Genomic DNA, 286,928 nt, shown 5'->3' on the forward strand with positions numbered 1-286,928 from the left:
CAGAGCAGTGCAAAGAGGCCTTACAGTGGGCCAGGATCCGGCACTTTACTTTTGTTCTTTCTTGTTTGGACTAAAATAGACAGAGTCTGTGTCTGGAAACCACAGCATTTTAGATCCCCTTCCTGACTTTTCCAGATGGGGTAGCTCAGGGAATCCTTCCTGAGCCAACTGCTCCAGCCTGTGCAAGGCCAGAGCTGCTGACCCCGCACTCTCCCAGGCCTGGCCTGCGTGGTTAAGAGAGCATGATCCTGGGAGCAAAGAATGAGAATGACTCGCTATGCAGCTGATTGATGCCAGCACTAGAGGTTGTCAGTGACCGCGACCAGACTCTTAGTGGAGCTGCATGGGCTCCTGTGACAGAGACATTCGGCCACAGATTGAGGCAAATTCCTTGTCCCCCTTTTGTGTGTGTTCAGGATGTGCCAGGTGCAGGGCCAGATTAATCTTTTGTGGGTCTGGCACCAAACATATTTGTGGACCCCCCATTGGGGCAAAGAAGCATGGCATGGAGAGGTCGGTCCCCAGAGCAAAGGGCCAGCCAGTGGCAATGGGGAATAGCATGGTGGGGCTGGCCAGCCAGCGGCAATGGGGCATAGCATAGTGGGGCTGGCCCTGCTCTACCCAGCCCAGTGCAAGGGCACTGTAAACAAACTGGCAGTTGCTAGACGCACACTGGCCCACCCAGACCTGTGCTACCAGCATGCCCCTTCCCCTTGGGAGTGGGCCCATGTCATGCCACACAGCCCCTGACACCCTATGCCCAGTGTCCCCAGGAAATGCTATGCCCATCAACCCCTTCTTCCCCCAGACCCTCCACCACAAATGCACAGTGGCCTGCACACCACCACCCCTGTCCAGCATCTCCCCACACAGCTTCACCACTACTGCCCAATGCACTTCCCCACAGCCCACCACAACTACACAGCACCCCACTCAGACCCCCCCACTGCGCAGCAACCCAACACACAGACCTCCCACGCTGCCCCCCAAGAGACCCCCACACACACTCCCCAGCAGCCCCCCACACACACCTCCAGAGACCCACTCCCTCACACGCTGCCCCTGGCCACTCACCGGCTCTGCTGGAAGGTGACCAAGTCTGCTAGGCTGAGCTGGCAGCACGGCCAGGGCCGGTCCAGTGCCAGGGCAGAGAATCACTCCAGCCTCTAAGGAGTGGCGTGATTAGCCAGGCCGGGGTCTGCCCCACCCTGGTTGGACTCCCTCAGGACCCACTTGCCTGGAGATAGGGTGACCATACGTTCCCGTTTGGCTGGGACAGTTCCCTTTTTAAGCTCTCCTCCGGCCATCCTGACTTTTTTGACAAAAACGGGCATTTATTCCGTTTGCTCTTGCCGCAAATGAACAAATGCCCAGTTTACCAAAAAAGTCCAGTGTGCCCCTTAGCAGAGCTTGGAGGAATGGGTGTTTGTGGGGTGGTGATGCGAGGTGTCAGGCTGCAGGGCTTGGAGGGTCAGCCCCAGCCAGAATGGAGCTGGGGGGGGGCGGGTTGAAGCCAGCCCCAGCCTCTGGCAGCGGTGTGGGGAAGGTGTCAGCACCAGATCCTGGCAGTGGTGTAGGGAGCTGGGGCGCGGGAGGGGTTAGCCTCTGTCCTGGCAGCAGCATGCGGCACTCGGATGGGGGGGGGGTCAGCCCTTGGCTGCAACGTGGACAGCTTATTGGGGAGGGATCAGTCCCAGGGGTGGATTTAGAGTTAGTGGGGCCCTGTACTCAGCTTCATTTTTGGGGCCCCTCCTTGGAACCCAGCCAAGAAAAAGACCATTCTCTCTTATCTTCCCCTGCCCCCGTTTTTCATTCTTTTTTTCTTCATCCTCCTCCCATAAGTAACAGCAAGTAAATGAAAGTAAAGTGAGGTACCTTGATTGTTCTTGTCGTCTAACTTATTTTTCCTCAGACCACTTGAAAATCGCTGGGGGTCTCAGCGGACCACCTAATGATCTTTCCAAATATTGTTTGTACCGTTAGCTAACTATTGTAGAGCTCTTTGGATAAGAGCACTTTATAAAAAAAATGTAAAAAAACGTTGGGATACAGGGTCTGGCCAGGACTTAGGGTGCAGGAGGGGGCTCAGGGCTGGGGGTACAGGGTCTAGGAGGGAGTTAGGTTGCAGGAGCAGGCTGGGGGTTGGAGTGCAGGATCTGGCCAGGAGTTAGGGTGAGAGAGGGGTCTCAGGGTTGGGGCAGGAGGTTGGGGCGTGGAGAGCTTACCTGGGGCAGCTCCCATTTGGTGTGAGGGGTGCAGGTGAGGATGTGGGGAAGGGCACGAGATCCCGTTTGATGCTCAGGGTGGGGATGGGGGGGTGCAGGAGTCAGGCCATGGAGCTGAGGGTGTGTGAGGGGGTGCAGGAGTCAGGGCAGGGGGCTGGGGTTGTGGTCTGGGGTTGTGGGGGTGATCTCAGCCCCCTGCCCTGAGTAGCTCCCAGCATGGGGCTGGAGTATGGTGACCAGACATCCTGATAAAATCATGATTGTCTCGACATTTAGGTGTTTGTCCCATGTCCCAACCAATCTTTGGTCAGGACGCAATTTGTCCTGATATTTCACTCTGCCGGCAGCACTCCCCCCATGTGTCCCAATGTTTTCTTCCCCTCCTCTGGTCACCCTAGGCTGGAGAGGGTATGTGTAGGGAGCGTGCAGGAGCCCCGCCTTTTCTCTTCTCTCCCCCGATTCCACCCCCTTCCCCAAGGTCCCACCCCCGCCTCTTCTCCTCCTCCTCCCCCAAGCACGCTGCGGCTCCACTCCTCCCCCTCCCTCCAGGAGCGCCGGCAAACAGCTGTTTGGTGGTGGGGGAAGCACTGGGAGGGGGAGGGGTGGGAATGTAGCATGCTTGGGGGAAGAGGCGGGGGAGGTGGGAGCTTGGCTCCCCATAGGTGTGGGTGGAGCCTGCCCTGCAGTAGGAGCCCTAGGAGCCAACAGGACAAAGCTTCTGCCCCCACAGGAGAGAGCGGTGGGCAGAGAAGAGCTGGCGGGGCCTTGGACTGCAGCCCAAGCAGAGCAAGCCAGGCCAGGGCCCCTTTGGAGACTGGGCCTGGTGCCTTGGTGCTGGTGGTGCCATTGTAAATCTGGTACTGGCCAGGTGTGGGGCTGTTCCTGCCGCCAAACAGCACGGAGAGGCGAGGGGCTCTCAAGGGTTAATTCTCACTCCTTCCACTGGTCTTTAATTTTTCTTTTCATGTTTAATAAAACTTAAAGACACTCTTTGCTGAGTGATTTGCAATTGGTTCCTTGATCTCTGCTTGATAAAGGAGCTGGGGCTAACTGCCTTTTATGTCCCTGCAGCCCAGCCCACCTCTGTCACCCGCAGCATTCTGGCTTGGTAATAGAAAGATTATTGGTGAGAAGTAAATTTAATTTTTACTTTCTGCTGGGGGTGCCCAGTCCCTCAAGTTCTACGGGCTGGTGTCTTTGTGATCAGATGCCACTGAGAGGGACGGGGGGCGGGGTGGAGAGAGAGAGAGAGAGAGAGAGAGAGAGAGAGAGAGAGATGAGGTCTGAGTCGCCCAGTGGAATGGATGTTGGTCTATTCATCTCCCGTCTCTGATGCGGTGCACATGGAGATAGTCCCTGCCACTATGTTTTGCTAGTACATCTTGCAGCCATTTGCTATTTCATGGGTGACAGAGCAGCTGACAAGTAATTAAAAGTGGAAGCATGTTCCCAGCCAGCTGGAGTCCTCTTGTTCCCTGCACTTTTCAGTAACTGACATTAAATGAGGTTTCAATCCCAGAGAACAGGGAGTGACAAACGTGTATATTGTGTATAATCCCTGCTGGCTGCTCCCTGACATGACGTTTGTCTCCGCTCGTCAGGAAAGAGTGAATAATCCCCCTTCACTTCACTCGGAGAGATAGAGTGCCTGAGCCAGGATCAGCCATCACTGCTGCCCTTGCTGTCTGCAGCAATCTCCCAGTGATTGTGGAATCTGTGCACAAAGGAACTCCTCCCAGAGCGTGGTGCTGCTGCGCTGCCTCTAGTGACGGAACTGGGACAGTGCGCCTCCCTGGACATCTCCCCCTTTTCCTTCCACGCCTGGCATCTGGGCCCTTGACACCTCATCATCTCACCCTTTCGCAGAACTCTGCTAGCGCAAACATTGTTACACGCAAACAGAACAGGGTCATTTATCTAGAGCCCAACCCAGCCCTGACTAGAGCCCAACTCCCCTCTGCTCTAGTGCCCGGCCCAGCTCATAGTGATATGCTTTTATTTCATTTTTGAGGTTACTGAACAAGAGACAGTCATGGATTCCATCGCCCGCCCCGACCCTGTATGCTGCTCTGGCAGGATCCTAGCTCCGGAGCTGGGTCACAACTAGAAAGCTCCCTGGTGCAGCTCAGGCCTGCCTTAAGCAGCAATGTGCTGGTCCTCTCAGTAGCCTCAGGGTCAGGGGACAGGCTGGGGCTGGGCCCTGGGAAAGAGTGAGGAGTCTCCATAGCACACGCCCAAAAGTGGCCTTGGGACTGAGGCTGCTGCAGCTGGAAGTGAGCCTGGGGCTACTCTAACTTACACCAGAGCACCTAAGCAGCTCAGAATCCTGGGAGCACAAAGTTGACTTACAGCCCTGCTAGCCCCTTCACCTGGATGGCACCTCCGGGAGGCAGAGTGAAGTGTGATGACAAACACAGAGAGAGTGCCTAACCAGGAAGTTCCCCCATTTTTTAAGATTCTTGCTGCAACACATCCCGGTTCTTTCTAGTTACTGCAGAGGATCAGGAACTGTATAACCACCCCACAGCTCCCTTTCTTTATAATAAATGATTCAAAGTTTAAATTATAAACCAATGTATAAACATACAACAGTTCAACATACACTTCCAATCCCTTAAAACAATTTACACTACTTTGCCCCCTTATTAATTAATTGTAGTTAAAAAGTCCTCAAAGATCAGGTCTTCAAGGGGGTCTGGTCAGTCTTCCAGATGGTGTTCTCACTTTGCTGAGTTTGTGCATGGAGTTCCCTTTGGACATCTCTTCCTGACAGAGTACCAGCAAATCCCAGCTCATCTCTGTTGTGTCGGGAAATACCGAAGAGGAACCCAATTCCTCCAGAAAAGACCTTTTGGCACCTCCACTAGCTAGAATCTGGGAGTTTCTGCCAAGTTCTGAACAGTTCCAAATGTCCAGCAACTTTTCATCAATTTTAAGGCCAGAATGATCCATGGTGATCATCTAAACTGGCCTCCTGGATAACACGGGCCAATTCAGTTCCGGGAGCGCTTTTGTTCTGGGCCAAACATTGAAAGTTTGTTGTTACAGAATTATTATTTTAGCACCTTTCACACCTGTTTTCAAAATTCCATCAGGTTGGGCCACTTATGTTTAAGCTCTATTGGTGACACAGGTAAAGGCATCCTTAGTCTTCTTCCCATCAGAAGTTCTGCTGGAGATAGTCCAAACTCAGTGATGTTGACCAATATGCCAAGAGTGCTTAAGATGGGTCTACTGATTTTTGCAGAAGTCTTTTTTAAAATGTGCACCTCTGTCTTCACCTCCCTGTTGCTTTGGAAGTAATGGGGACTACTAGTATGATGTTCAAAATCAAAGTCCTGTGAAAAGGCTAGTGAAATGGAGGCCCTTTATCAGATATGAGAACTTCAGAAACTCCTTGTCTTGGAAATATTGATTTTAGTTTCTGGATTACTTGTACTGTTGAAGCATGTGTAAGTATGGCCAAGTCAATATACCTAGAGAAGTAATCGACTACAGTAACGTATGTGTGTTCTATCCAGAAAAACAGGTAGCTTTATAGAGAGTCATGGTTCTGGCGAATGTTTATTTTCCATGTTCCATGCCTCTCAGCCTTCTACTAAGGTCTGAATTTGCCTACTCAGAGCAGACCATCATAGGGATTGTTGTGCCTGTGCCCTGGACTTGTTTATACCTGGATGTCCCTTATGGATTTTGGAGAGTATCTCTTTCTGAAGTACCTTATGGCTAAGAAGTCACTGTCCTTTCAGTAGCAGGCCATCAGCCATGCAAAGGTCATTTCAGTCCTGCGAATATGGTCATAGGTCTTTCAGAAATTGACTCCTTCAACCCCAACTTTTTCAGCAGAGATGAATCAGTTTCAGACTACACTCATTCTTTAATTGTTCATCTCTAATTTGCTGAAGTCAGCTGGCACATATTGGAATTGCTGCCAGAACATGGTCAATGTAGACTTTGACATCTTTCTCTAAAGCCTTTTCTTCTTCCATGGGTCACTGCTCAACTGGGGCTCTAGACAGAGTGTCTACTGCTCTGAGTGCTTTCCCTGGGATATGTCCAATGTTGAAAGAAAACTGTGTAAACTGCAGTCAAAATCTTTGAATCCTAGGTAGAAGGTCATCCAGTAGTTTTGAACCCAGTAATACCACTAAGGGCTTGTGTCATAAACAGATAGCTAAGGGTTAATGCCTCTTTTACCTGTAAAGGGTTAAGAAGCTCAGTAAACCTGGCTGACACCTGACCAGAGGACCAATAAGGGGACAAGATACTTTCAAATCTTGGTGGAGGGAAGTCTTTGTTTGTGCTTTTTGTTTTGGGTGTTGTTTGCTCTTGGGACTAAGAGGGACCAGACGTCAGTCCAGGCTCTCCAAATCTTTCTGAATCAGTCTCTCATGTTTCAAAATTATAAGTAACAGCCAGGCAAGGCAGATTAGTTTTATTTTTGTTTTCTCAATTTGTAAATGTCCCTTTTTTGCTGAGAGGATTTTACCTCTGTTTGCTGTAACTTTGAACCTAAGGCTAGAGGGGGTTCCTCTGGACTATATGAATTTGATTACCCTGTAAAGTATTTTCCATCCTGATTTTACAGAGATGATTTTTACCTTTCTTCTTTAATTAAAAGCTTTCTTTTTAAGAACCTGATTGATTTTTCCTTGTTTTAAGATCCAAGGGGATTGGATCTGGACTCACCAGGGATTGGTGGGGGAAAGGAAGGGGGATGGTTAATTTCTCCTTGTTTTAAGATCCAAGGGATTTGGATTTGTGTTCACCAGGGAATTGGTGAAGTCCCTCAAGGCCACCCAGGGAAGGGAGAGTTTTGAGGGGACAAGAAGTGTTCCAGACACTGACTTCTGGATGGTGGCAGTGTACCAGATCTAAGCTAGTAATTAAGCTTAGAAGTGTCTGTGCAGGTCCCCACATTTGTACCCTGAAGTTCAGAGTGGTGAAGGAACCTTGACAGCTCGCAATTTGTTTACATGTTAAATTTCAAGCCGAACAGATATGCACTGAGCCGTTCACTGACTCAAGTGACTGCTAGAGTTTCCTTTCCCATTTTAGCATGCCACTGCTTAGCTTCTGTGAGACCGCTTGATAGGTATGCAACAGGTGTCTTGTCTCCTTCTGGCTGTTTTTGTGTGAGCATTGCTCCTAAACCATATGGAGATGCACCTGCTGCCATTGTTATTAGGTAGTTTACCAAATATTATGTGAAAATGTCAGTACTTTTATTTTATTAAATGTGTTTTGTTGTGGGCTGCCCAAATCCACATTTTATGCCCATTAAGGAGCTATCTTAAGGCTTTTGTTAGACGAGCTAAATTTGTAAGAATTTCCCAAAGTGATTTGTCAGGGCAAGGAATCTTCTTACAGCAGAAACATCTCTGGCTTCCAGTAAGGTGAGTAATGGCTTCAATTTGTCTGAATCCAGCTGAATTCCCTCTTTGCTAATTATGTATCCTACAAATTTATTTGTTCCTTTCCAAATTTACATTTCTCATTCAAATTGGGGTGGCTTGTTGGAAGCATCTCAAAGCTGCATGTAGTCATTCACTATATTCATTTCTACTATATCTCTGACATATCCAGTCCCAACAAGCCTTGTGGATAGGGGTGAAGTGGTAGATGTGGTATATCTTGACTTTAGCAAGGCTTTTATAAAGTATCACATAATCTTCTGATAAACAAATTAGGAAAATGCAACCTAGATGGAGCTTCTATAAGGTTGGTGCATAACTAGTTGGAAAACCATTCCCAGAAATAATCAGTGGTTCACAGTCAAGCTGGAAGGGCATATCAAGTGGGAACCCTCAGGGATCAGTTCTGGATCAAGTTCTGTTCAATGCCTTCATCAATGATTTAGATAATAACAGAGAGAGTTATAAAATTTGTGGATGATACCAAGCTGTTAAGGGTTGCAAGTGCTTTGGAGGATAGGATTAAAATTTAAAATGATCTGGACAAACTGGAGAAATGATCTGAAGTAAATAAGATGAAATTCAGTAAGGACAAATGCAGAGTACTCCACTTAGGAAGGAAAACTCAGTTGCATACATACAAAATATATTGCCTCGGAAGGAGTACTGTGGAAAGGGATCTGGGGGTGATCATAGAATCACAGAATATTAGGATTGGAAGAGATCTCAGGAGGTCATCTAGTCCAATCCCCTGCTCAAGGCAGGACCAATACCAACTAAATCATCCCAGCCAGGGCTTTGTCAAGCTGGGACTTAAAAACCTCTAAGGATGTAGATTCTACCACCTCCCTCAGTAACCCATTCCAGTGCTTCACCACCCTCGTAGTGAAAGAGTGCTTCCTAATATCCAACCTAGATCTCCCCCACTGTAACTTGAGACCATTGCTTCTCGTTCTGTCATCTGTCACCACTGAGAACAGTCTAGCTCCATCCTCTTTGGAACTCTCCTCTTCGGGTAGTTAAAGGCTGCTATCAAATCCCCCCTCATTCTTCTTTCTGTAGAGTAAATGATCCCAGTTCCCTCAGTCTCTCCTCATAATTAATGTCCCCAGACCCCGCCAGTCATTTTTGTTGCCCTCCGCTGGACTGTCTCCAATTTTTCCACATCCTTTCTGTAGTGAGGGGACCAAAACTGGATGCAATACTGCAGATGTGGCCTCACCAGTGCCGAATAGAGGGGAATAATCACTTCCCTCGATCTGCTGGCAATTCTCCTACTAATGCAGCCTAATATGTTGTTGGCCTTCTTGGCAACTAGGGCACACTGCTGACTCATATCCAGCTTCTTGTCCACTGTAATCCCCAGGTCCTTTTCTGCAGAACTGCCGCTTAGTCAGTCGGTCCCCAGCCTGTAACGGTGCATGGGATTCTTCCTTCCTAAGTTCAGGACTCTGCACTTGTCCTTGTTGAATCTCATCAGATTTCTTTTGGCCCAATCTTCCAATTTGTTTAGGTCACTCTGGACCCTATCCCTACCCTCCAGTGTATCTACCTCTCCCCCCAGCTTAGTGTCATCCGTGAAGGTGCAATTCATCCCATCATCCAGATCATTAATAAAGATGTTGAATAAAACCAGTTCCAGGACTGACCCCTGGGGCACTCCACTTGATACCAGCTGCAGCTAGACATCGAGCCGTTGATCACTACCATTAAGCCTGACAATCTAGCCAGCTTTCTATCCACCTTCTAGTCCATTCATCCAACCCATACTTCCTTAACTTGCTGGCAAGAATACTGTGGGAGACTGTATCAAAAGTCAAGATATATCACATCCACCACTTTTCCCATATCCACAGAGCCAGTTATCTCATCATAGGAGGCAATTAGGTTGGTCAGGCATGACTTGCCCTTGCTGAATCCATGCTGACTGTTCCTGTTCACCTTCCTCTCCTCCAAGTGCTTCAAAATGGATTCCTTGAGGACCTGCCTCATGATTGTGCCAGGTACTGAAGTGAGACTGTAGTTCTCTGGGATCTCTTTCTTCCCTTTTTAAAATATGGGCACTATATTTGCCTTTTTCCAATCGTCTGAGATCTCCCCCGATCACCACGAATTTTCAGAGATAATGGCCAATGGCTCTGCAATCACATCAGCCAACTCCCTCAGCATCCTCAGATGCATTAGATCTGGACCCATGGACTTGTGCATGTCCAGCTTTTCTAAATAGTCCTTAACCTGTTCTTTCACCACTGAGGGCTGCTCATCTCCTTCCCATACTGTGTTGCCCAGTGCAGCAGTGTGGGAGCTGACCTTGTCTGTAAAGACCGAGGAGAAAAAAAGTATTAAGTACTTCAGCTTTTTCCACATCATCTGTCCAAATTTCCATTTCTTGTAAGCTTCCTTTTTGAGTTTAAGCTCACCGAAGATTTCAGTGTTAAGCCACGCTGTTCCAAAAAGAGCAAACATCATTCTGCAGGAGTGTTGTAAGTAAGACACAAGAAATAATTCTTCCGCTATACTCCACACTGATTAGGCCTCAGCTGGAGCATTGTGTCCAGTTCTTGGTACCACTGTGACATTCTATACTTTGGAGAAGCATCCTGTAAACCCCATAGTCCTCATTTATATATAATTGTGATATTGCATATTAAGCAGGCTGTGTGAGGTATTGAGGAAAGGTTATGATCTGCTGAAACCCACTGTTCTATCTAAATGTGTATATCATTAATGCATATGAAGTTATGAAAATGTGTTGTATGGTTATCACTAAAATATGCTGTGGGCTTGGGAGGTGCCCAGATACTAGCTCTCCAGAGACAATGACAAGGGAGGTAACCAACACCCCGGTGGATGCTGAACAGACATAACCAGCCATTGTCCAGCAAGGGAACTACAATTCAATGACTCATCTGCATAAGGCCACATTCAGCAATGCCCACCAGACATGCCTGGTTTTAAGTAATAACAGACAGAACAAAGTAAGTCACCAAGCAAAATAAAACAAAACATGCAAGTCTAAGCCTAATACATTAAGAAACTGTTTAAAAGTAAAATCTCACCCTTAGAGATGTTCCAAAAAGCTTCTTTTACAGACTAGACTCCTTTCTAGTCAGGGCCCAATCCTTTCCCTGGTACAGTCCTTGTTAGTTCCAGCAGACATTTTAGGTGGAAAGCAGTGGTGTTCTCGTGACTGGCCTCCTTTGTTCTGTTCCACTCTCTCTTATAGCTATGGCACAAGATGGGACTCTTTTGTCTCTCTTGGTTCCCACCCCTCCTTCTAGATGCAAAAGTACCAGATTTAAGATGGAATCCAGTATCAGGTGACATGATCACAAGTCCTATGAGACCCCAGCCTCCATTCTTCCTGGGCTGGCCCACACCTATGCTGGAAGGTTTGCAAGTAAACAGAGCCATTTACAGTTCATTGATTCTGAAGCATCTTTAATGGCTTTCACTTAATTATGTTTACATCAGTAACACAAGTTTATATCTTATTCTCCTAACTCCAGACATAGAAATAATACATGCAAACAAATAGGATGAACACTCTCAGTAGATTACAAACTCTCTAATGATACCATACAAGGGGTATGGTAGTGTAAAGCATATTCCAGTTATGTCATATTAATAAGCATATTTCCATAAAGCATATGGAGTGCAACATCACAGTATGATTCTATGATGTACCAACACATTATCTGGATGGCAAAGCAAACCTGACACAATCTGAGAGATTCTCATTTGTAAATGTTCTGGTGCTGAAGATATGCTGAATGGAAGACAACTGAAGCTGTACCTTCCAAACCAGGTTGTCATAAACAGATAGCTAAGGGTTAATGTCTCTTTCACCTGAAGCACCTGACCAGAGGACCAATCAGGAAACCGGATTTTTTCAACTCTGGGTGGAGGGAAGTGTGTGTCTGAGTCTTTTGTCTGTCTGCCTGCTTTCTCTGAGCTTTGGAGAAGTAGTTTCTGCTTTCTAATCTTCTGTTTTTAAGTGTAAGGACAAAGAGATCAGATAGTAAGTTATATGGTTTCTTTTCTTTGGTATTTGCATGAATATAAGTGCTGAAGTGCTTTGATTTGTATTCTTTTTGAATAAGGCTGTTTATTCAATATTCTTTTAAGCAATTGACCCTGTATTTTGTCACCTTAATACAGAGAGACCATTTGTATGTATTTTTCTTTCTTTTTTATATAAAGCTTTCTTTTAAGACCTGTTGGAGTTTTTCTTTACTTCAGGGAAATTGAGTCTGTACTCACCAGGGAATTGGTGGGAGGAAGAAATCAGGAGGAGATCTGTGTGTGTTGGATTTGCTAGCCTGATTTTGCATTCCCTCTGGGTGAAGAGGAAAGTGCTTTTGTTTCCAGGACTGGGAACGGAGAGGGGGAGTCACTCTGTTTGGATTCACAGAGCTTGTGTCTGTGTATCTCTCTAGGAGCACCTGGAGGGGGGAAGGGAAAAAGGATTATTTCCCTTTGTTGTGAGACTCAAGGGATTTGGTTCTTGGGGTCCCCAGGGAAGGTTTTTCAGGGGGACCGGAGTGCCCCAAAACACTCTAATTTTTTGGGTGGTGGCAGCAAATACCAGGTCCAAGCTGGTAACTAAGCTTGGAGGTTTTCATGCTAACCCCCATATTTTGGACGCTAAGGTCCAAATCTGGGACTAAGGTTTGACACAGGTGATGAACGTAGTTAATGGTATTGATTCTTTACCAAGAGCATATACCAGAAGGCTGCTGTAGCATCTAACTTTGAAAAGACTTTGGCTTCTGATAACTGAGCTAATGGCTGATTAGCCATGGAAGCACATGCCTTTCTTTACACATGCTGTTATTAAGTTATGTCAGGCCCACACAAATCTAGATTTTATCTTTGGGCTTTGATATTACAACCATCTCCACGCACCAGACAATGGGTTCTTCAATCTTAGAAATAACCCCATATCTTCCATTCTCTTTAACTCTTCCTTGACTTTCCCTAGTAAGGGTAGAGGAATGTGGCATGAGACTGTGAAAGCAAGGGTAGTCGCTGATGGCACCAATTTTATTTTGTTCTCCCCTGAGAGCTTTCTAGCTCTGTGATGACATGTAAATAGTTTGATTTTTGCCATTAATACATTCCATTTTCTCTTCTAGAGATAGCGCTTGTATTGCTGATAACCTTACTAGGGAAGTTGTCAGTCGCTGTATTACATATATTATTTGTTGAAGAACTTTCTGGCCTTTCTCCAGTTTCCCAAGCCACTGGCCATAAACACTCAATGTAGTGTTACTAACCCGACACAGAATCTTACTTAGTTTTTGCAGATCTCCAACAAATACATATATATTTGAATTGCAGTGACTTCTGTGCCAGTATCAGTTTTAAATGTAAGGTTTTGACTGTTTAGATTCATTCCTGTGTACCAAGGTGCTGTCCTATTGGGGATGTATTCCCTAGAATTATGGACTCATTGTCATCTGGTGATAACACTCCCTTTTGGATTGTTTCCACTGCTCTTGGTAACCTGTGTGCTATTGTAAAATGGCCCATTCTGTGGCACCTTCTACAGTCTGCCACTTTAGCTGATCACACTGCATCCAGCTATGACTTGATGTCTTGGCACATCCTCCATATCTTTCCCAAACTTCCCTCCTATGTGGGTTCTTTGCTCTCCTACTCTCTGTTCTTGTTTTAAATGTGTCTGACAGCTCCTTTCACATTTCTGTCTTTTCTCTTTACTAGGTCAATTTTGTCTGATGCAGTCTTCCCTCTGCAGCTAACATGTAAGTCACATTGTTGTTTCTTTATGGTGCCTTGCATTCTCACTTCTGTTATAAATTTTGCCAGTATGAGATCTGTGTCTAACTGAAACTGCTGATAAACTGCTAAAAGAACAGGAGTACTTATGGCACCTTAGAGACTAACAAATTTATTTGAGCATACGCTTTCATGGGCTACAGCCCACTTCATCGGACGCATAGAATGGAACATATAGTGAGGAGGTATATATACATACAGAGAACATGAAAAGGTGGGAGTTGCCCAACCAACTCTAAGAGGCTAATTAATTAAGATGAACTGTTGTCAGCAGGAAAAAAAAAACTTTTGTAGTAATAATCAAGATAGCCCATTTAAGACAGTTTGACAAGATACTTAACATGGGGAAAATAGATTCAATGTGTGTAATGGCTCAGCCATTCCCAGTCTCTATTTAAGCCTATCTAGTTTGCATATCAATTCAAGTTCAGCAGTTTCTCCGTGGAGTCTGTTTTTGAAGCTTTTCTGTTGCAAAATTGCTACCTTTAAATCTGTTACTGAATGGCCAGAGAGGTTGAAGTGTTCTCCTACTGCTTTTTGAAGAACAAGATGCACATCATGCTGATGAGCTCTGCATGGTCACCTGTGCTGATCAGCTCACCACGCTGGCCAAACAGGAAATGAAATTCAAAAGTTTGTGGGCCTTTTCCTGTCTACCTGGCCAGTGCATCTGAGTTGAGAGCGCTGTCCAGAGCGGTCACAATGGAGCACTCTGGGATAGCTCCCATAGGCCAATACCGTCAAATTTCGTCCACACTACCCCAAATTCGACCAGGCAAGGCCAATTTCAGCGCTAATCCCCTCGTAAGAGGTGGAGTAAAGAAAGCAATTTAAAGAGCCCTTTAAATCGAAAAAAAGGGCTTTGTTGTGTGGATGGGTCCAGGCTTAAATCGAGGTAACACTGCTAAATTCAACCTAAAATCATAGTGTAGACCAGGCCTCAGTCACCACACTGGCAGCCTTTCTTTCCTTTACTCCTTCTCTAGAGAGAGGGATTCACTGACGGCTGACCCACGTGGTGTGAGGCATAGACACAGAGAGTTATGTGTTAAGCAGCACCTAGAGAAAGGCCTAACCAGGAAGTTCTCCAAGTATTAAGCCCCGCACTGCAATACATCCTGGGCACTGGGGAGGACCAGGAACCCGCAGGGCCAGGTGCCAGGAGCAGGAGCCCAGGGTGTGGGTCATGCACCGTGTGGACAAGAAGAAGCCCGTCTCTCAGTAACAACTGGTTGTGAAAAAGTTTTGGTTTTTCCGTGAAAATCCAGACGAGTTGGAGAGAATTGAAACATTCATTTCCCAAAACAGCCTTTTCTAGCTGGCAAACCATGTCCCGGCTGTAGGTGGGATATTGTGCCTGGGTCTGTCTCTGTCCAGGACTGGGCCTGAGCAGCCTTTCCCTGGCAGGGGCAGCCTCCTACTGCTCGGCCTCCTAGTCTGCTCCCCGCCTGGCCTCAGCCCCAGCAGCAGCAGGAGCCATGAGGGTGTGGCCAGCAGCCTTCTCCCCACCCATCAGCCTCAACAAGTGGCAGCAGCTTGCGGGAGGGGGTGGCATGGCAACCCGATGTGCCAGGTCACAACACCACTGGGTTTGGGAGGCTTCTCAAAGAGGAGGCCTAAGGCAAACTGCCCCTTAACTGAGACAGGGCACTTTGGGGGGGGGGTCAAAGTGGGACAGTCCCACAAAACCCAGCTTTGACAGCCAGAAACAACATCCGGTGCAGGGCTCTGTTAGCAGCCTTATATTGAAAATGACCAAACACTCCCCATGAGCACATGACTTATGAGGAGAGGCTGAGGCAGCTGGGATTGTTTAGTCTGCAGAAGAGAAGACTGAGGGGGGATTTGATAGCTACTTTCAACTACCTGAAAGGGGGTTCCAAAGAGGATGGATCTAGACTGTTCTCAGTGGTGCCTGATGACAGAAAAAGGAGTAATGGTCTCAAATAACAGTGGAGAGGTCTAGGCTGGATATTAGGAGAAACTTTTTCACTAGGAGGGTGGCGAAGCACTGGAATGGATTACCTAGGGAGGTGGTGGAATCTCCTTCCTTAGAGGTTTTTAAGGTCAGGCTTGACAAAGCCCTGGCTGGGATGACTTAGTTGGGGATTGGTCCTGCTTTGAGCAGGGAGTTGGACTAGATGCCTCCTGGGGTCCCTTCCAACCCAGATATTCTATGATTCTATGATATGCAGAGCTGTCCCACCCCCACCTAGCCCTGCCCCAGACCAGCCACTTCACCCTAGCCATGCAGCCATGCCCCAGCCCAGCCACCCCACCCAACCCTGCCCCAGCCCAGCCACCTCACCCCACCCATGCAGCCATGCCCCAGCCCAGCCACCTCACCCCACACAGCCCTGCCCCAGACCAGCCATCTCAGCCCCAGCAGCACTTCTCTTGCCTACTTGGGGGCCACCCTGGAACAAAATATTTGCATGTGAGTGACTCAAGAGTAGGATGGAAAATCTAAACACTGACCACACACTCACCCCTGCCACCACCAGCCAAAGCGGTCCTAGTGCTAACTGGAGCTAACTAGTACACACACACACATGGACAGATGGACATTATATTTTTATGTTATCTTGTCATTTTTCTTACCTTATCTCAACACAGTGCCACAGTCCAAACTATGGAGATGTGCATTGCAGAGTGCTCTGGTGTGTCCCAAGTATACAGAGAAGGTACATTCCATTTTCTAGCTAGCAAGGCGGGACAAAAACCAGCCGGGGGGCTACCCTAGGAGTAGACTGTTCAACCCTTGAGTCACAGGAAAGGCCAGGCCCAGCTTGAGACATGATCAGTTAGTGTGGCAAGTTGTGTTAGAAATGGTAGATGTGTGTAGGGTGATCAGATGTCCTGATATCAGAGCAATGTTCCCCAAATTTTTTACCTCGTGCTCCCCTTACCCTCTTTCATTCTCCCCCACCCCCTGGGGCAGGGAGAGAGCCATGGCTCCAGGAGGGGATGGACACAGACAGGACTAAGGGGGCTGAGGCTGGGGCCACAACTAGGGGCTGGAGTGAAGCCCTGGGTGCAGGGCCAGCAACGGAGACCCTAAGTGCAGGGCCAGGAGCAGAGCCCCAGGTGCAGGGCTGGCAGCCGGGACCAGGAGAAGAACCACGGGTGCAAGACCGGCATCTGGGACCCTGGGTGCGGAATGCGGGGCCTGGAGCAGAGCCCTGGATGTGGAGCTGGCAGCTGGGAGCAGGGTCTAGGGCATGGGGCTGACAGCTGGGGCCAGCAGCCGGAGCCAGCAGCTGGGGCTGGGGCCAGATGCAGAGCTGGGTGGTTCTCCCTCCTCACCCCCATGGGGGCTGGCTCAGGCCCCAGTTGCGCCATCCTGAATGGCCCCCCCACACTTCCAGGGAGGGGGGGCACACTCAACAGATTGGGGACTTCTGTATTGGAGGTTTTTGTCTTATATACACAACTATACCCCCCACCCCCTGGGAAAAAAAAGTGTCCTGATATTTCATACTTGCTATCTGGTCACCCTAGATAGGGGTGATGGGCTAATGAGCATGGCAGAAGGGAGTGATGGGTCAAGGGACCCCACCTGCTGTGCCTACAAGCCCACTGTCAAAGTCAGACTCAGGACTCACAATTGTCAGACTACTCTGTTTATTAGCAAAAGAGCCCTGCTAATATACCCAGAAAATGTGAATGCCATACAAGGCTCAAACCACTTTATTTATACAGATAAAAGGGCAAGAAATTAGCAAGATTACAAAGGGAGCAGAACTGATAAGTGTACCTGGGGCTAGACACATATCTTATGTCCTAATTAACGCTCACCAATCTCCTGTTAATGTCCCACCATCAGTTTAAGTGGACCCATTGTTTAATACCTTAATGTTCCTCTTCTTGACAACTTTATCTCAACATTTCTCATTCCTGCTTAAAGGAACACATAGCATTTCTTTAATTCATTCTACTTCTACAATATAATTCATTCTACTTTCACACTGCTATGTAACATGCCCATCATCAGATCATCCTGTCCTCTTCCCCCATGTAACGTGCCAGCTGTCCCATCCCCCTGTGTACCATGCTCCCCCCATTCCATTCCCATCTCCCAGGCAATATGGCCCCTTGCCTCCCCTGCACCCCTGTAACATGTCTCTCCAACCCCCCTGCCCTCCTCCCATGCGGTGATGCTGAGAATGACTAGATGAAATGGGAAGGACTGGGTAATACATTAGCTGAAAGAGGATCTGATCAGAACTGATAGGAAAAATAGCAAGAGAAGGTCTTCCTTTTGATAAGGAAATTCTCCGAACTCTAGAGATAAGGATGCAAGGAATGAGAACAAAGCGCGCCTGCCTTTATACTGGTGTCAGTACCTAAATCAAAGCCAATTCCAGAGACAGCGCAAAGGCATCCGGATATTTTAATGAGATGGTACCTTCTGAGGTGGAAATATTTGTGCTGTCTCTTCATGAAGCTATGACACAGGGAGGTGACCATGTTTACTGTTTCCATTGACTGGTAGAAAGGACAAAATTCAGGGAAGAGTGACTGTGCCTGTCTAATTGATCTTGTTATTTACCTTTGGAAGGGCCCTTCTGGCCTCTGAGTCACTTAAAATCAAAACTGAGCTGTCAGCAGGAATGATGAGAGCTAACCCTGGCAGGTGGCTCACAGACAGACAGCCTGTTCCACAAGTGAGGCTGCGTAGGGCACGTACCTAATGGTTGGCTAGTGAGTACACACAGGAGAGCTATTGAATTTGTACAGAACAAACACTGGGGGAAATTCATGGTGATGTGGTAGCATCTGGGATGAGCTTGGTTCATTTCACTGCAGGGATGAGTCTTGATCTCTGTGTGAGGAGCAGTGTGAGCACTGAACTTGGTGCCAGGAATACCTGTGTTGTAATCCTGCTTCCTTCTGTGGCCTCGGACAAGTCTCTGTGCCTCAGTTTCCCCAGCTGTACAGTAGTGACAACAATGTGCTCACACATTTGTGTGATTTAAAGGTGAAGGGGCACTATAGACATGTCTCTTATTCCACCCTCATTGACAAACAACCATTCAGGAGAGAAAATAATACCTACCAGATGGACATGAATAGGCAAGAGAATGGAAGGACCCCCACTAGGGTTTTGCTTGGAGACCTTTATTATTGCCCATGTATTACAGGCAGAGCTGGTAATGATGTCTATAGTTAAGGACCAATAACATTCTCCATTATAAATCCCTATTTTGAAACGCTTAAACGTTACCAGACTTTGGACTCAAATTTTCCATACCAGGTGCCTGCCTGAGGCTGAGTTGTTTTTTTGTTTGTTTTGCTTTTTGAAAGTTTCATTTAAAAAGGTTCAGCCATTTCTGAGACTAAGATTAGGAGAAAATAAGTAATTTTTCCAACCCTTTATGAAGATATCTACCACCTCCAGACTTTGTAGCAGGGACTTGAAATTTTGTAGGAAAATAGTCCTAGAGTCAAGAAGGTGCCTGTTGTGATCCCCATGAAAATCTGCCCTGTTTTGGCTGAGTTATAAGCATTTGAAAATTGCCATTTTCATATATGCTACAGTGTCTGAAAATTCCATCAGTATTGAGCATGCTCTGGCCCAGCTGACCGTCTGTCTGTACTGAGCATGCTTCCTGGCCATACTCAGCCTCCTGCATAGTAAGCACAGTAAACTCTAACTGAGACAGTGGCACAGAAGCACCACTTCCCCCACTCCCACCCCTTTGGCTCAGGAGAAGGTGTGCTGAGCTGGGAGCCAAGGGGCGATCTTCCACTGGTTGGTGTTAATCATTCTGGACATTTCACAGCACTTTGTCATTGAGTGAGGCCTCACAACTGTAACTTAGGAGACAGGCACATGTCACTTCCCCTATTGCATAGCTCGAAAACTGAGAGGTTCCACCAGTTCACTTCTGACCAAACTGGCCCCAAACCTCATCTCTGGTAAAACAAACCTGAGTTTCATCCGCTCAGCCACAATTCCTTTGAGACGACATCTGCCAATGCTATGTACCTGGCTGTTTTGTCTGCCAACACTAGACCACACTCTTCTCCAGAGCCAGGAACAGAAACAAGGAATCCTTGCTCCCAACATTTTACTGCTATCTAGCAAACAGCTATGTAAGTGTCCAGACAATGTGTGTCATTCCCCTTTAGCAGCAATTCCACACAGAGAGTAACAGCCTATCGCTGCTGCCTGTTACTCCTTAAGCTCAATCAGCATATGTTTGTATTGGGGGTGTAAGGATCATGGGTTCAAACTCAGCTGATGGCACCTGTAGGGCTCAACACTCAAAAATTAGGAAATGCCAGAATTAAGGGTGCCTGTTTAACCTTAACTCTGTCCCCTGTGTAGATATAGTCTTTAATTGCATGATTGCATACAAGGCCCCTGCCTCACTCAGTGGACATGAGGGCAGTGAATGAGGCATAGAGGGCAGGAAATGAATGGACATTATCTTGTTATTAATACACTGTACTAGGACCCAGAGAAGAGGGAGTCTCTCCCTGGCCCTGCTACAAGCTTCCTATGTGATTCTGGGCAGAACTGTATCATACTGCATACTCACAAAGGTGTTGAATGAAGGTCACAGGTAACCTTCATGTGGGACTTTCCTAACTCTGAAGTGTTTGACTTTACAACCTTAACATTTTTGAAGTGTTGATTTTTGTGTGTAATTATACAGTGCAAAACATGTGCAGTGCGCCCACGTGGAGATTTTTAATGACTGGTTGGGATAATGGGTTTATGTCTAATTCAAAAGCAGCTCCAATGTCTGCACCTTAACACCAGCAATTAAATTCTGCAGCAAAGTTTTCAGTTACTGTAAAACTGGAAACTTGTAACTCACCATTTGCTGAAAAGGTTTGAAATTTTGCAATTTGATTCCATTTCTACAAATGATTTGCAGCCTCAGAAACAAGGACGTTTTGATGAGAGACAATTTAATTCTGAATCTAATTTTGAGCCCAGCTCTGTTAGTGACCTGTGTACAGAGAGGAGTTAATTTACCAAGTGCTTTCTAAGTTGACTGTGTCACTTTAAATTTATGGGAAAGGTGTTTCAATGTCTTTTCCCCATCCATTTAATTTACAGAATGCACCCTTGGTGATGCCATCTTTGTGCTTGAAGGGGAATTGAACTGCAGGCATGGCATCACCCGAAAAGCCCAATCGGTGATGAAGTCCTATAGGCAAAGAACTACACCGGGGGCAGTGTCCACGGTCAGAGGAGGAATGGGGACAGCATGGAGCCAGAGCCCCTGTCTAGAAGCGATGGTCACATAAACACCACCCTATACCAGAAACCTACTGACTGCTATACTTACCTATATGCCTCCAGCTTCCATCCAGGACACACCACACGATCCATTGTCTACAGCCAAACTCTAAGATACAACTTAATTTGCTCCAATCCCTCAAACAGAGACAAACACCTACAAGATCTCTATCAAGCATTCTTTAAACTACAATACCCACCTGCTGAAGTGAAAAAACAGATTGACAGAACCAGAAGAGTACCTAGAAGTCATCTACTACAAGACAGGTCCAACATAGAAAATAACAGAACGCCACTAGCCGTCACCTTCAGGCCCCAACAAAAACCTCTCCAGCACATCATCAGAGATCTACAACCTATCCTGAAAGATGATCCCTCACTCTCACAGATCTTGGGAGACAGACCAGTCCTCACTTACATACAGCCCCCTAACCTGAAGCAAATACCAGCAACCACACACCACACATCAAAAACACTAACCCAGGAACCTATCCTTGCAACAAAGCCTGATGCCAACTCTGTCCACATATCTATTCAAGTGACACCATCATAGGACATAATCACATCAGCCACGCCATCAGGGGCTTGTTCAACTGCACATCTACCAATGTGATATACGCCATCATGTGTCAGCAATGCCCCTCTGCCATGTACATTGGCCAAACCGGACAGTCTCTATGCAAAAGAATAAATGGACACAAATCAGACATCAAGAATTAAAACATTCAAAAACCAGTCGGAGAACACTTCAACCTCTCTGGTCATTCAGTAACAGCCTTAAAGGTGGCAATTTTGCAACAGAAAAGCTTCAAAAATAGACTCCAACCAGAAACTGCTGAACTTGAATTAATATGCAAACTAGATACCATTAATTTTAATTTGAATAGAGACTGGGAGTGGCTGGGTCATTACAAAAATTGAATCTATTTCCCCACGTTAAGTAACCTCACACCTTTTTGTCAACTGTCTGAAATGGGCCATCTTGATTATCACTACAAAACTTTTTTTCTCCTGTTGATAATAGCTCATCTTAATTAATTAGCCTCTTAGAGTTGGTATGGCAACTCCCACCTTTTCATGTTCTCTGTATGTATATATATCTTCTTACTGTATGTTCCATTCTATGCATCTGATAGAGTGGGCTGTAGCCCACAAAAGCTTATGCTCAAATAAATTTGTTAGTCTCTAAGGTGCCACGAGTACTCCTGTTCTCTTTGCGGATACAGATTAACACGTTTGCTACTCTGAAAGCAGTCTAGAATGAATCACTCTGCTCCCCCGTATAACATGCCCCATCATGCCCATACAAAAAGCAGTGGCTCCAGACATGAGCTGTTAGTATTCACTGCATCTGCACTCGGGATGTCTCAGACTCATCATACCTTGTCAAGTTGGACACAGGATATTTGTAGATAGGTGGAAAGAAATCTGGATTCAGAGTGAGCAGACACCACCAAGTCCATGTGAACCAAATCCTGCCAATTGTTCCACAGCCACAAATCTCAGCTTATTGGAGAGGGGACATGCCAATAAACTGGAAAGACATTGCAGTAGCAATGCAAGAAGTCACAAAGACACAAAGCAAATAGCCACAGATAATAGGCTTTGGATTACTATCTCCACACTCTGACATAGTGCAGCGCTGGGGCAGGGGAGAGCGTGGGAAGGAAGAGCCAATGATAGTCATAGAAAAAGAAAGTTCTTGTTTCTGTCTTTCATGGGGCGTAAGAGATTTTCAGCCCTGTCACTGGTGGAGGGACATTGTGGAGCTGTGTGCTGAGACAGGAACACTGTGAAGATGTCTGCTTTGAGAGGGGGTTGGGCTAGATGACCTCCTGAGGTCTCTTCCAACCCTAATCTTCTATGATTCTATGATAGTGTATAACACCCTTTGGCAGGAGTAAATGGGCACAAACTGGCTCTTCAGTCAACAAAGACAGAACAGGAGCCCGTGGTTGGAAGCTGAAGTCAGACACATTCAAATTAGAAAGAAGGTGTAAATGTTTACAAGGGTGACTCCAGGCCCCAGCACACCAAGAGTGTGCTTGGGGAGGCAAGCCTTCGGCGGCGTGCCTGTGGAGGGTCCGCTGGTCCCGTGGCTTCAGAAGGTCCGCTTAAGCCGCGGACCAGTGGACCCTCCACAGGCAAGTAGCCGAAGGCAGCCTGCCTGCCGTGCTTGGGGTGGCAAAATGCCTAGAGCCGCCCCTGAATGTTTAACAGGGAGAGTGATTAATCATTGGAACAAACTCCCCGGGGGAAGTGAGGGATTCGCCAGCTCCTATTGTCATCAGATCCAGACTGGAGCCTTTCTGGAAGCTGCATAAGCCAAAGACAAGTTACTGGGCTCGACACAGAGGTAACTGGGTGACAGTTAATGGCCTGTGAGATATAGGTCAGCCTAAATGGCCTAATTGTCCCCTCTGGCTTTTGGGCTGGTGGAGACTCAAAGGGATCGGAGCTAGCTGCTGAATCACCACCAGCCCCGCTCCCTGCAGTACTGAACCTTTCCTTGGAGCTCACCCAGGCTTGTTTAGTGCTGAGTGATCACAGCTGGAGATGCTGTGGCTGTCAGCCAGAATGGCTGCAATCACGTGACTTGTAGCCCTTTCACTACAGGACCAAGGGAACTACAAGCCCGTGTGGGTAGCTGGGAAGCTCTGCTTTCTGTTCATCCCTCTTTCCTTTTCCTTTGTGGCCCTTGCTCATGCAGCGCTGAGCTCGGGTTCTCTCCTGTTTTGGACCCTAGTTACAGTTTTACATTCTTTGAGCTGAAAGTGGTGAGATTCTCTCAGGCCCAGTTCACAGACTAGGGATGGGGAGGAAAGTGCACGTGGCTGGGCAGGAAGCAGCTTTTGGCGCAACTGTTTTGAGACGCCAAGGCGGCGTCTGCTGTGTAGGAACCCGCACTGAAGATAATAGTCAAGGCAGCAGCACGTTACTGCTCAGAGACAGGGAAAAGCCTGTCACAATTGACCGAGGCTGCTATTATCCTCAGCTCAGAGGTAATTATGGCTTCTTCCTCTTTTCTTCCCTTTATTACTCTCTGAGTTGCTGTTAACATGATTTGAGTCTGAAGCATAAAGCGAATGGTGTGTGTGGCAAGTTTAACGCCCACATTTAATTCTCCAGCTCCCCCTAATTACACCCTATTGCACATCAGCACAATTATACCTTCAGGAGCCATGGGGAACCTGCAGCTAGTCCCCCCTTACAGAGGAGACGAAGCACTGGGCATGCGAGCAAGGGCTGGATCCCAAGCACTGAAGTCCCTGGCAATTTGGGCACCGGCTCCAACGGAGCTGGCTCAGGTCCTCAGTGCTGTGCCAAAGGCCAGTGCCTGCTAGAGCGAGAGCAGCAGGGTGGAGGTGAAGGGCCAGGCCCTGGAGAGGCAGCATTGCAGCCTACGGCTAGCAGCACATTCTCTAGATAGAGGCCAGATTTTTCCATCAAAATTGTGAATTTTGAAATATTCCTCTAGCCCCAATCAGCACTAAGTGGCAGCCCCACTCACCAGGAACCAAGACCCAGCCCCACCGGCAAGGAACCGAGACCCAGTGCCTCTGTTTACCCTGCATATGTTGTATTGCTACCCTGGAGGGATGTGAGGTGAGGTGAGGGCAACAGAATTAAGTTTGATCTCAGGGCAGACCAAGAGACATAGGTGGATGGGTGTTGCCTAGCTATCTGAGTGAAGTGAATGAGTCATTGCTAAAAAGACTGTCCGAGGAGGCCAACACATGTCAATGGAAAACCCAGTCACCAGGACACGGACACCTAGCAACCAAAGACCCAGAGGCAGGAGGATTTTCCCACCTCTCAGCAGGGAAGCTGAGCAGAGACCCCAGCTCAGAACAAAGGACTGGGCCATGACGGGGGAAGTAAAGAGCTGGCTTCTGGAAGGAGCCTGGACTCTGTCAGCCAGGAGAGGACTGAGGAAGGAAGTCAGGAGGAGAGACATGGGATCTGAAAATGGGGTGCACTACAGCTTGGCTGGTGAGTTGATCTGTGCTGAGCAGAATGGTCCTTGCTTTCACCTTCCTGTCTCTGCGTTAACCTACAGACTTCCTGCTTTGACTGATAAACCCAGTTGTTCTGAAAACGCTGTTTGAGGGTCACTGCAAACACTGTCTGAGGTGCTCTAGTCTCTGCAGAGTGGGCAAGTCTCTCCCAGGAGTCTGTCTCTCAGCTGGACTCATGGGGCAGAGCTCATGCTGTGAAGCAGGAGCGCTGGAGCCCAGAGTTTCAGTCTCAGGAGGTGGGAAGGCCATGTGATCGACCCTGAAGGACAAGCTCTTGGGGTCTGGCCCATCGAAGGGGTTCCTCCTAGACACTGTTGCAAAGCAGGGCACATAGCACCAATCCTGTGGGTCTGTGACACTGAACCTGGCTGTGGAAGAGGCTTGGAAATGCAAACAAGTGTCATCATCCCAGCTGTGATTCTGAACTGCTTTGTAAGAACTGACTGTTCCATCCTTGGCCTTGACTCTGGGTCCTTCGTCCGGCTGGGGAGCCTTCCTCTTTGTCACATTTGCATGTCCTTATGGTGGTGCACTACCAGGGCCTGCTCACCCTGAGAGTTTCAACCTCTCGCCCTAGTTGGGGCTTCCCTGTTTACTCCTGCCTCAAAGGCTGGTCTCTACCTGCACAGAACCTGCATAGTCAGGTTGCTCCCCACATGCTCCCACACCTCTGGGCACAGAGCTGTGAGGCTGGGGTATGGGGCGGGGTGAGCTGTCAACTCAAAAGGACGAGGCCTCGAATGGCTGGTGGGACTCCTCCCACTGTGCTTTTGTCCAAGTTCCATGTTATAAACCTCCCCCTTCTGCACCCTGCGGGCTGGGTGCGATGGGGTTCAGGACAGGTTGTCTGAACAGGGGTGGGGAAAGCTGGGTGTCCTAGTCCCACAAGCTCAGGCTGTTTTGCCAGCACAGCTCATTCACTGGAGTCGTACCCTGAACTGAACTCCCACCGAGCTCTGACATCTTCATCAGGATGATTAACAGAGAGAACCTGGGCTCCCAAACTGCACTTCCCAGAGAAGCTGATCAGTCCTGAGCTGGTATCAGGCAGGGCCCAGCTGTGTCCCGGCATGGGCCCTAGGCAGCAAAGATGCCCGAGTCTCAGGTTACAGCCTGGACTCCAGGATGGCAGGTGGCGGAGGAACAGGCCTAGCTGGCATGGGTTAGGTGGTTCTGCTCATGACCATGGCCAGCAATCACCAGGGAGATGACAGGACAGCATCTCCCCGGACGCATCCCAGCAGCACAGCAAAGCTCAGGTTTGTCAGGCATCCAGGGTCACTGGGATAGCCCAGAACCAATGGGCAGGGCCAACCCAGCTGAGAGAGCAGCTGGAGTGCAGGGGGTAATGGTGGCCAGGCAGCCCAAAGCGCCAGGCATGTTCATCTACACCTCAGCACACAGTGCCCACCCAAAGGGGGCGCCAATGAGACCTGCAACAGGTGGGTGGGGCGCATGGGTGCCTCAAGGACCCACTCCCCCCCAGACGGACAGACAGACAGTTGTGTATGGGGACAGACAAAGCATCACAATTGTCACATGCCCCTACCCCCACCCCGAGCTGCCCTTTGGCCTGTGGCCCCAAGCCAGCCCTTCCCTGCATATGGGGGCTGTTGTTTGGCCAAGGAGGGGTAGAGAGAGGTGCTGTCTGCTTCAACCATTGTCTAGACCCTGCTCTGCCCACCACCCCAAGCCCCAAACAGCACCCTGCATGCCCCTGCCCTCACTCTGGCCATCCCACACCCTGCCGATATTTGTGCTCACCTATGAGACTGGCTTCTGCTTGTGACCCCACAGTCACCTCCATGGCGACAGACACAGCTGTGGGTGGTCCCTGGGGCTGTGGAGCCATGATGTGGCAGGCAGGGATGGGGGGCTGAAGCCTGGCTTTGAGCCTGGGGAGTGCAGGTGTGCTGTATCGACCCCCTGAGAACGGACACAGCCCACACCACATGGAGCCCTCATGCCTGCCTGCAGCCCAGGGCAAGACAGGAGGGTTCTCCCAGGGTCCCAGGCCTTGCATCATGCCCCCAAGCAGTGCTGAATAGAGGGAGAAGCACATGTGATCTTCAGCAGAGAAATCCTAGGGGGACAGGGGACACTGCGGTGTGTGGCCTCTGCCCTGCCTCACTAAGCCAGAAACCCACAGCACTGCTCCTTCTCTGGGTGGGGGAGAGGGGGGTTGGCTGAGAGCTAGGAATCATGAGTTTGGTACGGAGCCGGTTCTCCCTGCTCAGATCAAACTCCCACTGGGCCTTGCTTACCCCAGGGGTTCCAGCCCCATCGAGCTGCCCCTGTGCAGCCGGTCATGGCTGGTTCAGCATAGCTCACCCCAGTGCACCATGGCACTGGGGACTGGGGACCCCTCTGAGCCCTTCTGCTCTGGCTCCGGCCAGCTCTTGGGACAGGCACCGTCATACCAGCCCAGATGCCATTGTGCTGCATGGTAGGGGCAGTGTGTGGGGGGTGGGGTGGGGAGAGTACAGGGGGGGCATGGCTATAAATAAAGCCAGCCCACACACTTTCCTGGTTTGAGCCCACAAGGGTAGCAGGTGCCTTTGCTGGGGGAGGAGGAGAGCGCCTGGACTCCTCGGTGCCTGCCCAGGCCAGCTGGGGTCAGGATGAACACAGAGCTGCTGGCTGGCGGGGCATGCCAGAGAGAGGCCAGCACTGCATCAGGAATGGGAATATGGCACATATTGAAATGCACAGAGCTGTCATTAACAGCCTAGTGAGCTAGGCACAGGAAGCTTTCGAGCTGCAATTCCGGTTAGGCCACATTACATGCTGTATTTGCATATTGCAGGCTTAATATGCAGCCTTTTGAGAGAATCATGTGCACCCTGCCATCCAGGGATGGGGCTGTAGGGAGCCTGGCACAAGGTGAATGGCCACAGTTACCCCAGGGCAGGACCCAGCGAGGCTGGGCTCAGCACCAGGGTGCTGCTGACCAGTGCTGGGTGCCTTCTTGCATCTTCACCTGCCTCTCCCTGTGAGATGCTGAAGCTTTAGCTGCGCTGTAAATTGGCACAGCACTGGCACTTTCCCTGCTCAGTGTCAGGCCCAGCAGCCTCAGCAGGGGTAGACAAGATGTGTTTGGAGTCAGGGCAAATGCCCGGTCTTGGGGGCAGCTGAGGACAGAGCTGGAGGAGCCAGGGAAGGGCCTCAGTGCACATAGGCTGGTGGGGATGGTTAACAGGTCTCCGGGCTGTTCTGCTCCATGCAAAACCAGATCTTCACAAATGGGTGCCCTGATAAGAGCCTGGTTTTCCCCACCTGCTGAGCACCCAGCTGCTCCAGGCCCTTCGGGTAGGGAGAAACAGAGGGGTAACAGCTGGACCATGGGGTAACAGCTGGGCAGGGAGTAGCAGAGCAGTAACAGCTGGGCTGTCGGATAGAAGAGGGGTAACAGCTGGGCAGGGGGCAACAGAGGGGGTAATAGCTGGGTGGGGTAGAGGAGAGGTAACAGCTGGGCCATAGGGTAGCAGAGGGTTAACGTCTAGGAACGGGGGTAGCAGAGGGGTAACAGCTGGGCCATGGGGTAGTGCAGAGGTAACAGTTAGGCAGGGGGGTAGCAGAGAGGTAACAGCTAGGAAGGGGGTCACAGAGGGGTAAGAGCTGGGCAGGAGTGTAGCTGTGGGGTAACATCTGGGAAAGGGTGTAGCAGAGGGGTAGCAGCTGGGCAGGGGGTAGTAGCAACAGCAGCTGGGGCAGTGAGAACACCAGGCACTTCTTCCAAGTGTCTATCAGCAGTGCAAGGAGCTGAGGCAGATTTGGGTCAGCCTGGAGCAGCTCCGGTGCGGGTGTAAACTGGAGTGCGCCTCGCAGGTGGGTGGCACCCAGTGGCTGCTCTCAGTCTGTGCTCTGGCCTGGCCCCTTGTAGCTTGTACCTCTCCAGGCAGCCCTGGGACCCCAGCTGTCACTGCAGCTTGCAGCGACCTGGATAGCATGGGCCAGAGATGGTTGTTGTCCCTGGAAGCTGCATTCCGGGGTGCGGCCTAGGGCAGGGCCTCCTGAGCCAGGAGCAGGATAAATTCCCCAGTGTGGCCCTCAGACACCTCCATAGGCCTGTGCCAAGTAGGGCCAGAAGGTCCCATTCCGCTCACCCCCATCTGACCTCCTGCCGTACACAGCCCAGAGATGCTTCAACCAGGGAATCCAGAGTCCTGCCCGTCACTGGAACCTGGTCTGGGCTAGGGTGTTTACACAGCTCTGCCCAATCTCCAATTGCACACAACCCCAATGGGCAGGGGGGGAGGTCATTGTACTCATAGACCCTTGCACACAGCTCTATGAGGTCTCACCCTGGGATTGCGGGGGGGGGGGGAGGCATTGTACCCATAGACCCCTGCACACAGCCCCGTGAGGTCTCACCCTGGGGAGCACTGTACTCTTAGACCCCTGCACACAGCCCAGTGAAGTCTCTCCCTGGGGGACAGGGGGGGGAGGGCATTGTACTCATAGATCCCTGCACACAGACCCATGAGGTCTCACCCTGGGGGGGCAGGGGGGAGGGCATTGTACTCATAGATCCCTGCACACAGCCCCATAAGGTCTCATCCTGGGGGGAGGGGGGAAGGGCATTGTACTCATAGATCCCTGCACACAGCCCCGTGAGGTCTCACCCTGGGGAGCACTGTACTCTTAGACCCCTGCACCCAGCCCAGTGAGGTCTCACCCTGGGGTTGCGGGGGGAGGCATTGTACCCAAAGACCCCTGCACACAGCCCCGTGAGGTCTCACCCTGGGGAGCACTGTACTCTTAGACCCTTCCCCACAGCCCCAGGAGGCTGCACCCCACTGGAGCTCCCAGCAGGGTAAGTTCTCTCCTTCTCTTCCCCACCTTATTCCTTGGCCACATCCCACATAGTGTTCACCCAGCTTTGACAATGGCAGCCCTGGGTTGGGGTTCCTGGTTCCATAGCTCCTTTCCCTGGTTGTCTGCCCCACCGGACCTCTTCCACTCTGTCCTCTCACCTCCCACCCCACCGCTTCACCCCACCCTTCCTCCCTAACACTCGTTGCCCCCCCTCCTTCCCCCACATATCTGGGGAGAGCACCGCCACTGCTCAGCACCCGGGGGCCCAGGGGAAGATGCACTGAGATGGGAGTCTGGAGACCTACTGGCTGCCGTGAGCATCTCTGTGTATTCTACAACTGAGCAAGGCCTCGGAGCCCTCTCCGTGAGGGAGGCAACTATTTTACAGAGCTGGTAACCTCTGGCAGAGTTGGGCATAGACCCCAGGTCAAGAATACAGCAAGTCCAAGCCTCAGCCTCACTGCCATTCAGAAGGGATTTGCCACAACTGTGTGCTTGGCTACTCTGTCTGGAACTACTAGACAACACTTCCCTGCCAGAACCAGGAATAGATTATTATTTATTGTTTGAATGGCAGGAGCAGCTAGAGGCATGGTTAGGAATGGGGGCCCCATTCTGCTAGTCACCATGCACACTATGGGCTGCCCCAAAGAGCTTACAATGGATGTATATGACGAGAGGCAAGGGAGGTTGTGACATTCCCCTCTGGTGTTGTCTGGACCAGTGATCTTCTAGGCCACTCCAATCCTTGACTCTGGGAGCCAGCCTCGCCCTGCTCCACTGTGAGAATCTCACTCCTGGGCGGTTCACACACAGCTTCTGGCATGTCAGCTGCTCCTTGAATTGTGCAACTGAATAACACTAGCCAATATCTCTGGTCCCAAGGGACCTCTGCCTTGCAGTGTCCAGTTATGCCCTCTGAATGCTGCAAGCTTATATGAGTTCATGAATTTAACAAAGAAATTGATATGTACCAGGCTTGTTATCCCAAGGGGAGTTTCTGACACGCTTCAAACAAAACCCACTGCTTCAGGTAGAATAAGCAAACTAATTTATTAACTACAAAGATAGATTTTAAGTGATTATAAGTCAAAACATAACAAGTCGGATCTGGTCAAATGAAATAAAAGCAAAATGCATTCTAAGCTGATCTTAACACTTTCAATGCCCTTGCAAACTTAGATGCTTCTCACCACAGGCTGGCTGGTGCCTTTCAGCCAGGCTGTCCACTTTGATTAGTGCTTCAGTCGCTTGGTGTGGTGTCTGTAGTCGGAGATGGAAGAGAGGAAAAGCATGGCAAACGTCTCTCCCTTTTATCTTGTCCTTTCTTCCCTCTTGGCTTTGCCCTCCCCTCTTCAGAGTCAGGTGAGCATTACCTCATCGCAGTCCCAAACTGACCAAAGGAAAGGGAGTGACTCACTCAAGAGTCCATCAGATTCTTTTGTTGCTGCCTTGACCAGTGTCCTTTATTCCTGTGAGACTGGGCTGAGTTTGTCCCATACGTGCCTTGATGAGGTGTGAACTGCCTCTCTGCTCTTAGAGAGTTTTTGCCTGGGCTTGCTTTAAGCCATGAGGATACATTTTTCGGCCTCATAACTATATACATGAAATTACAACCTATAACATTACTATAACATTAATTATTCAGTACATCATGAGCCTTCCAAAGACACCTTACATGACAAACTTTGCATTGGATACCACACAATCATATTATAAGGATGAACATGGGGGTGCTGGGTGTTCCCCCAAGGTACAGAGTGTCACAGCGGTTACACAGACAGACCCAGGATCACAGGGAACAGGGACAGTGCAGCAGTCATAGCCCAGCAGCCACCCAGCCACCATCCAGCCTTTCATAGGCAGCAGGCTTAGCTGGGTCGTGGAGAGGTTTAAGGCCGAGAACATGGTGGTTTTGCTTGTCCATGGCATAAGGGCAGGTGTGGGAGGGAGTGAGAAGGTGCTTCTTGGATGAGCTAAGTGATGGGTGCTGTAGGCTGCATCATTACCGGGGGGAAGGGGGGAATGGCGATGGCTCAGTGCCATCTAAAAGATGAGTTAGTTGGGCAGGCCATAGCTGGGAAGGGCTGATGTTGTTTGTGTTCAGTGCTGTGGAGGAGGGGGGACCAGCACAGGGAGGCACAGGGGTGTGACCTGCTGAGCCCAGTGAGCCAGGCAATGATCTGGCAATAACTTTTCGAAAGGGTTTAAGGGGGAAGATGGGGTTTGACAAGGCCAAAGAGGAGGAGGAGGATGTGGTCATGAAGGTGAGAGATGATGAGGGTCTGGGCCAGAGACACAGTTGTGTGGCCAAAGGACAGGCTGGGTCTTAGACACACCAGGCTGGAAGGAGGGATATGATCCAGACACAGCATGGATGTCTAGAGAGAAGGATAAGTCAAAGTCAATGCCCAGGTTACAGGAGTGATGGTGATGGCAGGGGACCGAGAGAGCAGGGTGCTGGGAGGGCTTGGGGGACAGGTTAAGTGTTCTGTTTTGGCCAGGTTGAGATTCAGTGTCTGTCTTCAGGGCACAGTTAACTCAAGCTCCCTATGCTCAGGTGACTCCTTCTGAGTCAGCTCAGCCCATGTGAGAGCAGCCCTGCTATGCAATAATCCTCCAGCTGCTGTGTCCACACTGGTGCTGCCCTGGCTCATGTGAGGCACTATGGCTCCTGGGGGCACGTCCCCTAGTTCTTAGTGTTGCATGAGCTGAGCCGCTCTATGGATTCTTTCCCAATGAACTAGGAGAGAACTTGTCTGTCCTTGCTGAGGCCACGGGGGAACTGTAGGAAGGCACTGGAGGATTAGCAGCACTCAAGTGGAGCTAGCCTGCTTCCACACTAGAGTGGTTGTGTTAGCTGCTGACGAGTTGTGCTCGCCCAAGCTGTCGCCTGTACCCCCGATGGCCCAGCCAGCTCCAGTTAAAAGCAACACACTCGAGTGAGGGTTTGTGTGTGGATGGGAGGGGAGTGAGGGGTAGCGCTCCTGTTATAACTTGAGTTAACTCTGCAGTGAAGAGGCCCTGTCCATTGGCTGCAGGTTGCTGCAGCCACATTGGTCTCAGGATATGACAGAGACGAGGTGGGTTGGGTAACATCTTTGATTGGACCAATGTCTATTGGTGAGAGCCAAGCTTTCGAGCTGCACAGAGCCCAGGTCTGGGACAGGTTCTCAGAGCTCCATGCAGCTCAAGAGCTTGTCTCTCTCACCAGCAGAAGTTGGTCCAATTAAAGATAATACCTCACTCACCTTCTCCTGCTTTAGTTGGTGGCAGGAAGCTCAGGTGAGCAAGGGAGCTCGGCCAACTCAGCCCCAGGGCTGTGAATGCTGCTTTCACAGACCCGGGCAGAGAGACGGGGGTCTGCCTTCTCCCTGACCCCCCAGCACCTTGTGCTGTCATTTCCACCAGTGGAAAGTGGGATGCAGCTGCTCTGCCTGGATGAAAATGATGACACAAAGTGCCAGAAATGGCAAGTTGAGCTCAGGCACTGCAGCGTGGGCACCTACATGGACATGCAGAACACCAGCTGGAGTGTACCTGGGCAGCCCTGCCCCCTATGTTGCCAACTCTTATGAGTTTGTCATGAGTCTCATGATAATTATTGGTTTCCTGAAAGCCCCAGCTCCTGGAGCCAAGTGGAGATATGATGACTTCAGCCTTTATTCGTAAAGAAAAAGTCAGTTTCTGGCCCTCATGGCTGTAGAGAAAGTGCTAAAATGTTTCCCCCGTGCACACTAAAGGCTAAAAAAGCAGAAGGCAAATAAAAAGCACCCCGATATTATTTTTAGAGACTCACAGAATTTTAAAGCCAATCTCATGATTTTTGGTGAGCCTGACTCATGCTTTTTGAACATTTGGGGTTGGCAATATTAGCCCTGGCACATGCTGTGTGTGAGGAGAGGGCCTGGGTCAGCATGGGTCCTTTGGTGATACAGCCCTGCTCCGAGAAGCAGCAAGGGCCCGAGGCAGCAGTGCAGCACACCGAGGCCCTCTGACAGCCCCAGGAAGAAGTCAAGAAGCTCATAGAAATGGCAGCTGGTGTAGAGCAGCTGCCTCCGCACCAGTAAGTCCAGGAGCAGGGCTGTTCCGTATGGCACCCAGAGAAGGAAGAACAGACATGTCACCCCAACCCGGAGCTGCGAGCCACTCCTGCGCCACGTCAGCATTGCCTTGGCTACACCCAGTGCGGCAGGAAACAGAATGAAAACAACCAGGCAGGATGTGACGTGGGCCAGGTGCCACCCGTGCATGTCCCTCATCATACACAGCTCCTGCGGGTGCCCCTCTGTCCCACTCAGCAAGGCAGCTGGCACTGCCAGGAGGACAGCTGCCACCCAGAGAGCCACGGCCACGCACCAGTGGTGCTGTCTGGGAACCCATTTGCCCCACATGGCACTGCATGCACCAGCAGCTACCAGCAGCCCTTCAGCGAAGAGAATCCCATGCCACAGCATGTACACCATCTTGCAGAGCCCGTCACCAATGACCCAACCTTGGCTGATGCCTGCAGCAAAAAATGGCAGCATGGCCGTGAAGATGGTGGTGCCAAGCGTCAGCTGGAACAAGGAGGCTCTGCCAGGGGGCCAGCCCCAAATACTCCGGCAGGTGGTCAAGGCCACCACCAGGGCCAGGTTACTCAACAGGCCCAGGGCACAGACTGCAACCAGGAAGTTGAAGGCATAGCTGCGAAAGAATGAACAGTAGCCACTCTGGCAGGGTGCAGAGGCCAAGATCTCATAAACGTCATAGTCAGAGGAGTAATTCACCATCATGTCCTCAAAGTTGTAATCGCTCATGTTTAGTTCCAGGTGGCTGGACTGGAAAAGAGAAACATCAGGTAGTTCAGCCTGTGCCCCACCTGGCAGGTATTCCTTGACCACTGGGCTGCTCTGTGTACCCCAGGGGTTCACTCACTGGGTGCATTCCTTGGCCACCAGGTCCTGATACAAATCCCAGGAATTCACCTATTGGGTAATGGAGGATGGGGTTTTCTGGACCTCAGGGAGCCCTGTAGGTACCAGCGTTTACATGCCGGGTGCTGGAGGGAGGTATCATTCTTCGGACATGAGGCCAGTGTGGGAGTTGATTACTCTCTCCCCCTCCCCTGCCGTCTCAGAGTTTATCAGGCCATGTGGCTGTAGGCATTGGGCTGGGTAGTGCTGCTGAGCTGGGTGGTGCCTTTTGCTGGGGTGATGGTTCTGCTCAGGTGAGCTTACTGATGCAGTACCAGGTCCCTCCACCTCCAGGCTCACTTTACACCATCCCCACATTCCCCACAACCTCAAAGGAGGCAAAAACAATGACATTTTCCATGGAACAGACTTTCTGAAAAATTTCAGTTCCAAAATATGGCAATGTTTTCTTTCAACACATACAGTCAAAATAAAACAATTTAATATTCCTGAAATCTAAACACTTCATTGAAACATTAAACTGTACTTTCCCATAGTGACACATTGCATTATGGGAGTTGAGTTCAGCAGCCTGATACTGCCATTCTCCCTTGACCCAACGACATTTTCGGTAATGAACCTGAATCATGTGATTCCCATGATGCACCGTGCAGCTCAGTCACATTGCCTTATGGGAAATGTAGTCCTCCAGGGAGCCTGGCTCATAGAAGAGAATGGGGGCCAGGACTACAGCTCCCATAAGTAAGGCCCTACCAAATTTACCATTTATTTTAGTCAATTTCATGGTCATAGGATTTTAAAAATTGTAAATTTCATTATTTCAGCTATTTAAATCTGAAATTTCACAGTGTTGTATTTTAGGGGTCCTGACCCAAAAACTAGTTGTGTGTGGGGAGGTGGAAATTGCAAGGTTATTGTGGGGTGGGGGGGTTGCAGAACTGATACTCTTACTTCTGTGCTGCTGCTGGTGACGGTGCAGCCTTCAGAGCTGGGCAGCTAGAGAACAGCAGCCACTGGCCTAGAGCCCAGCTCTGAAGGCAGAGCTGCCACCAGCTGCAGCACAAAAGAAAGGATGGCCTGGCATGGTATAGCCACCCTTACTTCTGCAGTGCTGGGCCCTCAGCCAGCAGCCGTCACTCTCTGGTACACTGAAGGCAGCAGTGCAGAAGTAAGGGTGGTCTGATATGGTATTGCCACTTGTACTTCTGCACTGCTGCTGCCAGGATGCTGCCTTCAGAGCTGGGTCCCCTTCCAACAGCTGCCACTCTCTGGCTGCCTAGCTCTGAATGCAGTGCAGAAGTAAGGGTTGCAATACTGTGACCCCACCCCCCACCTCTAAAATAACCTTATGACCTGCCTGCAATGCCCTTGTAGGTCAGGACCCTCAATTTGAGAAATGCTGGTGTCCCCCGTGAAATCATACAAAAGACCAGATTTCACAGGGGAGACCAGATTTCACGGTATGTGGCACATTTGTCATGGCTGTGAATTTGGTAGAGCTCTACCCATAAGGCAACAACGACAGAGGGAAACAGTTTATTGGGCCATTTAAATCAATGAAACATTCCAATTTGGCTCAGAACGACCTGCAATGAACTATCGCATTTCAGTTTACGCGACAGAAAATTGAAATTTTTCAAAACAATCAAAATTTTCCTGCAGAGAATTTCAATTTTTGTGGAAACTGCATATTCTGCCAGAAAATCATTGCACCAGTATATTCCCAACAAACTCTACTTTACAGGTGCTCCATCCCGGAGATCTCAGCTCCATTGAGCAGGTCGTTGGTTGCACAGACATAGGCCTAGACTGTGCAACACTTCCTGCTGCTAGCGAGCACTCTGGTCATATGTGTAAGCACCAAGTGTTGCGCAATTCAGCCTGTGGAACCCTCTGGTCTGTGCCATTGTGTTTGGACAAGGAGTTTTAAAGGCTGCACTCCTATGTCTTGGTCTCTGACCAATTCTGCACTGATGGCTCAGAGAGAGCTTCCTCACATTCATTTGCCACATCTGAGTGTTGCCAACTTAGCAACTTTGTCACTAGATTTAGTGACTTTTTGGTTTCCCTAGCAAGAAAATAAGCATCAAAGTGACCAGTGACAAATCTAGTGACTTTCACTGCCAATTACAGTGACATTCAGATCCTGTAGTAAAGCTTCATCCCTGGAGGCACGGTGCCCCCCATCCCATTGGGGCATGTGGCCCTGTCTCACCCCGCCCCATCTTCCATCCATGCACCTCTCCTTGCCAGCTAAACTGCCTCCCCCACCCAGCCCGCTTCATTAGCTGGGCTTTCCCTGCATGACAGGGTGTGTTACCTACTGTGGAGCATCGAGAAAGAACATTTGGGTAAAAACAAGCCCAGGCTAATGTGCTGCTCTCTCCAAAGCACGCCTGGCTTTAGGAAAGCATTTAACTAGCCTCCACAAACTTCTTTTCCTCACCCTTCACATTACAGTGCTCTCAGCCCAAGAAGCCCTGGATGCGATTCCTTCTTAGGACATGCTCAATTGAGACATAATGACATTGACTTGGTGTGCAGCAGAATGTAGTAAGAAGAGCACAGAATGGATTTTGTTAACACTGTTGAACTGCTTGTGAATGAATATATATATATATATATATATATATATATATATATATTCTCTGTTGAATTCTCTGATTCTCTGGCCATTTTGTTTAGTGACATTTTTTACTCTTTTAAGTGCTTAAACAGCTACATCTAGCAACTTTTCAGGGTTTGTCTGGTGACTTCCTGCTATGTGGAATTGGCAACCCTGTGAGAGTCTGATTCCAGCTGCCGTGGGGTGGAGTTCGACTCCTCAGTTATGCCACATCTACCTGGCTGTCCTGCTCAGACACAAACAGGGTTGTTTCATAGCGAGATGTTTCTCTGTATGAAGCTGCATCGCTTGGTGGCCTGCCTGAAGGAGCCCCCATGGGCCCCCCTGAAATGTCCCACCTGGCCCTGCAGCTCCATCCCTCTAGGTCTCTCACAGATTGCCACGCCAGGAGGAAGTCTTCATATTTGTTTAACTCTCACACAGCTTCTGTCTCTGATTCCTTTTAGCCTCCAGAAGGTCACAAATCCCTGTTCTCTCAGTGTGTCCTTCTTACTGGCTTTTGTGCCAGTCCACTGGGATGCTCCCAGGTCTTCAGTTTCAGGCCAGGCTGACCCTTTTCCTATCCCCTTTTCCACAGACACTTTTCCCCCTGGCTGCATATATGGACTCCACATTCAAAAACACTGTCTGCAGATACCAGGGCATAAACCACTGGAAGCCAGATTTATTGGCTGTTTGTAGTCGCCTTTGCATTCAGTCACTAGCTCAGAGCCAGATTTATTGGCTCTTTATAGTCACCTTTGCATTCAATCACTAGGAGCCAGGTTTATTGGCTGTTTATAGTCGCCTTTGCATTCAATTTTCTCCTGCAATATTCACACAAAATAATTGTGTTTGTGTGGACATGGGCAGTCCTGACTTGAAAGGTGCAGTCACACGTTCTAGTACCTTCTGTTTCATTAATCACCGCAGTGTCATGCTTTTGGACTGCGGTTTTTGACAGCACCCAGCTGTGCGAATAAGCAGCGTCCCATCTAGACCACGTGTAGGCATGGGGACAAGTTCAAAGATGAATCCAGTCTGATGTAACTTACCCTTTCTCTCAGCCCCTTCAGCACATCACCCAACTCCTAGTCTGCCACTCCCATGCCCCTCTGCTTCCACATCACCTCTGACCATGGCCCTCTCAATCTAACCAGCTTGCATTGTGACCTACTCCAGCGAGGTCCCCTTTTCTCCTTGGTAAGAAGGTTGGATGGTGCCTGAGTCAATGCAAGGAGCTGTTTTCTGTGCAGGGTGATCAGACGTCTGGATATAAGGGGCTTTGTCTTAGATAGGACTCTGTTACTCCTCCCCGCCCCTGTCCTGATTCTTCATACTTGCTATCTGGTAACCCTACTTCTGCCTGCATTTACACCCATTCAGTGCCACAGTGAGGAGCTGAGGGCCAGGGAGCGTAAGTCACAGCCCCTTGCACCTCACCTCTGAACATCACCCTCTGGAGAAGTGTGGAATGGGCTGGGGGGAGACAGCCAAGGGCCTGTATCTGGACTAGGCAAGGGGCAGTGTGGAGATCTCCAAGCTGTCTAATGAGAGTGGCGGAGTGGGAGAGGTCTCTGTGGTCAGAGCAGAGGGTGGGGCTTCTGGGCTGGACGTTGTCAGGAGTGTGAGATGTTGTAGCCAGTGGGCCATGCTGGGTAGCTGGGATAGGCTGGGGGGTGGGGTGAGAGGGTTGAATCTCTGGTCTAAGGCAAGACATTTGTGCTCCTAATGAGAGGCTGAGCTGGAGGATGAGCCCTGGGCTGTGTGGGGGGTGCGGGGGGGAAAGGGGGGAATGGCCCACACTAGAAAGGCTGATGGGTTCAGGAGAAGGCTGCTGCTTTGTAGGCTGAGGCCAGGCTGGGCCCCGGGCAGAACTGTAGCTGTGACTGAGACAAAGCTGCCTTGCCAACATTTATTATTATAGCCACTGTCTCGTAGCCAGGCTGCTTAGAATTAATAGAGTTTATTTACAACCATCGCTGTGTCTTAAGCAAGTTTGTTATCTGAGTGTGACATTCATTCTGTGTGGCAGGTGGAGAGGGCTTGGCCTGGGGGCTTACCTGCTGGCACAGGCCAGGAGAGGGGAAGCTGGTGTGAGGGACAGAGGGGCAGACAAACACTATGAAACAAGCAGTGATCACCTGGCGTCTGATGCTAGGTGAGGAAAAGGTGTCTCTTGGCTACACTCGACTGGAGGTAACAGCTATAAATCCCTTTCATTACATATAGGAAATGAGGCCTAGAAATGGCCTCTTCCTAACATCCCATTGCAAGCTGAGCTCTGGCAGGCAGCGGCTGGGACAGTTTCACTGAGCTGATGTTTTGTGACATAGTCTGGATCCTCCTTGAGTCAGTGATGGACAGTCATTGACACCGGTCTCTACATCACCTTAGAGCCCATGAAATCACCAACTGAGTGGGGCAGCAATGTCTGTTTTTTAACCCTAATTCAACACCAATTTGTGTTACTGTAATGGTAGAATCATAGAATCATAGAATATCGGGATTGGAAGGGACCACAGGAGGTTTTCTAATCCAACCCCCTGCTTAAAGCAGGACCAATCCCAAACTAAATCATCCCAGCCAGGACTTTGTCAAGCCTGACCTTAAAAACCTCTAAGGATGGAGATTCCACCACCTCCCTAGGTAACCCATTCCAGTGCTTCCCCACCCTCCTAGGGAAGAAGTGTTTCCTAATATCCAACCTAATAAGAGCATGAGGAGTGGCGTTTTCACTTAACAGATGTTTGTCTAGAACTTAACTCCATTGTTACAGAGTTTTTGTGTGATAATTTTCTTTGTTTTTAGAAAGATTTTTTAACTGTAGAGTGTGAAACCTGTAGATGGTGCTGTTGGATCTAGGAGCAAACTGGCTTTCACTGCACTCCAGTGGCACAGGCTGTGTGGACAGTCATAGAGTGCTGCCAGGAGACTCCATTTTCTTACAGCACAAATTGCCAGTGTTGTGCTCTCTGGGCACCTCACAACGTTAACACTTAGTGTGGTGATTCGACATGGCCCCTGGGAGCTGGAGTCACCTCCTCCACCCAGTTCCCCAGGTCCCTCCGCCCTAACAGGGCCAGCTGGTGCAGCAGAACGGCTGCAGGCAGGAAGACAGCCATGCAATCAGGAGTTCCCCTTGCCTCTACCTAATTGGCCTGTGATTTATGACCTGTGACACAAGACAAGAACAATGGCCTGGCAGGGACCCTCTCATCATCCACAGTGGGAACAAATGGCCTCATTTCCGAACACAAAGTGAGCCCTTCTTGGCAGGATGCTGGGCTCAGCCCAACAGCCAGTGGGGGAAATCCTAGAGGAAGATTCCCCTCAGAAGTGGCCCCGTCTGGGCGTCACCCATCAGACGGGATTGCTGAGGGCATTTGAGATAGGAACAGAACAGCTCAGCAGTGAAGCACAGGATGGCTAGCAATGCCTGGCACTGCGGAGAGCAAGGCAGCCGGGGGTCACCCAGAACTGGGTCTGACTTTGGCTGTTTGGAGTGTCTCTGAATATAGGGTGTTAGAGAGCCCAGGGCAGGGATCTCACCACCAAAAGCCCTTCAGACAAGTCCAGACTGGAATGGGACATTCCTGAAAACAGCCCCTCTGCGCTGGTGCTACACGTGGTTGTCGGGGGATCACGGGCCCAGTCTGGTGGCCTGACCGAGGACTAGTGTGTGGGAGCCAGGCCTCAGTCTTTGCCATGGTTTCCCATTTCTCAGGGTTTGGAGTGCAGGAGGGGGTTCCAGGCTGGGACTGAGGGGTCCGGAGTGCGGGAGAGGGATCAAGGATTGGACAGAAGGTTAGGGTATGCGGGAGGGGTGAGGAGCCAGGCTGGTGGTGCAGGCTCTGGGATGAGGCTGGAGATGAAGGGTTTGGAGTGCAGGAGGGTGCTCTGGGCTGGGACCAATGGGTTTGGAGGGCAGGAGGGGGATCAGGGATGGGGCAAGCTGTTGGGGCATGGGAGGGGGGTGAGGGCTCTGGCTGGGGGTGGGGCTGGGGCCCTTGAGGTCCAAGGGAGCCTCTGGGCTGAGACTGAGGGGTTCGGAGGGTGGGAGAGGGATCAGGGCTGTGGCAAGGGATTAGGGCACAGGTGGGGGGGCTCAGGGGTGCAGGCTCCAGGTGGTGTTTACTGCAAGCAGCTCCTGGAAGCATGTCTCCCCTCCAGCTGCAAGGCGTGGCCAGGTGACTCTGCGTGCTGCCCCATCCGCAGGCACCGCCCCTGCAGCTCTCATTAGCCAGGAACCCCAGCCAAAGGGAGCTGTGGGGGCAGCATCTGCAGATGGGGCAGCACACAGGGTTGTGCCCTTGGCTTACTACATAGGAGCCGGAGGGGGGTCATGCCACCTGCTTCCTGGGAGCTGCCTGGAGCGAGGCAAGCCCTTGACCCCACTCCCCGGCTGGAGCATGGGAGCAGGACATGCCCCAGACCCCGCTCTCCGGTGGGAGCTGAGGGCTGGATTAAATAGTCTGATGGGCCAGATGTGGCCCGTGGGCTGTAGTTTGCCCAGCCCTGAGCTAGGCTGTTCTTAGTGGTGGTGGCAGATGACAGAACAAGGAGCAATGGTCCCAAGTAGCAGCGGGGGAGGTCTAGGTTGGATATTAGGAAACACTGTTTCACTAGAAGGGTGGTGAAGACTGGAATGGGTTCCCTAGGGAGGTGGTGGAATCTCCATCCTGAGAGGTTTTTAAGGTCAGGCTTGACAAAGCCCTGGCTGGGATGATTTAGTTGGGGTTGGTACTGGTTTGAGCAGGGGATTGGATTAGATACCTCCTGGAGTCCCTTCCAACCCTAATCTTCTATGATTCAATGATTCTATGATCCTGGAAAAAATTATTAAACTGTTTGTGAGCACCTAGAGACTAATAAGGTTCAAAGGAACAGCAAGCATGGATGTATCAAAAACAAATCATGCCAAACCAACTTAATTTCCTGCTTTGACAAAGTTACTGGCCCAGCGGATAGTGGAGAAAAGCCAGGATGTGCTATATCTTGATTTTAGTATGGCTTTTGACATTCCCATAAGTAGGGCTCCATGTCTGCCACGGACATTGCAGAAGTTATGGATTGTGACTTCTGCAGCAGCCAGGATGGCTGAACCTAGGGCTGCCTGAGTGGCTGGCCTCAGGGACAGCTGCTCAGGTGGCCTTGCAGACAGTCACACCAGCCGCTGCTGGAGCGGCTCTTCAGCCAGCCTCTTAGGCGGCCTCGCAGCCAGCAGCACCAGCCCCAAGCAGCTGGCCCCAGGGACCACCCAAGCAGCGGCCGATGAGACTGGCCCTGGTGACCGCCTGAGCAGGGTCCCGGGGGCTTCTGGCAGTGGACCTGGGGCAGCCAGAGCAGTGGCTGGCATCCCAGGGCTTCCCCCAGGAAGCAGTTGGAGCGGGACCCCGGGGCTTCCCCCCCCATAGCAGATGGAGCAGCAGTGGGACCCCCGGGGCTATTCCCCCACCAGTTGTGGCCAGAGTGGCAGCAGGACGCCAGGGCTTCCCCCGCCGCCAGCTGCAGATGCTGTGAGCCGCCCTGGTCCCCCCCCCGACGTTCAATCAGAGATATTTATGTTGTCTTTTGCCTGTGACCTGTCCATGAGTTTTACTGAGAATACCTGTGGTTAAATCGTAGCGTTACTCAAAAGCAAACTAGGGAAATGTGGTCTAAGTGAAATAACCAGAAAGTGGGTGCACAACTAGTTGAAAACCCTTTGCTCAAAGAGTAGTTATCAATGGTTTGCTGTCAAATTGGGAGGACATTTCTAGTGGAGTCCTGCAGGGGTCAGTTCTGGGTCCATTACCCTTCAATATTTTCATTAATGACTTGGATAACAGAGAGGAGGATGTGCTTATAAAATTTGCATGTGACAGCATGCTGGAAGGGGTTGCAAGCACTATGGAAATCAGGAGCAGAACTTGAAAGGACCTTCACAAATTGGAGAATTGGTCTGAAATCAACAAGATGAAATTCAACGAAAATCAGTGCAAAGTACTTCACTGAGCAAGGAAAAATCAAATGCTCAACTATGAAATGGGGATTAATTGGCTAAGTGACAGTACTCCTGAAAAGGATCTGGGGTTATAGTGGATCACAAATCGAATAAGTCAATAATGTGAGGCAGTTGCAAAAAAGGCGAATATCATTCTGGGGCGTATTAACAGAAGTGATGTGTGTAAGACATGGGAGGTCATTGTCCCGCTCTACTCGGCATTGGAGGACGGTGTTCAGTTCTGGGCACCACATTTCAGGCAAGAAATGGAAATTGAAGAGGGTCCAAAGGAGAGGAACAAAAATGCGAAAAGGTTCAGAAAACCGAATGTATGAGGAAAGGTTCAAAAACTGGCCATGTTTATTTAGTCTTAAGGAAGGAAGGCTAAGGGGGGACCTGATAACAGTCTTCAAACACACTAAGGCTGTTATAAAGGGGAGGGAGATCAAGTGTTCTCCATGACTACCGAAGGTAGGTCAAGAAGCAATGGGCTAAGTCTGCAACAGGGGAGATTGAGGTCAGATGTTAGGAAAAATTTTCTAACACTAAGGGGAGTTAAACTCTGGGAAAGAGTCCCAAGGGAGCCCCCTCACCAGAGGTTTTTAGCAACAGGCTGGATAAACCTCTGTCAGGGATGGTCCAGGGTCACTTGGTCCTGCCGCAGCGCTGGGGGCTGGGCTAGAGGCGCTCTGGAGGGCTCGTCCGCTCTGCCCTCCTAGGATGCCATGGTCTTGTCCCTTTGAAGCAGTGGTTTCCAAGCTGTGGCTCACGGAGCCCCGGGGGGTGCAGATATCCATTCAAAACTTTGTAGGGGTCCACAAATGAAAGAAGGTTGAAAGCCGCTGCTCTGCAGCATGGGCATTGCACAGGCCGCCACTGCGTTTCTCTCCACTGCAGCAGCTGCCCACTGCTGTTCAGAGCACAGCTCGCGCCCCGCTGGCATGAGCCTGCTGACCAGCTGGGAGACTCACTCCCTGCTGCAGGGCAGACAGAGCCTGTGCAGGCCCCCAGCACAGGGCAGCAGAGATGGCTGGATGGAGGAGGAGGGCTTAGGTGGAAGGGAAGGGTTGGGAGGACTCTGGAGGCTGGGAAGGGGTGAAATGAGGCAAAGGAGGGAGAATGTGGGGAACAGCCAGGGAGGCCTGGGGTCAGGAACAGATGGGGGAGGCTCAGCAGAGACTCAGGGATAATGTGGGGCCAGAGAGAAGAGAGAGGCAAGGCCAGCTAAGAGATGGGCAAATAATAACGGGGTGGAGGAAATGCCAGTGAGAACCAGGGATGGGCTGGAGCTGCAGCAGGTGGGGAAGGAGGGACCCTGGGGAAGAGCAAGATGGCTCTCTGGGGCTTGTTTCTGTGTCCTTGGCCCCAGGGGGAAGAGCTGTCTAGTCTGTGACTCTGGGGCCCTGCTGGCATCCAGGCGAGGGGAGTAGAACCAAAGCCAGCCCTGGAGATGGGGTGAGTGTGGGCCTAGGAACATGCCCTTTCATGTTAAGCAGCGAGTCCTGTGCCCAGCTGGCCCCTCTGCCTGTCCCCCAGGGTGTAGGAGAAGCAGCACAGGAAGCAGTGTTTTCAGAACTAATGCGCTGATCATCATTTTTACAAAGCCATTTTCCTGGGATGAAGTTCGCAAATCACAGACAGTGCTTGGCTCAGGGCCCAGGAGGAGGCTGCAGCCAAGCTGCCGGGCAGGCTTGGTGCTGGATGCTTCACAGGTGCCATGGCTCATGCAGCCATGATACCATCCAGCCAGCCATGCTGGGCACAGCTGGTTGCAAAAGCCAGTCTCAAGCCAAAGACAGCAGCTCCCATCTCTAGCTCTGCAGACAAGGGTCAGTCTGCTCCACAGGATGCCCACGCAGTGACCATGGGATCAGGCAGGGGTTGGGGGATCTGTGATGTACCAGCTGGCTGTCTGGGCTCAGTTCACAAGTACAAATGATACTGCAACCCACTGAGCCCCTGTGCTGGACGGGAAGAGCAGGGGAAGCACAAGGTGATGCCTCTGGATAAACTCCCAAACCACCATTTGCTGCTCATCCCCACAGAATCCACTCCTGATGGTTTAGGAGTGGCCCAGGACTGAGATGGCTGGGGATTGGGATTGAGAAGCATGGGAAGCCCAAGGAAGCATCCCTCTCCCGTGTCCCATGTTTGGAGAGCTGTCACTCCTTTTTGTCTCACCTGCATTCTCCCTAAACTCAGAGTCTCCTCACTTTATTGGAGGAAATTGCCATCAGAAATAATGACTCTTGAATAGGAGATTCTAGAGTTACTTTCCCTAAAGGAAGGAATCCTGCAGTACCTTCACCTTCCTGAACGGAGAGCTGGCGTGTTCTTTGGTTTGGGTCTTTGTCCCACTGGAGCAGGGAGCTGAGTGAGTGAAAAGCGCCTGGCACAAATCATAGGTACAGGGAATCTCTCCCCTGGCACTGGCAGGTGAAGAGGGAGGCAGGAGGAGAGCTGCGGGGGAAATGCTTTCCCATCCCGTGGGAGTCAAGATCTAATTTTTTCCCCATTCCACACCAAGCTGGACACCAAGCCCTGTCAACGTTTTCTTGGAAAAATCAGAGAGCAAGCGAGAGCAGCCTTCAAATATTCAATAGTCCGGAGGTTCAGCGGCTCTGCTGGAGCGTGGAGGACCTGGGATCATGTCCCTGTGCTGCCTGGCTTGGTGCAGGGCCTTGAATCTGGGGCTCCCCTCAGTACCCTAACCCCAGGGTCAGTATTGACTTAATTACTCCTACTAAGCAGGACAGCGCAGCCAGCCAGGCTGGAGAGAGGCTCCTATAGCCTAGGTTCGGATGTGGGCCAGGGGAGTGCCCATAGCACTGGGCTGTCAGCAACTGGGGCAAGATCCTGTCTGGCTTTGACCAGAAATTCCATTCTGAGCTGAGAAACCTTCCTGGGCAGGTTCACAGACACCAAGACATTGCTGAGGAAAGTCTCTGTTTCCAGGACTCACCATCTTCCAGTGAAAACCAGTTTTGTCAGAAAGCCCCGACCAGCTGTGCTCAGGAGCAAGGAGTGTTAGGCCAGCATGTGCCTGTGTCAGCAGCCGAGATCGAACCAGGGAACTCTGGAGCTTAATGCCTGAGCTTCTACCGCATGAGCTAAAAGCCACCTGGCTGTTAGCTAAGGCTGTAGAGCAGGCTCATTTAACTCTCTCTTTAAGTGGTCTTGGTGCCACTAGATGGGACAGACACCACACCCAGGAGGCGTGTGGGTTACACCTGCACCACTCCACACTCTGCCTTTGCTCTCACCCCTCACCTTCACTATGGGAGCGAATCTATTCTAGGAGGACAGCATAGGTGGGCAAAGGAGCCCCTGGACTCACCACAGTGATGATGCAGTTCCCCATGGTGTCTGCGTGCTGTGCGAATTGTGGTTGGTACCGGAGAGCTCTCTCTGCCTTTGTCTGCCTGTCCAAGGGGAGGGGACAGGCTGCTGCTACAAGATAAGAGTTGGGATGTTAAAAAACAAACTTTCTTCTCCCGTGAAACCCCCGGAGTGAAGGAAACAGGCGGAGGCCGCACTGCCAGTAAGTGCCTGGAGTCCTCTGGGCAGGAAACACTCGTGGAGGGGACCAATATACTGGATATCCTGGCAGGGTCCTCAATGCCAAGGAATGCATCTCTTTTCCAGGCTTCCTGTCTGAATGACTCATATACATGTTCCAGGCCCTGAGACAAATGCATGCCAGAGACCTGACCCGACTGACTCCATATCTCAGACTACACATAGCACCAGCCTACAGCCAGATTACAGCCAACCCCACATGGCATCCTTCGGGGTCCAGTTCACTGGCCCTCATGGTGTGGGCACCTGCCCTTCCCTGTTCCTCCCACTCCCTCGGCCCTCCCATTCCACCATCACCCTCACCTCTCTGGCCTGTTCGTTTGCTTCTTACCTTCGAAATGTCAGGACTGGTCATCCTGGGCTCCCCTGGTTTGGCTAGAGGACTCACAGCAGGGTGCACCTGTGTATCAGAAGCTTTTCCTCCCCGTTACGCAAAGGGGCAGGCATGGTTTGGGTTTTTAACTCAGACCTCCTGTTCCCAAGTGTCTATTAGGCATTTGAGTTACACAGGCATCTACAAAAGCAAACTCAACCCAAAGTGTGTCAGACAGTCTGACCGCATCTTCCTTCCCCACTCTGCTGCTATCTCTCATGTGCCTGGGCAGATGAGATTTGCCTTTCTCATGTCAAAGAAAAAAAAAAAAGACAAATTCGAAGGCCTTCATTGTCCTTATCATCGAACAGGAGACCTAAAGGCATAGGCCCCCTCTTCGTCCCTTTGCTGGTCAGCTCATCAATACCTGGCTGGGCAATGGCTGTTTTATAACTGATTTCTAGATTTACCTGGAGCACCCAAGCTATTCAGTAGCCCTTATGCTCGGGCTATGCTAGCACTGATTTTCTGCAGCTACACCCTGGAGAGCTCAGCATCTCCTTGGCTTTCCTCTTAGGCTAGAGCAGGACAGTTCAGTCCCTGGATGTCCCTCCCCTTTGTAAGCTCATGAAGCGGAATCCTCCCATATCTCTCCCCTTCTGTGCTCAGCTGCGCACAGATGGTGCTCAGTGCTGTGCATGAGCCATATGGGGCAGCAGGGTGAGGGCTGTGTTGGCCAGGGGCAGGGCCAAGAAGCGAGTGCCTGTTGCCCATCCTCACAGCTGTTACTCAGAAAGGGAACAAATCCCCAAGTCAGTGACCTTTTCTGTGTTGTCCCCCACCCCTGCGGGAATCCTTGGGGGCTGTTCTGGTCTGGAGGAAGCCCACCAAAGGCAGAGCCACTGTGGTATTACAGCAGGGCCCTGGCTCCCTATGGATCCCTTGGGATCCAGCAGATCTCCAGGAATCATTACCCTTTGCTGGGTCTACACTTTTTTACTGACATTGAGTAAAGTGATGGCTTCCAGCTCTCTAGAGATCAGCAAGAACCAGTAAATAGATCTTGAGATTTATCAAATTGCTTCAAAATGGTACAGATCTAGGCCCAGACCCCCTCCTCCTGCCCCATACATTCATGGGATGTAATCTTCCTAGTGTTCAAAGAGGAGGGTGTGGTTCCTTCACTAACTCACCCCCCTTGTGAGCCTACCAAAGTCCCCCAAAGGGCTCTGGGCACTGCCAAAATTAATGACTCGTAAATAGCCTTTGAATTTCTGAGGAGTGGGAAAGGAATGTGACTGTTTGGTGGACAACATGCTGTAGTATTTAGTAACTGCACACTAAGCAACTATGTTATTTTGCAATAATTTTATTAAATAAACAACAGGACTTATTCTTTGATTACCAGAGATTACTAAATCATTCACTACTTAGCACTGATCGGAATGAGTGACTCTTACTGTGAACTACTCACAGAACAGGTAAACCAGTTTGTAAGAGACTGAATTGTTAATTCCTAGTCATCAGCATAATATTGCAACATATCAGTGAAATAGCAGCAATTAGACAATAGCCCAGACAATAATTACCTATCAAACAGCTCACCCTATTGCATATTACATGTAACAATAGTGATAAAAGAACCATTACGGTTGCCATGTAAAGCCCTCAGAAGTCAGGAAAAGAATTAAGGCTGCCTGTGTAACTTGAATTCTGCCCTGCATTAAGAAAAGGTCTTTCCCAGTATCGCGCAGAGATTCTGCGGCAAAGCCAGGGACAGAATCCAGCTAGCCTGGGCCCCAATCCAGCATCTTAACCACAAGAGATGTCTTTTTCTTCATACAGTCCTCTCTCTCTCTCACTGTCCATCCTGTGCACTGAATGAGGCAGGAGTTCTGTGGAAAAAATAGCATGTGATTATAAAGACTGTGTCTTAATGCATACACCCAAAGGGGCAGTGCTACGATTTAATGGGCAACTGTGCATTTAGCATTTCCTGACTTTTGAGTGCCTGACTTTGCAAACATAACATCCTGCTCATGTATTTTGTAGGTAATTTTCTAGCTTTTTAAAAATAAAAACAGAAACAAGAGGAATCCCATCATGTGGAACCCTCAGGGTTGGATGCTTTAGACACACAGCCTTCAACTCTAGCACATGCACTAAAAGAGTATCTGGTAGCAGTGGCAGGATTTACGTTCTATGTGGACCAGTAATTAGAAGGAAATGCAGCACACGCTGTATCAGTTTCTTACACAACTATTTGCTAGAGAGCAGGGAGATGTTGGGAACCAGCATTCCTGGGCTCTATGCTTGGCCCTGGAGGGGTGTGTGGGCTGATGGTTACAAACAGCACAGCCAAGCACATAAATTTGGCACAGCCATTTTGAAAGGCAGAGCAGCTAAGTGGATGAGCCTTAGGTCTGCTCCCTAGTGCTGCCAGAAGAGCTTGTGCAATCTTTCTGTATGCTACTTGCCTGCTTCTCAGATAGGGACCCGTGGACGTGCTCACTAAGGAGTGTGAAGTGCACAGAATTATCCGTACCACCCAATGTAAGAGCTGAGATTAGAGGCCGACTTCTCTATTGTCCAGCCTCTTATGTTGTGATTTACACCTGCAAAGTGGGTATTACATAGCACTGCTCCAAGCTTGGAGCATTTTATACCCCCTTTGCACAGCTGCAAATAACGGCACAAGGTGTAGCCGGTGGAAAATCAGGCCCCAGATCTCATGGTCTCCTCCCGGTGCTCAGCTCAACATTTCTTCCTTTAGGCCAAAGCATATCTGGCTGCAGTTGCTGCACCTGTGTCTGCTCTGGAGCTCTAGCTCTGTTGAGTCCCAGGGCATTCTCTGTGCAATTAGCCTGTGCAGGTAACGGCCAGCGGCACTGGGGAGCATGCTCAGTGTATAAAGACTGTTCCAAGATTTTATCAGCAAGTGGCTACCAGACACTGCTGAGCACAGGCAACCAAGCTTGAGTGGATTGCATACGGCCAGCAAGAGGCACCTTGCTGACCTGAGCGTGAGATCCCTACCACAGTCCAAGCCCATGTTCCCCAGCATGGAAGCTCTAGAGCTTTTCCCAAAAAAAAATGGCTGGAATGGTCTTTAACAGTAATGAGGCAATTTATTCTGGCCTGTCATTTGAAACAGCTGAACCATTTTTGCTCAGACTTTTACTAACTGACTAGCTAGCAAGGTAGATACTGTCTGAGGCAGAGCTTAGGGAATATTTCAGCCAAACAGGTAAAGTCTGGCAAAGTTATGAGCAACTGATAACGGGAAGTGTTAGGCAAACTTAGCTCCAGACATGAGGGCAGCTCCCCCTGTCCCCATTCCCTCCTCACTAGACGTTTAATAAAATGTCTAAAGACATTTTGCAGCAACTTCTGCAAAAGTGGATGACTGGTCAGTCCTCATGTGAGAAAGGAGAGACAAGGTGGGGGTGAGTAGGGGGCAGGGGAGTGAGAAGCTAGTGAGAGTGGAGGGGTATGGCACACTCAGCCTGGCACCAGCGAGGATGGAAGGAAGCAGCTTTTGCAAGCTTCTGGATGGTGCCGGAAGCAGACCAGATTGATTTGCAATGTGTGTCTGTCAGTTTGTGTGTTTGCCTGTCTGTGTCAGTGTGTGTCTGTTTATCAGTGTGTGTATCAGTGTGTGTGTGTCTGTATCAGTGTGTCTATCAATGTGTGTGTGTGTGTGTCTGTATCACTGTATCTGTGTCAGTTTGTGTCTCTGTGTGTCTGTATCTGTGTGGGTTTGTGTCTGTCTATTAGTGTGTCTGTGTCTGTGTGTCAGTGTGTGTGTCTGTGTCTCTGTGTCTCTGTGTTTCTGTGTGTGCGCCTATCAGTGTGTCTGTGTCTGTGTTAGTTTGCGTGTGTCTATTAGTGTATCTGTGTCTGTTTGTGTCTGTGTGTCAGTGTGTGTATCTGTGTCTCTGTGTGTCTGTATCAGTGTGTCTGTGTTTCTGTGTGTGCGCCTATCAGTGTGTCTGTGTCTGTTTGCGTCTGTCTATTAGTGCGTCTGTGTCTGTGTGTCAATGTGTGTGTCTGTGTTTCTGTGTGTTTGTATCAGTGTGTCTGTGTCTCTGTGTATGTGTCTGTCTGTCTATCAGTGTGTCTGTGACGTTTTGGGGATCACCCAGATCAGTAAGGAGTTCTGTCATCACCTGCCCTGTGTTGCTGGGTGCCTTAATGCCCTGCTGCCGTGGCTCAGACCCTTGGCACCGGTAGCCAGCCTACCAGCATAAAGGTCTCACCCTGGTCACTCCGTGCAAGGTGACTTCAACAGCCCTTCCTGTCCCGAGTGCCCCCAAAACAATCTGCAACGAGTTCTTAACTGCCAGACACTTTCACTTCCCCCTCTGATCTGCTCCCCGTTATCAGTTCTCTTTGGGACCCACACTCCACACAGTTTGCACCACAGAGACCTGCTTGGGGTAAAAATAAACAAAAGGTTCATTGACTAGACGAGCCCCCGATTCAGAGATGGGCTGGTGAGGGACAGCAAACCCAGCAAGTTACCCAGAAAATAAACAGACACACCCTCAGGGTTTCACACTTATACAGTGGATAAAATTTCCTTTTCTAACGTTACCCTAGGGCCTTTGCTCCCTTCCCCAGCATGTCTTCTGTCCTAGAGGGGATCCAGTATTGCATGGACAGCACCCTCAACATCTGGATAGCCTTCACATCAAATCTCTTCCCCTTTAATAGGCTTTGCAGGGTTTTTTCTCTCTCACACACTATGATGGTGATTCAAGGTGGGGAAATTCCCTCCTTTCTTAGGCCAGGGCTATACTACAGCCCTATATCAGGATGACGACGTCACTTGGGTTTGAAAAATCCACACCCCTAGGCAACAGAGGTGGATTCACTACGCTGCCGGGAATGCTGTGGGAGCCTCTTCACTAAAGCTGGGCCGCTGTAGGGCTGTACGTGATGACAAGCCCTTTGTCTTGCAAGACTGGGGTTTTGTTTTCAGGTTCAAGTTATTTCAGTGGTTTTTCATCACTTATCTGTTTCTGGGTTGGACAATGTGAGCTGCTTGGAGCTAATGTCATAGGTGCCGACTCCATGGGTGCTCCAAACCTGGAGCACCCACAGAAAAAAATTAGCGGGTGCTTAGCACCCACTGTCAGCCAGTTCCCCCTTCTTCCCCCCAGCGCCTCCAGTCTGCCGCTGATCAACCTCCCCATCCCTCCCAGCGCCTACCGCCCACAAGGATCAGCTGTTTTGCGGCGTGCAGGAGGTGCTGGGGAGGAGCGAGGATGGGGCAGGGTATGCTCAGGGGAGGGGGCGGAACTGGACAGGAAGAGACCAGGCAGAGGCAGGGCAGGAAGAGGCAGGGTGGGGGTGGGGACAAGGCCTGGGGTGGAGTAGGGGTGGGAAAAGGCAGGACGGGGAGGTGTGAACGGGGGAAGGGGTTGGGTGGGGGCAGGGCTTGGACAGAGCAGAGGGTTGAGCACCCCCTGGGCCCAGAAGAAGCTGGCGCCTATGGCTAGTGTCACCTGGCTGGGGAGGCAGCTCCTCACTTCCTGCTGACCACCTCCCTCCCGTGAGGTGGAGTGAATGTCACAGCACAGATTAGGAACACGCTTTGATACCTACACAAACATAAATTGATATGTCTGCGTATCCATACTGACCACCGGGCTCAGAATGTTACACGCCTTCCTCCAAGAACTTATGTGGCATGTGTTTATACACAATAACATTGTATACAACCAGCTGATTCAATTGCTTATTGGTTGGAGTTCAGACCCCTTGTTCGTGCATTGTCTGGACCCTCATGTTTTGGTAGCTCCAGGCTGGAGCTTAGCGCAGATACCGATAGATTTGTGTCTTTCTGTCCATGTCATTGTGTCTTTGTGTCGGGGCAGGAAGGTGGGGCCAGGCCAATCCCTCAGGAATGTAGGCTGCAAGTGAGGTCTCCCTCTTAGCACTAGATGTCCCCCCACTGGAGGTGCTGCCATAGGCCCACAGCCAGCACCTGGTCCTGCTCTAGGCCTGGGCTCCAGCAGCCCAGCAAGCTGGGCAGCTCTGGGGGACCCATCTGCCTGTCACGTTTGACATGCCCATCCCTGCATTATGGCACCGGCTGTGACCACAGGCCCTGGTCACTCAAGCCAGGCCACCAAGTGGCATGCAGGGGAACCAGCCAGGGCCTGCACCCGCCCAGCACTGCCATTGGGATGAGGGAGAAGCCTCAAGTGGCAGAGGCAGCCGCTGACTTAAGTACCTGTCTCCCAGCCAGAGCCACTGCTTCTGTGGAGCATGTAGCCATCCAGGCTGGGTGGACAGGGCGGGTGAGCCGAGGGAGAGAATCTCCACTGAATGCTCCGCAGAGTGAGCCCACCACCCCCACGGCCATTCTCCCTGCGCAGCTCCATGCACCCCCTTCCAAACTGCCATTTCTGGGAGCCTGCAAGGAGGCTCCAGCACTCCTAGACCACCACTGGGGCCCTCTGGGTCTGGGGCTTGCTGCTCCTATGCCCCAGAGCATTCTAGCTCCTTTCACGCTGCTGTCACTGCCAGTTCTGTTCCTGACCCTCTGCCAGCCACACCCAGCTGCCTCCTTCCCCTGGAGAAAGCTCCTATGTCTCCCTCCTCTCCTTCTCCTGACTCCGCTTTCCCTTTGCCTCAGTCTCCAAGCCCACACAATTCTAGGGCCTGGTCTACACTAAACCAAATTTAGCAGCTTTAAACAGATTTAACCCTGCACCCGTCCACACAACAAGGCCCTTTATAGCGATATAAAGGGCTCTTTAAACAGGTTTCTGTACTCCTCCCCGACGAGGGGAGTAGCGCTGAAATCGGTATTACCATATCGGATTAGGGTTAGTGTGGCTGTAAATCATCGGTATTGGCCTCTGGGCGGTATCCCACAGTGCACCATTGTGACCGCTCTGGAAAGCCATCTGAACTCGGATGCACTGGCCAGGTAGACAGGAAAAGCCCCGCGAACTTTTGAATTTCATTTCCTGTTTGATCAGCGTGGAGAGCTCACCAGCACAGGTGACCACGCAGAGCTCATCAGCACAGGTAACAATGCAGTCTCCTGAGAATCGAAAAAGAGCTCCAGCATGGACCGCACAGGAGGTACTGGCTCTGATCGCTGTATGGGGAGAGGATTCTGTGCTAACAGAACTCCGTTCCAAAAGACAAAATGAAAAAAAATTTGAAAAAATTTCCAAGGCCATGATGCAGAGAGGCCACACCAAGGACTCAGTACAGTGCCGTGTGAAAGTTAAGGAGCTCAGGCAAGCCACCAGAAAACCAAAGAGGCAAATGGAAAGTCTGGGGCAGGGCCAAAAACATGCCGCTTCTGTGCTGAGCTACGTGCAATTCTAGGGGGGTCTGCCACGAATACCCGCCCCCCCCGTCCGTGGATTCCCTGCAGGTAGCCAAGCAGGGGGAAGAGGGGGCGTGATTGGTCCTGAGGGGGGGGTGTCTCATGGCGAGGAGGGGCTTAGAAGAGGCTGGTGCTGCCAATGATCCTTGAGTACATAGTAGAGTCACAGGAATCCAGGATAAATACTGTTCTGGAGTCATTCAGCCCAGGACTGGGACTTGAGCTCTGCATTTTGAGACTGTCCCACCCAATTTGGGACATGCAGTCACCCTACCAGTAGACCTTGGAAAGTCAAAACAATTCATGTGTTGGGTGGCTTGTTTGTGCCCTGGCGTGTCCCTGCTGCAGTCTCCCTGGCTAACGAGTCCGGTGTGTGTGTGTGCACACGAGCTCATGAACATGTTTCTGTGCCCAGGCTTGTCTGTGCATATATGTTGGCACATGTATGTGTGTCTCTGGATACCTGCCTATGACCCTGTAGCCTGTGGAAGGGGCAGGACTCGGGGTGTGTTGCCAAGCACTTTGGCATGTTGGGTGTATTTTTCTAGGGGTTTTTTTTGGTTGGGGGGGTCACTGTCTCCTATTCAGCTCTGGCCATGATGCAGGGAGTTGCTGCCTGGCCCTGTCTGTGCTGCCTCTGTGAGGTGCAGCCACTTTCCTATCTGGTACCTGGTGAGGTTCCCCTGTTCCCCACAACCATGACTCTTTGCGCTCCCTGAATTAGCACTTTCCCCGGATTGGCTGTGCTTGGTTTTTAAATAAGTTCCGTTCCAGCCATTACAATTCAGGCTGTGCAGAGGCAGGGTGGCGATGTCTCAGGGCATCCAGCTCTCATCAGTGACTTATAAATCAGCCAGGGCCTGTGCAGCACCCCAGACTGCCAAGCTGGGAGCCAGCTGGTGTGTGCTCAGGCTGCCCCAGAGCAAAGAACTGGCACAGCCCACAGCCCGCTGAGCTGGCAAGAGTGAGACAGCAGCGAGCGGCCAACTCATGCACAGAGTGGTGTCCTCCTGAGGGGGTGAGGAGCCCAGCCAGAGAGCCATATACTCCCTTCCCTGTGTTCAATTCCTCAGCTAGGGAGGGAGACCCACCCTGCCAGGGGGGCAGGAGCAGGTGTGACTCTAACCAGGCAGAGGGGCAGGTGGCTCTGTCCAGCCCGGGATTGCTCAGAGCCCGTCCAGGTGAATTACAGCCTCAGAAACTCAGGCCTGGTCTACACTACGCTGTTAAACCGACTTTAACAGCGTTAAATCGATTTAACGCTGCACCCGTACACACTACACTGCTCTTTATATCGATTTAAAGGACTCTTTAAATCGATTTCTGTACTCCTACAAAACGAGAGGAGTAACGCTAAAATCGATATTACTATATCAGATTAGGGTTAGTGTGGACGCAAATCGATGTTATTGGCCTCATTATTTTACAGTAGCTACCCACAGTGCACTGCTCCAGAAATCAACACTAACCTTGGACCATGGACGCACACCACCGAATTAATGTGCCTAGTGTGGACGCACACAATCGACTTTATAATATCTGTTTTATAAAATCGGTTTAAGCTAATTCAACTTTATCCTGTAGTGTAGACGTAGGCTCAGGGCCAGAACAGGGAGAAAATGCAGGTGATCGAATGTATCTGGACTTCAGATAGGCACTTGATAGGGGAGATGACAACAGGCTGTGCTGAAAAGATGAGCTCTGGGGCTGGAGGGACGTTGCTTGTTGAGTTCCTCAGGGGTCATTTCTGGGACCAATCTTATTTAATATTTTTATGAATTACCTTGACACAAAAAGTAGGAGGGTACCAATGAAATTTGCCGCTGACACAATGCTGGAAGGCAGCAGCACAGAGGAGGACTGGCAGAGTTGGAGGACTTTGAAGATTGGAGTAATAGAAACGGGATGGAATGTAATAGTATGAAGTGCAAGTTCGTGCACTTAGGGACTAATAACAAGAATTTCTGCTATACGCTGGGGGCTTATCAGTTGATGTGACAGAGGGGGAGAAAGACCTGAGACTCTAGGATGTATCAGGCGAGGCATTTCCAGAAGAGATCTGGAAGCATTAATGCCAATGTACAAGGCCCTCCTCAGGAACACTGAAATTCTGGTCTCCCATGGTCAAGAAAGATAAATTCCAACTGGAAGAGATGCAGGAGCTAGGTGAACAATCAGGGGAATGGAAGGCTGATCTTACAAAGGGAGACTAAAAGAGCTTGGCTGGTTTATCCAAGTGAGAGAAAGGCTGAGAGGTGATCTGCTTGCTCTCTACAGGGGGTAAACACCAGGGAGAGAGAACTATTTAAGCTAAAGAGCAGTGTTGGCACAAGAACAAAGGGGGATAACTGGCCATGAATAAGCAGAGGCTGGACATTAGAAGGTTTCTAACCATCAGAGGAGTGAGCTTTTGGAACAGCTTCTCAATGGGACTTGTGGGGCAAAGAAACTGACTAGTTTTAAAAGGGAGCCTGATAAATGTCTCAGTGGGATTGTACGATGGGGTTACTTGTGATGGTGGAGGGAAGGACTCAGCAGTTCTTACAATCCCTTCTGATTCATGTCTTATGTCCCTACATTCTCATGCTTCAGAACCTCAGTCAGTCACCTGCAGGGGGAAGAGAATTTTTTCCCCTATGATGTAGTTTTCCTCTGTGTGTGTGTGTGTGTGTGTGTGTGTGTGTGTGTGTGTGTGTGTGTGTGTGTGTGTGTGTGTGTGTGTGTGTGTGTTGCCTGGAGAGAGAGAGAGAGTGAGTGTATGTCTCTCTCTCTCTCCCCCGGTGGGATCATATGTCTCAGCTAATCCATGACCTGCCTAGGTCCCTCCTAGGCTCTGCCTGTGAAATGCTTTGGCCTAGGTCTGTTTACTGGGCATGGTGTGTCGGTGCTGTTCAGTGAGCAGTTCTGCAGCAGGGCAAACTGGGTAATTTGGGGGTCCCTTCTGGCCTTAAGCCCACAGTTGGCTCACAGCCCAAGATGTGCCTGAAGTGGCCAGAAGTTTCTGCTCCAATGATAAGCAGGAGAAGCTGCAGTTTAAATGGCAGTCATTAGGCTTCAGAGTGCGCACAGCATTGAGAAGAAGTGAGAGAGGCCATTCCCAGTTGCCTAGCTGCATCCGGATGACACCGAATCTCTATCACCCTCAGGAGCTTTATTTTGCAAACATAAAGGTTTTAAACCTATTAACAGGAAAAGAGACGCTCTAGTGGCCCCCAGAGACAAGCAGACAGCCTAGCCAACATCAGCACTGCCAAGGGACTGGGGATCGAGGCTGCCCTGAGCAGGGCTGGGGGTGGGGATTTTGACAAATGATTCTTTAATTTTTATTCCTATTTATTTCCTTTCCTTTTTCAAGCAAGCCCCTCCCACCTCCCCACAGCAGGTGCCTCCAGTATGGTTGGGCAGGAGAATGCCAGGTTAGGCGAGAACATGCTCTGGCTGCAGCCACAGATCTGCCACTGCGCTAACAGGGGAACCTGACTTGCAACACAGACCTGGGCTCCCAGCAGGGCACTCCAATAACGGCCTTGAAGCTGCCCATGGGCCCCTGTGATTAATGCTCCCAGAGGAGCCAGCGAGCACCAGAAACTTGCACTCGGGCCGGAGCGATAAAAAGTGCTATGGGAATTCACATGATAAATAGCAGTAATAATGACAGTGGATGCTCAAGGGCTTAAGAGCCATTGAGCAATGCTCCTTTCTGGGACAGGCTGCAGTGGCCAGCACTGCTAGCAGAAGCAAGAGCTGCCTCCAGCAGGTGTGCAGGGCTGGGTCCCAAGCTCCTGTTCTCTGGAACTAACCCTCCACTCAGTGTCAAGTGGGGCTTCACCCTGACCAGATGGTAAGTGGGACTCCCAGGGCCAGTTGGTGAGGGGCTGCCTGCCTCTGTTTGCAGGATTCCTGAGAGGAACGGGACAGGGTGCTGTGTTAAAACTGATAATCCTGCTAAAAGCCCAGACCCTTCTGGGGCTTTTCTCTGTGACCTTGCAGATTAAGAAGTCCCTTCTGTGCAATGGCCTCAGAACCCAACCTCCCCTGGCTTGCAGGGGACAAGCCGTCACCCTGTGACTAGACCAGAACCCGGAATTTAACAGAATCAACAGGAGCCGAGCTCCCAGGAAAGATGCAGTCACTGTCATTCCAGGCAACAACTAGCAGAGGATGGCTGTGGAGACCCAGAGCAGGCCTGCAGGCACTGGGGCAATACTCACTGGGGACACACCTGTCCCTCCGAACGGTGAGACAGATGAAATACATGGGTTAAGGTAACAGCAGCGCTAGCTCTGCATTATGAGACATGCACACACACATGGGGACACACACCTATTTGCACACATGGGTTACCATGTGTACACATGCACACACAGAGTCACATGCACAGTAGGCTGATCAGATGTCTCGGTTTTATAGGACAGTCCTGATTTTTGGGTCTTTTTCTTATATGGGCTTCTATTACCCTCCACCTCCTGATTTTTCACACTTGCTGTCTGGTCACCCTAATGAACAGGGGCACATGCAGGGACTGACAGATATATCCATGCAGAGACACCCGTGCACAAGTTGGGACACCAGCACACACACACACACATGCATACGCACATGGAGAGACGTGAGCAAACATGTAAAGAGCCCACTCACGTTATCAGCCAGGTTTAAGCCTGGGACTTCAGCACCACAGCACAAGCCACGCTCACTGGGAGTAAGGTGCAACTAGCCTGTTGTCCTCTGTGCAGGCTAATCACTAGTGTGTTTCACAAGCATGTGAGTGCATGCACAGGGACATGTGCACAGAGCCCTTCATACACATGTGCAAACATACAGCTACATGCAGCTCAGTTCCACAACAGCTCCCTGGCCCATGACGCTCCACACATGTCCCAGAGAACAACAGGGCCGGTTCCTGTGGTCTGCATGTGAGGGGGCTAGATGTCCCGAGTGGGGCTTTGGGGGGCAAAGGCTGCTCCGTGGGGTGAGGCCATCTTTGCCCCTCCCCCCAACTCCCCTTGCTGTGGTGCTGAGAGGGGACCTCACTCTTGTCTCACACTGCCTTGAGCTCAGGTGTCTCGCCCCGTCTCCTCTGTCCCCTGCGTCCCAGTGGCTCCTCTCAAGGTTTGGCCTGTGCTCTGTGGTGCCCTGTTCCCAGCTCTCACTGGTGTCCCTGGCGCTAGCTGCCGAGAGTCGGCCTTAGCTGGGCACACGTCCCTCCGGTGCAGGGCTGTGAGTGGCATCGCTGGGCAGGGCGCTGCAGGCCTGGGACTGGCTGTGGTAGGGGGTGGGAGTGACTCATACGCTGGGGAGATGCTGGGCTGGCATCCTGAGCAGTTAGTGGGTCACATCCCTGCAGGCCAGGAGATGCCAGCAGGTGAGTGGGGAGCTGTGGGAGTGGCAGAGTTTGCTCTGGAGTTCTGATAAGCTACTGTCAAATCCCAACAACCCCAGCCTATTCTCCACGACCCCCAGCCTATCCCACTCTGATCCCCAGCCCCAGCCTACCCCTCCCCAACCCCCCTGCCCCAGCCTATCCCTGCCAGCCTACCCTCTCTGACCCCCTGCCCCAGTCTACTCCTCCACGACCCCCATCCCCAGCTTACCCCACTCTGATCCCCAGCCTACCCCTCCTCAACCCCCACACTTCAGTCTACCCATGACTCCCATCCCCAGCCTACCCCTCCCCAACCCCCACCTCACTCTACCCCTCCCCAACCCCCCCAGCCTACCCTCTCTGACCCCCTGCCCCAGCCTACCCCTCCATGACCCCCAGCCCCAGCCTACCCCACTCTGATCCCCAGCCCCAACCTACCCCTCCCCAACCCCCATACCTCACTCTACCCCTCCCCAACCCTCACACTTCAGTCTAGCCCTCCATGACCCCCATCCTCAGTCTATCTCCCCAGCTTAACTTCTCTGACCCCCCCACCCCAGCCTATCCCCCCACCTCAGTCTGCCCCTCCACAATCCCCATCCCCAACCTACCCCACTCTGATCCCCAGCCTACCCCTCCCAACCCCCCCACACCCCAGTCTACCCATCTCCAACCCTCCTGCCCAAACCTACCCATTTCCAACCCCCAGCCTTTCCTCCCCAGCCTGCCCCCCACCCCAGCCTACACTCCCTTCAAGCCTCCCACCTCCAACCCTGCTGGGAACCAGCAGAAGAGGAGACACCCAGGGGTGGGGTGGGACACCCAGCAATTATTGCATATCCCACTATCAGGGGCAGGTAGGCACCAGGCAGACACTGCAAAGCCTGGCCAAAGGCTGCTCTCTCCCTGGGTGCATTAAATAAACCACGGTCTAAAAAGGAACCAGCTTGGGGAGGGGGGAGGCTCACCCAGCTCTGGTTGGAGGGAATCACCGGGGGGAGTGGATTCTCGCCCAGCTGCCAGAGGCGGGGTGGGGGGTGCTCGCCCAGCTGTCAGAGGCGGGGGGTCTCACCCAGCTCTGGGTTGGAGGGGAATCACCGGGGGGAGTGGATTCTCGCCCAGCTGCAGAGGCGGGGGGGGGTCTCACCCAGCTCTGGTTGGAGGGAATCACCGGGGGGAGTGGATTCTCGCCCAGCTGTCAGAGGCGGGGGGGGGGGTGCTCGCCCAGCTGTCAGAGGCGGGGGGGGGGGTGCTCGCCCAGCTGTCAGAGGCGGGGGGGTCTCACCCAGCTCTGGTTGGAGGGAATCACCGGGGGGAGTGGATTCTCGCCCAGCTGCCAGAGGCGGGGTGAGGGGAGTGGATTCTCGCCCAGCTGTCAGAGGGAGAGGGGAACAGCCGCTATCCAAAGCACTAGAAACAAAGCGCAGGGACCGGGCTTCCCCTCTCCCTTGCGCTGGGGATCCCAGCCCCGTCTCCCTGCCTGGCTGGAGCCAGCGCCGGCGGGCGGGGGCAGCGCAGTGCCGGGCTGTCTCCCCTCTCGCAGCGCCGCCTACGCCCAGCAGCCGCTAGGGGGAGCCCCACACCGCCAGCCCCTGCAATCCTGCCCTGCAGCGCCCCCTGCCGGCCTCCCCGCCTAGCTCAGCCGCTCCACTGCCGGCTCTTTCCGCCCCAGCCCAGCTGCTCCCTGAAATGGGTGGGAGGAGGCTGCCCCGCCCCAGCCCCGGCCGCATTCACTAGTGTCTGCAGGGTGGTTGGAGATCGCTGGCTGCAAGATGAGCCCAGCTGGCGCAGATATGGTTATAAGGCCAGACAGGACCATTGTGATCATCTGGTCTGAGTCCCTGTACAGCACAGGCTGCAGGGCTTCCCGGAGTTAATTCCCATTTGAACTGGAGCGGAGTGTTTAGTAAAACATCCAGTCTTGATGTTCAGTATTGGAGAAACCACCATGACCCACAGTGGTTCTTAAAAACCATGGTTAAGTCGCCGTAGCCATCGCCCAGTTACGCTAAAGAGACTGTCTGGAGTCTGTCACTAGCAGGCAGGTTTTCCAACCGCTTAATCATTCTCCTGGCTCTTCTCTGAACCTTCTCCAGTTTATCAACATCCTTCTTGTATTGTGGACACCAGAACTGGCCATAGTGTTCCAGCAACAGTTGCACCAGCGCCAAATATAGGCATAAAATAACCTCTCTGCTCCCATTTGATATCCCCCTGTTTACACAACCAAGGGTTGCATTAGCCCTTCTGGCCACAGTTTCCCATTGGGAGCTCGCATTTGGCTGATTATTCACTAGCACCTCCAAATCCTTTTCAGAGTCACTGCTCCACAGGATTGAGCCACCCTCTCCATCCTGTAAGCATGGCTGACATTCTTCAATCCTAGATGGATGCGTTTACATTTTGCCATCTGAAAACACATAATGTTTGCTTCAGGGGCGGCCCTAGACATTTCGCTGCCCCAAGCACAGTGGCATGCCGCGGGGGGTGCTCTACCAGTAGCGGAGGTCCACCGAAGCTGCGGGATCAGTGGACCATCCGCAGGCATGCCTGTGGGAGGTCCACCAAAGCTGCGGGACCAGCGGACCCTCTGCAGGCATGCCTGTGGGAGGTCCACCGGAGCCACCTGCTGCCCTCCTGGCGACCAGCAGAGCACCTCGCGCGGCATGCCACCCCAAGCACGCGCTTGGTGTGCTGGGACCTGGAGCCACCCCTGGTTTGCTTGCACTCCAGACAGAAGGCCTGGGCTGGCTGATCTGGCAGAGGACTGGAAGAGGATGGATAAAAGCCTAGGTGTGATGGAAGACATGGGGTATAGTGAGAAAAAGGACTATGATCTGGGACTTTTGTTATAGACTATTTGCACAGGGTTTTTGTAATAAACTGCCCCCCAGGAGGGGTATTGTAAGTAAGAGCCTGAAGTGGAGTCCTTTGGGTTACTAAAGAGGGAAACTGAGGCGAGGGTCCACTTGCAAGGCTCCCTATGGCCATGAGTGGGCGCCTGGGAGGATGCCACTCATTTACAATCAGTGACCTGTCCTCTTCATTACTTACTACTCCCCCAATCTTTCTTTTATCTGCAGACGTTATCAGTGATGACTTTATGTTTTATTCCAGGTCATTGATAGTAAATCATGTATGGGTAAGAACTGATCCCAACAGAACTCCAATAGAAACACAGCTGCTAGATGATGATTCCCTGTTTACAGTTACATTTTTAGATCTGTCATTTAGCCAGGCTTTAATCCATTTGATGTCCGCTGTGTTAATTTTGCACCAGTCTAGTTTTTAATTAAAATATTGTTCAGAATGCTTTACGGAAAACTAAGTATTTTACATCAATGCTATTATTACTTTTATAATCAAATTTACAATCATCAAAAATAGATATCAAGTTAGTTTGACAGAGTCAATTTTCCATTATGCCATGTTGATATGCACTAATTATATAACCCTCCTTTATTATTTTATTAATTAAGTCCTGTGTAAACCATTCCATTATTTTGCTTGGGATCGACATCCGGCTGAGAGGCCTATAATTAGCTAGGTCATCCCATTTACCCTTTTAAAACATTGGCACATTAGCATTCTTCCAGTCTTCTGGAACTTCCTGACTGTTCCAAGAGTTATTGAAAAGCAACATTAATGGTCCTGTGAGCTCCTCAGTCAGCTCTTTTAAAAATCTTGGATGCAGGTTATCTGAACCTATTGATTTTAAAATGTTGAACTTTAGAAGCTACTTTTTAACATCCTCCTGAGTTACTATTGGAACGGAATGTGTTTCATCAACATATGATATATCTGCACCACCTATGTTTTGTTCCCAAATACAGAACAGAAATATTTATTGAACACTTCCATCTTTTCTGCATTATTGATAATTCTACCATTTCTATTTAGTAATGGACCAATACCATAGTTAGAATTCTTTTTGTTCTTAATATACTTAAACACTCTTATTTTATTGTCCTTAACTAGGCTGACCATGGGGGGCTCCTGCTGTCCTTTTACTCCTCTTATCAATTTTCTACAATTTCTAGCTTCTGATTTATATTCATTACTATCAACTTCCCTTCTTTCTTTCTGTTATAGATTGTTTTATTTTAATTGTAATTAATTAATTGTATTGCCTTCTCTATTTCTCTTCCAAGTCAGTTTAAAAAAAAATAAACGAGTGTGGGTTTCTTTTTCAGTTGGGGGATTGTGTCTTTTTGGGCATCTAGTAAAATAATCTTCAACATTTCTCGCTTATCATTCACATTTCTCAATTTAAATTCTTTCTCCCAGTTGATTTGGCTCATAATTGTTTTCAGTTTTATGAAACTGGCCCTTTAAAGCACCAAGAATATATATATCCCTGGTCTGAACTTATTCTGTTTGCACATAACACTCAAGCCATAATCCCTTAAACCTAAGCTACTACTAATTTTTAGTTCTGTGATCAGTTCTTTAGCTGTCAAGATGAGGTCTAATAAAGAATTCCCCCAAGTTGGATGCAACGCTTTCTGAGTTGGGAAATTGTCATCTATAATATTTAGAAATTCCGAGGATGCTTTAGCAGCAGCAACATGAGACCTCCAGCATCCGTCACTCAAACCGAAGTCCCCCATGATCACACAGCCTTTTCCCCTGTATATTATAGACAGCACGTGAGGAGCCTGCACATCTCCTCCAGCACAGTGTGCTCTGAAACTCTCCACTGATGCTCAAAGAGGTGCACACTGCACACCCTGACCCTATCTGCTGCTGCCTGCGGAGCTGCGCTAGAGATTCTTGGATTCTCAGGATTGAGTCAGATCTCGGATCTTCACTACATGATGCCATCAATGGTTGGTCACTGTGGCTGGTGCAATGGTCCTCAGCAGCCCATGCATCCAGTTCCCTAGTGAGATTTGGGGTCAGTGGCAACTGATACCCCATCTTGTGCTTTATCTGTTAGGACATTGATCCCTAAGCATTCAACATTATTTTCTTCTGAATTGCCCGTGGCTTGGAGCCAGGCAATGCCATTTTTGACAGAGTGCCATTCCTCCTCCCCTTCTGCCCATGTAAGCCTTCCTAAATAGGTTGTAACCAGTGAATTTAACATTCCAGTCATGCAAATCAGCCCTCTAGGTTTCCGTAAGACCAACTAGATCAAATGTATGGGTTTAAGAGTGCAATTCCATTTCCTCTTGTTTGTTACCCAGGCTCCTTGCATTGGTGTCGAGGCAATTCAAAAAAATGTTCTTCACTTCCTTTGGTTTCTTGGTTAATTTTGTTCTCAATATCTCGATTTTGTGCTAACGTAAGCCCATTTTTCTCCCATTAGTTTAATACCCTCCAGACTAAGGTTAGGTGAATTTTTTGGCAAATAGAAATTTTGCTGAAAAAATGCATTTCTCAGGTTTCCAAAATATTCATGAATTTGAGTCAATTTATTTAATAGTTTGGGCTGAAAAAATCTGAAAATATGTTTCAAAAAGGTCAAAACATTTCATTTCAACTTTTAATTCTGAAATAACGTTTCAGTTTCATATTTGGCAAAAAAAAAACCCAACCCCACAAAAAAGAGTGCTAAACACCTGAAAATGGCAGAATCAAATTGAAAAGCTAAAAATAAAATAAAATTAAAAAAAATTAGTTTTGAGTTTACCAGAAACATTTCAGTCCATTCAAAACAAATTGCTTTTTTGAGTTTTTTGATTCAATGTAAAAATGAAATTGGTTTTGGTTCGAATTGAACTGGATTTTTCAGATTTGGGGGTTTGGCTCTGAATCAAAAATCCATTATTTGGTCAGCTCTACCCCTGACTGCTCCAGCCAGGGCAGACGCCGGGCTGCTGCCGAGCTCCAGGTCTGCTGCTGCTGTTGGGAACTCAGCATGGACATACATTGCTCAGGGAAGACCCTGATGTCAAAGGCATCTGCTTCGCCAGCCTAAGTCTGTCCCGTCTCATTGCAGCCTCCTTTTTGTGGGTGCCCTTGGTCAGAAGCACAGAGAAGGGCTGCCCCAAGCCACCTCCAGAGGCCCTGGCCCAAACATCACAGGAAAGGAGGAAGGAAAGGTTCTACGGGCATCATCAGCCAGCCTGGTCACAGGGGCTGAGGCCCTGTGCTGGGACATGGCAACACCTCCCCTCAAAGCACAGCATCATAGTAGAGGAAGCCAGCTAGTCCCTTGCTCAGCACACAGGACGCCTCCCCCAACCCATCCACAGCCACCATCGCCTCTCCCCCCTTGGTGTAGCATGCTGCCCCGAAGTGCAGACATCCCATTGCTTGGTACATTTAGACCTGGACGGGATATAGTGTGACGGCAGCCAACTCAGCCAGCACCCCAGGGGCTGAACGGGGACCTCCAGAGTCAAGGCATAAGCTGCTACAGCTTGAGCTAAAGAGTCAAGTCCCTAGGCAGGGCCTGTAACAACTCATACCCTCTGTGGATTGGGCACAGAGGGGCCTGTAATACATGCTCACCAGTTAGTTATCATACCACCTGGCAATGGCCTGTAGGCAGGGCCCCAGAGCCCCAGTCTCTGCAGCTCTTAATAGCAAAGCTGATGGAGCTACATGGAATCCCCCAGCTCAGGATCTGGCCCAATGGGTGAGTCCCACTTCCCAAGGTACCTCCCCAGCAGGGGAATTTCATGCCTATGGTGGGGATTTCGAAGGCAGCGCAAGGGCGCTCTGAGAGATGAATGTCCAACGCCATCCGGCACCAAATGAATTCCCAGGTGATGGCACCCACTGGATTAATCATTCCATATTCAATTGATTAAATTCAACAAATCTGCCAGAGAATCGTCAGCCCCTCAAGCTGGTGCCTGCAGAGGCCCAGGGCTTTGCCTGGGTGTCACATGCGAGCCCACAGAGTCCTGGGACTTTGCCTGGTTGTCACACCTGAGCCCACAGAGTCCTGGGACTTTGCCTGGTTTTCACATCTGAGCTCGCGGAGTCCCGGGGCTTTGCCCAGCTGTCATTCCCGAGCCCACATAGTCCCGGGGCTTTGCCTGGCTTTCACACCTGAGCCTACAGAGTCCTTGGGCTTTGCTCGCCTGTCACACCTGAGCTCTTGGAGTCCCAGGGCTTTGCCCGCCTGTCACACCCAAGCCTGCAGAGTCCCGGGGCTTTACCACCTGTCACACCCGAGCCCATGGAATCCCAAGGCTTTGCCCGCCTGTCACACCTGAGCCCGCGGAGTCCCAGGGCTTTGCCCGACTGTCATTCCTGAGCCTATGTAGTCCTGGGGCTTTGTCCACCTGTCACAACCAAGCCTGCGGAGTCCCAGGGCTTTGCCCGCCTCTCACACCCAAGCCCGCGGAGTCCTGGGGCTTTGCCCGCCTGTCACACCCGAGCCCATGGAGTCCCAGGGCTTTGCCCGCCTGTCACACCCGAGCCCGCAGAGTCCCATGGCTTTGCCTGCCTGTCACACCCGAGCCCATGGAGTCCCAGGGCTTTGCCCGACTGTCATTCCTGAGCCTATGTAGTCCCGGGGCTTTGTCCACCTGTCACAACCGAGCCTGCGGAGTCCCGGGGCTTTGCCCACCTCTCACACCCAAGCCCGCGGAGTCCTGGGGCTTTGCCCGCCTGTCACACCCGAGCCCATGGAGTCCCAGGGCTTTGCCCGCCTGTCACACCCGAGCCCGCAGAGTCCCATGGCTTTGCCTGCCTGTCACACCCGAGCCAATGGAGTCCCAGGGCTTTGCCCGACTGTCATTCCTGAGCCTATGTAGTCCCGGGGCTTTGTCCACCTGTCACAACCGAGCCTGCGGAGTCCCGGGGCTTTGCCCACCTCTCACACCCAAGCCCGCGGAGTCCTGGGGCTTTGCCCGCCTGTCACACCCGAGCCCATGGAGTCCCAGGGCTTTGCCCGACTGTCATTCCCGAGCCCACGTAGTCCCGGGGCTTTGCCTGGCTTTCACACCCGAGCCTGCAGACTCCTGGGGCTTTGCCCACCTGTCACAACCGATCCCGCAGAGTCCCAGGGCCAGGGCCGGTGTAACCATTTAGGTGACCTAGGGCGCTAGGATTTGGGGGATGGCATTTTCTTCAGCAGCGACCGCAGTGGCTGGATCTTCGGCCGCCCTGCTCGCTGCCGGCATTTAAGCAGAGGGAGCTGGGGCAGGGGGGCACGGGGAGGGCTGCCTGCAACAAGTAAGGGGGGGCAGCATGCAGGGGAACTCCCCGCCCCAGATCACCCCTGTTCTGCCTCCTTCACCCGAGCACCCTGTCTCTGCTTTACTTCTCCCGCCTCCCAAGCTTGCTTGGGCGCCGCAAGCCTGGGAGGGGGGAGAAGTGAAGCAGCGACGGCGTACTCGGGGCGGAGGCAGGGCAGGGGTGAGCTGGGGGGGGGTGCCTCAGAGCGGAGGGTGGAGGGGGGGGAGCTGCCACAGGAGGGGCCCCTCAGGGCGGGGGGCGAACTGCCGCAGGGGGGTGCCTCAGGGTGGGGGCTTGGGGACGGGGGAGGGCGCAAGGTGGAAGTTTCACCTAGGGCGTGAAATATCCTTGCACCGGCCCTGCCCAGGACTTTGCCCGCCTGTCACACCTGCAGACTCCTGGGGCTTTGCCCACCTGTCACAACCGATCCTGCGGAGTCCTGGGGCTTTGCCAGCCTCTCACACCCGAGCCCGTGGTGTCCCGGGGCTTTGCCCACCTGTCACAACCGATCCTGCGGAGTCCTGGGGCTTTGCCAGCTTGTCACACCCGAGCCCGTGGTGTCCCAGGGCTTTGCCCACCTGTCACAACCGATCCCGCGGAGTCCCAGGGCTTTGCCAGCTTGTCACACCCGAGCCCGTGGTGTCCCGGGGCTTTGCCCACCTGTCACAACCGATCCCGCGGAGTCCCAGGGCTTTGCCAGCTTGTCACACCCGAGCCCGTGGTGTCCCGGGGCTTTGCCCACCTGTCACACAGGAGCCTGCAGACTCCTGGCGCTTTGCTCACCTGTCACACCCGATTCTGCGGAGTCCTGGGGCTTTGCCCACCTGTCACAACCAATCCCGCGGAGTCCCAGGGCTTTGCCAGTCTGTCACACCTAAGCCGGTGGTGTCCCTGGGCTTTGCCCACCTGTCACACAGTAGCCTGCAGACTCCTGCGGCTTTGCTCACCTGTCACACCCGATCCTGTGGAGTCCTGGGGCTTTGCCCACCTGTCACACCCAAACCCGTGGAGTCCTGGGGCCTTGCCAGCCTCTCAGAGAACAGGGGTCTTGCTGGCCCATCATACCAGAGTCCACAGGGCTTGCTCCAAGAAGTTCAGGTCTGCTGCCACACACAAGCCCTGACCATAGGGAACAATCCTGCATTGGCCCCAGGTGTGAACTAAAAGGCCTTTTCTATCTAATTTTCCTCGCTGTGTAGATTTAAAGGCCAGAAGGACCATTCTGACCATCCAGTCTGAGCTCCTGCATTGCACAGGCTGGAGTCAGATGCCTCTCCAGGGATTCCTGTGTCCAGGATAGTGCCCTGGGTCTGATCTCAGTTCTGCCAACCCTGGTCCCCGACTGTGACACCCCCTCTGCAGCCCCAGCACCTGGTTAACTAGCCCTGCCTGCTCAGACACATGCTTAGCTGCCGTGTGCAGAGCATCCTTGTGGTGAGGGGAGGGACAGAGTGGGAGGGGAGAGCTGGCTGCTCCCCGGGTGGGCAGGCTCCTTCTCTGAGCCGTGTCCAGGTGCACTCTGGACATAGTGCTGATTGCTGAGCACAGGCAAGGAGGCAGCCCCAAGTCATCTTTTGAGCCAAAGCATCAGGTTTTTGTCACCTTGCCTTGAAGGCTGCTGGGTAAGTCCTGCGGCACAAATAGACACCCAGGCAGTGTGGCTGAGCAGACTTTCTAATGCTCAGAGTCCCGATGGTTCTGGGCAGGCTCACAGCCCTGACGGCTCATTCTGCTGCTGCTGGACTATGCTAGTCAGCACTGACCAAGCAGTTATTCAGATTCATACCAAGCAGTGGGGCACATACATCAATGCGAGCAGAATAATGCCAGCCACTAATGCTCAGCTGTGTAGATTGATGGAGGCTGGAGTTCAGCAGAGCGCTGGCTTCTCCTTTGTGAGCTTGGAATGGCTGTGCAGGAAATTGCTCTGCAAAATCCTGGGGAGCTGGGACATTCCCACCCAAATGTGATATAATGAAAGACGTGGTAGTGCTGGGGCAAGGAGCAGGTGGTTCCTTGGGCACTGGGAGGGTGGTGGCAGCTGTGTTGGGTATTCACTGAAGGAGCCTGTATGATAGTCTGGAACCCTATGTTCACACCAGGACTATGATACATTATGTACAAAGAAGGCCTTGTGAGGTATCATCTGAAAACTCATAATTTGCAGACCATTATTGTCTTGGTAAAATATGTGTGGCAATATTGCATGTAAAGTTATAAAATTTTCCTGTATGGTATTACTAAGATATGTTCCAAGTCTGGGGAGCAGTCACAAACCAGTTCTCCAGAGACAAAAGGCAAGCTGATGCCTCAGTCAGGTGTCAAGAAAATCAAATGGACCCTCACCTGGTTAGTGGCCATTCTTTGTCAGGAAAGAGGGTGTGGGTGAAAAAGCTACATCTTGACAAAGAAACAGCTTGGGGTTCTTGTCCATACAGACTGTCTGTCTTCTGAACCTTAGTTGGAGATGCTTCTCAAAGAAGAGAGAGAACTATAAGAAGAGAGAGCAAATGCCCCAAGTGATCTGTCCCTTTCTCTCTATCCATGGCGTCCACAACCCCTGACGAACAGAGGAAGCAGCACTGGACTGGAGGAGGGATCCTGATGGAAAGAAGTTCAGCTGGCAAGACTGCTGGAACACGTGGTGAGAGAGACGTTTGCTGTGAATTCATTTACCTTGTTAAGTTAGGCATTAGTTGTGTTTGACCTTTTATGTTCTTGTAACCATTTCTGTCTTTTATGCCTCATTACTTGTAGTCCCTTAAAATCTATCTTTTATAATTGATAAATTTGTTTTATTGTTTTATCTATACCAGGGCATTCAAATTGAAGTGTTCAGGAAATTTCATTTGAGATAACAGGATGTGTGCATGTCGTTTTCTATTAGTAAAATGATGGACTTTTTCTGGGTTTGTATTGCCCATGAGAGGGTTTAATGCAAGACGTGCATTTCTGGGGAAAGTCTGGGCCTGGGAGTCTGCCGGTGTCACTCTGCAGGGTAAGTCAAGAGTGGCTGATTGCAGGAGGGTCACCAACAATATTTCAAAACTAAGGGACATAATAATGATAGTAATACTAAGCAGCACTCACCTATGTTTGCCGGGGAATTTCTTGCTGTTCTTTGCAGCACTCAGCAACTCCCAGTCTCGTTGAGATGAAAAATAAGGGGCATCCCTTATCATAATGGACTGTTGGCAAGCCTAGGTTGCAGCTCTCATGTACTGTACACAGAAGTAACCTGTATGCAGGAGGCTGAGTGTGGGCAGGCCAGGAGTGGTTGCTCTCAGAGGGAAGCCATGTAAAAGGCTCCCCAGGTTGGAGAACTGAGGGACACAGCTGTTCACAGTCCAGACAGTACCCTAGGGCTGGTACTGGGGAAACACCACCAGTTGTGTCAAGGTGAGCTGTAGGCTGTGATAAGCACTAGTCATTACATGAGCCATAGTCAGCCCTGCTCAGTTCCTCGGGGGCAGGCAGATCACTCTGAAGCCAGGCTGCCACCTCTGGCAACTGGAGCAGGGCCAGGCACTGGGGAAGGGGAGGCAGTGCGGGCAGAGGGGAGGGAAGGAGGGTACCTGGGTGGGGTCAAACAAGAGCTCTCAGCTGGCTGAGTGACCTGACCCTGAGAAGGGCAGAGGATTGTGCAGAGGGCACACCCCTGACATGAGGATGCCAAGGCCCTGAGAGACATTCGTATAGCTCTGTGGCTCCCATCACAGTGATATCTGGGCACAGCACAGATGGAAATGGCTCAAGTCCAATCTCACCCATTAACTGTCACCTCTGCCCCTCCCTCAGGGTAATTACCGTTCTCTGGTGAATGGCCACATTAACGAACAACTGGGGTGAGCAAACCCCTCAGCAATTAGCCCCACCCGCAGACCCAGGTGAGCAAGTCTGACCCCTGGCTAGTGTCTCTGCTCTGGTGGGTTTTACATGGGGTGCTGAAGAACTGCAGCTGGGGATGGCGCGTGAGAGCAGGACTCAGATAAGACCCAAGCCATGCCCGCTGACTGCTCCCCATCTTGGCCATCAGCAGAGAGGGCAGCTGTGCTAGGATGTCAAGCAGCTCCTTCAAGGCAGCAGTCCAGCCCCTGTGAGCTCCCTGCAAGCAGCTGGAGCTTCACAATGGATGGAGCTAGATGCCACGTGGGGCAGGAATCCTGCTCTGTGGGGTCTGGCACTGAAAAGAGAGCATGCGCGGGGGAGTTTCCAACACCTAGGAGGGGATCACGGGCCTCAGAGAGTAGCTGGCCCAGGAGGATGACAGCTGTGATGCCAGCACTGTCAGGGGTGCTGGTACAGGAGTGCGCTCTGGCTGGCTATGCGTGAATACCAGTGGGTGGAGAAGGGGCCAGTAGACATCACGCGGCACCGTGCAGTGCAGATTCTGCATTTTGGAAACCCAATAAAACTTGTGCTTCCTTTGGCAGAAATTCCCATCCCATGTGGCCGGCGGCAGTGCCGTGTTGCCTGTGCTCAGAGCAGGGCTGGGTCCAGTCTCTGGCCGGTGCCTTCCAGCTCATGTATTTTAACTTACATGAAAGTGGCAGAACTTTGTGCTAGTCACAGCATCCGGCCTGTCCGTGTGAATCATGCTGCAGCAGATGATGACTCGGAGTAGGGCTGGGCTCCCAGCTCCATCACCTGGCCCCCGTGCCAGGGTGAAGCTGGGAGAGCACAGATAGGCCCATCAGATGATCACATGCCCACTTTGCTGCTGAGTAAATGAGTCCAGTAAACCAAAGACAAAGAATCAGAACAATCAGTGAGGCAAAGGACCTGGTGGGTGCACGGCCTCTAGCTCCCAGCTACAGCAGACTTTTCCCTGGGGGGTAGTTTCTAGGGCCTGGTCTATGTGGGCAAGCTCAGCCACATCTGGAGTATTGCATTCAGTTTTGGGGCCCCCACTACAGAAAGGATGTGGACAAATTGGAGAGAGTCCAGCAGAGGACAGAGAGAGACCCTTTGTCAGACCCTGTGTGGTGCAACTCCACTAGATGCTGCCGGGCTGTGTGGCCTGGGTTAAGGTTCTAAATGTGAAGCCATTCACCCTGCCTATGGCTCAGATCCTGGGGCAGACACAGGAGGGATTCGGGTGGCTGGTAGTTGGGGTTCCTCAGGATATCAGCTGTAACATTCTTTTGGGAAATAGTTGTATCACTGTAAGACAAAGTTCAGTCCCTGGTTCTTTACCACCCAAGGCTTTGAAACACATTCAGACTGGAGGTGTCAGTGCAAATGCAAAGAGCTTGGCTGGCAGGGAGAATGAGGGGCGGTCACGCCCCTCGCCTGGAACACAGAGGAAAGGCTATAACAGTCAGGACACTGTTCTGTCTACAAGCAAACACCTGGATCTGAGTGGGCAGAGAAATGGCTCCAACCCATCTCCTCATGGGAGATGTGAGTCACATGGGCTCAGGCATAATCTGCCGTGGGGGTGAGGGCAACTGGCTAACCCCCAAGGGGAAATGGGGTCCTGGCATGTGCACAGCCCTGGGTGGAGAAACTTCTGCAGAGGGGGCCTGCCAATGTAGAAGTGAACCCCGTAGCCCTGCCTCACCAGAGCCCCAAGAGATATGGCTGGGTTAAGATCAGCTTTGCAGGGGGACAAACCTACACTGATCCCCTGCTAACTGCTCAGGGGGTCAACTTCCTACTCCAACCACAGGGTCAGGACACCCAGGCTGCAGCCAAGAGCTCTGACACATGGAGGAATGTGGGGTCACTGCCCTCCTCACTCCCGGGCAGACGAGGGAAAGGAGCCAGTGGCAAGACCCCAGCCCAGTTTCAAACCCAAAGGTTTTGGGGTGACAAAAGGGAGAAGGGCCACATGAAAATGCCTCACATGCACCTGGCAAGTGCCATCGACCTGCCCAGACCAAAGAGGGGACGGGGAACTGCTCTGAGCTGTGCATTGGAAACCCTACGTTTGGTTGGTTAGGAACTGGGCTGGAAGTTCAGCTCCCCAGGGGATGGGAAAGACGCTGGGCCATCTCTGGATAACAGTTGTGGGGTGAATTTGACCATGTCACTGGTTGAAGTGACCCTACTTAATTTGGTCTCGAAAAGGGCAAAGATGTGATGAAGTGGGAATTTTTTGTAATATTTTTATGACCCCTCTGTGTGCCTCAGTTTCCCTTTGTGTGCCACACTGTTACCAGTGTGTGTGTTGTGAGGAAGGATTATATATGCTCTCAGGGCAGGCTAAGAGACATAGGGGTGAATGTGATCTAGCTGTCTGAGCCTCAATGGGTCACTAAGAAAAGGACCGGTCAAGGCTGCCCCCATGTCAGTGAGACATGGACACCTAGCAATCCACGATCCAGAGGGAGGGGGATTTCCCCACCTCTCAGCAGGGAAGCCGAGCAAAGAGCCCAGCCTGTGGACTAAGCAGGCATAAGGGGTGAGGTGCCAGGGATAAGAACAGGCTGCTGGAAAGAATCTGGGCTCTCGGACCTGGGGAGTTGGAACTGAGGAAGAAGGTGAGAATAAGAGACAGACGGAGCCTGAACCTGGGGTTCACTACAGCATGGCTGGGGTCTGCTCCGACCAGACTGGTTCATACTTTAACCTTCCCGTCTCTGTGCTAAGCTAGGGACTCCAGCTGTCTAGTAAACCCGACTGTTTTGACAACCCTGCTTGAGTGTCACTGGGAACGCTGGGTGAGGTGCATCAAGCCCTGCAGAGGGGTCCGGCTCGGCTGGACTTGCCAAGCAAAGCTCACCCTGTGAAACGGGAGTGCTGCAGTCCCAGCAGTTCAGTCTAGGAGGCGGCGAGGCCGTGTGGCCGACCCTGAAGGGAGAGTAAGACTCCTAGGGGGTCTGAACTGGCAAAGGGGTTCCTCCAAGAGTCAGTTCCAAGCGGGGGGTGTGGATCCTGTGGATCTGTCACCCCCGGCCTTGCTTTGCTCCCAACAAGCCCCCTGATGTGTACAGTGCCTCATGGCTGCAGGGTCCGCTAGAGATTTAGGGATCGTTCACTCCTCAGTATTTCTTCCAGCCTTTTCCTGGGGCTGCACTCAGACTTACCAGGTGGTAACTCCAGGATGGCTCTGCCATGTGCTGTGGAGCTGAGCTAAGCTAAAGTCCTCCCGTTCTCTGGACTCCCTGCAGGTTTCCATGACTTTCCAAGGGGTCCATGATGCCTTTAACAAACTCAGAAGCGGCTCCTCTGCTGAGCCACTGAGCTGCACACGTTCACCCCGTCCACCCGGTCCTTTACGTGCCCTTATGCCTCGTCTGTGCAGATGTGGGGCTTTCTTTCACACTAGGTGGAGAGTGAAGAGATCAGAGCCTCCGTGGTGTTCCCTCGCCTAGCTTCTTTGTTGAAGATCCTTTGGATCCCATTTACCCCTTCTGCTGCCCCTGGATCCCTGTGCCCTCTGCTGCCCCTGGATCTCCATGCCCTCTGCTGCCCTTAGCTTCCTGTGCCCTCTGCTGCCCCTGGATCTCCATGCCCTCTGCTGCCCTTAGCTTCCTGTGCCCTCTGCTGCGCTTAGCTTCCTGTGCCCTCTGCTGCCCCTGGCTCCCTGTGTCCTCTGCTGCCCCTGGCTCCCTGTATCCTCTGCTGCCCTTGACTCCCTGTGCCCTCTGCTGCCCCTGGATCCCCATGCCCTCTGCTGCCTTTAGCTTCTTGTGCCCTCTGCTGCCCTCTCCTCCCTGTGCCCTCTGCTGCCCTCTCCTCCCTGTGCCCTCTGCTGCCCTATGCTCCCCATGCCCTCTGCTGGCTTCTCCTCCCTGTGCCCTCTGCTGCCCCAGGCTCCCTGTGCCCTCTGCTGCCCTCTCCTCCCTGTGCCCTCTGCTGCCCTATGCTCCCCATGCCCTCTGCTGGCTTCTCCTCCCTGTGCCCTCTGCTGCCCCTGGCTCCCCGTGCTCTCTGCTGCCCTCTCCTCCCCGTGCCCTCTGCTGCCCCTGGATCTCTGTGCCCTCTGCTGCCCCTGGCTCCCCGTACTCTCTGCTGCCCTCTCCTCCTCGTGCGCTCTGTTGCCTTTCGCTCCCTGTGCCCTCTGATGCCCCTGACTCCCTGTGCCCTCTGCTGCCCTCTGCTCCCCATGCCTCTGCTGCCCCTGGCTCCCCATACCCCCTGCTGCCCCAGGCTTCTCATGCCCTCTGCTGCTTTCTGCTCCCTCTGCCCTCTGCTCCCTGTGCCCTCTGCTGCCCCTGGCTCCCCATGCCCTCTGCTGCCCTTAGCTTCCTGTGCCCTCTGCTGCCCTTGACTCCCTGTGCCCTCTGCTGCCCCTGGCTCCCCGTGCTCTCTGCTGCCCTCTCCTCCCTGTGCCCTCTGCTGCCCTTAGCTCCCCATGCCCCCTGCTGCCCCTGTGCCCTCTGCTGCCCCTAGCTCCCCATGCCCTCTGCTGCCCCTGGCTCCCCATGCCCCCTGCTGCCCCAGGCTTATCGTGCCCTCTGCTGCTTTCTGCTCCCTGTGTCCTCTGCTGCCCCTGGCTCCCCGTGCCCTCTGCTGCCCTTAGCTCCCCATGCCCCCTGCTGCCCCTGTGCCCTCTGCTGCCCCTAGCTCCCCATGCCCTCTGCTGCCCCTGGCTCCCAATGCTCCCTGCTGCCCCTGGCTCCCCATGTCCCCTGCTGCCCCAGGCTTCTCGTGCCCTCTGCTGCCCCCAGCTCCCCTGTGCCCTCTGCTGCCCTTAGCTCCCCGTGCCCTCTGCTGCCCCGGCTCTCTGTGCCCTCTGCTCCCTTGGCTGTCCCAGAGCTGATTCTGTGCAGTCCTACCCATTTCACCCCTCGTTGCCTGTCATCGCCGACCTTTCAGCCAGACTCCGGCACTGGTGGGTTGCTCCTCACACTCTAAGAGCACTGCTTGGGAAGCAGGGATCTGTGAGGCTACTGGGCAGCCGTGGCCACGTCTTTCGCCAGCAGTCTCTGACCTTGGAACTTGGGGCGGGGGTGTTGGCCTGACCCCCCCCTGGAATCACCATGGGCTGGTCCCAAAGGCCCCAGCTCTGCGCAGCAAGTGTCTATGGGAAGCCATTTCTAGCAATGTGCTGCAAGGCTATTTCCAAGCAGGCTGCCCAAATCCCAGCGCTGCCCTCAGGGCATAGAGCTAAGCACTGGAATGAGCGACCAACAGCAGGACTGAGCAGACACAAACACGCCCATGTGTGAACACCGGGCCCAGCTACCTGTGTGTGTGTGTGAGCGAGTGTAACGCTGCCCAGGGCAACGCATGTGCTTGTGGGAGAGAGAAACTGTGTGAGAGCGACACGGTGTGTGTGTGAGTGAAGGAGAGGAGCCTGCCTCTCAGCATGAGGAGCAGTTATGGCAGCGGGTGCTGCTCCAGAAGGAGACAGAAGAAAGGCAGGTGGTGGGGAAACATTGGTGCTGCATCACACTGGCATTTGAGGGGCAGCCCGTGCCCAGGTAGCTCTTGCTCGGTGCTGGGTGCCCCGCAGGGAAGCAGAGAGACGCAGGCAGGTGACATGTACAATCCAGATATATTGATAGGACTATTTTCTGAGATTAGCACAGGATATTAGAAAGGTTATAAAGTAACACTGACGTTGGTTGTATCCCCTTTATGTACATACAAGAACACAGCACAACACTCAACGACTGCCCTCCACCCTGCCCCATTGCTTACCCAAACCAAGTGTTCTGAGCATGGTACAAATATGGCTTTCCGGTAATACTGAGAGTTCAGCGCCAGCTGGGATGAACACAGAGCCTATTCCAAAGGGGGGGCCAGCTGCCAAAGTCAGCAACGCAGGAATCTCCTCCCCCGGCCACACGAGGCACTATGGGCACTAAGCACAGATACAGCCTGGCATGCAATGTAGAAAAGGGCCATGCTGCTGTCATCCACCCTGTCCTCAAGTCAGCACCTCCCCCAGCACCGGGCAGATCAGTGGTGACCCCACCAGCAGGCAGACAAATGATGAATCCAGTCCTGGGCAGTCATGCCCTCTACCCTCCAATCCTCCTGGCTTCCAACCTGCTCCTCACATTGCTGGGTTCGTTGCTCATTTCTGCAGGAGCTGGGCTCAGGCGAGTTCCTGAGGTCAGTGTGGAAATGGAGCCACTGGAGTCCCCAGTCAGTTTGCACAGGAGAGCCCCTTGTCTCGCTTCAACTTGGAGCAACTGCTGTTGGGAGAACCCCCACCCCTCACCTGTGGACCCTGCTGATCTCACTGCTTCTTCCCAGGAGCCTGTTCCTAAGGAAAGCCAGCTGTGCAGATGGCACCAGTATGGGCACTGGGGCAGCAGAGCTCAGCCTCCCAGGCTGCCATGGGGTAAGTGCTGGGATACAGGGGTTGGTGACAGGAGGTTATTGGGAAGGACAGGCCCTGGGACAGGCAAAACACTGGAGCAATGTTCCCCTGGGAACTGACCATTATTTTTGATGCCTATCATAGAAGATTAGGGTTGGAAGGGACCTCAGAAGGTCATCTAGTCCAACCCCCTGCTCAAAGCAGGACCACTCCCCAGACAGATTTTACCCCAGTTCCCTAAATGGCCCCCTCAAGGATTGAACTCACAACCCTAGATTTAGCAGGCCAATGCTTAAACTACTGAGCTATGCCTCCCCACTGCTGTATCCACTTTACACCAGGCTCTTTCCAACCTGGCCACCACCTTTTCATGTGCCCTTCCCTCCCTCCTGCTCCTATACAATGGACTTCCCTGAACTCATCTCCTGCCAGCCTCCTTTCCTACAACCTCTCCTCCTTCAGCCCCCCCATGCTAAGAACAGGCAGCACAGCTCCTGCCATACAGCCTCCTGCCCCAGCCTGTGTCCCCACCATGCCACCCCACCCAAACCTCTTTGCTGTCCTGCCCACTCCATACCCAGAGGCAGCAGCAGCTCCCTTTACAAAGGGTTTCATGCATTGCTTGGTGTAGATATGGAGCCAGCAGAGCTGGAGGGCGCCTTGGCTAAGGCCACAGGGAACCACGAAGGGGAACAAAGTCCTGTCCCCTGCCATGTTCAGGATGTGCCCTGCTCTGCTCAGAACACTCCCTGCTGGGCCAGCATGCAGGGGGTTGGGACTGGGGCTTCCCTTAGCCCTGTCTAAACCCCACCAACCTAAGGCCAGACAAATGGCCTTGCCCCAGTGCTTCCTTTCTGGGCCATGGCAAGGAGGATCCGGCCTCATCCCCTCAGAGCTCTGCCCCAGCTGTCCTGGGCCTGCCATAGAAACCCCTGCTCCCAGAAGCCCCAGTTAACCTGCTCCTCGCCTACATGAGTGTGTGTCCCCTCCCGATTGCCCCACTAACGCCTCCCAAGCTGCTGAAGGCCTCTCCCCCCAGCAAGGCCACAGAACAAACCCCGCTTAGAGTCTGCAGGCCGCAGACTGCACCCTGGGCTGAGATGGGCTCTGTCAGGCTCCATGGTGCAGCTCCCTGGGGGAAGGCTGGTTGTTTGGCCAGGGGAGGGGGGGAATAAGGCTCATAGTGGGGAGCTAGCGGCAGCTGCACCCGACGAGCTCCCAGCCTGCCTCTCCTGAGGGCACAGACCCAGGGGGGTGCTGCAGAATGCAGGGCCCCCTTGGGTGTGGCACCTTGGCTTGGGCCAGGAGAGTTGGTTGCTTGGAGCTCATTGTGGGTCACAGCCAGGGGTTCCAGTGAGGAAGTAGCTGCGGGGCCAGGAGCCGCAAAACGAAGTGGCCTCCTTTGGCTACCGCGTTTCCCCGACTGTCACTCGCCCGCCCTCACTGCAGGCCTCTCATGGAAGGAAACTTTCTGACTGGCTGCTCATTTCTGTAGCACAGCGTACGGCGGGTCAGCTGCAGAGCCGGAAGCAGCTAAGCTCATGTGCCTCTGCCACCCCAGAGATCGTGCAGCGAGTTGTGCCTCATTGCTGCGCACCAGGCTGTGCAGGAAAACTAGCCAGAGAAAGGTGAGGATTGTCCAGACATCCCAGTTACGTCCTGGCCTGGGAATTCACCCTCCATGCCTGCTGCAGGAGCTAGTACCACAGGGACTGTAGGGAAACCCTGAGGCCCCCCCAGTCTCGGGGTGGTGGGGTCTGTGTTCAGGTGACTAGGTGGCATATGCTGCAGCAGGCACAGGAGCTTGGGTCTGACACTTGGGCTGGGAGACGCCCAGAGCCAGAGCAGCTGCAGAAGCAGTCACAGTCCTTACGCCCCACAGCGGAGCCTTCAGTGGCCTCTCTGGGCCAAAGTGAGTTCACGGCGAAGGCCTCAGAGACCAAACCTGCCAGGGCAGGGGTGAGGGACTGATGGGGCCGTTCCCAGGTCTCAGGGCAGCAGGAGCTGCTGGGGTGGTGGAGCAGAAGGTGTGGGGAGCACATTGGTTACTGGGCTGCTGTGGGGACAGAGCTGTCCCATTGTCACGTACCGCCGGCCCTGGCGCTCAGTGACAGGCTGGGTCAGGATGGGGATTCACACTTGTTCTCTGGCGGACTCACCAACAGCAGAGCAAGGAATGGACTGCCCCTGGCCTCTCGGGCAAGTCTGACCCACAGGAGGCCCTGGCTGGGTTGGGGGATCCCAGGGGAGGCCCTGGCTGGCCAGATTGGAGGGACCCAGAGGAGGCCCTGGCTGGCTGGGCTGGGGGACTCAGGGGAGGCCCTGACTGGCTGGGCTAGAGGACCCAGGGGAGGCCCTGGCTGGGCTGGGGGATCCCAGGGGAGGCCCTGGCTGGCCAGACTGGAGGGACCCAGAGGAGGCCCTGACTGGCTGGGCTAGAGGACCCAGGGGAGGCCCTGGCTGGGCTGGGGGATCCCAGGGGAGGCCCTGGCTGGCCAGATTGGAGGGACCCAGAGGAGGCCCTGGCTGGCTGGGCTGGGGGGACTCAGGGGAGGCCCTGGCTGGCTGACTGGGCTAGAGGACCCAGGGGAGGCTCTGGCTGGCTGGGCTAGAGGACACAGGGGAGGCCCTGGCTAGCTGGGCTGGGGGGATCCAGGGGAGACCCTGGCTAGCCAGGCTGGGGGATCCAAGGGAGGCCCTGACTGGCTGGACTGGGGATCCCAGAGGAGGCCTTGGTTGGCTGGATTGGAGGGGCCCAGAGGAGGCTCTGGCTGGCTGGGCTGGGGGGGCTCAGGGGAGACCCTGGCTGGGGAAGGCCAGGGGAGGTGATCCAGCATTTGACATGGCACATGGCATTTGATGGCATCGGCCACAGGGGAATCTCAGGCATCCAGCAAGTGTGGCCTGCAGCTCCCCCTCCTGGCTACAATGGCCACTGCAGCAGCCTCCTGCCACCCCTCCCCCTGCTAGCAGTGAGAGTCCAGGAGGAGGCAGCTGTTAGGGAAGTGAAGGACGACAGGAGAGGTGCTGGGGGCACAGAATGGGGGATGGGTGCAAAGGGGGGGTGGGAGGCTGCCCAAAGCTCCCCCAGTGGAGTCCCACTGCCCATAATACCTTCAGCACCCCGCCCCCAGGCTGCCACCCACGGTGCCTCTTCCCCTAGCATGCCAACTCCCTGCCATTCTTAGTCCCTGTGACGAAGTGGGGGATTTTTTTATTTTTTCGTGGTTTTCCAATGGTTTGCATGCAGAGGGAGTGGGACTCAGTCCCTTCGTGTTACTGGTTTAGCAAGGTGGGGGAGAGGGAGTTTGTTACAGAGGACCAGAGAGGGAACTTAGGATCCCAGCCGATGGCCTGGAGGAGGGACACCCCAGCAGCTGGTGACCGGAGACCCAGCTCAGGAGTTGCAACCAGTTCTGGCCAGTGGGAGGACAATGGGCTGCAAAGAGAGGACCCCATGACCTAACCAGCTGGTTCTAGCCAGAGGAAGGCGGAGAGGAGAGGAGGCCCAGATGACCCTGTTTACCTGGAAAGAAGACAGTGGACAGAGGTTCCCCATTCCCGGCCAATGGGAGCTGCATGGGGTGGTGCCTGGAGGCAAGGGCAGTGCACGGAGCCCTCTGCCCCACTCACCAGGGGCCGCAGGGAAGTGGTGCCGGCCGCTTCTGGGAGAAGTGCGGGGCCCACGGCGCCATGAGTGGCAATTCCATGAGCCGGATCCAAAGCCCACCCCTGCACTAGGGAGATCCCCACTGTCTCTGTGGGGTCACGCCCTGGAGACCCCCCCTCCTCTTCACTGTGTCATTACAGGAAACTTTAACTTCCCAGGTATAGATTGGAGAATAAATGTTACTAATACTGCTAGGGCCCGGCTATTCCTGGATGTGATATATGAGAGATTTCTTCATAAAACTGTCACTGAACCACCACAAGGTGATGCAATTTCAGACCTGGTTTTGGTAAGCAGTGAGGTTACCATAGACAAGCCGGTTATAGGACATAACCTTGGACTGAGTGATCAGGTGTTGATTCAATTTTAATTAAATGGAAGGATCAACCAGGTCCTCAGCTATGGGATTAGATTTCCAAAGGGCAGATTCTAGGAAATTCTAGGGAATCAGAGACTGGACTGAAGCTTAAGCACTTCAATTCAGAGGTTTGGAATTTCTCCAAACTGTACAAAAATGAGCTGCAATTTGCATCCCAAGCAAAAGGAGAAATGTTGTAGGGAAAGGCTCCAGCCCCAACTGGGTGAATAACCACCTCTAAAAGGTTAGGAGGAGTATATAGAGAATGGACAAAGAGCTAGATCAGCAAAGAAATCTACGTCGCGGAGGTTAGACAATATAGGACTAAAGAGAATTGCTAAAAGTCAAGCTGAAGTAGCTTTTGTCAGGGAAATTAAAATAAATAATAAGAGATTTTTTTAGTTCTATAAAGAGACTAAGGAAGGATGAGGTTGGGCTGCTGTGCAGTGTGCCTGGGAAAGAGATTACAGATAATTGAGATATGGCCCCAAAACGAAATGAGTCCTTTGCCTTTGATGATAATAGGGAACGCGTACATGAAGTCAGATGGAAATGCGTATCTAGAAATGGAAATTACCACAACTGTGGTGGAATAAAACTTAACAAGCTTAATGTGCTCAAATTAGGGGGCCCAGATAATTTCCACCCCAGAATACTGAAAGAACTGGCATATGAGATTGCTAGTCTAGAAGCAAGGATTTTGAATAAATCTAGCTGTTTGGGGACAGTACTATGTGACTGGAGAACACCTATGTTTAAAAAAGGGGGAAAAAAGCAAGCAGGGCAATTACAGACCTTTTAGTGTGACCTCAGTAGTATGCAAGGCTTTAGAACAAATTGTGAAGGAAAGAATAATTAACTTCATGGAGGTAAAAGATGGAGGGGATGGAATGCAGTATGGCTTTCCGAAAGGTGGATCATGCCAGACTAACTTGATTTTTGCCTTTGAGAAAAATCACTTATTTTCTCAGATAAGGTAAGTGCAGTACATCTGATATCCTTGGCCTTCGGTAAAGCAGTTGACATGGTACCACATAGGAAAATATTAGTTAAATTAGGGAAGATGGGGATCAGCACAAGCACTGTAAGATGGATAAGAAGCTGGCTAAAGGGGAGAAGGCAACGGGTTTTGCCGAAAAGTGAAGCATTGGACTGGAGAGAGGTGATTAGTGGAGTGTCTCAAGGATAAGTCTTGTGACCAATCTTATTCAATACTTTTATTATTGAGACATTGGCTCAAAAAGTAGGAGTGTGCTAATGAAATTTGCTGATGATATAAAATTTGGTAGGCAGTGGAAATTCTGAGGAGGGTCGGAATATTATACAGGAAGATCTGGTTGGCCTTGAAGATGTGAGTGACAGGAGTGGGATGAAATGGAATAGTACAAAATGCAAGGTCATGCACTTAGGGTCTAATGATAAGAATTTCTGCTGCAAGCTGGGGGCTCATCAGCTAAAAGCAACAGAGGAGGACAGAGACTTGGGCGTGTGGGCTGATCACTGGATGACTATGAGCCACTAACGGATGCAGCTGTGAAAAAGGCAAATGTGATCCTAGGCTGTGTCAGGCAAGGCATTTCCAGTAGAGATCGGGAAGTATTAATGCCACTGCACAAGGCACTTGTAAACCCTCCTTTGGAACACTGCAATTCTGGTCACCCATGGTCAAGAAAGGTGAATTCAGCTGGAAGAAGAGCAGAGCAGAGCTCCTAGGATGGTCAGGGGAATGGAGGAGTCTTAGAAGAGGAGACTGGAAGAGCTTGCCTTGTGTAGATTAGCACAGAGAAGTGGAGAAGGGCTATGATTGCTCTCTCTAAATCCACCTGGGGATAAGTACCAGGAAAGGAGAAGAGCTCTTTAAGCTAAAGGACAGTGTTGGCACAAAGACAAATGGATATAAACTGGCCATGAACAAATTCTGTCTGGAAATCATCAGAGGGGTAAGGCTCTGGAACCCCTCCCCGTAGGAGTTGTGGGGGAAACAATTCAACTAGTGTCAAGAGAGAGCTGGATAAAGCAATGAGTGTGATTGTGTGATAGAGTTGCTTGTGGTAGTGGGGGTGGGGGGAGGGCAGGGCTTGGCAGCCCTGGGGCTCCCTTCTGGTTTAAGTCTTATGGTGCTAAAAGCACATGCTTCAGGGCTTCAGCCAGCCACCTGGAGTAGTCAGGGTGGGATCCCCCCCACCAGAGTGTTATTCTGTGAAGTTTTTGTTGCATTGCTTGACTCTCCTTCCTCTGAAGCATTGGGGTGACCCCGGCTTGAGATGGGGTGTTGGGCAGAGAGGGTCAGGGCACTGAGCATTCTCTCTCTCAGGTGCTTGGCTGGCTGGTTCTTGCTTACATGTTCAGAGTCTAACTGATCGCCATAGGTGGGGTCAGGCAGGAATTTCCCCCCAGATCAGATTGGCAGTGACCTTGGGGCTTTTCGCCTTCCTTGGCAGCGTGGGTGCCGGGATTATCTGGGTATTTCTCACTTAGTCACTTCCCTGCCATTGCAGGGGCCTCAGTCCCACCTTTTCTCTGTCTGTGGTACGTAACAGTCTCCTCTCCTGGGGGCTGGAATACTTTGGTCTCATTGTGGTTGTTGGTTAGTGTGTGGGGGCTGGGTGGGGTTGGTGGCCTGGGATATAAAGGAGGTCAAATCAGATGATCTGGTGGACCCTTCTGGCCTTAAACTCTGTCACTATGACTTTGTGGGGGTCACTGATCAGCAATGCTGACTCTCTTTCAGGAGAATCCTAGGAACTGGGGGAGTCACTGGTGGGGGATGCCTCTCTCTGGGGGAGTCACTAACTGAGCCTCCATCTCACCAGGTGACAGGTGGCAGGAATATGGCATCGTGATGATCAGTCCCTCGAGCAGAGGCACAATCAGTAGGGTCTATTTCTGCGAGTCACTCTAACTGCAGACCCCTCAGTCCAGGGAAGCCAGTGTAGACAGGGATAATCTATCCCCAGCAAGAGTCATCTGCATGGGAGACTTCCCATGAAATCCATTTACTAGACATAGTGAATTTAATCATTCCTCCACACTGAAGACACGGTGTATCCTGTCACTCCTGCACTCAAGATATGGTGTATACTATCACTCCTGCACATGAGACACAGTGTATCCCATCATTCCCGCACACTTGAGACATGGTGTGTTCTGTCACTCCTGCACACACGAGACACGGTATATCTTGTAACTCCCTCACACACATGACACCATGCACCCTGTCATTCCTGCACACATGAGACACGGTGTATCCTGTCATTCCTGCACACAAGACACGGTGTATCCCATCACTCCTGCACACATCAGACATGATATATCCTGTCAGTCCCTGATACACAAGACACTGTATCCCACCACCAGCGGCAGCTCCAGAAGCTGCCTGGGGCGGCAAGCTGCGGGGGGGGGGGGGGTGCCCTGCCGGTCCCTGTAAGGGCAGAAGTCAGGCAGCCTTCGGCAGCTTGCCTGTGGGAGGTCTGCCGGTCCCGCAGATTCGGCGGCAATTCGGCGGTGGGTACACTGAAGCCGCAGGACCGGCGGACATCCCGCAGGCAAGTCGCCGAATTTGCGGGACCGGGGACCTCCCACAGGCAAGCTGCCGAAGGCTGCCTGACTGCCCTGCTTGGGGTGGCAAGAAAGCTAGAGCTGCCCCTGCCCATCACTCCTGTACACACAAGACAGTGTATCCCATCACTCCTGCACACGAGACATGGTGTATCCCATCACTCCTGCATACTTGAGACATAGTGTATTCTGTCATTCCTGCACCCATAAGATACAGGGTGTCCTGTCACTCCTGGACACTTGAGAGACGGTGTACTGTCACTTTCACGGAAGAAAGGGAACTAAAGTTTAGTTTAACCTGTTCTATAAAGCAGTTTATAAATAAATTGGAGACAAAGAGACTGATAGCAGTAGATTTCTTTAGTGACAAGAACTCAACCACGGGTTGTCAAAATATATTGGGCAGGTCCCAGAATTGCTCTGGCAACAAACCAAGATGATAGAATGACAGGGCATGTTCATAACCGGAATCCCCAGATGTGTGTTCCGATTGGTGAATTCTGATGGGACTGGGCTGCCACTCCTTCCAGGACACTGGTATGTGGGGGATGGGGACTTATTGGCAACTTATTAAATAAATAAAATAAAATAATAATAATTATTATTATAAAGCAACACCCTGCCCCCTGCAAAAGTGCTCAGGGTGCTGAACAACAATAAAAAAACAATTTCTCCTTAGCTAATGAGCAGTTAGCTAGGCTGGCTCTGCTTCACACTGGACACCCTGAAGGAGCCAACTGGCCAGAGAGGGAGTCTGTCCCCCCCATCACTGCCTCCAGTATCTCTGACCCCAGAATTTAGGCTTCCATTGCATTGATCCTTAAAGATGCTGACCAGGTGAGGAGATATCATCACGTCCATCGCATTTGGCTGAGTTCTGACAACCCCTGGGACCCATCTCACCCCCCTCCCTCCCCACTCTCACTCTCACTCTCCTGCATCATTTTCCCTCCTCACCTTATTCCTCCCTCTGTCCTGTCTTTCTTTTTTCACCTTCTGTCTAATAAGAGTCTGGCATAATGGTCAGTCCAGCATTTATCTACATGACATTGGAGCGATCAGTAAGGCAAGCTAAAGCAAGGGGTCAGACCCCTTGCTGAGGTCAATCAGCATAGCACCCTTAAAGTAAATGGAACTATGTCCATTTGCACCCGCTGCAGATCTGACCCAATAACTTAAACATCCCGATTTGGATGGAAGTTTACAAGATCTTGGCGAGACCAGAGAGACTGTGTGCTGCACCAATAACTTTGCAGCAGTTACGCTGCCAGTGATAATCACAGAAACACAAAAGATGGATTTTCTCTCTCTCTCTTTCTTTCTTTCTTTCTTAAAAAGAATCAGACTTCAATTTTATTATCAGCACCCCACGAGTTATAGTCCATAACTAACCTATTCCCTTTTCCCTCCAGAAAGACACTGATTACACTCTGAAGCAGCATTTCACAAACTTTGGAAAACTGAGCCCTCCCCTGGCACCCCCATGAAAATGAAATCACTTGTGCCCCCTCCCCGACCCCACCCTGCCCAGCTTTTAGATTTGTAATGAAATGAAATGAAATCGTATTGTAAATCATGTCCTTACTTTTTATTTTAAGGAGTGATTTCTATTCAATATTGAATGTTAAAGATCTTCATAACAGTATCAGCTCCCTCCATTCACACACACTTTGATAAGCACCACTGGCATCAGAGTTACAACCATTGAAATGAAAGGGACAATTCACACCTCAGCATTAAGAGTTCAGGCTCTCTACAGACTCAGGCAGACATCACCACATTGATCACATTATTAAGGTTTTTCCTCTCAAGAATAATACTGACTTTTCCAAAAATGAAAATGAGATGAAGAGCAATTGAGAGAAAACAGTCTGGTTGCTCCCCTGGGCTTGACCTTCCTGCCCCCAAGGGCAGGCGACACCCTGTGCTGATCGAAAGGGCTCTCAGACAAGGACCTTTCCTTTACACATCTTTGTGCACATACATGGAAAGCGAATAAAGGAACTTTTTCAATTCACTCTCTGTGGCCAATGCTTTCGGTGTTGCCCCTTGCTGTGTGTTTTACACAAGGTTCAGTGGTTTTATTAATGGTGCTTGTTACATGGAATCACAAGCCCCAACTTGATGCAAAACCTCAAACCACAAATGACCGTTTAATGTCATAACAGCATGCCAGATTTGTAAAAACCTTAACCTGGCTGAACCCAGAACTCCCTCCACTAATACACAGAACAGGTGTATCTGGTCACTCCCTCATACGCAAAACACGGTATAAAAAAACCCCATTTCTTCAGATGCATGGAGTGAAAATTACAAATACAAGCATTTCACTCCATGCCTCTGAAGAAGTATTTTTTTACCCATGAAAGCTTGTGCCCAAATAAATCTGTTAGCCTTTAAGGTGCTACTGGACTCCTTGTTGGTTTTGTGGATACAGACTAAGATGGCTATCCCCAATACTCGAGACACCATTCCTACACACACAAGACACAGTGTATCCCATCACTCCTACACACTCACAACACAGTGTATTCCATCAGTCCTACACACTTTAGGCATGGTGTATCCCATAACTCCTACAAACCCGAGACATGGTTTATCCTATCACTCCCACAAGACATGCTGAATCCTGTCACTTGCACTCCCTTGGGACATGGTTAATTCCCTAACTCCCACTGCAATGGTGATGGATCCTGGAGCTCCCACATACTCAAGACCTTGTCTGTCTCATCAGTCTCACAACCTCTAGAAGGCTGTATCTCCTGCCTCTCACACACCCAGCATGAGGGGAAGTTTAGATTTTCCCACTAGACATGTGGGCTTCCCTTTTCCTTGCCACACCCACAGCTAGGTCTCTACTTGGTCCCATGCCTCAGAGGCTTGGAAAATGCTAGTCCCATATTTACAGGGCATGGAACATTCTATAACAGCCATGCACTAGAGGGGTGGGACCTGTATAAACCCCCTGGGCAGGAGACGGGGATCATGCCTTACACATGGGGATGCCTCATTTCACACACACACCTCCTGGGAAGGACACTGCTTACACAGAGCCATGGCTGCCTGCTGCCAAGTGCCCTTTGTTACTTTCCCAAGGCCCATCTTAACCACAGGAAGCCCAGGCCTGTTAGGGTCTCAGTGGAGCCCAGGCCCGTCAGGGCCCCAGAGGAGAACAGGGAACCCCAGCAAAGCACATGGAGGCTCAGTCACATTCCAGGGGCCTAGGGAGGCATTTAGCAAAGACCCTATCTGGCTACCACAAGAGGGCTTAGAGAGTCTTCAAGGCCTCTGGAGTGCTTGGCCTGTGCCATGCAGACTGGGTGGCTGCATGCATGATGAGGCCTCATGGGGCTGCACCCTATGCAGAGGACAGATGCTGCTGGGGCCCATGGCAGAGGCCCAGGTTTGGCACCTGAAGGACCAGGAGCCAAGGCCTAGCTCTGTAGGGTGGGGTGAGTTACACCGTAATTGTGCCTGTTCCCAGCAGTGCATGGAGCTATCACAGCCTGAGGCCTGGCTCTGGGACTCAGCCCGGCTTGCGAGGCCAGCGTTCAATCAAGCCAAGGGGAGCGGCACACAGAGCACTGGCTCTGTGTGAGTGGGGTGGGCCTGGCTAGTGTCTGTCACAGGGAAGAGAAGCCTTTCATTCATTTGTTGAAGCCTGTATGTTGGGTGCTGCGGGTTGGGGTCCTGGTCTTAGTTCCCTGCTCCCCAGGGGTGAGACGGCCTCAGTCAGCACTTGTGTCCAGTCTCTGCTGCCCACACAGCCTCGCCCCGGGTCAGGCCCCTCTGCTAGCACTTGCTGTCGTGCCACTGTTGGAAGGAGCAGCAGCCACCACCAGTCCCTGCAGTCCTTTCCCCCAGCCTCTCACCAGTGAGAATTACAGCAGCCCCTGCAAACAGACAGACATAATGTGCTGGGTGGCTCTCTGATGACCTAATCACCATCTCATGCACTCAGCTGGCAGATGCCATGCTGCTCCTGCATTGCAGAGGCCAAGACCCAGCCTCGTATGCTCAAAAGCAGTGAGTCAGGCTCTGCAACATCCTGAGACTGGCTGAAGAACTGAGAGTTTCAAAAATTCTAAATTTGGAGGTGGGGGCAGGGGATTCGCCTACTCATACTACAGCCTTTAGGCCACACTCCTGTCATGTTTTCCAGCTTTTCTCTCCAACCAGCAGGGCTAGAAATGTACTTTTTAAAAATGAAGGCTGAGAGGCTCAGATATTCACATGACTCCAGGAGTTGGGTCTTTGAGAAAAAACACCAGATCTCAGGAGACTTGATAAAATCCTGGGCATTGATAACAGTGGACACCCAAGAGGGGAATCAGAGGAACCCCCAGCATGGCTGTAATAGCTGAGCCTCCCCAGCCCATAGTCTGTCTGCTCTAGCTGAGCCCCTCACCCACTTCCCAGGCTGTCTGGCTGAGCCCATCTTAAGGGCTAGCTTGGGGCTCTTCAGTGGGGAATGGTGTGTGCTCTTTGAAGGGGGAGACAGCAGGTGAGGGCTATGTGGGCTCCAGAGGGAGCAGGGCTATGACTCTGGAGAGTGGGGAACAGGTAACAGCCCTGCGGCTTGAGACGCTGCTCACGGGCTCTAGCCTGGGGAGGGAGCTCCCTGGCTGAATTTACTGTTCCCAAAGCTGAGATGTCTGATGAGCAAACTTCGCTCTGTCCCCGAGCACGTGCAGCTCAGCCCCTGAGCACACTTCCCAGGCTGCTGAGCTGGATCCTGGCTAGTCTGCCACGAAGCTCATTCCCTCCCCTGGCCCTAGCTGGAGTTGCCAGCGCCCTGTCTGGTGCAGCCGCTCAGGTTCTGTAATGGTTCAGATTCTGGGTGGTTTGGTTTGTGGGAATGAGGCTGCTCAGCTATTTGTGACCTAGAAGAAAGACGCCCCTTGGCCAAGTCACCTGTGATCATAGCAAGGTTTCTATCTCCAAATGCTCCCTGGGCCTTGGCGCTGGAGCAGGTCGACCGGTCAGAGAGCAGGAAAGGCATGACAGCAGCATGGAGGCCCAGGACACTCTCACCCGTCACCTGGCTCGCCAGGGCCTCGCTCTGCCCATCACTCCCTGGCACAGGGAAGATACACAAAGATGGTTTCCTTGCACTGAGCATCTCAACAGATAGGTTATTGTCATGGCTCCAATCTGACACTTTACAGCCTTTCTTGGAACCATGCACGAGCACTGCCAGTCACTTTGCAGCATTTGAATCTCTCTCCATGGGCATCAGTGGGGACTGGAGCCTATGAGCGACTCCCACCCAGGCAGCTGGCTCCCCTTTGTACATGTATCACACAGGACAGTTCTCCTCCCAAATGAACATTGTCAGACACAACCTCCAAGGATAAAATCAGTGCAGGGCCCCAGCAGGCTGGGTGTGCCAGGCTCTCTGAGACAGTGACACTGTCTCCCTTCCCACCTTGCTGTGGGGAGGGCACATCCCTCTGGAGAGGAGCCGGGCTGGGTGGCTCCCCGTCTCCTTGCTCTCACTGGACATTCCCCTGGGCTCTCATGGCTTGTTTGCTGCTGTGGGACAGAGAAAGACCACATGTCACCGCCTCCCATCCTCAGCCCAGGGTCATTCCTGTGGGTCTGGCTCAGAGCACCATGCAGGAGCCAAGGATGGGGGAACACAATGGATTTGTGGCCCCGGTTTTTGGATGGGAAACATAAGGAACAGAAAGGGCATCCCAGGCTGCCCAGGCCCATGGCAGCAGGCAGCCACCATGAGGGCTGATTTTATCCTTGGATGTAAAAGGAACCAAAAATGGAGAGAAGCAACGGAAAGCGCAACATTGACCTCACCCGACATTCCAACCCAAGGAACCAAAGCAAAGAGCATCCATAAAACCAAAGCAAAGGGGCCAAAGGAAAGAAGGAAAGTGTCACTCACTCACTGGCTCGTCTCTGTGTTTAGTGCGAGTGTCGGTCGTGGGTATGAAGGTACAAGCAAGCGAACAGGGGTGGGGCTTTCAATGTTTTTAGTAATAACGTTTTATACAAGTTCGAGAAGAAGCATCATGGTTCAAGCCGGTCACTCTCTGATCTCTGTCCCGCCATCCCTCTGTTCGTCCATCCATCCAGGGCACGAGAGAAAATCTGTTGGGTTGAGTGGGGTTTGTGGTCCGGTTTCCATTTCCATCTGGGTTCGTTGGCTCCATTTCTCTTCTCTCCACTCTGCACCCCTAGATGAAATATTCCTTTTTGTCATCGCCGCTGGCCTGGCCTCCCTCCGCATTGATGATGGCAGTGTCAGCATCCGGGGCATCGTCTGATCCCTTGGCCTCGTGAGTCAGGTAGGTACCTGGGCAGGGAGAGGGCTCTCATTCATCATGTGCCTAGTGGTTTAGGTGGTTCTTGGGCTCTCTCTGCACCACCCAGGAGAGGGACCGTGTGGCAGGCAGGGCTCAAGGGGGATTCCGGGCTGGGGCTCACAGCTGGTGCTGGCCGGAAAATGGAATTTCCATCCTGCTGAAAATGTTAAGGTTTCAGAAAATATTTCCCCTGGGTGTGAACTGGGAAGCAGAAACCTTGACATTTTGCATGGGCAGAAATGGAAACAATTTTGCTGTGGGAGAACTGAACCGGAGGTTTGCAGCTGGCTGGGAACTGCCTGGAACTGGCTCTTGTCAATCTCACCTGTCCTGCAGGTGAGTGGCCAGGTTGCTGGCATTTCAATTTTCCCACCCAAAACTGCATTTTTGCAAAGAGGGCATTGGAAAATCATTTCCAGCCAGCTGTACTCATGGCCTCTGTGCTGAGAGCGTTGCAGCCAGATGCAGCCTGAAGCCAGGTGCAGTGGGAGCCTGAGTAATCTCTGCCCCCTCCCAGCCCCTCACTGGGCACCTTACTCCTGCCAGCACCCTCACTCATCGGCCACGAGCTGAGCAGGGTGTGGGACCTTCAGGGCAGGGACCATGGCTGCCTCTGGGTCTGTGCAGCATCCAGCCCATCACCCCCCAGCTGCTTGGGGCTCTGGGAGCTACAGCCAGAGGGTGTAGAGCAGTGGAAAGCAAAGAACTCATATGTAAGTCTCGGCATGTAAGTTGTACCAACTCTGACTCCCTTACACTAGCTGGGAGTTCACCTAGCTCCAAAGGAGCTGAGGGGGTGGCCGTTTCCAACTTACACATCATCTCTGAAGCTGGCCTGGTGTCATAAGCACATAACAGCCACACTGGGTCAGACCAGTCCAGCTAGCCCAGTATCCTGTCTTCCAACAGTGGCTAGTGCCAGAAGCTTCAGAGGGAATGAACAGAACAGGGTAATTATTGAGTGACCCCTCCCCAGTCATCCAGTCCTAGCTTCTGTCAGAGGCTCAGGGACACCCAGAGCAGGGGATTGCATCCCTAACCATCTTGGCTAAGAGCCAGCGATAGACCTATCCTCCATGAATGTATCTAGCTCTTTTTTGAACCCAGTTATAGTTTTGGCCTTCACACCATCCCCTGGCAATGAGTTCCACAGGTTGATTGTGCGTTGTGTGAAGAGTTACTTTCTTCTGTTTGTTTTAAACCTGTTTCCCATTAATTTCATTGGGTGACTCCTAGTTCTTGTGTTATGTGAAGGGGTAAATAATGCTTCCCTATTCACTTTCTCCACACCAGTCATTATTTATAGATCTCTATCATCTCTCTCCTAAGATCTCTCCTAATACCGCTAAATCATTTTTGTTGATCTTCGTAATTTTTCCAATTCTTTTTTTTTTGAGATAGAGTGACCAGAACTGCATGCAGTATTCAAGGTGTGGGTTTAACATGGATTTATATAGTGACATATTTAATGTTTTATTAACTTTCTCTTTCCTAATGGTTCTAACAATATGTGAGCTTTTTTGGCTGCCACTGCACAATGAGTGGATGATTTCAGAGAACTATCCATAATGACTTCAAGATCTCTTTCTTGAGTGGTAACAGCTAATGTAGACCCCATCATTTCATATGAATAATTTGAATTATGTTTTCTAATGTGCGTTACTTTGCACTTATCAATACTGAATATAATCTGCCATTTTGTTGCCCAGTCACCCAGTTTAGTAAGTTCGCTTTGTAACTCTTCAATGTCAGCTTTGGACTTCACTATCTTGAGTAATTTTATATCATCTGCAAATTTTGCCACTTCACTGTTCACCTCCTTTTCCAGCTCATTTATGAATATGATGAACATCCACAGGTTCCAGCACGACTGATCATCCCTCTGTGTTTTATACACATATCTGATGGACAGATGAAAAGTCAAGGGAGGGGAGAAAAGCCTGGTTGGGGCAGGGTGGATGGCAGATGGATGGTGTAGAGGTGGACAGATGGATGGATAATATATGGCCAATGAAAAATCTCTGCAGATGGTCAGAGAGGGGAGGACGAGTGTCTAGGCGACCAGGAACAGACTGAATGTGATGTAGGATATTTAGGTGGATGAGTACTTGAGCAATGAACAGAAAACGATGACATGATGATACTAGACAGACGGGGTGAGAGAGAGGTGATGGAGAGTGACGGAGAAGGGAGGGATGCGATTTGGAAGCCTTCCCTATCCCGGGCTCAGGCAGGCGGAAGCTGATTGGTTACAATAGTCTTGTGGGACTTGCTCCTGCTCTTGGGGGTCAGTGGGAGACAACACTCAAACTGCCAGCCCCAAGGGAGGGAGAATGACCCACCAGGGATCCCCATGCGGTGCTGTGCAGATTTAATTTGATCTGCTTTTAGCTGCTGAGGTTTCTCAGCACATCAGTCAGGTCTCCGCTCCCTCTGTTCCAAGTAATGCGCTGTTTCTCTGTGTTTGGCAGGCAAGGGGTGCTGCGGGGCAACAGGAGACTCCTTCTCACAGGGCTGGAACTCTAGCTCCGCATGCTCCATGCCCAGCATGCCCCTGCAGCACCCGGGCCATGAAAGCAAAACACTTGTGCCCCGCATGGCAGCGCTAAGCCCCAGGAGGCTCTGGAAGAGCTGGGGACAGAGAGCAGTAAACGGAGGAAGCAGGAATAGGTCAAAGGCCATTGGTGAGAGAGATTTGGCTGCCTTCTCCCTCCCATCTCTGAGAGGCCATCCTGTGAGCTGAGCTGTAGGCAGTGGCCAGGCCTTACCTTTGTGCCTGATTAGGTACTGTGCCAGGACGATGAGGAGGCTAAGCAGCAGAAAGACGATGACTGCGCCCACTCCACCGATCACAGCATGGTATGTGCTAGAGGGGGAAGACATCCGGCTGGCATCTATCCATGTGGCAGTGCAGGGGGGAGAGAGAGAGAGAGAGAGAGAGAGAGGTGTTTACAGGCCCTGCTGAAGTCCTGCATGGTACAGAGACTCCCTCAGTGCCAGAGCTGGGGGGTCGCAATGTGTGTGCCTGGCCTGGCTCCATGTGCCCCTATATGGACCCTTGGGGTGGTAAGGGCACATTCCAGCACCACACAGCTTTCCCCATGGCCATGTCCTTCTCACCAGCTGCTAGGTCCTAAAAGTGGGAGAGAGAAGTGCAGAGGCAGAGAGAGAAGAGGTGCTGCCAGCAGAGATGGGAAATATGATGGAGGCAGAGAAGGACTGCAGTGGAGATGGGAAATGCAATGGAGGCAGAGAAGGGCTGCAGTGGAGATGGGAAATGTGACAGAGGCAGAGAGGGGCTGAAGTGGAGATGGGAAATGCAATGGAGGCAGAGAAGGGCTGCAGTGGAAATGGGAAATGTGATGGATGCAGAGAGGAGGTGCCAGCAGAGATGGGAAATGCAATGGAGGCAGAGAAGGGCTGGGGTGGAGATGGGAAATGCAATGGAGGCAGAGAAGGGCTGCAGTGGAGATGGGAAATGTGACAGAGGCAGAGAAGGGCTGCAGTGGAAATGGGAAATGTGATGGATGCAGAGAGGGGCTGCAGTGGAAATGGGAAATGTGATGGATGTAGAGAGGAGGTGCCAGCAGAGATGGGAAATGCAATGGAGGCAGAGAGGGGCTGCAGTGGAGATGGGAAATGCAATGGATTCAGAGAGGGGCTGCGGTGGAGATGGGAAATGCAGTGGATGCAGAGAGAAGGTGCCAGTGGAGATGGGAAATGCAATGGAGGCAGAGAGGGGCTGCGGTGGAGATGGGAAATGCAATGGATTCAGAGAGGGGCTGCGGTGGAGATGGGAAATGCAATGGATGCAGAGACGAGCTGCCAGCAGAGATGGGAAATGCGATTGATGCACAGTGGAGCTGCAATTGAGAAAGCTCTTGCTCCAGTGTGGTGGGGCTGGGTGCAGACAGAAGAGGAGGAAACTTGGAGGGGAGTGGAGAGGCCAGAGCGGGTCAAAGGGTCTGGAGAGCTGGGACTGGGCAAGAGGTGAAAGCCTACCCCAGTGCCTGTACATTCCATCCCTCCCCACCCCATCCTTGTCCTCTCCTCTCCTTCTCTGTCCATCCATCCCCTCCCATCTCCATCTTGCCTCAGCCCACCTCATCCCTACCCACCCCGTCCCATCTCCTCTCCTTCCCCCACCAATCTATGCCTTGCTCTGGAGTACAAATGAGCACTTCTGAAAGCGAGTAACAACTAGCACTGGCCACAGAGTGAGCGACTTGCCCCAACATGTTTATATCCCTCTCTCCTGCCCTGCAGAGCCCCAGCTATTCCAGTCTTGGGCTCCTGCACAGCTCTGTGATGCCCCCTCAATTACAACTCCCAGCCCTGGCTCTGCCCATAGCATGCACAGGGGCTCTATCTCCATTGCTACCACAGGCCCTGCTCTGCCAGTCTCCTCTGCCTCTGAAACAGCACAGCCTGTGCGATTGGCTCCTCTGGCTGTCAGGAGTGCTTCGCCTTGGAAGCTGCCATGGCAGGTGGGTGACTATACTCGGAGCAGTTGACATTGGCCCAGTTCATTCTGGCCCCTCTGTTCAAACCATCCTGTCTCGTCAGCAAAGGCAGAACAGGGCTGAAGGGGACAGCAGCCTGGAGTGCAGGGTGCTCATGACTCAGAGGGAAACCTCAGGCATTGACTGAGGGGCAGTGCCCTTAGAGCACCTCAGACCTCCTGCCAGGCCCCGCCTTGGCCATTTGGCACAAGAGAGCACCCTCCAGGCCCCTTGTCACAGTGCCCTAACCCCACACCAAGACTACACATCCGCCTCACAAGGGCGGGGGTCAGGGAGGATGGTGTCTCATGTCCGTGCAAACGGTGTCTTGTGTCCATGCTGGGGCTGATGGTGTCTCATGTAGAATGCTGGGGGGATGGTGTCTCGTATCTGTGCTGGGGGGAGGAAGTTTCTCATGGCTGTGCAGGGTGTGATGGTGTCTTGTGTCCATGCTGGGGGAATGGGGACAATGCCTTGTGCCTATGTATGACAGTGTTTCATGTGTCTGTGCTTGGGGTGGCCGGGAGAACGGGGTCTCATGTCTGTGCCGGGGGTGATGGTGTTTCTCATGTCTGCTTCTGGAGAGGAGGATAATGTCTAGTGTTCACATTACCATTACCCTAACCCTAACCCGGGAGCAGGGGCAGTGTCAGGAGTCTGTGCCTGCCAGCTGCACTGGGTGTGCAGGGGCAAATTTTTATTCAGTTTTAGTTGCTTCATCCCCAAAGCATTGGCTCAGGAATCGGAAGGTCCAGGGAAGGGTCACAGAAATGCTTAGAGAGGGAGAGGGCATCTGAAGGGGGAGAGTTTGGAATGGAGAAGAATAAAAGCAGAGGGATATAAATAGAGGAATGGGGCAGGGAGCTAGTAGGGCTCTGAGCCATCCAGCCCCTTAACACAAGAACAAGAGGCATTCAAAATGAAAAGGCATCACTTCAGACAGACAAAAGGTACTTTCTGCAATGTGTGATTAACCTATAGAACTTCCTGCCACAAGACTGCATTACAGTAAATAGCTTAGTATTGTTAGCACATTGATTACACGTCACTGCCTGAAAGCAATGGCACTCGCTACCATACACATGCTAAGGGCTCATGTGTTAGGGGAGAGATAGATGGTTCCCCATCTGGGACCAGAAGGTGCATATGGGGGTTTTCCACAATCTCAGAAGCCTCTGGCAATGGTTCCAGCAGAGACAGTACCCAGAGCGAGACCAGTGGTGTGTGTTACCATGGGCAGGAGCAGTATTGGGCTAAAAGGGTCAACAGGGAGGTGGGCTGTCACACTAGATGGGCCACTGGCCTCTTCTGCTAGCAAAACCCTCCTTGCCAGTATGGGACCTTTTACTCCTATGGGTTCTGGCTTTGCAGTGTGAACTGGCAAGGCGGTTGCAGAACCTGGACATTCCAACAAGGAAGCCAGGTGCTAGGAACGATTCCCTGATTGTACTAGCCAGGGGCTGGCAGTAATTCCTCCACTGCAGCCACAGCCTTTGGCAGCCATTCTCCTCCTGTGTCCTGCAGCGCTCCCCCCTGGGCACGGGAGCAGGGAATCCATAAATAGAAAAGGAGCTTACAGAACCTTGGACAGTGACTGGAGTGAAGGATGAAGCAGGCGCCATGGTAACATGAGTGGTGGGCTGGGAAGGGCCTGACGAAGGGGCTGGAGTGGAGTGAACATGTGGGGTGGGGAGCTGGGAAAAATCTGGGGAGAACAACAAAAAAAAGGGAAACAAATCAACCCAGAGAGATGACAACAATGGTGTGAGAGACTCCAAGATGGAAATGATCTCTGGCAGTCTCTGTCAACTCCCTCCTAATGCCCAGACCTCTGTATTCAGCTCTGCCAATGCCCCTCAGTCCTGACCTGCAGTTCCCTGCTATCCCAGCCATGGGCCCTCCGCACACAGCTCTGCCAATGCCCCTCAATACTGGCCTGCAGCCCCCAGCAATCCCAACCCTGGGTTCCCCCTTTCACAGCTCTGCAGGTGCCCCTCACTCCCAACCCACAGCCACAGCCCAATAGCCCAGCCCTGGGCTCCCATTCCCCCCAGCTCGGCTAGTGCCTCTCAATTCTGACCAGCAGCCCCCGGCTTTCCCAGCCCTGGGCCCTCCCCACACAGCTCGGCTAGTGCCTCTCAATTCTGACCTGCAGCCCCCGGCTTTCCCAGCCCTGGGCCCTCCCCACACAGCTCGGCTAGTGCCTCTCAATTCTGACCTGCAGCCCCCGGCTTTCCCAGCCCTGGGCCCTCCCCACAAAGCTCTGCGAATGCCTCTCAATCCCAACGTGAAGCCCCCAGCTGCTCCAGTCCTGGGCCTTCCCCACACAGCTCTGCTGGTGCTCCTTAAACCTGACCTGCAGCCGGGGCCGGCGCTACCATTTAGGCAGCCTAGGCAATCGCCTAGGGCGCCAGAATAATTGGTGGGTGCCGTTTTGCCGGAGGGGGCGGCAGGCGGCTCCGCTGGAGCTGCCGCAGTGGTGCCTGTGGACAGTCAGCTCCTCGTGCGACTCTGGTAGACCTCTCGCAGGCACCACTGCGGCAGCTCCACTGGAGCCACGGAGCACAGACCCTCCGCAGGCACCACTGCGGCAGCTCCACCGGAGCCACGGAGCACCAAACCCTCCGCAGGCACCACTGTGGCAGCTCCACCGGAACCGCGGGACCAGCGCGCGTGGAGGCGAAATTGCTGTCCGCCTAGGGCGCTCAAACCCCTAGCGCCAGTCCTGCCTGCAGCCCATGGCTATCCCAGCCCTGGCCCTCCCCACACAGCTCTGCTGGTGCTCCTTAATCCTGACCCGCAGCCCCTGGCTATCGCAGGCCTGGATTCCCATCCCCCACAGCCCTCTGCTATCCCAGCAGTGGCTCCCCCACTGCTCTGCCAGCACCCCTCAATCCCAGCCCACAACCTCTGCTGTCACAGGTTGGGATGCAGATTGAGAGCTTTTCCCAGTGGAGTGTGTTTGGTCAGTGCCAGCACAAGGGCCTGATGCAGGGAGCTATACAATGTGTGGCAGAGACCCAATACGGGTGAGCATGTCAGTGACACTTAGCCTTTGCTTAGCTCTACCCCTCCTTCCTTACAGACTCCTCCCAGCCTCAGCCCCTTCTTATTTGACATCTTCTCCCTCTTGCCTTCCCAGGGGAGCCGAGCCAGCCCCAGCCATCTGCCGCTCTGTGGCTGTCACATCCACTGCCAATTCCACATCAAGACTCCTCCTCCACCCTTGCTCTCCTCTACCATCCACACGGACCAGCCTTTTCTCCTCCCTGTGCCCCTTTACTTCCCTGCGCCACCAGGGGCCTTTTCTTCTTCCCTGCGCCCCTCCACTTCCCCTCACCCCCGGGGCCTTTTTCTCTTCCCTGTGCCCCTCCACTTCCCCTCACCCCCGGGGCCTTTTCCTCTTCCCTGTGCCCCTTCGCTTCCTCTCACCCCCCGGGCCCTTTTCCTCTTCCCTGTGCCCCTTCACTTCCCTCACCCCCCGGGGCCTTTTCCTCTTCCCCGTGTCCCTCTGCTTCCCGTCACCCCCCGAGGCCTTTTCCTCCTCCTTGTGCCCCTCCGCTTCCCCTCATCCCCTGGGGCCTTTTCCTCTTCCCTGTGCCCCTCCACTTCCCCTCACCCCCGGGGCCTTTTTCTCTTCCCTGTGCCCCTCCACTTCCCCTCACCCCCCGGGGCCTTTTCCTCCTCCCTGTGCCCCTCCGCTTCCCCTCACCCCCCGGGGCCTTTTCCTCCTCCCTGTGCCCCTCGACTTCCCCTCATCCCCGGGGCCTTTTCCTCCTCCCTGTGCCCCTCCGCTTCCCCTCACCCCCGGGGCGTTTTCCTCTTCCCTGTGCCCCTCCACTTCCCCTCACCCCCCGGGGCCTTTTCCTCTTCCCTGTGCCCCTCCGCTTCCCCTCACCCCCCGGGGCCTTTTCCTCCTCCCTGTGCCCCTCCGCTTCCCCTCATCCCCGGGGCCTTTTTCTCTTCCCTGTGCCCCTCCGCTTCCCCTCTCCCCCGGGGCCTTTACCTCTTCCCTGTGCCCCTCCACTTCCCTCACCCCCCGGGGCCTTTTCCTCTTCCCTGTGTCCCTCCACTTCCCCTCATCCCCGGGGACTTTTCCTCTTCCCTGTGCCCCTCCACTTCCCCTCACCCCCGGGGCCTTTTCCTCTTCCCTGTGCCCCTCCACTTCCCTCACCCCCCGGGGCCTTTTCCTCTTCCCTGTGTTCCTCCACTTCCCCTCATCCCCGGGGACTTTTCCTCTTCCCTGTGCCCCTCCACTTCCCCTCACCCCCGGGGCCTTTTTCTCTTTCCTGTGCCCCTCCGCTTCCCCTCACCCCCCGGGGCCTTTTCCTCCTCCCTGTGCCCCTCCGCTTCCCCTCACCTCCGGGGCCTTTTCCTCCTCCCTGTGCCCCTCCACTTCCCCTCACCCCCGGGGCCTTTTTCTCTTTCCTGTGCCCCTCCGCTTCCCCTCACCCCCGGGGCCTTTTCCTCCTCCCTGTGCCCCTCCACTTCCCCTCACCTCCGGGGCCTTTTCCTCTTCCCTGTACCCCTCCACTTCCCCTCACCCCGGGGCCTTTTCCTCTTCCCTGTGCCCCTCCGCTTCCCCTCTCCCCCGGGGCCTTTTCCTCTTCCCTGTGCCCCTCCGCTTCCCCTCACCCCCCGGGGCCTTTTCCTCCTCCCTGTGCCCCTCCACTTCCCCTCACCTCCGGGGCCTTTTCCTCCTCCCTGTGCCCCTCCACTTCCCCTCTCCCCCGGGGCCTTTTCCTCTTCCCTGTGCCCCTCCACTTCCCCTCACCCCCGGGGCCTTTTTCTCTTTCCTGTGCACCTCCACTTCCCCTCTCCCCCGGGGCCTTTTCCTCTTCCCTGTGCCCCTCCGCTTCCCCTCACCCCCCAGGGCCTTTTCCTCCTCCCTGTGCCCCTCCGCTTCCCCTCACCCCCGGGGCCTTTTCCTCTTCCCTGTGCCCCTCCACTTCCCCTCAGCCCCTGGTGCCTTTTCCTCTTCCCTGTGCCCCTCCACTTCCCCTCACCCCCCAGGGCCTTTTCCTCCTCCCTGTGCCCCTCCGCTTCCCCTCACCCCCGGGGCCTTTTCCTCTTCCCTGTGCCCCTCCGCTTCCCCTCACCCCCCAGGGCCTTTTCCTCCTCCCTGTGCCCCTCCGCTTCCCCTCACCCCCGGGGCCTTTTCCTCTTCCCTGTGCCCCTCCACTTCCCCTCACCCCCGGGGCCTTTTTCTCTTTCCTGTGCCCCTCCACTTCCCCTCTCCCCCGGGGCCTTTTCCTCTTCCCTGTGCCCCTCCGCTTCCCCTCACCCCCCAGGGCCTTTTCCTCCTCCCTGTGCCCCTCCGCTTCCCCTCACCCCCGGGGCCTTTTCCTCTTCCCTGTGCCCCTCCACTTCCCCTCAGCCCCTGGTGCCTTTTCCTCTTCCCTGTGCCCCTCCACTTCCCCTCATCCCCCGGGGCGTTTTCCTCTTCCCTGTGCCCCTCCACTTCCCCTCACCCCCCGGGGCCTTTTCCTCTTCCCTGTGCCCCTCCGCTTCCCTTCACCCCCCGGGGCCTTTTCCTCCTCCCTGTGCCCCTCCGCTTCCCCTCACCCCCCGGGGCCTTTTCCTCCTCCCTATGCCCCTCCACTTCCCTCACCCCCCGGGGCCTTTTCCTCTTCCCTGTGCCCCTCCACTTCCCCTCACCCCCAGGGCCTTTTCCTCTTCCCTGTGCCCCTCCACTTCCCTCACCCCCGGGGCCTTTTCCTCTTCCCTGTGTCCCTCCACTTCCCCTCACCCCCGGGGCCTTTTCCTCTTCCCTGTGCCCCTCCACTTCCCCTCCCCCCCCGGGGCCTTTTCCTCCTCCCTGTGCCCCTCCGCTTCCCCTCACCCCCGGGGCCTTTTTCTCTTCCCTGTGCCCCTCCACTTCCCCTCACCCCCCGGGGCCTTTTCCTCTTCCCTGTGCCCCTCCACTTCCCCTCATCCCAGGGGCCTTTTCCTCTTCCCTGTGTCCCTCCACTTCCCCTCACCCCCCGGGGCCTTTTCCTCTTCCCTGTGCCCCTCCACTTCCCCTCACCTCCGGGGCCTTTTCCTCTTCCCTGTGCCCCTCCACTTCCCCTCACCCCCGAGGCCTTTTCCTCTTCCCTGTGCCCCTCCACTTCCCCTCACCCCCCGGGGGCTTTTCCTCTTCCCTGTGTCCCTCCACTTCCCCTCACCCCCGGGGCCTTTTCCTCCTCCCTGTGCCCCTCCACTTCCCCTCATCCCCGGGGCCTTTTCCTCCTCCCTGTGCCCCTCCAATTCCCCTCACCCCCCGGGGCCTTTTCCTCTTCCCTGTGCCCCTTCGCTTCCCCTCACCCCCCGGGGGCTTTTCCTCTTCCCTGTGCCCCTCCGCTTCCCCTCACCCCCGGGGCCTTTTCCTCTTCCCTGTGCCCCTCCACTTCCCCTCACCCCCCGGGGGCTTTTCCTCTTCCCTGTGTCCCTCCACTTCCCCTCACCCCCGGGGCCTTTTCCTCCTCCCTGTGCCCCTCCAATTCCCCTCACCCCCCGGGGCCTTTTCCTCTTCCCTGTGCCCCTCCACTTCCCCTCACCTCCGGGGCCTTTTCCTCTTCCCTGTGCCCCTCCGCTTCCCCTCACCTCCGGGGCCTTTTCCTCCTCCCTGTGCCCCTCCACTTCCCCTCACCTCCGGGGCCTTTTCCTCTTCCCTGTGCCCCTCCGCTTCCCCTCACCTCCGGGGCCTTTTCCTCCTCCCTGTGCCCCTCCGCTTCCCTTCACCCCCCGGGGCCTTTTCCTCTTCCCTGTGCCCCTTCACTTCCCTTCATCCCCAGGGACTTTTCCTCCTCCCTGTGCCCCTCCGCTTCCCCTCACCCCCCGGGGCCTTTTCCTCCTCCCTGTGCCCCTCCGCTTCCCCTCACCCCCGGGGCCTTTTCCTCCTCCCTGTGCCCCTCCGCTTTCCCTCATCCCCGGGGCCTTTTCCTCCTCCCTGTGCCCCTCCGCTTCCCCTCACCCCCCGGGGCCTTTTCCTCCTCCCTGTGCCCCTCCGCTTCCCCTCACCCCCGGGGCCTTTTCCTCCTCCCTGTGCCCCTCCGCTTTCCCTCATCCCCGGGGTCTTTTCCTCCTCCCTGTGCCCCTCCACTTCCCCTCACCCCCGGGGCCTTTTCCTCTTCCCTGTGCCCCTCCGCTTCCCCTCACCCCCCGGGGCCTTTTCCTCCTCCCTGTGCCCCTCCGCTTCCCCTCACCCCCGGGGCCTTTTCCTCCTCCCTGTGCCCCTCCGCTTTCCCTCATCCCCGGGGCCTTTTCCTCCTCCCTGTGCCCCTCCACTTCCCCTCACCCCCCGGGGCCTTTTCCTCCTCCCTGTGCCCCTCCGCTTCCCCTCACCCCCGGGGCCTTCTCCTCCTCCCTGTGCCCCTCCGCTTCCCCTCACCCCCAGGGACCTTTTCCTCCTCCCTGTGCCCCTCCGCTTCTCCTCACCCCCCGGGGCCTTTTCCTCTTCCCTGTGCCCCTCCACTTCCCCTCCCCCCCGGGGCCTTTTCCTCTTCCCTGTGCCCCTCCGCTTCCCCTCACCCCCCGGGGCCTTTTCCTCTTCCCTGTGCCCCTCCACTTCCCCTCCCCCCCGGGATCTTTTCCTCTTCCCTGTGCCCCTCCACTTCCCCTCACCCCCTGGGGCCTTTTCCTCCTCCCTGTGCCCCTCCACTTCCCCTCATCCCCCGGGGCCTTTTCCTCCTCCCTGTGCCCCTCCACTTCCCCTCACCGCCGGGGCCTTTTCCTCTTCCCTGTGCCCCTCCACTTCCCCTCGCCCCTTGGGACCTTTTCCTCCTCCCTGTGCCCCTTCACTTCCTCTCATTGCCCCAGCCCGCTCTGACTACAACACTGGAAAGTAGAGCTCCCTGTCTGGATCCATGGAAAAGAGCCCTCACTTGGTGCTCTTCCCCTTGGCCTCCACTTGCCCCTCTAGTGCCCTTAGTCAGCCACAGACAACCTCCACATGCCCCTGCCCATAAGCACCTCCCTGCCTCCCTCCATCCTGGCTCTGTGCCCTGCAGGCAGTATAGCCCGGTTAACTCCTGCTTAGGAGCCCTGGGTGTTACGAGTTCTGGAAGCTCTCAGCCTGTGTCTGTGATGAGTTCCTGCCTAGCAGCCCAATGTAGCATTTTCCAGGCATCTCTTTGGCATTTCACTGCAGCTTTTCAGGCGTGCCTTTGTGCGGCTCTCAGTTTAACACAGGAGTGTCCCCCCAGGCAGGAGCCCAGGAAGTGGATGTGGGGTTGCTTCTGGATCGCTATGCGGCGTGGTGGTGTAACAACTGGGCCTACATATTGACCCAAATTGTGAGCTCAACTGTGAAATGGCTGTAGAAGTTCATAAGCTGTTACAATACCCTATAATGACTCACAGTGATGGGGAAAAAGCAGCAAAGAATCCTGTGGCACCTTATAGACTAACAGACGTTTTGGAGCATGAGCTTTCGTGGGTGAATACCCACTTCGTCAGATGCACCCACGAAACCTCATGCTCCAAAACGTCTGTTAGTCTATAAGGTGCCACAGGATTCTTTGCTGCTTTTACAGATCCAGACTAACATGGCTACCCCTCTGATACTGATGGGGAAAGGTACCAGGGGAGACAGAATAGCTGAATTAGTCCAGACAAAAAGGCAAAGCTGATATAAGTCAAAGACTGTGTTGAAATTACACGGTTAAAAACAGGAGATGTGGAGAAGAAAGTGAATAAGCCAAAACTGATATGTCAGAAATGAGGCCTAATTGGGGGACAAAATAATGAGGGGAGGAGCTATTCCATCCATTGCTCTCTTTCTGGGTCCTTAAAAGAATGAGATTTTGTGGGGAAGGAAAGAACAAAAATAAGAACAGACAGGAAGGACAGAGGCTCCTGAAGTGAGCTTCACCATCATGGCTGCCATGCCCAGGGCTTCCTGGGACTTCAGGCCAGATCCTGATCCCAAGAGGTGTCCTGACCACACCGGGCCAGCACAAGGGACCCAGATGACATGGCCACTCCACCAGCTCCAACTGAATCCCAAACACCCCCCTGGGATGACCGTTACCACCATCTTTGATACCACCTAAGTCAGTGGTTCCAAACTCTTTTGGGCTCTGGATCCATTTGCAAATGTTTATGGCCTGCTGCAGCCCAATAAATAGTGTGGGGGCAGAGGCTTTGGAAGGGTTACCATATGTCTCGGTTTTCCCGGACATGACCTCTGTTCTGGTCCTCCGACCTCTGCCTGGGTGGATTTTTGAAACATGAACAAATGTCTGTGATTTTTCTTTGCTCGTCCTTCTTCCTTGCTCGATGGAGAGCAGCGGCTGCTGGCAGGGCAGAAGTAAGGGTGGATGAGATGGTACTGCTATGGTATGCTCTTCAACTCCCTCTCCCCCTGGCAGTGTCCTCTATTTTGGAACTTGAAATATGGTAACCCTTGGCCATGGGGTGGTTTCAGATACTGCCTCCCCTCCCCTCCCCTCCCTGCCTGGCACTCACCCTGCAGCTCCTGTGCTGTGGGGCTGGCTGGGCTTGGCTCTCTGCTCTGGGCATTGCAACCTCTGGGGTTGCAGCGCCACTCAAGTTCAGCCCCGCCTCCCTGTATAGACCAAATTTGTGTGAGTGGAGTGGTGACCTGACACTTGGAGTTGCAGTGCCACTCACTCGCATTTGCCTACCTGGACTCCTGTCATCATGATGGCTGGGCCAAACCTGAGTGATGCTGAGACCCAGAGGTTGCAGCGCCTGGAGCAGGGAGGCGAGCTCAGCCAGCCCCAAGGGACACAAACGAGCTGCCACTCATCCCTTTGAAACACTCTGGCGACCCAGTTTTGGGTCCCAACCCATGGGCTGAGAAACCCTGGTCTAGGAGACTGTCAAACAACATGCGGTGGGAGTGGGAGGTTGTTCATTCTAAAAACCGCCCAGCTGAAGGGAAAGGGATCTAGGGATGCTGTTACAATACCAGCTTGACTTCGTATTTTACATGGCAAAGATTTCAACTGTTTCCCTTCTTTTCAGTACGTTAATAGAAGGCTAAAGGGATGTTTAATGGTGTATCTGCCCAGGGACAAAGCAGGCTGAGGTCTGTGGATACTAACCTCCAGGACCTTGTTTAGCACTGTTAGTGTCAGACAGTGACTCAGTGATGTTAACACCTTTGGCTCATTGATTCTATCTAAATTAATACACCAGTGAGCAGGACTCTGGGCAGTGCAAGGCCCTGGCAAATGTGTGTTTGGGATCTGAGTGCGGGGTCCAAAGAGGGAGATTGGAAGGGCCTTGTGAGTTGTGGGTGCCCAGTGTGAGTGGGACGTGCCGTGGAGTAAAGGAAGCACAGGGTGCTGGCAGCTGGGCCTGAACCAGGTCTGAAGCTCCTGTGATCTGCATTTTGATAACAGTGAGGGAGGGGATTGTTCTGTTCAGCTGCAGAGAGGATGAGACTCAAACAGGGACAAGCTTCAGCACCCGGGGAACTCAAACCATTGGGACGTCTGCTCATGGGGGGCTACGTCTCTTGGTCTCTTCTGGGAGAGGATTCAGCCAGACCAGCACCAGTCCACATTCCTAGGACTTGAATGACCTGGATACTGGAGAATCCATTCAGAGAAGAAGTCATCCTAGATCTACTGATATGAAGGAACTGACTGAGACAGAATAAAAGGGAGGCCTGGGACCTGTAACCCTGGCCTGCCAGAACCCAGCATAAGGGGCTCACCACACTCAGCAAGGCAGGGGCATTCAGTGTGGAAATGCACATTTGCAGAATCCAGAAATCTAGCAAGCACCGTCCAATGGAAGAGCACATCAGAGTGCACATGGAGTGGTGGTTACTGAGGAGCTCTCTGAGACTCCGATTATTGGAGAAGGAACAAGACATGGCCAGTAGGTTTCAGAGGGGGCAAGTTACTTGCTTTGGAAAGGGAGGGAGTGGAAAGCAAGCAACCATCAAAAGCCACCAGAATCCAATAAGGCTTCTAGGGAGAAAAGGAGGGAGAGGGAGTAGCTAACTCTGCCAAGGGGGAGGGAGGGGCTTTTGTCACAAATGTCAGGGGAGAAGACAAAGAGCGGGTGTAGCAGGGACATGAGTCAATACAAACGAGAATGAAATCTGACCGAGACTCTGAGCACCTATCAGCAAGCTCTTTGTACCAAGCAACACACGGACGAGGAATGGGGACAAATGAGGTGAGGAAGCTTCTGATAGAAAACTAGCAAGAGAGTCCACGAAAAATGTGAAGACAGGCAAATGGGCGATGTATTAATATCAGGACAATGTGAGTCCCAGGGAGCCCAGGGATGAGCTAATGGACTTACATGCTGGCGCAGTAAAGAAAAGTCCTGGGATTTAGGAAGGTTCCAGGGGGCTGGCGCCAGATTTTTTAGAAAAGATCGAGAGCAATCCTGGCATTACTGTCAGTTCACTCTGACCTCTGCCCCTTGCAAAATGATGGACTACTAAAGCAAAAGTTCTCTCAACCTGTGCATAGAGGATACAGAGGTGATGAGCAACGAGCAGCACTGGGAGCTGACTGAGAATGAAGGAGAAAAGATAAACTTGATTTTGGTTTTTTAGCTAGAATTTCACAGTAGGCAGCAGAAGAGGAGACAGTACTGGAGCTGCCGCATATCTGGGGTTTAGTTTCCTGTCACATGGAACCTCTGCTCACCTCAGTCACTCAGACTGACTCAGGAGTTGCTGAAAACTGGAGGAAGAACTGCCAAAATAACCCAGCCAATTCACAATAACAGATCATGAGATAGAACTGTGCTGGGAGTTACAGGGAAGGATGGATGGATGGAAGTCACAGAAAGAAGCAGATTTCCAGAAGTAGTCAGCATACAGAATCAGAGCCACATTTCTAAAGAGCTTAGCGTGTTGCACACATTTGGGTGCTCAGCTCCTGAGACCCAGCCCTGGCTGTCACAGTGGGAGTGGCTCTGTACCAAGCACTTTCAAAGATGTATCCCTGAGAGCTCTTGAAAGCCAGGCACTACTGGTCTGGGAGAGGGCTGCACAGCCATGAAATTCACCAACAACCCCCATGAGGAGGAGCTGCAAATACCAGTGAGGAGCTTAGAGTGATCAGAATCAGAATCCTCTCCACATTCAGAGCACACTGACTCATTAAACATAGGCAGGGAATAGCGGCAGCGATGTCTTGGAAATGCAGCACGTGCAGCAGGTGAAAAAACCACAGCAGCCTGAATATTCACAGGAAGAGAATCCGGGGCAGTCGGTAGGACGTGGACAGCAGGTTAGACATGAGCTGCTAATGCACTGGGGCAGGAACAGAGAGATCACACCCTAGAGGCCCTCTGGGACAATGGCTGTGCCAGGGAACCTGTTCAGTTCTGGACAGCTCAGAGCAATGATCTGGGGCTGAGAAGGCTCAGTTAGGGGAAGAGAGGAAGAGCTGAAATTCCCAAGTGCTCAGTAGCCCATTATTCTCCATGGGGCTGGGGGCTGAGCCTCCTTTGTTCTCAGTGGCAGCTGGGAGGAGTCAGGCTTCTTTGAACATCTGGCCCTAAACCGTCTTACAACAAGCAATGAAAAGGCAGTGCAAGACACACCTAAATCCCTCTGGACAAGGGTGACAGGATTAAGGAAACTCCCCTAGCCTCATTTGCATCAAGGATGGGACAGGGATGCATCCCCATTAGCATACAGAATGGAAAACAGAGATTCCAAGGCAAGAACTGCACTGAACTCTGGGGGATCTCTGCTCCAGATGTTAATGAACCCATTCCTGTACACACCCAGCTCAGCAGCTATCTGACTAATTCTAGTAATGAATCCTTTATTGGTACCCAAAGTTGCCTAACTGCATTGCGAGCTCCCTCAAAGGAACAGCACTCATAGCCAGGAATGAGCAGTTCCTATTGTCTAGCCTGAACAAAACGACTTTGGTATTCTCCCTGGAGCCATCAGTTTACCCACCAAAAAATCTAGTGTGCTCCCTTGAACCGTTGTTGGTTCCCTACAAAAACTCCTACCCATGCTCAACTAAGTGCTCTAATGCCTGGATCCAACATCTGTTTCAGTTCCATTGGGACGTCATCTTCTCTTGACTGATCGTGCTGGGGGCCCTGCCTGTCTCCAGCACTCTGGACCCTCTGCTGCCACCACCACATGGAACCCCGATTGATTCAAGCTTCAGGGGTGGTGAGAACCCAACTCTCTCTCTCCAGGTGTAGCCTTCTAACCCTGACTTGTGTGATCACTTTTAGTTTTCTGAACCTGAATTTTGTAATCAAATGTAAGTTAGATTTAATATTATAACTGTTTTGTTTGTTTGGCTCTCCTTGTATGGTTATTACCTGGCAATAAATAACTTTCATGGTTAAGCTGGTTGCTTCTCTCTGTCTCTCTTCTCTGCAGCAATGCTCCTCGTACCTAAGCTAAAGATCCCTGCAGCACCCAAAAATCCTGTGAGGTCTGCTCATCAAATGGGTTACTACCAGAACAACTGTAACGTGAAAGTGAGGATAGGGACATGCTGAACCTGGGACGTGTGAGGGTGGCAACTCAGAAGTGCTGCTCGACGCAGCCTGCTGAGTCCCGGGGCATATAAGGGTGGCAGATTGAAAGTGCTGCTTGACCCAGCCTGCTCAGGCTTACTCTATTCCGGTGCAATGTCCATGGCATATGGGGGTGACAACTTGGAAGTGCTGTTCAGCCTCCTGAGTCCAGGGACATATAAAGGGTCAGCTTGGGAGTGCTGATTAACCTAGTCCTCTCAGATGTACTCTGTTAATGTGTGTGTGTGTGTTCGTCTGATTCTAGGGCTGGAAGAACCCAGCCCTGGGGAACCTAGGTCCTGCAGGAGAGCTCCATTGGGAGGGAACTTACAGAAGGGAGGAGCAGAGCTCTGTATGAGAACACAAGTGACATAGGCAGAACACTGATAGAATTACACAACCCTACCCCCAGAAGAGTAACCCTGATAGATAAGCGTACCCCAAAGTAACGGGCAAATATGGCCCATCTGTTCTGGGAGGAGAGGGCGGGACACCGGGGAGTTCAGCCTGTGAACATGTGCAGGGTGTTAACAGCCATAAGGGAGAGGGCAGACTCAGTTCAGTATCCTGTACAGGGTGCAGCTCGGAGCAGTGGGCTGCCATCTTGGAGGGGGAGAGCAATCTGAATGTCCGGGAAACCCTTCTGAGAGTGTGCAGCTGGATCTGGCTGGAGGACAGGTGGGAGCTCCGTCCCATGGGACTGTACAAACACCTCCAAACATCCTGCAGGGCCAGTCCTGCTCTGCCCTGGGGATGCTCTAGAAAGGACCAGCAGGATGTTTCCAGCTATTGCAGCCCCTGACATTCAGGGCCAGCATTTCCTCCCCATTGCTGGCTGGCCCTGGTGCCATGCTTGGGCTCCAGCTCACCCTGGTCTGCAGGCACCCACATGGCTGGCTGCTCTCTTCCCATATCGCTATCCACAGGTGGATAGCTGAGCAGCCCATCCCCCTCCCTGCCCTAGTTCAGCCTCATTTCTTGTCCTTACAGCAGCAGATAATGGCTGAATGCAGCCCAGGCTGTGTGGCTCCCATCCCAGCTCCCCATTGGTAGCGCTATCCTCCTCCTGCGGATCGGCTCCCCGGCCAAGAAACACCCATCAGCTCCTGCAGGGCTCTGGAGAGACAACCTGCTCCCCTCCTGCTCTGCCATGGAGGGCCCAAGGAGCCAGTGGGGAGGGAGGGGAGCTAATGAACAGGAGAGAATGAGGGAGGAGTGAGCATAGGAGCGTGGTGAGGAGTGATCCCAGGGGAGAGTGAGGAGTAGGGAGGGGAGAGCAGCAGAGAAATACCAGAGAAGGAAGAAGAGGAACAGGTTGGAGGAGGCAGCAGCAGCTTCACAGAGCCCATGCCAAAGAAGCAGCTGCAGGAGCTCAGAGACAATCTCCCTGAGGCTCAGCATCTGCAGTTGGCTGGGTCCATGTTGGGGTAGGGCTGGTTCCGTGGGAAACTCCAGTGTACTTCCAAAGAGCATCACCCCTGGCAGGTGGCGTACCCAACATACCGGGGCTCCCGGCAAGAGGTGTTCCCAACACACCTGGGGATCCCCAGTAGGGGGCATTCCAAACACACGAGGCTCCCTGACAGCGGTGTTCCCAAAGTGCCTGGTGCTCCTGGCAGGGGGTGTTCCCAACACACCTGGGGCTCACAGCAGCAGGCATTCCCAACACACCAGGGCTCCCAGTAGGGGGCATTCCCAACATACCCAGGGATCCCCAGCAAGGGGTGTTTCCAACATACCAGGAGCTCCCCACAGGGGGTGTTCCCAACATACCCAGAGCTCCCCAGCAACAGGTGTTCCCAACACACCAGGGCTACCCAGCAGGGGGTGTTCCCAACACACCCAGGGCTTCCCAGCACTGGGTGTTCCCAACCCACCTGGAGCTCCCTGGCAGGGGGCGTTCCCAACACACCTGGGGCTCCTTGGCAGGGGGTGTTCCCAACACACCTGGGGCTCCTCAGCAGGGGGTGTTCCCAACACCCCTGGGGCTCCCTGGCAGGGGGTGTTCCCAACACGACCGGAGCTCCCTGAAGAGGGTGTTTCTAACACCTCTGGGGCTTCCTGGCAGGGGGTGTTCCCAACACAACTGGAGCTCCCGGCAGGGGTGTTCCCAACACACCACGAATTCCCCAGCAATGGGTGTTCCCAAAATGCTGGGGCTCCCCAGCAGGAGGTGTTCCCAATACACCCAGGGCTTCCCAGCAGTGGGCGTTCCCAACCCACCTGGAGCTCCCTGGCAGGGTGCGTTCCCAACACACCTGGGGCTCCCTGGCAGGGGGTGTTCCCAACACGACCGGAGCTCCCTGAAGAGGGTGTTTCTAACACTTCTGGGGCTTCCTGGCAGGGGGTGTTCCCAACACAACTGGAGCTCCCGGCAGGGGGTGTTCCCAACACACCCGGGGCTTCCTGGCAGGGGGTGTTTTTAACACATCCAGGGCTCCCCAGCAAGGGGTGTTCCCATCACAGCTGGAACTCCCCAGCAGGGGGTGATCCCAACACACATAGAGCTCCCTGCAAAGGGTGTGCTGCACAACCCCTGGGCCACACATCAGATGGCTCCAGCAGTGGGGGGCAAGCCCCACAGAGGGACAACTCCACTGTACTTGGCAGTGTATCGCAGAGGCTCTGGGGAGCTGAGTGCAAGGAGAGGTTCTGGTGCGTGTGCTCAGAGAGAGGAGGAGGCAGCAGGCAGGCGCTCCACTCCCTCTCTGGTGCCCAGTGCTTACCATTGATGTCCAGGTTGTACTTCACTACGACGCTGCCCATGGTGCTGGTGGCCATGCAGATATAGGTGCCGCTGTCGCTCTTGTTGAGGAAGGGGAGGGTGAGGACTCGGTTGGTGTTGAGATGCAGGGGGACATCGCTGCCCTCCTTCGTCCACAGGAACTCCTGGGGACTAAGAGGAAGGGGGTTAGTGAGAGGCAAGGGGCGCTTCCCCGAGGGGCACACACTGGGCTGGCACCACCCATGCAGCAGCAGGTGCTGGCTTCAGAGGTCAGCCCAGCTGGGAATTCATTACAGCAGCTTCCATTTCCCAGGGGCCCTTGCAGACTGTGACACAGGCCTGACTGCATCCCACTGAACTGGCAGGAGCTGCAGTGCCCCTGGGGCAGGCCCAAGCAGCAAGGCTGCAGCCTGATGAAGAGAGCATTGAGGAGTGCAGGCAGCCCTGCAGGAGAGGATGGAAGCTGGAGGGGTAGGTGCTGGCGCTTACATCGGATTGCCCTGGGCTTCACACTGCAGCCGCAGCGCGTCGCCCTCCTTGGGGTAGGGGGGATCCGGCTCAATCGTTGCCGTTGGCTTAACTGGAGAGAGGGAAAAAAGAGAAAGGTAAAAATCAAAATCCTGGGGCAAGTTCTGTGCTGCCCTTGCCCACATGATGCCCCTCCCCCCCACAACTGCAGCATGTCCCTCACTACACTCTGAGCTTGCCCCTCGCTCCTTTCAGCTGCAGCGTGCCCCTCCCCCCATACACCTGCAGCGTGCCTCTGCCCCAAACACTCACAGCGTGCCCTTCCCTCCATAAACCCGCAGCGTCCCCCTACTCCCACGGCGTGCCCTTCCCTCCATAAACCCGCAGCGTTCCCCTCCCTCCCTACTCCCACAGCGTGCCCTTCCCTCCATAAACCCGCAGCGTCCCCCTACTCCCACGGCGTGCCCTTCCCTCCATAAACCCGCAGCGTTCCCCTCCCTCCCTACTCCCACAGCGTGCCCTTCCCTCCATAAACCCGCAGCGTCCCCCTACTCCCACAGCGTGCCCTTCCCTCCATAAACCAAAGCGTGCGGCTCCCTGCCTACACCCACAGCGTGCCCCTCCTTCCGAACATCAGCAGTGGGCCCCTCCCTCTAAACACCAACACTTGTCCCTCCCACCCCACACCAATACTGTGTCCCTCCCTCCATTCACCTACAGCGTGTCCCTGCCTCCCTCCTTCCCTACACCTTCAGCATGCCCCTCCCTCTGTACACCCACAGTGTGCCCCTCTCTCCACACACCTGCAGTGTGCCCCGCCCTCCATACACATGCAGAGTGCTACTGCCCAAAGTACCCGTTTACCCCTGCCCTCTCAACATGCCCTTCCCTACACTTCTCTGAACCACGCCTCCCTCACACTTGAACTGCCCCCCCACACCTGCCCCCTCCCTCCCCCATCACCTCAGGGTGCTGGCTGCCCTGGCACGGGGTGGATGTTCCCCATTCCCCTGGGAGTATTCCAGGAGCTGCTGAAGGGGAGAAATAGGGCAGGGCTTGCTTCCTGTGCAGCATCTCTCAGACATGCTGTGCTCCTAACTGCACAGGGGTCAGGCGGGGGAGGTTCTTCAAAGCTCCTCCTTGCCAAATTCCTGCCAAGTCCCTGTCTCTGCCCCAGCTCCTCAGGGGCTGGGAAATAGGGACCCCTTTAGCCTACGCTCAGCTTCTGTGGTGGGAAAAGGCGGGGTGGGGACTTTGGTGAAGGGGTGGAATGGGGGAGGGGCAAGGGCAGTGCAGGGGCGGGCCAGGGGCAAGTCAAGCACCCACCAGGCAGAGGGAAAGTTGGTACCTATGCAGCTTCCAGGACTACTGGGGATCTGATGGCTCTGCACCCTGGAGGGTGCAGCATGATGAGGGCAGTGGTTTGGGATGTGACTGGCTCAGCATGAATGTGAGATGTCACCGGGGGCCTGGCTCCGTGACTCCCTCCTTCCAGAGATTCAGCCCCACAGTCTGAGAGGCTGGGGTACAGCTGGTCTTCCCAGCACTGCACTGTGCGGAGCAGGCAAGTGAACTAGCTGGCAACAGATGGGGCTTGGGCACGATGGCTCATCCAGCTCAGTGGCAGAGTCCAGCAGGTGGGGAAATTTCAGGGACAGCTTCCTAGAGGGAAGCAAGGAAGAGGCTGACAGAAGTGACAGCTGTGCTCCACCCAGACTTCAGCAGAGATCATGGGCAGATCTACAGGTAGACTTAGAAGCTGCAACAGACTGAGACTATAAGCTCAGCTGCTTGCAGACTGGGAGAAGCAGTGTCAGTGCGACAAGAGAGAGAAGGACAAAGATCAACATCAGTCTGAGATGGAGAGACTGTGTCAGCAAAACCCTCATAATTATTGTGGGTCTGGATGATCAGAGGACTATTCTGAACAATGTGCCAAGAATGGTCTTTTGGGAGAATCCATGTGAAGTGGAATTCCTGGGAATATCTAGGAGGAGGTGAGGGGAAATGCCTTCCACCAGGGATGCAAAATCCTGGCCATTTGAAGCTATGCCCTGAGGAAGGGGCCATCGTCCACTGCCAGACACCAAAGGTCTGAAGATCAAAGGCCCAAGCTGCATAAAGAAAGAAGCTGATCTGCCCAGCCAGGTGCTTGTTCTGAGCTGAGGCTGTTATGAACTTGCAACTACAGAAAACCCCTGGGTGGGGGTTGAAGAACTGACTCCTCCTACAGCCCTTGTTGGAGCTGGGATGACCTCTCTGGAGCTTATTAGCATGTGAGTAGTTTCTCTGATTGTTTTTAATGTTTTCTCTGTAGTGCTTTCACCTTAAGAATAATTGCGATGTATCACAGTGGGCAATTATGCTGCTTATAGCCTCTGGAGAGACAGAGAAGTGCAGACACTTTTAGGCAATCTGGCTTGGTGGGAATGACACTGTGTAAGCGGGAAGCTGTGCAGCCTGGAAAAACCCTGCTCAGGAGGGAGAGAGGCGCAGATCTCTGCTCAAGAGCTGTGACAGCTGGGAAGCCGGGAGCCTGAGAGTTGGTGCCCTTGCTGGACCGCTGAGGGGAAACACTGGGGCAGGTGCCCAGGCCTGTGACTAGGATTATAACGCTTACAGGCAATGTAAACACACTTTGTTCCAACAATTGACATTGCCCCCTGAAGCGTATAGGAGAAAGTTTGGGGGAATTCAGAAAAACAGGGATATAACCCAAATTAGGGAATAGGTGTCAATACAGACACCAGAGAAGGTGCTGGGATTCTGACTGTGGGATGTGGGAAGTGGTTTTTCTTGATGTGTTATTTTCTGTACTGATGTAACAGGCTTGAGTCCAGAGGGCTCAGGTACAAACCCACCAGGGCCAAACTCAGTAGTCAAAGGGGCGAGCGTGCTGTCTGCCCTCACCAGAGAAGCTGGGTCAGCATCTGCGACTGAGACTCCAGCTGGAAGCAGGGAGACACTGGCACAGCTAGAAAGCGCTGAGGGTCAGAACTGTGCTCAGAGCCAGGAAGACTGTGGCTCATCTAGAAGGTGCTGTGATTCAAAACTGCATAGGGGAAGGGAAACTGAGACACAGCCCAGAGACGATGTGACTTGGAAACGTGGATTATATTGTGAAACTATACCAGGGAATGACAGTGTCATGGAAAGCCGGGCTGTGCCATGCCTCTGCCAGGCCAGAGACACTGATGAGTGATCTGAGTTCAAAGATCCTTTAGTCAAAGTTCAATGCCTTGGGACAATGGGTTTGCCCTCCTCTGGTGAAGGATGGCAGGGGAGTGGGGGTGGGGTTAATGGCAACTGACCAAAAGGTAGAACAAAGGAAGCAGGTGACCCCATCAGGAGTCTCTAAATTGACTCAAGGGGAGAAAGGGGAACTGGGGAGAGAGCCATCTTGCACCAGACTAGAGTGAGGGAGGCTGCTGCAGGGGTTATGTGGTTATTGGGGTTTTGGAGCTCTCCTGTGCTTTACATGATTAAATATAAAGAACATAACGTTGTTAGACTTAATAAAATGCATGTATGTTGGGGAGGTGCTGACTGCTTCACAATGGCAGCCTGTCCCCGAAGTAGTTAAACTGCACCTGTCTACACTACAAATGTACATCGGTATCACTATGTCACTCGGGGTGTGGATTGAGCGACGCAGTTATACCAACCTAGCCCCTGGTGTAGACAGCACTATGTTGCTGGGAGGTCGTCTCCTCCAACACAGCCATTGCCTCTCAGGGAGGTGGAGTGCCTACCCCGACGGGATACACTCAGCAGCGCAGCTGCGCTGTAAGTGCAGACAAGCCCTGCAACCCGAAGCTTCCCACCTGTGGGGTGGAGATCTGGCAGAGGGTGTGTTTAAGTGTGGGGGAGTTTGAAGGGTCAGTGCTGCACCCCAAAGGGCTGGGCAGCTGGACAGCAAGTTCTAGCACTCAGAGGAGATGCCAGAAAGATGTCACGCCTAGGGACCCTGAGATTGGGGCTGTGCCTGGACTCCATTCAGATTCTGGGAGATTGAAACACCCCTGGGAATGCAGAACGGAAGAGGCTTGGGTTCCCCATAGAGCAGCCCCTGTGGGCAGCCAGGAAGGGGTATTCCCTAGGAACTGTGCCACCCTCCCTGCACCCAATCATGAGGTGCCTGACACTCACCTGAACCGTGCACTCCTCCAGACACCCACAGCCTAATTCCCCCAGTGTTTGCCTCCCCACACACGCTCACAGCATGCACCTCAGACACCCACACAGTGTACAGCTCCCCCCTCAGGCACTGTGCCCTTCGCCCAACACAAACATTGTACTTTCCACAGCTTCGCAAAGCTGCATTGCCCACCACCGCCTGTGTGCATAGGAGGGTACATAGTGGTGAGTTGTATGTGTGTGAAGGGGGATGGTTAGCTGGGGTGCGTGGCAGGGGTTCACAGTGGGTTGTGTCTGTATAGGGGTAGCGGTGGGTTGGGTGTGCATGGGGGGTAGAGGTGGGCTCTGTATGTGCGTATTCATGATTAGTGGTGGGCTATGTATACATTGGTTGTGGTTGGTGGTGCGCTGTGTGTGTTGGATGTGTGCGCATAGGGGTGGTTAGCGGTGCACTGTGTGTGCACTGAGGTGGTTAGCAGTGGGATGTGTGTGCATAGGGGTGGTTAGTGGTGCGCTGTGTGTGTGCATTAGGGTGGTTAGTGGTGGGATGTGTGTGCATAGGGGTGGTTAGTGGTGTGCTGTGTGTGTGCATTGGGATGTGTGCGCATAGGGGTGGTTAGCGGTGCACTGTGTGTGCACTGGGTGGTTAGCAGTGGGATGTGTGTGCATAGGGGTGGTTAGTGGTGCGCTGTGTGTCCACATTGAGATATGTGTGCATAGGCATGGTTAGCGGTGGGCTGAATGTGTGCATAGGAGTGGTTAGCAGTGGGCTGTGTATGCATGGATTGGTTAGCAGTGGGCTGTATGTGTATGTACAGATGTGGTTAGCGGTGGGCTGTGAGTGCACGTAGGGGTGGTTAGCGGTGGGCTGTACATGCGTGTACAAGTGGTTAGCGGTGGGCTGTGTGTGTATGCATTGAGGTAGATAGCGATGGGATGTGTGTGTGCATGGGGCGGTTAGCCGTGGGTTGTGCGCATGTATGGGAGATAGTGGTGGAATGTGTGTGCACAGGAAGTGGTTAGCGGTGGGATGTGTGCATGGGGGGTAGCAGTGAAATGTGTGTGCATTGGGGTGTGTTTAACAGTGGGCTGTGTGCGTGAGCATAGGAAGTGGTTAGCCGTGGGCTGTGTGTACGTAGGGGCTAGATGGCGATGGACTATGTGTGTGCAAGGGTGTCTAGCCGTGGGCTTTGTGTGCATGGGGATGTTATTGAAGGGCTGTGTCTAGGTATGGGGGTTAAGCTGTGAGTTGCATCTATCTAGAGGGGTTAAGCTCTGGGTAGTGTGTGCATAGAGAGTGGTTAGTTGTGAGCTGTGTGCACGTAGCGGTGGTTAGCGGTGGGATGTGTGTGCGTGTTGGTGGTTAATGGTGGGCTGTGTGTATGTAGGGCTGTGCATGGGGAGTAGCGGTGGGCTGTAATTGTGATTAGTGATTAACAGTGGGCTGTGTGTATGTAGGGGTGGAGAGCAGTCGGATCTGTGTGTGCAAAGGGGTGGATAGCGGTGGGCTTTGTGTGTGTGTGCACATAGGAAGTGATTAGTGGTTAGCTGTGTGTGCATGAGGGGGTTGAGGTGGGCTGTGTGTGTATGACGAAGTGGGAATGTTCTTAGTGTGTTCTTTGAATGCTGAGTGGGGAGTGTTGGCCTGGGAAGGTTGCAAGGGATTTTTGCTGGGACTGTCTGCATTGGGGATGGAAGACTTTCCTTGAGGAAGGATACCTGAGCATGTAACATGAGAACCCAGGAAGGAGGTTGGAGGCCCGGTGACACCTCTGCCAGGGAAACTGGACAAAGGCTGGGGGAGGAGCCGGGGAGAGGCTGAGTGAGACGGCTGGAAGGAGTTTCAGTTTGGAGCTGGCTGGGAGAATGGAGGGGAGCCCAGATGGAGCTCTGGTCTCCCAATGCGGCTCTGGCCTCCCGGACCCCCTAGATGGACCTAACTGAGGGGGTCCTGTTGTCTGTACTGGCAAGGCCTGTCATAGACTGCGTTCCTGTTGTCTAACTAAACCTGTTTTACTGACTGGCTGGGAGCCATGGTGAATTGCAGGAAGCCGGGGATGCAGGGCCTTGATTCCCCCCCGACTCCATGACATTGTGTATGTAGGGGGTAGTTAGCAGTGGGCTCTGTGTGTGCATGGGGTAATTATCTGTGGGCTGTGTGCGTGTGGGGTAGGGAGGTTAAGCTGTGGCTGCGTCTATGTAGAGGGGTTAAGCTCTGGGCTGTGTGTGTGCAGGGAGTGGTTAGTGGTGAGCTTTGTGTGTGTAGGGATGGTTAGGGTTGGCTATGTGTGAATGTTGGTGGTTAATGGAGGGCTATCTGTGTGCACAGAGGGGGTTAGTGGCAAGCTGTGTGTGAGTATAGCCGGTGGTTAACAGTGGGCTGTGTGTACATGGGGGGTTAGTGGTGGGCTGTGTGTACATAGGGGTGATTAGCAGTGGCTCTTTGTGCATGGTAAGTGCAGAGGTTAATGGAGCCTCTGACAAACAGAGGCTAGAGACACCATTCCTTATCCATCCTGGCTAATAGCCATTAAAGGACTTAACCTCCATGAATGTATCTGTTTCCTAGAGACTGGCTCCACGGGGACCCTCACAAACTGGAGACAGTTACTGTGGGTTTGTCTTTAGTATAGCTTATGTACATGCTTCATGAACTAAGCATTTGAGCTTGTTCCAAAATCTGAGATGAGCCTATGTTGTGAAAACTGAAATGCTCAAAATAGCACATGCATGTGAATGGACACAGGGTGCTAAAATTAAATTAACCAGGGGTTCTCAAACTGGGGGTCAGGACCCCTCAGGGGGTCACGGGGTTATTACTGGGGATCACGAGCTGTCAGCCTCTACCTCAATCCCTGCTTTGCCTCCAGCATTTATAATAGTTTTAAATATATATTAAAAAGTGTTTTTAATTTACAAGGGTGGTCACACTCAGAGGTTTCCTATGTGAAAGGGGTCACCAGTACAAAAGTTTAAGAACCACTGAATTACCCCCCGCCCCCCGGAGCCTTGGGGAATGCGGGGGGGGTCTCTCTTGGTAGGCTTGGGAAGGAGGTGGGTGGTGTAGGATATTGCTCTTCTCATGTGATCCCTCCCCCACGGAAAAGATAACAGCTTGGATCTTTGTGTTAAATAGCTGTCTGCAAGCCTCAAACTGCTGAATGAGCTTTAGGGTAAGGAAGACTGTTCCTCCCCAAACAGCCTGGCCCTGCCCCGACCCGCATCCACTTCCTGCCCCCCGACTTCCTCCCTCAGAATCCCCGACCCATCCTGTTCCTTGTCCCGTCACTGCCCCCCCGAAACCTCCTTCCCAACCACCACCCTGGGATCCCGCCCCCCACCAACCCTCCTTGTTCCCTGTCCCCTGACTGCCCCAACCCCTATCCACCACCCGCCCGCCAAGTCCTGACAGACCTCCGGAATGCCCACAATCTAACCCCCCCCTTCCCTAACCCCTGACCGACCCCCTAGAACCTCCGCCCCCTCCCTGTCCCCTGACTGGCCCCGGGACTCCCTGACCCTTATCCAACCCCTTCATCCCCTGGCCCCAGCCCCCTGCCATGCTACTCACCCCTTCTTCCCCCCTCTCCTGGAGCCTCAGCAAACCGGGTCCAGGAGTGGCCCTCGACAGCACTACAGTGGCCTGACTCCAACGGGGCCTAAATTCCCACCGGTCGGCCCAGAGCTCACAGCCCCGCCCCCTTACCATGCGGCTCCGAGTGGGAAGGAGCTCAGGCCCCACCCCCTTACCACGCGGTTCCGAGTGGGGAGGAGCTCAGGCCCCGCCCCCTTACCACGGGTTCCGAGTGGGGAGGAGCTCAGGCCCCGCCCCCTTACCACGCGGCTCCGAGTGGGGAGGAGCTCAGGCCCCGCCCCCTTACCACGCGGCTCCGAGTGGGAAGGAGCTCAGGCCCCGCCCCCTTACCACGCGGCTCCGAGTGGGAAGGAGCTCAGGCCCCGCCCCCTTACCACGCGGCTCCGAGTGGGGAGGAGCTCAGGCCCCGCCCCCTTACCACGCGGTTCCGAGTGGGGAGGAGCTCAGGCCCCGCCCCCTTACCACGCGGTTCCGAGTGGGGAGGAGCTCAGGCCCCGCCCCCTTACCACGCGGTTCCGAGTGGGGAGGAGCTCAGGCCCCGCCCCCTTACCACGTGGCTCCGAGTGGGAAGGAGCTCAGGCCCCGCCCCCTTACCACGCGGTTCCGAGTGGGGAGGAGCTCAGGCCCCGCCCCCTTACCACGCGGTTTCGAGTGGGGAGGAGCTCAGGCCCCGCCCCCTTACCACGCGGTTCCGAGTGGGGAGGAGCTCAGGCCCCACCCCCTTACCACGCGGTTCTGAGTGGGGAGGAGCTCAGGCCCCACTAGAGCTCTGTCCAGGGCTGCTCCTGGGTTACCCCCACCACTCCCCTCTCTCGGAGCCTCAGCGTGCCGCATCCAGGAGGTGCCTTGGCCCCTGGACAATGCTGCAGCGGCGTAGCTCCGGTGGGACTGGAGCTCTCAGCCTTCCCCCCTTACCATGCTGCTCTGAGCGGGGCAGAGCTCAGGCCCCGCCCGAGCCACACCGCTTTAGCTCTGTCCAGGGGCCAGGGCACCTCCTGGATGCGGCGCGCTGAGGTGCCAGGGGATGGGGGAAGGCAAAGTCAGGGCCAGAGAATTCTCAGGCAGCCTGTGGGGCCCGGGGCAAATTGCCCCACTTGCCCCGCTCGCCCCCCCTGGGCAGCCCTGAGTTAGTGGTGGGCTGTGTGTGCATCAGAGTTGTTAGCAGTGGGATTTGTGTGTGCATAGGGGGTAGTTAGTGGTGGGCTCTGTGTGTGTCATGGTGGTTAGCAGTGGGATTTTTGTGTGCATAGGGGGTAGTTAGTGGTGGGCTGTGAGTGTGGACAGGAGTGCTTAGTGGTGGGATGCGCGCATGTGTGACGCAGTAGGGAGCGGGGTGAATTGACCTGTGGCACCTTGCAGACTAACAGACGTATTGGAGCATAAGCTTTCGTGGGTGAATACCCACTTCGTTGAATGCATGTCAGGGAATGTCATTTAGTTTTACTGGGACTGTCTGCATGGGGGATGGGAGAGCAGGAGATGACTTTAGGTGGGGGACGGTACCTGAGCCTGTAACCTGAGCCAGGAAGGGGGTGTGGCAAGTCGACACCTTTGCCCGGGAAACTGGACAAAGGAAGATGGGGAGAGAGCCAGCTGGAGGGGTTTTTGGTTTCAGTTTTGGGCTGGCTGGGAAGAGGCAGGGAACCCCAAGTCTGGGGTCTAAGATCCTTGTCCCCCAGAGGAACCTGGCTGGGAGGTCCTGGTTGTACCTACAAGTCCTGCTTGGGACTGTGTTCCTGTTGTCTAATAAACCTGTTTTACTGGCTGGCTGAGAATCATGGTGAATCGCAGGAAGTGGGGGGTGCAGGGCCCTGACTCCCCCACACTCCGTGACAACTGATGGTAGCCATGGGATCTACTGCACCTCGTGGACAGTGCTTCCTGCAGTAAATGGCTGGGGAACTGTAAAACGAAGGGGGATTGATGGGAGTGACAGAGTGTGTGACCAACAAGAAGGACTTTTGCAGTAACAGGGTTCCCAGGGGGATTGCAGCAAGCAATCCCAGGGGCGGAGGAGTCTGCTGCTCGACCCTGGCAGAGAGGTGGTGACCTCGAAAAGGGCTGGCGCACTAGGGGTCTCCCTGGAAACTGTGGGGAGCGGCGAGCACCCAGGCCTGTGAGTGGCCAGCAGGAAGATGTACGGTAAGTGGCTTAAGAGCGACCTGGTCAAGCTGTGCAGGCAGAGGGGGCTGCGCCGTGGGAGGCTCACCCAAGACCAGCTGATTGCCCAGCTGGAGGAGGCAGATTGCTCAAATGAACGGAGCCCTGTCTCTGAGGGAAGCAGCCTGGCAGATGCAGCGCAGGCACCAATGTCTGTCCCAGCTGGGAGTGATCAGCCGGCTGCTGAGGGCTTCCCGAGACCTCCCCCTCTTCCTAGGCCTAGGGGAAGGGTGGGGAGGAGCCCAGCAAATACCGAGGGCACCGTGACACCCCTAGCCAGCAGGGGATCCTCCTGCTGAAGCTCATGGGCCAGCAGGGGATCCTCCCGGTGATGCTCAGCATCCGTGGGGCTGAAGCAGCTGGAATGAGAGAAAGAGCTAAAACTGAGAGAGCTGGAAGATTGCAAAAAACAGAGACAGCATGAATTGGAGTTGGCCAAGCTGAGGAGCAGTGAGACCTCTGTTGCGCTGAGTGAGGGGGGACCCAGGACTGCATGGAGCTTTGATAAGTGCATCCTGGCCCAGCGTAAGGAGGGGGAGGACATGGATGATTTCATGGATGCCTTTGAGAAGGCCTGCGAGCTGCACCAGGTTGATCCTGCGGACAGGCTCTGGATTCTCACCCCCTTACTGGACCCCAAAGCCATGGCATTGTACCGCCGACTGGAAGGGGTGGAGAGAGGTGACTACGAACTATTCAAAAAGACCCTGCTACACGAATTTGGGCTGACTCCTGAGTTGTACCAGGAAAGGTTCTGGAACCAGCGTAAAACCCCTGAGGTCTCATATCTGCAACTAGCTGTCCGCACAGAGGGATACGCCAGCAAGTGGGCAGATGGGGCCCAGACAAAGAAGGATCTGGTTAAACTGATTGTCCTAGAGCGGGCCTGCACAACATGTGGCCCGCGTGGGCTCACTGTGCAGCCCATGGGGGTGAGTAGGCAAGTGGTGGGTGAGGGATGGGGACTGAAGAGGCGGGCAGGCAGTGGCAAGGGGTGAGGAGGCGAGCCGGGAGGTGCAGGGCTGAGGAGGCGAGCAGGCGGGCAGTGGCAGCAAGCGAGCGGGCAGGCAGTGGCAAGGGCTGAGTAGGCGAGACAGCGGGGTGGGGGGCTGAGGAGGCGAGTGGGTGGGCAGTGGCAGGAGGTGAGTAGGCGAGCCGGGAGAGTCAGTGGCTGACCAGTTCTACTGATCTGGTTTGGCTCCCATCCCCTCTCCAAGGGGTGCAGCTGTCTGGAGGTGCTGCCTTCCATGCCTTCCTCAGTCACTCCTCATTCATTCAACAGGGCAATTGATTACAAAGTGGGGGGAAGATCTTATTCTACTTCTAGCAAAAAGACATTTTTCTTTTACCTTAATTATACTACCTTAGGGGCTCACTTTAACATATTACCAAGGTTCAATACCGCTGTTTCGGTGGGGCAGCGCTGGGGAAGGAGGGTTCGTTTCCGCAGGGCAGGCGGTGCTCGGGGGGAGGAGTATTTCGGGGGGCTTGGCGGTGCTGGGAGGGACGGGAGTTCGGCGGGGTTGGGGGAGGTTGGCCCTCAGCTGTTTTCTTTGGAGTAATATGGCCCTCACTGCTTTACGAGTTGTGCAGGCCTGTCCTAGAGCAACTGTATGAGCGGTGATCATCCGACCTGAGGCTGTGGTTGATGGACAAAAAGTCAGAGAACCCATGACATGCAGAGCTGCTGGCTGATGAGTTTGTGAAGAGCCGGTCAGGTCAGGGGATGGCAGGAGGAGTCCCAAAGGAACAGGCCTGCCATGATGCAGAGAGAGAGTCACCCTGGGATCTCCCAAAGGGGAAATATGGAGAACTCCCTCCCAAGGGGAACATCCAGCATCAGGGCCAACTGACCAGCTCAAGGGGAGCAGCGGGACATGGGCTGCTATTACTGTGGCCAGAGAGGCCACATATGGACCCAGTGCCCCAAGCTCAGGGACAGACTGAGCAGACCAAACCCACACTGGGTTAACTGGGTAGAGACCCAGCCAGATGAGGGGCAGGCTTCCTAAGCAATGGGGGCTGGGAGCTTATCAACTGCTCAGGAGAGAGGAGGGCCCCACTAGGGGGCTGGATGTCCCAGACTCAAAGTTCTCCATTTACAGGGTGGGTGCGGGGCTGTCCTTGAGGAGCAAGTGCCTTGTACCCCTGGAGGTGGATGGGAGGAAAGTCTATGGATACTGGGACACGTGCGCTGAGGTGACACTGGCCCAGCCCAAGGTGGTAGCTCCAGATCAGGGGATGCCCAACACCTACCTGACCCTGACGGGGGTGGGCGAAACCCCATGGCGAGGGTACACCTGAAATGGGGGGCCAAGGAGGGCCCCAAGGAAGTGGGGGTGCACCACCATTTGCCCACTGAGGTGTTAACGGAGGGGGCACTTGGAGGACTGGCCAAGCAATCCCCAGGGTGCCCTGGTCGTGACTCATAGCCAGAGCTCGCGAGGGGAACTATGCTCTGACCTCGGAAAGGGTACCTTGCCTGATGCGCAGGACCCTACCCTGAAGGGAAGGAAGTGCCCAGGGACACGGCTCAGGGAGGCTGTGGCTTCAGACCCAGCCAGCGAGAGGGAGCCGGTCCCCATCCCTTCCCCAGCTGCTGAGTTTCAGGCCGAGTTGCAGAAAGATCCCTCCTTGCGGAAGCTAAGGGACCTGGCCAACCTCAGTGCGGTACATACCATGGGGAGAGGTTGCCAGGAAAGGTTCCTGTGGGAGAAGGGGTTCCTGTACCGAGAATGGGCTCCCCCAGGGAAAATGGAGTCATGGGGGAGCAGGAGGCAGCTGGTGGTCCCCCCGAAGTTTTGCCACAAGTTACTGTACCTGGCCCATGACATCCCTCTCACAGGGCACTAGGGAATCCGGTGCACCAGGCAGAGGCTGCTACAGTACTTTTACTGGCCTGGGGTCTTACTACGGTCCAACAGTATTGCCAATCCTGTGATCCCTGTCAGAGGGTGAGGAAGGCCCGGGACAAGGGGAAAGTGGCTTTGAGACCTTTGCCCATCATAGAGGAACCTTTCCAGAAGGTGGCTACGGACATAGTGGGACCTCTCAGTAAGACGCCCCGGTCGGGGAAGAAATACATTTTGGTAGTGGTAGATTTCGCCACCCGCTACTGAGTCGACACCTTTGCCCGGGAAAGTGAACAAAGGAAGAAGGGGAGAGAAGGAGGGGGAGAGAGCCTGCTGGAGGGGGCTTTGGTTTCAATTTTGGGCTGGCTGGGAAGAAGCAGGGAACCCCAAGTCTGGGGTCTAAGATCCTTGCCCCCCAGAGGGACCTGGCTGAGGGGTCCTGGTTGTACCTACAAGCCCTGCTTGGGACTGTCTTCCTGTCATCTAATAAACCTGTTTTACTGGCTGTCTGAGAGTCATGGTGAATTGCAGGAAGTGGGGGCTGCAGGGCCCTGACTCCCCCACACTCTGTGACAGCATGTGAAGGGGTGTTTAGTGGTGGGCTGTGTGTATGCGTATTAGTGATTAGCGGTGGGCTCTTTGTGCGTGGGGATGATTAGCAGTGGGCTATGTGTGCATGCAGGCGGCGGTAGGCGGTTGGCTGTTTGTGCATCAAGTTGGTTAGCAGTGGGCTGTGTGTGCACCTAGCGGGTGGTTAGCGGTGGGCTGTGTGTGCACCTAGCGGGTGGTTAGCGGTGGGCTGTGTGTGCACCTAGAGGGTGGTTAGCGGTGGGCTGTGTGTGCACCTAGCGGGTGGTTAGCGGTGGGCTGTGTGTGCATGTGGAGGTTGGTTTGCGGTGGGATGTGTGTGAATGGGGGGTTATTGGTGGACTGTGTTTGTGCGCAGGAAACGGTTAGCAGTGGGCTGCGTGTATGTGGGATGGTTAGCAGTGGGCTATGTGTGTGCATATTAGTGATTAGAGGTGGTCTGTGTGTACATAGTGTTGGTTAGCAGTGGGTGCTTTGTGCGTGGGGATGGTTAGCAGTGGGCTGTGTGTGTGTGCATGCCGGGGGTGGTTGATGGTGGGCTGTTTGTGCATGTAGAGGTTAGTTAGTGGAAGATTTGTGCATAGGGGTGGTTAGTGATGGGCTGTGTGTGTGTGGATGAGTTAGCTGTAGACTGTTGAGTGTAGGGCGTTGTTTGCGGTGGGCTCTGTTTGAGCGCAGGATGTGGTTAGCGGTGGGCTGTGTGTGTGCACAGGGGTGGTTAGAGGTGGGATGTGTGCACACAGGGGATGGTGAGTGGTGATCTGTGTGTGTGTAGGAGGGTGATTAGTGGAGTGCTGTGTCTACATAATGGGGGTTAGTGGTGGGCTGTGTGTGTGTAGGAGGATGGTTAATGGTGTGCTGTGTCTACATAGTGGGGGTTATTGGTGAGCTGTGTGTGTGTAGGCGATGGTTAGTGGTGGGCTGTGTGGGGGGAGGGTTAGTGGTGAGCTGCGTCTATGTAGTGGGGGTTAGCGGCAGTCTGTGTGCATAGGGCATAGTTAGACATGGGCTGTGTGTACGTAGGGGGTGATTAGTGGTGGGCTGAGTGTATGAAGGGGCTCGCTAGCAGTGGGCTGTGTGTACGCAGGGGCTGATTAGCATTGGACTGTCTGGGTGCAGGGGTGGTTAGCTGTGGGCTGTGTGGTGCATAGTGGGGGAGTTAGCAGTGAGCTGTGTGTGCATCAAGGACAGTAACAGTGGGATGTGTGCACATAGGAGTTAGCAGTGGGATGTGTGTGTGTTGGGGTGGTGAGCGGAGGGCTGTGTGTGCAGCAGGGTGGTTAACGGTGGGCTGTGTGTGTATGAGGTGGGTAGCAATGGGTTGTATGCATAGTGAGGTAGCAGTGGGCTGTATGTGCATCAGGGTGGCTCGTGGTGGGATGTGTATGTGCATTGAGTGGTTAGCTGTGGGCTGTGTGAGTGTAAGGCAAGGCTAGCGGTGGGCTCTGTGTTTGCGCAGGATGTGGTTAGTGTTGGGATTTGTGTGCGCGTAGGGGGTGGTTAGTGGCGGGCTGTGTGTATGGACAGGGATGGTGAGCGGTGGGATGCATGCGTGTAAAGGAGTGTTTAGTGGTGGGCTATGCGTGTGCATATTAGTGATTAGCGGTGGGCTATTTGTGCATGGAGGTGATTAGCAGTGGACTGTGTGTGCATGCCAGGGGTGGCTGGTGGTGGGCTGTTTGTGCATTAAGTTGTTTAGCAGTGGGCTGTGTGTGCACGTAGAGGCTGGTTAGTGGTGGAAGGTTTGTGCACAGGGGTGGCTAGTGGTGGGCTGTATGTGTGGACAGGGGTGGTTAGCAGTGGACTGTGTGCGTAGGGGTGGTTAGCAGTGGGCTGTGTGTGCACTGGGGTTGGTAGCGGTGGGCTGTGTTTTCACATAGGGTAAAGGCACCAGAATCATTGTACAAGTAGGGGGGCCACCAGAGCCAGACCCTGCCTCCCCACTTTTTAACATGGGTGTTGTTCGGTGGTGAGGGAGCGGTATTGGTTAGTGGCGAGCTGTGTATGGGGCGTGGTAGGCCATGGGCTGTGTATGGGGGTGTGGCAGTCAGAGGGCTGTGTGGGGGGTGGTAGGCAGAGGGCTGTGGGGGGGCTGGTAGCAGAGGGTTGTGTGGGGTGCGGCAGGTGGTGGGCTGTGGTGGGGGGTGTCAGGCAGCAGGCTGTGTGTGTCGGGGGGTGATAGGCAGTGGGCTCTGTGGGAGGTGGAAGGAGGTAGGCTGTGAGGGGGGTGGTGTCAGGCAGTGGGCTGTGTGTGTGGGCAGTAGGCAGTGGACTCTGTAGGGGGTGGCAGGAGGTGGGCTGTGTCGGGGCTGGTTGTCAGAGAGCTGCATGGGGGGTGGCAGGTGGTGGGCTGTATGTGTGTGGGGGAGGTGGCAGACAGTGGGCTCTGTGGGTGGTGGCAGATGGTAGGGTGTGGGGGTGGTAATAGAGGGCTGCGTGGAGGATGGTAGGCAGAGGGCTGTGTTGGAGGTAGTAAGCCGTGGGCTGTGTATCAGAGGTGTCAGGCGGTGGGCTGTGTGGGGTGTGGTAGGCTGTTGGTTGTGTGTCTATTGTGTGTGGGGTTTGTGGGCTGTGGGGGGTTGGGATGTGCTGTGTGCGGGCACGAGGTGTTCATGTGAGGCAGGGTGTGTCTGCGGAGGACGGGTCACTGGCTCATGCCTCCTTTCAGTCTCATCTGCATTTCGTCATGCTTGTGCGACACTCCAAGCACAGTCCCTGGATGCCTCCCCCTCCCTCACTGTGGCTAGCCTGTACGTACAGTAGACCTGCAGCTTCTGGCTGGTGGATCTCTCTGAGTTCTGTAGGGACTCATGATCCACTGTGCAGGTCACCTCCACGTCGTTGTCTTCTTTGGTGACGGTGAACTCAACACGGCTGGTGACGGTGAAGGTTTTCCCATTGGAATCTTCCGTCACCTCGGGAGCCTCACCTTTGGGGGGGCAAAGGAACAGGTGCTATCAGCGTGGGGCCTGCACAGGGCATGGAAATGACTCTATCTCACCCATGGGGCCCATCTGCACCTCACCCGTTGCTTCAGAGCAAGGGATAGGAGCTGCTAGTGATGGGAGAACCTCAGCTAGTGGTTAGCTGGTGCCCTGCAGGAGGGTGCACGGTCCTGACTGGTCCTGAATCCTGGCTCTGGGGCCCCAGGGCCCCTTGGAGCAGAGACTGCCACAGGCAGTGTACTGGACACAGTGATTACCAGTCTTCCTTTGCAGTATCATTTAGCACCCCTTGGTTGTGGTATGAGGAGGCATGGCTGGAGCCTGACCTGGCGTGTCAGGGCAGCTCATTATGTTGCCTCCCACCCTTGTGTCCTCAGATTCAAACAGCCCCACTGTACCGGCCCTGCTCTCCCTGGTGGGCCCCGACATTCTCCCATGTGGGGTCTGAGCAATGGCCAGATCACCTGAGAGCTGCCTCCACATCTCCAATGTACTGAGTGCTGGTCCCTGGCTTGGGGCCCAGGTCAGGTCATTCCCCCCAGGGCACAACACGTTGCCTTGGGCACCGAGTCCTCGCTGGCCCATGGGGGCAGGTCCCTCTAGGGTTCCTCACTCTTCCCCAGCCCTCATTATTACTGAACCAGGCTTTGTGCTGCCTCCCTGCTCCCCCTTAGCAGACTCACAATGCAGCCCTAGCTGCAGGACCCTCTGCCACCCGCTGCTGCCTGTGGCCATGTTGCAAAGGGACTGTGAGTTTTACTCTTTGTTTTCTGTCTGCCTCAGAGCCTGGTGATGCTTTACCCCTTTGCCCACCTCTCTGCAGGCTCAACCCCAGGGAAAGATCTTCGCTAAGGTGCCAACCTGCCTGCAGTGGCCGATTAGGCCCCGGGGACAGCAGTGCCTCAGCCTAAGGGGCAGCCTCAGCTTTTTAATGAGCAGGGCCAGGTTCTCCCCTTCTGTTGCAGGCCAAGCTGCAAGGTTCAGGCCTTACCCAGCTTCACCAGAGCTGGGCTCTCAGTATGCCCTGGTACCCTGCAGCCTAGCGCCAACACCTACCCTGCAGCTCCTTGTTGCCTTTCTTCCAGCGGAGCTGGGCAGCTGGCTTGCTGCCAGAGGATCTACACGTCAGCTGGGCCGTCTCTGTCTCTCGGATGGGCAGCTCGTAGCCAAAGATTTGAGGGTTCTGGGGGATTCCTGGGGGAGGGGGCAAGAAACAGAGAACGTCTCGTCCCTTCGCACCCCTGAACTGCCCTCCTGACGGCTCCCGAGCATGCGCAGGACAAGGGCAGACACAGAAAAAAGGGCAGGCACAGACACACAAGAAGACACACAGATACACAGGCACACATATACGCAACACGGGCACATACAGACACATGCACAAAAGGGCAAGGGAAGACACACGGATGCATGCAGACACATGGACAGATACATGGACACATGCAGACACACACACACGGGCACATGCAAACACACGGACATGCCCGGACATGGAGCCCTGGCTGGGGGCTCTGCCACTGGCTATGGAGTGGGAGTGGCTGGCTGGGCTCAGGTTGGAGCTATGAGGAGAATCCAGGCCCCGTAGCTTGGAGGGGAGCCCAGGAGCATCCCAAGGGGCTGGGGCCAGGCCTCTGGGGCCCAGGGCACCCACCCTTCAGCAATAGCAGGGAGCCCAGCTCCAGGAGCTGGCAGGGTGGGGAGGGGATTGTGTGGGCTGCTGCCAGGCCAGGATCACACTCACTGGGCCCCATGCACAAGCAGGCTCCAGTGCCCAGGGCGCTGGGCAGGGTCTCCAGGGGAAGGGAGTCACAAACCCTCACCCAGCACGGTGACGAGGGCCTTGGCCGTCCGCACAGGCATGGTGAAGATGGAGCAGGTGTACTCGCCCTCGTCCGCCAGCACCACGTTGCTGATGCTGATGGCCAGCTCTTTGGGTGTGGAATTTACCAGCTGGATCCTGTTATCCCGGAGCGCTGGGGCCAGAGCGAGAGCGGTTAGCGATGCTGGCCGGCCAGCTGACCAGCAGGGGCGGGTACGACTGCTGGGGCCAAGAGCCAGCAGGAGCCTCCAGGTCACACTTCAACCTAGCAGCACATGCTCCTGCCTGAAGGGCACGGCTTTCCCTCCCCATGGGGCATTGCGTCCCCTCCCCCCATCCCCACAGGGGAATGTTTCTACTTCCCACATGGGGCACTGCTTCCCCTCTCCCAGGGAACTGCTTCCCTTCGTCCCATCCCCATGGGGCACTGCTTCCCCTCATCCTCGCAGGGTACCGCTGCACCTCATCCGTGCCCCCCCTCCACAGGTCACTACTTCCCCTTCGCCCCCTCTCCTTCCCTGAAGCACTGCTTCCGCTTTCCGCTGCCCGCCTCCCCTGGAGCACCATTCCCTCTCACCCCCTCCTCACGCAGGGGGAAAGGCTGAGAAATGCTCTCTGGAGCCTGTTCCCCTCAGCCAGTCTAGCCCGAGGCCCAGGGAGCAGTGAGCGGGGCCTTTCCAGGCCCAGCTGGGGCTGCCGGCAGTACCTCGTTTCTCCCCAAAGTATAGTGTCTGCTGGGCTGGGTTGGACCACTGCAGTGAGGAGTCGTCGGGATCCTCCACCTTGCACTTCAGCACCACGGTGCCACCTGCCACCACCGTCTCATCAGATGTTGTGGGCTGGCTCTCTGGGGGCAAACAGGGAGACATCAGCTTGGGTTGACCCCCTGCTCCAGGGCCCACCCTGTGCTGGGCACCACCCCTCTCCTAACAACCCGGGCTACTGCCCTGTGTGTGCTGGGATGAAGGTGAAAGACCACCTTTGACCAGATGGGAGCGTGACCCCTGCCACTGGCTGACCTTGCTGCATGTCTGTGCCTGGGCCTTGGAAGGCACATTCCAGCCACCCCACTCTCTGGGGTCATGGCCCTGAGTTCTCATCCCACCTCTGCTCCTTTGCTTGGCCGGAGCCAAAAGCCCCTGACCAGTAGCCCCAGCACACACCACTAGCTGTAGGCGGCTCCACTCCCACTGGCTGTACAAAGAGGCCTTTCTTCTGTTGTGCTCAACTCTGCCCTCCCCACCCCACCCCTAGATAGCAGCTGCTGGGTGCTCTGCCAGGGCCCATGCCCACAGCAGGACAGCACACTGGCCATTTGGGCTGGGTGCAGAATCAGCACTAGGCCGGTCATTCACCCTGGGCTCGCTGGCATCACCCACACAGAGCAGATCCTGATTCCAGGCAGCACCTGACCCTGCTCTTTCCATAGGGACGGGTGTGGCCTTCTGCCTATGATGCATTCCTACAAGAATCTGTGCCTGAGCCCCCTGCACCCACCATGTATGTCAGAACTGCCAAGGGCAATTGGGACAGTAACCCACGAGCCCACCAGGGACAGCCTGATGCAGTAGAAATACCTTGCCCAACAGGGACAGCCTGGCGCAGCGCAAATCCCCTGCCCATCAGGGACAGCCTTGTGCAGTGCAAGTCCCCTGCCCATCAGGGACAGCCTAGCACAGTGCAAGTCCCCTGCCCACCAGGGACAGCCTGATGCAGTGTGAATACCTCGCCCACTCGGGACAGCCTAGCACAGTGCGAATCCTCTGCCCATCAGGGACAGTCTAGCAAAGTGCGAATACCTCGCCAACCGGGGACAGCCTGGTGCAGTGTGAATACCTCACACACCAGCGACAGGCTGGTGCAGTGTGAATACCTCCCCCAACAGGGACAGCCTGGTGAAGCGCAAATCCCCTGCCCATCAGGGACAGCCTTGTGCAGTGCAAGTCACCTGCCCATCAGGGACAGCCTAGCACAGTGCAAATCCCCTGCCCATCAGGAACAGCCTTGTGCAGTGCAAGTCCCCCGCCCATCAGGGACAGCCTAGCACAGTGCAAATCCCCTGCCCATCAGGAACAGTCTTGTGCAGTGCAAGTCCCCCGCCCATCAGGGACAGCCTAGCACAGTGCAAATCCCCTGCCCATCAGGAACAGTCTTGTGCAGTGCAAGTCCCCCGCCCATCAGGGACAGCCTAGCACAGTGCAAATCCCCTGCCCACCAGGGACAGCCTTGTGCAGTGCAAGTCCCCTGCCCATCAGGGACAGCCTAGCACAGTGCAAGTCTCCTGCCCACCAGGGACAGCCTGATGCAGTGTGAATACCTCTCCCACCAGGACAGCCTGATGCAGAGTGAATACCTCGCCCACCCGGGACAGCCTAGCACAGTGCGAATCCTCTGCCCATCAGGGATAGCCTGGTGCAGTGTGAATACCTCACCCACCAGCGACAGGCTGGTGCAGTGTGAATACCTCACCCATCAGGGACAGCCTGGTGAAGCGCAAATCCCCTGCCCATCAGGGACAGCCTGGTGCAGTGTGAATCCCCTGCCCATCAGGGAAAGGCTGGCCCAGTGCAAATACCCCATCCACTGGGACAGCCTGGTGCAGTGCAAATCCCACCAGCATCAGGAACAGCAGGGCGCAGTGTGAATCCCCCACCCATCAGGAACAGCCTCGTGCAGTGCAAATCCCACCACCATCAGGAACAGCTGGGCACAATGCAAATCCCCCACCCATCAGGCAGAGGCTGGACCAGCAGGACTTGTCCCCCACTCAAAGAGGAACAGATGGATGCAATGAACAAAATAATGATAAATAATAATCAACTAAAGAGGTGGGCATGGCTCAGCCAATCAGGGAGGAAGTGAGGGAGGGGTGCCTCACAGAATGGGGGAGGATTGGCTTATGGGGATTGGGGAGGCTGAGTCCTGGGGGAGCTTCTGTCTACCCTGGAGCATCAGGGTGGATGGCCCCTTCTGGCGGATGGGGAAGGGCATGTCAGCCCAAAGCAAAGGGAAGGGAATGGGGGACCCCAGAGGCTCCCCCTCCCATGTTCTCTCTCCCCTTCAGTCCCAGGTGGGGAGCAGGATGCTGGTGTTGGGCTGAATATCTAGGGAGGAGCTTCCTGCTCCAGGCCTATGGCTCCCCTGCCCTCTCAGGGTGCCTGGATCTCCTGGCTCCCCTGCCCAGAGCCCAGCTGGCTCTAGCATGCCCAGAGATTCTGGAGGCTGCTGCAGAAAGCAGAGCCAGCGGCCAGCTCAGCAGCAGGCTGGTGCACACTCCAGGCTTGTGATAGTGCTGACCATGCAGCGGGTCCCCACGCAGCACGTGCAGCAGGAGAGGCCAGTCCAGTCCCTCAGAGGTAATCCATGCTGGGCAGGGGGTCAGGCACAAAGCACCCTGCTGCCCTGAGTGCAGGCTGTGAGACTCACGGGGAGTGCCAGCTGATCCCTCCTTCACGCGTGGCTGTTAGAGAGATGGGTCTTTGTCAGGAGTGGGCAAACTTTGGGGTCTGAGGGCCATCTCTGGGAATGGAGATTGTATGGTGGGCCGTGAATGCTCACAAAATTGGGGGTTGGTGTATGGGAGGGGGTGAGGGCTCTGGCTAGGGGTGCAGGCTCTGGGGTGGGGCCAGAAAAAAGAAGTTCGATCTGTGGGAGGGGGCTCCAGTCTGTGGTGGGGGTTGGGATGCGGGAGGGGATGAGGACTGTGGATGGAGGTGCAGGCTTTGGGATTGGACCAGGGATGAGGTTTGGGATGTAAAGCGGCCTGAGGGCTGGGGGTGGAGAAGAGGAGCTCAGAGTATGGGAGGGGGCTCTGGGCTGAGGCAGGGTGTTGGGGTATGGGAGGGGGCTCTGGGCTGAGGCAGGATGTTGGGGTATGGGAGGGGGCTCTGGGCTGAGGCAGGGTGTTGGGGTATGGGAGGGGGCTCTGGGCTGAGGCAGGGTGTTGGGGTATGGGAGGGGGCTCTGGGCTGAGGCAGGGTGTTGGGGTATGGGAGGGGGCTCTGGGCTGAGGCAGGGTGTTGGGGTATGGGAGGGGGCTCTGGGCTGAGGCAGGGTGTTGGGGTATTGGAGGGGGCGTGGGCTCTGGGCTGGGGTTGTGGGTTCCACAGTGGGGCCAGAAACAAGGGGTTCAGGGTGCGGGAAGGGGCTCCAGGCTGGGGCAGGGTATTGGGGAGTGTGGGAGGGAGCTCCAGGCTGGGGAGAGGGTAGGGGTGCTGGGGGTGAGTACTCCAGTCAGTGGGAGCTGCAGAACCAGCGCTTGGAAGAGGGGCAGCGTGCAGAGCTCCCTGGCTGCCCCTACGTGTAGGAGCTGGAGGTGGGCATGCCGCTGCTTCCAGGAGCCACGCAGAGCCACAGCACACGTGGTGTGGGGCAAGCCCCCAACCCCGCTCCCAGGCTGGAGCTCAAGGGCTGGATTAAAAGGTCTGATCGCTGGGACTCAGCCCGCGGGTTGTAGTTTGCCCCGTTCCTGATCTACGTGGAAGCATTTAGCATGTGTGAGTGTAAGGGGTGTGTGTGTGTGTGTGTGTGTGTGTGTGTGCATGTAACGTGTGTATGTCTGCATATATGTAAGTATGTGTTTATGCACGTATCAGTGTTTTGCAGTTTGTGTGTGAATCCGAGTGTGTGTGTGTGTGTGTGTGTTTGTGTGTGTATCAGAGTGTCTGTTATAAAACTTGTTATGGATTGAGCTAAACTCTTTTGAGACGGGTGTGAATGAACCCTTCAATTAACTAACTGTCAGGATGAGTTAGTCAGAATCCCCAGCCCTAAGATAAAAGGGGACAGACAGGAGTTTGGACTGAGTGGGCAGAGGCCAGGATTTTGCTGAGTAGTGAGAGAGAGAGAGAGAGAGTGTGTGTGTGTGTGTGTGTGTGTGTGTGTGAGAGGAGGCAGAACACACAGAAACTGAGAATAGACAGACATGGGACAGAGAGGCGCTGAGGCAAAAAGCAAGGAAGCCAACAGTGGGTAACTCTGCACTGCAATTAAAACCTGCGGCTGGTCTGTGCCAGCTGACTTGGACTCGGGGCGGGGGTCTCTGGAGAGGGGAAGTCAGGGAGCTGGGGGGGATGGATGTGGCATGGGAGTTCCGGGGTCTTTTAGGGACAGGGGGTGGATAGGGGTCAGGGCAGTCAGGGGACAGGACGCAAGGAGGGTCCTGGGGGGGGCAGTTAGAGTCTCTGGAGGGGATGGTCAGGGGGCAAGGACCTGGGGGGGTTGGATGTGTCGGAAGTTTGGGGTGGGGAGGCTGTCAGGAGGCAGGGGTGTGGAGAGGGGTTGCGGCAGGCAGGGAGCAGGGGGGGTTGTATGGTTGGGAGTTCTGGGGGTCCTGTCAAGGAGCGGGGAGCGGTTGGATGGGGCATGGGAGTCCCAGGAGTCTGCCTGGGGGTGGGGGTGTGGATAAGAGTTGGGGCAGTCGGGGACAGGCAGGGGGTAGGATCCTAGGGGGGCAGTCAGGGGACAAGGAGCAGGGAGGCTTAGATAGGGGATGGGTTCCTGGGGGGCAGTTAGGGGCAGGGGTCTCAGGAGGGGGTAGTCAGGGGACAAGGAGCGAGGTGGTTGGAGGTTCTGAGGGGGGCAGCCACCCAGCCCTCTGCCTTGAGCCCTGCACCCCCACTCCCCCACACACCCCAGGCACCTGCCCTTGGCCCTGCACCTCCCTCATACACACCCAGACCTCTGCTTGACTTCTTCATTTCCTCCCCCACGACCCCAACCCTGACTCTGGCACCCACATACATCCCCAACCCCCTCTCTGCCCTGACATCTGCACACCCCCCACATCCCCAACCATCCCCACACCCGATGAACCCCCATCCCCACCCTGAGCACCAAATGGGAGCTCCTGCACCCCCCCCCCACACGTTGCCACCTGCATCCCACACACCAAATGGGAGCTGCCCAGGTAAGTGCCCTCACACCCAAACCTCCTGCCCCAACCCTGAGCCCCCTCCTTCACTCTAGCTCCTGGCCAGACCCTTCACCCCCAGCCTGTGCTCGGTGCACTCCCATTCTCAGCTCAGGGCAGAGAGAGGAAGAGAATGGGCCAGAACCAGGGAGAAGGTGGGTACCCACTGTATGTGGGCAGGGCCGGGACCCCAGACTGGCAGTGAGCTGAGTGGATCCGGCAGTCAGGATCCCGGCTGGCAGGAGCCGGCAGATGGAACCCCTGCCGGTCTGGGGTCCCAGCAGCTGGCCCCGCACAGCCTGCTGCCAGTCTGGGGTTCTGGCTGCTAGACCCTTGCCAGCCAGGGTCCCGGCCGCAAGGCCCTACTGTCACGGAGCGTGGGGAGTCCGGTCCTGCACCCCTCTTCCTAGGACCCACAGTGACTCTTAGCCAGCCAGTAAAACAGAAGGTTTATTGGACAACAGGAACACAGGTTACAGCAGAGCTTGCAGGCACAGTCAGGACCCCTCCATCGAGTCCTTCTGGGCTTTCAGGGTGCTTGGATCCTAGCTAGGATACCCTGAATTCCACCCACACAGCCCCAAGCCCAAACTCAAACTGCTTCCCTCCTGCCACTCCCTTCCTTTGTCCCCCTTCCCGGGCAAAGGTGTTGACCTTTCCCCTCCCTTACCTAGTTCAGGTTACAGGCTCCGGTATCGTCCATCCCCTAAAGTCCTCCCCTGCTCTCCCATTCCCCACACAGACAGCCCCTACTCCATCACACCTGCTCAGCCCGCTACTGGCCTAGGTGAACAGAACCCCAGACCAGCAGCGGGCTGAGTGGGCCGACGGCGTAAGATCAACATTTTAATTTCATTTTAAATGAAGCTTCTTAAACATTTTGAAAATCTTGTTTATTTTACAATACAACACTAGTTTAGTTATATAATATATAGACTTAAAGAGAGAGAACTTCTAAAAAATATTAAAATGTATGACCGGCACGCGAAACCTTAAATTAGAGTGAATAAATCAAGACTCGGCACATCACTTCTGAAAGGTTGCCGGTCCTGCTGTATAGTAATGCTCATTGGCAAAAATAATCCCTGCCATACATGCATAATATGGGGTCTAAATTAGCTGTTGCCACTCAAGAAAGAGATCTTGGAGTCACTGTGGATACTTCTCTGAAAACATCCACTCAATGTGCAGCAGTAGCCAAAAAAAACACTAATAGAATGTTAGGAACCATTAGGAAAGGGGTAGATGATAAGGCAGTAAAAATCAGAATGCCACTGTGTAAATCCATGGCACGCCCACACCTGGAACACTGGGTGCAGTTCTGGTCACCCCATCTCCACAATATAGTAGAAATGGAAAAAGTACAGAGAAGGGCAACAAAAATGATTAGGAGATAGAACAGATTCCATATGAGGAGAGATTAAAAAGACTGGAACTGTCCAATTTAGAAAAGTGATGACTAATGGGGGGTATGATAGAGGTCTATAAAATCATGAATGGTGTGAAAGTGCATAAGGATGTGTTATTTACCCCTTCATATAATACAAGAACCAGAGGTCACCCAATGAAATTAATAGGCACCAGAAAACAAGTAAAGGGAAGTACTTCTTCACACAACACCCACAGACAACCTTTGGAACTTGTTACCAGGGGTTACTGTGAAGGCCAAAAGCATAACCAGTCTATCTATGGTTATTAGCCAAGATGGCCAGGGATGTTACCCCTTGTTCCAGGTATCCCTAAACCTTGGATTGCCAGAAACTGGAACTGGATGACAGGGGATGGATCACTTAATAATTACCCTGTTCTGTTCATTCCCTCTAAAGCATCTGGCACCAGCCACTGTCAGATGACAGGATGATACTGGACTAGATGGACCATTGGCCTGACCCAGTATGGCCATTCTTATGTTCTTACGACATGGTCTCCTTGCAAATCAAGCACCACCTAGAGTGATCTCTGGTGATGTACTTAAGGTTGTGTGGTTGTGTAGTTAGTTTATGTCCATCGCTGGCCGTCTTGTCACATCACCAAAGCTTTTGATGCCCCATGATCACGGGCCATATAGTGGCATTCCATGGTACACACATTTTGTAATTCGTTGGTCTTCCATTCTAATAACATATCCTCACAACAGCATAGGCAAAACTGGAGTGGCCTATGTGTCACAGGCGCTAATCAAACCTGAGTGTCAAATCCACTCAAATAGAGGAGGCAGCTTTGCCCTTAGTCCATGGGTATAAAAGGTTACATGACTTTATTTAGGAGAGGCCAGTGTTAGCGGAAACTGGCCACAAACCACTCATTGTCATTTCCAAAAGGGGCCTGGTCACTCCAAGAACAGAGGTGAATTTGTAAGTTACAAATGTATCATTTGCAAATTGGATAAAACCTGGGAGAGATCAGGTGGCTGCAGACACACACTCTAGGGCAGTGAAGCAAAGTTCAGAGGTAGATGTTGTATGTCATTCTGATAAACAAAACCTGGACAAAATGTGGACTGTGATTGCCAGAGCAACTGCTCAGAATTACACTTTACAGAAAGTAATCAAGACTATTAGCACCAGGTGGCTGGGACAGCATATTCCAGCCCCTATTAGCAATTCCAGGGGAGCTCTCAATACTAGAAGGGATTTTGCTTAAAGGCAGCATGATAGTGATTCCAAAGGTGTTACAGAAAAAATATACTACAAAGGATACATGAAGATCATTTAGAGCAGTGGTTCTCAACCCGTCCAGACTACTATGATGCTTTCAGGAGTCTGATTTGCCTTGCACGCCCCAAGTTTCACCTCACTTAACAATTACTTGCTTACAAAATCAGATATAAAAACACAAAAGTGTCACAGCCCACTGTTACTGAACAATTACTGACTTTCTCATTTTTACCACAGAATGATAAAATACATTGATTGGAATATGAATATTGTACTTATATTTCAGTGTGATACATGAGCCTGTTTTTCACTTGAGAGCCTTGGCTGAAGCCCGAACCCAGGCAAGCGTGGCTGAAGCATGTAACTTAGTTTCGCGGGGCCCCCTGTGGCAGAAAATCCTGAGCAACTGTCCTGCTTTCTACCTCCTAATGCTGGCCCTGCATTTCCAACTCCCCCAAACCCATCCCTTCACACACACACCCCGGGGGCAGCAATCTCCAGGTTGAGATCCACTATCTAGATCAGTTGAGTATCCCCAGGGAGACCTCTGAGTACTGTAGCAGAGTGGACCCCTGCTCCTGCGCTGAAGGGGTTAAAAACAGCCCTGGGAAGTGGCTGTGACTGGAGAAAGCAGCCTTTAGGCTGGGCTGATTGGGGAAGGCTGCAGCTGGGGCCACACCCCAAACTGAGCAACGGGTCCTTATAAGAAGACCAGAGGAGCTAAAAGCTGTCTGTTTCTCTCTAGCTGTACAGGGAGATGGGCCTGGCTGCTAGGAGCTAGAGTTAAAGTACCTGAGGGGAGCAGGGCTGAGGAGCGGGGGGACTCTAGCCTAGAAAGCCCCAGGCTGAGGCCTAGCATTAGGCTAAAAGGTACTGGGGGTTGCAGAGGGCAGCCCAGGGGTAGGCCAAGGCAGCAGGTCCAAACCCCGTTGCCTATGATGAGTGGCTGATACTGCAGTCTGCCCCAGTGAACGGGGGTGAGATGGAGACTGGGCAGTAGCCATATATTGAGGCAAAGTGGGGACAGAGGGTGGAGGTCCCCCGGGAAGGGGAAACCCTCAGAGAAAGGGGTGACTGCTTGGGGGAAGCTCTCCACATAAAAGGGCACTGGGTCCAGGGAGGGACACGGGGCCAGAGGACAGGTGGATCACCGGCTGGCAGAGGGTGCTCCAGAGCTGGAACTGAGCTAATTCCTAGAAGTAACCAGCAGGAGGTGACGCAGGGGTGAGTCCGCACATCTACAGTACCCACAAGGGTACATGTACCCCTGGTTCAGAACCACTGATTTAGAGATAGGCCAGAGACATTTTAAACTGGCCTCAAATGAACAGCGACATCAAGAACATTGTTAAGGCTTGTGGTATATATTGAAAATAAAGGACAAGTCAGGAGAAAGAGCCCATGCTGGTGGGCTCCCCTGGAACAATGTAGGCAGAGATTTTTTGACAGGAAACATTATGTACTTTTCCTAGATATTATTCCCACTTCCCTGAGAGAGCTGTACTAGAAGATGCTACTGCTAATCAGGTGGCTGTGCACATCGCATCTGGTTTTACTCATCACAGCCTATTTTACACAGTAACCTGTGACAATGGGTTGCAGTTTAGTGGGCAAGAGTTTAAGCAGTTTGCAGTGAAGTTTGGGTTTGGACATGTAACAGCTAGTCCCCATGATCCCCAATCCAAGGAGCTAGTAGTGGAAAATGGTGTCAAAATAATAAAGCACCTACTGAAAGAAGCGACAGAGTCAGACTTTGATCCACATTTAGTACTGTTAAATTGCAGAATGGCACCAATGAAGCCTGGAGTTATCACCTGCTGACATTCTGTTCCACAGCAAATTGAAACCAGAATGCCTGCACTGTTAGAAACTGAGGTCAGAGTCGCTGGGGACTTGCAGACATATATAAAGACAGAGAAGGCCAAACAAAACCTCAGTATGATTTGGCATGCCAGGAGCTTCCCTCCACTTCATGGAAATGAGGCTGTCTCATTAATGAGGAACAATGGCCACAAACAGCAGTGGGGTCACAAAAGGGCATGCTGCTATTTTATGAGGATGTCACCCCAGATGGACATGTACTGCAGAGGAGCAGGTAACACCTTCTCCAAATCCTAGGAGGCAGGGAGACAAAGGGTGCACAGTTGGCCCTTTGCCTAAGAGGGTTTCAGTCAGGAACAATCACAGGGTCAGACAATGGAGACCCAGCATGTGGCACAGCGAGAGCAAGGAGCCCTGCCGTCTCCTGACAGCAGCGGTGCGGATGTTCCAGGGGAGTCCCCAGATCTAGGCAGCAGCGGAGGGCACCTCACAGACTCACTGAACACTGTTAGTTTAGTTCTCAGGCGGGTTATTGGTATTTGTAATTGTGTGTTGTATCTGTGACACTGGCAGACCAGGTGCCAGCTCATGCCAAGTTCCCCAGGCCTCAAGAGAACCCTGAGGCATACAGAGCTGGAACCCTTCAGTCTCTGCAAATGGAAGCTGAAGCTGGAGCCCCAGCCCATCCAGGCAGGTGCTGAGCTGTGATCACTGCGGCAGATAAGCTAATAACTGAACACGCAGCGAGGCTGCGCTAACAGCCTCCCCGCCTGCACCTCCTATCCCAGACACCTAATACACTTGCGCCTTCGATGGTAAGCTCCATGAGGTGAGACTGGCATGTGCTCTATGCTTGTGCAGCGCCCAGCACAAAGGGGCCCCAGCCTGAGGCCTCAAGGAGCTACTGCAACGTAATGTTATAATTACACATAACAAATCTATGTTACGAGAATGTCACTTCAGCTGCAAGTCAAACACAGGAGTTAAGAAATGCCAGATCTACAGGTGCCGCTGTGCTGATCCTGTGCACCGAGGAGACAGGGGCCTGTGGGAAAGAGAGCGTAATCATGTAATGACAGGCTGGGTCATGATGCCTGCATACCTAAATCAGGTCGTTTTCTAACATCTGAATGCTTGGATTGGTGACGAGTTAATGGCCTTTATTGCAAAATGGAACTTCCTAAGTTTATTTAAAAGGAAAAAAGGGAGAAAAGCTATCTTGTGCAACTGCAACAGCCCCCCAAGTCCTGCAACAACCTCCCACATCATGCTATACCCCTCCCACAACAACCTTCCTGCAACAACCCTACTGTTGTGTATCAGCAGCAGGGCTTAAACCCTGAACCTGCAGCACCAACTGCTGCCATGTGGGGTATGCCTACACAGCATTTGGGAGTGAGCCTCAAGAGACTTAGAGCACTAGCATGTGCCCCACTACTCCAAAAACGCTGTGTTTTTACACTTTGAAGTTGTAGCTTAGGCTGGAGCTTAGACTCTGAAGCCTGCCCCTCTCCCTAGGCCATGTGCAGGTCTAGAGAGAGGTTGGAGCAGGCCCAGCCCGGTTCTCCCCCATTCTACAGTCACTCCAACAGCAAACAGACATTCCCAGCAAAGTGTGTTGCAGCTGCTGCTTTAACAGCACAGCCAGCCTGACCTTAGAATGCTCATGTTCCATGCTTAGTTTGGCAATTGCCAGCATGTCCTTGAGGGATGCAAGAAACAAAAGAAACAACAAGGAGTCCTTGTGGCACCTTAGAGACTAACAAATTTATTTGGGCATACAGACTAACACAGCTACCTCTCTAAAAGAAACAGAAGGTAAATGGTATTTTTAAACAGTAAAACCGCAATAGAATTGCATCTCAGAAAGAAAAGGCACTTCCCTAGCCTGAGGACTCTGACCTGTCAAATTTTATGGAACAATGACTCCATAATGGGTTTATGGAAAACAGATAACTTGATAACTATTTTTGATGAAATTACAAGTTTGGTTGATAAAGGTAATAGTGTTGATGTAATAGACTTAAACTTCTTTAAGGAGTTTGCCTTGGTACCACACAATACTTTGATTAAAAAAATGAGAACAACAGAAAGTTAACATTGCCTACATGAAATAGATTAAAAGCTGGCTAAGTGGTATGTCTCCAAATGTAATTTTAAACAGTGACCCATCATTGAGTGGGTGAGCATCTAGCGAGATCCCACAGGGATCAGTTCTTGGCCCTATGCTATTTTAACATTTCTTCCAGGTCATTGATAGCAAACATAAAATCATCACTGATAAAACTTGCAGATGACAAAAAAAATTGGGGAGTGGGAAATAATGAAAAGGACAGGTCACCAACCCAGCAATCCCGATCGCTTGTTAAGCTGTGCACAACCAAACAATATGCACTTTAATGCATCCAGATGTAAAAGTATACGTCTAGGAACAAAGAATGGAGGCCATGCTTACATGGAGGGGGCTCTATCCTAGGAAGAAGTGACTCTAAAAAAGATTTGGGGGTCACAGTGGATAATCAGCTGAACACAAGCTTCCACTGTGATGCTGTGGCCAAATGAAATTAATGAGTTCCTGGGATGCATAAACAGGTAGACTCTCAAGTAAAAGTAGAGAGGTGAGTTTATTTTACCTCCATATTTGGTGCTTGTGTGACTGCTGCTGGAATCCTGTGTCCAGTTCTGGTGCCCACAATTCAATTAGGATGTTGATAAATTGGAGATGGCTCAGAAAAGAGCCACAAGAACAATTCAAGGAGAAGACGACATACCGTACAATGACAGACTCCAGGAGCTCAGTTTATTTAGCTTAACAAAGAGGAGGTGAAGGCGTGACTTGATCACAGTCTGTAAGCACCTACATGAGGAACAAACATGATAGTGGGCTCTTCAGTCTAGCAGAGAAAGGTAAAACACAGTCCAATGGCTGGATGTTGAAACTAGACAAATTGAGACTCGAAATAAGGTGTAAATTTTCTAGAGTGAGAGTAATTAACAGCTCAGTTGGAACAACATACGAAGGATTGTGGTGGAGTCTCTCTCCTGGGTAAGTTTTAAATCAAGTTTGCTACAGGAATTATTTGGGGGCAGATCTCTGGCCTATGTTATGCAGGGGTCAGACCAGATGATCACAATGGTCCTTTCTGACCTGGAAATCAAGGAATTTCAAAGGCCCACTGCAAACAATGGAGGTTAGAAGCTAATCAAAGAAGAGGTGTCAAGAAAGTGTTAGGCCACCTATATCTATCCAGCATAGGCAGCAGGTTTGTATAATTTTTAGTGGTGCCCAAAAGGGTGGTGCCCCCCTCCCCCCCGCTCGTGCCCTGTAAGCCGATATAAAATGAAGCTACAACGCGTCGGCACCACAAGATTACAAGGATCAATTAAAAGAGGAAAGTGACAAAGTTGGAATGTTCTCAATGTTTTCTCTGAATACTGTGTAGGTGCCTCCCTGCAAGGTGCCAACTGAAGGTGTTGAGGACAAAGAGATCAGGTGGCCTCCTTGTCCAGAAGAGAGACAAAGGCCAGAGAAAGGACTGTCAGTTTGGAGCTTGCTGGGGAAATGGGGAGAGGCCCAGAATTAGGGACTGAGCTCCCCGCTCCTCTAGATAGACCTGTCAGAGGGGTCCTTGTTTTCTGTACCTACAAGCTTTGTTTTAGACAGTATTCCTGTCATCTAATAAACCTTCTGTTTTACCGGCTGGCTGAGAGTCACTTCTGACTGCAGAGCTGGGGTGCAGGGACCTCTGGTTCCCCCAGAACCTACCTGGGCAGACTTGCTGCGGAAAGCGCATGGTGTGGAAGGGCATGCTGAATGCTCTGAGGTCAGACCCAGGAAGGTGTAAGCTTCTTGCCCTGGAGACAGTCTGCTCAGAGAGAGGAGGCTTCCCCCAGAGTCCTGACTGGCTTTGTATGGAGTAGTTCCAAAGCATCCTAGCATCCCCTTCCACACCATGCGCTTCCCGGAAGTCTGCATAGGCACTGACACTCCCTCCTCTGGCCTTTGTCTCTTTTCCAGGCATTAGGAAACCACCTGATCTCTTTGTTCTCCAACACCTTCAGTTGGCACCTTGCAGGAGAGTGGCCCAGGCCATCAGTTGCCCAGAGACAGGGTTGCAGCCATTCTCTATGCAGACGGCATCACACTGGTCCTCTAGGGCTCTACGACAATCACACCCCCTTATCCCACCTTCTAGATCCTTGAGAAATGCATAGGGGAAACTGAGGCACCCACATAGTATTCAGAGAAAACATTAAGAACATTCACACTTTGTAACACCTGTATACGACTAGTTATGTAATTTAAAGGGTGTAAAATAATCAAGTATTGTGCTAAACACAATGATACTCCAAACTGACCACCCAATTTAAGTTGCACGTTTTTTCCCTCAGGTGATGGCTCTGGGGTAGGGCTGGGAAAGAGGGGTTCACAGTGCAGGAGGGTGCTCAGGGTTGGGGTGCTGGGGGCACAGGCTCTGGGGTGGGGCAGGGCTGGGGATATGGAACTTGGGGGGCAGACAGGCTACCCAGGGCTAGGGCCAGAGAGGACTCCCCACCCCCCACTGGCAGCAGCAAGCTCCAGGAGAGGGACCCCTCCTCTTCCCTCCACCCCCCAGCACACTCGCTCTGCACCACGGTCACTGCACATGCTCCTAGGGCCTCTCTCAGGTCCAGAAAGCCCACTTGCCTCCCCTATGGTGGGTACTGGGGTGGGGGGTGGGGGATTTGCCATCACATGTGGCCTCCTCTGCTGCTGCCCCTCACCATAGCCTCACTGGGGATGGGGGATGGGGCTGCCCCTTGCCCAGCGTGGGGCAGGAGTGGGAACTGCAGGGTGGTGGCTGGGGGTGGGGGGGTCACAAAATTCACCCAAGCCCCAGCTGCTCAGGTCCAGGAAGCCCCCTCCCCCATCTCCACTGGGGTGGGTGGGTGGGTGCGGTAGGGGGACTGCCATCACATGTGGCTTCCTTCCTCCCCTGCTGCCCCTCACCCTCGCCTCACTGGGGGGTGGGGGAGGAGGTGGATCACAGGGTCAAACCTCACCGAAGCCCCAGCAGCTGCTCAGGTGAGTGAGGTCCACTCCAGATGTCCATCTCCTGGCCGGAAGTCCCCTTGGTGTCTCCTCCAGGTGGGTGCCGGGGGACGGGGGAGAGGGCTCCCGTGCCAAGCACGTGCGTGCCTCCTCCCTCCTCCCCTCTCCCTCTCCCCTTCCCCAGGTGCTCCAATAATCTGCCGGCCACTGCTCTCTATAGCCTTAGGCAGAAGCAGTGGCAGGCAGCCGGCAGCATAAGCAAGGGAGAGAGGCACGGGCTGTTGTTTTTTTTTCAGGCAGGGAAGCTCCGAGATGGGGTTGCGGGGGGGGGGGGGGGACGCTCTGGGGCCAGGCCCCGCTCCAGGCGGGGCCAGGGGAGAAACCCAGGTCCAAATATTGGTGGAGCACAGCCCCCAGCCTTGAATATTCCTGGTGCTCGGGCACCACAAGCCCATATAACCTGCCGCCCCTGCTATCCAGGGGTCACGATCAGTTCCCTCACCCAGCTGGAGCAAGGCAGAGAGAACTGTTCAACCCATAGCCAAGCAGTGACCACATGTCAAACACAGGATCCCACAGGAGTCCTCCTAGAATACTGTGGAGTCTGCCACCCTGGGACAGGACCTAGGTTGCTCCCAAGTCTTCCAGGATGGGCATTAAGCCTGGCTGTGGACAGCCCGAGGTCTGACAAGAGCATAAAAACAAGTGGGATTGGGAGGGTGCTACCTTCAGCTCTCCCAGGAACCCCCCTGGCTGGGCCTCATGCACAAGGGGAGCGTGCACCATGGAGGCAGAGGGGCAGCTAGTGCATCAGAAGCCGGAGGCAGAGGCAGACTCTCAGCCCTTTCTGGAACATTGATCTAGCCAGGGCCCAGCCAGGGAGGCAGAGCTGGGCCTTGGCCAGGATCCAACCACAGATAAGTGATTTTATCAGCCACGGGTCTAGCATGAGAGAACAAGAACGGTGGGCTCGGCTGATGTGCCTCAGGCTGGGGGGCAATCACAATGTCAGTGTCTGGGTCAGAGCCCTGGGGGCACATCCCCAGGGCTCCCCCAGAGACTTCAGAACTTTTTCAGTCCAATTAATCTCAGCCCATTGGGACCCTCCAGGGTGCCAGGCCCCCAAGCTCAGTCCCAGGTCACCATCCACACACAGCGCTGTGACCTGGCGCTGTGAGAGCCCCTGTTGACTGCTGTTAACCAGAACTCTCATAGGCATCTGGCTGAGCAGGCAGCAAGTGCTCCGTGTTGAGCGTGTCTGGGGAAATGTCTCCCTCGCCATCCGCTCCTGACAGCTTTCAATAGTTCTCCTAATTAAGATAATAAACAGCTGGGCCCAGGCAGCCTCACGCTGGAGACTTGGGCATTGGTTGCAAAAAATGCTGCTCAGGAAAGCAAGTGGTGGATCACGGCAGGCACTGTGGGCAGATAGCACGTGCCTCCCCCCGCCCCGGCCGCCCCCAGCTCAGCCGATAGCCCTCAGGCCCAATACACAGCCCTCTACTATGCCAGCCCTGCCCCACTCCCCAATCTGCCGATACCCCTCAGGCCCAACACTCAGCCCCCTACTATCCCAGCCCTGGGCTCCCCTGAGCCCCCAGCTCTGCCGTTTCCCCTCAGGCCCAACACAAAGCCCCCTACTATCCCAGCCCTGGGCTCCCCCCAACCCCCAGCTCTGCTGATACCCTCAATTCTGACCCACAGCCCTCTGCTATCCCAGCCCTAAGCAGCTCTGCCAGTGCCCCTCACTCGCAGAATGCATCTCCCCTTGTTATCCCACCCCATGCTCCTCCCCACACAGCTCTGCTCTTGCCCCTTAATCCTGACCTGCCGCGCCCCCTTGCTATACACACTCACTTCCAGCCCATGCCAGACTCCCAGCAGCACTTCTTTTTCCTTCCCTTTCACTTTTCTTTCATGCCTTAGAAATCCCCTGAAAGGATTCCTCCCCCTCTTCCTCCTGGTCCTTCCCACTCCTCATTTTGAATCTATTCCCAGACTCCTGCCCTGATGCCAGGACTGGCGCCAGGGTTTCTCGCGCCCTAGGCGCACGGCCATTTCGCTGCCCCCCGCGCTGATCCCGCGGCTCTGGTGGAGCTGCCGCAGGCATTCCTGCGGAGGGTCCATTGGTCCGTGACTCCGGTGGAGCTGCCACAGTCGTGCCTGTGGGAGGTCCACCAGAGCCGCGGGAGCAGCTGACCGTCCGCGGGCATGACTGCGGCAGCTCCACCGGAGCCGCGGACCAACGGACACTCCGCAGGCATGCCTGTGGCAGATGAACCACTGAGAGAACCCGCTGGGCTGCCTCCCCACCCCTTCAGGCACATCCAAGTCTGATGCCACTCTGCCTGGCGCTGCTCAGGTAGCCAGAGCATCTAGTGCCTTCCTCATCACTGGGTGTCATGGGGACCATAGGCGACTGCGAACCTGGCTCCTGCATAGGGTGACCAGATAGCAAGTGTGAAAAATCAGGACGGGGTAGGGGGTAATAGGCCTCTATATAAGAAAAAGCCCCAAATATCAGGACTGTACCTATAAAATTGGGACATCTGGTCACCCTACTCCTGCAGCATGTCACGCCCTGAAGATACAGATGGAGTCAGATTCTGCCCTGGCCTTGAACTCACCACCCATATGGAGCCCCTCCCCCTGCCATGCCATCACCCCTGGAGAAGAGTCAGGGCCAAGGAGTGGAGGCTGACCCCTGCAAGGGCCAGGCAGCGGGCAAGGCCCATCCCAATTCACATGCTGCTCCCACAACTCTTGGGCCTGAGCATGTGCAGGGCTGGAGGGTAGGGCAGGTGGGGCTGATCTTTTGGTGCCATGCTGTGGGTGGCTAATGCCCTGATTCTGGGCCCTCTGTGCCTGCAGTGCCCCCCCCCTCACATGGGCAGAGGTGACTCACTCCCTGGAGCCTGCTGTGACCTTTCTCCAGGGGCAAGTGCAAGCTCCTCTCCCTCCCCCAGTTGTGTGGTGGGGCAGTCATTTGCGATCCCATACCTAGATTTTAAGGGAGGCATCTCTGGGTCAGGACCTCAGCCTGGACTGAGCAGAGCCTTGCCCAGGCTTCCCAATACCAGGCACTCAGTGATGTCTCCCTCCCACCATCTGAGAAACCTGCCCCCAGCACACCCCTTTCCTGACCTTCCCCAGTTACTGCCCAGTCCTTCCCCAAGGATCCTGCCTTCTGGCTCCTAAATGCATATTTCCCCGGCTCCCCACCCCAGCCACCATCTGCATGTAATAGATGTACGTTACTCTTGCCCCAGCTGCTCTACAGAGGCGGGGGGCAGGTTGGAGTGTGGAGGCCATGGGGGCCGAGGAGTGGATGGACACTCTCGCTGGGTGAGAGCATGAGGGATGGCAGGGGAGTGGGGAAATACTATTGTGAAGATCGAAGGTCTAGTCTGTCTGGGGGTGCAGAGACACACTCTGGCATCCCTTCAACCTGTGGAGACAGGCTGCAAGTGGCTTGATCTTACAAAAGAGGGATCTCAGCTATCTGGCTGGGGCCAGGCCTTGGGATAAGCTAGCCTGCAGCAGAGAGGGGAAGGCCTTGTGAGGTAAGCTAAGGCTCTAGAAAGCACGCCATGAGTTTGCTTTGTCTGTAACTGTCTATTTCCAATATCTCCCTATTATCTAGATCTCTGTTCCTTGTTCTCTTTGTGTTCACTATGAACATAGGTCAGAGCTGCGTGCTACGTGGACTGGTGATCCTGACCTGAGCCTGGGCAGCCTGTGCGTGCTGGTTCTTTGGGAATGCAGGAACAGAGCTCTGTGAGTGCCTAGTGGAACTGTGGCTGGGCACTCCAGAGGGAGCCTCCGAGGACTTGCGGGCTGGTGTGCGCCTATCACTACCTGCACAGAGGTCTATTGGTTCCCTTTTTTGATAGAAGATGTCTTTTGTTCATCATTCTCCACCCAGCTGGCAGCAGGGGCTGTTGTGTGGGCCATGCATGCAGTTGTTCCAAAGTGTTCCTCTTCGGAGACACCCCACTCCACACACTTTCTGCTCTGAAACCGCCCTAGGTGGCACTCGGTCACTCACACTCAGTGCTGTAAACATACGCCACTATGCCAGCCAACGCATGGCGATTTAAACAGCTGTGGACCTCAGCCCTTGGGGAGGAGGAGTTTCCGAAGCAGTGGGCAGAACAGGGTTGCCACATTTCTAATTGCTGGTAACCGGATCCCCCAGGCCCTCTATCCTGCCTGCCTCTACCCCAAAGCCTGAACCCTGCTCCTCCTCTTTATCCGAGGCCACGCTCCCTGTCCCGCCTCTTCTGTAAGGCCCTGCTCCTGCTTCACCTCTTCCCCCCCCAAGGCCCCACCTTGCTCCACTTCTTCCCATAAGGCCCTGCCCCTTCTCAGCCTCTCCCTTGGCGTCGCCCCCTTCTCCACTGATTTCCCCCTAAATGGCACCCAGACACGGAAGCCAAAAACCAGACTGTCCAGGTAAAACCCAGATGGGTGGCAACACTAGAGAAGATGCCACACACTTTATCAGGGTGGATCAGTCACCCCAAGCAACTGCTACTAGTTGGTGAGGGCAGCACCAGAGCTGGGCAGCAGCCAGAGCAATCTTGAACACATTAGTGCCCACGGGAGCGCTGCACTCTCAGCTCAGGAGGCTCTGAGGTCCCCTCACTGATGTCCAGAGCATTGTCAGAGCCACAGACCTGGCGTAAAGGGATGGTGTCAGCTCCTCCCCTGCCTGGCAGATTACCCAAGATTTCTCTTGTGTGTCTGTAACCCGCACACCTCCTGAGTGTGGTGTTCTCTCCCATTTAGTGGCACCAAGACCACTTAGAGCAGTTTTTCTCAAACTTTTGTTCTGGTGACCCCTTTCACACAGCAAGCCTCCGAGTGTAACCTTCCCTTATAAAATATATAACAGTGTTTTTTATTAACATCATTATAAATGCGGGAGGCAAAGCGGGGTTTGGCGGTGGAGGCTGACTGCTCATGACCTCCCCTGTAATAACCTCACGACCCCCTGAGGAGGCCTGACCCCCAGTTTGAGAATTCCCTGACTTAGACAGACAGAAAGAGATTAATGAGTTTGCGCTACAGCAGGCATAGGCAACCTATGGCACGCGTGCCAAAGGCGGCTCACAGGCTGATTTTCAGTAGCACTCACACGGCCCAGGTCCTTGCCACCGGTCCGGGGGCTCTGCATTTTAATATAATTTTAAATGAAGCTTCTTAAACCTTTTTAAAACCTTATTTACTTTACATACAAAAATAGTTAATTATATATTATAGACTTATAGAAAGAGACCTTCTAAAAACATTCAAATGTATGACTGGCATGCGAAACCTTAAATTAGAGTGAATAAATGACGACTCAGCACAGCACTTCTGAAATGTTGCTGATCCCTGCTCTACAGCCTTAGCTATGAGCCCGTCGGCTTTTAGCTCATGCGGTAGAGGCCCATACACTAAGCTCCAGAGATCCCAGGTTTGATCCCGCCCACTGACAACTGGGGTTTGATGGTGTTATATGTCTTCCCACAGATACTAGTGCCCAGCACGGCACGGAGCAGGTGTGCATGTGACTGCTGTTGCTGACACAGTGTGCAGCCATGGACACACATAGGCCATACTCTGGCAACTTCCCCACAAGTCCATGGACAGGGGAAGCCTCCCACTCTTGCCCTCAGCTGGCTCATCAGCTTTGGACAGGCCCCAGCCTTCAGGTTGTGCAGCCCCCGCCCGCCTAGCAGTAACCCAGGTGCACAGCAGGAGAGATGCCGGACCAGGCAGAGCAGACAGGGCTGGGCCTGAAAACATCAAATCTCTGCTGGGGTTTGGCACATGGATCCCCAGGATAGGTGCTACACCCCCAGTTTTGGAACAGTCTCTTGGAGGAATTCTTCAGCATGCCAGGCCTCCACAGGGTCACACTCTTCCTTCAGGTCAGCCATATGAACGCAATACCTCCTGAGACTGAACCTCTGGGCTCCAGCACTCCTACTTCAAGCCATCAGCTCTGCTCAGCAAGTCCAACTGAGCTGCATTCCTAGGAGAGACTTGTCCACTTTGCAAGGATTGGTGCACCCCATCCAGTATTTGCAGTGATCTTCACACAGCATTTCCAAAACAGGACATGTCAGTGTCACCCATGTTTTGGGGCCAAGGATAGCTCAGTGGTTTGAGCATTGGCCTGCTAAACACAGAGTTGTGAGTTCAAAAATCTGTCTGGAGATTGGCTCTGCTTTGAGCAGGGGGGTGGACTAGATGACCTCATGAGATCACTTCCAACCCTGATATTCTATGAAACCCAGTTTCTATGAAACAGCCAGGTTTATCAGTCAGCAGCAGGAGGCCATAGGTTAGCACAGAGACAGGAAGACATTCTGGTCAGCCCAGATACACTGCAGTGAAGCCCATATTCAGGCTCTACCTGACCTCCTCAGTCAGTTCCCAGGTGAGAGCTCTGACTCCTTCCAGCAGCCAATTCTTACCCCCACCCCACCTCACCTCACACTTTCCCCATCCTTTCTTCTCCAGCAGGGGTCTTTGCTGAGAGTGGGGAAATCCTCCTGCCTGTGAATCCTTGGTTGCTAGGTGTCAATATCCTGGTGACTGAGTTTGCCATTGTCTTCTCAGATTCTCCACTGACATGGGGTCAGCCTCAGCCAGCCCTTTTGAATGGGCTATTCAGGCTCAGACAGGCAGGTGATATTGATACCTATGTCTCCCGGCCTGCCCTGAGAGCAAACAGTGCTTCCCCCCGCACGCTGGGTAGCCTTGAAAAACACAGTCAGAACTGAGGGGGGTCAGGTCATAAAAATACTACAGAAAATTCCCTTTGATCACAGACTCCTTCCAGATAACAGAGCACCTCAAACACCCCCTTTCCCCCCATTCTCTGAGCTCATCCAGCCAGGGAAACCCAGTTCGAAAGGGCATGAGATGACTCTGAGGTGCCTGGGGATTTTCTTGTTACAGACCCAGAAAGGGGCTGAGCCTGGACCTCACAGATGAGCAGATTTTCAAAAGAGCTCAGCAGCCTGAGCAGCCCCATTGATCTCTGTGGGAAAGGGAAGGAGGCATTCTCCATTGTTCTCCATGGCGGGGAGGGGGATTCTCCATTGTTGTCTATGGGGGAGGGGTGGAGGAATCTCCCTTGGTGGGGAGGGGGGACAGAGGAGAGGGGAACTCTCCTTTGTTCTCTGTGAGGGAGAGAAGAAAGGGGACTCTCCATTGTTCTCTGGGGGGGAGGGGAGAGGGACTCTCCCTCATTCTTTGCCTGGGGAGGGGGAATCTCCATTGTTTTCTATGGGGAAGAAGAGGGAGATTCTCTATTGTTTTGTGCATGAGCGGAACAGAGGGAGACTCAACATTGTTCTCAGTGTGGGGGGGGGGGACTCTCCATTGTTCTCTGGGTGAGGGGTGGCAGTAGGACACGATGTACCAGGCCCTTTGAGGCCCCCTGCTGGAAGCCTCACGCTCCTACCACACTTTGACCCAGAAAAGGAGCCATAAAGGTGGGTCCTCCAGGCCTGCCTAGAGAGGCTGCAGCCAAGCAGCCAATCAGTGTGCAGCAGGCCCAGTTAAAAGGAGCCTCAGGGCCAGCCTGAGCAGCTCAGTTGCTGGCTGGCACCAGTGGCGCCCCGGGATGCTGCTCCTGCTGGAGCTCCCGTGAGAGCTTCAGCCCCGAGGGAAGGGTGAAGCAGAAGGGGCTGTGTGGGAAGTGGCCCGGGGAAAAGCAGCAGCTACTGTTACAGGAAGTAGCATGTGGCTGCTATTTATAGGGCCCCTGGGTTGGGAGTCGAAGTAGTGGGTCAGCCTGGGTTCTGGGTCCCCCACCCCCACAGAGTGGCCAGAGCCCCGAGAAGGGGATAAATGCTGTTCAAAGGCCCAAGGGAAGCACAGGATGCAGAGTCTCCAGGTAGAAGGCCCTTGGGGCACTGCTCTATACTAGACCAGAGATGGATAGAAACTAGCCCAGAAGGGGCTGCAAACGGAGCCGGGAGACAGGGCTGAAGACATTATCCAGGGCACTGTGACAGGTCCTGTTGGACCTTTTGCCCTGCAAGGGGTTGGTTGCTTTGTGGGCTCAGACGTATAGACTCTGTGTGGCTTAGCCGAGGGCTGAGCCCCTGAAGACCCGATGAGGCACTGCAAGCAGAGAAGACAAGTCTGCATGCACACGCTCACGAGAGGTTAGCCACCCCAGCACAGGGGGTTCTCCATTGTTTGGGGCAGGGTGAGGGGAGGAGCGAGCAGAGTGGGAGTCTCCTTGACAGTGGGAGCTGCTGGGTGCTGCGCTCATTTGAAAATCTGGCCCATAAGAAGCAGAGTGTTTGTAGAACAGGTTAAGAAAGATGCCTACTCACAACACCACTCTCCACAAACACAAACATCCCCTGGCCCCCCAAAACACACACACTGCCCCCCACAATAAACTGCCCATCTCTCCTGGGACACCCACAGCTGCCCGCTTCCAAATTACTCCTGCCTCCATGCAGGTGCAAGGCAGGCTGAGTAGCAGGTCACCCGACCCAGCAGTGCCTTTGCTCAGGGCATGGAGCTGGCACTACATACCCGCAGCAGCTGTGCAACAAGAACGACAGGCAGAAGGAGTCTCCCAGGCCTCGAGCAAAGCCATGTCCCAGGGGACAGGTGGGACCTGAGTTTACTGCACAACAGCTGCCTCCAAAAGGAAACTTAGCGCGAACACAACATGCCACGCATGGGCAGAGGACCTGGAGCCGTGCCAAAGGCAGCCCCTGAGGCTGCTCAGGAACCTGGTGCCTGCAGGCAATTGGAGAGGGAGCAGATGTGAGGATGAGTTGACCAAGGGGCATCCAGCTAGACAGCTGAGAATGGTGGGGGCAGCTGCAAGGCACCTGGGAGAAGGTAGCCTGCTCCATTCTGCAGTACCACTGGGCAGTGCCATCTGGAGAGGTGGTGGCAGGTTTAAATGGTGCTGAGCAGAGACACAAGCCCATTGACGATGTCAAGGCCGCCCCCTGCACATTGCCATCCGAACGCTGGCAGAACCAGCTCCATGGGTTAAAGATCCTTTGCTGACAGGACAGAGTCTCACTGATACCCCAGGCCCGTCTATCCAGGGGCCCAAGACCACACAAGTGGGCTCTTAGTTCCCCACCACAGCTCCATGACCCTGGGAAGTGCAGCACAGGGGAGCCCCAGCCCTGGCATTGCCATAACCTGGCTGTTTTACTCAGCGTGGGAGTGGGAAGAGCGAGAGAGAGACCCAGAACAAACTCTGGGGAAGGGCCAGGGGAGCAGAGTGGAAGAGTGGAGACAGCAGTAGAGACCTGGCCAGGGAGGCCCTAAGGGCAGGCCTGGGCACATCTCCCCAGTGCTGATGCCATTTGACATTGGCCTCCTCTTACGTTCCTGCATCTCACAGACCAAGCCCCTGGCTACAGGACACTTTGTAAGCCTGCTCACTGCACAGCAACCCCAAGCTCCCAGGGCCCCATCAATAGCACCTGCCTTCAGCTCCCTCTGCAGGCTGGGGCCCAGTGCCCTATGGCCTGGTTCCCCCAGCACACCCCTGCTGAGTGCCCAGTCCACCAACTCCTTGGGCCATGCTGCCGGCGTCTGGGCAGGCTTCATGTTTCAGTGGATTCCAGGGGAGCTACTGGTGCAGAGCCTATGGGCAAACATTCCTCAAGGAGCATCTGCAGCACCTTGCCCTGCCTGGGAGCAGGGGCACCTGGCTCTTCTCAGAGCCAAGCCAACCACCTCTCCCAGCCCCCAACTGATTTCTCCACTGCCCATGTGTCTGGCCGTCACACAGTGCTGCAGGCCGGGAGCCCAGCTCAGGCTGGGATCATTGGCCCAAAAGCAGAACCAGGAAGGAACAGGTCCCTGGAAGGGAAGCAGCTAAACTCAACAAGGAGGCAGGCGCAGCAGAGTGGCTCTAGCAAGGTCTAGGCAGGAGGAGTCAATATCCTGGGGTCAGACCCTGACCTCCAATGAGTGGGTAGCCCAGCCACCTAGGACAGCTGGGAGACTGCTGCTGCAGCTGGGAGGAGGTGAGGCAGGCATGTGGCCCCCATTGTTAGGGCTGACAGAGAAGCAGGGAGGCAGATGGAGTTGGAGCTAGCTGAGTGGAAGAGGCAGGGATCAGGAAGGGGGAGTGATGGTGGGCTGGGATCAAGGAGTGGGTCCATGGGATGGGATGGGATGGGATGGAAAGGGGGAGTGATGGGGTCTGTGGATTGGGATCAGGGAGGGAAAGTGATGGGGTCCATGGGGTAGAACAGGGAGCAATTGGTTCTGTGGGGTGCAATCAGGGACGGGGAATGATGGGGTCCCTGGATGGGGAGGGCAGTCTGGGACATGCTATGATGCTGCCAGTCACTCTCATGGGAAGCATCTTCCTGGCCTGGGAGGGTCTCACCTGCTTTGACCTAGGAGCTCTTTAGAGCTGAGCTAACCTAGGGATGGTCCGGCTGCTGAATTGCCACCGAAGAATAAAGTGGTGCGGTAGAGTTGCCACCGAAGTGCCACCAATTGCTGCTTTTTTTTTCCCCCTCTCTTTGTCAGTTGGGGTGGCAAAAAAACTGGAGCTGGCCCTGGGCAGAAGTGCTGGAGCCAAGAGGTTCAGTCCCAGGAGACAGCAGGGCCATATGGCCAACCCTGAAGGAAGAGGTTCCTGCCAGACACTGTTCCAAAGCTAGGGGTGCAGCACGGATCTGTGACAATGGTACACCCCCAGCAGCAGTGGGGAGCAGTGGATGGTGCACACCCACTAGCAGTACCAGACCACAGGGGACAGAAAGCAGTAGACAGTACTCAGCCAGCAGCAGTACCAGGGTGCTGGGGGTGGGGAGAAGTAGACGTACTCACGCACCAGGAGTGCCAGGGCCAAGGCACAGGTCTGGGGAGCCGTGGATGGTAAACACTCAGCAGCACTGAGTGTCCCAGATCCACAAGACTAGTGCTGTGCCCCCTCCCTCTTCCTTCAGAGTCAGCCATGCGGCCTCACCACCTCCTGAACCTTTGGGCTCCAGAACTCCTGCTCCACACCATGAGCTCTGCTCAGTGAGTCCAACTGAGACAGACTCCTGGGAGAGACTTGTCCACTCTGCAGGGACTAATGTTCCCCTGCCAGTATTTAGAGTGATCCTCACAGAGCACTGTCGGGTTTATTAGTCAGCCGCAATAGAGCACTGGCAGTCCATAAGTTAGAACAGACAGAGGCAGATTAAAGCATGAACCGTGCTGGTCAGCCCAGATATCCCATGCTCAGTCTGTCTGACCTCCTTAGTCAGTCGCCAGGTGAGAGCCCCTGATTCCTTCCAGCAGCCAACCCTTACCTCCCACCTCCCACATCCTTTGTTGTCAAGCTGGGCTTTTTGCTCAGTTTTCCTGCTGACAAGTGGGGAAATCCCTCTCCCTGTAGGTCCTTAGTTACTAGGTGTCCATGTCCTGATGATTGGCTTCACCATTGTCTTCTCCGATTCTCCTTTACTTGGGGGTGGCCTCAGCCAGTCCTTTCTAATGGCCCATCCCAGCTCAGACAGCTAGGCAACATTCAAACTGATGTTTCTTAGCCTGCCCTGAGAACATTGCTGCTCCAGCATCAACTTCCTGGACATCACAGTCAGTTTCAACAATGGAACCCAACAGAAAACTACAGACAAGAAACAGATCCAGTAATCACCCCAAGCACACCAAGAAATCCTTTATCTACAGCCAGGCCCTCAGATACTGAGGAATATGCTCGAAGGAGGAAGCCTAGGACACACACCTTAACACATGTAAAACTGCCTTCACCAAACAAGGACACTCCACCAGAGAAGTAGATCACAGCCTGGAATGGGCCACCAAAATACCACAAGAGAACCTGCTTCAATATAGGGAACAAAACCTTCAGAGCGCACATCCCTAGTTGTCACCTATCATCGCACACTGGAACCCAGATGAGGTATCATTAAACAGTTACAACCTATACTCAATGGCAAAGTTCCTGCTAAGTTTTTTTTACATCCACGTGCAGAATAAATTTTGTTATGTGCACCATATGAGGTGATGTATGGTGGGGGTGGGGCCAAAGGATTCAGAGTATGGGAGGGGGCTCAGGGCTAGGGCAGAGAGTTGGGATGCAGGGGTGAGGGCTCTGGCGTGGGGCCAAGGATGAGGGGTTCAGAGTGTTGGAGGGGGCTCAGGGCTGGGGCAGAGGGTTGAGGTGCAGGGGGGTGAGGGTTCTGGCTGGAGATGCAGGCTCTGGGGGGGCAGGGATGAGGGGTTTGGGGTGCAGGCTGCCCCAGGCCTGCAGTGGGGAGAGAGGACTCCCCCCACCCCTCTCTTGCTGCAGCAGCCCGGGACTGGGGGAGAGCACCTCTGCCCGCCGCGTAGCCCTTAACAGCCTGCTGAATAGCTGCACAACTTAGAGGGAACTTAGCTCAATGGGGATGTTATGGGTCATGGCTCCTCTCCTACCTTCTTCCCTGCAGAAACTGCGCAGACTCTAGTTCTTGTTCCTTCATTTTAAGTTCCCTCCACCATTTCTACAGCAATTCCTGTGCAACAGTCTCTTTGCAGCACCAACAGCCCTTTTGCCCTCTCCCCAGGACCTGTGGGGTACAAGTGTCTCCTTCCCCTGAGACCTCAGTGTAGCTGGTTTCAACTAGCCCAGGTCTCCTCTCTCTTTCCCGTCCCCATGGGACTTCCTTCCTGCCTCCTTGTCTGCCCAGCCAGATGGTCTAATTATCTTCCACAGCTTTCTCAAGGGGAACTAATGAACATCGGAGTGATCAAAGGACAGACTCACCTGTGTACCCTGCACTCTGTCACGCGCCTCCACCCTTGCCTACCACTGACGTTCCTTCTGCCTCTGGCCCGCCCTTCTATAGAGGAAGTGCCAGGTACCTCTTTCCTGTGCTCACCCCCAGGGTGATTATCCCCCCTCCACCTACAGAAGTCACATTTTGTGGGAGGGGGACACCCCCATGATTCTGTTTTGACCACTGGTCTTCACACCAAGGGCAACTCAAGGGTTTAACTCCTCCTTATCACTCTCTTTGCTTTGGAGTGGGGTCTGTCCTGCCCCCTCCTGATGTTTTTCCTCTGTGCACTCTTGCTCTCCTAGTCCTACCCACTTACCTTGGGGCTCCTGTTCTCTAGGCCCTGGCAGCGAACCTTCGGCCCATCCCACTCTGGTATGTCCTGCCTTCCCCTTTCACCTAATGTCCACTGGGCCAATTCCTCCTCTTTTCCGCTTGGGAACATTTGTTTCCCTTTGCCATCCTCAGCTTATATCATGTTGTCTAGGGTTCTTCTGCTCCTCTACTTCATGCCCTTTCTCCATCTTTGCCCAATTCCTTTCTGCCATGGACCCCAACTAGCTGCTTTCCTCTTAAAGGGGAAGGGACTCCAGTCCATCCCTAACACCACCAGATGTGGCAGCCTATCCACAACCCCAACTTATTTCCACCTGAACTCTCCCCAGACCTTCAGGGGAATCTCGGCCAATGGGCAAAGCTTTCTCTCCCCATGATGCACTCCAAACTCAGCCTGTCTCTGGGAAAGATCCAGTGTGGCTTTACCACATCTTTCCTAGCCAGCGAACATCCTGATACAGTGTCCACTAGGCCCTTCTCCCATCCCCTCCCCACCTTCATCGAGACAGTTGGCATTTTCCTTTGTCGCAGGTCCCAGTCCAATCACAACATTATGCCACTTCACACTCCATAGATGGCAGTCTATTTTTATAGGTTCTTTCTCCCACATTGGTAACAGGTAATTTCCAGCCTCCCTGGAGTGAGTTCTCTGTAGGCTTCATCCCTACCACTTCTCCAACTCTCTTTCCTAGCTCAAGCCTGTTAAACAAATGCGCCCCCTTGCAGGGAAAATCTGCTTCCTCAAACGCTTCTGTGAGTTTGACCGCTGCCTCCAGGATTGTGGGTTGGTGCCTCCTCACCAAGACACGGGTGTTCTCTGGAATGCCTTGTAGAAACTGCTTCAGGATTATGGAGTCCATGACTTCACCCACAGTCTGCATGCCTGGCTTCAATCAGATGGTAGCCCAATCAGTTAACCTTTGGGCACATGTCCTGGCCCATACATCTCCAGCCTATCTAACAGCCCAAAGCATCTGCCAATATTTCTCTGTAGACAGTCCCACTGGGACGAGCATGGCTGCCTTAATGACATCAAAGTCCTTGGTCTGTTTGTCACCCAAGGCCATGCAGGCCACTTGAGCTCCCCGCCAAATTGGATGCTAACTGGGGGGTGGGGCGCCACATTCCTCTGTCCCAGTCAACTCCCATTGCTACCCTCTCAAATGTCATTACAAAATCATTAGGGTCAGCAGCAGGCCCCATTTTACACAGGCCGACCCCCAGGCTCCGGTTACCGTTCCCCGTACCAAGACTCACCAGTGTCTGAAGCAACTGCTGCTGCACTTGTGCTTGCTCCCTGATAAATTTCTGCAAGCTCCTCTGTTGCTTTGCTTGCCAGGCCAGCAAGGATTGTCTTTACAGCTGGTGTGCCTGTTGGAAAGATTGCATGCTCTGTTGCAGCTTCTTCTGCTGGTCCACCAACCACTGCAGAGTCTGCTCCATTGTACGGGCACCAGATATTTGCAGCAGCCTCCCCAGAATCTCTCAATTGCCACAACTGGGGGAGTCAAGATCCCGGACAAGCCCCCACGTGTCACGGGGCATGGCTCCTCTCCTACTTTCTTCCCCGCAGAAACTGCATGGACTCCAGTGGTTGTGCCTTCACCAAACCCTTTTATTATAAGTTTCCTCCACCATTTCTACAGCAATCCCTGTGCAACAGTCCATTTACAGCACCAGCAGCACTTCTGGTCCCGAAGGGAACAAGATCTCTTGCCCCTGTGGTCTCAGTGTAACTGGGCTCAACTGGCTCTTGTCTGGTCTGGTCCTGTCCCATCTTGTCTCCCTCTCCGCCCCCCATGGGACTTCCTTCTTGGCTTCCCATCCCATCCATCCAGCCAGTCCGATTCTTAATTACCTCCCTAAGCTTTCTAAAGGAGAACTAATTTACATTGGGTGATCAGAGTGCAGGCTCACCTGTTCTCACCCTGCACTGTCATAGGGGACCACAGCCTGAAAGAAGTCTTTCCTAAACCCCCTCTTCTGGCCTTCAAACAACCCAACTGCCTCACCAACTCATCATCAGAAGCAAGCTCCCCAAAGACCAGGACCCACCAGTGGCATCAGATCCTCCCAGAACAACAGATACAAAATTTGCAGACGTATCATCACTGCTATGATGATCAGTAGCTCCCGCAACATACCTTTCAAGATCCATAGATCCTAGAAGAGCTATCCCAACACGTGGTGTACCTCATCCAGTGCACTAAATGCTCCAATAACAACTTTGAGGGTGAAATGAGACAAATCACTGTGCTCTCAAATGAACTCACACTGAAAAACGCTAAAAGACAAAAACACCATAGCAACCTGTGGGCAAATGCTTCGAAAAGCGATCACTCTAACCTGGCCTCTCAGTTCTCATCCTCAAAGGAAACCTGCACAACACCTTCAAAAGATAAGCCTAGAAGCTTAAATTCATAAGTTTGCTAGACATTAAAAATCATGGACTTAATAAAGACACTGGATTTATGGCTTATGACACACACCTTTTTTGTCCTATAACTGCAGTAGTGTTAATGAACCACTTTACCTTGAATGGTCGCTTAGAATATGTGTTAAATCCTTATGCTAAATAATCGGTTCCAATGTATACTTAGCTGTGCCACTCTGAGAACTTTTCCCAGATCTGAAGAAGAGCTCCGTGTTAGTCTCTCTCACCAACTGAAGTTGGTCCAATAAAAGATTTTACCTCACCCACCCTGTCTCTCTGAGAGCAAACAGTCCTTTCTCCCTGCACTCGGTAACCATGTGAAAAAGATATGGGAAACTGATTCACACATAGGAGTTATAAAAATACAGAAAATTCCCACTTTGTCATGCAGAGCCAAGGCACTGGGGACAGGGAGCCGTAGATGGACAGTACCCCATACAGCAACTGTATCTGGGCCAGGGTGCTGGGCATGGGAAGCAATGGACAGCACACACCCAGCAACTGTACCAGATGAGGGGGCACAGAGCTGCTGATGGTTTCTTCCCCCCTCTCAATAGCCCAGAGACATGGGAATCACCAGACTGCATGAGACCCCACCCATACAACCCTGGCTCCCAATGTGAGACAAGCCATGGCTGCTTTGGAGGAATGTACAAGTCATAGGTGCCGACTCTGTGGGTGCTCCGAGGCTGGAGAACCCATGGGAAAAAATGGTGGATGCTTAGCACCCACCGGCAGCCCTCCATCAATGCCTCTCCCTCCCCCTAGTGCCTCCTGCCTGCCAGTGGGTCCCGCCAATCAGCACCTACCCCTCCCTCCTGGTGCCTACTGCCTGCTGCAGATCAGCTGCGGTGGAGGGGGTGAAGCAAAGGCACAGCACGCTTAGGGGAGAGGGCAGAACTGAGCAGAGAAAAGGCCAGATGGGAAGAGGTGGGGCAGGGTCGAGTTGAGGCATTGGGGGAAGGAGTAGAGTGGGGGTGGGGCCTGGGCAGAGTCACAGGGGGAGCATCCCCCAGCAGATTAGAAACTCGGCACCTATGGTGCGAGTTCCACACAGTGACCAGTGCTAGGCTTGCATGCCCCAGCTAGTATGGTCATGGCAGACCCACAGTGTAGTTAACTACATACATTAAATACCCCTGCTGGAAAGTTGCAATGTAACACTGCTTTAGTACTTACAACTCAAAATAATAACTCACAAGAACCCCAAAACAGGAAGAGAAAGCAGCTGCTCCCTCAGAGACACACAACTCCCCCTCCCCCACTAATATAGGCTGCCAGGCCGCAACTGCATGTTTCCCTACTCACTCTTGTCACACTTCTCTGACCTCCTTGAATCCCTTGCTGGGATGGGGTGATCAGTGCATCACAGTATCCAAGTGAGGCTGCACTACTGATTTATAGAATGGCGATAAAATATTCCATCATTCTCCATCTCATCCCTTATACATGTCCTTTGCCTTTTTGGACTTTGGAAAAATGTCTCACTTGGCCTGTCAATAATGATGCCCAGGTCTTTTCCATGAACTATTACAGTTAATTTAGATCCCAGGGAGGAGTATAAGCAATTCAAACATTGCCCTCCAACGTCCATTACTTTGCATTTATCAACACTGAACTTCCTCTGCCACCAGGTAGCCCTTTCACATGGCTTGGTTAGGTCCATGCGAAGTTCCTCACACTCTGCTCTGGACAGTGAATGGACAGCACAATGGCAGATGGGAGCAATAAGGGAATTGGATAACGAACTTACTGCACCAATGGCAGGAATTTTGGGAAAGTCACAGAGGGCAGGGCAAATATCGTGGACAGCTGGAGGGAAGCAAATGCATTGTAGTACTGATCTTCACAGAAGGGAGCAAGAATCTATCCTGGAAATTAACACCTGACAGTCTCACTCTTCCATCACCCCATATAAAATAATGGCTGGAACACTGACAACCATCACTAAACATCTAGAGGGGAATGGAATCGAGCAGTAAGTTGCTTTGAGGAATAAATCTTGACACACACACAGCTGATCGTTTTTGTTTACATGCATTTTACAAAGGGAAAGGATGAAGACAAAACAGAAGACATCAGCTATGGATTTTAGCAAAGAATTTGACATGGTGTCTCCTAAATCCTGTGCTTATAATTAATTCAAATTGGCTGGGGAATGAAAACTGCAGCCAAGACAGAAAACTAGCTGCAGGGCTATAAACAAAGAGCAGTGCTAACCTCCCTAGTATCACTGGGCACTACCATGACCATTGCTAGACCTGGTCTCTTCCTAGGGTTGCCAATTTGGTTTGGATGTATTCCTGTAGGTTTCATCATGTGACACGATCTTTAATTAAAGATTAATCTTTAATTCCTGGAGACGCCAAGTCAATCCTGGAGGATTGGCAACCCTATCTTTTCCTGGATCTGGGTGGATAATATGCAACGTGGATACTAAACTGGGAGGAACTGCTGGCACCTGAAGGACAAAGACATAATCCTAGAGATCTGCAGAAGTTGGACATATGGGAAAGACAAACTGGGATTCAGCTTGGGAAATAGTAGGTCTGACGTCTGGGAAATATCCCAGACCCAGATAGTCAGTGGGAAGAAGATGACTGGGCAGCAGGAAAGGGTAAAAGAGCCTGAATAGGGAGGGTGAATAGCAACTCTGAGCATCACAGGGCTGCAAAGAAGGTACTGTGAGTTTGGTCTGTATCCCCAGAGCAGGGAGGGGACGGCCTTCTGTAGAGTGCTTCAGGATATTGTTTCCATCCTGGACACCTCATTGCAAAGATATTGACCAGCTGGATGGAGTGCAGAGAAGAGCAGCAAAGATGCTAGAAGGATTCCTTTATAAGAAAATACAAAAGGAGCTAAACCTGATTATTTGGTGAAACAGTAATTAAGGATGTGTGTGTGTGCATGCACACTAGTATGTATGTGTGTGCTCATCTGTACATGTGCTAGTGTTTGGGCATGTATGCTACACTGTGTGCATGAGTGCGAGATTACAGCTGACAGGACTGTAGTGCACAAAAGGGAGCATAATTTAGGGGGTGTAAGTAGGAGCAATGGGATGAAGTGAACAAAAGGAACGGTGAGCTTCATCTCCAGGAAAACTCTGTGGTAGAGAGATGGATTAGGGCTGGGGAACTGTCTCCCAGGGAAGAGGGGAGTGAGCAAAACCCTGGAAATGTCCTGCATGGAAGGCTGCTGCCCTAGTCCCTGAGCTAATCTCTGGCTCTGATTCACTGGGGCTCTGTACCTTGCAGATGGGATGGCAGAGAGCCCAAGCACAGAAGGAAATATCCCTCATCCATCAGAATCATGCCCCCAGGGAATTCCAGAGCTTTTTGTTCTGTTCTTCCTGCAGAGGAGAGAGAGAGTCCAACCCCCAGGAAGCTGGAGCTGGAGGATGGAGTTTGATTGCTTGCTGGTATGCCCACAGCTCAAGGCACTCTAGGGACAAGGGGTTGGCATGCAGGATGAAGGGGCAGGCAGGTACTTAACTCTTTTGCAGCTGGGGGCAGCACTTCAGGAGAATGACTGCGTGCTAAAACCCTACGGGATAAAACCCTTGATCACCTGGCTAGTGCAAACAAGAAGTGTGGAATCAGAAATCAGTGAACCAGAATTGCTTTGTTAGGAATTAGGCCTAAATGGTGAATAAAATAACAAGGACCTGGGCTATTCCACCAGTAAGATCTGAGGCCTTCTTCTGCAGCCACATTAGGGTAACAGCAGCAGCAGCCGCCATGAGTTAAAAAGCAGAAAGACACATCCTCACATTCCATCTAAATTACATTAAAACAGTGAAATATCAGGCTGTTAAGGAGGCGCTCCTATATTAATCACCAGATAAAGAGACACATCTTAAGATGGTTAAAGAAAACTTTGTTTGACGGCATCTGTCTGGCAAGGAATCACTTATCAACAGTTGTAATTGTGAAATCTATACTTCTTTATTGTTTTTGCCTTTATGGTCCTCACTTCTCTGTTTATCTGTACCGTCTCTGTCCGATTCTTTGACTGTTTCTGTCTGTTGCATAACTAATTTTGCAAGATTTAAATCAGCTAAGGTGGTTGGGGTATGATTGGGTAAAGAATTGTTTTGCAATATGTTGGGATTGGTCAACGAATTATTTTGTAGCACTTTGTTTAAAACGATTGGTTAAGGTACAGCTAAGTAGGACTCAAGTTTAACTATAACAAAAGGGAGTTCTTTGGAACCTAACTTCAGGACACAGGCCAAGATCAGAGCTGCCAGACCTCAACACCCTGCCGACCCTACTGTACAGAAGCTAGAGGAAAAGTTTGTCTGCCTTATTGGGAGTGGTGAGCATTCTGTGCTTAGTGTGAGTATTCAGTTTTTGTAACTGTTAATAAATAGAGGTTAATAATATTACTATATTACTTTGCAAGACTCTTTCACTGGTAAGAGACCCCACAAACCTGCAGAAGATTATGCCCTGAGCCCTAGAAACTGGATATGGGTAGATGCCTTCAGGACCAGCGCTAGTGTTGTTAGTGCCCTAGGAGCAGGGCCATTTCGCCGCCCCGTGCGCTGGTCCGCGGCTCCGGTGAAGCTGCCGCAGACATTCCTGAGGAGGGTCCGCTAGTCCGCGGCTCCGGTGGAGCTGCCGCAGACATTCCTGCGGAGGGTCCGCTGGTCCACGGCTCCAGTGGAGCTGCCGCAGCCGTGCCTGCGGGAGGTCCATCAGAGCCGCGGGAGCAGCGGACCGTCCACAGGAATGCCTGCGGCAGCTCCACTGGAGCCGCGGGACCAGGGGACCCTCTGCAGGCACGACTGCGGCAGGTCTAATGGAGCCGCCTGCCGCCCCCCACCGGCAAAATGCTGCCCCCCAATAATCCTGGCACCCTAGGCGATTGCCTAGGCTGCCTAAATGGAAGCGCCGGCCCTGGATGCCTTTCACCCAGAGCCCTAGGAACTAGTTACAACCTGAGCCCTAGGAAATGGATATGGGTGGCCCTGAGCCCTAGGAACTGGGTAAGGGTGGGAGTGCCTAAATTAACGAGGTTATGCCTTGAGCCCACAGAAAGGTAAGGGTGGGGCCTAGAAAGTGCTGGGCAGGTAACAGGACCCATCACTCCCTTTTTGGGGTCCTCAAAAGAAAACTCTCTGCGGCAAAGTTGGGCGACTCTGACACAACTGACTGAAATACGAGAATGGAGAAAGCTTCACCGTCATGGATGCCATCTCCAGGGACAACAAACCGTCATCATCCTAATCCTGAGAGGTGTCCTGACCAGACTAGGCTGGAGAGAGGGACCCAGATAATATCACCATCTCTACCAGCTCTGGCTAAATCCCAAACTCCACCTGGGATATGAGATTTTGTCTCCCCTTTTCTTCCCTTCTCCCCCACCTCTCATGTGTCCTTCTCCTCTACCTTATTTCTTCCCTTTCCTAGCTTTCTCCTTTTACCTTCTGGCTAATGAGAGTGGCTTAGATTACCAAGACTGTATATTTTGCCACAATGCTGAAAGTCTTTGACCAGAAAAGCAGTTCAAAGCAATGCCCTGAAAAACCAGATGCTGGTACAAGTTTGCCAGGTCTTGGAGCAGCTGATGAGACCTCTGCTGGGCCTGTGTTTCTGCAGCAGTGAGACTGCAAGTGAGAATCAGCACCAGAGACAGAAGCTGCATTTTCTCTTTGCTGATCTTTTCTCTCCTCTCTGGTGTCTGTCTGTCTTGTACAAGGAAATGAGATTGGACTTCAACAACAACAGCAACAATATGAGCTCCAGCCCACTCTTTTCCCCTGAAGAACAGTTATTACCATCTTTAGTGCCATTTAAGAGACTGTTAGACAAGGGGCTTTTCCTTATAGAGACTTCCCCCACTGAACAGAAAGGGAACAAGGGACACTGATACAATGAAAGCCTGACTTCATACTTTACAATGCAAAGGCTTTCACTGTTTTGCCTTCTTTTCTGTATCTTTAATAAAAGGTAAAAGGATGTTTAATGGTTTGCTTGCCCTGGGACTTGTTTAACACTGTTTAATGATTAATGCAGAGCTACTCAGGGAGAACAAGAGGTTTAAATGCCAGCTCCTAAGCGACCAGAAGAGCTAGCAAAGTGTGAGATACAGAAAAGAAGGCAAAACAGTGAAAGCCTTTGTATTGTAAAGTATGGAGCCAGTTATTACCGTCTTTAGCGCCATCTAAGAGACTGTCAGACAAGGGGCTTTTCCTTACAGAGACTTCCCCCAGCTGAACAGAAAGGGAACAAGGGATGCTGATATAATGAAAGCCTGACTTGATTGACTTTCAACACCCATTTGTTCCTTGTTATTGCACTCCAAGCATGGGGAAAAAAGAGTGCTAAACGACCCCCAAAGGGGCCGGGAGGGTAATAAAGCGGTAAGTATAGTGTTTGGCAGCTCTTGGGTCACCTCAGAAATACCTCTTGGCTGGAGGTTGTAGCTGCAACATCGAAACCCGTGAAGAGGGCCCTGGGCGGCGATATCAAAATCTTTGGGCATTTGCTCAGGGGGTCATAAGGTTTCTGAGGGTAGAATTGGGGGGACCTACAGCGTTGGGTGGGCAGTGGAATTTGTGCTTCTGGACAAGTGTATATGCCAAGAGTGGCTCTGGAATCTTTGTGGATATGCAGCGATTCAGCCGTCTTTTGGTTAAAACAATGGGATTCATCGAAAGGGAGGTCTTCAACAGTGCTCTGTACCTCCCTGAGGAAACCAGGGGAATGGAACCAAGACCCCCTAAGCATAACTATGGCTGTAGCCATGGCCCTTGGGGGAGGTATCTGCTGCATCTACCACTGAATGGAGGGCTGTTCTGGCTAGCAGCTTCCCCTCCTCAATAAGCATCTGAAAATGAGTCTGATTGTGTTGTTGCAGGCTATCAGTAAATTCCTTGAATTTACTGTAACTCAGGAAGTCCTACGTGGCTAGTGTGTGTGATAATTCATGATCCTGATTTGAAGGCTAGATGAGGAAAATACCCTGCATCCACACTTGCCCTCCTTATCAGCTGGTGTATATCGAGGGTGCTGTTTGGCTCATTCAGCCGTCACCTGGGCAACTAGGGAGCTTGGAGGAGTGTGAGAACAAAGGGACTCATACCGCTTGGCAGAAACATAGTAACATTTTTCAGCCCTTTTGGGACTAGCCATACATGCGGCAGGGGTGTGCCACGCTGTCTTGGCAGGCTCCAGAATAGTGTCGCTAATTGGCAGTGCAATTCTGCCAAGTCTCTAAGTGTGGAGGATATCAAGCAATTTATGCTGACTGTCCCGGATTTCTTCCAGGGGAATTTGGAGTTTTCCCATGATTCTCCACAACAGTTCCTGAAATTGCCCAAAGTCATCCAGAGAAGGGGATGCTGTAGTCACCGCTTCATCCACAGTTGAAGAGGAAAACCTTGCAAGTTCCTGGGGCACCACCAGGACCAGACTAAGGGGTTCCTCCTCTACCAGTGGTTCCATGCACCTGCTAGAAGGATCCCATGGGAGGAGGCAGGTGAAGTTTCCTCTCCCACTTCACCTTCTCCTCCGATGAATCAGGACTCCAGTTTAAATGACAGCACTTTTAGAACCGGTGGAAGAGTGTAGATTACTGGAGTGGATAGCAAGGCATATCCCTTGGTGGAGGAATAATCTCTCTAGAGGCCTGATGGATGGGGTGACTCTGGGTCTGGCAAGGCAAACACGTGCTGAGGATTGGCTACGGTTCCGGATCTTCCCAGTGTCAGAGGCACCTTCTCTTTGCCTGCTATTGGTGCCAGCGCCATGGACTTTCCCAGAATGGGAGGATCCCACATCTTGTGGGGGTGCCACTGATGATGACACCTGTGGACTAGTGTTCAAAACTGCTGGCTCCATTGTTTGTGGGATTTCTTCTTATGCCTATGGGACTTAGCGCAAGCTACATCCCCATGGCTCAGACTTGTGGAAGGAGCTTCCACTGTCTTTGATTTTGAGGAAGACTTAGTCCTAAGCTTATAGGTATGCTTCCTTACCTCCCAACTAGGCCCTGCGATGAAGTCTGTGAGGGTGGTTCCATCCACACAGGATTCAGATGTAGTACTCCTTGCTGATTCAGGCCGATGTATGGGAACAGGAGGGTTACCTGGCCTGGGTCCGAATGAGGCCTCATGGCAAGCTCCATGAGGTGCTTCTGGAGACAGAGAGCACGGCCTTCTTGTGTGCGGCTGGGGAAAGATTGGCAAATACTGCACCTGAACATGATGTGAGCTTCCCCCACGCCAAGCAGTGCTGGTGTTTGTCACTGACCAAAAAGCAGCATGGAGAGTTTGAAGCTCATAGTCTTGGACATAGTCCAGAACCCACTCGTGGGTGGGCAGAGAGGTTCTGGTGAAAAACCAAGCCCCTCCGCCTATCACTAAACTACAATAAAACTATAAGAAACTGGTAAAACTACTAAAAAACTTAAAACTATGTACAATTTTATTTAAAAGTGTGTTAGAAACGAGGACATTGAAAGTTCCGACCCAGACCATGCGATGGTGAGGAGGAACTGGAGATGAGGCCAGCCTGCCCCACCCTTTATCACCTTGGATGGAAGCAGAGGTGAGCCAGGGCTCATGAGCAGACCAATGGACAGTGCTTTGAAATTCTCTGACTTTGGGCACATGGTATGCATGCGTTACCCTCAATGGAATAGAATAGGGATTATCATTCTAAGAAGAATGTAATTAAATTCAACATCTTTGTGATTGGAGAGTGAATACAAAAGAAGCCCACCACAGCAGCATTTAACTTCAAAAAGGGGAGTTACACAAATATCAGAAAGCTAGTTAAATGGAAATTAAAAGGAGCAGCCACAAGAGTGAAATGCCTGCAAGCTGCATGGAAACTTTCTAAAAAACCCATAATGGAGACTCACATTAAATGTATACCCCAAATAAAAAAATAAATAAATGCCACCATGGCTAAACAGAGTAAAAGAGTCGGTTAGAGGCAAAACAGCACTCTTTAAAAATTGGAAGTCAAATCTTACTGAGGAAAATGGAAAGCAGCACAAACTCTGGCAAGACAAGTGGAAAACAATCATTAGGCAGGCCAAGAAAGAATTTGAAGAGCAAGTAGCAAAAGACGCAAAAACAAACAGAATTTTTTTTAAGTACATCAGAAGCAGGAAGCCCGTTGAACAATCAGTGGGGTCACTGAACAATCGAGGTGCGAAAGGAGCACTCAAGGAACACAAGCCCATTGCGGAGAAGCTTAATGAATTCTTTGCATCAGTCTTCACTGCAGAGGATGTGAAGGAGATTCCCACACTGGAGACATTCTTTTTAGGTGACAAATCTGAGGAACTGTCCCAGATTGAGGTATCGATAGAGAAAGTTTTGGAACAAATTGATAAATTAAACAGTAATAAGTCACCAGGACCAGACAGTATCACCCAAGAGTTCTGAAGGAACTGAAATATGAAATTGAAGAACTACTAACTGTAGTATGAAACCTATCCCTTAAATCAGCCTATGTATCAGATGACTGGAGGATAGCTAATGCAATGCTGATTTTTAAACAACACTCCAGAGGTGAACCTGGCAATTATAAGATGGGAAAGCTAACTTCACTACCAGGAAAACTGGTTGAAACTACAATAGAGAACAACATTATCAGACACACAGATGAACACAATTTGTTGGGGAAGACTCAACAGTTTTTGTAAAGGAATATCATGCCTCAGCAATCTATTAGAATTCTTTGAGGGTGTCAACAAACATGTGGACAAGAGTAATCCAGTGGATAATGCGATTGGACTTTCAGCAAGTCTTTGACAAATTCCCTCACCAAAGGCTCTTAAGCAAAGTAAGCAGTCAGGTGTTAAGAGGGAAGGTCCTCTCATGGTTCAGTAACTGATTAAAAGACAGGAAACAAAGAGTAGAAACAATAGTCAGTGTTTACAGAGAGAGTGATCTGTACTGGAACCAGTGCTGTTCAACATATTCATAAATGATCTGGAAAAAAGGGTAAACAATGAGGTGGCAAAGTTTACAGATGATACTAAGGGCAGGTCTACACTTAAAATGCTGCATTGGTGCAGCTGCGCTGCTGTAGCACTTAAGTAGCGATGCTCCTATTTCGATGGGAGAGCTTCTCCTGTCGGTGTAGTTATTCCACATCTCCAAGAGGCAGTAGCTATGTTGACGGGAGAAGCCCTCCCATTGACATAGTGCTGTCTGCACAGGGCATTAGGTCAGTATAACTGCATTGCTCAGGAGGGGTGGATTTTATACCCCTGAGCAATATGGTTATACCAATATAGGTCTGTAACGTAGACCTGGCCTACATTAAGAGAGACAATGCAGGTGAGGTAACATCTTTTATCGGATGAACTTCTGTTGGTGAGAGGGACAAGCTTTTGAACTACACAGAACTCTTCTTCTGTAAGTCTCCCATCTAGCCATTCTATGCCGACAGGGGTGGGGAGGGGGAATCTCCCATCGGCATAATTAAACCACCCCCAACGAGCAGCAGTAGCTATGTCAGCAGGAGAAGCTCTCCCTCTGATGTAGCGCTGTCCACACCAGCAATATGTGCCAGGTTAATTTTATATTGTGCTATTTTTGTAATCAAAATGTTGTGCAGTACCAAGTCAAATGCCTTACAGAAGTGTCAAAATGTTATGTCAACGCTGTTATCTTTATCAACCAACTTGTATTCTCAAGTTAGTTGTGTATGATCACCCGGGTTGGGTGAGAGGGCTCTGTCAGTGTGTGTGATCCTGTTGTTGGGATGTATACCACAGTGTTGTGTGTGTGTGTGCGCGTGTGTGGAGAGTGTAATTCCCTGATTTGAGTTGTAGGCCTGTGGGGGCATGTTTGTATGAATTCTGACCATATGGTCCCTGGCTGGAGGTGTGTTGTGTGCCCCTGGTTGTGTGTGCTGGGGATCCTATTGCATTGGGTCACCAGCAGGCCGTTGTGGGGGGAGGGGCTTTGCTCTGCATTCTTATGAGGGGTCACTTCCCCTGCACTGGTCCCAGTGGGTCGGCCGGGCTGAGAACGCGCCTGCGGCTCATAACAGCCAGTTCAATGTTTCCATAGTGATGGCCTCTAGTGGTCGCTTGTGCCACAGAGATTAGCTCAGGTTCCAAGGAGAGAAAGGGTAGGCAGGCACCACACTGCTGGGGAGGAGCTCCTGACACCTTCACCAGCCACAAGGCGCAGTCGGAGGGACTGGAACACCCTCTCACACCCATGCATGCTCACAGCTGTCAGCCCCACACGCTCACAACCTCCACTCAATTCCCTGCACTGTCATTGGGCAAGTCTCTTCCCCTCTGGGCCTCGGTTTTCCCATCTGTACAACCACCTGAATGAGGCTTCCTTACAGCACAGAGAGGTCAGGAGGGGCCATCGCTGGTTCTCTGTGAAGTGCACTGAGAACCTCCTGTAGCAGGGGAGAAGGGCCCTGCGTCAGAGCCCCTCCTCTAGGAACCAGGCAGAGATAGAGGCACTGTGCTGCCTGCCTGTGAGAGTGCCGTTGTAACCACCCTTCTGGCAAAGCGCAGCCTCCTTGATTGCCAGCCTTGGGCTGCCTGGGGGCTTTGCTTTCCCCTGTCCTTAAGGCCTCTGCGTTCCCCAGCTTGGCCCAGCACTGGGCAGGCTTTGTCCCTGCTCTGTTCTCAGCACGGCTTTTGGGTATTGTCTGGGGCTGCAGTGGCTCTGGAAGGAATCACTCCCAATTAGAAGCTCAAAGGTAGTTGTGCTAAGATCTCGGCTGCCTGTGCAGGTCCCCCCGCCCCTCCTGTCTTAACCTGCCATTCACTGACTCACAGACTCCCCAACAGGCCCCAAAATAAGCTGCTCTCAGAAGCTCTCATCTAGGGATCAATCAAATGGGGCCCTGATGAGGCATTCAGCCAGTGAACGTTCAGTGCCAGGGCCATCTCAGCCAAACCACAGAGCACAAGAGCATCAGAAACGAACTTCACAGCAAGCCCCCCGCTCCACTCCCACAGCTCCCCACTCAGTAGCTGGCCTCTCTTGGCCAGCAGAAATGTGACCCCCAACTGCTCAGGATGCCAGCCCAACACCTCCCCAGCATATGAGTCACTCCCACCCCCTATCACAGCCAGTCCCAGGCCTGCAGCGCCCTGCCCAGCGATGCCACTCACAGCCCTGCACCGGAGGGACGTGTGCCCAGCTAAGGCCGACTCTCGGCAGCTAGTGCCAGGGACACCAGTGAGAGCTGGGAACAGGGCACCACAGAGCACAGGCCAAACCCCGAGAGGAGCGACTGGGAAGAGGAGACGGGGTGAGACGCCCGAGCCTAAGGCAGAGCAATCCCCTCTCACCACTTCAACCATCAGCAAAACGCACCAAGGAGAGTCGGGGGGAGGGGCAGAGATGGCTTCACCCCATGGAGCAGCCCCCAGGGCAACTCGCCCCCTCAAACGTGGACCGCAGGGCTGGCCCCATTGTTCTCTGGGACACGTATGGAGCATGTTGGGCCAGGGAGCTGCTGTGGAACATTGAACCCTGGGTAGCTCCTTCCCCAGGAGTCTCTGCCTGTCCCAGTGGCCCTCTCCTGGATCCCAGGGCAGGGCCAGATTTTGGCCTCAAGTCCTTACCCAGCCACACCCCACACTCCTCTCCCACATAGCCTTCCCGCGAGCCAACAGGAAATGAGACTATGACATCACAGACAACTATCCTATCAAATGCAGCCGATACTACCAGCCCCAGCCAAGCCACTGGGGAGGCCCCTTCTCAAGATGCTGATCCAGGTTCCTGCCCTGCTAAGCAACGTTGGGCACCCCATACTACCCCAACTCTGAGATGGGCCTGGGGCAATGACAGCTAGCACTGGGACATGGTCCATGAGCAGGGAGGTCCCTGAGCCCGCACATCTACACAGCAGTTTTACAGCCCCACAGCCTGAGCCCCGTGAGCTGAGTCAGCTGCCCCAGTGTGGGTGTTTAATTCAGTGCAGACATACCTAAAGAGGCCAAGCTCCAGTTTGGCTTTGAGGCTGAGCTCTCAGCCCATGTGCAGGCCCCATCACGCCCTCCATAGCCCTGCACTATGGGGAGATAGCCAGGATCTCTTGGGCAGGAGTGGGGGGATTCACCCCAGGGTGGAGGCAGGGGGACAGTGGAACTAGATAAACGCAGTGGCTGTACCAGCCTCGGCAGATCGGGTCTGGAGCATGACTCCTGCATCCCTCATAGACTCAGACTCTAGGACTGGAAGGGACCTCGAGAGGTCATCGAGTCCAGTCCCCTGCCCTCATGGCAGGACCAAATACTGTCTAGACCATCCCTAACAGACATTTATCTAACCTACTCTTAAATATCTCCAGAGATGGAGATTCCACAACCTCCCTAGGCAATTTATTCCAGTGTTAACTACCCTGACAGTTAGGAACTTTTTCCTAATGTCCAACCTAAATCTCCCTTGCTGCAGTTTAAGCCCATTGCTTCTTGTTCTATCATTGGAGGCTAAGGTGAACAAGTTTTCTCCCTCCTCCTGATGACACCCTTTTAGATACCTGAAAACTGCTATCAGGTCCCCTCTCAGTCTTCTCTTTTCCAAACTAAACAAACCCAATTCCTTCAGCCTTCCTTCATAGGTCATGTTCTCAAGACCTTTAATCATTCTTGTTGCTCTTCTCTGGACCCTCTCCAATTTCTCCACATCTTTCTTGAAATGCGGTGCCCAGAACTGGACACAATACTCCAGTTGAGGCCTAACCAGAGCAGAGTAAAGCGGAAGAATGACTTCTCGTGTCTTGTTTACAACACACCTGTTAATGCATCCCAGAATCATGTTTGCTTCTTTTGCAACAGTATCACACTGTTGACTCATATTAAGCTTGTGGTCTACTATGACCCCTAGATCTCTTTCTGCCATACTCCTTCCTAGACAGTCTCTTCCCATTCTGTATGTGTGAAACTGATTGTTCCTTCCTAGGTGGAGCACTTTGCATTTATCTTTATTGAACTTCATCCTGTTTACCTCAGACCATTTCTCCAATTTGTCCAGATCATTTTGAATTTTGACCCTGTGCTCCAAAGCAATTGCAATCCCTCCCTACAGGAGATGAGGGCCAGAGTCCCCTCTACTCTGTCAGATGAGGGTCTGAGCACATGTCCAGGAAAGATGCCGACCACGTGAGCCTGCCCAGCACTGCTGGGGGACATCCTCCCACTCACCTGCTTGCTGCCCCCTCCCACCTCTCCATGCTGCCCCTTTGCATTGTCCCCTCCATGCTCTGAGCCTGTGGGTCTGGCTGCTCTGAGGCAGGAGTCCTCACCCAATACTGCCCCTAAAGACATGCACCCGGTTTCCATCACAATCCACCTGCACCTCCCCCAGCCCCAGCGTCTGTCTGGTTGCCAGCCTTGTGTAAAGGGCCATTGGCTGCAGCTCCCAACATGTGCTAGCAGCAGGGCTTAGAGGGAGCCCTGCACCAATCCCCCCAGCTCCCCACAACCTGGCAGTTGGAGAGGTGGGATCCTCAAGGCAGGAGCTAGGGCTTCTTGGCCACAGAACCCTGTTCTAGGAAATGTGAACCCCCATCCCCCCCCACACCTTTTGTCTGCTGCTCCCTCCCCACTAGGGGGCACCAGCTTTTCAATGCGCCTCCTGCGGGGTGCTAGGCCTCAACCCCAAGGGAGCGTCCCATACTGGCTGCACTGATCAGGATCCTGCTGAGTTCCTGCCGCTCTTCTCAAGGCAACATAAAATAAAGTGCTCCCCACAGCCTTTGAACCTCCCCTCACCAAGTACTTAGCCCCCCCCAGCCTCTCCCACCTGCTGCTGCCTGCTCACCCTGCCCCCTGCTTTCCTCCTGCCCATCGAGGGAAGGGCCTGGCTCAGGTGCTCCTAGGGACAGCATAGCACCCAGCTGCTCTGCTCACTCTGCAGCCTGTCATGCCCAAAAAGCACAGGGCCCAGCAGGCTGTGCCAAGGGAATGGCTGCCTCTGTCATCTCAAGGGTGGCCAGCTCCATCCTTGGAGCACACCGATTGCAGGGAGGAGCGCAGTGGGATAGCTGGCAGTGTGCAATGGGCAACAGTATCCACAAAGGCTAATACCAGCCTGGACTGCAATCACAGAGGTGTTGTGACCCAGAGCCGGTTCTCTGGACAGCAGGGTGGTGGGCACCAACTTCCAGGGGGCAGCACTCGGCCCAGCCCTGAACAATGAGTGGGTGGGGAGAAGGGACAGTGGGCAGTGGGAAGGGGAAGCATCAGCAGTTGGGGCAGAGGGAAGAGGCAGGGTGGGATGGGAGGGAAAGGCAGAGGAAGGAGCAGCAGGAGGGGAGGGTGAGCAAGAGTCTCCAGTCCATGCAAGCCAGCAGCAAGGATCTGACTGCTATTACACAGATGGGGGGAGGGGAAGGGACTGGTCCTGCTTTGACTGGCAGCTGTCTAATACTGGATCCCAACTGAATCCCGAGGGGAATTTCTGGCCTGGCTGTGCCCTGTGAGGCTCCCAAGGCGCAGCTCTGGGGTTGAGGAGGCTCTCCCCACCCTCCCCCCACACCTAGTGGGGAGGCCTGGGCCATACAGGCATGTCCTATGGATATTGGTGAGATAAAGTGAGGGTTTTTTTTAATTTTTGAAGCCTGTGTGCGCCTCAGTTTCCTTTATATTGTGCATTGCTCCCCAGTGGGGGGAATAGGACAGTTTGCTCTGAGGGCAGGACAGGGCTGGTGTAACCATTAGGCAAACTAGACGACTGCTTAGGGCACCAAGATTTGGGGATGCCAAAAAGCAGTGCCCTCCCAAAAAATTTTTACACTACTGTGGAGTCGCATCTTACACGGTGGTTAGGTTCTAAAGTCACCACGTAAGAGGAAAATTGTGTATAGTGAAAATTACCATAAAGTACAGTATACACTAGAACTGGGGTCCTCAACCTACGGGGCACACACCAAAGGCGGCACACAAGCTGATTTTTTTTTTTTTTAAATGGCAGGCTGAAGGTCCCGGCTACCGCTGAGCCTGCTGTCGACCTGGGATTCTGTTCACTCAGCTGGCAACGGGCTGAGCAGGGCCAGCAGTGGGTCGGCTCCTTCCAGCCAGGGTCCCAGCCGCCAGCCCCGCTCAGCCTGCTGGAATCCCAGACAGTTCCACTCAGCCTGCTGTCAGCCTGGGTGACCGATCTGGGGTTCTGTTCACCCAGACCGGCAGGAGGCTGAGCAGAGCCAGCGGCTGGGACCCCAGCTGGCAGCAGGCTGAGGTCCCAGCCACTGGCCACGGCCAGCCCGCTGCCAGTCTGGGTTTCTGGCTGCCATCCCCTTGCCAGTCGGGGTCCTGGCCACCAGCCCCACTCAGCCTCCTGCTGGCCTGGTTTTCTGTTCACCCAGGCCGCCAGGAGGCTAAAGGGATCCGGCGGCTGGGACCCCGACTGGCAGCGGGCTGAGCAGGGCCGGTGGCTGGGACCTGGCCACCGGCCCTGCTCAGCCCGCTGATGATCTGGGGTTCTGGCTGCTGGCCCCTTGCCAGCCAGAATCTCAGCCACCGGCCCTGCTCAGCTTCCTGCCAGCCTGGGTGAACGATAGGAGGCTGAATGGAGTCGCCAGCCAGGACTAGGGCCGGCTTTAGTCTGATTCGCCCGATTCCAGGGAATCGAGCCCCACGCCTAAGAGGGCCCTGTGCCTTAGGCACCTTTTAAATTAATTAATTAATTTTTTTTTAAACTTACCCCGGGTCCCTGGCTGCGGTCTGCTCCGGGGTCTTCCATAGTCCCGCTCCCTTGACCAAAGCGCAGGTGGGAGCGTAGCAAGCCCCGAGGCCCCAGCTGGAGCCCCGGCTGGAGCACGGCAAGCCTGCGGCCCCACTCTCCTGGCTGGAGCTCCAGCCGGAGTGCGACAAGCCCCATGGCCCCAGCTGGAGCTCTGCTCTCCCAGCTGGAGCGCCGGGCCCTTTAAATAGTCGCAGGAGCCCTGGGGTAGCGAGGGGCTCCAGGGGCTATTTAAAGGGCCAGAGCTCCAGCTGCCTCTGCCAACCCGGGCCTTTAAATAGTGGCCGGAGCCCTGCCACCCCCACGCATTCCCCAGGGCTCCCGCGACTATTTAAAAGGTCCAGGGCGGGGTAGAAGCTGGGGAGCCCCGGGCCCTTTACACAGCCCCCAAGGCCTTGGGATAGCAGGAGGCTTGGGGGCTATTTAAAGGGCTGGGGCTCCAGCTGCTTCTGCTGCACCCCCTACCCTGCCCACACCAGCCCCGCTCTCCCTGCCTGCAGCCAGCTCTGCACCCCGTGCCCACAGCCAGCCCCTACTAAACCCCCTGCCCTGTCTCCAGTCAACCCCTGCCACACACCCCTGCGGCCCTGCCCAAAGCCAGCCAGCTCCACACACACTGCTGCCCACACCAGCGCTGCACACCCTGCCCTGTCTCCAGCCATCCCCTGCTGCACCTCCCTGCCTGAAGCCAGCCAGTCCCACACTCCTCTGTCTCCAGCCCTGCCAACCCCTGCTGCACCCTTCTGCGGCCCTGCCTGAAGCCAGCCCGCCCTACACACCCGCTATCTCCAGCCAGCCCCGCACCCCTTGCCCTTCCTGCAGCCAGACCCTACCTCCAGTCAGCCCCTGCTCTGCTTCCAACCAGCCCCCTGTCCACTACTGCCCTGTAGTTCCCAGGGCAGTAACCCTGCACACCTGCTTCAATGAGGGGGGCCGGGAGCAGCTGGGACCCACACATGTGCACACCCCCAGGGAGTGGCAGGGACTCACACGTGAAACGGCGGTCATTAATAACCAATCAACAGCATATATGATACAATGTACATAATATATAATTTTATTATTTATATAGTTATGGAAAGTAAATAATACATGAAAGAAATAAAAGGCTTTTTTTTCCCACTTTATTTTTTTAAGTCATCCCTGCGAGGGCCCCACCGAAAATGTTCAAATTGGGCCCCGCACTTCCTAAAGCCGGCCCTGGCTGGGACCCCACCTTGCAGCTGAATGAATGGAACCCCAGGCTGGCAGCAGGCGCAGTGGTGACTGGGACCCGCAGCCTGCCATAAAAAAAAAAAAAATCAGCTCGCATGCCACCTTTGGCACACGTGCCGTAGGTTGAGGACCCCTGTTCTAGTGTATACTGTGTGTACTGTAGTTTATGGTAATTTTTACTAGAGGAAAATCACGTATTACACGCTGACCTTAGAACCTAACCCCTACATATGATGTGACTCCGTTATATTCATTTTTTAACATTTATAATAAGCTATGCTCTGGAGGGGAAGAGGAGGGTGCAAGGTAGAAGTTTCACCTAGGGTGCAAAATATCCTTGCACCAGCCCTGGGGCAGGCTAAAGTACGCAGGGGGAGGGGTGGCTAGCTCTGTGACCCAGGATGAATCATTACAAAAGGACTGGCAGAGGCCGAACCTATGTCAGTGGAGAATGGAGAAGACAATGGAAAAGCCAAGCACCAGGACACTGACACCAAGTGGAGGCAGGAGAATTTCCCCTCTCAGCAGGGAAGCAGAGTGGACACCCCAGCTGGAGAACAAAGGACTGGAAGGCGGGGGAGAAGTGCTGGCTTCTGGAGGAAGCTGGGAACTCCCTCACCTGGGAGCTGACTTAGGCAAGATCTACACTACAGACTTGTATCGGTATATGAGAAATCCACACTCCTGAGCGACTTGGTTATACCAACCTAACCCACCATGTAGACAGCACTATGGCGGCAGGAGAGCTTCTCCCTTTGACCTAGCTACCACCTCTCCCAAAGGTAGATTAACTACGCCCACGGGCGAAGCTCTCCCATCAGCTTAGGAGTGTCTTTATTTAAGCGCTACAGCGGTGCAACTGCGCCAATACAGTGTTTTAAGTGTAGATCGGTTCTAAGGAGGTCAGACAGAGACAGCCTGAACATGGGTATCACTATTCTGGGCTCCAGACTGACCAGAATGGCTTCCTATCTCTGTGTTGACCTACGGCCTCCCCAGGAGCACTGCCAGCTTTTTTGGTGCCCTAGGCAGCAGAAGGTCCCACCCTCAAAATGCTGCCCCGACAGAGGCGGCAGAAGGTCCAGCCCCCAAAACACCAACGATAACCGGGGTGGCCGAAGATCTGGCTGCTGCGGTCACCGCCCCCCAAATGTTAGCACCCTAGACAACTGCCTAGGTCACCTAAGGGGTTGCGCCGGACCTGGGCCTCCCACTGCTGTGTTCCAGCTGACTGAGAAACCCGGCTGTTTTGGAGATGGTGTGTGAGCATCACTGGGATTGCTGGGTGAGGTGCATTAATCCCTGCAGAATGGACAAGTCTGTCCCAGGAGCATGGCTCAGTTGGACTCATGGAGAAGAGCTCACAGCATGAAGCAGGAGTCCTGGAGTCCAGAGGTTCAGTCTCAGGAGGCAGCAAGGCCGCATAGGCAACCCTGAAGGACGAGTGAGAGCCCGTGGGGGTCTGGACAATCAAAGGGGCACCTCCAAGAGACTGTTCCAAAGCAGGGGGCGTAGCACGGATCCCATGGATCCATGGCAATGGGTCTGTCAGACATGGCAGGAGCCTGGAATACCAGAACCAGGCTAGGTGCGCAGGGCTTGGAAGGAGGCAGGAACCAGGTCTGTGTCTCGGGGAAGGATCTGGGAGCAGACAGCCACGGCTGACAGCTGTTGATGTGGGACAGGCTCCCCACAACACAGCCAGTGACTGCCCCCACCCCCATGGCTGAATGCTCCCCCAGAGTCCCTTCTCCATGCATGCACTGGGGGACATTTCCAGCCAGAATTGTCCCAGCTGGCCCTCGCCCCTCCAGAAGCGCTCCCCAAGGGCAGTGCGCTGCACAAAGGGGCCTGGCCTGACAGGTTATTGTAGGTGGTGCCTGATGTCCCTCTGTGACTGAGGAGCTGTGCATCACTGCTGGCAGTGCTGGGAGCACTCTCCCTGGCAGGGAGTCTCAGCCCCAACCCAGCCTCCTGAGACAGCGTGGGGTGCGCCGCCTGTGCTGCCAGAGCAGGATGTGGCCCAGCAGCTGGTCCAGCTCCCTTCCTCTCTGACTGCAGTCAGCTCTAATTGCAGTGCATGTGCTGCCGCCCTCCAGCCTGACCTACATATGCTGCTCATAGCCACAGCTTACATGGCCGTCAGCTTTAAACGACAGATGGGTATGGTTAGGCTGCTGCGCCTGTGCCAGCTTGATTTAATTAAAAACTGCCAGGGCTAGGCCCTGCTGCCCCTTGCCAGACTTGGCCCAGCAGGCACCAGGGACATGGAACAGCATTGTCCTGGAGAGCCAGCTGCTGCCTGCTGAGCTCCCTGGGAAAGGGGTAGTGATTGTTAACAGCTTGAGAAGACTTACTGGAGCAGTCAGCCCCAGCACTCCCTATGGCAAGTTCCTAGGGCGGCACTGCTCACTCTGAAGACCCATGTGATGGATGGGCCTTTCCTGGAGCAGGCTCCCAGCCACAGCCACTTCCCTGGTCAGAGGCTTTTCCTGAGATTCAGCCCAAATCTTCCCTTCACTCGCTCCTCCCAGCCAGGCTGGGGTTTCACTCCCCCAGCTCTGGGGCTGGCTCTGTCTTTGGCAGCAGTTACTTGATCATACTAGGCCACTTCAGCTCTCTCATCTCTTCCATCACAGCTTCTGACCATTGGGGCTGCTTGTCTCCCATCTCCCGCCAGTGTCAGTTGTGCACCTGTGAAGTGAGAAACCAAGGCACTGACAGCTGGGACACACTCAGCTCAGAGCTCTGGTCCTTTGCTGAGCAGGGGCAGGACCTTTGAGCTAAAGGTCACATTCCCCAAGAGACATGGATGGTCCCAAGACAGGAACCCATCCTTCCTCTGAGTACTGAGAGCTGCAGCATCAGCAGCCAGGGAAATTAGGGTGGGGGATACTCAGCATCTCCAAAAATCAGGGAGTGAGAACAGCCTCCCTTCTGCCCCTTCCCACCATGAGACCTTCACCTCCACAGCAGGGTTTGGCTCCTGCCGTGCTACCTGCTGACAGAGCCCAGCACTCTGAGGCACTTCATGGGAAAGTATCTGGGTTCAGGATCTGGACTTCCTTCTTTAGAGGCCAGCTGGGGTTGAGAGGAGGCAGAGACACTGGAATCAGGCCCGACAGCCCCGCAGAGCTAGATGGGACCTTTCTATAAACAGGGGGGAGGTATTCTGTCACAAAATGAAGCTGATTCACTTGTTTGCTAGGGAGCAGGCCAGAGGTCATGGAAGCACAAGCGAGGGTTGGAGGAGCCAAGTGCTGACTCAATGAGAGCTGGTTGCAAAAATGACTGAGCCTAAGCTCCTGCACAGCGAGCACAGAAGGGCAGGAAGTGGTACCCGTGCTACGAGCGGCTGAGTTCCCAGCCAGCTGCTGGAGCGGCTCATGGCCAGTCCACGTTCTGGAGGATGCTGGACTCTGGGAAGGCGTTGTAGGGAGGAAGATGAAGACTCTACAGATGGATTCTACCCATACTGTTAATAAGTCACTGCCCTGCTCTTGTCACTTGGTTCTTCCCACTTCTATGCAACAAATACCAACCCCCTGCAAACCTGGAACGATCTCAGACTCCTGTGTGAATGAAAGAACCACACTCTCCCTTCCTCAGCCCAGATCACCTTTCTCCTTCCCCTGCCTCCTTTCAGTGTCCACTGCTTCCTTTGTACCTTCATTCACCTCACCCCCAGGCTTGAAACAGCCATTAAATGGCTGCCACATTCCATGCCAGAGATGGCTGCATTTTAAGGGTAATTGCTCCTTTTCCCAGAAAATATTTATTACATACAAGCTACAACTGAAGAATATTAAGTTAAAGTTAGGAAATGTCAAAATTAAGGCTGTCTGTGCAACCTTAACTCTGCCCCCTTGTGCATGTGCATTAGGGGACAGTTTATTTACACGATCACCCACCATTTCCCCCACACCAGACCCTGCCTCATTCAGTCTACAAATTCTGTTACATGAAAGTGCAGCTCCACTGCATCCTCAGCCGGTTTGGGATCCTGGACCTTCAGCTCCAACCTTTAACTTAAGGGTTAACTACAGTAGCTGGCAGCAGCAGTAGGCGGCTGTTTTTCGCTGTGGACCAGCCCCTAGAAGAACATGTGTAACATGCTGAAATAGTGGTTGCACATGCACAGGCAGCACCATTTTAAAACCTCACAGCCAAGCACAAAAGCTGAGTAGATTCCTTCCGAGAGGCAATGGGCTAAGTGGCTGAGGCTGGGTCTGCCATATTAGAGATCCAGGTTCTAATTCCAGCGTCTATAGCCTCTCAGTGGAGCATTAGGGCTAGTTGCTTAATGAGGGATGTGAATGGCATAGAATTATTAACCCCTTCAGCAGAAGAGAAGAGTCTAAAACTCACGGTTCCCTGCTCCCAGGCTAGTGCATGTCTGCTAACCCCACACCTATTTTGATAGTGAAAAGCAGCAGCAGAGAAAAAGGAAGGATCCATTTTGTCTGTGCCCCATCCCGAGGGTCCATTCTGAATGACATCGCCAAGCAAGAGCCTAAGAAGCATGCTCGGTGCAGAAGGAAGGTTGCATGATTTTAGCAATAAGTCTGCAGCAAGCCCCATGCAGGCTGCAAATGGTGATTTTTGGTATAACTCCAAAAAACCCAAACAGATTTATGTAGGGGCAGCACAGGGCACCTCCATGAGCCCAGGGCTACCCCCTTCCCCAACCACAGAGTCCTGCTGCAAACCAGCAAGCTGCTTTAAAAATACAAATACATTTAAAAAATCAGAATGTTTTTAGTGGGAAGCATTAGGCATTCTTAATACAAGGGACATGACTGCTCCTCCTGTGCATCTGTAACATGCTTTGGGATGAACTACATGCTACTGTTCAGGTGGAAGGAAAGAGGCTCTTATCCATTTGCTGAGGGCCACAGCAGAGGCAGAGAGTTCTTGACAACCCAGCTCCCCTGGGAGCACACTGCTTGGGAAAGCTGATTGTAATGCAGCCTTTCAGGGTTCCTTGCCATCCCCATCAGAACAGCCCCCTGGGAACTCCAAGGACAGGTGCACCCTGTGCCAACAACTGTGTCAGCTCTGAGGGCCCCCTTTCTTTTGCCCTGGATAGAGTGGGGTGCACAGCTGCCACCCGTAGCCAGGGGCTGCTCCTGCCAACCACACCGAAACAATTACATGTAAACCCCCTTCCCTGGTAGGTAGGATACTTGTGTCCCACACAGCCAAATGGCCTGTTTTGCTCCTCAGCCAGCAGCCTAGGGCTGGCTCCCCGATGCGACAAGCGCTCCCCAGTGACATGGAGATGGAAGGAAGGCAGGAGAGAGGCAGGGAGCAGGGGCAGGTGGCCGGCTGCTGCTCAGCACCAGGGACAGCTCTTTCCACAGGGCTGGCTCCAGCAAATGCTGCTGCTGCTTCATGGCCCCCGACTTGCAGGGGAACAAAGGAGGCAGCGCTCCTCTCCCTCCCCGCACGGCCTGGGGGGGAGAGGGGGACATGTCTCCGCTCCACCGACCCTGGAGCCAGCTGCCGGAAGCTGAGAGCAGCTAGGCAGAGCTCCTTGCCAGGGCCGGGCAGTGCTGGAGAGGCAGCTGCTGGCAGCAGGAGCCTGCAGCAGGGATATTCACATCATGAGGTCAGTCTGGTGCTCACTGTTCCCTCTGTGAGGACACGGACCTGCATGTGAGGGGCTGCAGCACAACCGGCCCAGGACACTGGGAACTGGAGCTAGGAGCCAAGCATGAGAAATGGGCAGCCGGAGAATCTGCAAAGCTTGGGAGGTAGAGCCACAAAAGCAAACAGCTGACTGCTGGCCACACAGCGCCAGCTCTCAGTGCTGGAATCCTGCTGCGTGTAAACTGCTTACAGCCAGTAAGCCCTAGGCCCAGTGTCTGCTGCGTTCCCCGAGCTGTCAGCGACTGAGAGCTTCTCTCTCCGGCTCATGCCTGCTCTAGAGCCTCTCGTTCCAGCACCCACCCAGCCTTTGTCCTCTCTGCAGAGACACCGCAAAGAGGAGCCCTACCGCCTCCATCTGCTCCTAGAGGGTCAGCGAACTGGGGGCTTTTCTTTTGCTAGAGCTGCAGCCATTCCCCTCTACCGCTGTGCTCCCAACGGTCATCTGAAGGCTCGGCTCCTGCTGTGGGCTCTGCCTCACTTTCCCCTGCTGCCCCCCAGAAGCTCCGATGGGTGCTGACTGCAGCAGCCACCCTCGCACTTGGCCTCAAGCACAGCACCTGCCTTCTGCTGAGCACAACTCAAAGTCTGGACTTCAAAGCCCTGGCCAGGAAGGTCTGGGACTCAGCTACTTGAGAGACACCCCTCACTCAGCCCTGACCACTCACAGGAGTCCCCAGCTGAAGACAAACACCACGCACTGGGGGCAGGGCTGCCGGCTGCAGATTCACCCCCCTGGTGATATCAGTGCCTCAGCTCCCAGGCCCAGGGGAAAAGGGGGGATCTGGTTTTGCTTTGCCGGATTTGGGCAGTTTCTTTCCCGTTCCATTTCATTCGTGCCTGCAGGCCGCTGGGTTTCAATTGCACCCTGAGGGGGTGGATCTAAATATAATGGATTGTTTTGCAGTGTGTTCTGCAAATAAGCACTGAGACACACTGCCAGCAGGAGCTCTACCCATGGGGGGAATAACACCAGCAGAGCCAGGCAACCCCACTGGTGTAGGACAGCCTGTCCCAGCAGGAGCTGGGCTCAGCCCCCCCAACTCTTTCACACATGGAACAGCAAAGGTACTCCAGCCAGTGAGTAGAGGGGAAAGGCCTCTCCCTCCCCTGAGGCAGCCAGTGCCTGAGAGCTGCAATCCCTAGCTTCCAAGAGGGGTTCCCTCTCATCCACTGCATTCTGGCTCTGCCTGCTGGTATTTCTCTGACCAGCCCCAGCCCTTCGCTGCCTGCAATACTGCCTGGGCCTGGCCTGCCTCCTTGGTATGTTGCTAACACTGGGAATCTGCGCTCCCCATGGCACCAGAGACGGCTCATCCCCTAAGACGCTGCTGCTATGGCAAGGCTTTAGCCAGTCCTCCTGCAGTTGGGTTATTGCTGAGGACGGGGTCAGAGCCCCATTGCCACAGGCAAACTAGAGCAGTAACACACTCAACAGAACTCAATATTTTCTGAATTAAACCTTACTCTTTTTCAGGGGTCTGCATGAATATTTATGATGAGGAAAGTTGACACGGTGATGCATGGCTGTCCAGTGCCTGCAAGTACCACAGCCAGGTGCTCAAACACAACTGCAGCTTCTGCGCCGTGCCACAGCTCCTAGCACCACCCGCCCCGAGGCATGCCTGCGTCCCCTCCACTATGGCCCAGCTATACAGTGGGCTGCATCCCCTTGCTATGTCCTAACACCTTGGGCCTCTTGCATTGACACATGGCTGCATCTCCTCTGCTGGGTTCGAGCCCTATGACTTTAGGGAGGAGAAAAGCTGCATCTTCTCTCCAGTCTTGTGGCTCTCAGGAACCTCCCATACTAAGACCCTTGGCATCTCTCCTATCTTCATGGAGCACTTTCCTGCAGGAAGGTCTCTAGGGAAGCTGAGCCTTGGAACATGCTTGTATTGCCTCCTGCAAAGAGTTTGATACCCAAGCATCTTCCAAGCCACATTTGTGGAACTAACTTGTGTCAGCTCCACTTTAGAACAGCAGAGCATCCTGTAACCCAGGGCTCTCAGACACAGCTGAGTTACATAACAGCAGCCAGGAACCTGCACAGCCCGGTCACATGTGTATTATCCACAGGTTTACAAACAGCCTCCTGGCATTTACTATTCTCCAACATGACTCACTGGCATCATCCCAGTCCTAGCGTCTAGGGAGCTGCAGCTCTCGTCTGTTCAGAGCATTGGCCCTGGCCAGCAAGGCATTCGGCAGCTGGATAAGGACCCAGATTAAACACAGGACTGTGCTGGAGTTTTAGGGTTTGTGCACAGCACTAGCAATACCACCAGCAGACACACTGGCCATGGTCCCTGAAACAGCAAAAAGCAGAGCCAGCTCATGAGTTCCCTTCCCTGGCTCCAGACAGAACCCTCTCCTCTGAACCCCACTCAACTCAGCTGAATTGGATTCTTCCTCCCCACTGGCTGACTTGTTGGGATCTTCCCCTAGGGCCATCAGTGTGGTGTGAGCCCCTACCGAGGAGCAACCTATGGCCTGAACATATAGCACAGAGAATGATCGTACAGGTTCAGACATCAGAGCAGGCCCCTAAGCCTGAGCCCCCTGCAGCCGGGGCAGAGTGCATGTGCAGCAACCTGACAGCCACCGTACCAGGACACTGCCAAAGCCACATGACACCACTAAATCCTTGATCACTATTGGCCTATTGCAGACAGCGTTCTAAGCTTGGTGTAATTGCAGCAGAGGCAGGGAGTTCTTGCAGAAATGCCCAATGTCAGCTGTGGTGCATGGTGTACACGCCAGCAGCGTTCTCTGATCAAATCATTTAATTCATAAGGGGTATGGATATTCAGCAGCCAAGCCTGCGCAGACAGACCAGATGCCCCTTCTGCCACCCCCACCCCCCTCTCATTCACTCACACACACACACCTGGGAATTCTGGGGTTTCCCTCCCATCCCCCCACTTTCATCCCCCTCCCCCCACTGCCCCTCATCCCCATACACCATTCTCACTATTTCCCCTGCCCCCATGGCTTCAGGGAAAGAACCCGAACCTTTAGCTAAGACCTCTGCTTCCTCCTCAGTGCCAGCCCCATGGAACCGGCCACACCCATTCCATAGGCTGCTGGCTGTCACCTTGGAGAGGCTCCTCAGTCTCCCAGCTATTCCTGAAACCAGTGGGATTCTCCTCTACAGGCACAATCGGGAGGTGGAAAGGGGGCAGGAGCTCCTGGGCTCTGAAAGGGGTTATCACTGTTATTCCAGCAGCATGTACAGAGCCCAGCTGGTGCTACACTCAGGGACTGAGCCAGCTCCTGCCCCACAGAGCTCACTCTAAAAGCCAGTTTCATGGATTATGGAGAAACAAAGTCCAGCTTTTATGTCCAGAGTGCTGAATGAGAGAGAGACAGGTGGGGTGGGGTCGGGTCAGGACACAGAGGCAGGCAACTGGGGAAAGAGATGCACAGAGATAGGGTGAGGTGGGGGGAGCAGTGGTTCTGAGGACAGCTGTTGAGCTGCAGCGTTCACACACAGGCCCCAAGTCTGCCAGGGAACTTGCTGCACTGAACTGCCATAGCTGGTGAAAGGGGAAGACAGTGGCAGAAAAGCAGTTCCTAGCAAAGGCCATTTGTTCCCCATGGGGCTTCTTCCCCAAGAGTGGCCTATTGCCCACCTGGGAGCCTTGTGAGGAGGGCTCTCTCCCCAGCTGGCTACAGCAGGAAGCCTCAATGATAGTGGGTAAGGACCAAGTTACTTCTCAGTAACTTGCGGAGCCCTTGGGCTCATGCTCCCCTCACCCGGCACCCCTGGAGTGCCAACACTTTGCGCTGGCCAGGCCGAGAACAGGGCAGTGCTAGAGTCACATGCAGGCAGCAGCCTCCATCCCAGCAAGCCATGAGTGGGGAAGCATCACACTGCCCCTGCCAGTGACTATCTCAGAGGCAGAGTGGTCCCATCTCCCACCAGAAAACAGGGATGAGATTCCAGGTCCCCTGCTCAGAGCTTTGCAAGTTACTGCCAGGTGAAACTAAGATCGATCCATTTCTGCCCTGGTTCAGAACCTCGGAGCCACAGAGAAATTGACAACAGACCTGGGAGTTTCATTCTGCTGCTGCTGGGGAAGCTAGAAGTGGGGTAGCCGTGTTTCCAACCCAACAGCAGAGCTGAGGGCAGGCTGGCACAGAGACCTCCTCCCAGAAGCCATGAGGCTGAGGATGCAAAAGATAGCAAGCAGCCCCCACTCCTACCAGGAGCACGGCTAAGACAATGGCCTCCCTGCCAGACAGTCACTGCAAACCTGAGCACAGCATCCAGAGACCACAGTGACAGGCTCTTAGAACAGCCTCCTCAGGCAGAAGGCCCCTGAGGGGAGAGGTGGGGAGGAGAGGCACAGCCCCTTTTGGATGATGGGGCAGACACACGCCCAGCAGAGACCAACTGGAAGAAAAACACAGCCTCTTTCCAGCACCTGGGGCCACATTTAGCATCAGGGCACTGCCCCCCAGCCGCATCTCCATCATATTACCCTGCCTCATAGGCTTTGGCCACTGGGCTAGTGGGGGTCAGGTAAATGGTTCAACTCAGGAGAGGTGACAAAGGCCATGGAACCATAAAATGGCAGCACCTGCATAGGAGCCACACGGCTTTAGCGAAGGGCCAGGGTGGGCAGGGGACATGTTTAGCAGGCTGAAGGGGGGGTCACAGAGACGAGCTAGATGGGCTCTGGTTGAGGGGATCACAGCTCAGAAGCGTGCAATAAGGAGTGAAGCCCCCACACACACCTCCAATCCAGAAGAACGGGTCACAGGCCATGATTACAGGGCAGTAAGCTCAGCCCAATGAGATGCTCTTGTATGTGATGGAGATTCAGGATTGGCGAACACATGGGCTGAGTCCAACACAGCAGCTCCAGTTTGCTGGATCATTCTAGGGCCATTTTGTAGCTATGCAAGCAAACATAATAAGGTTAATCAGACCCCAGGCTCCAGTGCTTAAGACTGTTTCCAGCAGGGTCAGGAAGAAATCCTTTACTCCATGGGTCAGTTTGTAACGTTTATTATGTTTAACCACCAGGGGCAAGAGGTCACAGTGGCATTCTACACAGCTGCAGACCGATAAGTTCAGGCAGGCTGCAGCCTCCAGAGAGAAAAGCAGACCACAAGGAAATCCTTTTTCAAAGTGATACCAGATCCTCAACATGGAAGCTATGGAAGACATCACTCAAGATCCAGCAAATTCAAGGAAACAGCAGATGTACAAGACATATGTGGATGGCAGCTTGGATCAACCTGAAAGAAAATCAAGTTTATCTGCTAAGTTTTCTCCAACCATCCAAGGAAGACAGACTATCCTTGGGGGACAGTGATTCATAAGAACATTCTGCAAGGGACAAGTGGACAACAGGACAGCATGAGGCCTCCCTGGAGCCAAGACACAAGATGCTATTCAAGGACTGGATAGGTTTCTGACATTGATGGCAAGGATCATTGATGCTGAAGTACTATGACATTGCATCACGGGATATCTTGCAGGTAACAGATGACTTCAGGGAACTCGGAAACATGCTGAAGACAACTGTCCCACAAGCAAAAGAAAGCTGAAGACCGAAGATTCTGGAAGTAAACCACTGGCTAGGTAAACGGTATAGGATGGAGGATTTTGGTTTTGTGGAACACTGGTCCCCCTCTGTGAGGAGAGGGGGCTGTACAGTTTGGATAGCTTCCACCTCAGTGGAAGGGGAATCAACCTTCCTGGGAACTGGCTGGCTATAGTGATCCAGAGATGGTTAAACTAATAGGCAAAAGGGGAGGATGTAAAAGAGGGAAGATATGAGCACTCAGCAGAAAATCAGGATGTTGAGCACAAAATTAATCAAGGACCAAAGAACATGAAAAGAAGAGATTCTTGAATTGCCTATTTACCAATTCTTGAATTGCCTATAGCCTAGGTAACAAACAAGAGGAATTGGGATTGCTCATTTATGAGCATAAATTTAATCTAGTTGGTATTACTGAAACCTGGCAGGATAATTTGCACAATTGAAATGTTAAAAATCAATGGTTATAAGCTATTTAGGAAGGATTGAGTGGGCAAAAGGAGAGGGGGAGTGGCACTCTGTTTTAAATTGACATTACCTTTTTGAGTCACTGACAATTCAGAAGAAAATGATCCTGAATGCTTATGGATCAGCGTCCTGACAGATAAGGCACAAGAAGCTGGTGTCTACTACAGACCACTAAATCACAACAGGGAACAGGATGACTGCCTTCTTAAGTGCCTATCCCTAATGTGTAGGGGGAAAAAAAGATTGTGTGATCATGGGGAACTTCCATTTGAATGATGTATGCCAGAGGTCTCATGCTGCCAGGACTAAAACATTCTTTGATGACAATTTCCTAACTCAAAAAGTGTTGCAGCCATCATGGGGGAATTCATTACACATTGTCCTAACAGATTAAGGGCACAGGCAGCACATGACTCTTGCCCAAAGCCCCCTGGAAATGGATGTGGGGGCCCAATGGTGCCCAGACTGTGGCCCCAACCTCCATTCCACCCCAAGACCTCACCCCCACTCAGCATTCTCCCCCAAAGTGCCCCCCGCCTGCTCCTCTCTGCCCCCTCCCCAGAGGCAGAGAGAAAAGAGTGGCAGGTGGTGGAGGGGACATCTTGGAGGAAGAGGTGGAGCAGGGTCGGGAAGAGGCGCAGCATGGGTGGAACCACAGGGGAAGAAGCCGAGCAGGGGCAAAGGGCGCCTTGGGGGAGGAGGAGGGCCATGGCATGGGCACCGATGCCCCCTGACACTTCTCAGGAGCTTCAAAGGCAGCGGTGCTCCAAAGGCAGTGGGCCAGTGCATCTCCAAAGGCTAGTGCACCACGTTCAGCATCTCTTGTCCTGTTTGGGGAGGCTCAGCCTCCCTGAGCCTCTTATACCCACCGCCCATGATAAAGAGGAAGTGATCACAGAACTAAAAATTAATGGTAGCTTAGGTACAAGTGATCATGACTTGATCACACTTATAACATGCAAGTAAAATGAAATCCAGAGACGTAATACACCACTACCTCGATATAACGCCACCGGATATAACATGAATTTGGATATAACGTGGTAAAGTAGTGCTCCGGGGGGGGCAGGGCTGCGCACTCCAGTGGATCAAAGCAAGTTCAATATAACACAGTTTCGCCTATAATGCGGTAAGATTTTTTGGCTCCCAAGGACAGCGTTATCCGAGGTAGAGGTGTATTTTGGTGTTTTAATAGGGCCAATTTCTCAAAGCTGAAAACAATTGAGCCAAATCATCTAGGAGGAAGAATTTAAAAGAAAAATTGGGAATCCCTTAAAAACACCATACTAGATGTCCCCAAAGAAGGAGTTTTTAAAATATATTGGGAACAAAAAGAATCCTGACAATGGTAACGGTCTATTGCTAGATGGAAATAGTAGAACTATCAATAATTACATAGAAAAGGCAGATGTGTTCAATAAATATTTCTGTTCTGCATTTTTTGGCAAAACAGATAATATTGTCTCATCATATGGTGACAACACTCTTCCCATCCCACTAGTATCTCTGGAGAATATAAAACAGAAGCTATTAAAATTAGACATTTTTTAATCAGTAGGTCCAGATAATTTGCACCCAAGAGTTTTAAAGAGCTGGCTGAGGAACTCACTAGACAGTTCATGTTAATTTTCATTCAGGTTTTGAGTATTGAGGAAGTTCCAGAATACTAGAAGAAAGCTAATGTTTTGCCAGTTTTTAAAAGAGCGTAAACTGGATGACTCAGGTAATTATAGGCCTATCAATCTGACGTTGATCCCAGGCAAGATAATGGAGCAGTTGATATGAACCGGGTTAAGAAAGAATTAAAGGAGGGTAATTAATTAATGCAAATGGAAAACAGATCCTAACTAACTTGATTTTTTTGATGAGATTACAAGTTTGGCTGATAAAGGTAATATTGTTGACAAAGTATACTTAGACTTCTGTAAGAAGTTTGACTTGGTACAGCACGATACTTTGATTACAAAATTAGAACAATATAAAATTAACATAGCACACACTAAATGGATTAAAAACTGGCTAAGCAATTGGTCTCAAAATGGAATTGTGGGTATCAAGCAGTATGTTTCCAGTGGGGTCCTGCGGGGATCGGTTCTTGGCCCTACACTAACATCTAGATCAGTGGTCTGAGAAAAAACAAAATCACTGAAAGTTTGCAGGTGACACAAATTGAGGGAGTGGTGAATAATGAAGAGGACAGTCACTGACACAGAGCATGCTGGATTGCTTGGTAACAGGGCGCAAGCAAACAATGTGTATTTTAATACAGCTACATGTTCAGATGTATACACCTAAGAAGGCCGTACTTACACAAAGGGGGCAACTCTACCTTGGGAAGTAGTGACTCTGGAAAAGATCTGGAGTCATGGTTATAATCAGCTGAACATGAGATCCCAGTGTGATGCTCTGGCCAAAAGGGTTAATGTGATTCTGGGATGAGTAAACAGGGGAATCTCAAGTAGACGTTTTACCTCTCCATCTGACACTGGTGCGTCCAGTGCTGGAGCCCAGAATTCACGAAGGCTGTTAATAAATTGGAGATGGTTCAGAGAAGAGCCACGAGAATGATTAAAGGATTTGAAAATATACCTAATAGTGAGAGACTCAAGCAGTTCAGCCTATTTAGCTAAACAAAGAGAAGGTTAAGGGGTGACTTGATTACAGTCTACGAATACCTACAGCGGGAATAAATATTTAATAGTGGACTTTTCAATCTAGCAGGGAAAGTTATAACACAATCCAATGGTTGGGAGTCGAAGCTAGACATAGTCAGACTGGAAATACTTTTTTAACTGTGAGAGTAGTTAACCATTGGAACAATTTACCCAAGTTCATGGTGGATTGACTCTAACTGGGACAGGATTGGGCGCTAGCCACTCTAGAGGCCTACTCTACCAGCAAGCTGCCCTGTGGTATTTGGTCACTCTAGGTGTGTGCGCACACACCCCAGCCCACTCCCTCTAGTTTAGGGTTGGGATATTTACTGTAAATGTGTTTACATTAATTCCATAGAAGGCCACTGCACTGAGACCATGAAGGCTGCAGAGTTGGCACTGAATTGTTAGGCACTGCCCAAGGTTGCACATGACCCCTTAACTCTGCCCTCCCGCCCACACACAATTATGATACAGACTCTGACTACACCATTGCACAGTATCTCAGGTCATACAACAGAATAGCAGATCATTTTATTCTCCTTAAACCCATAAATGGAGCTGCTTGTCACATCCATCAGCAGAAGGATCCAGTTTATCTTTATTGACACAGGTTCTTTTCTATGGCAAGTTCTCTTCTCTCTATAGATTGCATTTTAATAATTCAGGCAACAACCCTGGACTATACAGCTACTGTTGAACCCACAGCACAGCTTTCATGAATTGCAACTCTGTGGTGAGGCAGTTAACTTAGCTGGAGATGGGAGTCTTGGAATTCAATTAGCTTTGGATCAGGCCCTTTTGAGGAGCTAAGCAAACAAACCAACCTGCTGTACAAGCTTGGTTGACCTGTGGTTTCCCAACACTTAGTGCCATGGGCACAGGGATACAAACCCCCTTTTCTTCAGCAGGCCTTGTTCTCTGGTTCAACCTCAGGCAGTTTGCTCCAGAGCCCAGAAGACTAGGAAGGCTATAGCACCATACACTCTCCTGCTCAGATGCCCCATTCTTGCTCACCCCCCCCCCCGCACACACAGAAACTCTCCCCTTTGGCATAGCCTCCAACTGAAGCAGTTCAGCCCCAAAGACAAAGTTTTCTGGAGGGGGCAGGTTTGAGTGAAGACCATTTGCAGCTCCAGGCCTGGTCACTGGTTGTGCTCGGTCTCTCAGCCCAGCCCCTCCCCATATTTTCTCTCTGGTAAAAATCTTTCCCTCCCTCCATCCTGTTGCTTCCCCCTCCACTCGCCTTGCTCCTTTCCTCCCAGGACAGACTGGGGCTAGTGATGTTGGCAGCAGTGGGACTGGAACAATTTGTAGAGCAGGGGTGCTGAGAGCCATTGAACCAAACTAAACCCTGTCTATGATGGAAACCACTTCAAGCCGGGGGTATGGCATCACCCCCAGTTCCAACACCTACAGTTGGCAGCTAGAAGAGCCAGAGCCAGGCCCAGGCCTCTCCCCTGGCTTTCACAGAGAGCCAGAGACCTTCTCTTCTCTGTCTTACAGACCAGGGAAGAGGAACTGCTGTGGGAGCGGAGATTCCTTCTTCCCCACCCTACCTCATGGAGAGCAGCTGGGGATGGGTAGAGAAGTGCCCCAAGAAGGGGTACAGCTGGGGGTGGTGAAGCAGGAGCAGGCAGCACATGGAGCAGAAGGGAAAGCACAGACAGATGGAGGGTCAACTTGGGCAGTGGCAGATTATCCAATGAGCCCATGGCTCCAGAAAAATGGGTGCCCCAGCAGAAATCCACTGCAGGGCAGTGGAAGCCTGGAGCCCTGGCCAAAGCCATGGGAAACCCCAGCACCCCGACCTTGGTCCCTGACAGAAGTGCCAGGCAGGGGAAGCCCCAACACCTGGCAGAAGCCACAGCACCCCAACCCTGGCTGCCACCCTGGGACTGGAGGAGCTCTCACTCCCCACTGTGGCCTCATTGCCATGGTGGGGGGATGGAAGCTTTTCCAGTCTTGGGGCAGAGGTCACCAGAAAGGAGCAAGCGGGGGGTGGGGCTGCAGTGTAGGGGTGGAATGGGTAGGACTGTGGGCAAAATGGGGGCAGGGCTGCAGGGAAAAGTGGTAAAACCAGGTAGGGCCATGGGGGAAGGGGCAGAGCAGTGAGCGGGGCCACAGGAAGAAGGGGTGGACCAGGGCCATGGTTCCAGTGCTGAAGCCCACACAGTTGCACTGGCCCAGGGCCCTAGGAGACCTTAATCCACCTCTGAGGGTGGGGAATGGAGATGAGCTGCTGTGGAAGAGAGGGGCAGCTGTACGGCAAGGACATGAACACAGGACCATGCAGCCAGCCTGTGCTGAAGCATTCCTCTGTGCACCGGGGGCTGGGGCCAGGGAGCGGCTCTTGCTCTCAACAGCCCCAGGAAGGGACCAGTTGCCTGCTGTGGCATGGTGATTCATAGTGGGATGGCCTCTAATGGTTTCAGCAGTTTCTTCTTATCAGTCACCAGGACATTGGGGCAGTGACATTGGACTCCCGAGCATGGTGGTGGGGAGCAGGTACCAGCTGGTTCTAGGCAATCCCTATCATTCACCCCACAGCATGTGGGGTGGATTTTGTGGGCAGAGCAGCAGCTGTATTTCATGTTCTCCCATTCATGCTGTGTAGCACACGTCTGGTCAAGCCCCAGGAACTGTGACCCTGGCTCTTAACACAGACTGGACTGGTGCTGAGCACAGAGACCTGCCACATCTCTCCCCTGGCCACCTCCCAAGGAAGGGGCTCAGCTCTGGCTGTGCAGAGAATGGCTGCAGTCTGCATCTGAAAGCCTTTGGGGGTAGACAGGCGAGTGGTGGGGAGACCTGAGGCAGACAGGCAACCCTGGACCACTGAAGTGTTGGCTAGTTTTCTGGTTCAGCGATATTTAGATCGTGCACTGCCACCAGTGATTGTTGCTTGGATTCCTTAATCAGCACTCACAACTGGGAGGCAGGCAGCGCAGGAGGGCGTGTGCCAGGCAATGGCAGGTGCCTACCCTTGTAAGGAGCAGGTGAAGGGCCAGACATGGTGATGGAAGTGCAGCATGGAGCAGGCTGGAGTCAGCAGGGGCTGAGTCAGGATTCACAGATGGTGGGGATCCAGCCAGCAATGCAAAGGGCTGTGCCTCTGACTGACAGAGCAAGGGAGCGGGTTAGAGCATGGCCCCACACTCCTCAGCCTGGAATCACCCACCATGCTCATGGCGGCCTTTGAAATGCAGCTTGTAGCCCTTGCTGGCCAGATTTCAAAACAGTTCAGCCTCCTGCAGCTCTGCTGAGGACAATGAAGGGTGGAATCCCTGTTGGTCTCACTGTGGGAGGGAAGGATTCCACGGGGGTTGCTAGATTCTGAACATTTCTGAAAGTCTGGTCTGGTGATTGTGAAGATAACCTGAACTGAATAACCAATCCAGTGGTGTCTGCCTAAGTCTGCAGGCAGCTGAACACAACAGTTCTGCAATAGATAAGAACTGTCCCACTCACCTCAAAGGGGAATTCATGCTCAAATTTAAATTGCCATCTTTGGCTGTTCCACTGTGATAGTGCCACATTGATCAGCCTGAGCACATCGCTCAATCTTTCACTGCTGATCGTTTAAGCAGAAGCAGCCAGCTATTATGTTTATCTCACAATCTCAAACTGCCTTTCCAGTTGCCAAATTCCCCACCCTTTCCATGTTGCCACCTCTGCTCCACAGCTTCTTCCATGCCAGTTTGAACAATACAGTTATGGCTCCTTCAGTACAAACATCTTGGGTAGCTCAAAAGCAGAAGATGGGGGAACAGCACAAAGTAATGAAATTAATCTCAAGACCAGCGATACAGGGACCCATGCTGAGCAGATCACTCATTTCAACTACAGAAAAGCAAAACTGATACACTAGAGTCACCCAGAACCTTGCTGTACTGGAACTCTAGAACCCAGAGCCTAGCTATGGATTTTCCAGCCTGCTACATACAGTTCTCTAGAACCCAGGGCTTTGCGGTGGATTCTCGAACCTGCCATACTACAGTGCTCTAGAACCCAGGGCCTTGCCACATGATTTGGGCCCAGCTTTCACAAGCACTTGGGGCCTTGACTATAACTGGCGCTGGCACAAGAATGATTGCAGGTTGCTGAGATGTGATGACATCCTCTCCCCAAATGGAACCCACCTCCCCTGCACACATACCTGCACACTCAGCTGTTGGGCCCTTACCACAGGATGCTGCATTCCAGGACTTTGATCAAGTTATCAGCTGCCTACTGCACTTAAGGAGAGCTGAGGGATTGGAACATGGCTGGTCATTAGCGCAATAGGCAGTTAATAGGAGCCCTGAGGCAGGGTGTGCTGGAAAGGAGTGAGCCCAGGAGAACCTGCTGAGGAGGATGGGCCATGGGGCAGTCTTTAACCCATCTTGGCTGGTTGTTTCTTGACAAGGGCGCAATTAGAGCCCCCTCTCATATGTGCAGGTCCGAGCCCGACGGCCCTATGATCATCACAGACACACACTGTACTAGGGACTGGAAAGCAGCACCCTCTCCAGCCCATAACAGGACTTAGGGAAGGGAGTACAGTTTTGGGCAATGGACTATACTTCCCCCCTGCCCCGCCCTGGTGCTGCCCTTAACACTCCAGGGTCTGCTGTGCCCACGCATTCCTGAGGTGTGATATGGGCAAGCTCACTGGCAGCAAGCAGGGAGGAGCAGCCGCTCTGATGGCAGCAGCAGCTCCTGCCTGTGGCTCTGGCAGCCAGCCGCACAGACACAGGCTGCTGCTGGCTGTGCTTCCCAGTGGTGTTTACACTTTTGCACAGAGGTGGTGGCCAATTAGCTCAACAAAATGCGGCAGCTCAGTGCAAGGCAGAGCCACTGCCTGTGCATCCAGCACTGCGTCCTCACCCTGCACAACCCCTGGCGGGTGTGGGGAGAGCATGTCCCCCCTGGCATAGCCCTGGGCTCTGGGGAAGTTTCTGTCCCTCTCCCTGCACAACCCCCAAGGGAGGGGAAAGGAGGCTGGTCACAGTTCTCTCTGAAACTCCCTGTCTCAGGAATCTCAACCTCACCCCAGATCTCAACTGCCACAGAATCTTTTCAAGTTCCTCCAGGGCCTATATTTGCAGAGAGCAGAGTCCAGCCAGGAAGGGCTTGCACATCCCTGAAATGAGAGAGATTTGCAAGGAATGCTGATAGCAAGAGTGTGCAATACAGAATCCTGCTCATCAGCACCCCATGGCACATGGAGGCGAGGGAAAGATGGTGCCAGCTCAGGAGTCAGCACTATTCCAAGCACATGTCACCAGGGCAGAGCTTAAAGCAGAGGCATTCACAGTGAGCCCTGGACCAGCAGGACAGTGTGAGGAGAGCCCCCTGCTAGACTCATGCAGAAGCATTCCAGATCGAGCTACATAAATACAAACCAAAGCATCTAGAGCATTGAGGCAGAGAGAGGGGTGGGGTTGAGGGGATTCCAGCCAAGCTTGGGTCTGTAAGAAAAAGGTGCATGGTCCAGCCACTCCCATGGTTCTGCTCTCCCACTGCAATTATTGAGCATCACTTGTATCCAGGGGGAAAGGTCAGGCCTGCAAGTATCTAGGGGGAAGGAGTGCAAGCAGCAGAACAGGGTGCAGCTGTCCCTAGTATCTGTGCAGAGGGGGGATCCCAGGACAGGCAGTGGGGCACACAGGGCTCTCCTGCCTCTTCCATGTCCTGATCTCTGCATCTGATGGGCCACGTGTGACCAGCTAGCTTTGCACCCTGCTGGAGAGACTCTGCTACAGTCTCTGTGGGGACAAGTCTGTGCAGGAATCACTGCCCACCCCATGAGCCAGCAGCATGAACATATAGAAGACAATGAGCAGTGACACACCTACCAAACATGGCACCATGGACCAGGCTTTCAGACAGGGCTGGCGCTTCCATTAGGCAACCCTAGGTGGTCGCCTAGGATGCCAGGATTTAGGGGGGCGGCATTTTGTGCGCTCCCCATGGGGCACACAGTAGCTTTTGGTTCTGCTCCCATCGCACTGCCGAAGAAGGACCTTCTGTCGACGTGCCGTGGAAAACAGCAACAGGCAATTGAGTGGCTCAATGACTGCTGCTGTCGTCTGCGGCATTTCGGTGGAGGGTCCTTCTTCGGTGGCACGATGGGAGCAGAACCGGAAGCTCCCGCACGCCCTGTGGGTAGCACACAAAATGCCGCCCCCAAATTCTGCCTAGGGCGCTGGAAATTCTGGTGCCGCTCCTGCTTTCAGATGCTCTGCACAGACATCTAAGCTAGTAGTGTCATTTTCGTGTGGGGTACAGAGCTCTTCTGAAAGACTGGCCCCGCACGCTCAGGGACATGGAACAGTTATTCTCATTTATCAGTGGATCACGAGACTGGACTGAGAAGCCCTTGTCCCACACCGATTTAGACCATTAGAAACCTATTGAAACCCACAGTTCCTTCTGATTTACCTCAGCATATGTACAAGGAGAATCATGCCCACCCCTCTGCGTTACTTGCACAGGAACAGTTGTACAAACACTGTGCACAACAAAAGGAATTTTTACACAGTAAGACAATAGGGTGCCTCTGCTGTCTGCAGCATTTCGGATTTCTTGCTTGGGCTGTTAAAAGTCTCTGTTAACAAGCAGCCAGTTGGTGAGGTGGCATTGCTCTGAGAGGTTGCAGGTCTCCTCTCATGAGTTTGTGGCTTTTATGTGCTTGCCTTTTCCATTGATGCTTCTCGGCATGGTGGTAATGACACGGCTCTGGGGTGTGAGGTCCAGAACAGCCTCTTGGCACTAGGATGGGGTCTGAGCCCCTTTGAAGGCTGTGGGATCTCTGCATAGTGATGCCATAGTTCCTACTTCAGGGCCAATCGCTGATGTGCTTGTTGCCAATGAAGCAGATGGTTTGGTTTGATATTCTCTGGTGCCTGGGGCCATCCTGCTCCAGTGAGGGTCTCAGTGTGGGGTCCTAGGGCTGCTCTTTGCTTTACAGGGATCTCTGTGTGTTCAGTGAAATTGTCATGTAGAACCTAGCAGCCAATGTCTTTCAAAGGAAAAATGGAAAATAAGAATGGTTTAATATTTTCTTGCAGCTCTCAAGGGAAAAATAATGAGAAACCCTAGAAATAAGAGCTGGAAACCCCTTGGAGCCCTCACCCTCTCCTCTGCCCAGGGCATGTTTCCTAGTGATTTGCCAAAGCTAAATCCTTTAAGAAGTCCCATGAAAAGGGGCAGGAGCCCCATTACCTGGAGACTGTCTCCTGCAGGCTCATTCACTTGGAGAGGGACAGCTCAATGGTTTGAGCATTGGCCTAATAAACCCAGGGTTGTGAGCTCAGTCCTTGAGGGGGCCACTTAGGGATCTGGGGCAAAAATCAATACTTGGTCCTGCTAGTGAAGGCAGGGAGCTGGATTTGATGACCTTTCAGGGCCCCTTCCAGTTCCATGAGCTAGGTATATCTCCTATACTATTAATTTTATATTATATTATATTATCTTAATAGGGCATGAATCTTCAAAAGTCTGATGACCTGGCACCAAACAGCCAAGTCTCCTACTGGCTCCCAGGCAAATGAGAGGAGAAGCAGTTTCAGAACCAAAAATAACCCTGACCCTGGAGGGTCATTCCCAGTGAATCCCAGCCACTGGAGATGGATGTGGCTGGTTCCAATAATGAGAGTCACCATCTAATAACAAGAGTCACTCCTCTAAGTTTCTGAAGCACTTAGAGGAGAGGAAAGTGATCAGGAATAGTCAGCATGGATTCACCAAGGGCAAGTCATGCCTGACTAACCTAATTGCCGTCTATGAGGAGATAACTGGCTCTTTGGATGAGGAGAAAACAGCGGATGTGTTATTCCTTGACTTTAGCAAAGCTTTTGATACGGTCTCCCACAGTATTCTTGCCGGCAAGTTAAAGAAGTATGGGCTGGACAAACAGACTATAAGGTGGACAGAAAGCTGGCTAGATCATCGGGCTCAACGCATAGTGAGCAATGGCTCCATGTCTAGTTGGCAGCCAGTATCAAGCGGAGTGCCCCAAGGGTCGGTCCTGGGGCCAGTTTTGTTCAATATCTTCATTAATGATCTGGAGGATGGCGTGGACTGCACTCAGCAAGTCTGCAGATGGCAATGAATTGGGAGGAGTGGTAGATATGCTGGAGGGTAGGGACAGGATACAGAGGGACCTGAACAAATTAGAGGATTGGGCCAAAAGAAACCTGATGAGGTTCAACAAGGCCAAGTGCAGAGTCCTGCACTTAGGATGGAAGAATCCCATTCACTGTTACAGACTAGGAAGCAGTTCTACAGAAAAGGACCTACGGGTTACAGTGGACGAGAAGGTGGATGAGTCAACAGTATGCCCTTGTTGCCAAGAAGGCTAATAGCATTTTGAGCTGTATAAGTAGAGGCATTGGCAGCAGATCGAGGGACATGATCAATCCCCTCTATTCGACGTTAGTGAGGCCTCATCTGGAGTACTGTGTCCAGTTTTGGGCCCCACACTACAAGAAGGATGTGGAAAAATTGGAAAGAGTCCAGCGGACGGCATCAAAAATGATTAGGGGGCTGAAGCACACGAATTATGAGGAGAGGCTGAGGCAGTGGTCCCCAATCTTTTTGTGGCCAGTAGCACATTCATGTTTTCAGAAGAGTGTGGCGGGCGCCAACAATTTTTCAAGGCTTATTTTGTATTTGTACATTAAATAATACGAAAACACATTTAATATAACATAATATATGAATCCAGAGAGAAGCCGGAGAGAAGCCGCAAGGACAGAGAACACCAGTGCCTGCAGCCTGCAGCCCCGGAGTTCTCTGTCCCGGGCAAGCGCGGGGCAGCGGCTTTTCTCTGGCTTAAGCTGTGGCCCCGCACCTGCCAGGGACTGCGAACACTGGTGCCCACAGCCTGCAGCTCTGAAGTTCTCCGTCCCCGGCAGGTGCGGGGCCGTGGCTTCTCTCTCACAAATGCACAGGCACCACATTGGGGACCACTGGGCTGAGGGAACTGGGATTGTTTAGTCTGTAAAAGAGAAGAACGAGGGGGGATTTGATAGCTGCTTTCAACTACCTGAAAGGGGGTTCCAAAAAGGATGGATCTAGACTGTTCTCAGTGGTGGCAGATGACAGAACAAGGAGCAATGGTCTCAAATTGCAGTGGGGGTGGTTTAGGTTGGATATTAGGAAAAACGTTTTCACTAGGAGGGTGGTGAAGCACTGGAATGGGTTACCTAGGGAGGTGGTGGAATCTCCATCCTTAGAGGTTTTTAAAGTCAGGCTTGACAAAGCCCTGGCCGGGATGATTTAGTTGGAGATTGGTCCTGGTTTGAGCAGGGGGTTGGACTAGATGACCACCTGAGGTGCCTTCAAATCCTGAGATTCTAGGATTCTATGATCTAGCAGGTGTGGCGAAATCAGGTTAACCTGAAGGACAGTTTTCTCCAGGAGCTCTGAGCGGTGCCCTGGACCATTCGATCCTGTGCATGGAGCAGTCCCTGTCAGAGGGGAGGGTCAGAGCCCAGCATGGAGCACTACAGTGTGACTCGGAGGACTGCAAACAGTATGCAAAGCTGCCAAGTTTAGGAGAGGTGAAATGCAGAGTCCACTAGGGACAGCTCTATGCAAATATTTATTAATGGGCTTAGAGAGACAACGTGGGGGAGGGAATATCTGGACAAACTTCTGTTGAGGAGAGAGACTAGCTTCTGAGCAACACAGAGCTCTTCTTCACGTGGTCTTTACTGTGCTTGATGTTCAGCTACTTTGCTGAAATACCAGAAAATGGACAAGTTCCTAAGGTCAGGCTAATGCCAAAGATGGGTGACAGATCACCACAGTTTGGGTGCTATGAGCACAGCTCCATTAGCAGCTGAATGCACAAATACCCTTTTATATGAATAGACAGGGGCCTGACATCTCAGTTGCTAGCAGTTTCTACTCATCTGTCTCAGGACTTGTCAAGGCAGCAGTATACAGATTTACAGACTCTGCTACCAGAAGGCAGGCCGCCCGGGGTGGGGGCAAGTGGGGCGATCTGCCCTGGGCCCCACGAGCCCTGGCCCAGCAGCTGTCCAGGTCTTCGGTGGCGGGGGGCCCTTCAGTCGCTCCGGATCTTTGGCAGCATTTTAGCGGCGGGAGGGCCTTCAGTGCTGCCGAAGATGCGGAGAGACTGAAGGGCCCCCCACCGCCAAAATGCCGCTGAAGACCCAGACCGCTGCCGGGTGAGTACAAGCACTACAGCTCCCCTGCTTTTCCCCAGGCCCTCTGAATCCTCTGGGCGGCCCTGCCAGAAGAACTACTAATGCCATTTCTTTAACAAGAAACTTCCGCTTAGAAAGTGATGGCTATAATAAGAGAGTTGGGAAGAACTTAAAGCTGTCAGGAGCCTGTGTCATGGAGTGGCCCTACACGGAAGTCGGAAAGAGTGCGCTTTTTTGTTAAAGGAGCTCTCTCCAGGGGTATGACTGGCCTAGGGGAGATGGAAATGAGTCCATGGTGCATGGGAATCCCACAGCACTATTGTTTCTGAAGATGATCAGGTTTTTAGTTTGCACCCAGCTTTTACCCTCAAAAACCAGCATAAGGGACAAGAAGGACTCGGCATGCAGACATGAAAATGTAAGGAGAGCAGGAGCAACAGCAAATTCCATTTCAAGAGTTAAGGCCCAAGACTGTTAATAAGAGCTTTGTCACTGACAACAAAGGGGACGGGTCCATCCCATGAATGTTCAGCAAGCAGACAGCTGGCACGAGAGACCAAAGCATTCATGGTGTCACATGTCCTGACCCCTGGGTATATACTCAGTCAGCTAGCCCAAGCCACTACCCCTGCTGTCATGACATTGCTATTTTTTGGCACTAGTTCAAGGAGAGCTAGCAAGTATACATTTACCTGAGCAGGAAATCACACCTCCCAGCTGCTGCGTAGATGTATGCAGAGTAGCACCACTGTCATTTCAAACCTATTCCATTAAAGCTAGTGCCCAGCCTCATCAGCAAGGGCGCTCTCAATTTAATTTAAACCTGGCTTCTATCAGCTCCTTAGCGAGTTAAGCTAAATGGATAAGCTTGGGTTAAATGGAATGAATAATGTCCACACAGGCATGGCATCAGTTTAATTAACTGGTTTGGAAAGCAACCTCAGCAGCAGAGTGAAAGGGTGTTGGCTGGAGAAGGATCCATCACACTGCAAGAGGACACTGCCCAAAGAGAGGAGCAAGGGGAGGCATTGATACCTGGGTGGGCAGCAGTCAGAGTTCACGCCTCTCCCTGGTGAGTATTACTGTCCAGTATCTCACTTTGACCTCTGCTTCTACTATACACCAGGGCCACGTGCAGTTGGGTTGTGCCCATTTGCTGGTCACGCTGGAGAAGCGAGGAGGATTTCAGGAAACACAGCTCAGACGTTCACGGGGTGACTGAAGAATCACAGCCATGATGCCTCTTATTGAACTGGACAGATGCTGACTTTCTGCTCCAGGACCCAGCTGTTGCCCCCTCTCCTCAAGCAAGTCTTTGGCCATTTGTAATATTTTGCAAATCCCTGCAAAGAGGACTCTGAGGGCCCAGAAGAGGTGCTGTGCAGTGAGCAGTTCACAGAGTGACAGAGTTGCCACAAGCAACTTTGCCTTCATGTTTTACAGTTGCAGCACAAGATACGGTAGTCACAGAATAATGCAGCCACCGAGAACGCCACCATGCCACAGCAAATGCCATTGTGCTGCTGCCACCACAGAGGCCACCGCCACGCTGCTGCAGAAGCAAGATGCCTGCCATCCCACTGAGCTTCCGGAGTTCAGGCCACCGCACTAAGAATAGTCTCCTTTATGTATTCAGTCACCCTTCTGTCATGAAAAGCAGCTGCTCAGTGCACACTAGCCAACCTGATCTCAGACAAGGAGTGAGCTGGTGTGGCTGGTTTTATATACAAGTCCCAGTGCCCCTCACCCTGGGGGCCATGTTGCTGATAGAGCTACATTGTGTGCCTCAGCTTCCCCATCCCTTGTTACTCTATTGTTATTTTTATTACCATAGTATATAGGAACCAGCCCAGGTGCAAGGTTCTGTACGAACACAGAACAGAAAGGTCTCTATGTTTGGTTCCTCTCCCTCATTACCTGTCGTCTCAAACTACACTGCATGCCGTTCAGGACAAACAGTGCCGGCATCTCCTTACACGTTTGTGCAGCACCAGGCACCCACGGGGCCTCAATCCTAACTGGGGCTTCCTAAAATATTAATAAAAAATTGATAATGGCGTGGAGGCAGGAGCTGAGGCGAGTGCTCAGAGCTCTCTGAAACATGGGATGGGGAGACACAGCAGAAGGGGGGGCAGGACAGAGGGGAGCAGAGAGATGGTTCTGCATTTCAAACACAGGGATGGTTATGCTGGAGTAGAGCCCATCCCGGTGAACGTGAGTCATGTCCACCTTTGGCCTCTTGCCAGTTTGGGACTTCCTGAGGAACAACTGAGATGTGCAGAGGATCACCAGAAAGCGAGCCCTACACCCCAGTGTCATTGTGTGACTCCCTCACAACCTCACTAGGCCTCCGTCTGTGGACTCCAAGATCAGGGCACAGAAATTAGAGAATTGGTTCCTTTCTCAAGCCCTCATGTCAGAGAAGCTCTCTCCACTCCTGCGTATTTGTAGGAGGAGGGGGGCCATGGACAGTTATCTTTCCAATGGATGCACTTCTTTCAGCAGGTGTGAGAGACCCACTGAGCTAAGACGGCCCTGGACAGAGAGGTAGATTCCGTGCGGAAGGGAGAAACAGCATTGCTTTGGAGAAGGAGACTGTCTGAAGAAGAGAGAAGACTGTAGCTGGTGACCAGGAATTGCTCAGAGATGCAGAAAGAGCCCTGGCCAGTGGTGGAGCTAAGGACTGTCTGCCTTCATCTCGGTGGAAAGTGATAAAATGAGGGCAGAGACATGTTCCACTTGGGCCAGTGTGGCGCATGGGCACCAGGGCTGAGGGACAAGAAGGGAGTTGCCTTTCCCATGCATTCTGGGTCTAGACAGCAGCACAGTTATCTCTCCTCACACCTTCTGACTGGAAGGAGACTGGAAAGGCACAAGGGCCTGGCAGGGACTTATTAGTCATTGCTGGCAATTGCAGTTCCCCAGCTTGTCTTGGTTCTTCCTCTGGCTCATTGCAGACGTGCCCTCCACATTCCTCAGCACACGCCCAGCATAGCATTCCCAAACCTGAGGATAGTCAGAGTAGAAGCAAAGTTTCATCCCTGCCTTTGCAGCACCAGCACTTCCCCGCACTGTCTGAATACGTGGCTGGGAGATGGTGTACCCTGATCTCTGTTATTGTTTTCAGTCCAGTGTGTCTCATTGATCCTAATGCCTTCTGCCAGATAGCTGAGCTGTCGGTTTCGGCAATCCTGATTCGCAGCTTGCTCTGCCTGCCATTTAGGAGAAGCTTCCCTGTTCTGTTGCACTTGTTATTCTCCGAGTCTAATAACGCAAAAAAGCAACTACAGCTGCATTTCCTCTTGGCTAGGCTTCCTGCAACAGAAAGGCCCATTTCCCCTCGGGAAGCCAATCTGAAACTATCAGAGTGATTTTAATTTTGTTTCAAGAGAGTCACAAAGGTTGGACTTCACTGTCCTCCTCCTTTCTCATACCTATGGAATTAGTTCACCAGGGCTGCCACAACATCCCCAGCCAACTTGCCCCATGTGACATGGGACTGAAACAAAGTTTGTAGCATATGCTAAACCTTAATGATAGCTGTGAAGTCAGTAGTTGCTTTAGCAGAAGTAGGTGGATGTGCCTCTACCCAAGCCGAAGTAGTATTTACAAAAGGCACAATGTGCATCCTAATGCGACTGCAACTGTTTCTCCAGCTCAAGGACAAGGAGCTCGCAGTCTGGCAAGGAGGGGCTAAGAAATGACTATGGGGCTGAGGAACTACACTTAACACCCCCACCCCTGTGAGAGCTGCTGCACAGCCTCACTATGGTACAAATGTGTCCTACTGAAGACAAATAGCTATTGCAAGGATCTTGCAGTCATTTGCATAAGACAGTTACAGTGCATCAGGTCCATCAGTACCTGCTGGCCAAAAGCACACAGACAGACCATGGATTGAGCCAGCAGATGGTGGCAAACTCATCTGATCAGAGTATTACTGAGTATGCCACTACAGATTTCCTTAGGTAGGGCTCAAGGGCTTATATTAACATTAATGTAGGCAATCTCCCAGTGAGACAAGTCATTATTATTATTATCTTGGTTTCAGAGGTGGAGAAATTAAAAGACAGAGAGGCTGCTGACTAGACCAAGGTCACTCAATACACCTGTGGCACAGCCAATGGAGCCCATAGCTCCTGACTCCCAGGGCTGCGCTCTAACCATTAGGCACTGCTCCCTCCCAGAAGCACTAATACCCATTTCAGCATCCTGTGAGGGGATGGTCTCATTCACTGGGTGTTAGTTGGAAACACATGGAACTCACCAAAGACAGGGAAATCTCCTCCCATCACAGTGCTTCTGCTCAGCATGAAGTGCTCTCCTAGAGGAAGCCTGGGAATTCACATGAGGGTCAGGTACTTGATGAATCCACCTGTCTTTAGCTCAATGGACCTTAGGGATGTTAGATGGGGTGGAATCTGAGTTGCCACAGAGAATTCTTTCCTGGATGCTGGCTGGTGAGACTTGCCCACATGCTCAGGGTTTATCTGATCACCATATCTGGGGTTGAGAAGGAATTTTCCTCCAGGGAAGATTGGCAGAGGCCCTGGAGGTTTTTCGCCTTCCTCTGCAGCATGGGGCATGGGTCACTTGCTGGAGGATTCTCTGCAGCTTGAGGTCTTTAAACCACAATTTGAGGACTTCAGTAACTCAGACATAGGTTAGGGGTTTGATCCAGGACTGGGTGGGTGAGATTCTGTGGCCTGCATTGTGCAGGAGGTCAGACCAGATGACCATAATGGTCCCTTCTGACCTTAAGTCTACAAATCTATGAAAAACTAGAAGAGGGTAGGAGGAAGGGCATGGGGGAGAACATTTTCTACTGTGTTGAGAAAGGAAGGATAGTTGGGAAACTAGCCTAGGACTTGGGAGATCTCATTTCAAGTCCCTGCTATGCCACAGACTGCCTGTGACACTTTGGGCCAGTCACTTAGCCCCTTTGACCATCAGTCCCCCACCTGTACAATGTGGATAACAGAACTTAGAGGTACTAAAGATTGTGAGGTGCTACAGTAATAGCTGATATATAAGTACCTTCGGTAGATGGTCCCCAGCAGACTAGGGCCTGGAGCTTTAGTGTTCAGAGGGTTTCCCCACGTAGCTAGTGTACACTATTTTCAAATAAATAAAAGGTTTTGCTCCTGAACTAACACCCCGCCTTTTACTGGTGGGGTTCTTGTAGGCACAGAATCATCGTCTTCCCAACCTCACACACTTCCAGCCCAAAGACATCAAAATTTGCACAGCACATCAGCTGTCCAAGTGCACACAAAGCTACTATGACGTACCAAGACTTTTCCCAAAGTCCATCAGTTCTGCTCCCTTGGCAACAGAACCCATTGTGGAACCCCACCTCCTGTCTCATTACAATGTTCGAGGTGCTGTGGAATACAATGTAGTTACTTCCCCAGGCGAGGAGGCAGGTGGGGAACTTTATACTTGCAGCACCTTACCTCTCCCCTCTGAGGAGGTACCATGTTCCTCAGTAATGCTGCCAGAAGGGCTCTACTGGTGAGAGAGCTGTGCCAGGGACACATTCAGAGGTTGAGGGGTGCATGGGAGGGGTTTTTTAGGACAGTCAGTGGTGAAGGATATTTTCCTGAGCTCACATGTCATTGACTGGTGAACAGCATGACACTACAAAATGTCTTCCTGAGGAGGCACTATTTCTCAGCCAATGCTTTTCCGAATTCAGAGTGGGAGTAGACAGTGCTCCAGGACGGCACTCACAGATTTTTTGGTTTTATGTTTTTCAGCCAGCAAAGGGCCAGAGAACAAAGGAAACATTGACACTTCCTGGGGGAAGCTTGACATGTCATTTTCTGTGCTGTACTCTGCCTGGGGACTACACAGAGAACTTCAACCCACCACTCTCAACCAATACCACGTGCATTTTTGTGAGCACTTGAGATTCAGTCAAAAGTGTGTCATGCACATTGAAACCCAGTCAATTCACTGAACATAATCAGGCTTAGAAAACAAACACTGAGGGTGATTAGCCATTGGGACACTTTAAAAACAAAACGAAAATCTCGGCCCTTGGTAAAGATCTACTCTAGGAATTATTTCGGGGATGTTCTGTGGCCTTTGCTATATAGGAGGTCAGACTAGATGATCACAATGATCTCTCCCAGCCTTGGAATCTATAGTATTCAGTGGCATTTAGCATGGCCTTTTTAACAAACAATCAAGAGTGACATAGTGCCAGCCATACCCAGGTGACTCCTCTTTGGAACTTCATGATGCCGAAGGCATTACAGCCTCGTGCGCATAAACCATAAGGATAGCCAGACTGGGCCAGACCAAGGGTCCATCCAGCCCAGTATCCTATTGTCCAAAAGTGGCCAATGCCAAGTGCCCCAGAGGGAGTGAACCTAACTAGCAATTATCAATTGATCTCTCTCCTGCCATCCATCTCCACCCTCTGACAAACAGAGGCTAAGGACACCATTCCTTACCCATCCTGGCTAATAACCATTAACGGACTTAATCTCCATGAATTTATCTAGTTCTCTTTTAAACCGTGTTATAATCCTAGCCTTCACAACCTCCTCAGGCAAAGAGTTCCACAGGCTGACTGTGCGCTGGCTGTGTGAAGAAGAACTTCCTTGTATTTGTTTTAAACCTGCTGCCCATTAATTTCATTTGGTGGCCCCTAGTTCTTATATTGGGAACAAGTAAATAACATTTCCTTATATCATAATCACCAAGACCACCACCGAAAATGAATGGAGAGTTTCTGCCTCTGGGACTTTTGAATGGGTGTGATCACATGACACCCTGCTTCCAGTAAGAGTCTTGTCCTCTAGCATGGGGTGGGTAAGAGGATAGAAACTCTCCTGCTGTGAAGGACTAGCAGAGCTTCTCCCATAGTTCAACAGGAGAGCGGCTCCTGCTTTGGGATGCAAGCACCTCCAGTTCATGCCCTCACCAGGATGTTTCCTGGTTTCAGTTTCTCATCCTTCCCACATGCTGCAATACTTCATCTAGCCTTTGGTTCCAGGCTATTTTAACCCAGTAAGCATTTTCAGTTTTACTTCCTGCACCATGAAATCAGGCAATGAGAGCAATGTAAGGAGAGCAGTCCCGCACCCCTCCATCATTAGCACCTGCAATGCACACCGAGGATGCAATGCTCATTCAAGACCTAACTGGTGAAATACATGGCCACAGTTGCAGAGACAGTCTGAGAATCCTACCTGCACTGAACATGGCATTTCTAGATTCATTGGGGGGGGGGGGCGGCGGCAGGGGAATGGATGAATGGTCCTCTCATTAGCATGTGAGTACACACAAAGCTCTTCTACTTCACACCTCTAATTCACCTCATGCTCTAATTCCACCACAAGTTGCTGGGCTAGATGCAAGGATTACTGGGAGAAATCTCCAGCCTCTGTTACATAGGAGGTTAGAGTAGATAAGAGTTCTTTCTGGTTCTGAAATCTGTGAAACCCTTGTCTTAGCACTGCTGATCCCTCACCAAGCGCCCACCTCTGAATTACTTCCTGCTTCTGATGAGCCTCAGTACGTGTACACCACCACATAGATGCATATATAATCCTTGAAAGACAAATATAAAGAGAAGGTGTCACTGACATGACATCAGTGATCTTGTGGTCATTTCAGGTCACAAGCCCCAAGCCTGGCTATTGAGGTTCAGCCAGCATTTCATTTTGCAGCAAAACAGTTAGAAAAGCAATGCATTGCCTTCACAAATCCTTATCAAAATTATGCTTGCTTTGTGGTACTTCATTAAAGGTTGTTTTGACATGCAGCGCTCTGCCTATTGTTGTTCTACATAATGGGTAAACACCCTTTGTCTCAAGGGTTATGGGGCTACAGAGCCACTCCATGCTTTCTGCGCAATAAACAATCCGTATACAGAGTGCCAGGGGAATCTGAGAGATTTGAACAATATGACACTTACAAATATGAACAGGTTTCTCTGGGAGGAACTGGTGGAATTGGTCTGTCTTCTACAAACCCTGCTGCAGCCTTCTGCTATCTTCTGAGCACTTTAAACCCAGCTAATTGCAGCACTGTATGTTCTAGCTTAATGGGAGAGGCAGATGGACTAACAGAGACACAAATGGAAAGCTGGCTAGGAAGGTAAATAGGCAGAGATGGGAAGACAGGCAGCAAGCCTGATAATGTTAAATAAATCTCTCTAAAGTGCTCCTGGAACTAAAAGCCAATCTCAGCCTCCACTCTAGCACTAAAGCCCTGCCTCGAAATGCAGCATGCCACAGCCCTGGCAGGACTGCGGTCACCTTTGGCACTTGGCTACCCTTAGCTGCAAGAGCACAGGCCTGCTGAGATGGTGACACGGCCAATCTGGGGTGCAGTGACTGAAGTCTCTGGCTCCCTACTCTGCACCCCAACCCCCTCCCCCAGTATGGTCACCCAGTGGGAGCCATGGAGAGACACATCATGGGAAGACTCCTGATCCTCAGGGCAGGAGGGACAGGGGTGCCAGCCTCTCTGGAACATTCCAGGGAGGAGATGTGGAGCCAGTCATACCTGTTTGCTGAAAAGGTGGCAAAGGGGCAGCCTGTGAAGGGGGTGACCTTGATACCAGCTACCACAGGCTGGAGAACCCCCCTGGAAGGGCCTGGGGGAGACCCAGGTTGGCCCCTCCTGCTCCCCAGCCCAGAGCCGCACGGCCAGCTCCGCTAGCTCCATCCCTCGGAGGCAGGGGCCCTGCCCCTCCCTTTCTCACGCGCCCAGCTTGCGCCCTGCTGCGCCGCAGGCTGCAGAGCCGCTGGCTGGCTGCACCGAACCGCCGCTACACGGCTGTGCCCGGGGACCCTCCCCAGGGGCGGAGGCCCGGCCAGTCCTGTCCCCGAGCCCAAGGACCGACACCCCCCCTCCCTTTTCGGGACAGCGGCTGCAGCCAGCGCCGAGCGGGACTGGAAGCCGGGCCAATCTGCAGGACTAGGACGGGTCCCCGCAGCCGAGCCCGAGGCGGGCTGGGCAGGCGGCGGGGGCACCTACCACCCGGGGAGCCTGGCTGACCTACATAGCGGCACCACCCGCCAGCGGCAGGCAGCGCCCAGCGACCCCCTCCCCACTGTGCCGGGCTCCCAGCCCCCGCGCTGAGCGCCACAGAGCAGGGAACCCTCGCCCGCACCCGGCTGCGCTGGAGGGGTGCGGCGCGGCGCCCCCGAGCCAGCCCCAGCGAGCCCAAGGCTGAGTCCGGCCGAACCGAGGCAGCGGGGGGGGGGGGGTGCTGGTTACCCCAGCTGCCAGGCAGGAGGCGGCGGCGGCGGCTCCCAGCCCCTCTTCTGGACGCTCGCGTTACGGCGCTGTCCGCGGTCCGCTCCCTGGGCTGCAGATGCAGCGACCGGCCTCCGCGAAACGGCGTTTGCAGACGGGAGCGCGGCTGGACGACACCCCGGCCCCCGGGCTGACACCCCGCGACCCCCCACTCACCGTCCTGCGAGAGGGTCCCGCTGCCCGCCGCCAGGCAGCCGAGAAGCAGCAGCAGGGTCCGCGCCGGCGGCAGCATAGTGGCTCTAGGGCTGCGGGGATCCTCCAAGGCTCAGCCCCGCGGGAAGCGAGCGTCGGGTCCGGTCCGGCCCAGCCACGCACAGCAGCAGCGGCAGCTGCTATTGACTGAAGCCAGCGCGGCGGCTGCAGCAGGGGATTAAATAGAGCACGCGGAACGGACCATTAGGGCTGCGATCGTAGGGGGACGGGAGCATCTTTCCGAACGTTTCCCCTCCCCTCCGCCCTGTTGAAACACGCTCGCTCGGCTCCCCCCGCCCCGCGCACTGCCCCCGCAGAAGACTTGGTGCGGTCCGCACGCTCCGGTCCCCACGGAGCGCGCTGCTGCTGCTGCTGCTGCCCGCGGGGTGGGGGCTGGCGTGGCCGCGGGGAGCCCAGAAGCCGGTCCAGGGTCCGAACCAGAAGCGCTGAGCTCGGACGGTGCAATGCAGCTTTTGGGCGCGGGCGGGTCACTGGCACCTGCCGGCACTGCCTCTGGTTACTGCTCCCAGGGAGCGGGACCAGCCCTCCCCCGGCGGGCGCACACGCACGGCCCGCGTCCCTACAGACCGTGGGAGGCTGCGTCCCCCCGACGCTCTGTATCGCGGCTGGGAAAACACCGCAGCCGCCAGCCCCAAACCAAAACAAGCCACACCCGCTCCCAGAACACACCCAGCCGCGCCTCCGAGATCCGGGCCACCGCGGCGTGATTGTCTCTGCCCAGGCTCATTCCCCAGGCTCGGGTTAGTCCGGGGTGGTAGGATGGTTCAACTCATGGTAGGAAAAGGACGTGATAAAACCCATTTCCCCACTAGGGCTGTCACTGACGTCTGGGAAGCTGAGGTCTGTGTGGGGCAGGCTGTATCATTAGTTTATTGGCCAGGAGGGGTCTCTGGAGCAGGCTATATCAGCAGTGTCTTGGTGAGGCGGGGTCTATCAGCGGTGTATGGGTGAGGAGGGGTCTCTGTAGGGCAGGCTGTATCAGCGGTGTATGGGTGAGGAGGGGTCTCTGTGGGGCAGGCTGTATCAGCGGTGTATGGGTAGGAGGGGTCTCTGTGGGGCAGGCTGTATCAGCGGTGTATGGGTGAGGAGGGGTCTCTGTGGGGCAGGCTGTATCAGCGGTGTATGGGCGAGGAGGGGTCTCTGTGGGGCAGGCTGTATCAGCGGTGTATTGGTGAGGAGGGGTCTCTGTGGGGCAGGCTGTATTAGTGGTGTATTGGTGAGGGTGGGTGTCTGTGGGGCAGGCTGTATCAGCCATGTAGTATCGCCCAGGAAGGGTCTGTATGGAGCAGGCTTTCTCAGCGATGTTTTGGTGGAGAGGGGTCTGTGTGGGGCAGGCTGTATCAGCACTGGTATTTGGTGAGGCTATGCCTTGTGGGTCAGGTTTTATCAGTGGTGTATTGATGAGAAGATGTTGCATTGGGGCAGCCTGTATCAGTGACAGGATCTATGGAGACAAGGTCCATAGCAACTTTCCTGTAATCAGAATCCTTTGTTGAAGAACTAGTTCTTTGTAAAAAGGGGATGCTGCTGTGTAAATACAGCTCCAGTGGAGTAGTTATTGTGGGAGAAGTGGTTGTCCCAGAGCTCTGAGGGAGGCCAGTGGAACCATCTTTCATCATCCCTCCCCCTTTTTTATCCCTGGAAACACCCCTGGCTTGCAAAGGTGTCCCTGTCTTTCCATACTACACTAATTGGGGCTGGCTAATGATTGGTGGCTCGTCCTGGTTGAGAACCAGTTGAAGATGTGCAAAGCAATAGCATTAGGGAAGGCTGGGGCATTTCCCACGTGGATAGTGTGGGAGACATGGGCAATGTGCAGAGAGGAGATGGAGAGAGCTGGTAGGTCTGCTCCTGAAGCCCCATTGTTGGCAGCCCAGTTCTCTCCATTTTTTCAGACAGCTCCAACCACTTTGGTACACAAATCAGTGAGGCTGGAATGAGACTTGGTCCTTCTTGGGCCCCAAACAACCAGTCTGCCTGGGATGTCAGCACCATGGAGAACCAAATGAAACACTGGTGTGTGTAGCTGCTAGGTGCATTTCCATCAACTGTAGAGGAGCAAATGTAGCTGAGCATGATCAACTGATGTAGCGTAGCCCAGAAGGCCTGGGACGATCATAGAATATCAGGGTTGGAAGGGACCTCAGGAGGTCATCTAATCCAACCCCCTGCTCAAAGCACGACCAATTCCCAACTAAATCATCCCAGCCAAGGCTTCATCAAGAATGACCTTAAAAACCTTTAAAGAAGGAGATTCCACCACCTCCGTAGGTAACCCATTCCAGTGCTTCACCACCCTTCTAGTGAAAAAGTTTTTCCTAATATCCAACCTAAACCTCCACCACTGCAACTTGAGACCATTACTCCTTGTTCTGACATCAAGTACCACTGAGAACAGTCTAGATCCATCCTCTTGGGAACCCCCTTTCAGGTAGTTGAAAGCAGCTATCAAATCCCCCCCTCATTCTTCTCTTCTGCAGACTAAACAATCCCAGTTCCCTCAGCCTCTCCTCATAAGTCATGTGCTCCAGCCCCTTAATCATTTTTGTGGCCCTCCACTGGACTCTTTCCAGATTTTCCACATACTCCTTGTAGCATGGGGCCCAAAAGTGGACACAGTGCTCCAGATGAGGCCTCACCAATGTCGAATAGAGGGGAATGATCAGAATGAAACCTTGATCTACTAGAGTGGGGATTGCTGTGAATTGGGACATCTCTGTGAAGCAAGATCTGTCTGGGCCAGGGGGTATCTGTGAGGCAGGGTGTTTCTGGGGTTGGGGTGTCTTGGTGGGTGAGGGTATCTCTGTAAGGCTGGTTCTCTGGGGATCAAGGTGTTTCTGTGATCTGAGGTCTCGGGGGGCCAGAGCCTTTGTGGGATAGGGCACTTCCAGGAGTTAGGGTTTCTATGTGATGGGGTGTCTCTGTGAGTTGGGGCATCTCCAAGAGGTGGGATGTCTCTGAAGGTCTGGGCCTATGAGGTGGGTGTCTGAGAGGCAGCTATGTCTGTGGGTCGGGGTCTCAGTTGGGGAGTCTCCAGGAGGTGGGACGACTTTGTTGATCAGGGTCGCAGTCGGGTGGAGGGGTATCTGGGTGTCAGTGAGTTGGAGTGTCCATGAAGCAGGATTCTCTATGCATCTCTGGTGAGTAGGGGTATCTCCACTAGACAGGATGTCTCAATTGGTCAGGTTGTCCATGGGATGGGTGTCTGTGAGGCAGATGTCCCTGTGGGTTGAAGTGTCTCCATGGTTTGGAGTTTGTCTCCAGTGGGAGAGACTTCTCTGTTGGTGGGATGAGGCATCTGTGAGATGGACATCTGTGTGTTGGAGTGGGTCTGTGGGAGATGGCGGTCTCTGGGCGGGGGTGTCTCTTAGAAGGGGATGGGAGGGAGGTCTCTGGGAGGGCGTGTCTCATACCAAGGGTTTAGGGCCTGGAGTGACAGAGAGGAGGTGTTTCTCATAGAAAGGGATGGGAGGTGAGGTTTGCTGTAATAATTGGGCCTACAAGTTTACCTTAATTGTGAGCTCAACTGTAAAAAGTGGATACAAGTTCCTAAAGTGTCCCAATAACCCAGAATAGTAGAAGTTCCTAAAATATCAGGTTGGAAGGGACCTCAGGAGATCATCTAGGCTAACCCCAAAGCAGGCCTAATCCCCAGACAGATATTTGCCCCAGATCCTTAAATGGCTCCCTAAAGGATTGAACTCACAACACTGGTTTTAGCAGGCCAATGCTCAAACCGCTGACCTATATCTCCCCAATTGATGGAAAAGGTGCAAACATAAGACAGAAGGACTAATTAGTTCAAACAAAAAGTCCTACAGACACCATTCCAGTACTGTATTAAGATCACTCCTGATAAACAAGAGGAGTAGAGGACTGGAAATCAATGGACCAAAACTGGTGTGTTGGAAATGAGTCCTGTTGGTGGACAAAATAACCATTGGATGGACTGTTCCACCAAACACTCCCTTTAGGAATTTTTAGAAAGAAAAGACTTTTGGGAAACAGCCACTGCAGTGAGTTTTATTATCATGGCTGCCACCCTCACCATCTTCTCTGACCCCGGTGCTTCATTATCCTGCTCTTGAGAGGTCTTGACCAGGATGGCCAGATAATATCGCCACCTGTACCAGCTCTGGCTGAATCCCAAATACCACTTGTAATGTGAGACTTTCTCCCCTCCCCGAGCAGTATGTCCTTTTCCCTCCCCACTTAATTTATCTTCTTTCCCATCTCTCTCCTTTTTCCTTCTATCTAATGAGAGTCTGGCTTAGCTGGTCAGGACTGTATATGTCATAGCACTGCTGTAAGCCTGTGACCTGAAAAAAGCAGCTAAAAGCAATGCCCTAAATGGGCTGATGATGGTATGAGTTTTGCAAGTCTTTGAGTGGCTGATGAGAACATGTGCTGAGCCAGTGTTTCTCCCGCAGTAAGGTTGCAAGTGAGAGTCAGCACCAGAGACTGATACTGCATTTTCTATTTGTTGTTCTTTTCTCTCCTTGTTTTGTGTGTTTGTGTTGTTTTGTCTTCTAGGAAACGGGATCGGACTTTAACAACGACACAACTAACTTCTTTTGCCACATCTTTAATTCCATCTAAGCAACTGTCAAACAAAGGGTATTTTCCTTATAAAACCTCTCTCCAGCTGATGGGAAAGGAAACAAGGGATGCTGTTACAATAAAAGCCTGACCTAATACTCTAACATTGCAAAGCTTTAACTGTTTTTCCTTCTTTTCTGAATCTTTAATAAAAGGTTAAAATGATAGTTAATGCCCTGGGGCTTAACAGGCTGAAGTCTCTGGATATGAAATTGCAAATTTTGTTTAACGCTGTTTAATGTTGGACAGTGACTGGATCATGTTTACACCTTTGACCCCTATATTCCATCTAAATTAATACACCATGTCAACGTGAGGGGGTTTCTGATCTGAAGTGGGCTAGACAGAAAATTGGGAGGGGGTGTGCTATACCTCTTGTGGGCACCCATATGGGAGCACTGAGTCTCTGCTGCTCTCCCACTGGGTGTATCATGAGGGTTCTGGCCCCTCGCTGCCTCTTCATGGGTACGGCCCTGGGCTCCGGATCTGTGTCTCAAGATCAGCCCTGCACACCTCACACTGCCCACCACCCTGTGGCACAGCTCATCTCAGTGCCAGGCAAGCCTGCCACTAGCAGTCCTTGGACAGCCATAGTGGCAGGACCAGATCCCTCATGATATGCGCCTGCCCTTGCCCACCCTGCTCACAGCAGCAGTGTCCCCTGTGCTACCAACTTGGCTTTGGCTTCCCCATCCCTGTGCCACTCCCATGGTGTGCAGTCCCCCACACTGGGCTGTACATTACTGCTCTGCCATGGTGCCTCTTGGCATGGTGCCTGCCCATTTGGGACTCACCTCACCCACACTCTGTTTGGGGCTCTGCCTAATGTCCATGCCCCCCATTCCCCTAACCATGCCCCTTTCCCCTGCCAGTGATTCCCCCTCCCCTATGCATGCTCCCCCTATTTGTGATCCTCTGCCTCTATGCATGCTCCCCGTCCCCCACTGGTGATCTCCCTCCCTTAGTGATGTTCCCCTTCCCCATCTGTGATTCCTCCTCCCTTATGCACACTCCTCTCCATCTCTCTCCCTGCATGTTCCCTCCCCTCTCTTGTTATTTCCATACTTCCACTCCTCCCCCATGCTCGGTATGCTACCGTTACTTCCAGGGCCGGTGCCACCTTGCGCCACCCCCACTAACCCCACCCACTGCCCCCCCATCGCAGCTAACCACACCCACCCACACCTCCCACTCGAGGACCCCCCCGCCATGGTAGCTAACCCCACCTGGGGAGCCCCCCCTCCCAGCAGCTACCCCCCCTTGCAAGTCCCCCCTCGGCTGCTAACCCGGCCTGGGGAGCCCCCCCAGGGGAAGCTAACCCTGCTCCCCTCCATGGCAGCTAACATCGCTCGCTGTGGCAGCTAACCTGGCCTGGGGAGCCCCCCCGAAGCTAACCCCGTCCCCCTCCACAGCAACTAACACCGCCCTCCCACCGTGGCAGCTAACACTGCCCGCCATGGCAGCTAACCCCACCCGGGGAGGCCCCACATGGAAGCTAACCCCGCCCCCCACCAGGCAGCTAACACTGCCCGGGGAGCCCCCCCCTCACGGAAGCTAACCCCGCCTTCCACCACCGCAGCTAACACTGCCCAGAGAGCCCCCCCCATGGAAGCTAACCCCGCCCCCCACTACGGCAGCTAACACCGCCCGCCATGGCAGCTAACCTCGCCCGGGGAGCCCGCCCCACCTCTCCTCTGCTGCGCACACCAGCCCTGCTCTAATTCTCCTCCCCTCCCAGGCTTGCTGCGCCGATTGGAGGAGACTTAGAGCTGGGGCTGTGTACTCAGTACAGGAGGCAGAGTGGAGCTAATCTGGGGAGGGAACGGTTCCCCTGTGCACACTCCCCCCCTTTACTGCGGGCGGCCTTCCCTGTGCCCCCCGCCCCAGCTCATCTCCACTCCACCTCCTCGCCTGAGCGGGCTTTTAGGTGCAGCCGCCTAGTTTGCCTAAATGGTTGCACCAGTCCTGCTTACTTCCAGGGCCGCCTCCAGCTTTTTTGCCGCCCCAAGTGGTGAAGAGAAAAAACAAAAGATAAAGTCGCAATCGGCAGCACTTCGGTAGCTGCTCTACCACACTGCTTCATTCTTCGGCGGCAATTCGGTGGCTAGTCCTTCCCTCCAAGAGGGACTGAGCAACCCGCCGCCGAATTGCCGCTGAAGACCAGAGTGTGCCCCTCTTTCCATTGGCTGCCCCAAGCACCTGCTTCCTGTGCTGGTGCCTGGAGCTGGCCCTGCTTACTTCTGCACCACTGCTGGTGGCAGTGCTGCCTTGAGAGCTGGGTGGCCGGAGAGAGGAAGCTGCAGGCTCGGCACCCAGCTCTGAAGGAGGTGCCCCACCGGCAGCAGCACAGAAGTAAGGATGTCAATGCCATACCCTGCCACCCTTAATTCTGTGTAACGGTTGACCTTTGCACTGGGAAGTGTTACCTGCGCAAAATTCTCTGTTACTCGCACACTCTAGGGGCGCCCACCCTTATCCTGTTCCTAGCGCTCAGGCATAACCCTTTAAATTTATTTACCTCTCCGTGGGCTCTGGGCTCTACTCCGGCCTCCAGGCAAACACCCTTTCCCTCTGGACTCAGAGCAAACACCCATCCCCTCTGTAATCTTTTGTGGGTTTACAGGATCTTTTACCAGGAAAGAGCCTTATGCAGTAATATCCTATTTAACCTCTATTTATTAATAATCACTAAAACAGAATGCTCACGCTACATGTACAGTGCTCACCACTCCCAATAAGAGGCATGAACTTTTCCCTGCTGGACAGTCAGGATCAGGTCCATCTGGGGGACTCCAGTTTCTGCCCGGTGTCATTGGCAGAGTGTTGCGGTCTGGCAGCTCTGATCTTGGGGCTGTGTCCTGGAGTTGATTCCCAAAAACTTTCTTTTGGACCCCAGTTAATATAGTGAAACTTGAGTCCTGCTTAACTGTACCTTAACCAATCATTCTACTAAAATTTTACAAACCAATCCTAAAATATTGTAACATAATTCTCTAACCAAACATACCCCCCACCTTAATTAATTTACACCTAGAAAAATTAATTATGTAACAGACAGAAACAATCAAAGAACCAGAGACCAGACAGACAAACAATAGGGAAGTAGGAACCATAAAGATAAAACAATAAAGAAATGAGGATTTCATAACCACAACTATTGATAAGTGAGTTCTTGCCAGACAGATACTGTCAAACTATGTTTACTTTAACCATCTTAAGATCTGTTTCTTCATCTGGTGATAGTGGGTGCTATTAGGACAGGATCTTCTGAACAGCCTGATATTATAGTGTTTTAATGTAATTTAGATGGAATGTGAGGATGTGACTTCTTGCTTCTTAGCTAATGGCTGCTGCTTTCTTAATATGACTGCAGACAAAGGCCTTATCCGTACAGAGGGATGGCTACAGGGGAGGAGGGGAAGGCTAAGGCAAATTTTGAGGTGGCTGTAGCCCCCCGAAGCCCCCCCCCAACACTTCCCCTGCTCTGTTCTAGGGAGATGGGGTCTCTGTGAAGAGGTGTTTCTCTCACAGTGGGGTCTCTCTGTGGTGGGCTGTATGAGGTTGTGTCTCTGATAGACGGGGACAGAAGACATGGCTTTATGTGAGGGTCTCCATGCAAAGGATTTTCTCTTTGAGTTATTTGATATTTTGGAACATTTAACGCCAGCTCAGCCCAACTGTGTCTCTCAACCCACCCTCAGCCAGGCCAGGTTCCCTGCCATCCCTGCAGACTCCTGAGGAGGCTACTTAGCTCCATTTCCCAGACCACTGTGAGTGCATCCCCTTAGCCTTACAGGGAATCTTTCAAGCCACCAAAAGGCCTCCCACATGCCACTTCCCATGGCAATGCTGCGTGCATACCTGTGGAAGCAGCGCCCCCTGTCAGTCACTTGGGAGCAGTGACTTTCAGGGACTGACAGCCTGCAAGAGACAGCTTGCCTGCGGAGGCAGCAGGTAGGGAGAGATCTTTAGAACTCAGCAGGTGCTGAGGCAGAGCTCACCACAACAAACCTGTGTGATTCAGCCTGAAAGCATCTGCCATTGCTGGGGGAAGAACATAGCAAACAACAATAAATAGCTCAGGAACCTCCAGCACACAGCCTCCACAGCACAGAAATCATGCTGTCCCTACCCCAGGCGACCCGCCGGCACTGGTGCAGCTACACACTCTTACACCAGTGCCTGAGAAAAGATCGAACTTCAGGGCTTCCCTGAGCTCAGCAAAGCCACACAAGCGGGAGCAAAGTCACCATAGGAAGCTGCTTTATTCTGCTGTCTCCAAGCTTTCCTTCCCACAAGCTACAAAGGGTCAGATTGTTGTGCCATGAGGGTCAGTGGCCTCTGCCCTGCACTCTAGGACCAGCACTCTCCATAGATCTGCACCTTGTGTCATCATTTACAAAAGGGATTCTGACAGGACTGTGTTTTATATCCCTTTCCACTGGTGTGAATGAGTACACAGGGTGCTGTGCAGTGGAGAATCAGGGCCTCTCATCTCAACTACATGATTTAGGCTACGGCAGCCCCAAAATTAAGACAGCGAGTCTGATTCTTCTGCTTACAGTAGCTTTGCATGTATCTTCATCACTTTATGAAGATAGGTTTTGGCAGACTGGGACAGACCTGAAGGCCATCTTGCCAATGTCCCATCTCTGACAGTGGTCAGTACCAGATGCTAAAGGGGAAGGTGTAAGACTCCTACAGTAGGCAGCTGCCCCCGCATTAATCTGCCCTCATATTAGGTCTCATCCTGGGCTGTAAGGGCATATATAGACTGCACAACAAAAGCTGCGACAGTGAGTCTCAGAGTCCGGTTCTACTACCTCAGGCTCATGGGACTTGAGTGATGGCTTTAAAAATAGCAGTGTAGATATTCCTGCTCAAACACTGAAACTTGGCGAGGGGGGTGGGTCTTAGATAGGGTTGTCAACTTTCTGAAAACTGGACCCCCTGCCCTGCCTCTTCCCTCAAGGCCCCACATCCTCTTTGCCATCCCTCTGTTGCTCACTGCTTTCCCTCTCCCCCTTCCTCTTTGCTAGATCCTCTCCTGCTCCCTCTTCACCTCACCCCCAATTGGGCTCCGTCTGCTCTGGAAGCAGCAGCCCCTGCCATGAAGCCTGCCTGCCCACCAGATGCAGGTAGGAGGCAGTCCTGGCTGAGCAGGGGCTGGTGCAACTTCATGACTCACCCTCCACCCTAGCCCACAGTAACTGGACTTTTGGTGTCCTGTCAGTACATCTGACCAGACACTGCCAGGTCCCCTTTTCAACCAGACTTTCCAGTTAGAAAATGGACACCTGGCAACTCTAGCCTCAGAGCTTGACCTCCAGCCTGAGCACAAACTTCTGCACTGTAATTTTTAGAGTTGCAGCATGAGCCCCACAGGTCCAAGTCTGTAGACCCAGGCTGTGAGACTTCCTGCTGCAGGGTTTTTGTGCAGTGTAGATGTACAAGGTACACTGGTATAAGGGATATATGGAACAGATGATGCCTTGAATGTTTAATAACTAATGATTCCTTGTCACTCTCAAAAATTAGAAAAGCTATCCACCTTTGTTTATTACAAAATGGGACCCGCCTTTGAAGACAATCAGAAAATGGTTCATATCCTGTGAGATACTTCTTCTAAGACCCACAGATCAGCCAAGGTTGGGCATTCCCCTCCCCAACTATAGAAACTAAAATGGCTAAATGAGGGTATTGTTAATCACCTGGGCAAGAATCTCTCATAATTTGCATATGTATAATCCTCTTTCTCCCACCCAACCTAGCTAAAAAGAACTCCAAGTAATCCAAGCCACATGTTTTCACCCCAAATTATAAACTGTACATTGTTTCCTTGTAAATCAAATATACTGTGAATTATCTGTCTGTCACCCCAAATTAGAATCTGCATGTTTGTTTGCCTTGTGAGTCTGATCTACATCCTTTTATGTGTGTAAAATGTCTCTTGTTCTGTTCTAAGTCCTAAATAATATGAAATGTTTATGCACAATCAAAGAATACAGAGTATATCCTCCAAATTTAGAAGATTATAAGGATTTTTTTTAGTTTTCATTGCAAATAATTGTTGCACTCTAGACATAATAGGAATTGTCTTGCACAAGGAAGGAGAAATGTTAAAGAATATAAACCAGGGTATAATGTTGAGATTTTAAGAGAAATTGCTTTAAAAGGTGGGTAGATCCCTACAAGTAGTAGGGTCTAATCATGAAATACAATCTTTGAAATGAATCAGGCTTAAAAAGCCTCCAATAAGAAAAATATTAAATAAATTCATTATACACCTGAGCCATCCGCTGGATACCAGTGGAAGCAGCAGAGAAACTAAGAGCGGAAATCTGACCACTCGCTTGGCATTCGTCCAATAGGATTCAGAGGATGGCTTCCTCCAAGGAGCCCTGAAACTAGCGTATATACAACTGAGGTAAGCAGATGCTCATGAGAGTTGACTGAACTGAACACAAGAAGCTGCAGAATCCTAAGAGCCACCGAAGCCTGGATCAGCCATGTGGAAAGGACTCTCCTCCATCCCAGGGCGAAGTTGGTAAGAAGAAGTGAGATTTAATTTCAAAGATTAAATTCCACTTCTATTCTTTAATATCAATAACTGTAGGTTATCTTGCTGAGTCTACATTCCCTAATGAGACCTCGAATAACTGTATTTTAGATTTTAACTCCTTTATAAGTCCATGCAAATTGACTTCAGAGACTGAAAATAATTGTTTTAAGCAATTACTTTTAACACTCTAAATGTGTCCCTTTTGGAGCAATCTAGTGAAAGAGAAGGACCCACACCCTTCGAAGTGCACACTTGGAAGTGTGATAAATGTATTAGGTACTAAAGAATTGAGAATTGTTGATCATAAGTAAATGTAATAATAAATCTTGGTAATTTGCATTGTTCCTTGCTATAACTGCTGACCCCCTCCTCTAGTCTATAAGAATTGCTTGCAAGACTTTCTAGTGTGTGTAGTACACACAATTGGTATTGGAGTGGTGAATTATTCATTATATGTTTAAGTGGTTCGGGATGAATTAATACATTGTTGGTTGGTTGGTTAAGAATAAGCAAGTGTCCTGATTTGAGAAATACTGTTCAAGTTAAAAGTTGACCTGAACAAAACCCAGCGTTAAAGCTAGCAAGCTAACGCTCCCTTGACTCAATAAAAGGGGTTATCCTATTGGATTTTCTTATATATTGGCAAATCTAGCTTGTTAGACTTCAGCTTTAAAATCTAACTGGCACCCGGGCAAATTCATAATTTGACCCCCTTTCATACTTACACCAGGTCCACAGACTTGTGGCCGCAACGCTCCTGCTAGCAGGCTAAAAATAGTGATGTAGACATTGGGACTTGGGCTAAAGTTCAGGCTTTCAACACCCCTCCAGTGCCCCATCCCTCAGCTTGACAGTTGGTGCTCCAAGCTGGGCCACAACATCTACACGACTATTTTTAGCTTGCTAGCATGAGCCCCACCTACACAAGTCTATCAGCTCGGGCTGGAAGGCTGTAGAAATACCCTAATTGTCAGAGATCGGCTTAAGCCCCGAAGCAGAAGGGTTAATATCCTTTTACCCTGTTAGTAACAGCAATGGTAACTGCATATGTCTCTAATCCATAGACACGTCCAATCTCTTTTTGAATCTTGTTATGTTCTTGGCCTCAAGGATTTCCTGTGACAATGAGTTACACAGTTTAATCACATATTGTATGAATTTGCCCCCTTTGATGTCATTGAACGTCCCTTTGTTCTTGAGTTATGAGATTGGGGGCTTCTGTTCTCCCTATCTCCTTTCTCTAGACCAGCCAGTTTTCTGTATTCTTTTCTCATGTTCCCTCTTGATCATCTCCTCTTTAAGGCAACAATTCCAACCTGTTCAACCTCTCTTCATATAAGACTTTTTTGAGATCCCTGATCATTTGTGTCACTTTTATCTGAACCCCCTAAGATATTACAAAGCCCTCTTTAAGGGGAGTGGCCAGCATTGCACGTTATTCTAGATGAGGCTGCAACATTGATTAGCATATTGCCATTACAATATTTTATGTACCATACTCTATCCCGTTTCTTATGCATCCGAACATCTTGTTTACTTTTTTGGCCACAGCTGCACATTGAGCAGAGGTTTTCATTGAGCTGTTGACATCCAGGTCCCTTTCCTCAGTTGACACAGTTAATTTAGAACCCTATAAGGTATAAGAGGAGTTTAGATTTTCCCCTCCAAAGGGCATTAATTTCCATTTATTGACATTGAACTTCATTAGCCATCCTAATTCTTATTCACCCAGCTTAATTATGTCATTCTGAAATTCTCATGGTCCTTTCTAGTCTTGGCTAACCTACATGACTTTGTATCATCTGCAGATTTTGCCTCTTCACTATTTAACCCCCTTTCTAAATCATTAATATATATATTAAACAACACGAGGGCTAGTATGGACGTTCAGACTTATAGGCTTTAAGGTTAGCATCGTGATCATCTAGTCTGACCTCCTGCAATTCTCAGGCCACAGAACCTCACCCACCAACTCCTGCAATAGATCCATAACATCTGGCTGAGTTACTGAAGTCCTCAAATAATGATTTAAAGACTTCAGGTTACAGAGAATCCACCACTTACACTAGTTTAAACCTGCAAGTGACGTGTGCCCCTTGCTGCAGAGGAAGGCAAAATATCCCCAGGGTCTCTGCGGGTCTGACCTGGAGGAAAATTCCTTCCTCATCCCAAATATGGTGATCAGCTAGATCTTGAGCTTGTGGACAAGACCCACCAGACAGACACCTGGGAAACAATTCTCTGTAGTAACTCAGAGCCCTCCTCAACTAGTGTCCCATCACCAGCCACTGGAACTGTTTGCTGCTAGCAGTCGCAGATCAGCTATATGCCACCATAAGCAGTCTTCAATCCTCTCCATAGACTTATCAAGCTCAGTCTTGACGCCAATTAGGTTTTTTGCCCCCACTGCTTCCCTTGGAAGGCTGTTCCAGAACTTCACCCTTGAGGCCCCTGATGTTAACCTATCACCAAGGTGAAAACTGACCATTTAATCCTATCCTCTATCTTCAAGCAAGCTTGTGATCCATGACAATACTTCACCTCTCAGCCCATAACTATTTAGTTTCTTTAGTAGCCTGTTGCAAGGGACCCTGTCAAAGGCTTTTTGAAAATCTGAATAAATTATGTCAATCAGTTCTCTTTTTTCCATTATTTTATGTCACACTCAGAAAATTCTGAGAGTAGTGAGACACGATTTTCCTTTGCAGAAGCTGTGCTGGTTAGTCCCGATCATATTATGACCTTCCAAGTGTTTTATTATTTAATTTCTTATGACCATTTCAACCAAACTGCAAGTACATACGTAAGACTTCCTTGTCTGTAATTCCTCACATCACCCCTAGAGCCTTTTATAAATATAGGTACATATGCTAGCCTCCAATCATAGAATCATAGAATATTAGGGTTGAAATAGACCTCAGGAGGTCATCTAGTCCGATCCCCTGCTCAAAGCAGGACCAACACCCACTAAATCATCCCAGCCAGGGTTTTGTCAAGCCTGATCTTAAAAACCTAGATAACCCATTCCAGTGCTTCACCACCTTCCTAGTGAAATAGTGTTTCCCAATATTCAACCTAGACCTCCCCCACTGCAACTTGACACCATTGCTCCTTGTTCTGTCATCTGCCACCACTGAGAACAGTTGAGCTCCATCCTTTTTGGAACCCCCCTTCAGGTAGTTGAAAGCAGCTATCAAATCCCCCCTCACTCTTCTCTTCTGCAGACTAAACAATCCCAGTTCCCTCAGTCTCTCCTTGTAAGTCAAGTGTCCCAGCCTCCTAATCATTTTCATTGCTCTCCGCTGGACTTTTTCCAATTTGTCCACATCATTTCTGTAGTGGGGGTGGGGAGACCAAAACTGGATGCAGTACTCCAAGTGTGGCCTCACCAGTGTTGAACAGAGGAGAATAATCACTTCTCTCAATCTGCCGGCAATGCTCCTACTAATACAGCCCAATATGCCGTTGGCCTTCTTGGCAACGAGGGCACGCTGCTGATTCATATCCAGCTTCTTATCCACTTTAATCTCCAGGTCCTTTTCTGCAGAACTGCTGCTTAGCAAGTCAGTCCCCAGCCTGTAGCAGTGCATGGGATTCTTTCTTCCTAAGTGCAGGACTCTGCACTTCTCCTTGTTGAACCTCATCAGATTTCTTTTGGCCCAATCCTCCAATTTGCCTAGGTCACTCTGTACCCTATACCTACCCTCCTGTATATCTACCTCTCCCGCCAGCGCAGTGTCATGTGCAAACTTGCTGAGCGTGCAATTGATCCCGTCATCCAGATCATTAATAGAGATGTTGAACAAAACCAGCCCCAGGACTGACCCTTGGGGCACTCTGCTGCCAACTAGACATGGAACCATTGATCACTACCCGTTGAGCCCAATGATCTAGTCAGTTTTCTATCCACCTTATAATCCGTTCATCCAGCCTATACTTCTTTAATTTGCTGGCAAGAATACTGTGGGAGACTGTATCAAAAGCTTTGCTAAAGTCAAGGAATAACATGTACACTGCTTTCCCCTCATCCACAGACCCAGTTATCTTGTCATAGAAGATAGGTTAGTCAGGCATGATTTGCCCTTGGTGAATCCATGCTGACTGTTCCTGATCACTTTCCTCTCCTCTAAGTGCTTCAGAATTGATTCCCTGAGGACCTGCTCCATGATTTTTCAGGGACTGAAGTGAGGCTGACTGGCCTGTAGTTCCCCAGATCCTCCTTCTTCCCTTTTTTAAAGATGGGCACTACATTAGCCTTTTTCCAGTCATCCAGGACCTCCCCCCGATCGCCATGAGTTTTCAGAGCTAACGGCCAATGGCTCTGCAATCACATCCGCCAACTCCTTTAGCACCCTTGGATGCAGCGCATCCGGCCCCATGGACTTGTGCTCGTCCAGCTTTTCTAAATAGTCCTGAACCACTTCTTTCTCCACAGAGGGCTGGTCACCTCCTCCCCATGCTGTGCTGCCCAGTGCAGTAGTCTGGGAGCTGTCCTTGTTCGTGAAGACAGAGGCAAAAAAAAAAGCATTGAGTACATTTGCTTTTTCCACATCCTCTATCACTAGGTTGCCTCCCTCATTCAGTAAGGGACCCACACCTTCCTTGACCTTCTTCTTGTTGCTAACATACCTGAAGAAACCTTTCTTGTTACTCTTAACATCCCTTGCTAGCTGCAACTGCACATGTGATTTGGCCTTCCTGATTTCACTCCTGAATGCCTGAGCAATATTTTTATACTCGTCCCTGGTCATTTGTCCAATCTTCCACTTCTTGTAAGCTTCTTTTCCGTGTTTAAGATCAGCAAGGATATCACTGTTAAGCCAAGCTGGTTGCCTGCCATATTTACTATTCTTTCTACACATCGGAATGGTTTGTTCCAGCAACCTTAATAAGGATTCTTTAAAATACAGCCAGCTCTCCTGAACTCCTTTCCCCCTCATGTTATTTTCCTAGGGGATCCTGCCCATCAGTTCCCTGAGGAAGTCGAAGTCTGCTTTTCTGAAGTCCAGGGTCCATATTCTGCTGCTCTCCTTTCTTCCTTGTGTCAGAATTCTGAACTCGACCATCTCATGATCACTGCCTCTCAGGTTCCCATCCACTTTTGCTTCCCACATTAATTCTTCCCTGTTTCTGAGCAGCAGGTCAAGAAGAGTTCTGCCCCTCATATGCGCCGACTCTGTGGGTGCTCCAGGGCTGGAGCACCCACGGAAAAAATTGGTGGGTGCTCAGCACCCACTGGCAGCTCCTCATGGCCCCGCCCCACTCCCCTGCTCCAGCTCACCCCTGCCTCTGCCTCTGCCTCCTCCGTAAGTGCGCTGCTGCATCCTGCTTCTCCCCGCTCCCTCCCAGCACTTGCGCCACAAAACAGCTGATTTGCAGGGCAGGGAGGGAGAGGGGAGGAGGGGAAACACGGCGCGCTGGGGGAAGAGGTGGGGCCAGGCAGGGATTTGGGGAAGGGATCCAATAGGGGCAGGGAGGGGGCGGAGTTAGGCCGGGGACTTTGGGTATGGGGTTGGAATGGGGGGCGAAGCCAGGGGTGGGGATGGGGTGGAATTGGGGCAGGGCTAAGCAGAGGGAAGGGGGGGGCCACAGGCACCCACCGGTGCTGGAGAAAGTTGGCACCTATGCTGCCCCTAGTTAGTTCCTCCAGCACTTGCACCAGAAAATTGTCCCCTACGCTTTCCAAAAATGTCCTGGATTGTCTGTGCACTGCTGTATTGCTCTCCCAGCAAATATTGGGGTGATTGAAATCCCCCGTGAGAACCAGGGCCTGTGATCTAGTAACTTCTGTTAGTTGCCGGAAGAAAGCCTCATCCACCTCATGCCCCTGGATGGATGAAGCATATGGATGTTCAGGCATATCTTGGACATGCCTGCAGCAATATCTAGAGTGACTCTAGGGCACCCAAATTAGCTACTGAAAATCCAGTCCCCATTATCAAATTTCCACTGAGTGAATCTGATGTCGCAAACCAAGCTCCTATTGACTAGGCCAGTGTAGCACAGACTGTGCTGCCAGTGCTGTGCTCCCGCCGGCACTTTCATGGTGGGGGGAGGCCTGGCCAGGAATGCCACTATTTTGTGGATTGGAGGAAGCCGGACCTCCCCCTCTGTCTGAACACACCTGCAGCCCAACCCTCCAGCTGGGAAAGGGGGACACCTTCCAGTGACAGTGAATGTCACCAGCTTGAGGCAACAGAAATAGCTCGACAGCATTTGTTTCTGCCAGCTCCTGAACAAACCCAGGGCTATAACAGAGAGACTGGGGTCAGAGTGCATGCATGCTGGCTGCGACAAAATTCAACTGAGGCTGGCTGATGTGACTGCAGAACTATTGGCCATTGGCCATTATCTTTGAAAATTCGTGGCAATCGGGACTTTTAATTGTAGTGTAGATGTTCTGGCTCGGGCTGGAGCCCAGGCTGTAGGATCCTGCGAGGTGGGAGGGCCCCAGAATATGGGTTCCAAATGTCTACACAACAATTAAACAGCCCCTTAGCCCAAGCCCTGTGAGCCTAAATCAGCAGGCACAGGTCAGCTGAAGGTATCTAATTGCAGTGTAGACATATCCTAAGACAGCATTTGTCAAGTGCAGCCACCAGGGGCTTTTCTTGTGGCCACAGCCTCCTGGGGGGTGGGGGGGTGGGGCAAAGCAGTGGCCCCTCCTCCAGGGCTGCCAGTAGGGGTTGGGCCCTGCCCCCTCTGGAGCCAAAAACACTGGAGGAGCAGGCAGGCGGTGGGGCTCAGGCTCCAGACCTGGGGTGGCAGGCAGCAGGCTCCAACCATGTCATGGTAGGCTCCATCCTCTGGCCACAGGCTGTGAGCCCTGGCCCCAGGCTTATGCCTCCACCCGCTACCTTCTCCGGTTCCAGCCATGCAGAAGTAGGCTCTGAACCCTAGTTACAGTGTTTTGGATTCCACCCATGGGTCCATGCGATCCAGCTCCCAATTGTGTGTCAGTGACTGTCAATCCCAAGCTCATCACCCCCCCCCCCCTGCACTTTGCCCCAGGCTGTGCAGCTGCAGGGCTCTGGTGCCCAGACTCACCCCTGGTCCCATCACTCCTGGCCCCAGGCTGCCTCCCTACTCATAGACTCTAGGACTGGAAGGGGCCCTCAAGAGGTCATTGAGTCCAGTCCCCTGCCCTCATGGCAGGACCAAATACTGTCTAGACCATCCCTAATAGACATTTATCTAACCAAATGTGTGAGCAGCACGACCCAGATGGGACTCGAACCCACAATCCCCAGCTCCGGAGGCTGATGCCTTATCCATTAGGCCACTGGGTCACCTCCCTGGGGCTTAATTTGTCCCCCAACTTGCCAGGGCTGAGTAAGTCTGTGGTGAAAAGTGATATTTGTATGTTTGTTAATACCACTTTTCACTGCCTCCCTGTTATCTAGCAAGTCTGCTGCTGTGAAAAGCAGTACACCTCTACCTCGATACAACGTGACCCGATATAACACGAATTCGGATATAACGCGGTAAAGCAGTACGGAGGGGCAGGGCTGAGCACTCTGGTGGATCAAAGCAAGTTTGATATAATGCATTTTCACCTATAACACAGTAAGATTTTTTGGCTCCCGAGGAGAGTGTTATATCAAGGTAGAGGTGTACTAACAAAATACAAATATCACTTTTCACAGAAACAGACTTACTAGCTAGCAAGTCTTTAAAAATAGCAACCAAAAAAGCAAAAGAAACAATAACAAAAAGGGACAAGTACATGCAAAGCACATTATTTGTTTCTATTCTGTTTAGGTCCAGTAAAGAACAGAGAAAACTGTACATTATTTTTATTATTGAGTCTGCAAAAAAACCCTACATAAATAAATGACAATGATTTGGATGTGGATATGTGCGTATTTGTTTGTTTTTCTTAAAATTAATTGAGTATTTTAGGAAAAACTGTCAGAGCAGCCACCAGCAAGAGTTGGCGGCCGCACTCTGAGGCCACCAAAAATTTCTTGTGAGAACCCCTGGTAAGAGGCTCAGCTACCTCTAATTACCTTGGAGCAGGCTGTGTCTCTCTGAGCTGACTTGGGCTATGTCTATACTAGAGAGCTTACATCGATGCAGCTGAGCTGCTGTGAGATCTCTAGTGTGGCTGGTCTAAGCTGACAGGAGAGAGCTCTTTTACCAACATAATTAATTCAACCCCAAAGAGCGGTAGCAGCTCTGACAGCAGGAGAAACTCTTCTGCTGACATAGGTGCTTATGTCGGTGTAACTTATGTTGTTCAGCCAGGGGTGGTTTATGCACATCCCTGAGTGACATACAGGGCCAATCAGAAGGGGGGCCAGAAGGGCCATTTGTCCTTGGCCTCAAGCTCAAAGGAGGCCTCAGATTTAGACGTTCATTTTTTGGCACTTGATAAGTTTTGCAGTTTGTTTTTATGCACATCCCTATCAGACCAAAGTGTGACACACACTCTCAGCTTAGAGCTACACATTTAAGCAAATAAGAGATGTTATTTGGTAAAAGACATAATTTTTTGGTTAACAGATATAGACTGTGTCATATTAAAGAGTTAAAAATGTTCATAAATATTAATAAAAACATACCGGTTCTGATGGCACAAGATTAGACCACGTGTCATCATTTTGAATTTTTATTATGGCCAGGAGCCTCAAAAGCTGGAAGTGGCCTGGGTCTCTCTGGACCTCTGAGAGGGCCTGGTGACATAAGTATTACCGACATAAGTGGTAGTGTAAACAGAGCCTAAGAAAGTGGGACTTCCTTCTAGGGACACTACTAGGACAGAGTGTGCACAGCATTGGGGTCCTAGCCAGGGCACCAGAACTCTGTGTACCTTCTCACAACAACTGTAATGATGGCTTATTGGTGAATTTCTTCTGTTTTTGTTTCTAAAAAGCTTTTGAAAATCAAAGTATAAGAAATTACTGGTGATGGTTTTATTTCTGTAAAAGACCATAATTTTCCACAATGAATTATGTATTAAATAGAAAAAGAAGCATAATGTCAAAACAATACATTTAAGTAGCTACAAATAAGACAATATATTATGCCAATCAAACTGAAAACCTTCCCTGAAGAGTTGGCATGAGAATTAACAAAAAATTACAAATGTAAAAGAGCAAACTCCTGAGAATGTTTAAAAAATCGGAGCAGATTGCAAAATCCTATAGTCATGGGGAGGGAAACATCAGAGTTGGAAAACTCAGCTATCTCCTCTTGGAGCTGGAGCATCACCCAGAAGTTTTAGAGAGTGCAATCAGCTGTTGGTTAAATGGTTTGGTCTACGTAAAGATGACATTTTAGATTTGAAGCTCTGGATAGTAAACTGCTGGATATGAGATTCTTCTATGCTGCTGAAGAAATTCTAGCTGTACCTATAGTGGTGGTGAAAATACACAAGTCCTCGTCTGTGGAGCCCAGTCCGACTCAGTATTGTTGTGGGGTTACCATAATTATGGGTGTTTGGACACCACTGGGTCTTTGCAATCATGTTTCATAATCCCAACCTTGTAACAAGTGATGATTTGGGTGAAAATTGGTGCCAGAAAGTGCATTACTCCCATTCACTATCCTCCAGTTTAAAAGGTTTTAGTCATCCAATCAGAAAGCTTGAGCAAAACCCATGTGACTTGGGTGGCCAATCGCACAAAACAAAAAATGGATATGGAATTGTCAGCTTGAACTGTTTGTAAGGAGCTCATTGTCAGAAAATGATTTGTCCAAACTCTGCAGCAAGTCGGAGGAAGGAAGTCCAAGGAAGGAATCAGGGAAATTGCAGATGTTTCACAAACAGAGAAAACAGAAGCTAATGCCAGCATTTGAGGGGCTGGGAGAATCCTTCTGTGTTAATGATTTTACAGGTGAAAGGAGACTGTTGATCACCTAGACCACCAGGGACTTTTCAAAGACCCTAACTGCAGAACAAGGAATCTCCTTCCTTAGAGGTTTTTAAGGTCAGGCTTGACGAAGCCCTGGCCGGGATGACTTAGTTGGGAATTGGTCCTGCTTTGAGCAGGGGGTTGGACTAGAACCTCCTGAGGTCCCGTCCAACCCCGCTATTCTAAGATTCTATTATTCTAAGTCAGGAAGGAGGAGCTTAGTACAGAGGAGGAGTCATGGATGTGGATTGAGTGGAAGACATGGTAGGACTGGACAGTAGGTGAGGAAGAAGGGACAGTGAGCAAAGCTGAGGGAGACAAAGTGATGGCCAGGCAGGGAATTCAGCAGTGGAGAACAGGTCAGAGAGCTGATCCAGGGCCGCCCATTAAATGAGGACGGGAGGATGAGGAGTCTATGAGTCTGTACAAAGTTCTGAATGATCCATCCACCAACCTGGATAGTGCTGGATCCCTTTGCCTATGCTCCCTCATCTACAATGTTTGTGTGTCAGTGCTGTGTGCAGAGGAGCAGGGCACACACACCCGAAACAGGTCCTCACTCTTCTTACCTGGACAGTGTTTCTATAAATGACAAGTGTTGGTCTACACAACACCTGAAATGGGCAATTCTATTCATTTTCATTTGGTTACCCTCTGTGATTGGAGGATTTCTCTGTGTGTCAGGTATCAGAGGGGTAGCTGTGTTAGTCTGGATCTGTAAAAGCAGCAAAGAATCCTGTGGCACCTTATAGCCTAACAGACGTTTTGGAGCATGAGCTTTTGTGGGTGAATATCCCTGCATCCGACGAAGTGGGTATTCACCCACGAAAGCTCATGCTCCAATACGTCTGTTAGTCTATAAGGTGCCACAGGACTCTTTGCTGCTCTGTGTGTCAGCACAGTCATGCATGTGCCAACAAATGTGAGTGGGAGTGTGACCTCTTCACACACTTGCATAGCTATGCCTCTGACCAAATCCCTAACTAATGCTATTCCCAGTGAATAAGCCAACCAGAGAGTAACGTGGGAATAAATTATCCTGGATTTCTCCATCTGTGTAACATAAACCCACAAACCACACAGTGACATGCAAAGTCCCTGCCTTAGAATCATAGAATATCAGGGTTGGAAGGGACTTTAGGAGGTCATCTAGTCCAACCCCCTGCTCAAAGCAGGACCAATCCCAACTAAATCATCCCAGCCAGGGCTTTGTCAAGCCTGACCTTAAAAACCTCTAAGGAAGGAGATTCCACCACCTTCCTAGGTAACCCATTCCAGTGCTTCACCACCCTCCTAGGGAAAAAGTTATTCCTAATATCCAGCCTAAACCTTCCGTTGGTTGAATGAGTCCAGCTGAGCATAGAAGGGTTAGAGGGTTCAGAAGGGTCTTGAGAAGAAATAGCACTTGTGTGGATCCTGGTTGTAACTGCACGAGCTGCACTGAGTGGATTGAGACCTTTGTTGCTGGACAGGGAGGCTAACCTGTTGTCTGACACATATCAAGTGACTGGGCCCAGGAAACAGAGCGGATGATAGCAAATAAAAGGCGGGTAGCATAATTAATGCCAGCCAACAAGGTTTTATGCAAAAAAAAAGGTCTTGTCACACAAATTTGATAGTATCTTTTGATCACATTACAAGTTTAGTTATAAATATAACGGTGCTGACATAATGTACCCAAAACTTCTCTAGCAAATTTGACTTTTTGCTGCATGATATCCTGTTAGAAAACTAGCACCATACAGAATGAATGCAGCCCACATTAAATGGATTAAAAAGTGACTAATTGCTAAATCTCAGAAAATAATTGTAAATGGGAATCATCATCCAATGGAGATGTTTATGGGGATCCATAGGGATCTGCTCTTTGTCCATTGCTATTCAATAACTTTATCACTGATCTACAAGAAAATATAAAATCATGCTGGTGAAGACAGCAGGTGAAACAAGAATTGGTGGAGTGGTAAATAAAGGTGAGGACTTATTTGACCAAGATGTATTTTAATACAGTCACATGCAAGATCACGCATATAGAAACAAAAAATGTAGGTCATATTTACAAACTGGGGGAGTGTGTCCAGGAAAGCCTGACTTGAAAATGAGTTAAAGGTCATGATGGATAACCAACTGAATACAAGCTTGTCGTAAGATGCAATGACTAGAGGGCTAATATAAGAGGGATGTATGTATAAGCAAAGAAATACTGAGTGTAAGTAGAGACAGGTGGTGGTATTATCTCTGTATATCCCTAGAGAGACCCTTATTGGGTACTATGTCCAGTTCTGGCATCCATGCTGACAAATTGGCAAGAGGTCAGGAAAGAGCCATGAGCAGAATTCAAGGTCTGTGGCCTTACTTTGAAAAACTCAAGAGCTCTATCTCCATAGCTTATAGAAGAGAAAGTTAAGAGGTGACTTGATCACAAGGCTGGGGCTCTTGAACAGTCCCTGGGAGGACCTGAGAGATACTTGTACACCCAAAGGGAGCAATTCACACCTACCTTCCTTAAACTGGAATGACTCTCAGCCAGTGCTCTAAAAGCAAAAGGGTTTATTAGACATCTGGAACACTGTGTAGAAGGTCCTTAGTTAATATTGAGAACAGAAAATTACAGCATGGTCCATCTAGATCACTCCCAGAGCCTTCTGACCCCCCTTTAGTCTCAGTCCAGGAGCATCTCCCCTCCGCTTCTAGCAGCCCACACTTCACAACCCCACTTGGCCCGTCCTTTGTCCTTGTTACTGGCAACCGCTGTCACTTGGCTCTCCTCCTTAGCCCTTTGTTCTCCAGCTGATCACACTTGCTTGGCTTCTTAAGGAGGGTGGGCCATCCAAAGTCATTAGTTGCTAGATGCCAAATGTCCAGGCAATTGGAGTGGCCATTGTCTTCTTGGAATCTCCATGGGTATGGAAGCCCAGGCCCCATGATCACCTCAATCTCTGTGTCTCTACACCAAGTAAACAACCTTTTCTTACCACCTAGTTAACTATGCACCATACAGTGAAACTGAGGAACACACAATATTGATATAAAACATTAGGGAAAATTTCCCCACTGTCACAGTAACTACCTGAGGAGAAAATTTCTCGTCTAGTAGACAAAGACAGAACAAAATCCAAGGCTGGAACTGAAGATTGTCAAATTCTGAGTAGAAATAAGTGCAATTTAAATAGTAAGGGCTTATTAAACAATGGAACAACTTACCCAGGGGGATGTGGTGTATTCTCCATCACCTGGGATCTTTACATTCTGATGTAAATCTGTAACTCTAGCTCATCCAGAAGTGATGGACTTGATGCAGGAATCACTTGGTGAGATTCTCTGGTTTATGTTATACAGAAGCTGATCACCACAATGGTCACTTCTGGTCTTCAAATCTATGAAGATGAATTGACTAATTGTGACGATGTGGTTCTGGCGGGGCCCAATTGAGAGTGTCAATTCAGGACCAATTGCTCAAACAGGGCAGTCACAGCCCAAGGCTGGGGTTTTTTCACCTCTAAGGCAAACCAAACCAGCCCGACAAAAAGGACTTCGGTTTCACCCCACTGGCTAACCACAAGTCACACAAGCAATTTCCTTAGACACTCCAGTCTCCCAGTATCACCATCATTGCCACCTGTCCTGGGGATGAATGGTTATGAAAACCAACACCCCAGTAAAAGAAAAAGGTTCTCTCGATCCCAAAGGACCAAGCCCCAGACCCAGGTCAATATACACATCAGATCTTACCCACAAATCACGCTGTTGCCAATCCTTTAGAATCTAAAATCTAAAGGTTTATTCATAAAGGGAAAAAGATAGAGATGAGAGCTAGAATTGGTTAAATGGAATCAATTACATACAGTAATGGCAAAGTTCTTAGTTCAGGCTTGTAGCAGTGATGGAGTAAACTGCAGGTTCAAATCAAGTCTCTGAAGAACATCCCCCGCTGGGATGGGTCATCAGTCCCTTGTGTAGAGCTTCAGTTTGTAGCAAAGTCCCTCCAGAGGTAAGAAGCAGGATTGAAGACAAGATGGAGATGAGGCATCAGCCTTATATAGGCACTTTCAGGTGTAAGAACACTTCTTTGTTCTTACTGTGGAAAATTACAGCAAAATGGAGTTTGCAGTCACATGGGCCAGTTTCTGCACACCCTGCTGAGTCACAAGGCGTATCTGCCTCCTCTCAATGGGTCAGTTGTGTAGCTGATGGTCCTTAATGGGCCATCAAGCAGGCTAAGCAGAGCTAACACCAACTTGTCTGGGGTGTCACCCAGAACTACAGCACCAATTTGGAATACAGACAGTATACAGTCAATACTTATAACTTCAACTACATAATGATACAGACATACAGACAGCATAATCATAACCAGCAACCCATAACCTGATCTTAGACACCTTACATGACCCCCTTTACATAAGATCTGGTGCCATTACAGGACCTTGGTTGCAAACCATGTTCTATATGGTCCCAGTTTATATCAATAACGTCACACTAATCTTGCCAGCTATGCCTAGCATTGCACCTTCATCACAGGCATGAACTCTGCTGACTTCGGTAGCACACCTTTAATAGGGAAATAGGCACTGAACAGTCACTGAATTTCAGCAGGATTTGGGAATATTCTTCCCTTCAATCCTTTAGGAGATCCCAGCCCCGGCCTTCAAGGGGAGCTCTCAGACATCCAGCATGGCCTAGCTGAACATTCAAGCATTCTGGAGTCGGCAATGAACCAACAAGAGCTAAAGGCTGAGCTGCTTCTCAGCAGAGATGCTTCTAAAACGTGGCTTTAGTAGACCATTCCCCTCTTCTCTTCTCAGTTCCATATCTTAGCTCCCCCTTCATCTCAAGTGTGGCCAGAATTCTGCTCTGGCCACAGCTAAAGTGTGAAATTAAAATGCAAAGACTTATTTTGAGGAATGTAGCTTGTGAAATCAGGTTTATAATGGAAAACTATAATGGAAAACCAGGCCAGGTGCTATTACCATGCTTTGTTGACAGTAACCCTGGCCTGGTGCCTTCGTCTCTTAATGGATCTTGTGGTCTTTGGGTGGTTCGCTCGAGGTTTGCTGTGCCGGCTGTCTGCGCAGAGCTGTGGCAGAGCACAGGGAGTACACACACACAGCTGAACATCTAACCACAGTATGTAGTAGAAATTAACCTATTATTATTGTTTCCTTATCATTATACAATTTTTAGGAAGTTGGTACTTCAGAATTAAATTAATTCCTTTTGTTTTTTATGGATTTGACTGGGGAGGCAGATGCTGTTCAATCTTTGGTGAAAATCTTCAGTGACTGAATTCTGGGTCTCTTTGTAGCTTTGTATAGAAGGAATTTAAACACTAGGAGAGGGGTGGTGAAGTGAACGTTTGCCCACCCACTGGTTACATTTCCACCTTCTCCCAATCTGCTGGTGTCATTAGCACACTCTTTACATCCCTGCTTGAGATTGTTAAGGAAGGAGTTACATGAACCTGGCAAATAATGCCTGTCTCTTCAGATCCCACTAAACACCTGCTCAATAACTGGCCATTGTGGCTACAAGTGAGATTCCCTGTCAGAGCAGATGACTGCTAAGAGTGAGTCCCCATTACTGGAGCCTGGAGTGCTGCCACCTAGCAGGATTCCTGGCCCATACAGTGAAGAAAGCAGAGTTTGGAGAGGGGTGAGAGGTTATTGCCAAGGACATGGCCACACAGTTTGGGCTCCAGGGGTGTGAATTGCAGCACACATTAGCATGCTGGGCTGTATTTGCCCTGTGCAGATGCTGCTGGTGCAAACTAAAAGGTACTAGTTTGCATTCACATTGTTCTCTTGAAAGAGGGACTACATTAACGAGAACTGGGTGTATTTCGAGTTCATGCCAGCCGCGTTTACATGGGGGAGCGAGAGCACAAGTTTGGTGTGCTCTGCAATTCGTGCTCACGCAGCCCACACTGCAGGGCAGTGTATGCAGTGCCTTAGACTGTGAGCTCATTGGGACAGGGACTATCCTTTTGTCCTGTGTTTGAACAGTGCCTAGCACCAGGGGTCCTGGTCCAGACTGGGCCTCCTAGGTTCTACTCTAGTAATAATCATTTGGGAGTTTTCAGTTCAGTTCTGAAGAATTATAGTGACACCCACCACATTTGAGGCTGGATTATAGACTAAGCAATTGTCTCTGAAAAAGATCAGAGGGGAAAGAGCGTGTACCCATGTGTGTGTTAAAGTCAAGGGGTGTAAGTGTGAGGCTGAAACCCCCATTCTGTCACACATGTTCTGTGTAGGAAGCATGAAGAAGTCAATCTTTGTGGCAGTCTATGGAGGAAGGCTGCCCAGGGAGCTTTTGGGTATGTAAGATTTAAAGGGCTGCTTAAAGTCCTTGGTTGGCAGGTGTATTTACTAAAAATCTGTGCCTGGTCCAGTTGTGCGGGGTTGTCTCTCAGAAGATGAGTGGGGGCTGTTAACAAAGTCTAAATTCAGAGTTTAAATACAGTCACCCTGGGTTTGACTGTGAGGCCATGTTTAAAGTACAAACTTTGGCTGACAAAAATTACATCCATGTACAGCCGCCAAGGTTTGTGTATCACTCAGGTGTCAGTACTGTGTCAGTGCTGCATATGCTCACAATGGGTGCTTGTGTCAGTGCACCACAAGGTGGTGTCCTGGTGTGCCACATGATGCTTGTTTTGGTAAAAAATTTTCAGTGTGTTGTGGGATAGAAATGACTTTACAGGAGTCACTGGAAGCTAAGGGTCACTTTCCCAGCATGTGACTTTCTCCATCCCATAATGCCCTCCAGAGGCGCTGACTTCCTGAGTTCCCGGGGTATGCTCGGCCCCTGTCCTGCCCCAGGCCCCGACCCTACTTCACTCCTTGCCCCAAGCTCCCATGCCTGCCTCACCTCTTCCCGCCCCACTCCGCTCCCACTCCACCTCTTCCCGCCCCGCCCCTTTCTGACCTGTTCCATCCCTCCCCTGCCTCTTCTTGCCCCTGCTCCTCCCCTCTGCCCCCAGCACATCCTGCACCTGTTGAGCAGCTGATCACAGCAAGTGGGAGGCATTGAGCAGGACGGGGAGGAGCTGATTGGTAGGGCCTGCAGGCAGGTGGGAGGTATTGGGGGAGAGAGGGAGGAGCTTATCCATGGGGCTGCTGGTGGCTGCTGAGCACCTATATGGATGCACCTACTGGAGCATCCACATAGTTGGCTCTTATGAATATCCCATAATTATTGCACCTTTTAAAAAACTCCCACAAATCTGCATGGTGCTCTGTGTCTGCAATCTCTGACAGAAGCATGGAGCCTGCAGGGTTCTGTGGTGTTCTCATACACATTGCAAACACAGACTATACAATTCTTCTTTATTAGCATACCTACAGGAAGTACCACCACAGTGGGGGACATGACAATTTTCTCAAGGGCAGTTTGCTAAGGGATCTAGTAAAGAACAATTCAAGGTTGATGACATCCACAGAGCAGCTGTAGATGTTGGAGCACTGGTTCTGAGCCAGAGAAATGAGCACTGACTCCTGGCATCTCATTCTAATACAAGTTTAGGGTGATGCGCAATGGTTGCAGAACTTTGGGATGCAAAAGGCCACATTCCTGGAGCTGTGTGCCGAGCTCATCTCAGCCCTCCTGCAAGACACCAGAATGAGAGCTGCATTGACAGTGGAGAAGGGAGTGGTGATCACACACCGGAAACTTGCAACATGGGATTGCAACTGGTCAGTGGGACATCAATTTGGAGTTGGAATATCTACAGTAGGGGCAGTTGTCATGCAAATGTGTAGGTACATTAATCATCTGCTGTGCAGGACTGTGACTCTCAGCAATGTGTAAGACATGGTGGGTGTATTTTCAGCAATGGGGTTTCCAAACTGGTGGGGCAATAGACAGCACATGTTTCCTATTTTGGCCCTAGCTCATTTTGCCACAGAGCACCTCAACAGAAAGGGCTATATTTCTATAGTTATGCAAGCACCAATGGACCACCAGGGATGCTTCACTGACATCAAAGTGTGTTGGTCAGGGAAGGTGCATGATGCTTGCATCTTTAAGAACGCAGGACTCTTCAGAAAACTATGCGTAGGGACATTCTTTCCCAAGCAGCTGATTAGCATTGGTGATACTGAAATGCCAATAGTGATTTTTGGAGAATCTAGCTTACCCCTTGCTCCTATGGCTCATGAAGCTGTGCACTGGCCACCTCGACAGCACCGAGGAAAGATTCAGCTACTCAGTCAGCAGGTGCAGAATGACAGGTGAAGGTGCTTTTGGTAGATTGAAATTTGCCGGTGGTGTTTACTCACTAGATTGGATCACAATGAGAAAAATATCCCAATGGTTATTGCTGCCTGTTGTATCCTGCATAACATCTATGAGGCAAAGGGGGAAAAGCTGCCACCAGGGACAGGGCTGAGGTGGAGTGGCTGCTGGCTGACTTTGAACAGCCAGACACAAGGGCCATTACAAGAACCAATGTGGAGTTATGCTGCTGAGGGAGACTTGGAAAGAGCATTGTAACCGCCAGACACAGTAGTTCTGAGTTGGACTGCTCTCTGGGCCTGGAGCTAGTGCAGTGGTTTTCAACCTGCGGTCCGCAGACCTCTGGAGATCTGCAGACTATGTCTAAGGGGTCTGTGAAAGGTTGTCATTACCACAGAAAAATGGTTTTCAAACGGTAAGCAATTGTCTCGGAAAAAGATCAGAGGGGAAAGAGTGTATATCTGTGTTTGATCCTGAGGGTCTGCAGACTATGTCTAAGATTTACAAAGGAGTCTACATCTCCATTTGAAAATTTTTTTGGGATCTGCAAATGAAAAACGGTTGAAAATCACTGGTGGTGTGCTCGCTGTACATGTATAAATATGGCTGAGTGTTCTCCTGAATCTATGAATTAGTGATGATTGCTGTACATTTACAAGTACTCTTTTCTTTGAGTACCACCATGCATTTTGCAACATGTTGTGAACTAATACAGATAATTTTATTCTCCAAAAATAGAAGTCTACTGAGTGCCAAAAACAGTGCACAAAAACAATTTGCAAAACAATGCAGGCATTGTAATACAAATTCTTAACATAAATTAACTGAGTGGAACTTTAAAATTGGAAAGGCTGCAAACATTTCTGTCCACAAATGTCCCGTGTTGTGGCTACGCATGCACTGACCTGGAAGCACCGCAGCTGATGTATGTGAAGATATGATTTTCCTCGCTGTCCCTGGTGTGGAGAAGTAAGGGTAAAGATGTGGCCTGTGATGCCATGTGGTATGTTGTGGGTGCAGGGAGCAGTGACCACTTTGTTCCTCAGGAACTGCAAAGGGTGCAGAGTCTGGGATTCGGGAGTCTAGTGTAATGACCTTTAGACTCCGAGATCACTTAGGTGCTTTTGAAAACGTAACCCACAAGTTCTCTTCCTTAAGGTGAGATCAGGGCATGAGAGATGATGTCCATAGCAGCAAACAACTAAGCAGATCCACTGTTATGAGGTCCCTTCCCTCTGCCCCTCCTGCTGATGGCACAGAGCATGGTGTTCAAACGGGACCTCTGCATCCGAACCAGGGAGCGGCAGGAGCACAAGGAGGTTTCTGACCCATGTTTAGGGAAGTAAAAGGGGTTACTGGCCTCTCTGGGGGGAACGAGGAACAGAAGAGAGATCCCTTTGTGCCTCTGACTCATGTGGAGTGAAGGTGGGTGAGGCAGGAATGCTTGATGGCATCTAGAGGATGGGAAGGAGCTTGAAGGAGGGGGCGCAAGGGGAAGGAAGCATCCTTGCAGATACTATCATCTAGGTGCAGCTCCAGCCGTGCACTGACATTGGGAGAGGGATGGAGGCAGCACCAGATGGCCACCAATAAACCCAAAATAGCCCAGGACCTGTGCAGACATAATGGGGGAAGAAAACAGTGCAGTGAAAGTAGGTTCATTAATAAATGAGGAGAGATGGAAACAGACTCTCGAATGGCTGTACTTAGCCTGTGCTGATTGAGGGCATCAAGAGAGAGGGTGGGGCACTCAGAGCATGGTGTTGCATCCTTCCCTGTCCTGGCTGATAGCCACTGATGGACCTATTCTCCAGGAATTTATCTAGTTCTTTTTTTAATCCTGTTATAGTTTTGGTCTTCACAGCATCCCCTGGCAAAGAGTTCCACGGATTGACTTTATGTTGTGTGAAGCAGTATTTCCTTAAAAAACAAACAAACCTGCTGCCTATTAATTTCATTGGGTGACTGCTAGTTCTTGTGTTATGTGAAGGATTAAATAACATTTCATTATTCACTTTCTTCACGCCAGTCAAGATTTTATAGACCTCTATCATATCCCCCCTTAGTCGTCTCTTTTCTAAGCTGAAAATTCCCAGTCATTTTAATTTCTCCGCCTGTTTCATACCCCTGACCATTTTAGTTGCCCATCTCTGTACCTTTTCCATTTCCAATATATCTTTTTTGGGATGGGGTGACCAGATCTGCACACAGTATTCAAGGTGTACACGTACCATGGATTTATATAGAAGCAATATGATATTTTCTGTCTTATTATCTATCCCTTTCTTAAAAAAAGCAAAGGTTTCAGAGTAGCAGCCCTGTTAGTCTGTGGGCTTGGCTACACTTGAAACTTCAAAGCGCTGCCGCGGCAGCACTTTGAAGTGTGAGTGTGGTCGCAGCGCCAGCGCTGGGAGAGAGCTCTCCCAGCGCTGCACATACTCCACCACCTCATAGGGATTAGCTTGCAGTGCTAGGAGCCACGCGCCCAGCGCTGCGGCACTGTTTACACTGAGGCTTTACAGCACTGTGTCTTGCAGCGCTCAGGAGGGTGTTTTTTTCACACCCTTGAATGAGAAAGTTGCAGCGCTGTAAAGCACCAGTGTAGCCAAGGCCTGTATCTGCAAAAAGAACAGGAGCACTTGTAGCACCTTAGAGACTAACAAATTTATTCGAGCATAAGCTTTCGTGGGCTACATCCGATGAAAAGGACTGTAGCCCATGAAAGCTTATGCTCAAATAAATTTGTTAGTCTCTAAGGTGCCACAAGTCCTCCTGTTCTTTTTAAAAAAGCAAACAGAAAGTTGGGAATCATTGACTGCCGCTGCACATTGAGTGGATGTTTTCAGAGAACTATCCACAATGACTCCAAGATCTTTCTTGAGTGTTAACAGCTAATTCAGACTCATTCATTTTGTATGTATAGTTGAGATTGTTTTCCAATGTGCATTACTTTGCATTTATCAACATTAAATTTCATCTGCCATTTTTGTTGCCCAGTCACGCAGTTTTGTGAGATTCCTTTGTAATTCTTTGCAGTTTGCCTGGGACTTAACTATCTTGAATAGTTTTGTATCATCTGCAGATTTTTCCACCTCACTGTTTACCCATTTTTCCAGATCATTTATGAGTATGTTGAACAGTAATAGTCCCAGTACTGACCCCCTCAGGGATACCACTATTTATCTCTCTCCATTCTGAAAACTGATCATTTATTCCTACCCTTTGTTTCCCATCTTTTAACCAGTTACTGATACATGAGAGGACTTCCCTTTTATCCCATGATGGCTTACTTTTCAAAAGTCAATTTAAATTAAATACTTTTTTTTTTAATTTATATTTTTTGAGAAATCTAGACCTGTTATGCATTTTGGTGTAACTTGCATTATTCTTATATTAAATTTGCATTATCCTAACAAAACGTTTACTTTATTCATATCTCTTTTATACATCTCATTGGTCCTGACACCCCCCCATAAATTCGAACACCCCTCCTAATTTCAATTCCTGGGGGTCTCTTCTTCTGATGAATACAAATTTCCTTGAAGTCAGGCTCAAATCCTAAGTTTTCTGCCATTTTTCTGGGATCTTCAAATCTGTTGTCTCTGTGGGCCACAATGAAATCTAGGCAACTTCTCATCAAAGTAGTAGCAGTTGCAATGTCCATTGACTGAGTTTGTAATGGCTTGCTTACTATGGTTACTTACAACAGGATATCGTGCCAAACCACAACTGAGACCAGAAATTTGAAGCCAGTGAGCTGGTTTGCCAGGCTTTTCACCTTGTTGTTGTTTTTTTTTTGGGGGGGGGGGAGACAACTAATAAAAGAACAGGGACAGGAGTGCAATCAGAGGGTCATAAGAAGGAAGCCTGACGGGGACACCGAGCAGAGAACCCCGGACAGCGCCCACTGCTCCTCGAAGGCATCAAGAGAGCCTTGGATGCCGCCCAGAGGAACTCTGCCTGGATGCGTGAATGGACTAAGGACCGGAAACAAGCCCCACAGTCACAGGAGTCTCCATTGGCCAACCTCCTCTCCCTGGTTGCGTAGATGGTCATTTTAGCCAGGGCAAGGAGAAGGTTGACCAGGAGGTCCTACGACTTTGTGGGGCCACGGATAGGGAGTGCATAAAGAAGGAGGTGAGGGGAAAAGTGCAGCCAGAAGCTTAACAGGATATTGATGAGAAGCCGGTATAGGGGCTGAAACCTGGTGCACACCAAGTAAACGTGCGCCAGGGTCTCCCTCACACCGCAGAAGGGGCAGGTATCTGGGACAGGGGTAAACCAAGCCAAATACACGCCCATGCTCACGGCCCCATTAAGAAGCCGCCAACTGATATCTCCGGTGGGCCTTGGGACCAGGGTAGAGTATAGGCTGGCCCACCAGGGCTCCTCACCCTCTAGAGGTGGCAGGAGGTCCCGCCACTCTGTATCGGGGCGGGACACGAGGGTGTGGAGCACGAGGGTGTGGAGCACGAGCATGTAGAGATGTTTCCTTGGCACGGTTTGGAAGTGGAATGGCTGCAGATCGTGCAGCCAGCTTGTGGAGAAGGGGCAGGGCGGCCGGTCGGGTCAATGGGGCAGGGGTCTGATGAAAAGGTCCGGAGGGCTCTGGGTGGAGGGTGGGAAGAATGTGCCCTCTCGCAGGACCCCGTCGAGGTAGGCCCGAGCAGCAGGCGGCAAAGTGGCCTTCACCTCCTGTAGTATGCGCCGGGGAGTACAAGGTCTGGAGAGCCCCATATGCTGAGCGAGCGTCAGGGGATCCAGCCAGTCTCCCCGGTCGTAATCCAGGAATAGCTTCTGCCAGGACCAACCTCTGGCGCACCTCGGGGGACTCCACCACCTGCACATGGAGCTGGGGATTGTGTAGCAGGGGCTCCGCGAGGAGATCTGCCCCCTCAGTGGCCGCCATGGACCTGCTCGCAGAGAACAGCTTCCAGGTCTGGAGGAGGTCCTGGCAGAAGACTGGGAGCCGAGAGAGGTCTCGTGGAAGACCCCTCGGATCAAGATAAAGGATTCCAGCCTTGGCTTTACTCGACTGCGTCAGTTCCATTAGGGCATCGTAAACCTCAGTCACTTGGTACCTCATGGGCCTTATGCTGTCAGTGTGGATCTCCCAGCAAGTGCCACTTAGTAGCTTCATGGTCAGATTTTGTTTGTCTGTGAGGATCTTCCACCTGATAGTTGATGCTGAAAACAGGACGTATAACCTTTGCAGTATTCCAAAGAGAAATACTGAATCTAAAGAAAATGCTGCTGCATCTGACACGGTTGAGGGATGGCAGCCACAAGGCACGAAGAAAGCTTTTGAATTCAGCGCAAGTATCCTTGCCTGGATGCCACTGTTTCTGTCCTTCATGTTCATGCCATTGTCGTAGCCTTGGCCACAGCAGTCCTGAAGCTTTATGTATCAGAGGGGTAGCCGTGTTAGTCTGGATCTGTAAAAGCAGCAAAGAATCCTGTCGCACCTTATAGACTAACTGACGTATTGGAGCATGAGCTTTCGTGAGTGAATGACCACTTCATCGGATGCATGTAGTGGAAATTTCCAGGGGCAGGTATATATATGCAAGCAAGAAGCAAGCTAGAGATTACGAGGTTAGTTCAATCAGGGAGGATGAAGCCCTGTTCTAGCAGTTGAGGTGTGAAAACCAAGAGAGGAGAAACTGATTTTGTAGTTGGCAAGCCATTCACAGTCTTTGTTTAATCCTGAGCTGATGGTGTCAAATTTGCAGAGGAACTGAAGCTCAGCAGTTTCTCTTTGAAGTCTGGTCCTGAAGTTTTGTTCCTGCAGTATGGCCACCTTAAGATCTGCTATTGTGTGGCCAGGGAGGTTGAAGTGTTCTCCTACAGGTTTTTGTATATTGCCATTCCTAATATCTGATTTGTGTCCATTTATCCTTTTCCGTAGAGACGGTCCAGTCTGGCTGATGTACATAGCAGAGGGGCATTGCTGGCATATGATGGCGTATATTACATTGGAGAACGTGCAGGTGAATGAACCGGTGATGGTGTAACTGATCTGGTTAGGTCCTGTGATGGTGTCACTGGTGTAGATATGTGGGCAGAGTTGGCATCGAGGTTTGTTGCATGGATTGGTTCCTGAGCTAGAGTTACTATGGTGCTGTGTGCAGTTACTGGTGAGAATATGCTTCAGGTTGTCAGGTTGTCTGTGGGCGAGGACTGGCCTGCCACCCAAGGCCTGTGAAAGTGTGGGATCATTGTCCAGGATGGGTTGTAGGTCCCTGATGATGCATTGGAGCGGTTTTAGCTGGTGACTGTATGTGATGGCCAGTGGAGTTCTGTTGGTTTCTTTCTTGGGTTTGTCTTGCAGTAGGAGGCTTCTAGGTACACGTCTGGCCCTGTTGGTCTGTTTCCTTATTTCCAAAAGGAGGCTGCCAGATGATTCTCCAATACCAAATTCTACAGGCCACTTCCCTCAGATCCCATTGAGGAATACACTAAGAAACTGCACCATCTACTCAGGACACTCCCTACACTAACACCGGAACAAATCAACATACCCTTAGAGCCCCGACCAGGGTTATTCTATCTACTACCCAAGATCCACAAACCCGGAAATCCTATACGCCCCATCATCTTGGGCATTGGCACTCTCACTGAAGGACTGTCTGAATATGTGGACTCTCTACTCAGACCCTATGCCACCAGCACTGCCAGCTATCTCCGTGACACCACTGATTTCCTGAGGAAATTACAATGCATTAGTGACCTTCCAGAAAACACCATCCTAGCCACCATGGATGTAGAGGCTCTCTACACAAACATCCCACACACAGATGGAATACAAGCTGTCAGGAACAGTATGCCTGATGATGCCACAGCACAAATGGTTGCTGAGCTCTGTGCCTTTATCCTCACACACAACTATTTCAAATTTGATGACAATATATATCTCCAGATCAGTGGCACCGCTATGGGCACCCAAATGGCTCCACAATATGCCAATATTTTTATGGCCGACCTGGAACAACGCTTCCTCAGCTCTCGTCCACTCACGCCCCTTCTCTACTTACGCTACATTGATGACATCTTCATCATCTGGACCCATGGGAAGGAGACTCTGGAAAAATTCCACCATGATTTCAACAGCTTCCACTCCACCATCAACCTCAGCCTGGACCAATCTACACAGGAGGTCCACTTCCTAGACACCATGGTGCAAATAAGTGATGGTCACATTAACACCATCCTATACCAAAAACCTACTGACCGCTATGCCTACCTTCATGCCTCCAGCTTCCATCCCAGGCACACCACACGATCCATTGTCTACAGCCAAGCACTGAGGTACAACCGCATCTGCTCTAACCCCTCAGACAGAGATCAACACCTACAAAATCTCCACCAAGCATCCTCAAAACTACAATACCCGCACTAGGAAATAAGGAAACAGATCAACAGAGCCAGACATGTACCTAGAAGCCTCCTACTGCAAGACAAACCCAAGAAAGAAACCAACAGAACTCCACTGGCCATCACATACAGTCACCAGCTAAAACCGCTCCAATGCATCATCAGGGATCTACAACCCATCCTGGACAATGATCCCACACTTTCACAGGCCTTGGGTGGCAGGTCAGTCCTCGCCCACAGACAACCTGACAACCTGAAGCATATTCTCACCAATAACTGCACACCGCACCATAGTAACTCTAGCTCAGGAACCAATCCATGCAACAAACCTCGATGCCAATTCTGCCCACATATCTACACCAGTGACACCATCACAGGACCTAACCAGATCAGTTACACCATCACCGGTTCATTCACCTGCACATCCACCAATGTAATATACGCCATCATATGCCAGCAATGCCCCTCTGCTATGTACATCAGCCAGACTGGACCGTCTCTACGGAAAAGGATAAATGGACACAAATCAGATATTAGGAATGGCAATATACAAAAACCTGTAGGAGAACACTTCAACCTCCCTGGCCACACAATAGCAGATCTTAAGGTGGCCATACTGCAGGAACAAAACTTCAGGACCAGACTTCAAAGAGCAACTGCTGAGCTTCAGTTCATCTGCAAATTTGACACCATCAGCTCAGGATTAAACAAAGACTGTGAATGGCTTGCCAACTACAAAGTCAGTTTCTCCTCCCTTGGTTTTCACATCTCAACTGCTAGAACAGGGCCTCATCCTCCTTGATTGAACTAACCTCATTATCTCTAGCTTGCTTCTTGCTTGCATATATATACCTGCCCCTGGAAATTTCCACTACATGCATCCGACGAAGTGGTTATTCACCCACGAAAGCTCATGCTCCAAAATGTCTGTTAGTCTATAAGGTGCCACAGGATTCTTTGCTGCTTTTACTGAAGCTTTATTTTATTCTCTTTCAAAATGTTCATAAACAGTTCTGTTAGGTCATTTCCAGTAGTGGCATCTGCAGACCGGACACAGATAAAATGTTCTTTTACTTGGATACAGCCATCTTTGTCGTCAAGAAATCTTACTATAAATGACATCTTTTCACTGTGACTAATGTCGGGAGTGCAGTCCATTAATATGGCGTAGTACTTGGCTTTGCCAAGCTGCATCAAATTGTTATCAAGCACCTTCCTTACCATAAGGTCAATCAATTCATTTTCAATTGTTTTGCTGAATAACTTCTTTACGAACAGCTCGACATAGGTGCTCATGCATGACATCATCATATTTCCCAATGAGCTCTACCAAACCAAAGAAATTACAATACCACTATGTTCAGTGAACAACTTATCTGACGAGATCTGGAAAGCCAAATTACTCTTTGCAAGGAAGCGGGTAAGTGAGATTAGACATTTGAGCACATTCCTCCAGTGCTGGGTTTCTACATTCATAATCCACTGGTTTTCTGTGTCTATGCATTTACTCAACTTAAGCTTGGACTTGACCTCCATTCATTTGGAGTAGGATAGAAAATGTTCGGGTGACTTTTCATGTTGCTTCAAAGCATTGGCTAAACTATGCCAATGATTGTACCTGGGAAATGCAAGCAATGATTTGGCATTCTTGTCAAATAGTTTGCAACAAAAACAGAACACTTTGTCAGTTGATTGTGAGTAAACTAGCCAATGTCAATTCAGTTTCTCACTATTCTCGAGCATTCTGTCGTAGTGTGACTTTGAGAAGTGTCGCTTCTGTTCATTTAATGGAAATGTCATATCCTCAATTTTCCACCGCCCATTCAAAATTGTACAATCAATATCAGCAGAGTTTAGGACCACCAACCATAAAGCAGGACCTGATGGCTCAATCTGTGGTGTGCATTTTTTCCCACTGCTGTTTCTATCATCACACGAGGCTGATTTTTCTTTATTGTTTCTCTCCTTTTCACGTGATCCATTCTTCTTTATCATCACTCTCCTTTATGTTACCAGGAAAACAGGACAATTTTTCATCACTTTCCTCACATTTCCTTTCCTTGTCGTCAGGTAAATCTGCTAATTCCTTAGCAATAGGATTTCCATTCTTTGTGCTTCACTCCTCAATTTCTTCTGTACTGGGACAACCGTTAACTGCCTAATGCTTGGTCTGTTTTTCTGTTTCAGATGTTTTCCCAGCAAATTTGCACCTTGCTGCAGACTAGGTTGCAACTGAGCTTTTTGTTTCCTATACTGAGCTCCTGAAGGTTTATTTGGTAGCATTTTTTTATTTTTTACAGGGGAAAACAGACAGTATTAGGAAGAGCAAAAGTGTGGGTTACAACAGTCTTAGAAAGTCATGAAACATTACATGTTAAGCATGGCAAAATAAATAACAGTATTTCTTCTATATTGTTGCATAGATAGGGGTTTAATAGATATTTCTGGTGTCTCATTAAATATGTCCATTATTGGTCACTACTTACATGCTTCAAGTCTTAAAGCACAAATACACTTTCACAATTACACAGTAAAACAAGGTTCACAATATTGCAGCTGGGCTCTCACTTCACTTCACTTTGTTCTTACATCTCACTGACTGACTGGTGATGCCCTGCCCCTTGTATACTCTTGAGGCCATGGCTGACAACATTTTAGGAGGTTCAAGGAAAATGTAGTTCTCAGAATGTCTGGAAGGTTCCATGAGATTCTACAAAGGTCCAGAACATTCTAGGAGGTTAGTGAAAAATGAATCCACATATGGAATACCTGAAACATTTTACTTCAAACATTCTATTTTCCTTTTTGTCTCTAAAACCAAAAACTGCACCCTGAGCCCAGTACTCCCCCAACCCAGTACCCCAGGCAGTTGCTGTGTTGCTTGCCCCAAAATCTGACCCTGTAGAGGAGCACATGGTTTGGACAGATACATCACCTCCATAGGTGATGCTCTATTAATGGGGATTCTCTATATCCTAGTAAAGAGGGGAAGATAGAAGTTGATAAAGTACAGGTAGGAACTGAAGAGAAACAGTCAAATGAAAAAGAGTCCTGTTCAATCACATCACATAATGGAAGACAACTAAAAAGTAACAAATTTTATAAGTGCTTGTATATAAATGCAAGAAATAACTGAGATGGGTGAACTTGAGTACCAGATATTAACTGAGAATACTGATATAACAGGCATCACAGCAACTTTGTGGAATGCTGATAATCAGTGGGACACGATAATACCAAGGCACAAAATATATAGGAGGTTGTGCTGGTGGGGGAGTGGCACTATATATGAAAGAAAGCATAGAGTCAAATATAGAACCTCAATGAATTCTTTGCATCGGTCTTCACTGCAGAAGTTGTGAGGGAGATTCCCATACCAGAGGCATTCTTTTTAGGTGACAAATCTGAGGAACCATCCCAGATTCAGGTATCAATAGCAGAGGTTTTGGAGCAAATTGATAAGTTAAACAGTAATCAGTCACCAGAACCAGGTGGTATTTAGCTGAGAGTTCTGAAGGAACCCAAATAATGAAATGGTTTGTAACCTGTCGCTTTAATCAGCTTCTGTACCAGATGACTGGAAGACAGCTAATGTGACATCAATTTTTTAAAAAGGTTCCAGACGCAATCCTGGCAATTACAGTAAGCCTAACTTCAGTACCTGGCAAATTGGTTGAAACTACAGTAAAGAACAGAACTACAGACAAACAAATGAACACAATTTGGGGAAGAGTCAACATTGCTTTTGTAAAGCAAAATCATGTCTCACTGATCTATTAGAATTCTTTGAGGAGGATAAACAAACGTGGACAAGGAGGATCCGGTGGATACCAAGTGTATTTGGAATTTCAGCAAGCCGTTGACACAGTCCCTCACCAAAAGCTCTTAAGCAAAGTAGCAGTCATGGAGTAAGAGGGAAGGTCCTTTTATGGATCAGTAACTGGTTAAAAAACAGGAAACAAAGAGTAGGAATAAATGATCAGTTTTCAGAATAGAGAGAGGTAAATAACTGGGCCCTCCAAGGGTCTGTACTGGGATCAGTGCTGTTCAACATAGGCATAAATGATCTGGAAAAAGGAGTAAACAGTGAGGTGGCAAAATTTGCAGTCAGTACAAAATTACTCAAGATAGTTAAGTCAAAAGCAGGTGCTGAAGGGACAAAGGGATCACTGTGACAGAATATACCCCTGTATTCACACTCTACACACAATTGTAATAATCTTTGTACAAAATATGTCTTATAAGGTATCATTTGAAAACTCATAATTTGCTGGTCAGTATTGTCCTGGTAAAGTATGTGTAGCAACACTAAATGTAAAGTTATAAGATTCCCTCTACGATGTTTGTCAAGGTTCTTTCCCCACTCTGGACTTTAGAGTATAGATATGAGGACCTGCATTGAACTTCTAAACTGAATTACCAGCTTAGATCTGGTTTTGCTGCCACCACTCCCAAATACTAGCTCCCTTTCCTGGATAGTCTTGGGAGACTTCTTCACCAAGTTCCTGGTGAATCTAACCCCTTGGATCTTAACATAAGGAGATTTTAACCATCCCCCCTCAAATCCCCCACCAATTCCTGGTGAGTCCAGATCCAATCCCCTTGGATTTTAAAACAAGGAAAAATCAATCAGGTTCTTAAAAAGAAGGCGTTTAATTAAAGAAAGAAAGGTAAAAATCATCTCTGTAAAATTAGGATGGAAAATAACTTTACAGGGTAATCAGATTCAGAGAGCCCAGAGGAACCCCCTCTAGCCTTAGGTTCAAAGTTACAGCAAACAGAGGTAAATCCTCTTAGTGAAAAGGAACATTTACAAGTTGAGAAAACAAAGATAAAGCTAACATGCCTTGCCTGGCTGTTACTTACAAGTTTGAAATATGAGAGACTGGTTCAGAAAGATTTGGACAGCAGGGATTGATGTCTGATCCCTCTTAGTCCCAAGAGCGAACAACCGCCAAAACAAAGAGCACACAAACAAAAACCATCCCCCCACCCAGATCTGAAAGTATCTTATCCCCTTATTGGTCCTTTGGGTCAGGTGTCAGCCAGGTTACCTGAGCTTCTTAACCCTTTACAGGTAAAAGGATTTTGGTGTCTCTGGGCAGGAGAGATTTTATAGTATTGTACACAGGAGGGCTGTTCCCTTCCCTTTATAGTTATGACAATGTTATTAACACATGTTCCAAACCCCACAGCCCTTCCCAAACTAAGGTTGGCAAGCATGTCTGTCCTAAACAAAGGAGTGTGTGCTCTGCTCAATTTTTCTTTAGGCAGGAAGGGGAATGAAGGAAGCTCAAGCAGGTGAGGAAAAGTCGGCAGGGAACATCCTGACACATAGACTCTGTCTCCTAGAGCCCAACTGGAAATGTTTTCAAGAGAGGGACTGAAAATACTAAAAGGGGGATAAAGGCTCCAAGGGATCCCTCTCTTTCTCCATGCCCATATTCACTGCACATGAAATGACAAAGAAAGCATTTGATGGACTCTGAGGGAGGGCTCCTGACCTACAGGGTTTGGTCAGTAGGACAGGTGAAAGCATGTGGAGAGAAACTTTGCTGAATCTGACATAGTTAGATAAGATGTTTACAATTAGCTTTATTTTTCTTGTAATTGTTTCTGACTTTTATACTTCATTTATTGTACCCACTTAAAACTCTTTGTAGTTCATACACTTTTTTATAGAATCATAGAATATTAGGGTTGGAAGAGACCCCAGGACGTCATCTAATCCAACCCCCTGCTCATAGCAGGACCAATTCCCAACTAAATCATCCCAGCCAGGGCTTTGTCAAGCCAGGCCATAAAAACCTCTAAGGATAGAGATTCCACCACCTCTCTAGGTAACCCATTCCAGTGCTTCACCACCCTCCTAGTGAAATAGTGTTTCCTAATATCCAACCTCGACCTCCACCACTGCGACTTGAGACCATTGCTTCTTATTCTGTCATCTGCCATCACTGAGAACAGCCTAGCTCTATCCTCTTTGGAACCTCCCTTCATGTAGTTGAAGGCTACTATCAAATCCCCCTTCACTCTTCTCTTCTGCAGACTAAATAACCCCAGTTCCCTCAGCCTTCCCTTGTAAGTCATGTGCCCCTGCCTCCTAATCATTTTCATTGCCCTCTGCTGGACTTTCTCCAATTTGTCCACATCTCTTCTGTAGTGGGGGGAACCAAAACTGGATGCAATACTCCAGGTGTGGCCTCACTGGTGCCAAATACAGCAGAATAATCACTTTTCTCAATCTGCTGGCATTGCTCATACTAATACAGCCTAATATGCTGTTGGCTTTCTTGGTAACGAGGGCCCACTGCTGCCTCATATCCAGCTTCTTGTCCACTGTAATCCACAGGTCCTTTTCTGCAGAACTGCTGCTTAGCCAGTCAGTCCCCAGACTGTAGAGGTGTATGGGATTCTTCCTTCCTTTGCACTTGTCCTTGTTGAACCTCATCAGATTTGTTTTGGCCCAATCCTCCAATTTGTCTAGGTCACTCTGGACCCTATCCCTACACTCCAGCATATCTACCTCTCCTCCTGTCTTAGTGTCATCTGAGAACTTGCTGAGGGTGCAATTCATCCCATCATCCAGATCATTAATAAAGATGTTGAACAAAACCAGCCCTAGGACTGACCCCTGGGGCACTCCGCTTGATACCGGCTGCCAGCTAGACATTGAGTCTGACAATCTAGCCAGCTTTATATCCACCTTATAGTCCATTCATCCAATCCATACTTTTTTAACTTGGTTTTATCTAATCCAGAGTGTTAAAATTGAAGTGTCTGGGTGACTCCATTTGGGGTGACAAGTTGTGTGCGTATTATTCCCTTAAAGGAATAATGGACTTAACATAATTTGCATTGCCCAGGAGAGAGCTGGGCAACATAGGACATATGTTTCTGGGGGAAAATATAAGACTGGGCATGTGCTGGGATCACTCTGCAGTATAACCAAGGCTGGTGACAGTAAGGGTGTAGCAGGCTGTTTGTGAGAAGCCCAGGTGGGAACTACTTCAGCAAGGCATTGTAAGGCACCCAAGGTTGTAGGACTGGGGTGACACAGCTGCCCATTAGTCTGGATTCACCCTGGACCATCACAATCTCTCAAAACTGGGATGGAAGATGAAATTCAATGCTGATAAATGAACAATGTACATTGGAAACATAATCCCAACAAAATGATGGGGTCTAAATTACCTTTTGTCACTCAAGAAAGAGGTCTTGGAATCATTGTGGATAGTTCTTTGAAAACATCCACTCAATGTGCAGCGGCAGTCAAAAAAGCTAATAGAATGTTAGGAGCCATTAGGAAAGGGAGAGATAATAAGACAGAAAATATCATAATGCAACAATATAAATCCATGGTATGCCCACACCTTGAATACTGCGTGCAGTTCTGATTGCCCCATCTCAAAAAAGATACATCAGAATTGGAAAATATGCAGAAAAGGGCAACAAAAATCATTAAAAGTATTGAATAGCTTCCTTATGAGGAGAGATTAAAAAGACTGTGACTTTTCAGCTTGGAAAAGAGATAACTAAGGGGGGATATGACAGGGGTCTCCCACCGAATGGTGTGGAGAAAGTGAATAAGGAAGTATTATTTACCTCTTCACACAACACAAGCACTAGGGGTCACTCAATGAAACTAATCAGAAAAACAAACAAAAGGAAAGGAAGTACATTTTCACACAAGGGAGAGCCAATCTTTAGCGTTCATTGCCAGGGGATGTTGTGGAGGCAAAAACTGTAATTGGATTAAAAAAAGAATGAGATATGTTCATGAAAGATAAGTCCATCAATTGCTATTAGCCATGATGATCCGGGATGCAACCCCATGCTCTGTCCTAAGCCTCTGACTGCCAGATGTTTGGACTGAATGAATAGGGTGATGACTGGATGATTGCCCTTTTCTGTTAATTCCCTCTGAAGCATCTGGTACTGGTCATTGTAGGAAAGCAGGATACTGGGCTAGATGGACCATTGGTCTGACCCAGAATAGCTATTATGTTCTTATGATCTGGAATAAAACATAAAATCATCATTGATTAAGTTTGCAGATGACACAAAAATTGGAGGAGTGGTAAATAATGAAGAGAGCAGGTCACTGTTCCAGAGTGATGTGGATCGCTTGGTAAACTCAAGCAAACAATATGCACTTTAATACAGTCAAATCTAAACACGTACATGAGCTCTTGGGAAGCTGAGTAGAATAACATCTCAGAGGAAATCCCAAAATCAAGGAGTAGAGAGATTATTTTATCTTTGTATTTGGCACTGGTGCTGAAATAGTTTGTCCAGTTCTGGTGTCCACAGGTCAAGGAGGACATTGATAAATTGGAGAGGGTTCAGAGAAGAGCCATGAGAATTATTAAAGGATTGGAAAACCTGCCTTATAGCGATAGACTCAAAGAGCTCAATGTATTTTGTTTAACAAAGAGAAGTTAAGGAGTTTGTTCACATGAAGTATCTATATGGGTAACAAATATTTAATAATGGGCTCTTCAGCCTGGCAGAGAAAGGTATAATGTGATCCAATGGCTGGAAGTTGAAGCTAGACAAATTCAGACTGGAAATAATGCATACATTTTTGACCATGAGGGTATTTAACCGTTGGAACAATTTACCAAGGGTGGTGGTGGATTCTCCAGCATGGACAATTTGTCAATCAAGATTGGACATTTTTCTAAAAGGTCTGCTCTAGGAATTTTTGTGGCAAAGTTCTCTGGGGGAAGAGAGATCTATAGAGGAGATCAAACTAGATGATCACAATGGTACTTTCTGGTTTTGGAAACAATGAATCTTCTGTATATGTCTGAACCAGCAAAACTGTGCTTCCTGGATTTTGTCAGCCACATCACAGACTTTGACTTCCATCCTAATATTTACAATTCAAAATCTGTCTTTTCCTGTAAGTCCCCTTCCAGAGCAAAGACATCTCATTTCATATACCTGTAGGCATTGGACCTACCATCTCTTGATATCCATCATCTGCACCATGATGCATTGTGGGGTGTAGCATGTTCTACACAGCTAAGCTTTTACTCTCAGTGGCATACACTGGTCATGTACATCTCTGAGATGTTATTCTTCACTCTTCCAGCACTCCCTAGTCTGGACTGTATCTTGTGATCAGGCTCACTGTCGTCCATGAGCCAGCTGCCAAGGTCAATCTAGTTTAATTGTGCTCTGTTAATCTCTATGTCCAGTTTTGCTCTCGGACCTCTACTAGCTCACATGACCGCAGTCTTAGTCATGCTCATTTTCATCCCATGCCAGCTCAGTTGGTCATATCTCTGGCAGTAGCGTAGCTAGTAGGATGCATGAGAAGCAGCTGCTTCCCCTCACCCCATTTTTAAAAAAATGGTGCCTCATGCACTCCGCTCTGAACTGCCTGCCCGGCTTCCCCCACCCTGCCTCATCATACCCCGCCCCCACCGATCAGCTGTGTCTCCCAGCAGAAGGGAGACAGCTGATAGTGGGGCAGGGAGAGGAGGGGAAGAACTGAGCTCTGGCAGCAAGCTGGGCTCTGTGGGAGGAGGACTCGGAGAGGCCCGCGTTCCGGCTTAGCAGCATACCTGGTCGATCAGCTATGTCTCCTAGCAGGAGGGAAATAGCTGATCTGTGCAGGGGGGAGGGGGAAGAACAGCAATCTTATCAAATCTTTCACATTAACTCTAAAGAAACTTTGTGATACCAGATGGGCATCTAGAAAGTCAGCAGTAGAGGCAGTCTTGCAAAATTTACCAGCACTAGTAATTGCCCTACAAAGAATTGTGGATGGTGAGATAAACTGTACTCCTAAACAGCTCAGTGAGGCAAAGGGTATTCTAGCAACACTCAATACTTATGAATTCTTAGATCTTCTTATATTCTGAAGTAAAGTGCTAGAGAAGGCTTTCCATTTATCCACATATTTACAGAAAAGTAGTCTAGATAGGATAACAGCTTCTCATTTGATTCAGATTTTTGAAAATGATATGAAAAACATTCGAAGTGATTTTGAATCTGAATTCAAACAGATTGAGAATGAAGCAACTGAGTTGGCTCGAAAATTTAATATGACTACGGAATATAAGCAGCACAGAATACACAAGAGAAAAAGATTCCATGAGGAAATTGCAGAGGATGAAGAAGGAATATTTGATGCCCGGGAGAAATTCAGAAATTCATAGTTGACTCCTACTTAGTGTCCTTAGATTGTGTTATAAATAGCACAAGTAAAAGATTTGAGCATTTTAAAAATGTGGCTGCCAAATTTAGTGGTTTAGATCCAAAGCATTTTGACAATGCAGATAATGTGAACAAATTAGAATTTTTGGCAAACATGTACTCGGATGTGATCGACAGTCAAACCACAATTGTGCAAGAGTTTCTTTCATTTAAAGACATGTACAAAGAGATAACGAGCACTAGCAGTAAAGTCAAGTGTCGACGAGAAACTCACCATCAACAGTGTACTGAAATTCATGATCGCCAATGAGATATGTTCCATTTACCCTAACCTTTCGAGATTGTACCACATTTTTCTGAGCTTGCCAATAAGTAGCGCAGTTGCGAAACGATCCTTGAGCTGACTTAAACTTATATAGTCCTACCTGTGCTCTACCATGGGTGAAGATAGATTATCTGGGTTAGCTTTGCTCTTCATTGAAAGACAATTGGCTACTGAAGTAGATTATAATAAAGTAATAGATAACTTTGCTAGAATGAAGCTTAGACAAAAGAGGCTGTTGTAGTTGCCTCATAGATTATCATATTGTTTTGATCTTATTTTTGAAATATAAATAAGTAAATAACACGTGTTTTATTATGTTTTGATTTTATATACAATACTGTAAACCTTTTTATATTAAATGTAAAATAACACACGTACTTATAAAACAATATCATTCTTATGTTTTTATTTTAAGTACAAAATAAATATGTATAACAAATTTAAAAGTATGTAATGAGTAATTTGATATGGCGGCGGGTGGCACCTTCCTTTATGTGTTCGCTCCCCCTGGTGTTAGAACCTGCCTATGCCACTGATCTCTGGTTTAATATTTCCTTTAGGTCTTCTTTTGAGGGTCCCTTATTGTTGTGTGATCTTCATATTGCAACTTCTCCCTTCTTCCTGATGATGTAGTCCATCAATGTGATAAACAGGAGTGGACAGAGGACTGAGCCCTGGTGCAGTCTGACTTTTACTTCAAAGTGACTTGTCATTCCAAAACATGTTTGTGTCACTGTTTTAGGTGAGCGATATAGGGCATACACTGTAGTTATTAAATCCTCAGACACTCGATATTTCCTCAGCACGGGTGTGAGCATCCTTCTGTCCACTTGCAGGCCTTGTCTAGGTCTATAAGATCCCAGAATGTGTTCTAGTATCTTCATCCTATGAGACAATAGCTTTATTCCTTGATAGTTTTCTCATTCATGGATGTTACTTTTCTTATGTACTGGGACCAGGATAGACTGGCACCAGTCTTTGGGAATTCTCTTGTCTTGTCATTCAGTTTTAACTAATCTGCTCATCCATTTTAGGCCTCTCTCACCCAAGACTTTCACCAGATCCACCGTCACTTCATCAGGTCCTAGTGCTTTACAGTCTTCATTATCTGGATTGCATTTCTCACCTCTTCCTCCATTATATGGGGCTCAGGCACCACATTTCCTCTGTCCTAAAGGATTTGCTTCATTTAAGGGACTCCCGAAGTATTCTTTCCAACTCTCCTTCACTTGTTAGGTGTTACTAGCAGTCTCGCCTACCCATCATGTACAAATGGTGCTACAATATATCTTGCTTCTCTTTGCACCTCATTTTTGCAATGCTATAGATCTTTTTGCCAGCCAGCTGTGGGTGGTTTACAAGCTGAGCATAGATATTGTCCAGGGCACTGTCTTGGGGCCTTCCTCACTGCCTGCTTGGCAGCTCACTTTGCTTCTCTGTATTTGCTTTCATTTGTACAGAATGGATTGATTTATTTTTCTTTATGCTCCATGCTCTTGTTTTGGATTGCTACTTGCACTTCATCACGCCATCACCACTCCCCTCTTTCCCTTGGTTTTCTCCATCTGCATCATCCACAAACCTCTTCCACTGCTGCAATCAACATTTTTTTGAAGTGGGTCCACTCCTCTACAGCCAATGGCAAATCTGTTTCCAGATGCTTATCCTGCACAAACTTCCCTGCCACACTTCCTCTTAACTTCTCCTACTTTAACCTTCTCTTTGATAAGATCAATAGATTGAATTTGTTATGGTCTTCACTGTAAAGCAGGTTTTTCAGACCTCTGTGGGTACCTCTACTCAGCCCGTGGCAGTGAGCGTCCAGACAGTGCTTTGAAGTTGCAGTTTGGCTGAAGCTTGGGCTCTGAAGCTCACCCTACTCACTACCCTTCAGAAACTGAGCTCCAGACCAAGCAGCAACATCTACACAGCTGTTTTTAGTTCAGCACCACAAGCCCTGTGAGCCTGAGTTTGTCAACCCGGGCTGAGAGGCTTGCTGCTGAGGGCTGGATAGACACACCCTAATTGTTCTTGTAGCTCTTCTCTGTACCCTTTCTAATTTGAAAACATCCTTTTTCAAATGTGGGCACTAGAACTGGACTCAGGATCCAATAGGACTGGCCAGAAAAAAAGTTTTCCATTTCTCAAAAAAAATTTTGATGTTTCAGAATTTGTTCTCATTCTGCATTGGAGAGCTTGGTGTTCAGAGCACTCACCTGCAGTATAGGGGAGCCAGGTTCAAGCCCTTGCTCCACCTCATGTAGAACAGGGACTTGCATGCTCAGGCTACCAGGTTATTGGCTAATCTGGGTGAGTTGGTCTCTCTCTCTCTTTTTGACCAGAAATTCCACCCTGGACCATCCTGAAAAAAGTTCTATCAGAATCAATACCTTCCTGTGAAAATTTTCTATTTTGATAAACTGGCATTTTTTTTGTTAAAAAATTCTGACCAGCTCCAGTGTCCAGTAATGGTCTCACCAGTGTCATATACAGAGGTAATAATACTTCCCCACTCCTGCTTAATATTCCTCCATATATATGTCCAAGAATTGCAGTAGTCCTCTCTGCCATGACATCATTAATGATCTGGAGGATGGCGTGGACTGCATTCTCAGCAAGTTTGCAGATGACACTAAACTTGGAGGAGTGGTAGATATGCTGGAGGGTAGGGATAGGATACAGAGGGACCTAGACAAATTAGAAGACTGGGCCAAAAGAAACCTGATGAGGTTCAACAAGGACAAGTGCAGAGTCCTGCATTTAGGACAGAAGAATCCCATGTGCTGCTACAGACTAGGGACCAAGTGGTTAGGGAGCAGTGCGGCAGAAAAGGCCCTAGGGGGTTACAGTGGAAAAGAAGCTGGTTATGAGTCAACAGTGTGCCCTTGTTGCCAAGAAGGCTAATGGCATTTTGGGCTGTATAAGTAGGGGGCATTGCCAGCAGATTGAGGGATGTGATCATTCCCCTCTATTCGACATTGATGAGGCCTCATCTGGAGTACTGTGTCCAGTTTTGGGCCCCACACTACAAAAAGGATGTGGAAAAATTGGAAAGAGTCCAGCAGAGGGCAATAAAAATGATTAGGGGGCTGGAGCACATGACTTATGAGGAGAGGCTGAGGGAACTGGGATTGTTTAGTCTGAAGAAGAGAAGAATGAGGGGGGATTTGATAGCTGCTTTCAATTACCTGAAACGGGGTTCCAAAGAGTATGGATTTAGACTGTTCTCAGTGGTACCAGATGACAGAACAAGGAGCAATGGTCTCAAGTTGCAGTGGGGGAGGTTTAGATTGGATATTAGGAAAAACTTTTTCACTAAGGGCTGGTCTACGCTACGGGGGAAAATCGATCTCAGATACGCAACTTCAGCTACTTGAATAACGTAGCTGAAGTCGAAGTATCTAAGATCGAATTACTCACCATCCTCACAGCGTGGGATTGATGTCCGCAGCTCCCCATGTCGACTCCGCAACTCCGTTTGGGATGGTGGTGTTCCGGAATTGATATAAGTGCGTTCAGGGATCGATATATCCCGTCTAGATGAGACACGATATATCGATCCCCGAGCAATCGATTGCTACCCGCCGATTCGGCGGGTAGTGAAGACATAGCCTCAGAGAGTGGTGAAGCACTGGAATGGGTTCCCTAGGGAGGTGGTGGAATCTCCTTCCTTAGAGGCTTTTAAGGTAAGGCTTGACAAAGCCCTGGCTGGGATGATTTAGTTGGGAATTGGTCCTGTTTTGAGCAGGGGGTTGGACTAGATGACCTCCTGAAGTCTCTTCCAACCCTGACATTCTATGATCACACCAGGTCCACCAGGACCCCAAAGTCTTTGTGAGAGTCACAGCTTTCCAGGATACAGTTCCCCATTCTGTAAATGTGACCTACACCCTTTGTTCCTAGATGTTCCTACATTCCAATTAGCTATATTAAAATCCGTATTGTTTGAATGAGCCCACCTTCCAAAAGTGATGCAGATGACTTTGTGTTACTGACCTGACTGATCATTATTTACCACTCCATCATTTTTTGTCACATCTGCAAACTTCACAAGTAATTACTTTATATCTTCTTCCAGGTCTCTTTGACAGCCAAATTAAAGAGCTTTGGGCCAAGGAGAGATCCACTGGGCCAAGGGGAGATCCATTTGGCAAATAAGTTGGTTTGACATGCCCTGTTTTCCACAAAACCATGCTGACTGACACTAACTGTGCTGCCATCCTTTCATCCTTTACTGATTGCTTCCCATATCAGGTTTTCCATGATTGTGCTGGGTTCAGTGACAGGCAAACTGGTCAATACAGCTGTTGTTCAGTACTCTGGAACTTCCCTAATATTCCAAGGTTTGTTAAAGATCCACATTGGTAGTTGATCAAAGTATATTTGATTATTTGCAACAATAGAATTACAAAATGACCCAGGCCCATTTCCTGCTTTGTTGCCTGGCCTCTCGCTCCCATTTGCCACTTAGCTCTAAAACCGCAGTAGCAAAGTTACTTGATATAAAGCAAAGCAACTCCCCTGGGGTTTGCTCTCAGGCTGTCTACCTCTCAGCTCTGCACAGATCTGTTTCCCCCCAGGAGGACTTGGCAGTGGATTTTCTGCTAGAAATTGCTCCTACTTTGTTTTTGCCTACAACCTTCAAAGAGAATCATTACCAGGTAGGGAGAACTGTTAGCTTGATACAACTGTTTATCCCATCAAAGTGAAATGGTCTCCAAAGGACAAGCAGAGGAACTCAGAGGGCTCCCCATGGTACCTTGGAATCATGCCTCTGGGTCCCCCCAGGGAACACTGCTCTCCCAGTAATCCAGGGGAGGTTGCAAGAGAAGGATGGGTCTTCTTCAGAGCCCTGAGGGCCTGGAGTCTGGAGATAGGAGTCTTGTGGGTGAGGAGTGGCTGTGGGGATGAAGAGAGGGGAAGGGCAGGGCGGATCCTGTGATAGCACTGATCTGCTGCCACTGTCACAGTCTGTCTAGATGCTGCAGAGTGTGAGTGGAAGGCAGTCTCTGGCCCTCTCCCCATGCCATGGCCAGCATCGCCACAGCTCTCACTAACTTCCTTGCCCTTCCTGGAAGTTTCATCCTCTGCATCTCCATCATACAGGACATAGTCCATAGTAACTCCAGATCCCTGAGGCACTTGGGAGAGTTAAATCAGGTACCAGACAGTCAGCAGTATGTAGTGTGAACAAACCACAGAAAGAGGGTGAGGGAGGACTGGGGAGAGATTGTGGGGAAGAACAGAGTATTTTTTGCTGAGAATGCAAATGCCGAGTGGATCTTATACCACAGAATGATGCGGGGAGGTAGGAGCTGCACAGAAGACAACTCTCATCAGAGGGGCCAGGCTGTGTAAAGGGACATGATCACATTCCACCGGCCCCTTGTTGGATGGAGATCAGGGACCGAGGCAGCTATTTGATATCCCTTTTCATCCCCACCATTCAGTGTGTGGCCCCACGCCTCATTTACTGCACAAGCCACATGCTGCAGGGAAGTCTTTAGCTCCTCATGGGTTTTCCATGTCAACCATCACTGGAGTATCTGAACCCCTCACCAACATTGTGCATTTCTGTTTGCAACACAACATCACACTGCATGAGAGAGGCTTTATTTTCCCCATTTTACAGTTGGGGAGCTGAGGCTCGGAGGAATTTGGGCCACAATTTGCAAATGTGATGTGTTGAGCTGAAGATGTCTTGGGCCTGCTATTAGAGGCTGGAGACCTAACCTGCCATTGACTGCAGCTGGATCTGTGAGTCCTCAGCACTTCCAAACATCAGGGCCTGGGTGTCTCACTTTGCACACCTGGAAATGGAGAAATACACACGTAAATGTCATGCCTGACAACTTGGGTCTCATTAAACTCTGGATATCACATATGAAGGTGTCGGGCAGAGCCCAGGACAGGATCCAGCTCTGCTAGCTCACTGGCCTAGGACTTAGGTTCAAGACCAGGCTTTCTCTTCTTCATTCATTACACAAAATTCTGTTGCAAAAGAGGTAGGAGGGTCAACAGAAAACACCTGCATTTGTAACCCACACACCTTCTGGGTGTTGTGCTCTAGCCCATCTAGTGGCACCAAGACCACTTAAAAAGAGTGTTTAGTGAGTCTGTTCAACAGCCAGGTAGCTTTTAGCTCATGTGGTGGAGTCCCAGGTTCAATCCTGCCCAATGACAACTGGGGTCTGTCAGTATTACACATTTACTACAGAAGCTAGCCTTGTTCTTTGTCCATTCTGAGCCCTATGCTAAAACAGTGGGGTCATAGAATTTGTATCACGATGAATGCGCCCAAGTGGGCAATACTAAAATTGCACAGGCAAACTACATTTCCTGCCTTCTCAGTGCTTGATTTTGGAACCTTAATTTTCTGTTAATATAGTTTTTTTTGGTATGAAACAGCCTAGGTTTTTACAATAGAAAAGTGAAAAATGCAGAAAGTCTGTAACAGTAGTGAACTCCCACATAGGGTTTGAACCTAGGCTCCTCAGGGCTACAACGAATCTCTCACCTGTGAGTTAAAGGAGCAAATCCTAGCTCTTGTCCACTATGTGGAACAACCCAAAGAGTTTGCAACAAGACAGGCTTTGATAATGGATTACACAGTTGCTAGACAGCCACAGAATGCCGCAGGATCAGGACACCTGGATTCTACTCCTGGATTGAGAAGGGGGTGTTGTAGTGGTTCCAGACGAGATAGCTGAGCACCTAGATTTGACACATCCGTTGTGAAAGACAGTCTGGCTAAGAGTAAAGGCTTGGCTCTAGTGTCCTAAAAAGATGGTTTCCATTCCCATCTCTTGTTGAAGTGACCTTGTGCAACCACCCAGTTACCTGATCTGTAAAGTGGTGTGAATGACACTTGCCTGACTCCTAGGGGAGGGCTATTGCTGGTCTATTTCATTCACATGCTGAGAAGCAATCTGTAAGAGAGATGTTATCATTAAAACCATTATAAGCTGTCAGGCACAGGGCAATGTGCCCCAAAGCACAGGCCTTCCCCATTCAGGTCATTTCCCACCCATCTGGTCACTCCTCTCTCACTCTGGCAGGCAGGGCTGGCTCCAGGCACCAGCATATAGGGCTGGCTTTAGGAGGTGCGGGGCCCAATTCAAACACTTTCAGCGGGGCCCTGGCAGGCATGACTTAAAAAGAAAAAAGTGTAAAAAAATGCCTTCCATTTCTTCCATGTATTATTTACTTTCCATAACTATATAAATAATAAAATTGTATATTATCTACATTGCATCATATATGCTGTTGATTGGTTATTAATGACTGCCGTTTCACGTGTGTAGGTCCACGCCACTCCCTGGGGGTGTGCACATGTGTGGGTCCCCGCTGCTTCCTGCCCCCCTCATTGAAGCAGGTGTGCAGGTTACTGGCCTGGGAACTGCAGGGCAGCAGTGGACATGGGGCTGGTTCGAGGCAGGGCAGGGAGGTAGGGTCTGGAGGTAGGGTCTGGCTGCAGGCAGGGCAAAGGGTCTGGGGCTGGCTGGAGACAGGGGAGTGTGGGGTTGGCTGGCTTCAGGCAGGGCCACGTGGGGGGTGCAGCAGGGGTTGGCAGGGCTGGAGAGAGGAGTATGGGACTTCCTGGCTTCAGGTAGGGGGGTGCAGCAGGGGTTGGCTGGAGACAGGGCAGGGCGGGCAGTGCAGGGCTGGTGCAGGCAGGGGTATGTGGCAGGGGTTGGCTGGAGACAGGACAGGGGGGTTGGTAGGGGCTGGCTGTGGGCAGGGGGTGCAGAGCTGGCTGCAGGCAGCGGGGGGCGGGACTGGTGCGGGCAGGGCAGGGGGTGCAGCAGAGGCAGCTGGAGCCACGGCCCTTTAAATAGCCCCTAGCCCCCCGCTATCCCAGGGCTTTGGGGGCTATTTAAAGGGCCCGGGGCTCCCCTGCTTCTACCCTGCCCCGGACCTTTTAAATAGCTGCGGGAGCCCTGGGGAATGCATGGGGTGGCGGGGCTCCGGTGGCTATTTAAAGGACCAGAGTGGCAGAGGCAGCTGGAGCCCTGGCCCTTTAAATAGCCCCCAGAGCCCCTCACTACCCCAAGGCTCTGGGGGCTATTTAAAGGGCCCAGAGCTCCAGCCGGGGGCACGGAGCTTGCCATGCTTCAGCCGGAGCTCCAACCAGGAGAGCGGGGCGCAGGGCTTGCGGCACTCTGGCCGGAGCTCCAGCCGGGGCCGCGGGGCTTGTCGTGCTCCGGCCAGAGCTCCAGCCGGGGCCGCGGGGCTTGTTGCGCTCCGGCCAGAGCTCCAGCCGGGGCCGCGGGCTTGTTGCGCTCCGGCCAGAGCTCCAGTCAGGAGAGCGGGGCCGTGGGGCTTGCGGCGCTCTGGTCAGAGCTCCAGCTGAGAGAGCGGGGCTGTGGGGCAGCCGCGCTCCCGCCGGCGCTTTAGTCAGGGGAGCGGGGTCATGGAAGACCCTGGAGCAGACCACAGTCGGGGTAAGTAAAAAAATTTAAAAGGCGCCTAAAGCGCAGGGCCCTCTTAGGCGCGGGGCCCGATTCCCAAGAGTCGGGCGAATCTGCCTAAAGCCGGCCCTGCCAGCATAGGAAGCAGGTGCTTGGGGCGGCCAATTCAAAGGGCGGCACTCCGTTCGGTATCAAGGTGGTATGTCCGGGTCTTTGGTGGGAATTCGGCGGTGGGTCCCTCAGTCCCTCTCTTCCTCTTTGAGCTGCTGCCGAAGTGCCACCGAAGAGGAAGAGGGGGAGGACCCGTTGCCGAACTGCCGCAGAAGAAGCAGCACGATTGAGCTGCCACCGAAGTGCTGCTGCTCTTTTGTTTTGATTTGTTTTGTTTTGTTTGTCACTTGGGGTGGCAGAAAAGCTGGAGCCAGCCCTGCTGGCAGATGCGAAGGGTGAGATATGACTAGTCTGCATGTGTAAAATTGATGTGCATTGAGTTTACTTGTGTAAATCTGGATGGGGCAGCAGGAAGCTGAGGTGGTGGAGTGGCTGTGAGCTAGGCAGAGATCCTACGGAGACAGCGTGTGTACTTAAAAATGAAACCTTTGTCTTTAGCACCAGTTAGACTGCAAACAATTGGTGTTGCGACTGCAAAGCTCCTGGGGTAAATTCTGCCCTCAGTTCCTTGTACAGTCCCATTGCCTTCAGTGCAGGGGGCTGCACAGGTGGCTCTGAGGGCAGAATTTGGGCTGCACAATCTTTCTGAATATGACTAACCTGTTAGACACCCATAACAGAGCATTGATCACCTGGGAACAATACTGATGAATACAGAGGCCTAATGCTTCTTCACGTATAGCAGCATTTCACCCTGACACACGCAGGCCAGTTTAAAGGAGGCTGATGTTCACAGTTTTACCAGAGAAGAGTTAGCCCAATACAGGCCCATGTTGGTCAGTTCAGGCAGGACTTAGTGAGGGTGACAGCTTCTTGTTAATGGCAAAGTGGTGCTGATACTTCCGAAAGTACATCTCAGCCACAGAAGTGCTGACAAATGTAATCAAAGGGCCAGGGAGATGAGGACAAGCACTCAGACAGCAGGCACAATAGCTCACTACAATACAGATAATTACTTCCAAACAGCACAAACCAAAGAGCTGATGCAGACTTATGAAATCCAGCAAGATCATAGCAAAGGCTGTGGGGGGAAAGGAACTTGTCTGAATTTAACAAAGAAACCTAATTTTGTGTTAAAGGATTATTGCTCTACATTCATGAAAATTTCTGGAGTATAATTTTGCTATGTTCCTATTGTATACCCCTAAGTAGTCTGCTTTGACCAGGGAAACCAGAGCTGCAACTAACGGGACAAATCTTTCAGATCCTGGCTGGTATGGACTTCTGAGTGATCTCAACCACGATCAAGAAATTTGGACATTGGCCTGCTCCTGAAAATCCTTTAGTTAAATGCGAAAGGCCCCCTCGGCTGCTAAACACTCTGTTCTACAATCCCTAGCCTTTAAACGTAACAAATATAATGTGCCTTCAGCATGGGCGGTGGGTGATCCACCGGCTTGGGAAGGCTAGCCCCAAGCCTGACCCACCCCTTCCATCTGAGGCCCTGCCCCTCCCACCCCTCCTCCCACAGCCCAGATCTCCTGTGTCCCCCCCCAGCTGTCAGCCCCCACAACCCTAGAGCACCGGGTGGGTGGCATATGACCCATCCCGGCCCCCTGGAGCACCAGGCAGCATATGCCCCTCCATGACGCCCTATAGCACGGGGTGGTGCGTACCCCCCAGCCCTGGAGCATGAGGTAGGTAGCACGTGGAGCTCCCCTCAGGCCCTGGAGTGGCAGACAGTGCATGGCTCCCTCTCCCTCCAGCTCTGGAGCACTGGCTGGCACAGCCCCAGTTCCAGGCCCCCCAGCACTGAGCAGCCCCAGCTACCTCAAGGCCCAGCCGCCCTAGCTCTAGCCCCAGCAGGCTTCCCTTCCCGGAAGAGGAGCAGACGGCCTCCGAATGGAGCATGGACGGGGCCATGTGGGGCTGTTTGGGGAGGCAGTGTCTTCCCCTGCCTATTAGACCCACTGCCCATGGCCTTCAGGAGACACATGTCAACTCCCTTTCTGCCATCCACGTTAACATCAAAGGTTAGGACCTTACGAGTTACTCTCTGGATAGTAGCTATGACCATGCACACTATATTAGAGCGAATCTTGCTGAAATGGAACCATTTCCATCTAATTCAGACCTCTGTGATACTGTGAGAGTCACCCATTTCAGAATGGTGAGTGTGTACGAGCCCCCTAGTCACCCCTGGGCTATCCCAAATATTCTTCCTAAGCTCCCACACCCTGCCATCTATGTTGGAGATTTTAATAGCCCCCACATCACCCGGGGATACAGAGTCAGATCAAAGAGGAGTTGACCTTTTGGACTGGGCCTTGCTCCATTTCCTTCACCTCATTCATGACCCAAAACAATGGGGTACTTTTCTTTCTGCCAGATGGAAGCAAGACTTACTCTCCTGGTCACACCTGGGCCACCAGCACAGGAAATCCTCCAGTGCAAGCTATAAGCAGTGTATTGAAAAACTTTCCACATAGTCATAATTTTTACCAAAAGTGGAATAGCCATACCTGTTGTGAGCACCAATAAAAGCCCTCACTGGAGCTATCAGAAACCAAACTGGCCCAGCTTTACACAATTCACAGGTGTGTGTATCGTTTATGTCCTGAACAATATCTCTATTGAAGGAGCTTATGTGTGGTTCACAACAGCTATTTATAAAGTTGCCACCAACTCAGTTCCAAAAGGTGATTATCATACCTACATTCCCTGCCTAGCTAAGGAGTGTGCAGGACTCCTCAAGTGATATAAAGAGAGTTGTGATCCAGACATTGCCACATATCTTGTAGATGGCTTGAATGCTTCCAGAAGAGCAAGACAGGAGCAGGCTTCCACGGAACTAAACCTGTCTAGATTCAGCCACAAAGCCTGGGCACTCATCAGAAGAGTTGGTGCTGCTCAGAAGCCTCCAGCACAGAAGCCTCCAGACTCTCCAAACAGCATTGCTACCCACCTAATAAATGTCCCAAAGGTAGAGAAGGACAAAAATTTTGAAGGCAAGGCAAAGAAGAAATGGGGGCAATATAAACACCTGGAAGTGAGAAAGGCTTCCAGCCTTTCACCTTAGATGAAATAGAAAGGGTGACAGAATAGAATAGAATATTAGGGTTGGAAGAGACCTCAGGAGGTCATCTGGTCCAATCCCCTGATCAAAGAAGGACCAATCCCCAACTATGTCATCCCAGCCAGGGCTTTGTCAAGTTGGGCCTTAAAAACCTCTAAGAATGGAGATTCCATCACTTCCCTAGGTAACCCATTCCAGTGCTTCACCACCCTCCTAGTGAAATAGTGTTTCCTAATATGCAGCCTATACCTTCCCCTTGCAACTTGAGACCATGGCTTCTTGTTCTGTTACCACTGCAACTTGAGACCATTGCTTCTTGTTCGATCAAACATTAAAAATAGGTAAAAGCTTGTGGGCTTGATAACATCTCCCCCAAATTCCTGAAGAACTTGGGAAAAACTAGCAGACAACAGGTAGCCATCTCCCTCTCTAGGGTCATCCAGGAGAATAAAATACCTAAGTTCTGGTGCAGAGCAAAAGCAACAGCCTTGTTAAAAATCTGAGAAACACCACAAGAAGTTACCACCCTATCTCTGTACAAATTAGCTGAAAGGCTGATCCTACCAAAAAAATGCCCCCAGCATTGATAATATCCGGAGTGCAGATCAAGCAGGTTTCAGGTCAAACTGCAATACTGGTGATTAAGTGCTGACAATCACCACCTGCATAGGGAATGGCTTCCGGACCAGGCAGAACATAGATGCTGTATTCCTAGATCTTACTGTGGTATATGTCATGATCTAGCATACAGGCCTACTGTAAACTGTCATTGGTCCTACTGATATAGGTTGTCAGGGCTGTGGAACTGTTGCTAAGAGGCTGCTGGTTTCAAATTTTACTTAGACAAAAGAAACCCCAGCTCCTGGAGGTCCCAAAACAACAGCCTATTCTCAGGTCTAATACTGACACGTTTCAGTCTCTTCACAAATGATTTTCCCAGCACCACTGCCAGGTGTTTTATCAATGCAGACAACATCTGTCTGACAGTGAAGGGCCAGGATTTTAGTCACCCAGACCAGTGCTTCTCAACAAGGGGTATGTATAACCCTGGGGGTAAACAGAGATCTTCCAGGGGGTACATCAACTCATTTAGATATTTGCCTAATTTTACAACAGGCTACGTAAAAAGCACTAGCAAAGTTAGTACAAACTAAAATTTCATACAGACAGTGATTTGTTTGTTGTTACACTGAAATGTAAATATAATATTTATATTCCAATTAATGTATTTTATAAGTATATGGTAAAACTGAGAAAGTAAGCAAATTTTCAATAACAGTGTGCTGTGACACTTTTATATTTTTATGTCTGATTGTGTAACACCTTACCAAGATACTGATGAAAATAAAGGCCTGATCTACACTGGGAGGGAGGGATCGATCTAAGATACGCAACTTCAGCTACAAGAATAGCGTAGCTGAAGTCGACATATCTTAGATCGACTTACCTCCCATCCTCACAGAGCAGGATCAATGGCTGCAGCTCCCCCATCGACTCCGCTTCCTCCTGTCGCCCTGGTGGAGTTCCGAAGTCAGCAGCAGAGCATTCGGGGATTTAATGATTGCATCTAGATGAAACGTGATAAATTGATCCCCGATAGATTGATCGCTACCCGCAGATCCGGTGGGTAGTCTGGACGTACCCAAAGACAAGAAACAACCTGATCAGCATGTTTTCACAATTCCGGGCAAATGCACCTGTATTCCCTGTCCCTGGGCCCTTAAGGGGACACACTGTAGGCTCCCAGCTCCTCAGTCATCAGGTCTCTTGAGTAGAGACCTGAGTTTTCTCCCTCTGGAGCGAGGTTTTTCCAGGCTGCACAGTTCTCTGCCTACACTGTGATATCCCCAGCAAGCCAGGCTGCCTTTATAGGCCAATGTTTGCCCTTTATTTCCTCTTTGAAGGCTATGAACAGCATGATTTCCAGCAGCAGCAAGTTACCACACAGCCCTGTAAGCAAGCACATATATACTTAAGGTGGAAAAACTTCAGAAAAATCATAAAAAATATGCAAGTTCTTATTCACATGCTCAAAGCTTACCAGAACTCACAAATCAGTCCTATGGGCCTCTGAAGGCTGAAGTACTTCCAACCCTTCATAGGAAAGACTGGGGTCCCCTTTGAACAGAAGGTCCTGTCCATTTGCTGGATCACAAAAGGCCCCGAGTCGGTTAAAGCTCAGGTTATTTCTCCAAAAGGCCTTTCTGTGTCTGTTGGATAATCCAGCATGAACAAATTGAAGTAATCTTGCCTACCCGGATTGGTGGGTAGTGATCAATCTATTGGGGATCAAATTATCGCATCTAGTGCAGACGCGATAAAATCAATCCCCAATCGCTCGGCCATCGACTCCAGAACTCCACCACAGCAGGAGGTGGAAGTGGAGTCGATGGGGGATTGGCAGCAGTCGACTCGCTGCCTTCCTCATGGCCAGGTAAATCCACCTAAGATACACTGACTTTTAAGTTGCGTATCTTAGGTCAACCCCTCCCCCGGTGAAGACCCCCTACTCTCACTGTTCTTAGCTTCTGGAGGGCTGTGGTCCCCCTCCCCATGAAATTACAGACCGTCCTTGTATATTAACTGCTTGTTGCTTCGTTGCAGATATGATGTGTGGGAAACATGACTCACCTGGAGAAACACTAGTCACAGGGCACATCTGAACATGCGAGCCAGCATACAAATGTGGACCCATTTAGCTCCCATTGACTCTATTAATTATTATGCTGATGTAACATTTGTATTGTGGCAGTGCCTAGGAGTCCTTGTCCTGGATCAAGACCCATTGCGCTAGGTGCTGCACAACCAAACAGCAAAGACAGTCCCAGTCCCAAGGAGCTCACAGTCTCAGCTGGGAGTGGAGGGTTCTGCACACTCATATGCCACAGTGTTGTTCTGCCTTTGCCTCTCTCTATACACATTTTATATTGTTACATATCCTTAACATACATGCACTGGTCACATTTGTGTGACTACACAGAAATTCCCAATAGATTGTAGAACCCAGGTCCAAACTGCGCTGTTATTGTTCCTGATCTCACCTGCACAGCCCTTAGGGGAGTCCCAGTCTGCCATGGATCAGAGGATTCATCTCAATGAATTTATACTCAATTGATAAATCTCCTACTCACAAATTAATTATCAGACACAGACAGGTGACCTGGGAAAGCAACATGGAGAAATATTTTTCAATCCAAGTATTTTCTCACTAACTTCACCACTCTCTCTGCCCTTGTCTGCACTGGGAAAAAAATGTACACTTTAGAAAACGTGTTGTAGGGAGAGACACAAAACAAATCAGCTCCACGGCTCATTGTACCAAATGTATTCTTAATTTCTACAGTACTCCTCACTTGTGTGCCCGAGTGCCTGGCCAGATTTAAGGGTCAGCATGGATCTCTGTAAGGCAGTTTCTCATTGGTACAGAATGCTGGAGTCTGATTCCTTCACTGCCAGCTACATGGCTGTTTGAGGGAATGATTGCTGAATCAGGTGCATGTTACATTGTGTTGTAAGGGAGTGAGAGTGGAGATAAGCTCAGCCTGCAGAAGCATGTTCCATAACAATGGACCCTTTGATGAGACAGGCTCTGCCTGTGACCACCAAGGTTTAACATCTACAGACCATCAGCCAAAGTGTCTGTACTAAGTGTGGCAGACATGCTGAGGAGTGGTGAGGGAGGCAGTAGCTCAGGTACCTGGTCCTGAGCCAATCCAGGTCTGAATGTGAGGATGAGAATTTAGAAATGGATTCTAAATTTGACTGACAGCTCAGCACTAGTGGATTGGAAACAGAACCTTCAGGAGCTGTCTTCACGGTGGTTGTCTTAGAAGGCAGGTTACAGTGTGCTGCATCAATTGCAGCTTCTGGGTTGGAGTGAGTTGTAGTTGTCCTCTCTGGGTGTTACACACGTCACTCAGGATGGGCAAAGCTGTGATGAAGGTGACAGAAGGCATTTGTGGCCACAGCTTCACCTGGGCTTCCACAAGCAAAGAGGAGTTAGGTCACCTTCGCCACTGGGGGCAGATGTCTGCAGCAAGGGTAGGTCAGCCGTGCCCTCAAACTATCTTCTTCAGCTAGCAGCATTACCTCATCCTGTCTGGATTAAGCTGTAGCCACTGCTACTCCATCAAAGCCTCCCTTCACTCAGGCACAGCCAGGGTGTGCACAGGCCTGGCGCATCTCAATAATACTGAGGTCCCCTCACTGTGATGGTGCTGGGGAATCACTCCTGAGTGACAGTGTGCACCAGTGTAAGGTGAGCATCAGGCCCCCAATGTCTGGATTTGTGAAGAATGTGTTATGCAGCTGGGAGCCATCTGTATAATGATGGCAAAAAAGCTTGGTATGTTACCCTCTCCACTGTGCCCTTGCATAGATGCTAAACACAATGACTGACCCTGGCAAGGCTTTATGGTAGAGAAGTTAACAGCCCTACTTTAGGGAGTGAATAGAGCCAGTGAAGCTGCTCTGTTTACACCCGCCAAGCCCCATAGATGGATATACAGTGACAGGTGGGCCACAGACCTGAATGCCACTGAAAGATGGTGCACCATGGGCATTTGTTCTCTGTCCAGCAGGCAGATCACCCATCAGCACAGTGAGGGCTCTCTCTGTGCCATGTCAAGGCCTGAGCAAGGACTGGAAAGGGCTCAGATACCTACATGCTTCTATAGCCTCCCAACCACAGGTTCGAAGTCCCTGCCAAAAAGAGAAAGGGTGATACTGGAAAGAACTGTAACTTGCAAGATTACCCATGATTATTAGATTAATAGATAATAAGGCCAGAAGTACCATTGCGACCATCTAGTCTGGCCGCCTGCATAACATGGGCCATAGAACTTCCCTGAATTAATTCTTGTTTAAACTAGAGCGGATCTTTTGAAAACATCCTGTCTTGATTTAAAAATTGCCAGTTATGGAGACTCTACATGCACTGTGATAAATTGTTCCAACGGTTAATTACCCTCATTGTTAAAAATTTGCACCTTATTTCAAGTTTGAATTTGTCTAGCTTCAAATGCAAGCATTTGGCTTGTGGTTTCTTTTGAATGGTGTTACTTTTCTCTGCTAGACTGAAGAGCCCTTTGTTATCAAAGTTCTGTTCCCTTTGTAGATAACTTATACACTTTGGCCAAGTCACTCCTTGACACCCCTCTTTGTTAAGATAAACAGATTGAGCTCCTGGAATTTAATACTATAAGGCACATTTTCTAGTCCTTTAATGATATGTGTGATTTTTCTCTGAACTTTTTCAAATTTACCAACATCCATCTTCAGTTGTGGATGCCAGAACAGGAAACAGGATCCAGTAGTACAACAAGTGTGCTCTGCATTGGTTCCTGAGAACATGGTAGGGTTTGGACCCTATCACTTACTCCCATATACAGGTTTCGTAGCTTCCAAGACCAGAAGGGACAATTGTGACCATCTAGTCTGATCTCCTGGATAACACAGCCTAGAGACCTGCCCCCAGATAATTCCTAGAGCAGAATAAACTGGGCTGGGAATAAGTAGGAAGAACTTGAAATGCTAGTTAATAAACACAACTATGACTTAGTTGGCATCACAGAGACTTGGTGGGATAATACACATGACTGCAATATTGGTATAGAAGGATACAGCTTGCTGAGGAAGGACAGGCGGGTAAAAAGGGAGGAGGTGTTGCCTTACATATTAAAAGTGTATACACATGGAGTGAGGTTGAGATGGAAGCAGGAGACAGACTTGTTGAAAGTCTCTGAGTAAAGATTAACGGGGTAAAAAACAAGGGTGATGTCATGGTAGGAGTCTACTGCAGACCACCTAACCAGGAAGAAGAGGTGGATGAGAAAGCAGACTTTAGCAAACTCAGGGAATTGGTAGGTAAGATCCCATGGGAAGCAAGTCTAAGGGGAAAAATAACTGAAGACAGTTGGCAGTTTTTCAAAGAGACATTATTAAGGACACAAGAGCAATCTATCCCACTGCATAGGAAAGATAGGAAGTATGACAAGATGACTCTGGCTTAGCCAGGAGATCTTCAATGATCTGAAACTCAAAAAAGAGTCCTACAAAAAGTGGAAATTAGTCAAATTACAAAGGATGAATACAAGCAAATAAAAGAAGTATGTAGGACAAAATTAGAAAGGTCAAGGCATAAAATGAAATTAAACTAACTAGAAACATAAAGGATAACTAGAAAACATTCTATAAATACAAAAGAAGCAAGAGGAAGACCAAGGGCAGGGTAGGCCCATTACTTAATGAGGAGAGAAAAACAATATAGAAAATATGGAAACAGCAGAAATGTTAAATGAGTTTTTTGTTTCAGTTTTCACCAAAAAGCTTAGTAGCGATTGGACGTCTAACATAGAATTATGAATTATATAAATCAGGTTTGGAAGGGACCTCAGGATGTCATCTAGTCCAACCCCCTGCTCAAAGCAGGACCAACATAGTGAATGCCAGTGAAAATGAGGTAGGATTAGAGGCTAAAATAGGGAATGAACAAGTTAAAAATTACTTAGACAAGTTATATGTCTTCAAATCACAAGGGTCTGATGAAATATATCCTAGAATACTAAAGTTGCTGACTGAGTTGATATCTGAGACATTAGCAATTATCTTTGAAAAGTCATGGAAGACAGGAGAGATTCCAGAGGCCTGGAAAAGGGCAAATATAGTGCCCATCTATAAAAATGGGAATAAGGACAAACTGCGAAATTACAGACCAGTCAGCTTAACTTCAGTACCTGGAAAGATAATGGAACAAATAATTAAGCAATAAATTTGCTAACACCTAGAAGATAATAAGGTGATAAGTAACAGCATGGATTTGTCAAGAACAAATCATGTCAAACCAATCTAATAGCTTTTTTTTACAATGTTCCAAGCCTTGTGGATATGGTGAGAGGGGTAGATGTGGCATATCTTGATGTTAGTAAAGCTTTTGATACTGTCTCTCATGACCTCATAAACAAACTAAGGAAATACAATCTAGATGGCTCTCTATGAGGTGGGTGCATAACTGATTGAGCTCCTTAAGTCTATCACTGTAAGCAGGGGTAGGCAACCTATGGCACGCATGCCGAAGGCAGCATGCGAGCTGATTTTCAGTGGCACTCACAGTGCTCGGGTCCTGGCCGCTGGTCTGGGGGCTCTGCATTTTAATTTAATTTTAAATGAAGCTTCTTAAACATTTTAAAAACCTTATTTACTTTACATACAACAATAGTTTAGTTATATATTATAGACTTATAGAAAGAGACTTCTAAAAATGTTAAAATGTATTACTGGCATGCGAAGCCTTAAATCAGAGTGAATAAAGGAAGACTCAGCTTACCACTTCTGAAAGGTTGCCGACCCCTGCTGTAAGGCATGTTTTAGTGCTGGACTCCTGTGTCCAGTTCTGGTGCCCACAATTCAAGAAGGATGTCAATTAATAGGAGAAGGTACAGAGAAGAGCCATGAGAACAATTAAAGAATTAGAAAACCTGCCTTATAGTGATAGACTCAAGGAGCTCAATCTATTTATTTTAACAAAGAGAAGGTTAAGGGGTAACTTCATTATAGCCTATAATTACTTACAAGAGGAACAATCATGGAATAACAGGCTCTTCAGCCTAACAGAGAATTGTCTGATATCTGGATGTTGAAGCTAGACAAATTCAGGCTGGATATAAGGTATACATTTTTAATGGAGAGGGTAATTAACCATTGGATCAATTTCCCAAGGATCATGGTTTCCTTTGCTGGTTTTACAGTGACAATTTTTAAATCAAGTTTGGATATTTTTCTAAATGATCTGCTCCAGGAATCCTTTTGGGGAAGTTGTGTGGCCTGTGCTGTACAGGAGTTCACACTAGATGATCACAATAGTCTCTTCTGGCCTTAGAATCTGTTTGCAGATAACACAGATTCTGCTAGGGCCTTAGCACATGCTGAAGCTTATTGTGTGTCTAAAAAGATGAAATCCATGAAAGTTTCCTCTTCCACATGAGAGTACAAAAGGCACCAGAAAGTCCTGAGAAATTTGTTACCCATTTAAAACTGAAGAGCTACTCTTGCAATTTTAATGCTATAAGAAATCACCGGATTAGAGACAAATTGGTGTTACCTATAATAATGGGAGGGGACATGAGTGCTTGTACAGAGACAGTGAGCTAGCTCTAGAAAAAGCTATGCAAAGCTGCAGAACAGACAAAACTGGAGGCACAGACCTTATGTAAGACAAAGAGTCAAGAACCAGCACATGAGGTTATTGTGCAGCAGAATATGAACTGCCAAAATCTTAGAATAATAGAACCATGAGGTTAGAAGAGACCACAAGAGTCATCTAATCTAGGCGCCTGCCAAGATGCAGGATTTGTTGTGTTTAAATCAGGAGAGGGCCACATTGGGGTTGCAAAACTGTATGGAGGGCTGGGTAGGGAAGGCAGTGCCTTCCCAAACAGCCTTCCCCCTGCCCCCATGTGCCTCCTCCCACTTCCTGCTCCCCGATTGCCCCCCTCAGAACCTCCAACCCAGGAGTCCCCAACATGGTGCAGAAATTCGGCGGCGATGCCTCTCGATGATGCCACTTGCTGCCGACAAGTGACAGCATCGAGATGCTTTGCCGCCGAAACGCTGCAGAAATTCGGCGGCATTTTGGCGAATGCTCCACCACCGTCATGGTCCTTCATCTGGCACTCACCAAAATGCCGCTGAATTTCTGCAGCGTTTCAGCGGCAATGCCTCTCGATGACGCCACTTGCCGCCGCAGAAATTTCACTGCCACCACGATCCTTCGTCTGGCACCTGCCAGATAAAAAGGTTGGGAACCACTGCCTCAACCCATCCAACCCCCCTGCTCCTTGTCCCCTAACCGCCCCCTCCCAGGACTTCTCACCCCTAACTGTCTCTGGGACCCCACCCCTTATCCAACTGCCCCATTCCCAATCCCCTGACTGCCGCCCTGACCCCTATCCACACCCTTGCCACTGACAGGCTCCCCCCCAGGACCCCATGCCTATCCAACCCCTGACCCCTATTCACACACACATCCTGACAGCCCCCCCCACCCAGGACTCCCATGCTTATCCAACCCCCCCATTCCCCATCCCCTGACCACCCCTCCCTGAACCTCTGCTCTTATCCAACACCCTGGCCCTGGCCCCCTTACCATGCCACTCAGAGCAACATATCTGGCAGCTGTGCCGCCTGGGCAGAGTCAGACACACTACTCTGCAGGAGCACACCGCTCCACTGCCCAGAGTGCTGAAGGGGAGGAGGGACAGCGGGGAGGGGCCGGGGGTAGCCTTCGTGGCCAGGAGCTCAGGGCCGGGCAGTATGGTCCCATGGGCCGGATGTGGCCTGCAGGCTGTAATTTGTCCACCTCTGGTTTAAACCATCCAAGACAGATGGCTCCAGCCTCTTTCTGAAGACCTCCAGTGAAGGAGATTCCATGAGTTCCCTGGGCAGTTTATTCCATTGTCCTACTGTTCTTACAGTTAGGAAGTTTTTACTGAGATTTAATCCAAATTGGCTATGCTGTAGTTTGAAGCCATTGCCTTTTGTCCTGCCCTCTGTGGCAAGAGAGAACATTTTTTCTCCGTCTTTTTTATGGCAGCCTTTCAAGTATTTGACGACAGCTATCATGTCCCCCCTTAATCTCCTCTTTTCCAAACTAAACATACCCGGTTCCTTCAGCCTTTGTTCATATGGTTTGCATTCCATCCTTTTGATCATCTTTGTCACTCACCTCTGGATCCTTTCCAGTTCTCCACATCCTTTCTATACATTGGTGACTAAAATTGGACACAGTTCTGCAGCAGAGACCTAACCTAACCCTGAGCAGAGCAGTACTATTACCTCCTGTGATTTGCATGCTTTGCTTCTGTTAATGCAACCTAAAATACCATTTACTTTTTTTGCAACAGCATCACATTGCTGACTCATGTTGAGGTTGTGATCCATTACAACTCCCAGATCTTTCGCAGCAGTGCTGCTGCCAAGCCACATATCCCCCAGTCTATATGTGGGCATTTGGTTTTTCTTCCAGAAGAGCAGCACCTTATATTTGTCTTTGTTGAATTTCATTTTGTTGTCTATAGTCCAGTTTTCCAGTTTTTCAAGATCTCTCTGAATTTTAGCTCTATCTTCCAAAATGTTTGCAACCCCCTAGTTTTGTGTTATCTGCAAATCTGATCAGTATGCTATCTATACTTACATCCAGGTCATTAGTAAAGATGTTAAGTAACATCAGATCCAGACAGATCCCTGTGGACTTGAGACCTTCCTTCCAATTTGACAACAGTCTATTAATAGTTACTCTTTGTTTGTGGTCATTTAACCAATTATGTATCCACTCAATGGTAGTTCTGCCGAGCCTACATTTCTCCAGCTTACTTATGAGAATATCATGTGGGACTGTGTCGAAAGCCTTGCTAAAGTCCAGGTATATTATGTCCACTGCATTCCCCCTATCTACCAAACCAATTACCCTGTCAAAGAAGGAAATCAAGCTGGCTTGCCATGATTTGTTCTTGATAAATCCATGTTAGCTGCTAGTGATCATCCCTTCATCCTCCAGGTATTTGAAAATAGAATGTTTTCTATATCGCTCTAGTAGCTTCCCAGGTATTGAGGTCAGGCCGACTGGTCTACAGTTCCCTGGTTCCTCCTTTCCCCCACTTTTAAAGATGAGCACTATGTTAGCCCTTCTCTGGTCTTCTGGGACCTCTCCTTTCACTCATAACTTTGCAAATATTATCACCAGTGGCTCTGAGATTTCTTCAGCACCCTCAAGTGAATAGCACCAAGCCCTGCTGATTTGAAGTCATTCAAATTAGTCAGAAGATCCCTGACATGTTCTTTACTTATCTTGATTTGCACCTCTTTCCCTTTTTTGTCTATGACAACTTTGCTAGTCATTTGGTCACATGATTTTTTGTATGAAGACTGAAGCAAAGTAGACACTGAGCAGCTCTGCCTTATCTCTCATTACCAGCTCATCTTCATTGAGCAGCAGGTCCACAGCATCCCTGAGCTTTCTTTTTCATCTGCTATTTGTAGAACCCCTTCTTGTACCCTTCCAGTTGTAACTCATTCCTTTCCTGACTTTGTCCCAACATGCTTGTGCTATTCCCAGTATACATCCTCAGTGACATGCCCCTCCTTCCATTTCTGGTATGCATCCCTTTTGTTTTTTAGATAGCTAGAAAGCTCCTGATGCAGCCACATTGTTCTCCTGTGGCTCTTCTTATCTTTTCTCTGCATTGTAATAGCTTGGTGTTGACCTTCTAGTATTACATCTTTTTAGGAACTGCCAGCCCTCTTTTGACTCCTTTTCTTCCTGATTGATTTCTATATGGGACCTTTTTACTATTTCTTTCAATTGCTTGAAATCTACTCTTTTGAAGCCCACTGTCCTTGTTTTGCATGTCTTCCTTAGCATAGTATCTTGAATTTTATCAGACTGTGATCACAGAATCTCAGGAGGTCATCTAGGCCAATCCCTTGCTTAAAGCAGGACAAAACCCCAGACAGATTTTTTTCCCCAGATTCCCTAAATGGCCCCCTCAAGGACTGAACTCATGACCCTTGGTTTAGTAGGCCAATGCTCAAACCACTGAGCTATCCCTCCCCCTACTTAAGTGCCTCCTAAGTTCCTGACCACCTTCACCTTCACAACTAATTACTCATTGTTGGTCAAAACCAGATCCAAAATGGATGACCCCTTAGTTGTTTCCAGTTGTCCCCTACACATGCTAAGAGTTTGCAAAAGGGGGGAGTTATAGCTTGGTGGTTTGAGCATGGGCCTGCTACACCTAGGGTTGTAAGTTCAGCCCTCAAGGGGGCTATTTAGGAATCTGGGGTAAAAATCTGTCTGGGGTCTGGTCCTGCTTTGAGCAGCATGTTAGACTAGATGACCTCCTGAAGTCCCTTCTAATCCTAATATTGCATGCTTTGCTGTGATAATCTTCCAAGAGATATCAGGAAAGTTAAAATCCCCCATTGATACTAACTCATGTATGTTAGCTAAACTTGTCATCTGCTTGTAGAATGATTCATCTACTTCCTCTTCTTGATTTGGTGGGTCTATAATAAGACCCCCCACCATAACATCACTACCATTTTTTTCCTTTTAATCCTCACCCAGATCCTCTCGGTAGGCCTGCTGCTCATTTCCTCTTGGACTTTGGAGCAAGTGTACACATGTACACATGTACACTCCTCCTTTCCTCCATACCTATCCTTCTGGAAAAGCTATCGCTCTCAACGCTGGTACTTCAGTCACAGGCGTTGTCCCGCGAAGTCTCTGTAATGTCAATTAAGTCTTAATTTTCTTCATATACCCTAACTTAAAGCTCATCCTGCTTGTTCTGCATACTCCTTGCATTGGTATACAGGCATCAAAGACATTTTGCCAACTGCCTTGTTGTTTTTCATATTGCATCTTGCAGCAAATAACAGCCAGTGACAATATGTGAAATGTGGAAGTGCGCATGTCTAGAATTTGGGTAAAAGTGCAGAGTCTGCCATAAATACAGTGATTTTACTAGACAATGCAAGCACAGGGAATGGTAAAAGCAGTGAAGGAAACCACTAATGAAGCTTTGTGATTTGAGTCAATACAGCAACTGTCAGCAGTCAACAAAAACTGGTCCGTTATACTTAAAACTGACAACACACACAGTACAGACAAGGTGGACATACGTGCTGAACCCAATGTGCTGCCTGTACAACTGTGAAAGCATACAATGGATTTTCCATCTCTGTGGTGGAGAGATGCTGCCTTACTCTGACATATAACAGCAGAGAAGCAAACACATTTTTGTCAGGGGACACATGACCAATTCTAGGCCTGGAATCAAGCCAGCAATTGGGTCAATACACAGGTTATTACTATACAACAAAACTTGACTCCGAATATCACAGCGTCAGTGATGAAATATACAGATATGCTCAACAGATCAAGAGAGTTACCAGAAAGAAATAAAATCACCTCAAAGGAAAATGCAGCCAGGAATGTCCCTGTGGCCCTGAGGAGCAGGCTAGAGAAGGAACGTCAGTACCTCATCTTGATGCATATGACAAGGAATTGGAGGAACCTTCCAGATGGGTGCACTCCATGGAGCACTAGGCTTCTGTTTAGACAGCCCCAAGCAACTGAAGGAGAAAGCATTATCACACGCTAACCATAGAATCGGGGGGGGGGGGGATAGCAGATGACATGGTTTTCCCCATTCTGGATGCATCAAATGGATTTTGATACATTTTCCCCCATTCAAGAGAATTCACACCATTGCCCGGTTTAACACACCTTTTGTCAGGCACTGCTTCAAATGGTTCCCCTCTGGAATTTGTCCTGCATCTGAATTATTCCATAGAATATTCCAGCAGCTTCTGGATGCCATTCACAACCTCAGGATGTGCACAGACGATATTCTTATTTGGGGTCCCACAGAACAAAAACAGAAGGACGGGCTGGGGAATCCTGCAGATTGCCAGGGACCATGGTCAGAAATTGAGTAAAACAAAATGACAATTCCAGAAAAAAGAACGCTTGTATTTGCAGGAAATTCTGTCAAAAAATGGTATTAGGCCTGATCTGGACAAGAGACCAACTATTCTGCCAAGTCAAAAACAAAACACAGACTACAGAAGGCTTTGGGTGTGATGACCATCTAGAAGCATTTCTTCAAAAATCAGATAAAAGAACGTGTAGGAGAAGATTGCTGCTTCAGGGTGTGCAGTGGAAATGGGCCGAAGCACAGGAAGCAGAATAAAGAATTGAAAAGATTACTCACCTCTTTGCCCACATTGCAATATTTTGATGTTTCATGCTCTGAACGTGGCTACTGATGCCTCAAAACATGCAGTAGGTGCAGTACTGCTGCGAAGGAAAGACAGTGACTGGAGACCTGTAGCTTTTGCATCCAGAGCCAGAGTCATACAAAGGGAAGGATGCATGGAGCAATCGTCGTGGTTGTGTATGGATGTGGGAATCACTGCAGAAGCTGATGGTCACCCTCCATTTCTGTGAGGAGGACTGCTGGGCTGCAGGGGCAGAGCGAGCTGTGGGTTGCAGCAAAGGGCAGGCTCAGGTCTGTGTTGTGTTACAGTTGTGAAATCTGTAGATAATAACGGAGCTGTTAAATAAAACTTCTGCTTGTGTGAGTGAAAACAGCAATATAGT

General features: G+C 51.3%; 2 protein-coding genes and 1 non-coding gene across 4 annotated transcripts; all 3 read right to left on the reverse strand.

Moving 5' to 3' along the window:
- Positions 1–31,229: 31,229 nt before the first annotated feature.
- On the reverse strand, positions 31,230–46,503 carry ACKR1 (atypical chemokine receptor 1 (Duffy blood group)). Its single transcript, XM_030541741.1, has 2 exons — positions 46,381–46,503; positions 31,230–34,356 (listed from the first exon to the last, which is right to left on the reverse strand). Exons 1-2 carry the CDS (start codon positions 46,402–46,404, stop codon positions 33,409–33,411), a joined length of 972 nt encoding a protein of 323 aa, XP_030397601.1. The 5' UTR covers positions 46,405–46,503; the 3' UTR covers positions 31,230–33,408.
- A 41,463-nt stretch (positions 46,504–87,966) lies between these two features.
- On the reverse strand, positions 87,967–214,243 carry CADM3 (cell adhesion molecule 3). Of its 2 annotated transcripts, XM_030541739.1 has the most exons (10): positions 213,991–214,243; positions 160,976–161,089; positions 131,892–132,032; positions 131,187–131,339; positions 130,423–130,560; positions 129,180–129,350; positions 113,111–113,201; positions 112,623–112,792; positions 94,690–94,815; positions 87,967–91,911 (listed from the first exon to the last, which is right to left on the reverse strand). In XM_030541739.1, the coding sequence occupies exons 1-10, from the start codon at positions 214,064–214,066 to the stop codon at positions 91,793–91,795; spliced, it is 1,299 nt and encodes a 432-aa protein (XP_030397599.1). In that variant the 5' UTR covers positions 214,067–214,243; the 3' UTR covers positions 87,967–91,792. The 2 variants fall into 2 exon arrangements, with proteins under 2 accessions (XP_030397599.1, XP_030397600.1); XM_030541740.1 differs by lacking the exon at positions 160,976–161,089 and having other exon boundaries at positions 213,991–214,241.
- An 18,181-nt stretch (positions 214,244–232,424) lies between these two features.
- Positions 232,425–232,497, reverse strand: TRNAR-CCG. Its single transcript has one exon. It is a non-coding gene; the product is annotated as a tRNA-Arg (tRNA).
- Between the last annotated feature and the right edge of the window lie 54,431 nt (positions 232,498–286,928).

The sequence above is a fragment of the Gopherus evgoodei genome, chromosome 24 (genome assembly GCF_007399415.2).
Source record: "Gopherus evgoodei ecotype Sinaloan lineage chromosome 24, rGopEvg1_v1.p, whole genome shotgun sequence".
Taxonomy (NCBI): Eukaryota; Metazoa; Chordata; order Testudines; family Testudinidae; genus Gopherus; species Gopherus evgoodei.

What these genes read in the sequence shown, in the direction of transcription:
- ACKR1 (XM_030541741.1), bottom strand. Translation starts at nt 46,404, where the DNA reads ATGGGGAACTGCATCATCACTGTG. An exon ending in GGAACTGCATCATCACTGTG is followed by an intron (nt 34,357 to 46,380) that starts GTGAGTCCAGGG and finishes TCTCTTTTCCAG; the next exon opens with TCCAGCCACCTGGAACTAAA.
- CADM3 (XM_030541739.1), bottom strand. Translation starts at nt 214,066, where the DNA reads ATGCTGCCGCCGGCGCGGACCCTGCTGCTGCTTCTCGGCTGCCTGGCG. An exon ending in AGCAGTTGCTTCAGACACTG is followed by an intron (nt 132,033 to 160,975) that starts GTGAGTCTTGGT and finishes GTTTGCCCCCAG; the next exon opens with AGAGCCAGCCCACAACATCT. An exon ending in GGCCCTCGTCACCGTGCTGG is followed by an intron (nt 130,561 to 131,186) that starts GTGAGGGTTTGT and finishes CCCCTCCCCCAG; the next exon opens with GAATCCCCCAGAACCCTCAA.